Consider the following 288,358-nt stretch of genomic DNA (forward strand, 5'->3'; position numbering starts at 1 on the left):
AGACCCAGAGCTCGGGGCAGTAATTTACTTTGGTCATTAAAAGGAAAGAACAGAGTGCATTATCAGCTTTAAATAGAAAAGGCTGAATGTAAACTAACACAGCAGCAGTAGTCAGTCTATATTATTCACAATAATTAAAAAAGTCATTCACATCCATTCTGTGGCAGAAATTCTAGTACCCAAAGAATTAAATTCAGAAACTCTTTGATGATTCCAGAAAGCATTACTCACTTTTTACTGTCATTGGTATAACATCATTTGCACAATCTTTTCTCCCAAGTATAATATCTGCTCTTTGTATCTCTCTGACTCTCGGCTTAGTTTGCATATGGCTTTCCTCTGTCTGTGACATTTGCCCTCTGCCCCCTTTATGTATTTTAGGATTTGCTTTCCCCCTCCGCAAAACTTGCTCTTAAGCCAATGGTGCTAGGCAGCTTTTTTTCTTGATGCGTCCACAGCAATGCACTGAAAGAACATTCTTCCACATATGTGAAGAGAAGGATAGTATAATTTGAACTCAAGAGTGTCTGCAAGTTTTATATCATGTATTTCATTTGCTATGTAGGTAAATAGGCCTGTGGTGTATAGATAAAGTAACAGACAGCAGTAGGTGATACACTGCAGTCTGACAGTCACATGATGAAGCCATGAACCCTCATGCACCTGCTCCAACGGTGCATGTAGTCTGAGGGTTTTCCCTGATTGATGTCAGTGTAACTGCTTTGCAGGCTGTGTGGGTGAAGGATGTGGGTTGGCTTTCTGCAGTGTACTGTTCTAAACTTCCATCTGACATTACATAAGGAGAAGAGAGACGGAGACTCTCACATGCCCACCCACACAGACAAACAGACAGATATAAAAATACATGACCTTAAAAGTAGGAAACAAGCAAAAAGGAGGAAGCATCTTTCTAACTAGTGAAGCAAATAAATCATAGATGAAAACACCATGGGCATAAAAACAACGAAGAGCTAACTCCATTCCTGATGGAACATCACTGATGTAAATGGATTTACATTAGGGATGAGGCTGGCCTGTTACCTTTACAAGATTTGTTAGCACCCTCGACAGCTAGTGCTTTGCACAAAATATTATTAATTTAACCCAGCAATTTAATTTGAGTCCATGCTACCACAGAAAACCAGAAAACAACAACAATCCTGAACAACAACAACAAAATGTGTGTTTAAGTTTGGGCTGGTGCAGTGGGGGAGCATCTGGAAACTAGAGATGAGCAAACTTCTAAAGTTTCCAATGGTCTGTTTGGCTAAACATCCAAAAGGAAGCTCTCGAGCTAGTATGATTTTACAAAAAAACTGGTTCACTCGTATCCCAAAAGGCAGCAGACCACTCAACAGTCCAGTATTATACGTACACCCTCTCTCTTTTAGAAGGCAGGAACATCTTTATGGTCTCCTGTTCAAGGGCTAATGAATGTCACCATGCTCACATGAAACATTTCCAGTAAATTACTCTTAAATATCATGGGAATACTCTGTTTATTATTTTAAAAAGGTGAGCTCCTGGAACTTCAGAAAGAAAGAATTCCTCCTGCATAAGCCTTCTTTCACCTCCAGAAACACCTTCAGTCCTTGGCAACTCATGGTTTGTTCCATCTGCTCCAAATCCAGTTTTGTGAAGGCAAATTATTCGCTACACTTGTTTAAAAGAAAATGATTGTGCTGCCCCAAAATAATATGTATATGTATGTAAGTCACCTAACTCCCAACTCTATCCATGTTGTACATAGCTACATAGTTACCCAATTGAGTATGGTTCCTTTTAATAAAGTTACAGTACTGGAAGAAACTGAGTCAATACAGCAGCTTGTGGCTGAGGTGAAAGGTGTGAACAAAGGCTGTTCAAAGAAGGCTGTGGATAGAAGTCTCCCAGAAACTTTGGAATTCACTCACAGAAATGTGCTGAAACTTTGGTCACGTGTAATTTTGAAAAAAGAGCCTGAAAGAGAGAGATGTGAGCAGAACAGAGATAGATCTGAACGCTCACTCCAGATCCAATCGCACTCCAACTGCACCCACTGTGCCAGAACCACATACAAGAGAGATACATAGGCACTGCTACTTTCTATCATCCCTGGGCTACAAATCACACAAAGGGAAAGGGAGGCAGCAGTAAGAGTGCTAGGTGCTATGTCCTTATCCTGGGAGCAGGCCCTTTCAAGGAAGTCAGGGACTAGCCTACCCGTGACTGGCTCCGCCAAGGAGAACGAGACAACCCAGAGCCAACTGTGAAGAGTTAATTACCTAGGTGGCCGGGTGGGAGTTAATTAGTTAAGGAACACCTGGGCCTTATAAAGGGTTATGAGGGCTCAGAGAGGAAGCCCCAGAACACAGGGAGGAATCTCCTAAGGAGAGGGACATCTGGTTAGAGAGCTCACCAGAAAAGGGGACCTCTGAAATGAGCGAGCAACAATTTTTACCCAAGCTCCCCACATCTTCAGCACAGTTCTGTGTACAAACTATACAATCCGGTGCTAAATAATAATAATGATAATGATAATGATAATAATAATAATAATAATGTGTGTATAATAGACTCTCCAAGGTATATTAAAGCACTATGGAAACCTTGTGTATGGAATTATAAGATTTTTGTAATTTTTCTTAATTTGGGGAATTTTCTTGGAACTACAGCTAGAGATATAGATCAAGATTTGATAAAGTGACCAGTTAATTTTGGCTGTCCCACATGAGACAGTTCAAAGGGACCTGATCATCAGAGGATAGTTGCTCAGCATTTTTGAAATGCAAGTTGGTGTAGCAAGTTGGGCACCCAACAATGTGTGGCATTCACAGTCTTTGGGTTTTTGTTTTGTTTTTTGTTTTGTTTTTTTAATCTTTGCCACATGAAGTATTTGCTGTGTAGAGACTTAAAATCCTGAACCACATTTACCCACACTAATACACCTGGAAGAAACAGAATTATTTAACTTTCACTTGCATCAGCAGTCTGCCAGTAAATATTTGGCAAGGGTTATGAAGCAGGTTATTGTAGATGCAATTCTGAAGCTAAGAAATGTAGCTCTTTCCATCTATTTTTCCTCACGCTGACTTCAGTGAGGCATAAAACATACTGATCTTTAGATGTGGATGTTACACTACATCCAAACCCACAAGTCTTGTTTTGCAAAGTATGACAGAACTTCAACTTTTGTTTGTTGATTGTTAGTGGGAAACCATTATACTTAATTCCTGGTGAAATACCTTGTCCTCAAAAGACCACTGCTCGAAAACATTATGTGCCATGATCTATCCACAAAGGAATTAACATAGCACGATATGAACGCTACATACATCTGGGAGAAGATATATGAAAGGTAACAATGATTTTAAATGTCAGCAGCAAAGCCAAGGATTCTAAAACTTCAAACCAGAGGCTGAATCTGGACTGAACTTTCCTGGGTGAAGTAATAAAAATAATTGGCTTTGCATGCCTCATATTATCCATGATCTTGAATCCATCTCTGTTGAATAATGATCAGCATTGGTGTGAAATGCCCATGAATAGATAGATGAAAGAGAAAACGGAAGTGAAGTTCAATGTTAGAGAAAATAATAATAATAGTAACAACTGTTTAACAACTATGATAATATTTAGCTATCATAGCATTTTGCATCTGTAGATCTCAAAGAGCTTTATACAGCAGAGATTAAGTACCATCTCAATTTAACAGACGGGAAAACTGAGAAATAGTGAGATAAAGGGACTTGTCAAAGGTCATATAGCAGGTTATTGGCAAAGCTGTAAATATGACCCAGGGTTCTTAACTGTAACTGCATTGTCCTAGCTGCTAGACCACAGAGAGCAAAAAAATAGCTTATTAGTATATTAGTTAAAAACAATCACGCCTATATTTCCATCCATTTGGGTCTTCCTGATTAATCCAATAACTACTAGTAGCAATGTACAGATTTGAGCAACAGAAATTCAATGTTGCATTGCCTCTCATCTTGCCTTTGAAAGGACACTTGTACTTTTCTGTGGCTTTGTCCTGCTTCCTGCAACATCAGACCCCAGGGTGCAAAAAAGTCCCAAATTAAAATTTGTGCCAGGTAAATCATATTTTTTTACCTGGCACTGTAAATGTATCATCAGACAAGATAGGAATGAATGATGTTCACCCACTTGAAAAATTAAAATGCTGACTTATTTTTTTCATGGGCTGGTATCCGCAAAGGTGACTAATAGAAACCCACTGCGGCAGTTACTAGCTATTGTCAAAGTGCATAAATATTGATTTGGTGCATCAAAAGCCTCAACAACCATGAAGCTGGACTAGGATCAGTCCCACTTGCAAGAATTTGATCCATCTGCTGAGCACCTTAGCCTTCTTGGAAACAAGAAACAAGAGAGACAACATACTCACTACTAGTCCAACACCTAGTCTGCTAAACACATAAGAACATTTGGCTTTGATATTTGTCCCATATGAAATAACCAAATGCTGCAATAGCAGCAGAAGATGCAACTGAAAGCGCTCAAAAGGAATGCATGCTAAACAATGCTATAAATTGCACGCCTGTGTAGAATCTCATAATAAAAAGGTCTGTAGTTTGGAATTCTAATCAAAGGGTTTGGAAAACAGGCAAGCCCTTGAGCCCCATTGCCTTTGTGACTGATGAACTGTCACTGCTGGAATAAAGCAAAAGGGTGGACGCTCCGTTTATTCTTCTACTAAATGGGGATGATGTTTACCTAACTCACAGGAGGTTTGTGAGCTTAATTAATATTTGTAAAGCACATTGACTACCGATAGTAGTCATGAACTATTGCTGTAGGATGTGGTGATATTTCAATTACGCACCACACACAGATACAGGCTGCTTCAGACTAGGATATGGTAACCAACTATTCAGATACTCCACTCTAATGATCGGTTTCAGACCAACAGATCCAGACACCCTCATTTTTCCAGTGAATGCAAAATGTGAATCTGTGAATCAGCAGTTATTTCAAAATGTAATAGTCAGCCAGCATCCAGCCACACTCCAGTTCACCTCCCCACTCAGTCTTGCAAGGTTCTGACCAAGCCAGAAATTTCACCACTGAAATAGCAAACCTAAATAATGAAGGGGGAGAGGGGCATCTGAGTAGATATTAGATCTCAACCATAATTTTTTTTCCTTTTTAAAACCTCTCCCCACTTCCACTCAGATTGACTTTAATATCTTTGAAATATCAAAGCAGAGAGGATCTCTGAAACATGTGAGGGGAGACATTCGGTAACTTCCATGTTATTTTTTTCTTTATTTTTCATGTACAATGTGATTCTTTTTAACAAAGGTGATACCCAGAGCAGGGGAGAAGCCAGGTAAGAGTGGGTGCCTTGAAATTAAAATCCCTGACAGGACACAACACTACAATTAAGTAAGTTAACAAACACAACTGCATTTAGAGAAGCAATAAGAAAACGTATCTTATCCTTGAGTGAGAGGAACATCAGAGAGGTTAAAGTAAAAACCACAAACTAACACTTTCCTGCTAAGGAAAAGTCTTTGCAACTCATCAGCCTTGCCTGCATGCTTACTAGCCTCCTATTTGTTCAGCTTTCCCCCTCCTTGCAGTCATTGTAATATTTATACTATTTGGTCAGAATAAACCCCTGCATGGCATTTTGAGTGCAAGATCAGTCCATGAACCAGACTCTCTGTAGAGGGGTGCTAAGATTATTTGCTTTCCCATTACCTTTTAACCTTCACAATACGAATGCTCCCCCAGATCTCTCTTTTCCCCATTCTGTTGGTTTTAAGGAAGAATGAAGGGAAACACTCTCATACCCTCGCTCATGTCCCTTTGGGTCAGCCTTGATAGTCATGTTTTGACTCAACAGCTTTCAGGGAGAAAAAAAAGCAGCACTGACAAGAAATTTGTGACTTCCTAGCCAGGTTGTTTTGGAAGGAAATGTGCTCTGCCCTTTCGGGAAGGGGAAATTGCTTTGTAAGTCTAGACCGAGCCCTTCCCCTTCCCTGTCTATTTCAATTCATTGAAGACAAAAAACAAAAGGAAGGTGGAGAACTGAAAGGACCATTGAGCAGAGTTTCCAAGCTCAAAACAGAATTATATGCGGGTTTAAAGAGTGCTTTGGCAGCCCAAACACTGATGAAGCATCAACCAGGGAGAGGGGAGGAGAGACAGGGAGAATGAAAAGACTATGAAATTAGAATGGAATCTAGGACAGGGATTGTGGTAGCATCTGCTAGTCAAAGTGGAAAAGGAGAGAGGCAAAAAGGCAGCACAGGTGGCAGGCAGGCAGGCAGTCTGGCTATAATATCAGACTTGTTTGCCTTTACAACACTACAAAGAACGCAACACCAGAAGTGAATGTCTAGAACTGCGCAGGTCATGGAGAAAATGTAAACAAGGTACCAGCAAATTCAGTGCATTTTGAAGGCAATATTACTGATGAATACCCAACAGCTAAAGACGTGGTAAAGAATAAAGACATGATGACACCAAGCAGCTGTCAGATAGGATCAGAACAGCAGGAAACTTGAAACAATTAATCAGGTGAAATTAGATGCATTTTAAGAGAAGCCCAGAGGGGCCAGATGAGTTAAGATGTGGGAGAGACCACAGAGAGCATCTTGACAGTTGCACTGAGGCCCAGAAAGAATTAAAACAAGGGCCCAAAAGGAGTGGCCTGAGACAGTAGCACAACTGGTGACTAAAAATGCAGCACAGGTTGAAAGTGTGTTCCAATGCAAGAAGCAAGCTTGGAGCAGCAGCAAAGATAAAAAGTGTGAGGGAAAAGCAGGAAATCTAGAGGAGCCTAGTGGAGAGCAGACAGCGAACTGATGTGGCCCCAAGAGATTTAAAGCGAGGTTTAGGATAATGTCAGAAGAATTTGAGTCAAAGCAGGGAGGGAAGCATATTGACAGCGGTTTTTGACCCAATTGAGAGACAGGGAGAGTGACCATTTAAATTGAACTAATTTGTAGAGAGTCATTGACCCTCACAAACTCCTGTTTTATTTACTGTTTATTTTTATGTTTAGGCGGAAAACATGGTTTTCTGTGTTTTGCTTTTATTTTAATTTTTTATTGGGGGGGTTTTGGGTGTGTGGAGGAGGTGAATGGAGTACAAAGTTTGACTCTTGTGAAGATCTTGATCATTTTCATATTTAATACTTTGAGTTTACTTTATGGACATAGAGGTAGCTGGCACTGTGATATTTTTCATATGGGAAAACAAATGTGGGCCTAGAAAGCAGCAGTGCTGTGAGCTGAACACATCCGATGACTCAGGGTCAAAGTTCAACCAGAGCCCTAAGTCTAAGAGAGGTTTTTTTCTTACTGGGAAGCAAACTAATATACATGATTGGACTCTCACATTTCTGGTCTCTCCATTAATAACAAATAAAAACAAACAAACTAGTAATGATCTTGCAAAACCCTTAGCCTTGTGCTTTTAGCCAATAGCACATTTCTTAGTTGTGTGTGCGAGTGAGAGAGAGAAAATCTGGCAGCACATCATTTAAGAATTCATAGGGAGAACTGTTGCAAATGCCAGCTAATATAGCATATTTCTTATCCTGAGGTTGCACTGGGCTACAGCCCAGTTTCCTTAAATCCCAAATTAAGAAAGAAAAACAAAACAAAACATTTTTTTCTTGACTAAGTGCCAAAAATGATATTTTCCCTCCTTACGCAAATTTCTCTGGACTAGAGATGGAATTGATACCTCTGAGTCATCATCTTCTTTCCCTGAATCAGAACATCATGCAGATGATGTAGTGTTTTCAGCACTGACACTTTAAGTGGCCTGGCTCTCTTCCCTTCTAAATCACAGAGTCAGGTTCGGGAGGTCAGTTTTATAAACAAGGTTAGCAAATTGCTATTAAGTTGGTCAATTCCAGTAATCAGCATCAAGGTAATGACAGTCACTCACTCACATTTCCCTTCAACAGACCAGAAATTGTTGATCAGCTAAATCCGTCCCAAGAAGTGTTTGATTCAGCACAAGTAAATGCAATTAGGTCGCAGTTATTTTTTTCTTAAAGCTGGAAACTACACCTGCATATATAAAATCATTTAAACTAGACACACCCCTCTAGCTTTAACATTTGGAGACACCTCTAAGCCTATTACAGGTTTTAAGGAATATATTTGGAAAGTAAATAATGCATGTGCTAACTTTCTTGTTAGTCAGACTGGCAAGATAATGAATTCTATCTATCAGGTGCTACCTGTCAATTATAGCCCTCATGTTGTTTACCGCATACCTGTGATTTACTGTAGGAAAAATATTGATTTCCCTAATGATCATACAAAATTCTGCTGAATTTCATATAACATTACTGTGGGGACTAGTAAATCAAAACACATAAAAGTAGCCTTCTTGCTTATCTTAGCCATCCGCAAAGTTTCATACAGCAAAAAATTATTTGATGTCATGTCAAATGGCAAATATGCTTCCCTGAAGCAGCCAGCTATTTAAATATGTACACTGTACTACCCTAATACATAACACCTAATTAAGCAATTTGGGAACTCCAACTGGCAGGCACAACACTGGCATACTGTACTTACAGAGCAGAGTATGGAAAGGAGCTAAAAATGAAGATGTGGCATGCTGCTTGCTGCTCTTGGTATTTCTAGGTTGCCCATCACAGTGTAACTAATGCTGCTGCTTCAGAGACCAATGATGGTATCGTAATGCCAGCTTGCGGATAGAGGCCCTTTACCATGTTCGATAGCAGAATGAAGACATCACCTATAAAAAAAATTAAAAGCAATGGTTATTTAACACCCCTAGACACACCGCTTTCTTCTATACTGTGGTTTGTCTCCACCCCACTCCCTCAAAGTCTCAGACAACAGACTGCTGGAGCAGTAAACACTTCAGTTTCATCCCAGTCAGCATCAGGTGGCACTTTTCTCAGCCATTTGAAGGACATTTACTCAAGGAGGGAAGCAGACAGAAAATGGCTAACTTGCTTTATCAAAATGAGTCTATTTCCACAGGCACTTTAACTACAGGGGATGGGGGAAAAGCAGTTTTTCTGCCCCGTGTTCACTCAGCATGAGACAGTAAAAGGCAGTGAAGATGAGTCATCTCTATGCGCAAACTGAAGGACTACTGGATACAAAGCAGAAAAGATTTAAAAAAGAAAGCCTGTGTAAAACACTAAGGGATCCTGGCGACAAACTGTGAAAATGGAGCTTGAATCCTTTCCTTAGATGACACTGTTCCACGTTAGCGGTTTTAAAATATATATCTATATATCAGGTTAAAATGTTTTCATTTTTAGCTTTTACCTATTTATATAATATGCCAAAAGCAGAAAATAGATGTGACAGCATATCAAGACTTATATCTGTTGCTGCTGTACATGGGAATTATCATAAGTAATTATTTAAATCGTTTCATTATGTATTATGCATAACTTATTTCCCCCCTCCCCCATACACAACTTTAACTAACTATATCATGGGTCCAAAAATAGTTCTGCACTATTGACTGGATTAAAACAGGCAAAAGATCACTGTGCATACTCTACTTAGAAATGAGATCAAAGAACCTAATTCCCTACTGCCAACACACACACTTTGATAACATTCAGGCGACATTTTTTAAATTTATAAAAACAGGAGCTATTTATATTCTATACATGAGCACGGAATATAACCTTGCACACTGCAAGCTTTTACAGCTCACACACATTCTGATGTCACTAGCAAAATATTTGGAGAGATAGCTGCTAAGTTTTGATCTAGATTCAATCTTCTTTAAAGCTCAGCATGTGTTCAGATATAGGTGTCTGAGCTGGATCATTAAACTTTGGCTAGTGGCCAAGTTCAGATCTGGGTCCGAATTTCTGCAAAGTTCAGGTGTTTTTGTTTCACTCTCATCTCTAACATAAGTAAATAAGAGTGAGACTAAAACACTCAGTACTTACTCAGCTCTTTACAAACATTAACTAATTAATAACATTTATAGAAAATAATGTTAAATTATTTAAGACTTGAGTCTGCACTTATTGTAGTCAACTGGAGTTTTGCACTGACTTCAGTGGGAGCAAGAGAAGACCAACAGTCTATCATTATACAAGAGAAGATGCATGAGCTACGATTATTTTATACATTGTTACAGAAAATGTCATGTTCAGCACTCACGGCAAGGTGCTTAGTCCCCAGCATGCAAGCTGTATAGTGGTTCTGTGTATATGGATCACTGAACGAGTAGATATTTAAATATTTGTTGCTTTTATTTTAATTCGGGTTCTCGTGCGATTAAAAAAATTGTCGTGATTAATCGCGCAATTTAAAAAATGTATCCTGATTAACCATACGATTAATCATGCTGTTAAATAATCGAATACCATTTGTTTAAATATTTGTGGATGTTTTCTACATTTTCAAATATATTGATTTCAATTACAACACAGAACACAAAGTGTACAGTGCTCACTTTATTTTTATTTTATTACAAACATTACACTGTAAAAAACAAAAGAAATAGTATTTTTCAATTCACCTAATACAAGTACTGTATTGCAGTCTCTTTATCATGAAAGTTGAACTTACAAATATAGAATTATGTACAAAAAAAATAACTGCATTCAAAAACAAAACAATATCAAACTTTAGAGCCTACAAGTCCATTCAGTCTTACTTCTTGTTCAGCCAGTCGCTCAGACAAACAAGTTTGTTTACATTTGCAGGAGATAATGCTGCCCACTTCCTGTTTACAATGTCACCGGAAAGTGAGAAGAGGCATTCACATGGCACTGTTGTAGCCAGCATTGCAAGGTATTTGTATGCCAGATGCGCTAAAGATTCATATGTCCCTTCATGCTTCAACCACCATTCCAGAGGACATGCGTCCATGCTGATAACGGGTTCTGCTTGATAATGATCCAAAGCAGAATGGACCAATGCATGTTCATTTTCATAATCTGAGTCAGATGCCACCAACAGAAGGTTGATTTTCTTTTTTTGGTGGTTTGGGTTCTGTAGTTTCCGCATCTGCGTGTTGCTCTTTTAAGACTTCTGAAAGCAATTCCCACCTCGTCCCTCTCAGATTTTGGAAGGCACTTTAGATTCTTACACCTTGGGTGGAGTGCTGTAGCTATCTTTAGAAATCTCACATTGGTATCTTCTTTGCGTTTTGTCAAATCTGCAGTGAGAGTATTCTGAAAATGAATAAGTCATCGTCCGAGACTGCTATAACATGAAATATATGGCAGAATGTGAGTAAAACAGAGAAGGAGACATACAATTCTCCCCCAAGAAGTTCGGTCACAAATTATTTAACACATTTTTTTTTAATGAGTGTCATCAGCATTGAAGCATGTCCTCTGGAATGGTGGCCAAATCATGAAGGGGCATATGAATGTTTAGCATATCTGGCACGTAAATACCTTGCAATGCTGGCTATGAAAGTGCCATGTGAATGCCTATTCTCACTTTCAGGTGACATTGTAAGTAAGAAGCGGGCAGCATATCTCCCATGAATGTAAACAAACTTGCTTATCTTAGTGATTGGCTGAACAAGAAGTAGGATTGAGTGGACTTGTAGGCACTAAAGTTTTACATTGTTTTGTTTTTGAGTGCAGTTATGTAACCAAAAAAAATCTACATTTGTAAGTTACACTTTCACGATAAAGAGATTGCACTACAGTACTTGTATGAGGTGAACTGAAAAATACCATTTCTTTTGTCTATCATTTTTGCAGTGCAAATATTTGTACACTTTGTATTCTGTGTTGTCATTGAAATCAATATATTTGAAAATGTAGAAAACATCCAAAAATATTCAATAAATTTCAATTGACATTCTATTGTTTAACAGTGTGATTAAAACTTTGATTAATCACAATTAACTTTTTTAACCACGATTCATTTTTTTGAGTTAATCACATGAGTTTTATCGGTAGAATAGATGGAGACATTTGTATGTGTTAATTGATATTATACATTAGGAAATAAGGGCACAGAAATTACATATGTTCTCGAATAAAAATGTTAAAATTAAAATTCAGCCTTTGATTCTTTAAAATACCAACTCTTTGTTTATATTGTCACAAAAAGCAATCAATAAAACACAGCCTTGTACAGTTATGTCTATTAAGGCAGTGGCTCTCAAAGCCGGTCCGCCACTTGTTCAAGGAAAGCCCCTGGTGGGCCGGACCGGTTTGTTTACCTGCCGTGTCCACAGGTTTTGCCGATCGTGGCTCCCACTGGCCGTGGTTCGCCGCTCCAAGCCAATGGGGGCTGCGGGAAGTGTGGCCAGCACATCCCTTGGCCCGTGCCGCTTCCCGCAGCCCCCGTTGGCCTGGAGCGGCAAACCGCGGCCAGTGGGAGCCGCAATTGGCCAAACCTGCGAACGTGGCAGGTAAACAAACTGGTCCAGCCCTCCAGGGGCTTTCTCTGAACAAGCGGCGGACCGGTTTTGAGAACCACTGTATTAAGGTATATCTACACTGTAATTAAAAACCTGTGGCTGGCCTGCACCAGCTGACTCAGGCTCACAGGGCTTGGGCGGCGGGGCTGTTTAACTGCAGTGTAGACATTCAGGATCAGGCTGGAGCTTGGGCTATAGGACCCTGCAGGGTGGGAGGGTCTCACAGTTCAGGCTGCAGCCCGAGCCAGAACCTCTGCACCGCAATTAAATAGCCCCTGAGCCTGAGCTTGGGTCAGCTGGCATGGGCCAACTGCAGGGTCTAACTGCAGTGTAGACATACCCTTAAAGTCAAGAGATCTTTTTTGTGGTCACTATTCTTTCTTCTGTTCTCTTTCTCACAAATAAGTTACACTGTTATAAGAACACTTTATTAACAGGTTTCAGAGTAACAGCCGTGTTAGACCGTATTCGCAAAAAGAAAAGGAGTACTTGTGGCACCTTAGAGACTAACCAATTTATTTGAGCATAAGCTTTCGTGAGCTACAGCTCACTTCATCGGATGCATACTGTATTATTATGCTCAAATAAATTGGTTAGTCTCTAAGGTGCCACAAGTACTCCTTTTCTTTTTACTTTATTAACAAATATTTCATTTCATTTCAAATACACTGATGTCAACAATACAAACCCAAATCTGAACGAGCCACTAGGGTTTCTTTGAGGAACCCAGCGCTGATGATGCTTGAGACCTTGAGTTTAGAAGACTTTACAGAATGCCCCACAATTATATGGGACATTACTTTGTTTGGTAAGTTATGTTTTTACACAAGAGGGATTGGTTCAACTCTTCCTGCATTGATTGAACAGCAGTTGTATTTGAGACTCAAGCAAAAAGGATAACATACAATAAATAGTCAACACAAAAAGTTCCTGTTTCTCCTGGGAAACTCTACAAGTTTAATGGAATTCCAGGTTACACTCAGCTTGGAAAGTGGCATGGGTCTGTATTTCAGGAAAAGCAACTTCTCTGAAAGCTTCTAAAGAACTTTAATACTTCAATGTCCTTATTCAGCAAAGCACTTACATTCATGCTTATCTTCAAGCACACTAGTAGTAATCCCTTCTCTACTGTGCAAAGAATTTAAGCAAATGCTTAACTTTAAACACATGCTTAAGTTATTTTGCTGAATCAGAGTTTTAAAGAGGTAGGTAAAGGGGCCTCTGAAAGAACAAATATCTAGGAGTCAGCCAAAATTGTTTGTTGACTGCAAAAATCTGAGTTCATAATAGGCCATGCCTGCTGGTGACCAGCTCTGATAAGGTACAGCAGTCAGCTGCTTTTTTTGGTACAGTACAATGTACTATTCACAGTACCCTTCTCTTATTCATTGGGAAAAAACAAATCCTGCAATTCAGGTTGCTGCCTTCCCTTAATGTATTAGTTTATATATATCTGGCTATTAAGCAAAACAAATTTTAAAAAACCTTCATTTTAGAGTCATCTATAACCTTATACTAAAATGATTTACTTAAGAGAGAAGGTTTATGGCGGAAGAATATATGAGGCAATAAATGTCTTACAGCTCGTTAAACACGGAAGCAAAGCTGAGGCCTTTGATAATTGTAAAAGCAGTTTCCAGGGATGATATTCAAACATCCTCTTTATTCTAACATTCTCATAACACAACAGGATTAGAAAAATATAGACATCCTCATTGTTTCCTTCTTGTTGTTTCACCTTTTGGAGTTGCATGGATTCCATTTGGAACCATCATTTCCTTATGACTTTCTGCTAATGCGGATATGGACAATTTGTGGCTTGGATAAGTAAGTAACCGAGCAAGGCTAGGTTTTAAAAGTGCAGATTTGTTTGATGTCAAGTGAGTAAATAATTGAGCAAAAGAGTGTCCTGAGTGGAAAAACTTGTGATGTGATTGGAGACTAAATTTCCCAAAATAGGAGCCTAAATATTTCCTGCAACATATGTCCTTTGAAAAGTTAACAGATCAGTTTCAGACATGATGCAAGCGTGTGCAAATCATCTTACTTCAAAGAAGTTGCAGCCATGTACACTGGATATGAACTTAGTAGTAAATATTCAATTACCCAATTTCATGCATGTAAACGTAACGCTGTCGGCAATAAGATGCCTACTGAGGAAAAAAATTGGTCTGGTAAGTCCAATAAGTACTTCAGTGCACTTTCTGAAGAGAGTGATAGATTCTTCTAGGCTGTGATTGGGTGAAATTCTTCTCTTGTCATACAATGCTGGATTATAGCCATTTAGATAAAATGAAGGAATGTAGCATATAGGTTGAAAATACTGCAAGAATATACTCTCTTGGGTTATTTCACAGAATCTCCAATTTAAAATAAAGTACCCACAAAGTGAAAAGCAATGACATATAGGAAATCATAGTTGACATGAGATGTCAAAACGCTAAGATGACAGAGTTTGTATTTTGTCTTTTTGGAGAAAGGGTTAGTTTTTAAGTAAGTAGTGGACATTTAGCATCCTGGGGACATTCATCATCACATTATAACTATTTGGAGGCAGCTAAAATTTGGGACTGAAACCCATTGTTAGCATCACTTTAGTCCAATTTTTAAATCACATTCCCTGTTCTGCTACTGTGTTTAGCACCATATTACGTTTTAGAGAAATCATGTGGCTTTCTGGATTCTTTGACCATTGTGCATTGTCCCATAAATTATATTTAAGAATGTAAAGAGGTCCTGCATTTTTGTTACCACAACATTTAGATTTCTACTTTCTGAGTCAAACGAATTTTGGGAGGCTGAACTTAAACCAAGTCTGAATGCTTGTTGTTTTCTCACAACCAATATCCCAATTGGAACATTAATAATGACTCTTCTCCCATAAATCTCAGCTATTCCCTTCCCATTTACTTGCGTTTCTGTGAACAAATTGTTGCTTCAAAGCAAAAAGCTGCATCCTGCATAGCTAATCAGCATAACCTCTGTCCTTTAAACCTACACCTCCCACCAAAAAAAAAAAATATAGTCTTCACAATACTCCTACACAATGACTGCAATTATTTAACCACAGAAGATTTTTCTTCTTCCTTTTTTTTAAAGTTACTGAGGGAAGGTCTATGTTTTCACACACATTTTCAACTAGTACTAAGTAAATTATTGCTTTTAAAAAAGAACTGCAAAGGTACAAAATATTTAGGGCTTGGGAAAAGTGAAAACAGATCAGGCAATGTGAAAGTAGTTCATTATGAAGTGATACTGGTTGCTCCGGAGTTTATGTTGAAACTAGCTCTACATTACAATTTTCAACACTCCCTGCAACTTTCTAAAAACTGTGCATGCTACATCTCATTCTCATCAACCACAATTTTTCTACCACATTTGGCAGTGGCTGGCTCTTCTCTTCCTCTCCACCTTTTAGAGGGGTCTCTTCCTTCCCCCGCTTCCCATCATGAGAAAGGTGTGTTAATAGTGGAAGACTTTTTTCTCCCTTGATTGCAAGGAACTGGCCACACAGATACTGTCTCCTTTATTCATTTTTACAGACTAGTTTCTTTCATGAGGAATCCAGGGGCTTAAGTTCTGACTCTGAACACATGTCCATCTAAGTGCATGGGAATATGTCCCCATAAGTCACAAACATATGGTTCTAATGATACTAGAAAGCAGAACTGGCCATAGCATTTTAGAATGGGCTTGCAAAACAATTTTCCTTCCTCCCCCACTCATTCTTTTATTATAGTGTTGACAACTCTAAATTTTAATGCAAATCTCATTATTTTTGATTAACTTGAAGCCTCAGCTCCTGGAGACAAATGCTTATGTAAGAATTTCATGATTTTTAAGCCAGTCTCGTGATTGTTTGACCATTTGAGGTTGGCAATACCATTATATTATTTGTATTGTCCCAATTTATTCCTGTCCAGCATGATCATACCATTTTGATGCAGAGGGATGACCAAGGATTTGGGGGAGGACTAGTGAGAAGATTGTTTGAGATACACCCTAAATTTAACCCACTCATTTTACATAATGTGTATGGGGAGATCTCTTTATGCGTACCTAGTCCTAGTCTCCTACTGCCGAAGAACGCTGCTGCTTGTTTCTACTTCTGCTGGTCTCTATTTGTTGACATTTTCACAGCTACTGTGCCTTTCCGAGGAATAGGGCTAGTTTTTTTTATTATTATTGTAAATGAAAGCAGAGATTCTCCTTTACATTTTCAAGGGCTGTACAGACCCTTATGACAGCTCTCTTGGCAGTAACACTTTAAAGATACAACAAAAGACTTGGAAATAAAACGGGGTTTTATTTTAAAAGATGGAATTAAAAAGAGTAAAATGTTGGGCTGAAAACATCCAGATAGTGACTATTTAATCTTTATAAGCCTATGGCTTCTTTCCAGGACCTGTACACAAAGTAAATTGATATCACAGAAAGAAAAATATCGAGCAACAAAACAAATTAAGACATTCCCCCTGAAGGGACAGTGCAGAAAATCTTTTCCATTAATTTAAGAGGGAATAATCAAAAACAAAACGACAGACTCATTTCTAATGTGTCACCATATCAAGACACAACAATTACACATGGAGGTGGCAATGGCTTATATCAGTGTACGTATGTTTTGAATATGCTGTAGTGGGGCCCACACGAAAGTGTAGCTCAGTGACTTCATGATAATGATCTCACCCTGCTGAATGAGATCACACGGCTATAGTGTAATTGTGGTCAGCACTGGCACATGTATATGAATAAAAGGTCCTGTAGAACTCTCAACTCATGTGAGCTAGTTGCATTTACTAACTCATAAGAGGGCAGGCAATGCAAATACAAGGAATAAAACAGGATAAAAAATGGCATTGGTTGAGGCATGTTAGGGCCTCATCCTGTAAACCCTTACCATTCTCATGTGAGTAGTCTCACTGAGGGTCACTGAGATGCATATAGATTCCTGGTTCTGTGTATAACCATGAATGCCTTAAGAGTTACTTCAAAATGGCCATTTTCTGAAGGCTAAAATTTGCCAACATGCTTCACAGAAGAGAAATAATATGACAAGCAGCAGCACCACAAGCATAAATTTTCCCACATCCTGCCTGCATCTGTCCGTGAAGTGGCCCCTACAAGGCACAAGGTGGGTGGTGTAAGGAAAAGTAAAGCACGGGGCAACAACAGTCCAGCTCTTCTGTGAATTGAGAGTTTCGGTCTCTGGCACCTTTCGTGCACATTAAATTCCCCCACAGCAGATTTTAAAATAACAAATGTTTGGCTAAAATAACCTCTCAGGGGCTGGGTGTAATTTGATTGTTGCATGTTTCCTAAATGAAGGTCTAGTATTTCAGAGTATTTATAGAAAGCTAAATTAATCTTAAATGTATTTTGCACTGAGATTATAGACCTAGCACATATAGAGCATTTTATAAATACTGTCATGCTTCAGGGGCAGTCATAGTAAAAAGTTGCCCAAAACTTAAAACTATTTGACATTACGGCACATTGCCCACAGCCCCCATAGGTGGAAGGAAGGAGGGAGGGAGAAAGGAGGGGCAGGCGTCTGACAAACTATTTACCAGTATGTGCATACTATTGCCGAGCTGCTTTGGTTTTCAGGCCACACACACTGTTTCCCCTTATTAACCAAACTCAGCAATCTGAAGGAGATAGACAGTTAGAGCAAGAAGAGGAGGAAGAAATATTTTTAAATGCATGAATTTGAAATATTACTCATGCTTTCTCTCTTACTTCAATTACGAGCCCTTCAGCCATCCTTACACCATAGCCAATAATACAAAATTAGCAACATTCACAACAAAGAAACCAGACTTCTTTACAGACGCTCTAAATGTTATTTCTTTCTTCTGTGTTTGGAAGGCAGTACACAAAGGCTGCATGGCACTCCCCACTGTGTTCAGTCCACAGCGCATGCCAAGCAATGAATGCCTTTTTAGTGTGCATGGGTGTGCATACTGGAGGAGAGGTTGAGTTCTCTCACTGTAAACCGTTCACAAGGAATGAATGGCTTGTGTGCGCACCATGAAGGTGTCCAGCCTAAACAGCATGACTGAAAATTAATGTTTTAGGATGGCTAAAGGCCACAGTGTTATGAAGTCACCTAAGAGCCACCTGCAGAACTAGTAAATAAGGGACTTGACGCAAGCTGGAAGAAGTTGCTTCTGCCAAAGGAAGGAAAAATGTGTGTTTTGAAAAAAAAAAATTCTCTCTGACCCTGGTCTCCCTTTGCTCTCCTATTCTCCTCTATAAACATACACCCAAAGGGACTCCAGCTAGAAGAGAGGATGGTGAAGAAGGGGAGAATAAGAATAGGACAAAGTAGCAGAGCAAAGGTAAATGTCAATTTAAAAATTCCCCGATTAAAATAGAGAAAGAAAGCAATGTACAGGTTTATTCCTGAATTACAGACCTCCACTCTGTGTACATCTAATGTGTACAGGTTTTTGTTTTTGTTTTTTTTTTTAAAACACCCTCTTAGTTCTGGCTTTGTTCACACAAAATTCCTTTGAATGGGCTTACTGAAATATGGTGCAAAGAAATAAAAAAACAGCCAAAGACCTACAATCTTCTGTACCTGTTATACTCATGTCCTCTATCATTCTGGGACCCAGCAAGTGGTTTTCATAGACATTGCAGAACAGCAGCAACAAGATTTCCTTCGATGAAATGTTTGAACCACACCATTTTCCATTCACAGCTTACAGGCCATTCACCACAACTCTGCCATGCAAAAATTGTGCCCCTCTTTGAGTTCTTCCCTCTCCTCTAACCCACCATCCACTTCTCCCTAACGCCAGTTTCGGAATGCTTGCAAAATACAAAAGGAGAACATGGGGCAAATGCCAGCGTGTGACCTCTGTCTGTACTTAGCCACTCATGATATGTGAATCAGGTTTGTTGCATGCAGGTTTCCATGGTAATGTGACTACACAGCAAGCAGAGGAGTTACATAGTTTTTTAGCAGTGTTACAAGAAACAACAGAGCTATGCTTAAGACGACACCTAAATAGTTCCTATCACCACAGATCTCTACAGATATAACTGAAGGGCTCTTTTCCACATTATTCTCCTTCTTATTTTTCTTTTCTTTTCTAAATAACCTGTCCTTTTTTTTGATAAATGAAAGGCATTTTTCTAAGGGAGTCTGTGATGGAAATAGCTATCAAGAAGAATGCTTATATATAGGAGGGAGAGAAAGTGATCCATTATATATAGTCAAGCAGTACACCTAATGACCCCTTTAACTTCTTCTTTTGAGGGCATTTCTTGAGTTTTACTGTGGACTATAAAGCAGTGAGCTGTAATTCCTGACCGGTTTCTAAAGCCCAATAAAAAAAGGCACTCAACTAGGCACACTACAGAAACACCGCATATTTTTATAGACCAATTTTTAAAAATTCCAAACTTTAAAAGCTAAGCACTAGGTACCCTGAAGGCTATTAAATAAAAATTAAATTTTGAAAAGTCAGTTGATTTAGTGTTTATTTTTTGTCTTTTCCCATTTTTCAGAGAAGAGGGTTTTCTTTCATTCCATGTACTGTTTAACAGGTAGTTTAATATCCTTAGATATTAAAACTTTCACCAGGTGTGAACTGTCCCACATCTAAATTCTTTTTAAACAGAATTTCAGGACACCCTTCTGTTCAATCATTTTCCTGTCCTCAGCCTCTTATCTCATCACCAACCTCCATGATTCAGGAGCAATGATGATCCACTGCCTCAGATGGACAGTTCTGTTCCTTGCTCTGCACATTTCTAGTAGACATGAGCAGTGCTGATAAGAAGAAGAAGAGTAAATGCTGCTAGGCAAGAGATGCATGATTTCTCCTAAGCTGTGGAGGTGGGTGAAAGTATAGCTTTTTGAGATTTCCATGCACATTTTTGAGCAAAAAATTTGTTTTTTCAAGTTTGTGTGTGCCTCAGTACAAAAAGTTACCAGTCTCCCGACATTTTTTCCTGAAATAGATATCTCAAGCTGTGCAAAGTCATGTGAAATAAATTGGCGAAAATTTTTTACAACTCATGAAAAAACCTGACTAACTTTGCCCTGAGCTACTCACAAGTGTAGAGGAGCCTATAACAATACGTATTACTGATAAGTACCTGAACAGAGCAACCTGCTCAACTGTGCAGCCAATAAAACATTTAGCAGAGTATAACTGCTCAGGAAAGCAGTATCTTCTCCCCGTAAACTTCTTGCATCAAATAGTAACATAATCTGATGAGCCATAACTAACATGATTGCAACGAAGTATCTCAAATGACGCCACATGATCTATTTTAGCAATGTGGAAAGATGCGCTCTCTCCCAACTTCACAAATATCCTTAAATGAAATGTAATGTGAACAATTCAGGAAATGCCTTTACAAGTCAGCATGCGTAATATCAAGATGAAAAAAAATCAGGACTAAAAATTATTTGCTGCTCATCATAAAAGATGCGTGATGGACTGTTTTCTTATCGCTAGTAATCCGTGCATGCTGATAATTTACAACTAATTCAGCTTGGCAAGCTACCACTAATGAAAAGAGAGAAAAGACATGACTTGATTATAAATGAAAGAAAAGAGAAGTCTGAATATACTATATAAACCCTAGCAACTAAAGAAAATATGAAATCTGATGCTGTATCAACTTTCAAAAGGTGTGTGCGCAGTTTCCCAAAAGCGTTTTCTCACCCTTCCACATAATGTATAAAAGAACACACCAAAACCCCTGATAAACATTCCCACTGGGGGTGGGGGTTTGGGAGGGGGAATAAACCACACACACTTTCCATATATTTTGCTAATCCTATACAATATTCACAGGAAAGCAAAAGCAGCATTAAAAAAAAAATCACTCCAAGTTAAGCATGCATGGCTTTAGAAAGTGACTTCTCATGTGTAAGAGAAAGGGGCATTCTGTTACTATGGAATCCAATCCAATTCATCCTATGTTATTGGAATTGGCTCAGCTCAGAGATCATGCTACTTGTCCACAGCTAACAAATTGAAAGCCACATAGCCGCTATACTAAACTTGGCTTACTCCAGGGCTGTGGAAGAAAGGATAAGAGCATCAGAAGACATAATGTTACTGTGTTTTTAAATGAGAAATCATCTGAGCAAGCCACTGTCTGGGAGGAGGGATTTATTTGGATAAATTATACTGATTAAATAGGGCACGTGCCAAAAGCAATGTGACTGTGGAAACACAATGTTACTAAACTGTTTGGATAGTCCACAGTTAACACCAAAAACTTTGTGTGGTGTCAGAAAAATTGGCATCTTAGAAAAGGTAATATTTTACCTGCCCCGGGAAAAGTGATTGCTTTTTTAAAAAATTTTGCAGTCCCTCATGGTACAATGCAGCACAGGGTATATTCTAGTCCTACATGATGTGACACAAAAATTCTTTACTCAAGAGATTCAGTCAGCAGAAAGACCATTAATGTAACCAGGGGTTACATTCTGTATGGCTCCCATAATTTTCTGTCTCCACTCTCCACCTTATTCAGCTTCTCTGCAACTTTTAAATTCCACTCTGAGTAAATAACACCATGGGGGAGATGGGAGCCAGAGCCTCTATGGCTGCTGTGCCCAGCACTTCCTGATCATCAGAAGGGTGAAACAGATAATCAGACACTTTTGCTACTGCTAGAGATGAGTTATGTGCAGGTGCAAAAGGGATAACAGTGCTGTGGCTTGAGGAATTCTACATGGGAAGGAAGAGACAAACAATTGATCTCTCCTCTCTTTCCAGCTCCACCTCTCACAACGGGCTGTAACCAGGGTGAGGGGAATGACACAAAGTGTGTGTGTGCGGGGGAGAAAAATGGAGCAGAAAAATTATGGAAAAAGTGGTAGGGGGCACAAATATGCGTGTTCACTCCAGATGCTAAAATGCCTAGTTACAGTTCTGCCTCGCAATGTTGTCAGTTTCAGCCTTCTGTATGGGGAAGTGCCATAAACTGCAGCAGCAGCAACAGGAGGTAGGAAAGATAGGAAAGTAAAGAACATCCCCAAAATAGCAGGGGTTAGAAACCCAAGTAAAAATAGAAAGAGAAGAAAATAAGTGAATAGGTTAACATTGTTCCATTATTGACTGGTTGTGGTTGAGTCCATTGAGCATATGTTTTGCCAAATGACATTTCAATATGCTCTTTGCACATAAAGCTTTACTGGCTGTTATCACTTTCAACCAGTTCACAAGCACACAACAAAACAGCACTGTTTTTAACACTTAGAGGAAAAGGGGGGGAAATGGGCAGTCTAAGAAATGCTTACTCATCCTGGGTTGTGAAAAGTAGACTCCAAGAGATTAATGAGGGTGAAGACTGCACTTGAGTTAATTGGTTCAGTAGGCAAAAGAAACTCACAGAACCATTCGACTGCAATTTTGGAAACTGCCCCTGCTGCCATTAAAAAAGAAAGGAGGAGATTTTCCCCAAAAGACAATTCACGTTGCAAAATATTTCAGTTCCACTCAGTCATGATTATCTATACCTTTCCTGCATGAAAGAAATTAAAAAGAAAGGGAGGGTTGGGAAGAGGGGCTGAAGTCAGCATCTCCTGAAATGTGTGTTACATACTGACACATGAGCTACACAATGGGGAGATACCTTTTTAGTGCTACCCTCACATGTACACAGGGCTCCTACTGGAGACAGCTAGAGTCACCTAGTCACACAAGAACAGAATATGGCTTTTAGCACAGATGTGTCTAAAAGCATCTATACACATTACAATGTCCACATGGACTTCAGATACACAGGAAGGAATGTTCAAAATATACAGGTAAATTTCAAAATTAAAGAGCACAATTTTGGCACACAAGCTATGAGTAACAAGCTACCAGTAACCTGGACTCTTCCAAGATTTTCCCAGTTCTCTGCAGCTACTACAGCTTGTCATGTCTGTGACCAAGATTACTTTTGTCTTTATTAAACAATAACAAAATACTTTTTTTAATATTTGGTCTACGAATGCTTCCAGTAACATCCCCCCTCACAGTCTTCTCCCTACACCCCAGGCAAAAAAGAAAAGGAGAAAAAGAAAACCCAGATCACGAAGTAAAACTGTTCTTCTGAAACTTGGAATTTGCGGACATTGTTGAGAGATTGGGAGCGATGCTCATTTTTCACATTTCCAGCCTGGAGTTCTATACTGGTACTCTCACTGGCTGCGTCACTCTTGCAGAAAGGAGAAGGCATTCCCAGGTTCTCAATTCAAAAACTCTATTTGTCCCCTGTGAAAGAGCTGGATTCTCCCTTTAAAATCCATCAAGCACTACTGTGCTCTCAATGCACACGGCTAAAACAGACGCCCAACAATAAGCCCAGAAGCACACGCTATGAGTTCTTCATACATTTTAATTACAATTTACACAAAATGAAAAAGACAAGTTAACAAACTCAGTTCATAAAAATTTAATCGCAAATTGCATTTTTATACTGAAAAGCAGAGGACGGAAGCCTTCAGCCAGCAGATCAGAAAAACATATTACAAATAAAAGAAACCTGCACTCCCCAGTTGGGAGGAAATAGAGAGAAGGAGTATGGGACTGCACAGTGACAGAGATTTTGTAAGAGTGTTTCTCATTAAGCTGGTCCCTCTGTACCAGAACTGCAGACTCTAAAGGTCTTATCCCATGCGCTGTTTCAAGACCACTAACCAAATGTGTGTGATTCAGCAGAAACAGGAAGCAGAACAAAACTATTTCAAAAAGCGACACTGGAGTGGGAGACAACAGTTGCCACCTCCAGACATTGAGAGATTGCATTATGCTGAGGGATCTGTGGCCACCCATGTTTAGTGCAGATAAGTAAGAACATGCTCTGCTCTGACCAATCAGAGGCCTACTACTGCAGCTGCACATACAAGCACTGGGTGGCCCTTCATTTCAGCAGCTCTAAACCGTTTTAAATTGAAAACATGATTGCAGAGATCTGGGGTGGTACTCTGAACGGAACAGAAAGATTAAAAAGGAACGGGGGGTTAATTCCCTGCCAGCCTCTCTGAATCATCCACCGGGTGATAGGGAATCCTGTGCAAAGCTCAAGTTAATTTTATTGTAGTACCTTATGCCACTTCACTGCACACTCATGATGATCAGCAATGAAAGTAATAAAGGAAATTGTGCCCTATAGGTCCCTGTAACAGCATGAAAATTACTCCACTATTTAGTCTCCTTTGCATGGACTGTTTTTACAGTGTAATTAGTGCTACTTGATTAAATATGTTATCAAATTCAGTACAAAATGAACAACAAATGTCATAGCTTTACAATGCCATTACTGCAGTAAGGATTTCATCTGTCTTCCTGGCTCCATCTTTAAACACCATGTCCATAGCTGCACCTTGCATTTCACCTGTCACTTGGAGGCTAGTGCACCTCTAATTCCATGTATTAAAATTTACTTCTGCATATAAAAGTACATGACTCAGTCTGTGATTAACAGGGGATTTTTTTAAAAAAGGGGGTGAAAGGTAAATTATAAAAGTTACTTCCAGAACAATATCATTTGCAAGTTAGAACCCTTCAGTTAAAAAGAAATCCACTGGGTTCTAATTTATTAATGAATAGCTGCTGTCTTTGTAATTTTGCAGTACTTATTCCATTACTGTCTGACACTTCCTATTGTCACTGCTTGAATTTTTAAACACTTCCGCATGACTAGTGCTAATCTCTACATCTTGTGGAGGGCTGGTAATAAAAGGAGAGAGATGCACAGGTGTGTAAGAGTGATTTTATCTAAACATGTAATAAAGCCCACTAGATAATATAAAAAATTCCCCCCTCAACTTCACCATCTCTTCTCCCCCAACCCCCAGTTTTTAAAAAGAAAACAGATATTCAAACACAGTATAGAAAACTTCATTTTCTTTATTTTGGAGAGCATCTAGACTGATACCTAACTCTTTAGAGGAAAAAGAGAGAATGATTCTTTCTCCAAGAACAAAGAGCGTTGGTGCAAAGAAGTGACACTTCCACCTGAAAAAGAATATTTTGTAGCGAATAGAAAGTTTGGTATCTTGACCTGCTTTCAAAAAATCTTGTATAACTGGAATGACAAGCTATTGTGAACATCAGCTTTGAAGAATGCAATCTCCAAAAACAAGCTCTGATTTACACAAGAATCTATATACAGGTACCTGGACAACCTTTTATTTGCCTATTCAAGAACATTTCAACATCCCTGTTAAAACTCTGATTCTCTGCAAACTAATTTCAACAGATACGTACAAAAAAAGTATGCTTCTGAATGCAGGGTTTAAGGCTTTTTTTAAAAAAAATTCACATTTTATTTTATTGTCGCAGTACCCATATAGAAGTATACATTGCAACATATATGTTATTTGGTTTCCATACCAAAGTATCAAATGATCACATAGCAATGTTCCATTCATCTTCTTTAGAAACAGAAGAGGTGGGATATTTCTAGATCTTCCTAAATCCTTTGCAGAGTAATGAATTAAATATTTTGGTATTACAGTTATGGTATAGGCAAAAGGTGCTATTCTGGTCTCAGCAAAAGCTACCATGCGGTCTAGATCCTGTTACATGTTGAGAGAGGGAATATAGCTGAGCATCCAGTGTTCCTTTCCTCCACTTAAGATGGCATGCAATGTAAACTACCACTTAAGATAGAGACAGATACCATAATGACTGGCATTTTAAAATATAGATTAGATAAGACCTTATTATAACATCTCACTAAAGCAATAAGGCTTTTTTGTTAGCGTGTGTTGGAGGCTCAATTCTAACAGCAATTTCATCACGTTGTGGATCATTTTCACCTGGGGTAGAGCTGATTTGCACTATGCCATCAGCACAATGCATTTCTAAAGCTGCCACAGCCATCCCAAGAAGGATCACCCCAGCGTAGGGGCTCCTCCATGCAGTACGGCCAGATCTGTATTGCCTCCTGCGCCATTCCCCATCTCTGCATCCCGTGTAAGGAATATGAGGAGGCAGCCGGGGAAGAGGACATATGGCCAGGGCTTCCCTGAACCCCAGCAATCCCTAGCTGCAGTAGCATTGGCAGCTAGTGTAATTTAGAGCAGACTGATCAGCGCAGCCAACAGTCATTCCATAATGAGGACTTAAAGCCACCTTTGCAAACCTACCACCCCTCCTCCCAACCACCCCACATCGCCCGAATTTCCCCAGATTTCACTGTGTGTTCCTAGAGCTCAAAAGAAATCTTGTTTTTATCTATGAGGAAGCAATGTTTTTATCTATGAGGAAGAGAACAAAGCATTCCTGCAGTCAGAAATTGTGTGCCTATTTGAACTTGTCACATCATACATCGCCATATACCCTACATATTCTAAAGTTAAATTAGTCCATTGCATAAGACACTAGAAAGCAGTGTAGGTGTGTGGCCAACTCTGCTAGGTACATTGCCATGCAACTGCATGTTACATGAGATGTTTGAGGCAATCCAATCACAGGCAAAGAGTAGTCAAATAGAGTTGAAATTTTTATCTCATCAGCCACCACTGCTCACCAGGGGTTCTTCACTATATTGAGAGATTTCCTAAGCAGAAGTCTTTGACTTATAAGGTTTTTAGGAATCTGAAAGTGGTTCCAGTTTTGCTCTTTTTTTTTTTCTGTCCTAAATTTTCATAATCACTGTTCTATTTTCAGTTAATATGGGGTCAGGATCCTTGGCTGCTGTTAACCTTGCATGTCTGTCTATCGCAACAGATATCCTCCAGAGCACCTGCATTATAATCGCTCTGTTTTAAACAGAATGACTGAAAAGAGTCAGCAGTAATCATCATTCTTAATAAGTCGAAGACATACCAAGAGAGCTCACTGATGTCTGAAAGTGCTGACAGACTTGCACGGGACTCCTACATCAAAAGGAATAGTTAATACAGCTGGCTGAAAGACATTACATATGGCTCCCAGTGTGATAATTTAAGAGTGATCCTGTGGCAAAAACAGTTCATAAGGGCTCTGAAGGATTCATTTTTATATTGCTTTCACAGCATCCAAAACCCCACCAAACCACATGAATGGGTCCAGATAACACCTAGCCCTATTGCCACATAGCGTAAGTGGATCGTCTAAACGTTCTGCACAAGCCTAACGACACAGCTTGTAACCCAGAACTGCCCAACCTTTCCACACCGTAGACTGTACTGGCATCTCGACAGAGCCCTAGAGCCAGAGCGAGTTTGACTATACATTGACATGAATTGTTATAATAAAAAATAAACTCAAACCACCATAATATCAGATAAAAAAGAAAAGGAGGGCTTGTGGCACCTTCGAGACTAACCAATTTATTGGAGCATGAGCTTTCGTGAGCTACAGCTCACTTCATCGGATGCGTTCAGTGGAAAATACAGTGGGGAGATTTATATACACAGAGAACATGAAACAATGGGTGTTGCCATACACACTGTAACCAGAGTGATCAGGAAAGGTGAGCTATTACCAGCAGGAGAGCGGGGGGAGGGAGGGGGATGATTTTTTGCAGTGATAATCCCCTCCCCTGCCACCCCCACGCCCCCCGGCTCTCCTGCTGGTAATAGCTCACCTTACTTGACCACTCTCATTACAGTGTGTATGATAACACCCATTGTTTCATGTTCTCTGTGTATATAAATCTCCCCACTGTATTTTCCACTGAATGCATCCGATGAAGTGAGCTGTAGCTCACGAAAGCTTATGCTCAAATAAATGTGTTAGTCTCTAAGGTGCCACAAGTCCTCCTTTTCTTTTTGTGAATACAGACTAACACGGCTGCTACTCTGAAACCTGTCATAATATCAGATAGTTCTAGTAACCTCAGTTCACCAGCAATAAATACCTGTTGGCAAACAGGTGAAGTTCATGCTGAAGTTACAGGCAGAGAGTAAATATAGGCCATATGTTGAGGACTGCTCATGCCTCCTGAGGTGCATGCTGGCCACCCTAAGATGGTTTTCGAAAACATTTGCCTTCAGATCTGATACATGTGTGCATATTCAACATAGGGCAGAGTAAAAAACACATCACTCCTATCACTGTGAAAGAGATTTACACCCTAATTCCCTCAGGCAGTGCTTTGAAAATTCACCCCTTCATGTTTTTTAATCTAAATAATTACATTTGTCAAAAAATATACAACGGTTGCGATTCAACCTTGTCAATTGCTTCAGACAACTAGGTTACTTTATCTTGGCATTTGCACTATTCCCTAAATATTCCTTAGGCTAAGTAAAGGGAAGAACAGAAAATACCACCAATACTGAGGTGTAGTTGTCTAGGGAAAATTGGACAATCTTTTAAATGTGACCATCTGAAGACAGACCTGCCAAACCTCAATCAATTTTTTAATGCAGAGATTAATTCTTAGACTTTTGCAGTTGTGCTAATGTAGAGAATAAAGAAAAGCATTACTGGTGTGGCCTTTAAAACCCAGTTTTCTTTCTTTTAATCTATATTTTGCTCCTACAAATAACCTCAGAAACAATGTTGCAAGTGCAAATGAGAGCATGTAGACATCTAATTACCTGCTGTAGTCTCAGATCAGGTAGGTAGAAGTTGTGCCTACAAATAAATGTTCCCACAGTTATTTGTGAGCATGAAAAGAGAAGCCAGGTTCAGGCAAGTTTAAAAAGTCAGATCCGAAAAGTCCCAAAGCATAAAACAAGTGATTTTTTATTTTGTATAGACAACCTACTGTAAGTTGCACATTTTAAAAAAAGATAAAATTGGCCCCAAGCATGCTAAAAGTCAACACAATAATCTGCCTTTATCAAATTAAAATGATCTGAAATACAGTTCTAAATCAAAATTGTGTATCAAATGCAGAATGCATTAAACGATATACAGTATAAAATGTTAGTATAACAGCAACAGTAAAGGTAAGGATGTTCAAATTCCGTAGCTGGTATTGCTCCATGTCTAGTTACTTTTACCTTATTTTAACATTCGTGTACTGCCATGTGTTAATATTTATCCTAAAGTCCAAAACCATTTTGCTACTCTATGAAAGAAGATTGCTATATTTGTATCTTTGTAGCTTATCATTGCTTAAATGCATAATGATTTTGCGTAATAAATAACACTTGACTTCATTGAGAACTGCCAGTGCTCAGCACATCTGAAGAGCGGGCCCATTATCATCACATAGAGACAACACCATACCGTGAACACATACCATCCTAACTTTGTGACCCTGAGTCAAACACCCAACACAAAATCCGGAGCTCTCTCTAAATACAAGATGAGGACAAACCAATGAAAGTTGGGTTGTCCCACAAATTTTGTGATGGGTGGCATCAAGACATGGGCAAACCTCAGGGAGTTTTAGACTATGATAAGCTATGTTTTAGACTTGCTAAATACATTTGAGCTCAAATACTAATTTTGAGTATAGCATTGTTTCCTTCCTAATAGGATTCATTTTTTATAAAACTGTGTTTGTAGAGGAAGAGTACTAAAATACTCACTCATAGAAACCAAAGGATTTATTGGAACACTGCAAGTAACAATACGAGCACACAAAGACAGGACTTAACTCCCTCTTAGCACAGAATTCTTCCTCTTTCTACCCTCTACTTCCCAAAAGACAAGCTGACACTAGTGGTTTGAATGTGACCATATGCACCATATCTGTTTTTAATTGCAATTTTTAATTTAGAATTTGGTCTCTCCCTTTTCTCCTTCCTACTTCTCTTTTTCACCCTACTCATTCTCTACTCCATTTTTCATGCTTTTTGTTGTTGTTATTGTTTTTTAAACCACGTCCACTACTTTGGTCCTTTTATATCATTGTGTTTCATAAGTTGTATTTGTGTTTGACAAATCTTCAAGTCGGAGTCAAAATTTAGAATGGATATTGTCTGAGTGAGTTGAAATTAGGCAAAACAATTTTTACATCCTTTGTGGCAACACTAATTAGAGTTCACATGAAATTAGCAGGGCTTGTCAGTAAGAAAAGGTAGCCTGTTTCCTGTAACTGATTGTGCTTTTAAGCAATTACGAAGATGTTATTTACACAACAGTTTTAAAGACACTTTATAGAAAACTAGCTGTTCTTGATCATGTGTGTCATTTTGTTTAATCATAAGATATTAAATATCTTTCCTCCCTGGCTTATTTTACTGGAAAACTCTTATATCGCTTTAAAACTGTTTGCAATTATATTTCATTTAAGATGTAATTTATATTTTATTTTTTGGTTTGCTGCCAACATTACCCCTGGGACCTGAAAGCAAGATGCTGGATCTCAAGTAGTTTTCCATGAAGAGTTCTGTAATGTATATTACATTTATGTTTTCAGTAAATAACTGGCATTAAGCAATCACAGATGCGAGAACAAACCTGAAACCTAAATATTTATCACAGAAGAGTGACCAGTTGCATAAGTAGTAAATCATACTGATGAATAATAATTTCTGGATTTCTAGTAGTTTATACATGAGAAGCTGAATTTTTAAAATTTCTCTGCCCTAATTTAGTCACTTAAATCCATATCAAGGCACTCATATACTTTTATTTTGACACATAACTATGGAATGAAGTGCTTAACTTCAGGCAATTGTTCAAAGCACAATTCAGTGTTGTAACTGGGGCTTTGATATTACCAGGGTAATTTTTAGGTCACAATGATTATGGTTTTGAACAACAACTCTGTCCAACTATTGCTGGCTATTCTACCCCGTCAGATGCATTGGAAAGAGATGGGCACCCCTCCGCGCACACACACGCACAGTTACAGTCTCTCGTTAGCAGTGCAATGTTCTGGGCTGGAAGCCTGAAGAAGGGTAAATTCTGCAGTCATAGAGAAGCTACAGCAAAATTATCAAAAATCCTGGCTGGGTTTTGGAGTAACCAAACTACTTTTGTAATTGCTCTTCACATTTTGTTTTTTAAAATTGTAAATTAAAAAATAAACAAACAAAAAAAACTCACCTCAAGCCACCCAACAGAATAGCCCTGCAATCCTGAGTAATGAAAACTCTTACTGAAAGTCCATTGGTCTGGTCCTTTGTGTCTTCTCAGGATTGCAGCTGAGCTTTTGCTTTAACCCTCTTGTGCAACCAAGAGTTAACTTTGCAGTGCCCAGTGCTCTCAACCAACGTTTACTCAACTGCATTCACCCACCCATAAAAATTCCCTTAAACAAAAACAACCCCCCCCAAGAAACATACAGAATTTCATACACCTATTCCAAAGCCCGACCTTAACCACTATAGATATTAAATCACTCTTACATGAGTGTGAAAGGAAAGAGGAGAGTAGGCTGTTTGTAACTAAAGGATTTTAATTAGAAAAGAGCATGGATCTACACTAGCTGTATGAACTAAATCAGCAGAGACTCCCTAACTCAGTGTTATGAGACTTTGACCAGAGGTGGGACATAACCAAACCACTCTCCCTTTTCCAACCCCTGTAGTGTAGGGTAGTATCTCCTTAAATAGTTTGTCAGCAACTCTAGTGATGCTCTCTGTCTTAGGTTTTGGAAACCAGTCAGAGAAGTTGTAGGTATGCAGCTAGGCCTTGCATGTTTCTACAGATTTAGTAAATACGGTTAACTACGACTCAACTGTGCCCATTTGGATTCTTCATAATGTTTATTGTTGTGTAAAAAGCAAAAGACAATGCTCCCTCTATTAATAAGGTTTACCAAATGACAAGGGATGTCTATGTTTTCCTACTGACAGAGAAAACAACATCCTGACAGTGTTACCAACATACCTCCAGCTTTCATCCAGACCACACCACACGATCCATTCTCTACAGCCAAGCTCTACGATACAACTGCATTTGCTCCAACCCCTCAGACAGAGACAAACACCTACAAGATCTCTATTAAGTGTTCTTACAACTACAATACCCGCCTGCTGAAGTGAAGAAACAGATTGACAGAGCCAGAAGAGTACCCAGAAGTTACCTACTACAGGACAGGCCCAACAAGAAAATAACAGAACGCCACTAGCCATCACCTTCAGCCCCCAAATAAAACCTCTCCAACGCATCATCAAGGATCTACAACCTATCCTGAAGGACGACCCATCACTCTCACAGATCTTGGGAGACAGGACAGTCCTTGCTTACAGACAGCCCACCAACCTGAAGCAAATACTTACCAGCAACCATGCAACAAAACCACTAACCCAGGAACCTATCCTTGCAACAAAGCCCGTTGCCAACTGTGTCCACATATCTATTCAGGGGACAGCATCATAGGGCCTAATCACATCAGCCACACTATCAGAGGCTCGTTCACCTGCACATCTACCAATGTGATATATGCCATCATGTGCCAGCAATGCCCCTCTGCCATGTACATTGGCCAAACTGGACAGTCTCTACGTAAAAGAATAAATGGACACCAATCAGACGTCAAGAACTATAACATTCAAAAATCAGTCAGAGAACACTTCAGTCTCTTTGGTCACTTGATTACAGACCTAAAAGTGGCAATTCTTCAACAACAAAAACTTCAAAACCAGACTCCAACGAGAGACTGCTGAATTGGAATTAATTTGCAAACTGGATACAATTAACTTAGGCTTGAATAAAGACTGGGAGTGGATGGGTCATTACACAAAGTAAAACTATTTCCCCATGTTTATTCTCCCCTCCCTCCTCCCCCACCCCCCCCGTTCCTCACCCGTTCTTGTCAACTGCTGGAAATGGCCCACCTTGATTATCACTACAAAAGGTCCCCCCCACCCCGCACCGCTCTCCTGCTGGAAATAGCTCACCTTACCTGATCACTCTCATTACAGTGTGTATGGTAACACCCATTGTTTTATGTTCTCTGTGTATATAAAATCTCCCCCCTGTATTTTCCACTGCATGCATCCAATGAAGTGAGCTGTAGCTTATGAAAGCTTATGCTCATATAAATGTGTTAGTCTCTAAGGTGCCACAAGTACTTCTTTTCTTTTATCTGAAAGTGGAGTGACTCTGATGAGGACTTAACTGTGCCAGATAATTACTTTTGCCCACTGCTGTGATGTCACTTTCAGAAGCACCTCCTTCAGAGATAACAAGGTGACATAGTTCAAGAAGGTGGCAGACAGAAATTCGTAAAGAGATTGGGGAATCAGAACACTTAGCATACCTTTTTGGATCCAAACACTGTTGTGTTCAAATAAACTCAAGTTTTCCCCCCAAACAGATTGGTCCGTTTCTAACTACATACTATACAATTCCTATACCAAAAAAAGATAAATCAGTCCATGAACATAAGCGAAATCGGAAAAGGAAAAACAAACAAAAACAAAAAAAGCATCTCAATCCCATCTTGTGTTCGTGCTCCTGAACTAATGCCAAGGTTATGGTACATTTCAGGAAACATATACAAAAGTCAAATACGCAGTTCCCGATATAAAACAATTAGCTCATGTCAAAATGGGCTGAAAACACCACTTATTTTAGTTCTCTCATGTTACTACCTATCTACATCCTTGTCACATCATTGTGTCATTTCAATACATGAGAATTACATTAAGTTTAGATGAAGACTTTTGCTTCTTGTAGAGAAGGGAGACAGTATTTTCCTAGAAAACATTTACTGCAATAAAGATCCTGCTTCAATATTGACTTTAATTTTGTGACTTGCAATCTGTCACTTTCATTTTACCTCACCAGACAAAAATGATTGTACTCAAAGAGCTAGACAATAAAATGAAAGGGAGTGTGAAAGTCAAAAAATTAAAATGGACAGGACGAAGAAGAGTGGAAAAGATGCAAAGAACACAAATAAAAAAATCTTAATACTGAGAACAATCAAAGGGAAATTAGGAAACCGGGGCAAACCCCAAGTTTCTTACTGAGGCAAACTCTCTCAGATTTCATTGATCCATTAGTTACTGTCACTGAGGAAATCCTAGCCTTCCCAACTTCTGTTATTTTAACTATTTTTTTTTTTTGCCCAGAATATTCTTTTAGATTTAGAAGCTCATTAGCTTAAGTATCTCTAAAACTACAAGCAAATCACCTAAGAACTCACAGTAAATATGCCCAGGTGTGCTTTAGATAGTTTATGGACTATAATACAGGCACAGAATAGTCATCACACCCTTACTATGCATATTTTTACCTCTTCTCATACTCTTATGATTCATGAAAGTGCCATTTCAAAGCTAACACTGTATCTTTATTTTTTCATTCATGTCAATGCTCCAGCCATTTGAAAAGCCACAATAATTTGCTCCCCTTTAAATTCTCATCACAGGAGCCAAACTTCTGACTGGGTGGGACTCACTTGAAGTCTGTAAGGTCATTCTTGAAATCACTGAGCAGTGTCAGGCCCAGTGTAAAGCCTTCCTAATACAGAGGTTGAATAAACCACCCAGGAAATACCAGGCCAAGCCTGGGAACAAAAATCAGGGCTTCTGCATGACTGCATCAAGTATTACTGACAGGTCATTATGCTGACCCTTATTCTCCCACACAAAACAATTGGCAATATTCATTTCAATGAGAGTTGTTTAGCCTCTTACATTTGAAAGTATTCCTAGGTATTCATGTTATCGGCAGTACTGTTTGATAAAAGATCCTGTTTTTAGAAGGAGATACAAATTTCCAGTACGGTTTCTTTCACAGAGTCAAAACCAAGCACAACAAAAGAACAGGGCAATTTCTGTTCCTCCTATGTTACTTATACAGTAATTCCACGCACAGAAATGAAGAAAAAAGTGTTTACTGTGAACACAGAAAACTTTGTAGCTCATACTTCATTTTTCAGTCATCTTTTTTTAGGATTTTCCAAAATTACTATCAAATGGAAACTTGTGGAATCTACATCTTAGGTTAGTCTTCTAGACATGGAACTGAAGCAGTCACATGCTGATGAGGAATATTTCAGTGGAATGAAGTTATGCTAATCATAAGGCTATAAAATATGTACTGCACTGCTTGGTGCAGGGTGTCAGAGAACCGCTGTAATTGATTTCAGTGTGGAGAGAAAACACACTAGATAGACTAAAAATTCCTTGAATATTTTACGTCATATAGCTAGGCAAAGAACTAAAACTTGTTGCAACTGTTAATTTTAAATTTTAAAACTTCTTAATTTTTTTCTCCTTCCTCACTGCAAATGTCACTTTCTCTAGCATCATATATACACACTTATATCCCTATTTTCAAAGCATTACTTGTTAGCCACATAGTTGTCCACAACAATCACTGTGAATAACGTGTGGCTCATTTCCATGCAACTTTAAAAATGTAGGACACATGTGACCATCTATATTAACTGACACCAGAGGAGATTTCTGAGTTGCAGAATCTCATCAAGTTTTAAATAGTTATAATGCTTAACCAGAGACCGATTTGATTCTTACCACTGGGACACTAGATAAATTCGAAATCTTGTCATCAATTATGGAAGATTCCTATGACAACTTTGATTTTACAAAATTAGGTTATCTTCCAGCCTGTGGACATTTTCCTATTGCATTCTGGGTTAATCCACATATATGGCTTTTTCTGTCAGAATGACAAAAGATAGTTGATTTTGTTTCACAGTGTATTCTTATCGATGCTCTACTCTTAGCCAGTCTTTGACTGATAGGGTGTTACAGAAAAGGTCCAGGAATTGATTTGTAAATAATTACAGCTAAGTCTTCAGTTCTGAGTAGCTATTGATAAACGCATATACTTTTTCACTGGTGAATGCCTTTAAATCAGCTTTAGAATGTTCAGTTTCCAACTCTAAGACACTGAACTCATTAAACTCTTTTCTGAGCGGCATCTGCTAGTGTTGTCATAGTTAAGGGTTTGTCAGGGATTTCTATTATACCACCCAGGTGGATGGATTTACAGTGAGAAAAATTTGCTCTTGGAAGAATCCAGAGGCAAATATTTCTTTTTAAAGCAGATTTATTTTTCAAACCTTTGTTATTTTAAAGTTACCAGAGAAAATTGAAAAGAATGCACCCATTACCTGTGGTTTGTTTACTCAACTTTTAAAATAACCTGTTTCTATTTTATATACTGTGCAGATTATAAATCCATACCAAAAATGGGGAAGAGTCATTTGGGGAAGAAGAAAAAAAAATGTAAATGAAAGTTTGAAAAGCAAGTACAATGCATGTGCAACCATTTCATAGGCTTTTATTATATATTCCATATTATGAAGTTATAATAGTCAGAAACATACTACAGTTACTATGCACTCAGAGAACAAATACCATTAATCTCTGAAAGAGCCACTATGATATTCTGAGATGGCATTATAAACAACCAGGATAATGTATGGAGGGTTGTATTTAATTTTTGTACATAGAGCTGAACAAAAGAAGTACAGAGCGGTATCTGAGAGCTGCCTCTTCAACATTACAAAACAATTGACCATAAAGCCCTCTTTATTAGTGGTTACTAGAGATAGCCAACGGTTTCAGTTTAACAATCAGATCAGTCCTCTACCTACTTCAACAATGACAGCAAAGAAGTGCCCTCCTAACAAGGGCTAAGCAACGGATTATGACAAACACCACTTCGGTATGATGAACACCAGCCATCACTGGCACTACCCTATCAATAACTATAATTCAATTAATTCCACCTACCTGCACCACCTGTCTCTCTGTAAGAAAGTGCTGCAATGCACTTAACTTAAACACTGCCAGCATACTAATGGGTCATTCCCCCAATGTGCCAAAATTACTACAAGTTGCCATTAATAGCCTCTCCCACAGGAAGTTTCGTGACAATTCTCCCCCACACGTTACGTGACCAGAAACACTGCTTCAAGCCTTCACGCTGAAAACAATTAAGTGAGATGTCCTTATTTCCCAACCAAATATATGTCGAATAGCAATAATGCTTGACCATTTTGTTTATGTCCCCAATTGTTTACAAAGGAAAAGATAGGATACCCAGAGTGATACCTGGATCACGCCCACTTATAGAGGAACCTTTCATAGAGATCTAACAGAAGCAAGAAAACTGTGAGACTGAAGGGAGAGGCAGGAATGATTCCTAGTTTTCAAGGTGCAAAGCCTCACAACCCTCTGGATCCGAAGAGACAAGACCACTAGCTCTGCAGAGGCTGATGCTGCCTCCATGAATGGCTTCCACTTCAACTCTCTTTTGCTGATCTCCCTTCATGTGCTTCATTGGCTGGGGCCCCTGTAGCTTCAGAGAAGATTCAGAAAGGAGGTTTGACATTACTCCCACTTAAATATCCATTGGGTTAGCAAAGGACAGTACCACAGTGTGTGGTCTACTCTCTCTCTCTCACTCTTCTGGCTCCTCCTCCTACAAAGGGTTCTCCAAGGGAAATGATACCATGAGGCAACAGCATCCCCCTGCTCCTTGGCGAAGGGGAGATCCACTCACAAAAGTAATCCTCTCTCCCAGTGTTATCAAGTGGAAGCTTCATTGATGCTCTTAAGGACTTGACGGTGGATGGACCCAGAAATAAATTAGAGAAAATATTTGCAAGCAAAGAAAAAGCAGGCAAAGTATTTCACTTAATATTAAAAAACCCTACATTCTTAAAAACTGCCTTTAAGCCACTGAAGCAAAGAAGCCTTTAAAAAAAGTTGGGCATAATTTTATTTTTATTTTTTAAATGTACTCACTGGATGTGAGCCTCAGCAATAGCTTCCATTAACTGTGGCACCAGTCTTGTTCCAGATGGCATACAAAATAACTTACAAATGACAAAGTTCAGCAGGTTTATAGCAGCTGTTCAATTCCAGTATTTAGGCCACCCACTTCAGCAGAACTGAGAGCTTTCAATTAACTCCTGCCTCACAGAGCCTTCAAACAGCACCAGAACATGTGTTCAATATTTTCTCACAAAGTAGTCAGCCAAATATGGAGGCTTAGCAATCTGAGCTGCCCTGCAATGCACCCACATCATTCTGCCTTTTTTTTTTCTTTTTTTTGAAACTGAATGTGAGCCTAGGTGAGCAACAAGCAGTAAGAGAATTTAGGGCCTTATGACCTTAGAAATATCATTGTAAAAAACAGAAGTCAGAGTGCTCCTGTGTTAGTCTTCCCAGGCAAGAATGAAAGAACAACCCTTATGCAAATATTATTTATGTTAGGTGTTTCAAGGGCTCCTGTCACCATCACACATAAATGTTGGATAACTGTTAATGGCAAATTGAGCATGTCCAAAAGCAGATCTCTTCTCTCCACCCTCCCCATTTCCATTTGTATTTCTATTTCCTCCTCTTCCTTGAGGTTGCCTGTTATTCCAGTCTTCCACTTTCTCTCAAAATCTTCTCACCAGGGATTGGTACTACGGTGAGGGAGAGATGGTGCTGTCAGGCCTTTGCGACAGGTCTTGTATTTAGACCTGAACACAGGCAAACTCTGAATCAATTTATTCTACTCTTATTAAGTGTTCCATATCTGGAGTCCTGCCACTGAGAATGGCAGCCCGCTTTAGCTCATGAGTCTGATCTAGGACCTAGACTAGTTTCAGCACACCTAGAGACTAGATGCCTTGGAAGGTGAAGGAGGGATAGGCAGTCTCTGAGATAGCCCAGTCCTAATCAAGGGTCTTGTAAATTAGGACTGACTCTGAATTTGCAAAGCACCCGTATGTGGTGAGTTCATGTCAGTCAATTCTGCTCAGCAGACAACCTGTAGTGGCTTCACATGGTGTTTACTTCTCCACAACATACCAGTGAACTAGCTTGAAAGTGACAATTCCTGGAAATGATTACTAGCTTGGAAGTGACATCTCACAGTGGAAAGATGCTTGTCGGAGAAGAGGAGGAAGCAGTCTCCTGGCTAGGCTGTAATGGGAAAAAAGTTTTCCTCATCACTTCTTGAAATCTGTATTCCCTGCAGCAGTGAAGGAATTTTAGCCTGACCTCAAGGCTGCTGTACTCCCTTAATAACTGGTGGTCAAGGGGGAGATCACGGTTCTGGCATGCTACTGAAATGTTTCTAACTCTGCCAGTTATTTATTATTTAATGATTCATTCATTATGACAGTTGTTTGAACCATTCGAGAACAGCAACAAGAAGCATCATCTCCCTCAGTGCTATTGAGTGTGTGTGGAAGAGCGAATGGGCAAGTATGGGTGTTATATATACTAGTTCTCTGAGGAAAAAAAATCACTATTTACGTGTGATTTACATTATGAAATTGTGTAAACATTAGTTAAAAACTAATTCTTGGCTTGCATTAACTTCATATTCTGTTCAGAATTGCCAAGAAGCATCAGCATAATAGAGGGGAGAGAGGAAGATTACTCCAGCTTTTGAAATAAAGGCAGTTTTTTAAGTACAGCAGACAATTGCAGATACATTGTTAAGGGACATGATTATAATGGACAATCAGCAGTAACAGGCAAGAAAAGATTTTTCCAAACTACACAAATTAAAATCAATGCATTCTTCTCTGGCTACACTGGAGAAGAGCTCTGGCTACAGAGGACACTTTGAAGGCATTACTAGTACTCTAAACAGAGCTAGAGTAGGGGAGGTGGCAAGTGCAGAGATGAATTGGAGTAGGTACAGATGTTTAATTTTCTACAAAGTGTTATCCTACATGTCACACACATTTTCTTTCGCTAAAAAATTCTCCAAAAGACAAAACACTGATATTTTCAGGAAACTTTCACAGTAACAAGTACCTATTTTCTTACTGTCCAGGAAGCTCAATGAAAAACCTACTTCTTGGGGGTTTTAGCAGTAAATTTACTGGCAGAAAAATGAATTGGAATAATATTCTGAAATTAAGAGAGAGAGAGAGAGAAAGAGAGAGAGAGAGAGAGTGTTGCTACACAAGCCTTTGAGTATAGTCTACATATTTGTGTGCATTCTGTCACACTATCTGTAATCCCTAAAGTACATAATCCCTACCTCATTTGCAACTACCATCCTCTCCTCATCCTACCTTCTCCAAATATCAAAGACCAGATCCTCCAGTGTAGTGCAGCCTTGCGTGCTACATTGCTAGCAGATTCTGCCCACAGAGCCTGGATATATGGCCCTGGAGAGATCTCCCATGGCAAGGGGAAATCCTGCGGTGGTGTAGAATTAGCACAGAGGCTTCTTTGACACTCCCCTTTCCCTTATGTTTAACCCACAAGGAAAGGAGGCATGGCCAAGTACTTGCATGTCATGCCAATACCCGGCTGCAGTTTTGGCCCCTTGGGGCTTACTTGCAGCCAACATAAATTAAAGACAATCAAAGACTGCTCTAATATAAGTTGGAGGACTAGCCCTGCACACCATGGCCTCAGGATTGGGAGAGAGTAAAGGGGAGTTTTATGCAAGGAAACAGATACTAAGCCCTGCAGGGACATCCTAATAAGACTGGGAGGGCAAAGGAATGTCTCTGTCTGGCACTTCAGTATTTTATTCTTGCTTCTATTTGATAGACATAACATTATGTTCATTTTGTCAAATGTAAAATGTGTTTTCACACATCTACCTGGAAGTGTACATGCCTTTCTAGTCATTGTTTAATTAAACTATAGCACACAATAGCATCTGGGGATATATAAAACAAAAAGCTGGCTAGGTATGGAGTTTTCTTATTATAACTATCTTCCAAACTTGCACGCTTTCTGATGAAAAATAAATAGGACAGTTTAGCTGAGTACCCCATATAGTAGAATCAAAGAAATCCACCAGTTCTGATACAGTCCAGCTCGCAGTGTGTTAAACACAACATGCATAGAAACATTAACAGTAAGGTTTAGTAAGCAGTAATACATGTCATAGCTCCAAACTTAGGCCTGGCTGAAAGTATGCTGAATATATTTTTTCTTTCCCTACGCTAAGCTAAACTGGATTCAATACCAGCTCAGTTGTTCCTTTGCCTATTGTTAGCAGGTCATTTTTTGAACATAGACAAGCCCACTGGCTTGGGCCCAGTCTTGCATGGTGCCTGCTCTCTCCTCCTCAATCCTCTGTATATGCCAGATGCAATGGCTGTCCTTGCACTCAGGGAGCACAGAAACAACATAAGACTAATATCTTATATTGGGGCTAACCTCCCCAGGAAGGGCAGAAAGCATCTCCCACTGTAGTAGTGAACATTTGCGCCACCCCTACCATGGTCTATATTTTAATGGCACTCTTTAGCCCTTTGCAGGCAATGAGCAATAACAAGGTGTAGTGGAAACATGCATGCCTTAGGTGAAGTACATGGCATAAGGCTAAAGGCAGATTGCTTTCAATCGCCAAAGTAGCATAACTGTGTGTGTGTTTTCCCCCACCCCTCTCATATGCATTACTTTTTAGTGATCCAATGCCCTGTTTCTACAGAAACAGGATCAGAAAGGCAGTTGGTAGCCAGCACTTGAGCAGGAGCCTGCTTCCTTGCAGAACTCCACTATTGACAATGAGCCAGGATATGTAGATGACAGTTTGAACAAGCAGTCTGAGGTCTGCACATTATTTAAATTTAGAATATATAATTAAATCTAAAAATAATAAAGAAGATTTCTTTGAGACATTGTCCTTAATAGTTGCCCTCTTTCCTTTCCTCATATGCAGTATCAGAGCCAGATCCCCGGCGTGGAGAAGCCACTTTGTCCCAACTACTGACAGACCTGGACATAAAGCTGGGCTAAGCCAGCCCAGGAAAAATCATCCCAGGGTAAGAGCCATTCTTATGCCATTCTCCCCCTTTGCTGTCAGTGCAGCAGGGAAAATGGACTAAGGACACACCTGAGCTGGGCCAATTCTCAGCTGCATTTTCAGCCCCCTGTAACCATTTACAGATGGCATAAGCCAGACTAGACCTCCATCTGTTCTACCTCAGTGCAATAGAACCAACCATCCCTTTGCCTTCTCCCACACAGCCTCATGCTGTGTGCAAGTCAACCATAGCCAAGGATTTTGCCATAGATTTCCAAGACAGCAATTAGCTACTGCGCCCATGACTGTGCAGTTACACTGGATATCCATTCACATATTGAGAACGATCAGTGGTTAAATGGTTGTCTCTTTTGAGAAAGGGTGATAATCTATAAACAGTGTCTTATGAACTCAGGGTATTATTACACATTAACATTCACATTTCTATCAGGAATAGAGATTAAATGATCAGACAAATAACAAGGATGTTATTTAATTTAAAATTTTGTGCCAACTGGAAAAAAATCACCATCCATCTAATATTTGTTTAACAATCCAAGATGCTCATCATGAGAAAAATTCTGAAAGAGGCTGTTCAGATACCTTTATCCACCAACCTTGAGTCACTTACTATACTTTTCCCCTGATGTGTGCATAATTCCAAAACACTTTTTTAAATTCTTTGCCTTAAACACTGTTACTCTAATTTTTCAAGTACAGTAGCAACACCTCAGTTTATTCAAATAATTGAAAGAATATATATATAAAGCTTGAATAAGAGGACAGCAACAAATGCAGAAGCCTGTCCTAGATTTTTATCATATTTCCCTTTTGTTTTATTTTCCTTGCCATTTTTAAAAACTGCAGCCAACACATGCTGTTAAATATCTTTGACTCCATGGTGGAGGAAAGGTGGAAAAGATGACAGACAGAGTGTTCTGTGCAACTTCAGCGTTACAAACATTACTTCAGGCTAGCACCTCGATTGTTTGATTACACCTCATTCCCTTTCCAAAAAGTGACGTTACAAAGCATCCGCAAATAAAAAAATATTTAAATTAGAATCATAGAATATCAGGGTTGGAAGGGACCTCAGGAGGTCATCTAGTCCAACCCCCTGCTCAAAGCAGGGCCAATCCTCAACTAAATCATCCCAGCCAGAGATTTGTCAAGCCTGACCTTAAAAACTCCTAAGGAAGGAGATTCCACCACCTCCCTAGGTAACGCATTCCAGTGTTTCACCACCCTCCTAGTGAAAAAGTTTTTCCTAATATCCAACCTAAACCTCCCCCACCGCAACTTGAGACCATTACTCCTTGTTCTGTCATCTGCTACCACTGAGAACAGTCTAGATCCATCCTCTTTAGAACCCCCTTTCAGGTAGTTGAAAGCAGCTTTCAAATCCCCCCTCATTCTTCTCTTCCGCAGAATAAACAATCCCAGTTCCCTCAGCCTCTTCTCATAAGTCATGTGTTCCAGTCCCCTAATAATTTTTGTTGCCCTCCGCTGGACGTTCTCCAATTTTTCCACATCCTTCTTGTAGTGTGGGGCCCAAAACTGGACACAGTACTCCAGATGAGGCCTCACCAATGTCGAATAGAGGGGAACGATCACGTCCCTCGATCTGCTGGCAATGCTCCTACTTATACATCCCAAAATGCCATTGGCCTTTTTGGCAACAAGGGCACACTGTTGACTCATATCCAGCTTCTCCTCCACTGTAACCTCTAGGTCTTTTTCTGCAGAACTGCTGCCTACCCATTCGGTCCCTAGTCTGTAGCGGTGCATGGGATTCTTCCATCCTAAGTGCAGGGCTCTGCACTTGTCCTTGTTGAACCTCATCAGATTTCTTTTGGCCCAATCCTCTAATTTGTCTAGGTCCTCTGTATCCTATCCCTACCCTCCAGCGTATCTACCACTCCTCCCAGTTTAGTGTCATCTGCAAACTTGCTGAGGGTGCAATCCACACCATCCTCCAGATCATTTATGAAGATATTGAACAAAACCAGCCCGGGGACCGACCCTTGGGGCACTCCACTTGATACCGGCTGCCAACTAGACATGGAGCCATTGATCACTACCCGTTGAGCCCGACAATCTAGCCAATTCTCTATCTACCTTATAGTCCATTCGTCCAGCCCATACTTCTTTAACTTGCTGGCAAGAATACTGTGGGAGACAGTGTCAAAAGCTTTGCTAAAGTCAAGGAACAACATGTCCACTGCTTTCCCCTCATCCACAGAGCCAGTTATCTCGTCATAGAAGGCAATTAGATTAGTCAGGCATGACTTGCCGTTGGTGAATCCATGCTGACTGTTCCTGATCACTTTCCTCTTCTCTAAGTGCTTCAGAATTGATTCCTTGAGGACCTGCTCCATGATTTTTCCAGGGACTGAGGCGAGGCTGACTGGCCTGTAGTTCCCAGGATCCTCCTTCTTCCCTTTTTTAAAGATGGGCACTACATTAGCCTTTTTCCAGTCGTCCGGGATTATATAACTCTCCCATGCACAAAGCCCATCCATTTTCAACATGATAAAATGTACATTGATACAAACTAACCCTTTCGTAATCCAACCAATTAGTTAATATCAGAGTCATCAGGTAAAGCCCCACTGCAGAATCTTCAGGTCAAGGTATAAGTGGTGACGGATATCAGAAAGTTTTCATCATCTTTAGAGACAATTCCGACACAGACAGAAACATACCAGTACTTTCACCCTCATCTCATCCAGCACATGTGGATACTCACACACATACCTACACATCAAGTACATTTGGGAGAATACACAAATAAAATCACATACAGTTAAATAATATTGCAATAATTCCCCAGGAACTTTAAACAAAAAAACCCCCATCTTTTTTAGATCCACAAGCTTAGACTTTTAGAAAAAAGGCTATAAAATGATGCAAGGTTTTGACTATTAGAGTTGTTCCACTGATATCATTAAAAGAGCTGAATTAGATTTGTAATTGTTCCCTTATGAGTTTTGCTGTCTATCTGAGAAAGAAGAGTATTCATTTGTGTCCTTAGGTTGACTTACTTTGGCAAAAAAGCCAGAGGGGTGGGAGACAGCAAAAACTTATTTTTACTGTGCGTCTTGTAGAATGGAAGGAAATAAGACTTATTTTGAAAGAAAAAAAAAAGAAAACCAGAATGTTTGGAGACAGCAAAAACTTAGTTCTACTGTCAGTGTGGTAGAATGGAAGAAAATAAGTGTCAATAATTAATAAGGTCCATGCCAGTCAATATCAGCTGTATCTTCCATTTGGATTATACAGCAGCATCCTCAGAATAAATCCGGTCTCTGCAGTATTTGCTCACTATCTGCTGCGTAGCACAGTTACAGTTCATTAACATGCAAATGCTTGACAGTTACTTGGATTAAGTACATCTGCATATTTATAAACAGCCATTCCAAACCACAGCCCCATTTAAGGAAAATGTTTAATGACACTGAACCAAAATATTAACTCATCTAACTCATACCAATTGAATAGTGTGCTGCTGGTGGGTATGTTTTTTTTTATTATTATTATTAGCATGTTGCTATTTCAAAAATAGATCAGTAGCCAAGTGTTCTGATTCTTCTACAATTAGTTCATGTTTTATAGGTTCTTTACATCTTTTCTGAGACAATCATTCTCTTTAGCTGTGAAAAAGCCCAAATAGGAAGGATGAAGCCATGCTTTGGACATCCACGAAATGTAAATGTATTACAATGAAAACAAACATATTTAAAGTTAAATTTAAGCAGAATTTAATAAAATAGAATATCCATAAAAATTTCTTCATTTTAAAAGGATTCAGCAAAAGCTTAAAAAAAAAAAAAAAAGAGGACTGGTTGGTAAAAAACAGGCCCAAAAGGGACTCAAAATCAATGCACTTCATTTCTTTTTATTGTTAACAACAGTAACTCTGTGGTGCCCTGTGTTCATGTCTACTTAGCTCTAGAAATCAAACATATCAAAACAGCTGGCTAAACTTTATTTTTTAGCATACCGTCTAATAATTAAATCATTTCTCTAGAATTATTTGTATGGCTCTTTCTTAAAGATTTGGCCATGAATCTGAATTCCTCAGTTCCTCAACCTAAAACCACACCTCAAATATTTACAGAGAAAGATTAAAATCAGGAACACAGGTTTTTAAAAAAATGGACAAAGGTTGCTGAAAGCTATAGATTCAAACTGATGGTAATAAAACATTAAGTTATTTACCTAGTGCTGCACATATTTTCCTGATGCTGGAAGACCAACCTTCAGAGCAAATTAATGTCAAATTAATGCAGGAAAGGGGAGGAGGAGCTCAGTCAAATAAATGGGTAGTTAAGAAGACTGGCCTCAATAGTGATAGATAAAAAGAAACTTTTCTGATTTGTACTGCTTGTCCTAAGCAGGGCAGCAAAGGAGTCACACATTCTTCATTATCTTGCCAACAGAAAAAGTGCTCACTTCCCGGAGAGCACCGCCCTTTCAGATATCAGACGCCATGCCGTCAGGAAAGTCAAGAGCTCTGGCTACACTAGAGAGCTTACAGTGGTGCAGCTGCATCAGTGAAGCTGCACTGCTGTTCACTCTCTAGTGTAACTGCTCTAAGCTGACAAGAGAGCTCTCCTGTCAACTTAATTAACCCACCCCAATGAGCAGCGGTAGCTATGTCGGCAGGAGAAGCTGGCCACATCGGTGTTTCGGCCAGTATAACTTATGTCAATCAGGGGGGTGGCCCAAGCCCACACCCCTAGCCCAAGTGTCATATTTCAATGTCTGTAACGTCATCTTGATGAAAAGCAACTGTAAATTACAGACACACACAGGTAAAACGTGTATATTTCATACCCGTATAACCAAAAGGGCTTACTTAGTCAGTAACAGCAGCAGGGTACAATACAGTTTTTGACCTCCACGGTTGCCCCTTTTCACAGATTGATTTCTTTCGAGGAAAAATATGTTCAATGTCCCATTTGTCTGCACTGAAGTTCAGATTCTGTTGCACTAATGCCTCCAGCAAAAAGCTGTGGGAAGGGAGGAACAATGTTGTGGTCAGGCAACACACCCACAAATGTCACAGAACACCCCTGCTCCCCAGAAGAGCTCTTCTGAGAGTATGGATTAAGCTCACAGAGTAAAGTTGCCCCTACAGCCTCCTTCTAGATTACTCATCTCCCATAGAGCAAAAGCCCTCAAAAGCAACCTCTGTCTTCTGGCATGCTGAGTCCTTGCTCATCGTAACAGGATCTCTGACCTTAACAGCAGTGCTGAAAATTAAACTCTTCACATGGGCTTGGGCTTGCTGTGAGATTTCCTTGAAAGTCTATGAAGACCTGTGTTCTGCAATGCATTTTACCCTCGTGCACGCAAGAGGGTCAGCACTCATGCTATAGACTTCCTCGCTTAATTCTATCAATTTGGGTACCAATCCAACACAAAGCTACATCTAACCAACCATGGAGTATCATGAGGCTACAGGGACAATTTACAGACATGAACTGTAAAACAATTTCATATAAATTCAGTGGAATGAACTAAATATTGTATTACTGAGAAAACATGAGCTTCACTCACGTGCCTAAGAGGGTACATGGCTAAAAGCTGAAAAGCTTCTTTGCACAGTCCTAATCCAGAAACATTCATGCAATGTGTGTTACATGTTTCAACTCTACCTGGATCCTATTTACCAGCTATAACATAGGTTACAAGTGAATCAATTAGCATATAATTTTAGTTACCCTGCAATAGGCACAATTTAAAAAAATTAGATGTTTACATCACTGTTGTCCGTCTATATCTGTTGTCACAGCATTTCTATTCTATTTTAAGAGCCTATTCCACATTTCCTCTACAGCTGTTATCGAAGTCAGGAGTGGGACAATTGCATTTAAGACTTTGATATAGAATCAAACAGGGCCAAAATGAAGTTGGCAGCAGTTGTTCTTTGGTATCTTATGCAGTGTTTACATATCACTACTTGAAATTCTTCTCACATTATTTTCAGATATTTTAATTTTTTCCCCCATCATTATCTATGAAACTGTAGTTATAGGTTATATATTGTGGAAATCCTTATGAACAAAAGCTAGGATCCAAGTAAGATTAACTTTATGATTTTTATATTCTTTGATTTTATATATTTAATTGCAACCTCTTGCTTTCCCTATACTGGCACTTTTGAAAATTTTGCCCTAACTCTAAAATCTGCTTTCTAGCATATCCTCCTATGCAGACAACTGAAAAGAATATTCTGGTTTTAACACAAACCAAGTTCACCACAGTAACAACTACAGGTTGTTGTGGTTTTTTTTACTTTTTCTTCTTCTAAATAAATATTGCTTGTGTGGTTTTAAGCTGTCCTGTGTTTCTCCCTGACACCCTCCTCAGACTTCATGCTACTGGTGATTGTAAAGCTGATCAACTACAAGCTCTTCTACAGGAGATAACCGACTCATGGTAACTCAACATAATATGTCAGACCTGCTACAATTTACTGCTATGATGAGAGGGAGAGAGAATAGGTTCTTGCATAGCTGCTTTTCCAGAAAGCTGTGCCTTCAAAATGTTTATCTTTCTACCTCATTTGTTGGATGAGTGAATGTTGCCTGCATGCAGACTTAGTGTCATAATGAGAAATCACATGTGCACATGAACAGTGAATATAATGGATCAATATGAATATCAATAAAGCAAGTTTGGCAGATGCTGCACCACTGTAATCTAGTATTTTTTTTTAGCCCTCATCTTCATTTGTTGTTAACAGAATTTTTCCTGCCCCACTAGATTCTAGTACAGTAACTGATCAAAACACTCCCATAGAAACAACTTTTTTCTGCATCTGCTCCCCCAAATGTAACTTTCAATAACACAACTATATGCAGAGCCAGACATAATAATCATTTTGGGGAGTGAGAGCATGAGAGAGAGAATTCTTTGAAATACACCCTAAACTGAACTGAGTTGATTTACATAAAACTTGTGTCAGGTTTCACACAAATCATTTGATAGTATTTCTATTTTAGGTATTCAAATTAGAAGTGAACCCAGTCACATAATGATGGCCACCCATTCCAGCTGCTATGTTTCTGCTTGTGTTTCATTTTATTGATTAAAAACTTGAATTTCAGATTGAGCGTGATAGAAATGTATTAAGGAAAAAGGAGAAGTTTCACCAATATTAAACCAAATGAAACCAGATCCAACAAACACTTACTGCTCTCTCAAACTATAGCTGATCATGAGCTGAAGCCCAGACCCTAAAGTGGGGCTTAGAAAAAAAATTTTAAAAGGCTTTGGATGGCTCATATATCCAACAGGCTTTCATACAGTACATTTACAGAAAGGGAGCTGTTTGTGATTTTGGACGGGAATTGGTGGGATGTAGCACACAGATGAAAGAGCAAACATTTTTTCCCTTCGTTTTATATTAGCACCACATTCTGAAATGAAGCCCAGCAGGAAACAAACATCCAGCACAGATTTCAAAAGACATCTCACATCTTTGTATTAAAATGTGTTATTTTAAAGTCCTGATGTTGCATATTTGGTTTTTATTAAGACCAGAGCCAGCACAGGAAGTGCTATTTAATTTATTGTAAAAGAATGTGACAAATATTAGTGGACAATCGGATGTCAATTGCAGGAAGCCAAAAAGAAAATTGAAGACTTGGAGAGAATGACTCATGGGCCTCATGCTATTATCTATGAGAATACTAAGGGCTGCAAGGTTTGAAAAATTACACTGATGACCTTGAGAGTAACTCAGATGAAAGAATGTCAGGTTGATGGAGTTTCCTGAGGGGATGGAAGTAGGGCAGTCTAGGTTTTTCTTTTCCAATGGATTGTGAAGACGTTTCTGATAAACTATCCTAATTTCCCTTTAAAACAAGTGGCTACAGGTAGCATTCCCTGACAGAGCCAAATAAGAGTGCACCCTATCTACTCCTGCAAGAAATGCACAACTCTTAGAGGGAAAAATGTCTAAATTTGATGGCAACTTAGTATTTCTAGGACTGAGAATATTCTTTTCCCCCAAATATCCACCCTGTTTTTACAGTAAGAATAAAATTGACTGGAATGGAGTTTTGCATTGTTCTATCCTGCTAGACACAGCTTTTACTTTGAAAGTCACACGGATGTTTTTGTCTTTCCCTACAGACTGATTAGGTTTTTGGATTAAAACAAGAAGGAGGTGGTTTCCATGAGATGAAAGATATGACCATAGAGGACTCTTAGTTGGAAGACTTTCTGCTTCCTAATGGTAAGATATGAAATGCAGCCTCTTGGGAGGCTGCTACCTGTTTACTGACGATAACATTCCCATATAAAGATTCAGACTTTGTATTGGAAGTAATGTTTTTGCTATTGCCAGCTCTGGCTTCTGCTTTTTATGGCATTTAGAGGTCTAGTGATGGGTACAACATTCCCCACTCTCCAGTCTCAGGCTTGGTAAACTAGCAAACTCTGAGACTAGCAATCACAGGGCAAGACTGGTAGTCCAGATTTCTGAGTCATATTCCTGACTCTGCCATAAACATACCATAAGAGCACCAGCCAGCCAAACCCACACTGGGCTTCTATCTACCTGTACATAAAAAGAGGGACAATAAATACTTACGTATCTCACATGGGTTGTTATGATTAATGAATTGGTTGTAACACACTTTGCTATTCTTGGATGAAAGTGCAAAGCACTATAATATTATTCTTCACCACCTTAGGCCCTGATTTATGTCACAAAGGAAAGGAGTACCTGCAACCAGTCTGGTGTTTTTGAACCTGCCACTTTTCACCGTAAACCCCTTGAGCCTGGTTCTCATCCATAGTTGTAAGGTGTTTCCAAGGCATTGATCAGACTGACTATAGCCTGATATGGCTGCAAATGACATCAACTATGGGAGAGGGATCATCAGTCAGTGCCCTTTGACTGCAGAGAATAGGTTTCAGTCGCCTTTCCTGCCAGGCAAAATTGTTTGTATTCAGGCGGAGTCATCTACTGTATGGAAACACCAACAGGTTCTCAAAGTGACAAGCATCAGACCCTCTGTTTGGTGACAGCCCACAATGAGACCATGGAGGTGCTACTGCTAGGACAACTTCATGCTCCAGCCTGAGAGTTGGACTCTTGGCTTCATGTCTAATGAAGTACTGGGTTCATTGTATCAATTGGTCCGTTCTGGCCTTAGAATCTATGAATTATGGATTGAGATTGTCAGCATTTCCCTAGGTTTCAGAGGGGCCCAAATGTCTAATTCTTAAAGTTGCCATTTTGAGGTCAGTGTTCAAGACACCATCTCTTGATTCTGAAAATCTAGCTATTACCTCATATCCAATCTCCCATTTTTGTGGAAGAGCACTGAGGTCATGGTGAGGCAGTGTCAACCTGATGCTACAATAGCTCAGTCCCTTTTCAAGGATACAGGGTGTAAGCCATTCTTATAATTCAGTCTAAACATTAATAGTGATCCATATTTGATATAAAGTAGAATGCAAAAACCTTATTCGTATGTTTGCTATTCTTCCTTACCTGTGGAATCTGGGAGAAAGTATTTTCTTTCATTAAAATGCTCATCTTGTTATTGTATGCAAGGTTTATATTCCCCTGCTATCCCATTGCATTAAGATTTGTCTGTGTCCAATCATTCAGTTGTTCTGCAGGGTTTCTCACCTGAACATGTCCTAGAATTTGGAAGCACGGAGATTTTGTGTTGTTTTTTTTTCCAGGAGAGCCAATGAGAATCATCTGCATTTTAAAAATTATTTGTTTTGGATTTGGGCACTGGTGTGCTGTTTATCATGCTGACTAGTATTGTCCTATTGTTATCTTGTGCTCTGCCCATCTGTTGCATATACCTTTTGCTCTGACTTACACTAAGATTGTAAGTGTTGCCTCTTGTCTCACACTTAGATTGTAAGTTCTTCAGGGCAAAGGCCATATCTTTTTGTGTGTTTGTACATGGTTAGCACAATGGGGAGGCCAGTAAATTGTACTCTAATACAAATATTAAATAATAAATGATGTTTACATACAGATTGGTGCAGTGCCATTCCTATTTATGCCTAAATGTGCATGTAGTTGAGATCAATGTTTCTCAAATGTGGCCACCAGGGGCTTTTCTTATGGCCACAGCCTCCTGGGTGGTGATGGGGGGAGGAGCAAAGCAGCCACCCCTCCCCAGGGCCACCAGCAGGGGCTGGTCCTTGCCCCTTTCTGGAACCTCAACCACTATAGAGCAGGCGACCAGTGCGAGTTCCCCACCTTCCTGGGAGTGGTGGGGATCGGGGTTTGGCCCTGGGGTGGTGGGTGGCAGGCTCTGGCCATGTGGCTGGCGGTGGACTCCATCCCACAGCTGCAGGGCTTCAGGCTCCAGCCCTGGGCTCACCCCCTGCATGGCCGCTGGCCCTCCCAGCCTCCCTCCTCACCTAGGGGTTAATTTGTCCCTGAGCTTTCTGGGGCTGAGTAAGTCTGCTGTGAAAAGTGATTTTAATAAATATACAAATATCACTTTTCACAGTAGCAGATCTAAAAAACAAAATCAACCAAAAAAAGCAAAACATGCAAAGCACCTTATTTGTGTTTCTGTTCAGGTCCAGTAAAGAACAGAGACAACCGTACATTACTTTTATTACAGAGTCTTCAAAAAAAACCCTACATAAATAAATGACAATGATTTGGACATGTATATGTTCATATTTATGTGTTTTTCCTAAAATTAATTAAGTATTTTAGGAAAAATTGTCAGAGCAAGAGTTGGTGGCCGCACTCTGAGGCCACCAAAAAAATCTGTTGTGAGAAACCCTGGTTTAGATTATAATTATCAAACAATGATAAGAAAGCAGATTAAAAACACACAAATCAAAATAAATAAAAATCTGAGTGAAAATGTGAAAAGGGCATATTTTCTTGTCTCAACATAAGCATGTGAAAGACCTCCTGACAATGAGAACTTAAGAGGCTTGTTATATCAGGATATTTGTGTGACCCACATCGTTATTGCATGATCGCTACATACTAAGGTACTTGAGTATTTCTGAAAAGCTAGGTTTAGAGTAGCAGCCGTGTTAGTCTGTATCTGCAAAAAGATTTCTTTTTTCTGAAAAACTAGACCTTAATCACTCTTTCACAGTTGTGGTGGAGTATCATCTCCTGCTGGGAAGTATATCTATGCTCTCCACTCTTTGGACCATACAATAGGACCATTCACACATGTTTTGGAGCCGTTACAGTTGTAATGAGTGAATGTATCTAATGACAGGTTTCAGAGGAACAGCCGTGTTAGTCTGTATTCGCAAAAAGAAAAGGAGTACTTGTGGCACCGTAGAGACTAATCAATTTATTTGAGCATGAGCTTTCGTGAGCTACAGCTCACTTCATCAGATGAAGCTCACGAAAGCTCATGCTCAAATAAATTGGTTAGTCTCTAAGGTGCCACAAGTACTCCTTTTCTTTTTGTATCTAATGAGCATTCAGTACTTGTTAAATCTGTGTATTCAAAACCTTTGGCAACATTTTTACTGGGACAAGAGCCGATATACACTATAGCTGCTTTCTCTAAATTATAAAACCACCTGGCACCTTGTGTGGTTTTATGCCTTGGATGCATTATTTCATACTACAGATGAATTACATGCAAACTAAAGTCCCTAAGCCCACTCTTGTTGAAACCAATAGAAAAGTTCCTCAATCAAGCCCTACATTTTAAAATACAAAGCACAGAAACTCAAAAAGCCTCCAAAACCTAGAAAAATATTTATATTGGTTTTCAGTTAAAGTGTAAATTTGAAAATAACCGAACCAAATATCTTTCAAAAATAAATAAAAATGGTAAAAAATCTCAGACAGGAGAACATTTTTACCGCCCAATTATAAACTTCAGAAAATAAATGCTTTAATGGAAATACTCACAGACCTTTAATATAGCACTGTTAATAGCTCTTTTTTCCTAGCAGCGAACTGAAATGCAAGAATTGTGGTATAATGGTCTCCAGTATTTTAGATTGACTGAATTGATTTTTAAAGATTCTACTCCAGGAGGTAGGGAGAGTGTGTGGTGAAAAGCAGCAACTCCATCTGTGCAGTGGAATTGATTATATGTTCAGGATGGCTTATGCTACAGGACTATAAAAAATTGCTGGTGACTTTGGTTACAAGTGGAGTTATCAGTCAGGCTGAATTATTGACACATTTTTGTGTATTGTGGTTTCAAATATCTTTCCATGGTTTCTTTTTCATCCACAAAATCTAAACATTCAGAGCCATCATCTAAAAGAAAGTCACAAAATTGACTTTAGGAACAAGCTGCTTCAATCCCAGAGATTACCAAAAACTTCTTTCTTCAAAGCTGGTGCAGTAGGAAAGATGTTTAATCTCCCACTTCCTTTGGCTTCCATTTAGACCAATTAATATCAAGAGACCATCTGTCATTCTAAAGCCATACAGTGCAGCGGCACTGCCTTACTGGTCTGTCTTCAGGCTAGCCACTGCCTCATTTTCCCCTCAGTCAAGATGGATCTCCCAACCTTCCCAAGTCTCTTTCTGGGCATAGTTTTATTCTTCAGACATAAAATTTAGGCAAAATATGTAACCAGCAGCAGTTCCTCTGCCCACCTTGGGCTACAGCGTTTCACCTTGCCCCTCCCAGGGCTTGTCTACACATACAGCGCTGCAATAAGGGTCTCCGCAGTCCTCTTCCTAGGGGCGGCAGAAGAAACCTCTCTGGGCATTGGTCCTATCCCTAGGTCAAGCTGTTCATTCAGCCATGGCATAGGGTTCTCTTCAGCCTTCTTCTAAAGACTGCAGTTATTCCTCTGCAGCAATGGTACTGGGGAGCTTGGTCCCTCTCTCTTTTTCCTGGAATCCCAAACCCTAGTAAGTGAAGCAACCAACTACTACTTCTTCCAAGTTTGTTCACCAGTCCGCACAGCTACTTCCTAATTGACCCTCACAGATTGTTTCCCCAGGTCTTCTGCCTGGCTTCTATGGTCCTGCCTCAGCCCTGATCCTTCCACTAGAGTGTGTCAAGAACATTCTTTACATAGTCTCCAGAAGACAATCACAAGAGACAGTCATCTGACTTCTCTTCCACATGTGTTCCATCTGAAGACAACTCCTCCCAAAAATCCCTGGTCTCAAGGGGTATGTCTACACTGCAATTGGGAGGAAGCCTCCCAGCCCAGAACTACAGACTTGTGCTAGTGGGGCTAAAAATAGCAGTGTGGGTGTTGTGGCTCGGGCTGGACCACCCAACCCCCTAATCTTGAGAGCCCAAGACACAAAGTACACACTACTATTTTTAGTGTGTTATCTCAAGACCAAGTGTTAATCTGTTGACCCAGGCTGGGCGGATCACTCTAAGAGGCTATATCCCTATAACAGAACTGACCTCATCTGTTCTTGCAGGCCACCATTCAGTTACATTAATACTCAAATAAAATTACTGAAGAATAGCTTTCCTGAGGCAAAGAACCTCATGCATGTTCCTTTCTTCTCGTGTCTTCAGATCAATTTTAATATCTCCTAAGTCACTCACAGGTCAAAGTAGCTCTGCTCTCATATTTACTCTTCTACAAGACTGTCCTACCTTGTTTCTCCTCATACACAGAACACTGGGAAAGCTAACATTTTTGGCTTTGCCAGCACAATGGTCAAAGATGCATATATCCTGGGAAATTCATATAACTCAAAATTCAGCTTTACGATTTTAGCATACTTTGTAAATTTGACCCCTAAAGTTTTTAAAATAGACTGCAGAGAGGTCTTACAAAGCTATTTGTTCTTTTCATTCTGAAATACCGCAAGTAGAATGAAACTGACAAGGCTGGCATCTGCAAGCAATCCAAGTGGAGAAACCCAAATCTGACGATTTACCATCTGGAGGAGCAGTGTAGTAACTAAGGTAGCAAAGTGAGAAAGGGATATGGCAAGTCTGAACTAAAGTATTAAAATCATGAAGGTTGAGGCCCTGCCAGGGTTTGGGAGAGGAGGGGAGAGGTGAAGCAGCTCTTGATGGAGAAGGCCAGCTGATAAAACAGGAGCTGCTAAAACTAGTTTTAACTGGAACAAATCATGGCAGGGACAAAAAGAATGTTAGTAAATACCAGTACCACCGTAGCTGTGTATGAACACTAAAGCTTTTAGTATTTTTGTTTTAGCATATTCATCCATAAAATTTGAAGCACAAGCATTAAACGGCTATCAGTTGCTTAAGATCTGTATATATTAATGCTAAATTCTGTCTTTGCTGTTATTTTATGCCTACTACCTTGGAACAATTGTGCATGAAAGGAGGGATAGTTTAAAAGAAATTTTAAAAAATCAGGTATGCTGTGATAATTCACTGCTCTGTAAATATTGAAGATAGCTCGTTGTTCTACTGTGCACTAGTATTCAGGGTTAGAAAATCAGCTACTTAATGTCCATTCGTCCTGATAGGAGTGTTTATCCTACCTCTCCGCGTAGGTACTCTGCCTCCCCAAGAGCTCCCCAAGAGGCAGTGGTGGATTACCTACACCCCTGAGTGTAGTTATACTGACATAAATTTGTACTGTGGACCAGGGCTTAGAGAGCTGAGGAAACCTAACTCTCCCTCTCCAGCACAGGTCTGGTCTACACTACGGACCTGTATTATTATAACTACATTGCTCAGGAGTGGGAAAATCCACACCCCTGAGCAACATAGTTATACTGACTTCAACACGCCACCCCACCCCGTATAGACAGTGCTATCTCAGCGGGAGAACATCTCCCGCCAACATAGCTAGTGGATTAACTATGCCCATTGGCTTAGAGCATTTTCATTTAAGTGATACAGCAGCACAGCTGCTCTGGTGCAGCCCTTTAAGTCTAATCTCTCTAATGACTCCCTCAGGCTGGCTCCAGAAGCAGCACAGAGGAGCTGTAGAAGAACCTACCTAATCTGATGATACACTCTTTGCCTTGAGAGAAATAGGTCACAACTGCAGGGCCACCAGAGGAGCGGGAACAAAAGGGAAAAGAGGAGGGAACAAAATGTTGGAAAAAGACATCTCAGAATGACAAATGATAGCTGAGATTCTCACATAAATCACTTTTTTTCCAGGAGCTGGATCTTTAAGTAAAACAAAACATCACAAGATTTGGCAACACAGTGATACAATACCCAGCATGAGGAGTCGTTGATTCCAGAATGGAACCTCACTAGGTGCTTCCGCAACACAAATAAATAATCATTTCACATGACAACATGAGAAGCAGGGGGTTACCTAGTGACTGATAAAAACTTTGTAAGTGTACCAAAGATTCTATTCAAAACACCTTGAAACAAACTGCACTGTTGTCTGTATTTGGGAATAATAAAAAAAATGTTGCAAAACTCATGCCATGTATACATACAAACTATACATTGAGACTCTGCTGATTTCAAAGGAAGCAAGAACAGATAAACTACCAGGATAACATATGGTTTGGATATGAATGAGGTTTACATCTGTTAATGGTTAATTTGTTCAAACTTCACCCACAGTGGAGTTTTGAAGATGCAAAGATAAAAGTTAAATAAATGAGCCATGTTTTTAAAAGCTGAATGGAGTAATGGACCTAAAATCATAAAATGATGATTCTCTTTGACTTTACTAATGCTGCCATTAAGAAACACCTTTGCAGTGTAATGGACTAGGCCTGGGCGCAGTAGTCAAGAGACTTTGTATTTCATACAGGTTCTCAGCAAGATTTACTTCAGTTACGTCACTTACACTCACTAAGCCTCAGTTTTTCCATCTGCAAAATAGAAATAATGGTATTTACTTATTTAACTAAACAGTGTTTGTGAAGTGCAATGTAACTGCAAAATTTTACTGAGATTGGTAATTATCAGGAGGCAGAATTGTAACTCAGGACTTCCTGGATCTAGCACTGTAGCTAATCCCCTAGGTCAGAGGTGGGCAAACTATGGCCTGTGGGTCACATCTGGCCCACGGGACCGTCTTGCCTGGCCTCTGAGCTCCTGGCTGGGGAGGCTAGTCCCCAGCCCCTCCCCCGTTATCCCCCCTCCCCTGCAGCCTCAGCTCACTGCACCGCCAGCGCTCTGGCCTGCTGCTCCTGCCGGCCACTGTGTTGGCGTAGCTGGCTCCAGCATGGTAAGGGGATGGGGAATGGGGGGTTCCAGGGGGCAGACAGGGAGCAGGGAGCTGTTGGATGGGGCAGAGGTTCCGGGGGGGGGCGGTCAGGGAACAGGGAAGTGGGGGGCTAGATAGGGCATGGGAGTCCCTGGGGGCCTGTCCCTGGGGGCGGGGGTTTGGGGGGGGGCAGTGAGGGGACAGGGAGCAGTTGGATGGGGCAGAGGTTTTGGAGGGGCAGTCAGGGGACAGGGAGCAATTGGATGGGGTGGAGGTTTTGGGGGGGGCAGTCAGGGGACAGGGAACGGGAGGGTTGGATAGGCATGGGAGTCCCAGGCAGTCGGTCGAGGGTTTGGATGGGGGTCAGGGCAGTCACGGGACAGAGAGCAGGGGGAGGGTTGGATAGGGGGTGGAGTGCCAGGGGGGCAGTTGGGGCGGGGGTCCCAGGAGGGGGCGGTCAGGGGACAAGGGGCAGGGGGGTTGGATGGGTTGGGAATTTTGACGGGGGTAGTCAGGGGGTGGGAAGTGGGAGGGGGCAGATAGAGGGCAGGAGCCAGGCTGTTTGGGGAGGCACAGCCTTCCCTACCTGGCCCTCCATATAGTTTTGCAACCCCTATGTGGCCCTCGGGCCAAAAAGTTTGCTCACTCCTGCCCTAGGTCATGTGGATTTTCACCTCAAACTCCAGACTCTTCAAAATTCACAAGTGTAAATTTTCTAGTAAAAATGGTTTTTTTCTCTAACTTTTACAAAGGTTATTTCACGACACTTCAAAAAATGTCAGCATTTCATAACATTATTCAAATTGCAGTAAACTTGAAAACTGGCAAATTTCACTAAAAAACACTTTCATGATTAATATTTCTCCCAACTACAGATAAGGAATTAAAGCTATCCTAATCTATATTGAGTAAACACAAAGCAATACATGTCCACAGAGTGGGGTCTGAGTTAACAGTTCCAATAAGAACCATAACTGAATTTCCTGATTTAACTGTACTTTAAATCTCAACTACAATGTAGCAGTAAAATAGTTAATTGCATTTTAATCTATCATTAACCATATTATTTGACTCCAGGTTAGAACATCTGCCTAAATGCCATTCATACTAGGTTCTCCCTGGGAAAAAAAAAACAGATCATAAGAGATATTGGATAACATTTATCTAATTTCCAATAAACTCCTGCAATCTCTGGAAGATACGAATTTTGAAACGGGCCCTAACCCATGAGAAAGAAATTCCTAAACCTCAGTTATAACTGTGAAGAACATATAGACAGACTGTTCTTATAAGGGACAAAAGGAAGGGAAAAGCAAAAAATCCCCATTGCTATCATGGTAATCTGAGTGTTGACTACATACCACAAGTTGTGTCAATGCCTTTTTTCCTTCTGCTATGCCAACACCGGACTTTCTTTTACAGATACAGCAGGGAAGAATTTTAGAGGGTTTGAGGAGGAAACCGGGACTTAGGATGACTTGATTCTATTCTATTTGACTGACTGTGTGAACTCTGGCCAATAAATGCTATGCCTCATTTTACCTATCTGTAAAGTGGAGATATATTTACCTACTGTACAGGACAGGGCTGCAGTTAAGTTTAATTTATTAGCTTGTGTCTGTTAAGATATTTGAAATTTATACACTGTATAAATATTAATGATGCTCTTCAAAACAGTGGTAATAACAATCCACATGACATCAATACTCTACTATTTCAAGGAGGAAGTTATTTTCCCTACAACTATATGAACCTTTTCCCCCAGGTGGAAAGTACAAAACTCTTTTTAAATAGTAAAACATTTAAATGAGATATAAATAAAAAGTGTGTCAGGCCAGGTCCTGTCTTATGAATGTGCCAGTTGCTTAAAAAAAAAAAGCAAGGAAAAAAACCAATAAAATCAAGAAGGAGATTTAAATAACACATAAATGGGAAGTGTGGCAGCTAAAGATCTTTCTTGTGCAGGTGCCATTTGCTTTCCCCCTCCCCCACCCCGGTGAGAAAAAAATAATAAAATCAAGTTCAGAATATTTGTGTTGTAACCCAATCCTCATGGTCTTTTGACATTTGATACTTGGGTGTTGAATTTTGTCATAACCCTCATGGACTCATCGGTGTCTGACAGCTTTATAGGATTACTAGGGAGGTTTTGCAATAGTAGGATGGTAATTGAAAACCGGGCCTCCTAGTGTTGTGTTTATGAATACAAGCAGATGTGTACTCATCGTTCTCATATTTAAGTAATACTTCTAGAGCCCTTCAACTTAGTTAAAAAGAAAAGGAGTACTTGTGGCACCTTAGAGACTAACAAATTTATTTGAGCATAAACTTTCGTGAGCTACAGCTCACTTCATCGGCTGCATCCAATGAAGTGAGGTGTAGCTCACGAAAGCTTATGATCAAATAAATTTGTTAGTCTCTAAGGTGCCACAAGTACTCCTTTTCTTTTTGCGGATACAGACTAACATGGCTGCTACTCTGAAACCTGTCAACTTACTTAGACATTCCCAGAGAATTATACATTCATGTCACCCACTGCAAAAGATTTCTAACATTTACTCTACATCGTACCCATTTATACAAGGGAAAAGAGCCACTTTGCCAAGTTAATCATATGGCTGATATCTTGCATCTCAGCCCAGTACACAAAACACATTGTATCACTAACTTTTTATAGAATATAAATGGGCATCCAACACTTCCTTACAGATCTCCTGTCTCTGTTGTATCTATTAATTATGAAAGCTCAACAATACGGGGAGGACGGCAGATTACAGGCAAAGCAGACCACTTATCAGAAAATATCATCTTACATTTCTCAGGGGACCATGGCAGCACGATCTTGCACTGCTGAATCACGGATATGTCTGGTGCATTTATAATGTTACCGTAGTAGCACTCACTCTGTAATCCTCTGTGCCTTAATCCCACAGTCTCAAAGCCAGCAACTTGTCACATGACCTGAACCACTTCTGCTGTGTGAGCAGGATTCTTTGCACGAGCCTTTATCCTGGGTATTATTTCCCCTGATCTGCATGTGCTGAACAGTTGTCAGTGAGGATGATAAACAACACACAAACGTACAGCCTTTGGAGAGGGGGAAAAAACAGTTTGGCAATGAAACAATGCCGGTGCCAGTAACTGTTACATAACTTCTACCGACAAACCTCCTAATGCGTCTACTTCATTACTACTATTTCAGTTTCGTCAAAGCAAACAAGATTTTTTTCCACCACTTGGTATTATAAAATCTATTATCAAACGTATTCTGATTTAACAGAAGCTAAGCTAAGACATCATTTGTGCAATACAGGGATCCCTCCCGCTGCCCAATACAATATAGCTATTGTATACACCTTTATATAGTACTGTGTGGACACAACTACATGGAATTCAATGCTTATTCAGTATCCAGCAAGTAATCTTTAAGGAAGTATAATAAGAAGGGTCCTTCAAAGTCAACAATCTTAACCCTTCAAAGAAAATCAGCACCTTTCTTTGAGGAGAATGTTGTCTTTGATGGAAAGCTAGAAGAGAGACCAGGTATCCGAAAAAGTTCCTTGTTGATGTCCTCTGCACCTTTGGTACCTATGGCAGGGCTACAAAGAACCACAAAATAGTAAGGAGCAAGTTCTGCTGTCCTTGCATTACTGTCTCAGGAAAGATAACCAAAGGAAGGTGAACAAAACATGCCAAAAATCCAAGAGGCGGACAAAATCAAGCTAATAATGGAAGGAATTTAATAATAAACCTGAAGAACACCACTAGTACTAGAAATTCTACATTAAGCCCCAAAGCACTTATTTTCTGTTCATTTCTTTCCCAATATGGGTAACACTACTTGGTCTACATACAGTTGTACGGGAAATGAACTGGATCTGCGCTGCGTAGTCGCCTTCAATATATGCGCATATTTATCAGTCTTGTCCTACATGCATAAATCTTCCTTTGCAATTTCTGGAAAACATTGATAAACACTGTTTAGAAGACTAGAAATGTAAAAGGACAGATAAAATGCAGTCCATTTATAAATAGAAACTTACTGTGTCGGTAGGTCATTCAAATGAACCCAATTTTTTTCCCACAATTAAATCTACAGTGTTATCAAGAAATCGGTTTATTTCAAGACTGTCAATCCAATATATAAATTTCCCTTTGTACTTGAAATGCCTTTATCAGATAAGATAGCTTTTGTTTAAACTGCTATTTTCAGCCTTTGCTTTGGAGGTTTTGAATATACACAGTAAAGTAACTTGAGATTTCCTACCCTGTTTTAAAACGTGTTTCTTCTGTCTGTTTGTATTTTGTAATTTCCTGTCAAATAACCTCACCATAATTAACTTTCCAAACTCAAACCTACTTTTTTTTTTTAAACTATTCCCACTTCCTAAGGATGGTAATAAAATGCTGATTACATTTGGCTGTTATCTGCCCTTTCTTCCCCTCCTTTCTCCCTACCCGCCCCCCTTTGTCAAAACCAGCACTCAGGTTTCAATTCGTGGTGGACTGAAAGGAGCACGTAACAGAAAGAGGAAGCAAATCAGACTGCAGGAATCCAGATTCATTAGAGTTTATTGGGTCAATCTGCAGCTGGATTGGAGCCAGACAATTAGGTAGTGCCGCTCCTGAAGTCTGGATGTGTCAGTCTCTTTCCAGTGCTAAGTGAACTCCACCGGGCCCACAGTAACCAACACAGATCAGCCTGCTGCCCGGCTGTCTGCTGTGGTAGCAGTGGTGTGAGTGGGCGGAGGAAAGCAAAGGGAGGGCTTATGTCCCCAAGGAGGTGGAGGGGGACCACAGCAATGTGCTGCTTCTCCAGTTCAGTTTAAAAATGATTGAAACAGGCTGATTTGGCTGATTTATGTATTTCTTTTTGCATCATCAAAATCACAGAAAATACAAGCAACATTTGCTTTTTAAGGTAAATAATGTCTCTCTTTGCTTACTATACGATATTTTCCATAAAGAAAATTTATGTTGTCATGCTATTTCTACGTACTCTGACAAAAGCATTATTATGTGGTAACCTATTAAATATGAAGGAGATATGTCTCCTGCTTTCTTTCCAACTCTAACCCTTCTACTTTCCCTAGTGATCCCATCTCTTTCTATGTACTTACCAGCCCCTATTTCCCCAAATCTCTACCCCTCATTGTCTTCTGGCTCCTTCCCCTGTCCACTATCCTCAAAAACCTCAACTCCACCTGCTACTCCAGCTATTGCCCATCTCAGAGTCATTCCCCCCTTTAATCTGTAAACTAATTGTATGTGCAGTCTACAGCCCATGCATTCACTTCCTCTCCTACAACAAACATGGTCTTGCATCCCTTCCAATCTGACTTCCATTGTTTCTGCTCTACTGAAACCACTCTCACTAGGGTCTCTCATGACCTCTTCCTGGCCAAGTGTCAGGCATTCTACTCAATCTTCAACATTCTTGGCCTCTCTGCTGCTTTTAATACTCTTGATCATCCTCTCGTCCTTATCCTCATTGGGCTTTCGAGACACATGGCTAGTTCTCCTCCTACCTCTCTGCTCATTCTTGTATTATCTCTGTTGGTGGAGTGCTCTCCGTCTACTGCTTAAAGCTATGCCACACTATCACTTCCGTACAGACACTCACTATAGCAATGGGACTGATTCTCCCATCACTGTAGTAAATCCACCTCCCTGAGGGGCAGTAGCTAGGTCAACAGAAGAATTTTTCCATCAATCTAGCACTGTCCACATGGGGACTTAAGTCGGCTTAACTACACCGCTTGGGGGTGTGTGGATTTTTCATATGCCTGCGCAATGTAGCTGGGTCGATATAATTTTCTAGTGTAGACCAGCCCCAAGTTTACTTTAGTAGTTTTTAAAGCCTGTCTGTCTGTCCTTGACACTCTGCTCTTCTCATTTTACACCCTTTCTATGGGTAGTTCTTGGCTTCTCCGTTGAGTCTGCCAATTAGTGCAAACCACAGGAATGAATTTGTACTGAGATGCACCAAACTCATTTCTTAAGGGGACTACCAAATATTCATTATATTGAGAACAACTTTCAGTCCCCACTGAACTGGCTGGATTAAAATAGAGGTGAAAGGCTTTGTAGTCGTTAGGTATTGGGGGGCTGGATGTCTCAGGACATAAGTGATAATTTATCATGTTAGCTCTGTATTTGGCACAGGTGTAACCACTTCTGGAATACTGTGTCCAGTTCTGGTGTCCACAATACAATTTTTAGGCTGTTGATAAACTGGAGAGGGTTCTGTACCCACCTCTGCCTGAAGTGACCTAGTATAATTTTTCATTTACTTTATTTCTACAAGGGGGTCAATTATATTTACCCTTAGGGTAGGCTTATGAGGTGTAGGTAAGTAATAACATTTGTATGTAAACTGATCAGTAAGTAATGGAGATGAGATGAGAAGAGAATTTGCTCCCAGCTCAATGCACCTCCTCTTAGGCTAAAGGGCATTTGGTCTCTCACATTTTGTCTGAGGTTATAACAAACTTCTCAGCAGAAATTTGGGTTTGTTTTGGAGGGGAAGGGACAGGTGAACTCTACTATAGCAAAATCCATAATTACAATTGCACACGAACCCTTGGCAGAATATTGTTTTTCAGAAGTTTACTAGATCTATGTTTCCTAAATTTATTTCAGTCAAGAGATGCACTTCCAAAATGGATGAACACTCCATGTGGCTGCCTTAAACAAGATCATCTCACTCTGTAAATAAGAAGTGGTTAAAGGAATTCACTACAGAAATCAGTCACATTAATCAGCTAGATACAGCAGATTGATGTAGGGCCATTAGAGTTGTCTAAACAGTTTTGTTAACCTTTAACAAAAATGTGAGGGAACACATGGTGGACTAGTTCACCGTTAAATAGATATGAGGTACACTTTTTTGTGATGTAATGCATGTATCGTTTATCTTGTTCCTTTTAATTTTGCGAAAGGAAAAACAAAATAAAATTAGTCAATAAAGGACAATTTATAGCTACATGATTCTTTCGCACAAGTTCATCTTAGGCTATAGACAGAGACAGACAGTGAAGGAACATACATGTTTACACAAGGACAGATAGCCTGAGATGCACTGAAGCAGACGGACATTATTAGTCAGCATATAAAGCAAAAAGAATCATCAAAATATCTGATTAGAGAGATATTTCAAAGGATTTCCTCTAGTGTTTTTGGTAGGATCACTGTGTTCTTTACAGCTGATCACCACAGCATTGCAGAACAGCACTCACACCAGTAGGTGAAATGAGGCCACTGCCTGAACACCAACATGTGCTCCACTCGATCCGCTTCCTCAGAAGTGCTCCCCACTGAATCAGGAGGAACAGGAACTGAGCAAAGAGACCTAATAAGGTGACAGTTGCCAGTGCCGGGAAGGGAGAGAATGGCCTATTTAGCCCCACTGGCCACAAGCAAGAGGGCAAGAAAATGCTGTTTTATTATTCCCCCACCCAGCCCCACTCTTCTCTGAGGAAGGGAAGAAGGAAGCTATCTAAAGAGTGATCAGTGTGGTGAAAGGAGGAGTTTGGTTTAGTGTTTCCCCAGTCTAGCTAAATCAGGGTGCTTTTACCAAATAGCCAAATTTTGCTATCCTTACAATGAGCAGTACTTTACTCTGTGAATAGTCCCACTGAAATCAGTTCTACAGTGACTTTGCATTATACCAGTCAGTCTCTTTATTGAAAAAAGAAAAGGAGTACTTGTGGCACCTTAGAGACTAACCAGTTTATTTGAGCATGAGCTTTCGTGAGCTACAGCTCACTTCACGAAAGCTCATGCTCAAATAAATTGGTTAGTGTCTAAGGTGCCACAAGTACTCCTTTTCTTTTTGCGAATACAGACTAACACGGCTGTTCCTCTGAAACCTCTCTTTATTGAGTAAGGGACTATTAAACCTGAGTAGCAGTAGCCTAGTCAGGCTTAGTATTGCCAATCCCAAGCATTCAAAACCATGAGTCAGACCCTGAGGGTACGTCTATTGATCGATCTATCGGGGATCGATTTATCGCATCTAGTGTAGACGCGATAAATCAATCCTCAATCGCTCTGCCGTCAACTCCTGTACTCTACCACGACGAGAGGCGGAAGCGGAATCGATAGGGGAGCAGCAGCAGTCAACCCCATGAGGATGCAAGGTAAGTTGACCTAAGATACTTGGACTTCAGCTACGCTATTCTCGTAGTAGTGTAGACCAGGCCTAAGAAACATGAGATTGACTTAAAAATAAAAAGAACCACAAAATGTTTTGAAAATCTCATTTGCTTTCTTAGCACTGGGTTCATGCTTTTCTCCACAACCACTAGGGCTAGAAACTTCTTAAGTGAAAGCTGGAAGGCAATCACTTGCCTCCAGAAGCAGGAGCTTTAAGAGAAAGACCAAATTTCATGAGAGTTGGCCACAGCACAGGCTCTGTGAAAAAACATGCTTTTGCCAATCATAACACTAACTAGTACTGAAATCAAAACCTCATGTTTACATAAATGTTTGTTTAAACTTGGATTTGATTTTCTTATTTGTTTTGTTACACAATCTGAAGGAGTACAAATTCACAAGTAATCAGCTAATAAAGATGTTTAGGTGCTGAGTGCTAGAAATGTCTAGATTTTAAAGATGTTTTCAGAGGCAGGGTACCAGGGCAAATCAAAGGGATTTAATTTCTACCTTCTATGGATTTACATCTTATTTTTACCACTTTGTTTTTGTCTACAGACTTAGGGCCAAATTCAGCCTGGTGTCAACTCTTATTGAAGTCACCAGGCCAAATTCCGTAGTAGTGCAAGCACTAATATAAATTACAAATGGTGTGTTAAACTCTAAGTTACAATGGTGCAGCTCAGTTGGGGACATTGGTGTAAGTGAAAGGCATACTTGGCCTGGTGTCAACACTCCTCTCTATGTAAATTACAGCTGTTGATTTGTACAGATACTAAATACTAAATCAATGCAGATTACACTATTTTACTATTTACAACCATTTTCTGGTCAGCTACACCTGGGATTCAATTCTTCTCCACAGGATACAAATAACTTACAGTAATTTAAAAGGGAGTTACTCATATCCTACAGGAGACAACTGGGCTCCAACATTTAACTTGCACAACTATTTACACCTACACTGAATTTGGCGCTTGGTGTCTGTGCCTACTATCAAGGCATAGGCTGCTTCCACTATTAATGTATGACTCTGAACAGTTATCTAATAATTAGCCATTAGGCACCTGCCTAAGCAACACAGAGAATGACAGACACTTGAGAATTGGTTCACTCTTATCCTAGCCTTTTCTTAATGACCTGCAGTTTTCATTGCTTTCTTCATTAAAAACCAACAGATAGCAACTACTGAAGCCAACATAAAGCTCAGTGCTGGGACTGCAGGCATCTTGGCAGGGCCAGGTTTTCTGTCTCCTCCTATTAACACAATGTAAACCAACTCTTGATCTGAAAGGTTGTAGGATCAGTCAGTATGGGTGAGCTTAATGTATTTGGAGCTGTCAGGCAGATACACTGAACTGGAGAAACAAGGCTTAGTTTAATAACACTGCTGGTCAGGTTTGTAGTACTATCAATGGGTCACATAAGCCAAAGACTAGGATGTTCTTCAAACAGCAAGATTTCTATTAACTCTCATGTGATATGCCCAGGGGGTATTTTAGCATTTATCTTTAAGCACTAAAAAAAAAAAAAAAAATGGTACATGGGCAAATCAAAGCTAAGGCTGCATATTCCATAGACTTGCAACAGTACATAAAAAAAAAGTAAACTGTCATAATGTCATGTATGTCTTCCACCGTTTGCTTACTGGCAAAGTTTGGTCGACTCTCAAATTTAATCTGAAGTAAAACTCTCTCCTTTTGCAAATATTAATAGACAGCCTTGGTAATACAGAATCAGAGAGATGTAGGGCTGAAAGGGACCTTGAGAGGTCATCAAGTCCAGCCCCTTGCACTGTAGCAGGACCAAGTAAACCTATGCCATCCTTGACAGGTGTTTGTCCAACTTCGGTTTAAAAGCTTCCAATCATGGGAACTCCATGATCTCCCTTGGAAACTTATTCCAGAGCTTAACTATCCTTATAGTTAGAATGTTTTTTTCCCCAATATCTAACTTAAATCTCCCTTGCATCATGTTAAGCCCGTTACTTCTTGTCCTGCCTTCAGCCCTTCACATATTGGATCATCGCCATCTTTAGAACAGCCCTTCATATATTGGAAGGCTATCCACGCCCCCCGCTTCCCCCCCCCAGGTCTTTTTTTCTCAAGACTAAACATGCTTGTTTTTTTTTAAACCTTTCTGCACAGGTCAGGTTTTCTAAACCTTTTATCATTTTTGTTGCTCTCCTCTGGACTCTTTCCAATTTGTCCACATCTTTCCTAAACTATGGTGCCCAGAATTGGACACAGTTCTCCAGCTGGGGCCTCACCAGTGTTGAGCAGAGCAGGACCATTACTTCCCATGTCCTACATACAACACCCCTATTAATAAACCCCAGAATCTTATTAGCTTTTTTTACAACTTCAGCACATTGATGACTCATATTCCATTTGTGGTCCACTATAAATCCCAGATCTTTTTCAGCAGTACTACCACCTAAGACAGTTATTCCCCATTTTGTAGTTGTGCATTTGATTTTTCCTACCTAAGTGAAGTACTTTGCACTTGTCTTTACTGAATTTCATCTTGTTGACTTCAGACCAATTCATCAAGAATTCTAATCCTGCCCTCCAAAGTGCCTGGAACTCCTCTCAACTTGATGTTATCTGCAAACTTTATATGCACACTCTCTACTCCATTATCCAAGTCATTAATGAAAATATTATGTAGTATTGGACTCAGGACCGATCCCTGCACCACCCCACTCTATGTACCCTCCCAATTTTATAGGAAACCATTGATAACTACATTTTGAGTATGACGTTTCAACCAGTTGTGTACCCACCTTAAGAATAATTTCATCTAGACCACATTTCCCTGGTTTGCTTATGAGAATGTAATATGGAACTGTGTCAAAAGCCTTACTAAAAATCAAGGTATATCATGTCTACTGCCTCCCCACATCCAGTAGGTTAGTAATCCTATCAAAGAAGGAAATTAAGTTGGTTTGGCATAATTTATTCTTTACAAATCAATGCTGACCATTCCCTATAATCCTATGATCCTCCAGGTGCTTACAAATTGATTGTGTAATAATTTCTCCAGTATCTTTCCAGGTATTGAAGTTAGGCTGACTGGTCTACGTCGGATCCGTAGTGCCACCAGATCTCAAATGTACCATGGGGACCAGTTATCCAAATAGAAGCATAGTTTACATACGTTTTGGCCATATGGCTCTCTTTGCACATACTTTCATATAATTAAATAAAAATACGTAGATAAAAAATTAAGCTATGATGAAAATTAACAGTGGTCACTCCATGGAAGTCCTTAATTAAGAGTGCGGTGGTACAGAGGGAGACTATGTCTACCCTAAGGGTTATTTTTAATTCTCTTACCATCAATCTAGTGCGCCCACTGTTCCTGGCACTGGTGGTAGAGAAATTCAGAAAATCCGTAGCATAGCCAAGGCCAGAAAAAGAGAGAAGAGCAACATACTGAGGGTCTGGTTCTGCCAACCCTACTCACAATGGATACTCTGTAAGTAGTTGTGTTGAGTAAGGCACTGCTCAGCATGAGTAAGGGTGGCAGAGTCAGTCCCTGAAGGATTAAAGCACTGCTGTTCTGCTCCACTGCTCACTCTTAAAAAGGCTATTGCCACTAACCTACTGTGGCAGGTAAAAACAGCAGCTGGGAGGCCTTCCTGCCTCACCTCACATACAGTTCTAAATAAGCAGCCTTAGTCTTCTGTGAGGTCTGACATTATCATTACACAGATCTCTATAAATAAAGAATTATGAACGGCTGGTGTCTGGATAGCCCTGTCTCCCTTTGTGACTAAGAAGCTGTGTTTTAGGGCCTACTTGGCTTGCCCTGAAGGCTTCCCAGAGTGTTGTATAATAAAGATGATTGAAATGCAGACTATGTCAACAGACACTTCCTTTGAGAGAGGTAAACAGTAGGACAATACCTCACTCATCAAAAACAACCAGACATACCTATGGGGTATACAAAGTCAGACGAGATCCCTTTGTGTGGGTGGGTGGGGATGGGGGGGGGGGAAGGGTTGGAAGGGGATCTCCAAAAAGAAAATATTTTTGCAGATTTAATATAAAAAGAAGAATGTGCTGGCAACACCCACAATGATGTCATATCAGCTGCTCATTCCAGGTCAAATACAGTGTGACAGGAAGCATGAGACTCAATACAAGCATGACCCCATGAACTTACTGCCGTTTTTTCCCAGTGTGGAGTACTGAGAGATACCCAGTGGAAAGAGCATATTTGGTAATGCATTTTAGCAGCACAGTCTTTTCAAAAAACATGCCATTACATGAAAAAAAAAATGATGTGACAAAATGCGCTCTCATGACTACTCCTGTATTATAAAGTCCTGACAATCCCAAAGATCATATTAAAATTAATATTCCCCTGCAGTCTCTATATTGCCATATCAACAGGATAGGGTATCAAATGGACAGTTGTTTTCAGCCACCCAGCTTAGAGAGACAGATAGTGGCGTATCATAACATGAAACGCTGAAACGTGACCGGTTTCAGAGTAGCAGCCGTGTTAGTCTGTTTCCGCAAAAAGAACAGGAGGACTTGTGGCACCTTAGAGACTAACAAATTTATTTGAGCATAAGCTTTTGTGAGCTACATCGGATGCAGCATTTTTAGTAGCAATCAAGACGTCCAAACAACTGAATCATGACTCCCGAGAAAAAATGGTGACCCATTCAGAAATCTGTTCATTTTCCAAGTTTCTATTTCTCTATTTCTGAAAAAGAGTTTTGTTTTGTTTTTTTTTAAATTGTTATGAGGTTTTCCACCCTAATAGCTCAACCAGTTCAAAATCATCATTTTGGGGGAAAGGAGCAAGAAGGAAGAAAGCCAGACCTCAATTACTGGTGGTGCTTCTTTTATCGGCTGATCTAGGCCCTTACCAAGTGTGTCTTTCTTTCTTTTTCTTTCCACTTAAGTAGAAATTCTGCAGCTGTAGCAAAAAGCAGAAGCTGACAGATCTCTCTTATTCCAGAAAAGGCTTTAGTCACTCTGCTATAGAGTATATAGTATTAAATATATTTTTATGTAATTTAATGAAAAAGTCATTTTTACTATAAAAAGTGTCATAAGTAAAGGGTCAACCTCATAACAAAAAGACCAGGTTTGGGCTTCTTTAGCAAAACTACATGGGACTCGTGCCACATGCCTTGCTTATGACTTCTACCGCACTCCCTGCCCCTGCGTCATCACTGGGAAGTTTTAACATGCCCAGCAATTACAGCAGTAATAATGAGCCAATGGTAATTGCAAACCTTAAGTGACTGGATTACACCATAGGCAAGAATGGGGGGGGGAGGGGAAACGGGTGTCTCTGATCTACCTGAAGTATGTAAAGCAGAGTCCCAGTGGGAACAGGGGTTGCACTCATGTAGCAATGAAAAAGTAGATCCTAAAATATGCTTTTTACATCCAACACATTCACACTTATTCTAAGACAAACAATTAACATTAGTTTGCCAGCACTGCCCTTGTTTCCTCATATGGATAAGTTTTCAATGTTTTTATAGCTCACCGCTCATTATATTTTGCTCATTTGCAAGTATTAAACGATCATCTGCATAGAGATGATGGTGAGCATAATATAAGAGTAATATTCATAGAAGATAAAACACAGTGGGTAGTGGATTCTAATAAAGAGCCAATGAAGCTTGGCTGACCCTTTTATCAGTGTGAACCGGCTCTTGCTTCTAAATTAGGGCTCACCATACTTTGTTGTACTCTTTCTGGCTACTTTAAAAAGTATAATCACAGCAAAATAATTGGAACATGAACAGCAATATAAAGGGGTGCAAACTGACTAGTGTTATCATGGGGTTTATTAAGAGCCTAACCGATCACAATTGGGCCACTAACACAGTATAATAAAATTACAGACAATTTAATGTAAAGGTTTTTTTTAAGTAGTAAATTTTAGTTTTGGGGTGTTTTAATGCACCCATATCTTCAGCCAGTGGGCTTTTTCACCACCAGTCAGATGCTATTATTGAACAGGACTGTAAGAAATGTGCATTCAGGGGTCAGTTCACACAAACTCAATACAGGAGTTGCCATGGGAAGGAAACTTCTAGTGTAATAGCGAAGAATCACATCCCATCACCCCTACTAGCCCTGAAGACATGGGCTATGTCAGACTTTACTTTTGATGTCTTGTGTGTGTCTTGGGGAGGGGAGCCTGACCACTTGTTCCATCCTGGGGACATATGGCCCTCCCTGCTCTACCTTGGGTCCTCAAACAGTACCAAGATGGCTGCTATTCCCAGCAGGAGAGTTGCCTGGTATGGAAGGCTGTCTCTCCCAAACCTTTCCAGGGTCTTTGGAGTCAGTACACCTTGCCCACTCGCTTCCCACTATATAGCAGGGAAGCACAGTAGTTGTCAGCCACCTTCCAGACTGGGCTCAGCACCACAGATACCCTGTAATCCTTAACATGGCTGCTACAGAATGATTAAGGCAAAGAGTCCTAGGGCTTCTCTTCTTTACATTCTAGTTTCAAGGAATTATGGGTATCTGTCCCTGAGCTCACTAGAGCACCACTCTGGCTCTTTCTTCACATTTGTTTTCCTGTTCATGAGGAAAGATTATCCACTTTTACACTCAGGGAGGTAGTGACTGATAGCAGGTTGTCCTCTGTCTCCTTCACCACCATCCTTAGATATGTACAACAAACAGGTTGGGGAGTGAAGATGTAGTAAGTAACCCAGAGTCCCACAAAAGACCACAGCAGGAGGCTTCTGGTTTTAGGACTGAGTGAGAAGAGTATAGGCCACACGCACCTCTGTCCCCAAAGACAGACATGGAGCAGGCATCACAACTTTGCAGCTAAACATAACACCATCACAACTTTGCAAATGGTGGAGCTGATATTCACTGATAAAAGAGGATCTGAATCCATTCTGATTTCAAGGTGGGGGGGCTGGATTCTAGGCAAAGTGTTTACAGAGCCCTACTGCTGAACTTTGCATGCCAGTTTTATAACCTGGTTTGTGGTGATCTATTATGATTAAAGAGACAACGGCTGATGTGAGTATTGGCCTTCGTTAGCAAATCATCTGAACGCTGACAATAGGAAAGCCATATGTGCATATTCCTGTAGCTACATGCGTACAGTAATTATGGCATAGGTTAGCAGTAACACATGCCTCAGGTACTGTACTTGGTCAGGCATGATGCTCACAGAATACCTCTGGTTAAGACTTCAAACTCCAGAGTGCCTTATTGCTCAGACAAAACTGGCAGTCTATTTTGTAAATGTATATAAGATTCTACTAAAAGAAAACACTGTGTAGATATTTTACAGAATGAAATTTAGTTTATGGCAGGGAAACCAGAAACACAAATAAGAAAAACAACTTTAATTGATATTTTTCCTGTTTTGTTTGTAAGTGAATTAATTCCAAGGTAGATTTTTAAAGACTACACTGCATTTATACAAAAGCGTGACAGTTTCCACTGAGATGCATGCTTTGCCCCAATCTCTGTTCACTTGGCAGGCAGTCTAGGGTAAGCTGGTACCACTCAGGGAGAAACAAGGGTTGCTTGATACAACAGAAATCAGTCCCTTAATCTTCCCTCACACAAGTAATCCTTACTCACGCAAGTCGTCCAGCTGCAATCATGTGATTAAGGATTGCAGGATGTGACCCATCTATAGCAATTCATAACAAAAAAATCAAGTTAATTCTTTCAATTCACAAAGCTAAAGGGTTTTCAAAATGGGACCATATTGAAAAGCTTCACAAAAGTATATTTTTCTGAAAAGGTTCATTTCTATCTGAATGGCACTGACTGTTCAGCAGTTGTTTTTTAAGAGAGCTGGTTCTTGCAAGGTCTTTAATGCTACAGTGTGACCTGGGAGGTCACAGATAGTTAATGTAATTATATTGCTTGATATATTATGCCATCTACTATTGTTTATATTAAAGTAGTGCTTAAGATGTTGCATAGACATATGGGAAGGCATGGTCCTAGTGAAGAGTTTACATTCTGTAAGACAAAAACCAGAGGAAGGGGTAGAAGAGCTACAACATACAAGATTCTGTTCCCCTTCTCCTTCCACTGTAGCAATGCCCCTCAAGTAGTGTCCTCAAGTTCTTAGCTCATAAAATTTAAACCATTACTTCAGAATGTTTCCATGGTGGCATAAGAATTTCTGGAGGATACAGATAGGAAGCCTTCCCTGGTTGTGTTTAGGCCAGTGTTGCTCACTAAAGTTCTAGAGATTCTGGAGATACTTCATGACACAACCTGTGCTACCCACTGTACTACCTACTTCTGAAAGCCAACAGGGAAGAACTGGGTCCACAGCTGGTGGAAACTGTCAGTGACTCCCCTGTGGAGGGCAATATCCCAGCTGCTATAAAGGAAACTGTGGCAGGCCCATTCCTCAGAAAAAAACATCAATTGATAACAATGTGGCCAAATATCATCCAAGATCTAATCTTCCATTCCTGATTGATTATTGACAAGTTTGTGGCCAACTCTCAGAGCACTTAAATGCCTCAAAAAGAAGAGGAGTACTTGTGGCACCTTAGAGGCTAACAAATTTATTTGAGCATAAGCTTTCATGAGCTACATAGTCACAAAAGCTTATGCTCAAATAAATTTGTTAGCCTCTGTTAGCCGACGGCCAAGGATGTTTGGTGAGGTGCCAGCTATGCCCGTTTATACCATCCGTGACTTTAACCGCTAGGACGCACTATTCCTTCGCGGCGGGCAGCCCGGGCTAGGCTGACGGATGCCCCAAGGTCCTAACCACCCGTGACTTTAACTGCTAAAGCTCAGAACTCCTTCGCAGCGGGCAGTCAATACTGACTGACAGGTGCCCCAATGGCAGCACTAAGAGCCTCTCCACACCCGTGACTTTAACTGCTAGAGCTCAGAGCTCCTTCGCAGCGGGCAGTCAATACTGACTGACAGGTGCCCCAATGGCAGCACTAAGAGCCTCTCCACACCCGTGACTTTAACTGCTAGAGCTCAGAGCTCCTTCGCAGCGGGCAGCCAGGATTGACTGACAGGTGCCCCAAGAGTTTGCCCCCGTGGAGGCGGCACAACTCAACGCTAGGCTCTTAGTACTCTCACCTAATGGCCAGGCTTTAGAGCCAAAACGGCTGAGGTTCTTTAATTGTGTTGGCTGCTTTACAGTAAACCAGAGAAAACAAGTCAGGCTTATGCACAAATGGTTACCAAAATTTATTAAGCTAGATTCTAATCATGTGGTTACAAAATTGCTAGTGCCTACTTATTTAAATGTAGAGATGTTACACACACAAACAAGTTACAAAACTGAAGCCACAATCCCAAAGAAAGAAAACAAAGTATAGAGCTCTATTTCAAAATATGTGTACACTAAAGATAGGAGATCAGGTGTGGGTGCTTCTTACCCTCCTTGCGTCTCTCGATTCCAGCGGTGCCAAGCCAGGATCGGTCACTCAATTCCACGGAAAGACGAATAAGGGACAAGGCGTAGGGACCCTCTTAGCTGCAGAAGCCTTGGGAGGCTGTCACTTATCTGACCAGCAGATAGATAGTGAAAAGCACTCAAAAACCATGGTGCTGTAGGTCCCCTACTTATACCTCTGTACTCCTTTATTCTCTTTCTCCTTTCTTATGCCAAATTGAGGCTGGTCTGTCGGGGTGACGCCAGCTTTCGCAAGAGTAGTTTACACTTGCAAGGGAGAGAAACAATAAGTGTCGACTACTGGACATTTCTTTTATCAGGGTAAATATTTTCCCACCTAGGATGTTGGTGTGTGTGCATCACGCTATTTAGTAGGGGCTAAGAGCCATGTCTGTCACAGGGCCTCTGCCTGCTGTGAGCTTAATCGTTGTATCTGCTCCCAGAGGCACATTGTAGCAGCACACCTGTGCTTTCACAGCTTCAAAGGCTGTGCTGGAATATATGTTAAGTGCCCTGTTCCGGCTTCCTCCTGTGTTTCCAGCAATGCTGGTCTGAGGAGGGGGGGGGGGGGGGCTGGCTGTCTGGCTACAGCCTCTCAGGTGCCACAAGTACTCCTTTTCTTTTTGCAGATACAGACTAACATGGCTGCTACTCTGACACCTTAAATGCCTCAATTATCCTTGTTTCTTGTCAGTCTGAGAACAGCCCAGAAAATGACCAGTCTCTCCTTAGCGATGGATGGCCATGCCAATATATTAGATCTGTCCATACCTTGTACAAAGTGGTTCATGTGGTGATGTGGAGCCAGGAGCCAGTGAGAAGCAGGGGGAGGCTAAGACAGGCACAGGCTGGAGAAGATAAGGTTAGAAGGGATCAGACTTGTGGGATGGACAGGGTCAAATGGAGAGCACACTCTCCTCTAGAACTTGGAGCTGAATCTAGGATTCTGAGTCTCAATATTCCTTTGCTAACAGCAAAGATCTGTGACATGCGCTAGCAAAGTGTGTGTCTCATCCCATTTGAGTGGCACATCCACTCAGGTAACAACAATTGACTATTGCTACCAGTTATCCTTTTACCTCAAGTGGCAGAGGTCTAAATCCTGATGATGACCCAATCTGGGGGTCAATATGAGAGAATTTGTTTTTTCATTCTACTTTAAAAAAAACTAGGAAATTACAGTGACTGGTTGGATCACAGAAACCCGCTGGGGGCTGCCAACTGATATGCCAAGACTACTTCTGCCCCTGCTTTCTTGCCCTGGCAGCTTGGGACTTCAGTGCCCTTCCTGGTTTGAGCCAGACCCGCTAGCCTGCTACAAACACAGACCCAAGTCTGAACCACGTCCCCTAACAGCTATCGGCTTAAACTGAAAGCAGCTTAAGAAGCGTTCCTGTCTTTAACACTCAGATGCCCAACTCCCAATGGGGTCCAAATCCCAAATAAATCTGTTTTACCCTGTATAAAGCTTATACAGGGTAAACTCATAAATTGTTCGCCCCCCATAACACTGATAGAGAGATATGCACAACTGCTTGCCCCCCGCCCAGATATTAATACATACTCTGGGTTAATTAATAAGTAAAAAGTGATTTTATTAAACACAGAAAGTAGGATTTAAGTGGTTCCAAGCAGTAACAGACAGAACAAAGTGAATTACCAAGCAAAATAAAATAGAACACGCAAGTCTATGTCTAATACAGTAAGAAAACTGAATACAGATAAAACCTCACCCTCAGAGGTGTTCCAGTAAGCTTCCTTTTACAGACTAGTCTCCTTCTAGTCTGGGTCCAGCAATCACTCACACCCCCAGCAGTTACTGTCCTTTGTTCCAGAACCCCAGCTACAAGATGAAATTTTGGAGTCACATGGGCAAGTCACATGTCCATGCATGACTCAGAACTTACAGGCAGCAGCCATGGTTCACATGCTACCTTGAACATCCCCCATGTAGACTTCTTATGTGAATTGGAGCCTTCCAAGATCCACTGTCCGTTAAGTGATTGGGCAAATTCCTTTCTAAAGAAGCTGACCAAATCCCTTACTAAGGCTATTTAAAATCAAACAAGTATACAGCCAATATTCATAACTTCAAATACAACAGTGACACATGCATACAAATAGGATGAATATATTCAGTAGATCATAACCTTTACATAGATATGTTACATAGCATATGTAGCATAAATCATATTCCAGTTATGTCATATATATACACATTCATAAGCATATTTCCATAAAGCCTTATGGGGTGCACCTTCACAATTATATACAAAAAAATTAATTAAAAAGAACATTAAGGTTGCAAATCATCTCAAAATTTAGGAAATGGCAGAATTTAGGTTGTCAATGCAAACTTAATTCAGCCCCTTGTACGTATGCATAATGATATAATTTTTAACATAACACAGTATTTTCCCATAGGACCCCCGCCTCATTCATTGCACAGGTGGACAGTGCCCAAAGAATAAATCAGAAACGTGTAGTGAATAAGGCAGTTATCTGTGGGAACTCTATCTCATTTGCTGCAAAGTCAGAAGGTATGTACTGAATAAGGCAAGGTACTGCAGGAAGAGGAAGGGCGGTTTCATGGTCAATTGAAGTTAATGGGAGGTCTGCTCTGAATATATAAAGTGCTATACCTTACAAAGTACTCTTAAAAAAAATCAGACCCAAAGCATCTTTTTGGGCACCAAGATCAGCAGGTGCTTTTGACATTACTCTCGCTGTGCTTCAGATCCCATCTGTAAAAGTGGAATAACAACCTTAACTCATGGGGGTAAGGGGAGGGCGGGGATTGTAAAGATAAATTCATTCCTATCTGTGAAGCACTCACATACTACAGTGATCAGCACCACGAAAACTCCATGAGGAAATTAATAATTCTGCATTCAGTGCAGGGTTTGAAGAGTGTGCAGCAAATAAGGCATAGGGCCACACACTGAATGACAAAACAAAATATCAAATAGCTACCCATTCAATAAGCCCTATCCATTCTGTGCACTGAATGAAATAGGAGCTTGTTATCATGTGATTAAAAGACTATCATAATGCATACACACAAGGGGCTGAATTAAGTTTGCTTAGGCAATTTCAGTTCTGGCACTTCTGAGTGCTTGACCTTGCAACATTAAAGTTCCTTTAACGTAATTTTCTTATCTGTAATTTAGGCATTATATAATTTACATTTCTAATGTGAAAGATAAAACCTAGACATGTATATGTGTATATAATTAATACATTAGTACATATTATACGCACCCGTGTGTACACTCGTGCACGTGCATAAATGTTAATTAGAGTAGTAACAAGGAGCAAGACCTGAGACTAATAAAAAGTTTAAAGAAAAGATTGTGTCCCCAATGCGCTCTTGCATTTGTAAGAAACTCTAGGAATACACACAGCTTCAATAAAACCTCTCTTGTGGTGACTTTCTTTAGTTGCCCTAAGTTTTAAAGTAATTTCCAAACCTAAAACACTTGTCACCAGAATAGATGTAAATTAAACATACTAATTGCAAACAGAAATACACACACTTCACACATACTAAAGAAAATCTATGCTTTTAAATTATGGAGTCATAATGTACAGCAGTTGACCAGCAAGCCAGTTTTTTACCCACAGTCCTGAAAAATAGCTGAGAGAGGCTAATACTAACATGTTTTCATTTTCATTTCAAACTCTGGTACCAATTCAGCTAATACCACACTGTATGATCTCATGCTGCTATAAGAGCCAAAAGTTTCACTTGAAATCTTTTCAATTATCAGATCTGGAAAGCTTTTCAATCACTTTAGTTTGAGAAGGATTACAAAAAACAAAACAAGACAAGACCAGAGATAAGAGGCCAGGGGCTTGAAACATTTATCACTCATCATACTCTTCCATCTGATGCTAGGTTAGCATCTTTACAGATTTAATAGAATTACCTACCTACCTTTTTTATGAAGAGATTAAACCCCAGAAATTTAAAAGCTGAATCTATGGGGTTAGCAATTAAAACCCAAAAACAAGGGCATTGAATCCTTATGGAGTAGAAGGGCTAGAAATGGAAACATCCAGAGTAGAAGGGAGATTCCCAGCTTCCCAAAAGGATATTTGCTTCTAGCTCTAGAAAACTCCGAAATATTGACTTTAATGACATTTTTGTGGATGAAAAAATTTAGGTAATTGTTTTTTAAAAAGTAGCAGGTTTTTTTTTTCCTCTTCTAAGCCTTGTATAGTTGCATTCATACCACCTAAGGAACCTGGCTTTGCAGCTGGAGGGACACTACTAGTAGTTCCACTGAAAAATTTCAAGCGCTCACTAAAACATTCCCAAAACAATTAAACATGTGGCACATGATGGTGTGGTGTAATGTAAAGATTTTACTGGCATTCATTATGAATGACCCACTCTGGCTACCCCAATCTCATGCTGATGATACCCTTAATACCATACCTCACGATTGATATTCTGCCTATACAGAATGCCCACAAAGTGGTTATTGTTAAATGAGCAGTGGACCAGAAAGTTCCAAATATGAGCGTATCTGATATAATTACACAAGTCAGGACTCAATAACCAGTTGTTAAAATAATGTAAGAAAAATCCTTTCATAAATCAATGGGCTGGGTCTTGGTCCCATTAATTCAATAGCAGTTTCCCCATTGACTACAACAGGAGAAAGAGCTAATACAATAATACAATAATACAATAACTTTACTTAAAAAAACTAGACTGAAGTATGTATCCTGTAAAACTAAATTTAAATCTAAATCTTATCCCCTCCCCTCAAAAAACAAACCAAACCAAACCAACAAAACCAACCACGATCAAGCAGAACAGTAAAGGAATTTACTGTATGTTAGTAATTGTTTTTTTAAGTATTCTTGTAAAGTCTTTTGAAAGTCACCAAATGTACAAAACATTAAACAAGGCTCCACACAAATCTTGATTTTCAAATAATATCTCAAATCACGCAAGCTTGGGTATGTAGCTTCATAGGTCATGATGGGTTACCTGGATGGTATTATATGGTGTGTCTCTTGAAAATTTACACAAAAATATAGAAAATACTATAGTTCCCATTGCCTTAACCATACCTAAATTAAGATATATTGTGTACATGTGGGTACGATAGAAAAATATTTTGATTTTCTCACTGTCTAGTTGGGGAAAGGTATTAAAATGCACACGTGACAAACTATATTAATCAAATTGTATTCTCCACCATCCAATAGTTTCTGCCATTTACTATATAGTGGTGGGCAGAAATCAGACACACTGAATCCTATCTCTTCACACCTTCTTTGGTACAGATCCCTTCTTTCCCATTAGCTAACATGCTTCCCTAGTGCAAAACCTGCTCTCCCACTACACCCTAAGGACGTCTATCCTTCTGTTCTCTCCTCCCTGTGCAGAAACCTTTATCTCTGGATCTTCTCCTCTACCTCCTATTCTCCTACATTCCCTCCACCACCAGCTCTAGAAGCACCTTCATTGCAACCTACTTTCAATTATAGCCCATCAGAAAACATTTTACAAAAATGGTTGTCACTTAACGTCAAAACATAGTTCAACAGAAATTTTCCCCACCCGCTCCATTCTCTACTACTGCATCCTTCCATCTCTCACCTGCTTCTAGAGAACCTACATATGGTGGCCACCCACTCCCATTGCCTCTTTCCTGTACCCACCCAACTCCAGAGGCACAAACACAACATTGCCACCCATTTCCTTCTGTCGTCCTGTCCTGTCCCCTCACCCAATTCCAAAGCTACTCCTTTCCCCCCCTGTAACCTGCTCCTTCTCAGAACTTGCTTCCCTGCCACCACTGGTCTTCCCTAACACACCATCAGCTGCTTCCTCACTCAGTTTCCTTCCCCCACTTGGTTCAAGAGACCTCCTCATGGACTTCCTCCACAACACCACTCCACAAACATCTCTTGCCCCACCTATACCACCACTGCCACCTCTTTTACTTTCTTACATACTTTCTGGTGCATCATTTCCCTTCTGCCAATACTACACAAGCAGCAGCATCTCACTCTGCCTATGTGTGAAAGAAAACTGACCCCTCAATGGTTGAAAAGGCCTTCTCCGAACCTAAGCTGTTCTGGTGATGGCTGTACTAATGCGAGCATGGGAAAGACTCATCCAAATTGCTAAAGAAACATGAAAGCTGTGCTGAATGGTTAACAGCACTACAGAGGAACCAGGAAAGACAAAATAAATATAAGCGTTAAAAATGTTTAAGTTCATATACCAATACTGCCAGCGGGTTGCTGGGCCTTGGTTTTACTAGTCCCTAATTATCAGCTGTCCTGCCACCATCCCACCATCCTTTCCTAACCAATCATAACCGCACAGTATTCAGAGCGTAGCTCCAAACAAAAATGCTCCAAACTGAACATATTTGAATTTGGGAAGTTTGGGTCCAAAACTTGAGTACAAGCCCATCTCTACTCCTCTTTGAGCAGTCTGGTTTAATTTTTAATGACATATTTAGCTAAGGTGCATGCCTGAGGTAAGAATAATCAGTGTTAAATTTAAACCAGTGCAGCTGATATGGTTGTTGGAAGACTACCCACAACCTTGTATATGAAGAAGGAGGGGAGTAGAGAGACCAGAACAGCTTAAGAAGATCATTTTTGGAAACATCATCAGGAACTAGTTGAAAACACACACATGTAGCCCAGCTGCAAGACAGATAGATCCCTGACCAGTGCTAGCCTTTCTGATCTACTCATAAGCATATGCAAAAGTGTGATTGAACTCTACCTCCTAGGCTTCACCCTGAGCTCTAGTGTGATTAATTTTTTCTTAGGACTGATTCAAGAAAAATTTAAATTGTCAGTTCAACTTCTTTGATTTCTTAACAAATAAAAGCTACCCAAATTACAAAGAGTGCTGCGCTGAAGGGTGTTGGAAAGCTGAAATGCATGGGATTTATCAAAACCTCATGCCACTCTTTATAGAAACTCTCTTGTTACTAAAGAGGAAAAGTAAACTTTGAAGGTTGGTGCTTATAATTAAAGGGTGTGACTGCAATAGCTGAAGTTTCTTCTATTCCCATTTGAAACCATGAGAGTTATATCTTCCTGTTTTGACGACAGGCCTCCCGAAGAAAGGTCTGAGTTAATTATAAATTATCCCATTACTCACCCCAGGTGTCCCTCCTGGAGCAGGAAGGAACTACAACACAGAGTGCTGCATGTAAATCCTTTGATCACATATACAATCCCACTTCAGAAACATAAATCCTCCTCTTTCACTGTACTGACATGACTCATACCTGAAATGAAGAGAGAACAGGACACAAGCTCTCAGTAACCTTATGTCAATGGAAAAGTTAAAAAAAAAAAACATTTTAAACTAATTAGCCAAGTCCCCAGTATTTTCTCAATACAAATATGGAAGTCAAATGCATTTCTGTAATTAAGTTTCAACAGCCCTTGATAAACACACATTTATGGGAAAAAAAACTACATGTTTCAAGCTAAGTTCAGCTAAAATAGAATGTCCTGTTACATATTGCAGTCTGGACGTTGCTTCAATTCAACAGAACTAATGCAAAGTCTTTGTTAGGATCCCTTTCTCACAAAAACTTTCAAGAGCAGAAGCACAACCAAGACTGTGCACTTAAGACAGGGCCTTAAAAATAAAATACATGTCCTACTTCCACACTGCAGCAGGAAGCCAAAATATGTCTATGCAACACAAATATACCCTTACAATGGGTGTTTTGCTTGGTTTCTGCACCCTTTTGTAGTCTGTTCTTAATTAATTGTATTTATTTATTTTACTGCATCAGTTCCATAAAAACAGGACCAATGTGCTATAGACAAACAGAAGTGGCCATCCTTTAATGGTTTTAGATATGCCAAAAGACAGATAGAATAACATGTCTTAAAACATTAGCCAGTTTCCATGCATTTCTTCCACAAGAGAAGGCACATTTTTACTCTTTGTGAAGAGGAGAAAGACTTGCAAGCCAAATTGTAAAGGAGGACTTGTGGCACCTTAGAGACTAACAAATTATTTGAGCATAAGCTTTCGTGAGCTGCAGCTCACTTCATCGGATGCATGTCGTAGAAACTACAGTGGGGAGATTTTATGTACACAGAGAACATGAAACAATGGGTGTTACCATACAGACTGTAACAAGAGTGATCAGGTAAGGTGAGCCATTACCAGCAGGAGAGCGGGGGGGGGGGGGGGGGGACGACACGACACGGGGACGGAGACAGACCTTTTGTAGTGATAATCAAGGTGGGCCATTTCCAGCAATTGACAAGAACGTGTGAGGAACGGGGGGGAGGGGAGAGTGGGGGGGGGAATAAACATGGGAAAATAGTTTTACTTTATGTAATGACACATCCACTCCCAGTCTTTATTCAAGCCTAAATTAATTGTATCCAGTTTGCAAATTAATTCCAATTCAGCAGTCTCTCGTTGGAGTCTGGTTTTGAAACAAGCCACATTGTGTCAACAACAGCAGAATTAACAGAGTCTGGAGTGTTCAGCAAGACTTATACCTAAGTAAACACTAATAAAAATAAAATAAATTAAATGTAGAACACACTAGCACAACAGAGAGCTGACCCACGAAGCATCCTGGCCTGTCTGGTAAGTAGCCTACATATAGTTTCATGAGCTGAGAGACCAGATCTGTGATTGTTTTAAGTTCTCTGGCTTTTTTTAAAATATACATTGTTGGAAACCTGGTAACTCCAACTTCCCAATGATGTATAACAATATTTTCCAGCCCGACCAGTTCAGGCAGTATTAGACCTGAAAAAAAAATCACATAATTCTGAATACTATCTTGCTTCCCCTACCTGCAATTCCAACCACATTTTAGTGACTGTTATCTTGAAAACCGATAGCAAAACCAACATTATTTACTTACAGGGCACTTTCCTGAACATTTTTGTAATTGTTGTTAAATTTGCACCATTACCAAGTACTACCATCTCAACTGCCTGCCAATAATCAACAACAGAACAAAAACTAAGCCATGTTTCCCCAGCAGAATTAATTTTTACAAGTGTTAATGTGTATCCATATTTCCTGAACTGTGCTGGCTGTTTCCTTTTTACATTTTTTTTTAAAACATTAAGTTTCTCATTCTTAATTTAAAGTCAAATTCTGCTTGCAGATGCACACTCACGCAGAACTCTTATGGATGCCAGCGGGAATTGCAAAATGTATATATCTGAGGACAGAATTAGCCCAGACTATTTAAATAAAATAGTACATTTATAAACATTTATGTAGCTATGGCACAAGTAAGATCAGTAAATTAATATCAGAGTTTAGGGCCAGAAGGGGCCACCAGATTATTTAGTCTGACCTGTATACATAGGCCAGCAACGCCATCCAGCTACCCACACACTAACCCAATCACTGAAATTAGACTAAAGTACTCCTGTCCCCAGGAGACTAAATCATTGTGTGTTACAGGCAGAGTTGGGGGGGAGGAAGGGTACACCAAAACCTGATGTGACAGATACTATTGACAGATGTTATTTTTCTTTACACACGCACACACACACGCAATTTCACCTGAAAGAACACATGCAGTAAGAATTGGAAGAAAAACTTAAGTAAACATTCTTCTCTGAGATCACCAGAGCATTAAGCGCATTTCTTTTAGCTCTTTGAACAATACAGTCTAAACCGCAGACGCTGAAGCCTGTCAACTATGAAGTGTCCAAAGATTACACCTCAGCAACATATCCTTGAATCACATTCCAGTCCCACTTAATGATAGTAAAGTCAAAGAGAAGGTACTTTTGCTGAAAACACTGATGCCAAAAATGCCAGGGGAAAAATGTTTTCTACTGTGAGAAATCTTTCATTAGTTCTATCTAAGGACAAGAAACATAAATATCATTTTTATATATGATGATTAAAATGTTACAATTAGTTAAAGTCAAAGAGGTCTATTTAGCCTCCTGTATAGCACTGTCGTGGTCTCTGCCCAAAATTAAAAGGCTGGGAGTTAAAAGAAACTGGTGAATTACAAGCTTTCATATTAAAACAAAACAACAAAAACCATGAACTAAGCAAATAAGAGGGCCCCTGGGGTTTCCACACCTACCCAACCACCCCATGCTCCCTGTCCCTTGACTGCCTCTGGGACCCCCGGCCGCTTATCCAACCCCCGTCTCCCCGCCCCCTTACCATGCCGCTCAGTGCACCAAGACTGGCAGCTGCGCTGCCTGGCTGGAGTCAGCCACACCGCTGTGCAGTCCAGAGCACCGGGGCAGGCCAGCGGCTCTCGCAGCCGCGCTGCCCGGCAGGAGCTCGCAGCCCTGCACCCAGAGCACTGGCAGCACGGTGAGCTGAGGCTGTGGGGGAGGGAGGACAGCAGGGGAGGGGCCAGGGGCTACCCTCCCTGGCCAGGAGCTCAGGGGCCAGGCAGAAAAGTCCCGCAGGCCATAGTTTCCCCATCTCTGATCTAGATACTAAAGCTATCAGGGAAGGTTGCCAAATTATACAGAGTGGATCTGACTCCACAAACTAAGCAACACCACCAAAAAGTATAGCTACAACATTTTTACCACTGTGGTTTATGAGAAAGATCCCATCCTGCACAGATACAGTGGTGTAAGGGTTACATATGAGGTCACTGTCATGACAGTCTGGCAGCTTGAGGTTTATGTAAATGGAGTGGTTTGGTAACGTGATATGAGTTTTTATATAATGATGCATATAGTGTAATATTCTCCTGATATACTGAAATCATGGTCATAATAACTGTGTAGGAGTCTGCATGCTTTGCCGTTGCATACTTCTTTTAGTTCAGTTTGCACCTGAAGCAATTAGAGCACTTAACAGATAAAGATTTCCTCCTACTATAAACTTATCTGATTTTATGTGACTGAACATAAAATGCTGTGCTTAATGATCTTGCTAAGGAATGAACTGCACATTAAATCAGCAGTGGATAAATAAAAGATCATTAAAGTTCCAGTCAGAATGCCCTGTCTTCAAATGCAAAACAACACATTTCTATTTGTAACAACTAAACCTTCAAGAAGAAAAAACCACACACACAAGTTTATGAAAGAGTCATAAGGGATTGGACTTCTTTGGCAGTCACAACAAAGATTGCAGCTAGCTAGTATGTAGAAGCAATCAACATTAATCTTATTAATCATAAAAGTATTCCTTGGATCCTTGAATTTAATTATCGGTGCTCTGCTTGTGGACCAAGGGCAGGTTCTGTAGTTCTGTAAGCCTCAGATGGAAGGGATCACCTATTAGAAGATTTCAACACTTGAAGAGAGTTCACTCTGAAAATTATCATAAAGGCCCACTCCCCTTACACTTTGAGCTGACTGCCAAGAAAATTTCAAAGCCCAGCTGCCACCTGTATCTGAGATAGATTCTTCAAATACTGTATGTAGAGAAGCACACCTTAAAATGTGTCAGTGGCTGATGTGAACAAAAATAAGCCAGAAGTCTCTCAGTTGGTGCTGGAAGAATCACTTGGGACATATTCATCTGCCATACTGAGCAGAGTTAAAACTAAAAATCGAGAAGGGCGCGAGAGTTGTGACTGGGCTAAGGGCCAAATCTTGAGGTCCTTGTGCATGCTCAGCTCCAACCGAAATCAAGAGAAATTTAGACCTTAGGATTCGTCTATAAAAATTCTAAGAACAAGGTTTGCTAAAGGGCTTCTCCTGGCCTCCATTAGTGTGCATGAAAATCTGAACATGTAAAAAAAATTTGTATACACAGGTATACACACGCTTTCATTTAGGGCTCAAATTTTAGGGTTCATGCAGGTAAAATCCACCATTTAAGTGAAATATACTGCATAATTAGAGGCCACGATTTGAAAATTTGGCCCTGAACGTTTTCCTGGTCTTGGAAGGTCTAATTTATGCTAGCCTTTGGGCAAAGCAGACTAGCTGGCATTAAGATTTAAGATCATCATTGAGAAAGAGAAAAGTACATTTCATTATTTATAACGTCTCAGTTGAACGTATTCAAAGCGCTGACATCTTTATGTAAGATCCAAGACAGTGACAATGTAAAAAAGGAGAGAGAGAGAGATGTAAACTTCTGTTCACTTCACTTTTTACCTAGCCAACATGCCCAAGTTTCTTGTGGCAGCTGTTTAACAGAATAATAAAATCGAGGTATACTCTTGAGTTGGAAGGTGAATTTCCTTCTCGCCGCATAAGCTTTACCATCTAGTAGGCCACAACCACTTAACAGCCTTTAATACTTTATTTAAAACAAGGCAGACAGGAAAAAAAAATCACAAGAAAACAAATCAGCCAAGCCCAAGCCTCCTTTTGAGACGCTTGATACAGTCACCTATATTACATATACTATCAGTATGTACCAAAGGGAGATATAGGAAGTATCAGCTGCTTGCTTGGTTGGTTGATCTTAGGATCATTTAAAAAACAAACAAACAAACAAAAATGAATAGTCAAGTTTCCCCTAGCCCAGTCTTCAAATACTGACACAATGGGTGTACTGTTCATACCCCTCTTGCTGGTTTAGCATCATATGGGCATCGTGACGGGCACATGTCTCATTCTCAGGGTATGTCTACACTGGAAATGGAGGTTAATTCCCAGCTTGGGTAGACATATCCATGCTAGCTCTCAATGAGCTAGTACCCTAAAAACAGAAATGTAGCCACAGCAGTGAGAGCAGCGGGATAAGCTAGCCTCTCCAAGATGATCCCATCTGAAACCTGAGGTATAAACTCAAGGCAGCTCATTCATGCCACTGTGGTTCCACTGCTATTTTAGCACAGTAGCTCAATCAGAACTAGTGTGGATCTTGAGCTGGACATTACACCTCCAGCTCCAGTGAAGAAATACCCTATGATAGAAAGGAATGGTTAGGAATCTGGGTATCAAAAACAGGGAGTGAAATCAGAGAAACAACCAACAGGATCAATTAATCAGAACTAAGAAGTTGGCAACAAAGGATTAGAGATGGGAAGAGGGGAAGATGGAAACTGGAATGAGGAATAAATCGGAAAGGAAAGACAAAGAGAGAGAGAAAGGTGAGGAGATAACAGATATAAATAATGGGGAGACCTGGGGGTGAACCAAAGGGCACATATCCAGGGGGGGCAATATGAGAAGGGAAAGTGGCCTGGAAAAGAGGCTAGCATCTGATGAGGTCAAGTAGTGAAAGAGAACCTTGGTACTGAACTAAAGAAGGGTGAGTCTTGCTTTATGAAAGACAGACAGACAGATAGATAGACACACACACACACACACACACAATGATGGAGAAAAAAATTATATTGGGATTAAGTCACAAAAGTCAGGGAACCCCAGAATAAGGATCTATTCCCAATACTGTAATAGACTATCATTATGACTGGCAGAAAATTAATCCCTCTGGCCTTTATAATGACAGGTTTCAGAGTAGCAGCCGCGTTAGTCTGTATTCGCAAAAAGAAAAGGTGTACTTGTGGCACCTTAGAGACTAACCAATTTATTTGAGCGTAAGCTTTCGTGAGCTACAGCTCACTTCATCGGATCATCCGATGAAGTGAGCTGTAGCTCACGAAAGCTTACGCTCAAATAAATTGGTTACTCTCTAAGGTGCCACAAGTACTCCTTTTCTTCTGGCCTTTAGTTTCCTCATCTACAAGATGGGTGTAAAAATTTACCCAACAGGAGTATAAAGACTCATTAATTAATAAGTTTGAAGTTGGAAATCCTCAGCTAGAACATGCAATAGAAGTTATTTTGTAGACGAATACTATTATTTGACAGGAGAGATAAGGGTAGAGATTGCTTCTCTTTTGCCCACCAGAGGTGGAACTGCCATCATTTGAATTCCATTTTTCCCTCCACTTGTCTGGATTTACTATTTGTCGGTGAATATACTTCTGATATGGTTCAATCCACCAACAGAAAATTAACAGCTCGGGGAAACAGACTGTTTTTCTTAAAAGCGCTTATAAATAATTTACTTTTCATTTTCTCAAGTATGTTCTTCTGGATTTTAAACTTGAGCTATTCAGAATCAGGGCTGAACTTTCAAATCTGATAGCCTGTATAAAACCATGCAATGCATTTCTTTAGAGCAAGTCAAACCTACCTTGTTCCCTAATCATTACAAGATACAGAGTTTAAATAACTTCATTCTCATTTGCACATAAAAAGCCATTCCCATCAATTCAAACCTATGGCAAAGCCTCTTTTCATCTTACTGCTCTTTATGCCCAAATAATTAGCATGTGTACGTCTCTTTCTTTCCACATGCACATGCACACTCCTTTGCAGTAAGAGAAGTAAGTTGGCTTTAAGATGTTCAGTGAAAACTGCATCTAACATGTACACACCAGCATCTGGGCTGAGTTTGGTTGGCTGCATAATTGGACACAGATTTCATACACCGAGCAGATGGAATTCCCCCTTCTTTCCTCCCCCCCCCCCCCCGCCAAAACACATTGAGGACCCATTCACACCCTTACCCAGAATGCCACTACAGAATCTCCCAGGCTTGCCACTTTCTAATGCTTGACATTATGCTGCCTCTGCCTCCTTGGCAGCTGGAGCCAATACATGCTCTTTGGTGGTGGGTCACGGGGCATGCTCTAGATCTTCATATGCCAAGACACATAAAATCAATGTTAATGCCCAGAAGAAGGAACTACTGATGCAGAAGGTCACTAAATGCCAGTTGCTCTATAGCACTGACGTCTTGAAGGGAAACCCCACAAAATCGACAAGACATGAGCGAAACTGGTCCGCTAACACCACCATGGGATACTGGAAAATGGCAAAGAAAGCCAAACATGGAATAGACATCGCGAGTCTCAGAGAATTGAATACAATGATATATTTTTTAAAATATTTGAACTACATGCAGGAGAGCAGTCCACAGTATTATTTATTTTTATTTATTTATTTTAAAAACCATGGTCATTTTTCTAAGGACAACACGGATTACCAATACGGTTCTTTAACAAAAGAAAAAAAAAAGAAAAACAAAAAAATGGATCTCAATTTTTTGTAGCATTAGAAAAAAGAAAAAAAGACATGAACAGGCTGCTTATCTGATCCAACTTCCACTTAAAAATCCGAGCTACGCTGACTGACGGATGGCATACACAAATGTGAAACCATGTGCCACATTACTGGCACTATTTCCCCAAGGAAGAGGGAGAAAGAACAAACAAACCACATCTGAAAAATGCTAGTCACATCACTTCATTCACTTCTGAAAGGTGCTCAGATATTATGGTAACAAGGGCAGTTTAAGATCCAGAATAGAATAGAATCTTCAAACAAAAATGACCTCTTTCCTCTGCGTCTGCTTAACACTATTAAAAAGCAGTTGCACCCTTTGGTGTGATATGAATTTTGAAGGATATGGTGTGTTGAAAACTGTGTTAAAATTGTGTGCCTCCATTTTAAATTTCAGGAGTTTCCCTGGTCCTGCTTGAAGACTAGGGGGTTCTCTAGGGAAGTATGTAATCTTGGTCTAGCAGCAGAGAGTCTGTAAAAAGTCAGCTTAGAGTAAGGTGAGGTGAGTTGTGCCTCTCTGTCTTACAAAGCATCCTACTCTCTCTTTTCGGTTCTCATACATTAAGATTCTGGATTTTAAGAAAGAGTAGTGTTACATTGTAACCTTCCAGAAAGAGTATATTACATTTTTATCTAATTTCTCTGTTGGTATGCCATGAACATAACAGAGGACCACTATATTGTTAGTCACATGCACTCTTCTTAAAACGTGGCTAGAACAGGGACTGATTGAGACGACTCAGGGCATGTCTACATTACAAACTTAACTCGACCTATGTTAGGCTGAATTACAGCCACTGCAGTTACTACTGAGGTGGCTTATGTCGACAATACCTTCCTTCTGCCAGTGGCACGTGTCCTCACCAGAATCACTTCCACTGACTTAAGAGGGGCCTGTTGGGGGCTGACAGCTCCGCATGCAGCTCCCCGCCAGGAGCCCAGCTGTCACCCAGGCTCTCGGCTCCCCACTGGGAGACCACCAGCCAAAGGGGTTCTCGGCTCCCCGCCAGGAGCCTGGCTGCTCCCCAGGCTCTCAGCTCCCTGCTCTGAGCATGGCTGCCCCCCATGCTGCTGGCGGAGAGCTTCACTCCCAGAGCCTGTGTGACTGATGGGCTCCCGGAGGAGAGCAGGGACCCTCAGTGTAGCTGGGTTCCTAGCAGGGAGCCTTGGTGCAGACAGGCTCCCGGCAGGCAGTGGGGAAAGACTGAGCTGTGAGTGACTTTGTCAATTTTACAGCTCCAGCATTGACCCTGGAAATTGACAAGAATGACAGCCAACAGCCGATGTAAGTAACCCGCAGTGTCTACACGGACACTGAGTCACCGTAACGACACCTGCATAAGCCTTGTGCCTCTCAGAGAGGTGGAGTTATTATGTTGTTGTAGCAGGACACACATCGGTGGGAACAAGGTTGTAGTGTGTACACTAACATAGTTACGTCAATGTAAGTTGCCTTATGTTGACCTAACTCTATGGTGTAGACCAGGCCTCAGAGGAGGAATTTAGCAAAGTGGGAGGCAAAACATTCACGGCTGATTTAAGGCAAATCTAAGGCCTAGGTACACCCTGACATAGCCCCAGTCTCACAGTCCTGTTCCCATACTAAGGCCCCAAACCACCTGGAACAGCTCTGGAAAGTGGGCAGCCTCTTCCTTCCCAGAGAAATAGGGGCAGCAGCATGAGCACCCTTCTACCTTCCAGGAGAAGTAGCAGGGACAGTACAGAAATTACCTCCATCGAACCCAAGAGCCAGGATGACAGCAATGGGTTCCTCCAGCACTTATAAGCTCAAGTGGGTGGTCTGAGCCTGCTAAACCCTTCTCCTCCTGCCACAAACAGTCTTTTGCTAGGGTTGTGTTGGTGGGTCCATCCAGAGATGTGGGTCTTTGAGTTAGTATCCCCCTACCTGAATGGAGCAGTATGCCCTTCAGGATATGTCAGCACTGCAATTGGACACCCACAGATGGCCCGTGCCAGCTGACTCAGACTCACGGGGGTCAGGCTAAGGGGCTGTTTAATTACAGTGTAGACGTTCACGCTTAAGCTGAAGCCTGAGACTAAACGTTTATACCGCAATTAAACACCCCTTTAGCCCAAGCCCCAGTCAGCTGGCATGGAACAGCCACAGGTTTTTAATTGCAGTGTAGACATACCCTCACACAGCTATTGTTTTAGGGTGATTGTAGACTCAGGTAGACATCACAGAACTGATTGTAACCAGATGCTTAATACAATTTATATTAACAACAAGGGAGAAGGAATATAACTCAGAATAGGAAAAGAACAGGTTAAAAAATATTTAGACAAGTTAGATGTATTCGAATTAGCAGGGCCTGGCAAAAATTCATCCTGCCTTACATAAGGAACTAATTGAAGCAACCTCAGAATTATTTGCAATTATCTTTGTGAACTTGGAAGATGCATGAGGTCCCAGAGGACTTGAGAAGGGCAAACATAGTACCTTTTTAAAAAAAGGAAACAAAGAGGATCCAGCAAATTATAGACCAGTCAACCTAACCAGGAAAGATACTGGAACAAATAATTAAATAATTGGTTTGCAAGCATCTAGAGGATAATAGGGTTTTAAAGAATAGCCAACATGCATTTGTCAAAAACAAATCATGCCAAACCAATCTAATTTCCTGTTTTGACAGAGTTACTGGCTAGTGGATAAGGGGAGGCAGTTGATGTGATTTATCTTGATTTTAGTAAGCTTTTCGTACAGTCACATATGATACTCCCATAAACAAACTAGGGAAATGTGGTCTAGATGAAATTACTCTAAAATGGGTGCATAACTTGTTGAAAAACCATAAGCAAAGAATAGTTATCAAAGGTTCGCTGTCAAAACTGGGAGGATGTTATCAAATGGAGTTCTGCAGGGGTCTGTCCTAGGTCTGGTGCTATTTAATATTTTCCATTAATGACTTGGATAATAGAGAGGAGAGTATGCTGATAAGATTTGCAGATGATACCAAGCTGGGAGGGGTTGCAAGCACTTTGGAGGACAAGATTAGAATTCAGAACAATTCTCCAATTTGCCAAGATCGTTTTGAAGTAAGAAAGATGATATTCAGTAAAAATAAGTGCAAAGTACTTCACGTAGGAAGGAAATATCAAACGCACAAATACAGAACAGGGAATAATTGGCTAGGCAGTAATACTGCTGAAAAAGATCTGGGTGTTATAGAGGATCACGAATTGAATTAGAGTTAACAACGCGAGGCAACTGAGAAAACAGATGTTTTCTTGTGTATTAACAGAAGTGTCATATCTAAAACATATGAGGTAATTATTCCACTCTACTCAGCAATGGTGAGGCCTCAGCTGGAGTACTGGGTCCACATACTAAGAAATATGAGGACAAATGGAAGAGAGTCCAGAGGAGAGCAACAAAATTGATAAAAGGTTTAGAAAAATCTGACCTACTTGGAATGGTTAAAAAAGAAAAAAAGAGCCTGTTTATAGTCTTGAAAAAAAGTAGATTGAGAGTGGACCTGATAACAGTCTTCCAATATGTGAAGGGCTACTACAGAGAGGACTGTGATCAATTGTTCTCCATGTCCACTGAAGATAGGACAAGAAATAAAAGGCTTACTTGCCTGCTGCAAGGGAGATTTAGGTTAGATAACTATCCTTATAGTTAGAAAGCTTTTCCTGATCATTCTGGCATATACTTCCCCAGGAGATAAAAATCAGGTTGGATAAACACCTGCCAGGGATGGTCTAGGTTTACTTGGTCCTGCCTTAGCACATGGGGCTGGACTTGATGACCTCTTGAGGTCCCCTCCAACCCTACATTTCCATGATTCTATCATAGAGCCAGCTACACATAGCTTGGGTCACATTTTAAATATTTTCTTCTCAACTGTCAGAGCTACAAACATACCTGGGGTTTTTGGGTGGGTTTTAATAGAAGAATAATCAGCTGTAATTCCAGAAGCCGGGGCTGTAATGTGGGCCAGTAGTGCCTAGGGCCTATACCCTAATCTGGCCCGGAGGACAAATTAAGTCATTCATTTCTTCTGTGGATCACAGGCATTTAGGAAACAGAGGCAGGCGTCCCAGATGTGCTAGTGTAAGGGGACTGTTGCCCCCTTACTAACATTCAGTGGGGGTGTTTTGGTTGACTAGCTCCCAGTACTAAAAGGGGAAGGGTCTATGGGAAACCAGGACCCTGAGACTGATAGACCCCAGGAACAATGGGGAAAGGCCAATTTTCTCAGGTCAGCCTGAATGACAGGGCGGGCAGGCTAATCGAAGAGTCAGGAGGCCAGGGAAGTCCCGTCCTCCGTGTGAGCTGGAATTGCCTGGGTCAGACAGAGTGGGGCCGAGCTAAGGAGAAAGCAGGGGTACAAGCTGAGCTGGGGAGCAGAGCTGTGCCAGGCCCAGAGAGAGCAGACCCTGTCCTGGGAGCAGAGCTGCAGCCCCAAAGCCAGAGGCACAGCCCAGAGAGAGCAGACTTGCCCTGGGAGCAGAGCTGCAGCAACCAGAGCCAGAGGGGCCAGAAAAGCAGCCCAGGAAGCAGGTCAGTGCTGGGAGCAGAGTCACAGAAGCAGCCTGCAGAGCAGACCTGTCCTGGGAGCAGAGCTGTAGCAACCAGAGGCAGAGGGGCCAAAAAGCAGCCCAGGGAGCTAGAGGCAGAGCAGCAGCAGTGCTGAGACAGAGTGGGGGAGCTGGGGCTGGAGCAGGGTGCGGTGAACAGCTGGGGAGAGCGAGGGGGACCCTGGGCAGCGGGCCCAGCACACGGAGACGCCTCAGCCAAGAGGCTCTGCAGGCCAGGCTTGGATCGTAAGCCCGACAGGGCGGGGGCGATACTGGGAAGAAGGGTCCTACCACTTAGAGCCTGAGAGCGTGTGGCCACCACCGGAGCAAGTGTCCAACCCACAGCATCCCTGCAGCAAAGCCAGGGCCTGAGAAGAAGGCCTGGGACTTACAAGGAACAGACTGTGAACTGCCCTGACGTTCCAGAGACACTGTTTGTGATGCTCCCTGCCACAGAGCGGGGTGATGTGTTTCCTTTAACCTTTCCCATTTTTCCTTATTCTTTTTAAAATTAATTGTTGATTAAGTACCTTGTATTTGCTTTAACTTGTATGTAATGGTCAGTGGGTCAGAGAAGTGCCCAGTGCAGAGAGAGTACCCCGGAGTGGGGACACCCTAGCCCCTGTCCTAGGTGACCACAGCAGGGTTGGGGGTCGAGCCCCCCAGGAATCCTGGGCCCAGCCTTTTGGGATTAGGAGGACTCTGCCAGACAGGAGAGTGGAAGGGGAGTCCTCAAGGGCAGGGAGGCCACTGGGTAAAGGAAATGGGAGCGAGGACTCAGATCCTTTTGCTAGCCCACTTCACCGGGGTAGTGCAGAAGCCAGGAAAGTTCCCCACAAAGTTCCCTCGCTTACACTAGCTAGTCAGTCCATCCAAGGCTTTTAAGTGCAGCTCAGCAACTAGTTAAGTGAGGAATAAGGCTCCAGTCCTACAGTCATCTCCACGTAGATGAACCCCTGCACAAGCATGGTGCCCATCTTAGTTCGAGGGCCTAATTTATTAAATTCCATTTGTCCAGACTGAGTTTTTGCTTTTCCTTGGCTGCCACATGAGATATTTTCAGTCTTGTTTAATGTTAAAAACAATCTCTGTGGTGTGCCCAATATGTTGAAGAAATTATTCCAAAAGAGTTCATTATTTTAAAATTGACCTATTATGCTGATACACACAATGCATATCTTGGGTTATCTGCCACTTAATTGCTGGTTAGAGCCCTAATTTACACATCCGACCTGTTAAGACACAGAAACTTTGCATTAATTAGTTCTGCAGTAGAATTAATTCAAAATGAAAAAAGGTGACCTATTTTCTTTTTTCTTCATCCTTTTTTTGATATATGCCAATTCTTTCAGTTTCTTTTACCACAATTCAACACACCCCACTCTCAGAAAATTAACTGTAAAACAATCTACATGGAATACATATTTCATTTAATTTACCAAACAGATTTGCATTACCAAACTTTTTTTGTACCTCTTTATGTAAAAGTTCATACGTTGCAGGGCATAAAATATTTCAAATAGGGGTCTTAGAATTGAAATTGAAATCTTATTCCTCCCAAATTAAAAGCTGCATCCAGTTTTATTTACACAACCCCCTCTCTGTTTGCCAGTGAATGATAACTATGCAGGTCTTCCTTCATAACTCTGTTGAGATACATCTTATATTTTCAGTGTCCAGCTATCATGGAGAAAGTAAATGATATAGGAACCACTATCAACAAAGAGAAATTCAATATTACAACAAGCATGGGTGTCTCCGCACTCTTAGATCCCCCACTGCATACTTAACTAGAAAACTTGCCTCAAGATTACCACTTCCTTGACTTTGCCTATATCTAGCACAGTAGTAGTTAAACTATGACACTGTGGTTAAGGCAGGTAGGAGAAAATTTTGCTTCAAGCTAGCCAAAGAGCAGCTTTGTTTCTAATTTACATGTTTATTTTTTAAAATACATTTTAACTACAAAATGTCACAAAGGAGAGTAAATAAATTATGAAAAGACAAATCCCATTCTATTTATATTTCTGCATCTTTTCTCCTCAAGTAAGGTTACATGAGTATCAGTCACATGCACCAAGAAAGGAAACCACTTTAAAAATGAGGCAAATCCATGGTGCCAGTTTTTCACACTACAGTAGTGGCTTCACACTGTCTCGTTTCTAAATGGCAATAGCTTCCATCAAGTCCATTTTTTTGCTTAAACTACCCATGGGGTGGGGTGATAGGGAGCATGTCTAAACTTTGGCACATTTGTACCAACATTCAAATGTAAAATATTTCTTTACAAAACTGTTGGCTTTAGATATGGCCTTGAATAGAAAAAAAAAACATTTGCAGTAGCTACTCAGAATTAGGCTAAATAATTGATCAACTTAAACATAACCATATAGAAGGGGGGACACTGAACTTATTCACTCTGGCCTGTGTTCAAATATCCTCTTTTCTAAGTTCTAAATTTTCTAAATTCTAAATCTTGAACAATTAAAATAGCTGCATCTTAAGAAGACACAGTCTGATTGAGAAGACTGGCCCAAATTCATTGTTGCTTATAAATCTCCACTGAAGCCAATTTGACAGAGACCATCGACAAGAATCCATAATGGGTAAGGCTGCGTGTCTGTTACAGAGGTCACAGATTCCGTGACTTTCCATGACCTCTGCAGCGGCCAGTGCAGCTGATTCAGGGGCTGCTGGAGGGGGCTCAGAGGTGGGGCGAGGAGTTTGGGTGCAGGGCAGCGCTTAACTCGGGGGACTCCCCAGAAGCAGCCGGCATGTCCCTGCAGCTCCTAGGGGCCAGGGGTCTTTGCATACTACACATGCTCGCAGGTACCACCCCCCCCCCATCCAGGGTGACCAGATGTCCCGATTTTTGGGTCTTTTTCTTATATAGGCTCCTATTACCCCCCTGTCCTGATTTTTCACACTTGCTGTCTGGTCACCCTATGCCCCCGCCACTCCCATTGGCTGCGGTTCCCAGCCAATGAGAGCTGCAGACCCAAAGCTCGTGGCGGGAGCAGCGAGGGAAGCCCCACGGCATTCCCTCCCCATAGGAGCTGCAGGGACACATGGAGCTGGGTAGGGAGCGTGCCAACCCTTCCCCGCCCCCCCCCTCCACCTCCAGCACCAGTAGGGGTCTCAGGCTGCACGCCGCCACTGCCCCCTCCAGCACCAGCGGAGGTCCAGGCCAAGTGCCCCTCCTTCTCCGCCCCCCCCCCAGCACTAGCAGGGGTCCCAGGCCATCCCCAGCACCCACAGCACCCCTGGTCCCCCCCCCCCCGAGTACCCCGGCCCAAATTTAGTTAGGGGTATATAGTACAAGTCATGGACAGGTCACGGGCTGTGAATTTTTGTTTACTGTCCATGACCTGTCCATGACATTTACTAAAAATACCCATGACGAAAATGTAGCCTTAATCATGGGCAATTTTTAAATCAAGAATGAATTTATTTTTCAAAGCTATGCCTTAACTCAAACAGGAATTATTTGAGGGAAGTTCTATACAGAACGTGCTATATACAGGAGATCACATCAGTTAATTTCAACAATACCAATTTATGGTATTTTACTAAGCATACTAATATTTATGAAGGGGTTTTTTTTGTAATATTTTAAAAAGGAGCTCAGAAGTCAGAATATGTAGAAGAAGACCAGATATCCATTTTGAAACCATCTTTTAAAAAAAAAAACACTTGTTAAATAAACAATAAATCAACTCCTGTTTTTCTTCCAATGCTGTATATTTTCTTGGCAGGGACTAGACTGTAAAGCCTATCAGAAAACAGATAAAGGAAGAAGTAAGGATAAAACACAGCAGGGGAACAGTCCCCAAGGCTGATTATTTGAACACAATTTAGTTTACAGTTAACTCACAGCATGATATTTGTAATGTCCTTTATCACCTATGAAGCTGTTTTCTCATTTCTCATTATCATTACACTTAAGACAAGAAAATATGTATCTGTGCAAAATGAAAAAATATTTGCACATGAACACACAAGGCAAAAATATGACAATTTACATTTTAAATGGGGGTTCTAGTTTACACTCACGCAAGAAAAATATAAAGTTAACATAGGTAGAACAGGTGTACTGATATTTTTTCAAATACCAAAGCCTTTTCTTCTTTGCTTTTAATCTCCTCCCATTCATGCTCACACCATGTAACAATAACTATAAATATTTTTCTCACTCCACTTTGTCCTCATTCTAACCAAAATGCTCCAATTTTGGCTTTTTTTGCTTTATTTTCATTTTTAACACACATTACATTCTTCTTTTAAATGGGGAACATTCTACCCTTCGAAGATGCTGATGTAAGACTTTCAGAACCACCTGTACTCCCTAGCTGGTGCATCTAACTGTGGGCCTTTTGCTATCCAAACTTAGAGGGCAATCCTTCTGAACTCTCTCTGAAACCAACTTCCAGAATGTCCATTGAAATCAATGGGAGTCCCATAAATGCATGGCAGCTACGGAATCGGGTTCAAATTAGTCACTCTAATTCATTTTTTTGCCCTTATATGGGTCAGTCTTTACCATACATATTTTTATTCTTACAGTCCGCCTCGTTCAGGCTTTCAAATACAAAAAGATCATCTACAAAGAATTAAAGAAATCAGTATGATCCACATCAACAATATCACTAATATCATACCCAATATGAACAGTATAAGTTCTGATCACTTATACTGGGTTTACCTAGAGCCCATTGTTAGGCATATTTATGGGTAAGGTATGTTAACACATTTAGGGCCTAAATCAAAAGCCCATATAAGTCAGTTGAGAAACTCACATTAATTTATCTGGGAACTGGATCAGGCTTTTAATGCCTATTAGCAGCAGTTTTATTCTGATGTATACCGCACACTTTATGATCTTCAAAGTCCCTGGTAATAGAAAATATGGGATCAGGATTCTCTTCCACAGCTGAAAATACTTTATTAATAAAGACAACTATTTATTCATCAATTGATGAACGAAGTATTTCGGGGACTGTCACAAAGCAACATCTTTTTGTATTTGGATCTTTGATTCTGTTTGCCAATGTAAAAGGGAAAACTCAAACATCTCTTGTATCTTTTGCTGCTGAAATTGAGTTAAAAATAATCTGTGAAAGGAGCAGCATGCAAACATTTTGCTATCTCTACCCATTTGGGGCTGTGAGGCAGTCTGTCAGGCCTTCTCTGCCCCCCACTGGAGGTGTCAGTGTCCTGACACCCTGCTCTCCAGAAAAACACACTCAGACCAGGCTACCAACAAGACTTAGTCCTTCAAAAGCCTATAAGGGCCAAGAGGAGACACTGACCAATCAGGAGCCAGCAGACCAGTTAAGGTGGCTTGCCTGATATCTCAGGGCCAATACTGGTGAGCCTTGGACAGAGGAGGAGCTATTCAGTGCTAGCCTGCAACCTCAGGACCTGGTCAGGGCTCAGTCTTCATGCACTGCAAATAAGCACATGCCTTTGAGTTTTGTTTTGTTTGTTAGACAGCCAAATCCTAAATTTTGATATCTTTAGTTTACTCCTGGGGGAATTCTGCACCACTGGGCAAGTGCAGAATTTAAGTCCCCCACAGATTTCTTCGCTTCCCTGCAGAAAAATGACTTTCTGATGGGGAAGCAAAAGGAAGCCACAAGAGCGGTCATGCGACCCTTCCCAGCAGTATGTTTCGGGAGCCCAGGGCAGCCAGCAGAGAGGTGAATCACTGTGGGGCAGGAGATGGGACTGGGGAAGACCCGTCTGGTGGCTCCTACCCTCTGCACCAGGCTCAGCTGCTAGTTCCAGCTGGGCTGGGGAGGACGGGACTTCCTGTTCCCCTGCAGGGCAACCAGGGCTGGGTCAGACCCACCCCCAGATTTCTCCCCCGGCTGCAGGAAGCTCTACAAAGTCCCTCCCTCCCATTTCCTGCACCCATTGCTCCTCAGCTTCAGGGGAAGAGATTCCTGTAGAGGGAGCTGCTCCCCCATCCACCCTACACTTGTACATCCAGCCCCCCTCATACCCAAACCCTCCCGCTGAGCCTCACCCCCCACAATTAGAAACCCCTCCCACCAAGCCCCACTCCCTCTGCACCTGGACCACCCCGATGAGCCATCCGCACCTGGGATCCCACCCCACTGAGCCCTACTCCCCCAGCATCTGGACCCCCCCCCCACTAAGCCCCCATCACCCAGACGCCCCTGCCGAGCGCTATCACCTGCATGCCCCTACCATTTTCACTTGGACCCCCCAGCAGAACCCTATTACCCTTGCACCCAGAACTCCCCAACAAGCCCTTGTGCATCTAGATCCCCCTACACCCGGATCCCCCACTGAGCTGCCTGCATCCAGATTGTCTCACACAGAACTCTTTCAACCCACACCTGGATCCCTGCACAATAAACCCCTCCACACTTGGATCTTGCCTTGCTGAGCCTGCCTGCCCACACCTGTGCACCCAGCACAGATGGGCAAGGCCCTGGAGTGTTTCTGGGGCAGGCCTGGTCCTTGTGCTGTCAGGGTTGGGTGCAGTCTCACCACTGAGTCTGTGTCCCAGGGAGAGCTGCACAGTGAGCTGCCATCTCTGTGCAGCCACTGGCCTATGCTCCCTAATGCCATTGTGGAGCCTCCCCATTTATTTGACAAATAAAGTTTGCAGAATTTTAAAATATTGTGCGCAGAATTTTTTTTTTTTTTTGGTGCAGAATTTTGAATTTTTTGGCCCTCTGGAGAATTAGACTGAAACAGAGTTTACGGCACAGAGTGTGCTGCTCCTACGAGGTAGCCATAACAATGGACAAAGGCAGGGAGTGCCTGCAGCACCACACTTGGCCTGCAGAAGGCACTATTGAGCAGCTGCACCTATGATGGGGTTTTTTTCCAATGACTGGAGGCCTGAAGTAAATGTGTTGGAGAAGTAGAGTTTTGCTGAGCCAGAAATAAGCAGAAAAACAACCAGCAAAAACTAAAAGTACAACTAAACCCCATATTACTTCAACTATCTCTAGGAACAGCTGAAATTTTTGAACAGTCAGGTAATCTAACTAGATCGTTATATAAATTTTGGATTTGAGAGACAAATCAAAATGTCCAAAAATTGAGGTTAAAATAGTTGGAGTTTACTTGTACCTAAAGTGCAGATCTGATCGCAAACACTGACCGTTCATGTTCTAATTCCTTCTAAAGGCTTATATTTATTGTTCTCTTATTTCTACTCAGTTTTTCTTCTAATTTAAGATGTTCAATCCCAGGTTAAGCCCTCCTACCCCCATTCCCACACCATTGCTCCTGCTCTCTGAGATCATGGACAGGCTCTCTATTAGTGCTATTCTCAGCCTGAAGGAACGTTAATATTATAGAATTTGCACTGTAAATATCAATGTCATAAAGCAGAGTTGAATAGCAGAAGCTAACCCACAGGTCCAACACATTAGGTTTGCATCCAAATGTAGAGAAAATCCGGAAACCAGAAATTAAGCATGAGGTTTTTTGTTTGCTTGTTAATTTTGGGCTAGGAAAAGAGGAAAAATAGGATATGTATGAAACAAAACATAGAACAGGATGGGGGGGAAAATGTACAGTGGGATGAAATGACTATCTTAAAACAAAAACTGAAATCCTGGCACAGATTCCAAAAGATGCAGAGATCACTGTTTCACAAAAACACGGAGTCCCAACTCACAAAGGAGTACTTGGGGGAAACACCTGTTGGCTTGTTGGTTTTCTAGATGATGTATAGTTTAAAAGGTTCCCTATCTTTTAAACATTAAAAGACAAACTTCTATTAACAAAAACATTGGAGAGGCTGTAAGCAAGATATAAAGAAATATTTGCCGGCATCCATTTTTCTAGCCAGCCAATTTTTCTATTAGAGTAAAACTCTCCAATCTAGCGTAACTCTCCTCTGCATATTCTGCACCCATTCCATGCATGGAACTCCTGCTGTCATCAATGAACATTCCACCCAGGAAACAACTGCAGGATATGCAAACAAGTTATCCGTTGCAAATCAAAGAGGATGTTGCCTTTGTTACTGAGTTTAAAATATTGGTCGAGGAACTTATAAATTTCTGTGTAAGTAGGGAAATTAAACCTGTACATTCATATTAGTCAGAGAAAAATAGAACTAGACCTCAAATTTATTTTGTAGAATTTTAATACTAAACTTAAAGCCTCATTTTGAGTTGTCCATAGTTTATTCATCTTTTTTTTAACTGCCTTTCCTGTATTGGCACACTGTTATTCCAGATTACTTTCTTTCTTTTGAATGTTATCAAATTAAAGCTATCAAGGAAATGATGCAAAGAACAATACACCATTCAAACCAGTTTCTACCTAAAATCAAGTATGCTCTCAGTATGAGCTCTGGTAATTTCAGTCAAGGAATCATTATGAACTAAAGCTGAAAAACTTAATCAGTAAACATGAATGCTAATCTAGTCATACAGAAGTGTAGTTACTTTGTGAGTTGTTCCAGATAGCGTGTGTCCTCAGAAGTCTGCTGTGACAGAGACAAGACAGCAGTGCCAAGAGCATTGGTGGAGTCAGCAAACACAAGCACAGAGCAAAGACTCATCAAAGACTCCATAGGAAAAAAAAAAAGTACAAAAGTGGTTTGTCTGGTGGAAGACCGATAGTTAGAGGACAGCCCTTTTTAAACTCAGTGGAAAAGACACATATACAAGGCACCAGCATAATTACAGAAGCCACTATGCCAGCCTGCCAAGCTGCGCTAATGTGGCCTTTTGACCGGGTTTTATTCTTGGATTCAGTCTTCATCTTCTACCCTCCTCCTCTCATCACAAAATCAGTTAGTAAATGTAAGCCTTGTATTATCATGTGGTACCACTTTCTCTTCTGAGGTCTTTCTGTCTGACAGTCTAAATTCTGCAGTCCAGTTTGGCATAAGAACTCCCTTTAATGAAGAGAACTCTCACTATTCTGACAACTTTACATGTTTAAAAAAAAATTTCCATCCAGACTTCCTTGTTTTCTCAAGTAAAAGTCTGTCACTTAGTCTAGACCGTATTCAGCAGAACCAGAATCATTGTATCATTTATCATGAAAAACTTTTTTCATCATCTTTGTATAAAACATTGCCTTCTATATGGTACCAAGGAAAAAGTAAGACACATGGATTGTGATGTTCAATAATCACTCAGAGACAAGGTGCTTGACAAATATCTGCTTCATATAGTGTCACAGTTCCAACTGCCTCAGTTACACAAAATGAGTCTCTTAAAGGTACGGTTCCCCACATTGATGGATGGATGTTTTCCTTAATTTAGTCACTACTGTCTGTACTGAAATTGATCAGTGTCTAATGATTTGGTCTAAATCATTTTTAAGAAGCCATAAACTTGGACACTGGTATAAGCCCTACAAGGGAGATCCACCTATATAATTATTAATCACACCTGATTGTTAAACTCTATGCCCATCATATCTGTGTGTATCCCAGGAACCCCTACACAAATAAATTGACTCAGATTTGTGGTTTCCTTCTAATGAACCTGAAAGAGTAGGAATCTATTTCTTTTGGGATATATCACTTTGGAATATTCAAGTGATGGTGTGTTGTTCTCACTTTAATCTGCATAAAATGTAGTAATCACTTTACATATAAAATCTGTCACATTTTTCGATGGGACCTCGAACTTGACGGCACAATTTTTTGTATGTCCTTTTTTTCCACTCAATTTGTTTGCACACACAAACTATATTTCCATATGTAAATTACATGGGTATTTAATATCTACCTATTTTGTATTTAATGAACTTGAGAAGAATGATTTTAGAGACAGCTATTGAAAATTTGGCCATGAAACTTTAAGACAGGCCCAAATGTAGCTTATGTTTTGAAACAAAATTTAAAAGCAAAATTCTCACTGGAAAAAAGCTTTGCGATTCTCAGGTTTCCACATAGTATTATTCACCAAGTAGACTGCAAGCAATTAAACAAACTGAAAAGTAGTAAATCACAAAGTCACTAGTAATGTGGGAAACTCTGTGGTCAAACAGATATCCAAAAATGCAAGTTGCCCCATCCAATACAAGAAGTGTTTAATAGTGCACTGCTACTACAGTACAAAGATATACACAAAATATCATTCAGTCTACACACTTCAACTCTTCTGAAGCAAGATTCAGGCTAGAATACTGTAAAAGGCAATGTATATGAATTTGGTAATCCCTTTATAGCAGAAACTTCAGTTCAGCTGTAAGTAGGGTCCCCACCTCAACCAAGCAGCATAAATCCAAACTGTAGGACAAGCATAGCAGATTTTCACATCTCAGGGTATGTCTGCACGTCCGGCTGGGAGTGAGTGTCCCTGCCCTTTGCTAGCTATCAGCGATAACAACGAGGAGTCCTTGTGGCCCCTTAGAGACTAACAGATTTATTTGGGCATAAGCTTTCGTGGGCTAGAACCCACTTCATCAGATGCATGGAGTGGAAAATACAGGAGCAGGTATAAAATACGTGAAAAGATGGGAGTTGTCTTACCAAGTGTGAGGTCAGTCTAATAAGACAATTCAATTAATAGCAGGATACTAAGGGAGGAAAAATAACTGTAGTGGTAATGAGAGTGGCCCATTTCAAACAGTTAGTATCCTGCTGTTAATTGAATTGTCTCATTAGACTGACCTCACACTTGGTAAGACAACTCCCATCTTTTCACATATTTATACCTGCTCCTGTATTTTCCACGCCATGCATCTGATGAAGTGGGTTCTAGCCCACGAAAGCTTATGCACAAATAAATTTGTTAGTCTCTAAGGTGCCACAAGGACTCCTCGTTGTTTTTGCTGATACAGACTAACACGGCTACCACTCTGAAACCAATCAGAGGTAGTGCGCTAAAAATCGAATGTAGTCACAACAGCATGAGCAGCCGGAGGCGGTAGCCCCCAGTACATACCTGGTGTCTCTGATAGGCATGCACTCAGGGCGGCAAGGTCCTTCCACTGCTCTGGCTACACTATATTTTTAGAGCACTAGCTCGATGAAAGCTAGTGGGGTAATGCATCCTAGAGCTGTGTCCTAGCTCAAAGAACCTTGGTTACGCCTGGTTTAGGAGACGCTTCCCACACAGATACAGAATCCTGTACTTCGTCCCATATGGAAAAAAAGTATAGCAGAAACCAGCATTGCAGCGCCCACCATAATTTAAGAAGTTTTTGTAACAAAGATGTCTGGACACTACTGATTAGCAAGCAAGAAAAAGCAGTAGTTAAAAGAATAAAGCACTTCTGTGGCCTTTCATGTAATCATTAAACTTGCCCATAACGTGATACCCAGGACTGTCCACTGTGCGCTAAGGCAGCGCTTCCCTATCTCTTCCTAAACGGCAGCCTCACTTCCCTGTATCAGGGATAGAAAAGTAAAATGTATTTCTTTTGAATACAAAACTATGCCCAGCCTAAAGCACATTACATGTTTGTAGTTAGGAAGGTGTGCGCTAAATTGGCATTCGTCAATATCTCGCTCTATTCAGAAGCAATGTGTTTCTCTTCACTTCACTTCCTCCAAAATACTAAAGGAATTACATTTCGGCCATAAACATCCAGGAGCTCTAGGTACACAAGATTTTCTCTTGGACACTACTTTTCTGGGGAACACAGTGCTTATTTACAAGAGAATCTTACCTGCCCAAATCCAAGTCAATGCTGAGTCATCAATGCCACCCCTACAATGAACATCTCTCGGCACTGGAAGATCAGTTTGTTTAAAGCAACACACTATTTTGCATGCATCAGTGAAGTCACATTGACAACATTATACAAATACATTGATACTGGCTAATCTATCTACATTAACCACCACTTTTTTTTTCCAAGTCACTTTTTTATTATATTATTATTACTATTCCTGAAGTATTTTACTCACGTTGTAAAGACAGAGAATCAGCCTGTCTGGTACTTTCATCATATCACTTGCACATAATCAGTTCTATCTGATATCAGCCCAGCTATCTTAACTTTTCCCTTTGAAAGTATGTTGGTTCAGCTTGTTGTTATATAGCCCTCTCTGAAGCTGCCCAGGCTAGTCTTAAAGAAGGAGAGGAGAAGAAATGCACCTCTTCTTTTAGGTTTTGTCATCAAATATGAGACAGCAGAAGGGTAGAGGTAGTAGGGGACTCTTGGCCCAGATATGAAAAAAATAAAAATAAATGGCAATTATTTTAGCCCTCTTCTCAGGTCACTTTGTTAGACCTGAAGGACTGAAACCCATCCAAATTCTGCAGTCTTCACTAAATCCTTAAGCAAAATTCCCAAAGACTTTAATAGAACTTTTGCCTGGAGTAAAAAGTGCCATATTTGGCCCAATTATTATGGAGGTGCGTGGTAGGCTAGGATAGGATGATTTTAAAGTAAATTTGCATTTGGTTAAAAAACAAGAGAAAACCTTATTCCTAGTTCCATGCAGCACAAAGCAACACATGGAGTGGTTCGAATGAAAGCGAAGGGAAGGCAAGAGGGAGAAGGTGTTAAGCTAAAGATATTTAGAAGCCTCCCAGCGTGTGCTGGAAAGGACTGGGGTAACACGTGTTAAGGAGTTGGAAGTGGAAGGCTCAGAACTTCAAGGACTTGTGCATATTTTCAGGGATGGGCTTGTAAGGGTTCACAGGGTTTAGTAAGCTTTTCTGCCAACTCTGCCAAGCTTGAAGCAAATGCAGATAACCTCAGCTTAACCCAACTTCAAGCAAACCTCCCCGCCTCCCACGCACACCACCAGTCCTTCCATTAATGAGTGCTTATCTAAAAAGAAACTATGAAATCACTTCAGTCACAGCTCATTTAATGCATTTTTTATAAACTGTTCCATATCACTGGAATGCTGTGTCTCAGCATCCCAATATACACCTGGATGTTAAAAAACAAATAAATATATGGCAGTATAAAGAGTTCTGAAGGTTGATTTCCATCAAGCCTTTACGAATGCATCATGGGATTTCTCCACATTGAATAAGGTATTCCAGATTTCATTACTGTTATCTGCTTCTAAGATAAACAATACCAAAAAAGTTCCTTGTGGAACTTCTCAAACACTGGTGGGCCTCTCAAATGGCCAGACTGAGCAATTAGGCATTTAGTTAGACTCTTAGGATTTCTTCTCTCCTCGGGTTGTTGTCCTTTCCCCTAAATGTGAACACAAGTTCACTACAGTGTCTGTCAAGGACCACCCAAGCATTAACCTTCATTTCGCACCATCTGTCTCTGTTGGCCCAAGATAAAAATCTAGACAAAGGCTTCCTTTATTATTTTACTCAGAACTTGCTAAACCTTCACCTGACAAATATGGGCTCAGCCTTTAAGCACCTGTAGTATGGCCAGTAAGGGAAATGAACCCTTGGCATGGAAGCAACAGCACAGACTTGAGAGCGCAAAATCAAATCCAACAAGGACACCAGAGAACTGGAGTCTACAATTATTGAGGCACTAGAAAACCCCAGCTCTCAAAATTGCAACTAGTGGAGACTATTCATTTTTATCATACTTTGCTAATTTGTTACCATAGGACATCTAGCAATATTTTTCTTGAATAACATCTTATCAACTCCAAATTACTAACTATGAATATTAAACAACCAGCTACTTTTTATTCAGATACTTTTGGTGTTCCTGCTTTGGCTTGCAGCAAGAAAGAAAAAACCCACAGACACTGAAATGCAATCTCTAGGAAGAGTCTTTTAAATACACAAGGCATTTGCAAATCAGCAACTACTTCTACTTCATGACCTCGGGTGTTGATATAAGGAATGACGAAGTAAGGACACGACAAAACATCCCAGCTCATGATAAAATGCTGGTGAATCATGAAAGTCATTACTTAATGCTGATCAAACGAACCTTAATGAAACACTAGTCTCTCTTCCCTTATGTGCTATTAGCATCCGTATATATTGCTAAAACTACCTTCATGACAAATTGGGACATCTCTCCTTTGGGTATAATTACATAGACTGCATTTGAATAGCTGCTGATGGGTGATAAAAACATGAAGTAAAAACCATTGGCTTTTATTTTGACATTTAACACCACTTCCACATATAGAACCATCTTCTGCACGATTGTGCTAAGAGATCACATTCTAATTCTCATTGCCTTGCTCAGTGAAACATGTTAAGAATCCTTAATATAGTGATCTATTGGTCTTTTTTTACTGAAAAGAAAGCCATGCTGTGGCACTGAAATGCTAAGACGCACTCATTTGAAATGACACGGAGACTTTTTTTCTTTTTCTTCAAAAATCCAACCTCTGAACTTTTAGGACTTGAATCCACCGGTTCTAATAAGGACCTTCTTAAGGGCCTGTTATCATATACGGAGCTACAATCATACGCTGAGTGTGGGCTTTGAAGTATTTTTTTTCCCCAAAATTTTCAATTACTTTACAAAGTCCTGTCTTTGACCTAAATTTCATTAGGCACTTTGAGGCACCAAGCAAGGGACCGTAATTTAGGATGCTTCCTTACCTAGAAGTAGCTTTGAGACATGCAGAAGTGAAAGAGGAGATATGGGGTGGAGGTGTTAAAACTGCTTTTGAACACACACTAGAGTTAGAGAACATTGATGGCTATACACTGCAGTGTAGACTCCCTGCTTTTGGGAAGGAGAGGTTGACATTGGTACTGGATAAGTTAGGAGAGAAGGAAGAATCTTTGTTTAGTGGTGGGAAACTTCCACTACTAAAAACACTCCATTATGCAAAATAGAGCTGGTCAGCTAACTTGCAGCAGAACAGGTTTCTGTCAGAAAATACTGATTTGACTCAATCAAAATGTTGTAAGAGAAATGATGGATTTTGTCAAATTTTTTTTTACACAAAAAATCAAAGTGCTTCATTTTGACTATTACCTATCATTGTCAAAATGTTTCAACATATGTAGTATAAATTATGATATGCAAGCCAAAATGAAGAATTTCAGTCTTATCAGAATTAAATGTTTTGAAAAAGTCTTCTCAATATTTCCAGAATTAATTTTTTCAGAATTTTTGTTATGCAGGAAATTTCAACTTTTCATTCCAAAAGGAAATTTTAAAATGTAGGAATTTCCCATGGAATGAAAATTCCAAGTTTCCGCCAGCTGAATGCATAGCATGAAAAATGTACTCTCTCCGGTGACAAGCAGTTAATTCTCTGGCTTTGTCTTCACTGACACAAAAGGTATTTTTTGGAGGGGTGGGGGACTAATCTGAAGATAACAAATGCCCAGTAGTTATTTCACTGTAAAATCCTAAGTGGAGACCAGGCACATGTAGCATTTGCCGTGAGATAGTTAGGCAAGATCAATACTATAGCCCAGAGGTGGGCAAACTACGGCCCGCGGGACCATCCTGCCCGGCCGCTGAGCTCCTGGCCGGGGAGGCTAGCCCCTGGCCCCTCCCCCGCTGTCCCTCCTCCCCCACAGCCACACCACCGCGCAGGGGCAATGCTCTGGGTGCGGGGCTGCAGAGCCTGGCCTGACCCGGCGCTCTGCGCTGCATGGCACAGCACAGCTCCCTGTCCTAGTGCAGCTGCACTGCCAGCCACCAGTGCTCCAGGCAGCGTGGTCAGGGGCAGGGAGGGGTTGGATAGAGGGCAGGGGAGTTTGGGGGGGTGGTCAGGGGCGTGGATAGGGGTCGGGGCGGTCAGAGGGTGGGGAACAGGGGGGTTGAATGGGGGCAGGGGTCCTGGGGGGGCAGTCAGGGAACGGGGGGGATTGGATGGGGCAGGAGTCCCAGGGTGGCTGTCGGGGGTGAGAAGCAGGGGGGATCGGGAAGGGGGCAGGGGCTGGGTCATGCCTGGCTGTTTGGGGAGGCACAGCGTCCCTCCATACAATTTCAGAAACTCGATGTGGCCCTCAGGCTAAAAAGTTTGCCCATCCCTGCTATAGCCCCTGCCTGTGGTTAATCTTGCCTAGTTTACCTCATAGTAAAACTAAGTCGCTTGTCTCCACTATGTTTTTAAAGCAACATAGCTAACACACTTTAGTTATCCCACAGTAAAAAATACTTTTTGGGGGGGCAGGAAGTGGTCAGTGAAGCCCTAGCCTCTCTGGCAACCAGGGACCTACGCTGCTGCAGCAGGAGGGGCAAGGTGAAGTTTGCAAGATTCTTGTTATGTTCAATGCTGCCCATGTATTGGAATGAAACCGATCAGATTGGTGTATATTTCATTCTTAAGTATGGCGCAGACTTAGTGTTCTGATGCTCAGCAAATTTTAAAAAAAAATTCTATTTCCCCTTCATCACCCAGAGCACAAGTTTCTGCTGCTCTGACTGTTGCACACAAGAACAGCTGGTTGAAAATTTTCACAAACTTTTTGCCCATGCTTACATTTTGAATTCCCAAATTTTTCATCTAAAACGGGACAAATTTTGTGTGAAAATTCTCATTAAGTATTTTTCAGAATAAAATGGTTAGCAGCAGAATAAAGAAAGAAGAAAAGTCTTACAACCCCTGCAGAGTCCCAATGCCTTTGACTGCTGTATCTCATCCTCACACTTTTGTTTTGCAAAGTTGACAGGAAAGATCCTGTTCAACACAGCCATATTTTATACATTTTGTATGCAAGGTACTGTATCTTAGCATGCTTATTGACAAGTTTAATATAAACTCTAATGGAGGGACTGAAGAATTAAGAGGTATAGAAATGTGAGGTAATATAGGGGTTCAGATGAAACCAATAAATAGATGAAGAAGCAGAGATGGAGCAATACAGAAAATTTATAAGCTGAGGTTCCAAGTGCAGCCATAACTTGGCCACATCATGTATTTGACATAGGAAGTATTTTTATTATAGTTTCTATTGTAATATATGGGCCTCAAACTCATTGTATTCACTGAATTTTTTCACGTAAGGGGCTATGTTTAATCCAAACACTCATTTTAGATTTTATTTGACTTATTAAAAACCAGTCACTTTTCTATTGAGTATAATATTCCATTTATTGCCGCAGTGGGGGTGCAACTCTGAACCAGGGAGACTAAAGCATCAGGATCACATCCTGTGAAATTCCTACTATCTCTGTGTAACACTAAGGGCTTGTCCACACTGGCACTTTACAGGGCTGCAACTTTCTCGCTCAGGGATGTGAAAAACACACACACACCCACACACACACACCCCGAGCGCAGCAAGTTTCAGTGCTGGAACGCGCCAGTGTAGACAGTGCCCCTGCGCAGCGACCACACAAGCCACAGTAAACGCTGCCACGGCAGCGCTTTAACTTTGCCAGTGTAGACTAGCCCTAGGGAAAATGGCAGGACTCAGTTCTGAACAAATGAGCAGAGAGAAAATCAGCTAACGAAAAGTTTACAGAGCAGTGAGGGAGGATTTGATAGCAGCCTTCAACTACCTGAAGGCGGGTTCCAAAGAGGATGGAGCTTGGCTGTTCTCAGTGGTGGCAGATGACAGAACAAGGAGCAATGGTCTCAAGTTGTAGGGCGGGGGAGGTCTAGACTGGATATTAGGAAACACTATTTCACTAGGAGGGTGGTGAAATCTTCGTCCTGAGAGGTTTTTAAGGCCTGGCTTGACAAAGCCTTGGCTGGGATGATTTAGTTGGTTTTGGTCCTGCTTTTAAGCAGAGGGTTGGACCACATGACCTCCTGAGGTCTCTTCCAATCCTAATCTTCTATGATTCATCTTTGCTACTTTTTAAGTAAGTAATTAGACTTAATGTAGATCTGGATCCAGAGTCCACTGAAATCAATCAAAAGTCTCCCTCTGATCTCAAAGGGCTTTGTACCAAATCCATAATGAACACATGAGAACAATGATTCTCATTTCCTTCCTCCTGATAGACACACCTTGGAACTCTCTGGGAGGGGCAGTTTGCCTTTTCTCCTCCCTCATAACCTAATTCAACAATAAAGAAAACGACTGAAAGCCATGAATGCAGAAGTGGATTTTACAGTGTGTACTTGCCATGAGTCCTTCTTGTACCTGAACTTGGCCTTTTGGGTATTTGTCAGATTTTTAATTGCTAATAAGCCCCACCAATCATCTTACAGTCACCATTCTTCTTCCCATAAAAGGCAACCTCGATGCCCTTTGGACTACCACACTACCCTGTAATCATATGGAGGGATTGCTGTTGAGTAACATGATGTAGGGATTACTAGTGCCATTAATATCTGCAGTTTATTTATAGCTTTATAAAAAAAACCAGAAAATTGTGCACCTAACTAGTTGTTCAAACACTTATACTTTTTCTCTTCTCCTCCCACAAATAACCAAAACTGTTTCATATTACATTGTGTTCAGCTGGGCGTTTCCCAACTAACTTTCCCCTGCCCCCACCCAATGACCGAAACTTATGTAGAAAAGAAGCCGTTACTGATTTTCTTCTGGTGGCGAGATTGACACCAACCTGCTGTACCTGCCACTGTTTCATTCTCTCTACGGTGTGATGCTGCATGTATGAAAAAGCAGGAACGCATGTACAGCTCAAGCATCAGCACTGGATAGCCATCTCAGACACATCACACCTGTGAATTTAGCACCTATGACAGCATCAGACCAAGACTTAGAAGGCAAGTAGAAGGATTGATGTAAGTCTCAGGACAATTCTCATCAATCATCATTGGCCCTACTCCTAGTAGTGAACAAGGAGGAGTAAGTTGTTTAAATTTGCCTGTTTGATTGTCAAACACATGTATAATTTTTTTAAAAAATTAATTCTGGTGCAATACATAATTTATTTAGGACCAACCAAAAGAAACCAAACAGTGAAATTGCTTTGACTGTGTTTCATAATATCTGAAACCCAAGATTGACTTGAACCCTGACCATGACCTCACAAAAAGGAATTTATCGTAGCCAACTCTCCCTTTGTTATCCTTTTCTTCAAAGAGGACTTCACAAAATACCTAGCCTCAAACAACAAAGCCAAAGAAACGGGGGAAAGCTCTGTTTTACACCAATGTGAAGAATTTTACAGTTTGACAAAAGGTTGCAGTTCAATCTAAAGTGTAGTCATCAGGGACTCAGTCCTCCATGCATAATGGAACAAGTGAAATTTGTTTTTCTGACTCAGTAGACGAGATCACAGCATAATCCCTATCCAGGAATTTGGAGGGGAAGCAGAGGGCACTCTTTTCTTAACTCAACCCATGCAGTGGAAAGGAAGGGTGCTCCCTACACACAAGATGGAGCTACATCATTCATTGATAGTATATGAGCAAGAGAACAGTTTTAGTAGATAAATTTCTTCCACTGCTTAGAATGAATGTTATGATAAAAAAGGTGTTTATTATAACAATCGGGAGTGACTAATCAGAATATTCCTCTACTTACTTTCAGGCATAACAAATTAAAAAACAAAGGTTCATGCTCCACTGTTAAAATAATTCAGGTGCCATTTTCTACATTCAAGCAAAATTGAATCTTGATTCACTAACAGAAGTTATTTACTGAATTTATGCTGATATTCTCCCAAGTACAGTTCAGTGCACCTGGCAACTCAAGCTCTTTACTTTAAAGAATGACAAATAATATCTTATGTCTACATTTCAGCAGAGTTGAGGGGGGTTTGACCAATCAAACTGAAATTTTGGAAAGAGCTTTTGATTGCTATTTGTTTTGGTTGGGGGTTTTTTCGTTTGTTTGTTTGTTGGTTGGTTCTTAAGAGCACTTTCTCTCAAAATAAGGCTTGTGGTAATAAAAACACAGGGTCCCCTGAGGAAACCATGGCAGCCTCTGAAGTCTACTTTTATCTTCCTTAAAAGAAATGTGAAAACAAGAACCACAATCACCCAGTCAAGTTTGATTAAATAATGTTTTAGCAACACCACCACTAATACACAAGTTAAAAAATAACAGCCACTGCAAAACTTAGAGCGGAACATTTTAAAAACGTGGTAACGTATGTCCAGTCTCTACTTTCTATTTGTCTGATTCTGCAACCCTTACATCTGTTGAATATATGAGATTACTCACTCTGGATAACATTTGCAAGTAAAGACTGAAGAAGAGGGCTTACAGTGTTCCTGAAATATTCTCAGAAACTGTGTGGCCTGTGTCATTTGGAAAAATTACATGAAATGGGGCTGAAATGTACTGAACTTGGCTGAAGAAGCACCTATTTGTGTGAGACTTGTGATTCCTCCCTCCCCTCCCAATTCCCCTGCCACTGTTTAATAGCATGCTAAAAACAATAGGCCCACAAAACTTGTAAAGTTACTTGTGCAAACCAAATGTCATATGAGAGTTGGCATAAATAAAATACAATTGAAAGAAAATATCCCTATCACAGATCTGTCTGAATGGCCAGATTTGTGGAAGTCCTTTATGTGGATGAAAAGCCTTCATTAAGACCACAGATGGAACCATAAGCCACAAGACTGGAGACATTTCTTGTTTAGTTCCTTTATTACTTTTTTTAAATATCCAGGCTGAAATTATTATTTCAAATACAGCCATCTAGGCAAGTTTCTTTTCCAAGCTGAAAGCCAAGGAAACAAGCCAAGGAAAATGTAAATTCCTGGAGATTCTATGCTTATTGGGTGGTAGTTAAATATTTAGATGTTGCTTTCCTTCCATCCAAGCCATGGCTACTTTTTTCCCCATATTTCAATGGATCCCCCACCCCCTCCCCGACAGGATGATTTATGAATAACAACAGCTAGCCAGCAGAAGCAGCAACAGCATGAGCTCCAGGTGTTAGGAAAAAAACCCTGCATAACTAATTCTCTCTGTTATTCTATCACATCCCCCAAAATATTATGGTTGAAGATTCAAAAGTCTGTTATAGTCCAGCATATTTACTCCTTCATCTTGGAAGAGAAACATCTCATGTAAAAAAAAAGACAAAAGGGTTCAAGCATGGATTGCTCTCTGGCAGCTAAAAACATAGCAACCAATGGTTTGAGATGGAGAGGGGGGGTTTCTGTTTTGTTTTTTAAGCCAAGGTCTAGCAATATGGACAACTTCGTTCTCAAAGATTCATGGGAAAATATAAGTGACTATCACAGGCTTCCAAAGCTATACCACACCAACTCTGTTGGAACCCAATTTCTATTATTGGGGTTTTTTTTCTTCCAAGAACTGTAATGTTTACCATGGGTATTTTGATTTTAATTATATAACTGTAGCACTCCACAATGCATCCTGACTGTGACTAAGCAGCCCTTGGATTCAGGATGTTATTTCATAGCAAAGCCTTGGAAAGACTTCTTGTGTTGCAGCTGATGGCTAATACTTAACTGAAGGCTAATACTGCTGGAACATGTTTATTTTTCTACATAACTGTGTAATTACACCTGTTTTGGAGAAACTTGCTATTATGGAATGGCTTGACCACAATTTAGAAACGTAATCAGCAAGTGGACTCTACCGGAAACATGGAAATACTTTAAATAATAAGATTCACTGCCAAAAAATGACTGCAGCTTGGTATTTTCATCTCACTGTGAATCTGAGTACAGCCAAATGTGGAAGAAATGAATAAAGTGGAACTTGAATAAATGCTAGGATGGCTGCAAATAACTTGGCACTGCAATAAATTGATGAGAAGGGAACTGAAAAAAACAGGAGTCTCCTGGAGTATCTGAATTGTTAGCTAAATATGTGCTTAAAGAAATAAGAAAGGGGGAGAAACTTCTTGTAAGGTTGCAGCATGAAACTGAATAAGAGAACAAAGCACAAAAGGCCTGGGGTATAATGAAGCGAGCCTTCAAGGCAAAGCAGTCCAATTAGATTTGCAATGTTTTCTTTCCTTCCTGCTTTCTTTCTTTATATATGTATAAATAACACACACCAATAAAAATTGTGGACAGGTTAGGAAAGAAACAAAATGGAATAAAGGAAACTATATACATAGACACAAAAAACATATATAGTTTCCTTTATTCCATTTTGTTTCTTTCCTAACCTGTCCACAATTTCTATTGGTGTATACCAGCAAGAAACCTTTCTTTTATTATTATTATGTTTAAAAAATGTGGTACTGCTGAAGAAAAAAAAGTCCCAAAACCCTGCTCCTAAATAAGATAAATGATAAAATAAGAATGGCCATACTGGGTCAGACCAAAACGGCTTAGGACATAAGAACCATGCCTGGCCTAAATGCATTAATAGATAGTTTTAAAAAAAATTAATAAATGGGACAGGATTGACTGGCAGAACAGAAGGCCATTCTCCAGTGTTGATCATGGAATGAGCTCACATAAAAATTCAGAGAAGCTGTACAACTATATTTTTATCACAGGGACATGTGATTCAAAGAAGAGGCAAATTGGTTTGCCGTACAGAGTTTAAAAAATCCTCACTTTAATCTGTCTTCATTTTGGAAAGTTCTTGGTTATTTAGTCTACAGCCTTCTTTTGAAGGGTGATCAAGATGCAGAGAAGCTGCTGGCTGCAGCTCTGAAAGAATGAAGAACATCAACAAACAGAATATTTTTCTTCTTTTTTATTCCTAACATTTTCAAATAGAAAGGAATTCCGATTCAATTATTTCACTGTGTTGAATCCAAATGCAAATGCTTTAAAGCAGGGAAAAGAAATAAATTGATATCCTATAAATATTCTGCAAATAGAGCTTGTTCTCTAAGTTATCGAAGGGAACTTCCCCTCGGGATAGTAGATGGAAAAATAAGGGAGCAGTTTCCATTGGCATATTTACAATTATGAATCAGTGTACGTAATGTGGGATCATTATGTAACTTCAATTGTTGAGAAATATTATACATTATTTTTATGACATTAATTCATATCTTGGCCTTTTGCTTCTATCTATCTATTTATATCTCGTAAGTATCTGTATCTCCCAATAATTATAATATTTGAGCACTTCACAACACTCCTCTTACAGAAGTACTATTAACCCCATATGACAGATGCAGAAGTGAAACACAGAGAGACTAAAAGGCATTCCCAGGGTCACAGAGGAAATCTGTGTTTGAGCAGGGAACTGAAGCTATGTCTCCCAAGTCCCATGTTAGTTCCCTAATCATTGGACCATGCTTCCCCACTCTCTCACTCTTGACCACATTTTTTTTTCTTTAATTTAACTAAAGACAGTCACAACTCTGATTGTGAGAAAGCAAAGCCCAATACTGGAATAAGTCCAATGAATGACTAGTTTTTTCCTGCTTACTGTTGGTCACCAGGAGCCAAACCTTGTGAGGCACTAAGTGCAATTGAAGACAAACAAGACAGAGTGCCCAGAATCTCACAAGGCCAGTCCCTTTCTCTCACACTGCGGTACTACGGCAGGGCACTGATACAGGAAACTCAAGGATTGCTTTGTGCGCACACATGCACATGAATGTGAGAGCAGCTGCTCTCCAGCCAGCTTATCTTTAATGTTTTCATTCACAAAGGATACCAGACTTTCATATTAGATAGCAGAATAAATACTTTCCTTGCTGCTAGGCTAATTAGAATTTCTCCATTAAATTTTACATTATTCCCAAGATTGCTGGCCAAAGCCCTGTTGAAGTGGAAAATGCTGATTTATTTTCCTTTTAAAGCAAAACAAAAAAAACCTCATGATTGCCTTTATTTATACTCCTCTGATATTCTTCATATGGTGAGAGAAGAAAATTGGCAAGCAGAGTAACTCTTCCCAATCCCACACAGAACTGCACAAATTAACAACCACTGTGCCCTGTCTCTCAATTTATTTTTACCTTTACTGTGAGGAAGAATCTAGCTATGATCTGTAAAGGTAGAGTAATTTTTTGAGGGTTTTTTGGTTTTTTTTTTTTTTTAAAGAAGTCCTAATTACTATAAAGAAAATTGTCTGAATTCTTCTCAGACTTTGATGAGCAGGCAGCATCCGGCCTGCTGTACAGACCATTAGACTGCTGAAAATTGTAGAAAAAAAAGTCTGAGTCTCAAAAAAAAGGTAGGAGCAGGGGAAGGGACGACTCAAGCTATATTTAAGTACTTCACTCCTAAGCATGACTTCAGTCAAAGACAAATTGAGATATAATGTGTATTCTTAGTTCGTAAGTGGGTGCTCATGTTATGCCATATATAGCTGCTTACCACAAAGTGTTGTATCACATATATAGGACTGTACTCATGTTCAGAGTATAATTGTGGAATTCCATGCTTCCAGCCGGCAAGCCCACAAGTAGCTCTTATTAGTAATGATTCTGAAGGTTGAAATGTTGCCCCCCTAGAACATAATACAGCTTTCTTGGTTAATAATATTATGCGCTAACTAAAGGGGTTCCATTGCTCAGATTCACTGTAATCACAGCTCAATCCTTCATAATTTCTCCTTTCTTAAGTAGTTCTTTCTAAAATATACTATTCTTACAAGGAGTTTTCCCCTCTTAAGGTGGAAAAGCAGACATGGCAGCTTAAAAGTCTGTAGATTCCTTGGCAAAATAATTCCAAAAGGCCAACATCGCTATTGAGAGAACAATGAACAAAAATAAAATGACATCTGAGATTGTGAAAATTATGCTTTTAGTGAAGGGACTGGAACACTCCTATTTGGCCTGCAATGAGACAGAGGGGTCTGGCATACTACACTTTAGGAGGATGAAGTGCTCTGTTTGGAGCAGAGAAGCAGCTCATGGTAACATCCTGCTTTTGTTATTTTTTATAAGCAGGCTTAAATCAGAGTATAGAGGGAGGAAGCAAATAAAAGAACTGGCTTCAAATTTAGACCACCAACATAAATGAAAGAAAATTTGCCTACCTGTCTATGATTTCCTTTCAGCCAACTACATTTTTATATGAAAAGTATAAACAACTCTTAAGTGCTTGGTTTCAAAGTAATATTTATTTCTATTTCCGAAGCTGCTGTGGTGCTATATTAAAGCTTTGTGAAAGGACGTAAAGAAAGAGGAGGAGGAGGAGGAATGGGAAAGAAGAATATGGAAGCTACAGATGGGAAACATTATTGAATCTTGCTCCGCCCACTCAGGCCATCTGCAAAAGCTTGGGTCTGTCCGACTTTGCAGCCAACATGACCTTGAGGCCCTGTATAGTTACTCAAAACTGCACCTGCGTGGGATTAAGTATCCTGTTAGTGAGTGATAGCCTCTCTCACTCAGTCTCAAACAGCTTTCACAAGATCAAGCAGGAGGAGGGGGAGGAAAAGGCAGCAGAGAGGGCACAGCAGAGCAGTGCCTTCCCTCACAGACAGAATAAGCAATAATATTGATTTAGGTAGCTAACCTTGTCCAAGTCACCACCTGCAGAAAGCTGTGTCTGAAATTCTTATGCATGTTTAGATCAGTTCTGGTTTCAGCTCACACATAATTGCAGCCTGTCAGAAGCATGGATCTAACCTGGAACACAAAATATCTCCTTTGAGCCCATTACCATTTTATAATGCTGAATGTGAAGCTTTTTTCTTTTGACCCAGCAAATTGCTGATTCTCTGGACTACTGGCTATCTGAAATTGAGAGATGCCCCAGTAGATAAGACCTAAATATAGACATGTTTCTAAACAACGTCAGCCCAGCTGCTTTCTTGGAATTTTTCTAATCCCAATAAGAAATTGATGAAATGATAGCATTCAAAATATTCCTTAGAAGTCACATAACTGATCAGAGCAGTGACTTTGCAGTCCCCTGGAGAATGCACCCCCCTGAAAGTACAAAAGGGACTTCTGAGTCCTTGTCTAATAAGTGTCTCGTTAACTGATAAACAAAAACAAACTATAATCAGTTAACAGAAATGGAAGAAAAAAGTTCCAGACACCTTCTACCCATGTTCTTTGCTCATAAAGGCAATTTTTATCTACTTAAAATATAGCCTTTTCCATACAAAATGTTCCTAATTTTCAGTGATAAAACAACATTCTTGCTAGATAAGAGCGAAAGGATTAAGGGGGAAAGCTCCAATCCATCCCAGACTCGGAGATCGAAAATTAATCCAAATGTCAGTGGACAATCTAGCTTTCCTCAGGGGAGCTCCACATCCCACTGTTAGGAATACTGCAGAGTTTCAAATGCATGGTGTAGACATGCACACCAGTGCATGTTGTTAGACTGTTACTGTAACATAACCAAACAGCTCATGTGCCTGTACTGGGTAGAAAATATTACAGAGCTCGTGCTCTGCCCTGAATTTAAGGAGGACAGGAGGGGTGGAACCAGACCATTTGTACAAAACTGCACTTTTCCAATCCAATTAGCCTTCTCCACCCAGCCTCCCATTCTCAAGGCCTGTGGTGATCGAGGCTGAAAGGCTCAGAACTCCCACCTATTATATTAGCATTTAATGCAGGGAGAGGTCAATTGCTACCATCCAAGTGTTTTTACACACATACGTTTATATAGGACACAGTAGGTTATTGCCAGGCTCAAGTGAAGGCCTAAATGATTCCCAGCACCTGAGAAGTGCAATAATCCCCTAGAAATAGTGCTACTGTGAAACAGAATTTATACATACAAATAAGGAAAACAGATCCGCTCATTTAATGGCCAGAGTGACATGTGCATGACATCATCAGCAACCAATCAGAAAGTGCCAGGTGTGTCTGCTGTTCTTACACCATTTTATATTTATGAGTAAACACCAGGAGGGTGTTAACCCTAAGCTGTGTGTTTCCTCCCTACCTACTTCTTTTAAAAAACAACTGCTTCCATTCAATATCAGACTTGACAAAAATATGCAGCCTTTCATCTCAATACATTCTCTGACAAATCCTGAACAATAAGTGGAAAGCGGGGGAGAATGGCTGGAACTACTTGTCACTGTTTCCTGCAAACCTGTAGGCAGCACAGAGCTTCAGATCATGTCTTCCTTGGCTACAGAATACAGAAACAAGGGAAAGAGAAGCACAACAGGTCAACACTGGGTCAAGGCTTTTGTTGTTATTCAACAAATGAATACAATTGTTATTTCCATCTAGATACTTTAAACTGTCTTTGTAAATTAAGCACTTAGCTGCTTCCTTCACCACCATCTCCTCTGATTTTTTTGGTAAAAGCCTTTTTAAGGCCTATCACTTACTTATGTGATACATAATACTAGTCAGGTGCAGTGTGAACAGGTCAATCAGATCATTAAAAGTCATGGCCATGCAGTCAGAGACACCCAGGCTTTTGCAGCTGGCCTGAGAGGAGTGGGGAGTAAAGGTCAAGGAACTTACACATCTGTAATTGTCATATTCTTCTCCATCTGTCCTTATATTATTCACTGAGCTTGTGGCTTTAGCATTCTGCTTCAGTAGCAAAAAAATCATTGCAGCAGGGATGTTACAGAGCTTTTCTGACAGCTTAAGTTATTACTATTAGTAGCAGTAGATTTTCAAAGGAAGATTTTAGACCGGGCCAAAAAAAAAAAAAAAAAAAAAAGTTCACACCATAGTGATACATTTCCACAAGCAATCTGCTGCCTCACAAACCCATTCTTAAGAGGATTTCAAAAAAAGCCTAAATACATTCTCCTTTTTCAGCCTTTAACCATTATAGTAATAGCAGGATCGCTGGATGCTGCATCATGAAATAGAACGAACAATATGCGGTAGAGAACTTGGCCAGCAACAAAGATGACGGAGTCCAACATGCTGGCTTTAAGCCATATTGACAATTCTCAAACTAAACGTTCTATTCTCATTCTTAGATTTAGCAGATTTTACAGGGGGAAATAAATAAAGATACCCAACCTGGCCACAACAAACTTTGAGCGCCTTGCTTCAAAGCTCCTTGTAAAATATTCCTGTTCTCTTGCTTGTGCAAAATCCATGTAAAATGTGGCTCAAAAAGTGCACAGGGCAATATAAATATAAAGCTAATAAAGCAGACTTAAAAGATGGACTGTGTAATGTGAACATAGGTTTTACTGGCCAATACTGAATCCCTATGTTATTTAGTCACAAACAGCTCATTTTACTTGCATTGTATTGCTAAGAGCTAAAGCATGGTCCCCTCTGTTCTGCTGTTTATTAGATATAAACAGATATGTCTTCTCCCATGCCTTTACAATATGTCCTAGATAGCAAGGTCACCTAAACCATTACCAAAAAGAAGTGCCATTTTTATACTTTTAAGATACAGTTTACTACCAAAACAGGAACCAGTTATTCTTCTTTCTTCAACATCTTCTGTACCAGTCCAGACATTTGTGTTATAGCTCATTACAAACGTCTAGTTCTGCAGGAAAGGAAATTCCAACTTCCTCAAAGCTCACCCTACACATTTCTTCTGGGGGGAGGAGAAGAGGGGGAGGAAGAGAAGAGAGCGAGAGAAGAAACATTTTTCTTGAAGATTTGCAAATCTATTGCCTGGGCATCATCAAACATCTTTGTAAAATATTATGGAACACATATGTATATATCTTTACATATGCAGTCTTAGAAAGGTGAAAGCTATCAGGTGCTAGCCCCCACCCATAGTGTTTACCAAAGTAAACTGCTTCTGGGAGATTCCAAGGGTCTAGACTGGTACAGAAGACTGAAGAAATGAGGGACTTTTTTTTTTTCATAGAAGAGTTATCTTTTTCTCCAAGCTTTTTGTACCAGTCCAGTGTACTTTCCTACAAAGTTTACTATCTAACAGATAAAATACATGCTTTCTGAAATATTCTAATTGTTCATTGAAATATGATGCAAGTCTGTTTGCTTTCTTGGGCTGTACTTTTCACATATTTAAATTAAGGCTAAGAGATAGCTACATTATACATCGACACGTGCAATCAGCAAATGACCAGTAAAAGCCTCTCCACTTGCTCGTTGGGAAGAACTAGAGAGTCCAGACTGGTTTAGAAGACTGAAGAGAACATCTTTCTGAGGGTTTTTTTGTGGGGGCCAAAATCAAGCGACTACACTGGGTGTTGTCACTGTGAATGTTTAAAAATACAAAGCCAAGACAAATTAACAAAAGGAAGAGAAACGGACATGGAAACCAAAGCAGCATAAGGAAAATTCAGCACACAGCATCAAAAAAGGATGAATTGCTTCAATTTGAGAGCAGCTAGTACAGTCAAGGACATCCTGCCAAAATTTTACTTAATATGAACCACTATGACTAAAGATTGACCAGTATCTTCATTCAAAGAGAAAATACTTTCAGTGGTCAGCATACTACTCAAAACTGACTTTGGACTAAACTTTGCAGAGGCTCTGAACCCAATAGAAAATTATTTTTCTCATTAATATATAATTATTTGTACTTTTATAGTGTCTTACAAAAATTAGTGAATGAAGCTTCACAGTACCTATTATGTAGGAAGTATAATTATGTCCATACCCAGAAAAAAGAAAAACACTTTAAAGGCTGAGAGTACATAGCACTATCTTAAGTATTAACATCATTTCAAGGAAATTGTATTTCCGAACCTAATATGGAACTGGAGAAAGCTTGGGCCTTAGAGGGGGAAAAAAAGGAGAATGAGGTTATTTTCCCCTACCTTCTTGCCAACTTCCAGAGAACGAGAATGTCCGTAAATGTCCAAATGAGCAAGTCCAAATGCAGACCCACAATCAAACTTCAGATCTCCCAGTCTTGTCATTTAACCTCTAAATTAAGTTTCCTCACTACCTGTTGGAGCTGTTACAAATCACCAGTTCAAAGATACCTGGTAGATAATGGTTATCACCCCCCAACAGTCTAAACTTAATTGCAATTGTCATTTCTCAGCTTAACACTGAAAGGCAGACTGCTTACTGAAAAATAATCATTTTCATTTGTGACAACTGATTGTAAGCCTATAAGCCATATAACCTGCTTTAATACAGCCCAAATTTTTGAAGTCACTAGGGCTCTCCCCCATCCATCATACAGAAACATATACCCCTTTTCCAAAATGGAGAGAGAATGGGAACCTCTTCATCATTCCAAATACACGGACATCATGGGGGCCAAGCTCACACCTGAGTAGCCAAGACAGTTTCAGTGCAAGATTAAGCAGGTTCTGCAAGTTCTTCCCCTCAACATCTTTCTCCCAACTACATTTTCTTCCATTCCCAAAACTTACAGTTCTTCTCAATCTGGTCTTTTGCAGGAGTGCAAAATGTGCACTTACAGTGAAATTAGTCAGGACTACAAAGTAGCCAGACCAGAACTAGGAAAACAGCTAGATTACAGGAGTCGGCAAACTTTCAGAAGTGGTGTGCCGAGTCTTCATTTATTCACTCTAAGGTTTTGCGTGCCAGTAATACATTTTAACGTTTTTAGAAGGTCTCTTTCTATAAGTCTATAATATATAACTAAACTATTGTAGTATGTAAAGTAAATAAAGTTTTTTAAATGTTTAAGAAGCTTCATTTAAAATTAAATTAAAATGCAGAGCCCCCCCGGTCTGGTGGCCAGGACCTGGGCAGTGTGAGTGCCACTGAAAATCAGCTCGCGTGCCGCCTTTGGCACGCGTGCCATAGGTTGCCTACCCCTGAGCTAGAGTAACTGGGTCAATACCTAAAATGGCCATTAAGCTATTACAGTCTACAAGAATCTAACTGGGGAACAAATATTTAATAATGGGCTCTTCAATATAGCAGGAAAAGATCCAGCCACTGGATTGTGTTGTAAGATGGAGCTAGACAAATTCGGAATGGAAATGAAGCATACATTTTTAACTGTTAGTAATTAAGCATTGGAACAATTTTCCAAGAGTCATAGTAAATTCTTCATCACTGACAATTGTTAAATCCAGACTGGATGTTTTTCAAAAAGATCTGCTCTAGGAATTATTTTGGGGAAGTTCTATGGCCTTTGTTATACAGGAGGTCAGACAATGATCACAGTGGCCCTTTCTGGCCTTGGAATTTATAAGCACACTAGGCAGAACAACCTCCTGCAAAAAGAGCAATGTCTTCTTGAACTCTTGCCCTCAAAAGACTGAGAAACACCACAAAATGTACAGATGATGATGTGGTTTATACATCAAACTTCTTGGCAAAGACTTCCATTTTCCAAACTTCCCATTCCAAGACCACACCTCCACAGTCAGGAGATTTACTGGTTTAGTACACCCACAAAGAAACCCTCCTATACATCAGAGCTAAAGGCTTTTATGAAGTTTCAAGATATGGCCCAAAATGTTTTCCGGATATCATCTACGGCTGAGGACTGTAAGGGATAAACATGTATGGTATTCTTTAAGCACCTCTAGATGCCACTGGATTCCTATTCTAACTATGAGCGTAGTTAAGTTCTGGAATAGGCTTCGAAGGGAGGTTGCAGAATCTCTTTCATGGGAGGTTTTTAGGAATAGGCTGGACAAACGTAGGTCAGGGATGGTCTGAGTTCCCTTGGTCCTGCCTCAGTGCAGGGAGCTGGACTTGATGACCTTTCAAAGTCCCTTCCAGCCTTACATTTCTATGATTCTCATAGGGCTGTTCCTGTGTACAGTGGACTGAGCAAAGATAAAGTTATAGGGTTGGTTGTTTGGTTTAAACACGTGATGTTACAGCATTTGCCTAGTAGTTCTGGTAAAACTTAGCAAGTTTCTTTGCTTGCATTTAACTTTCCATGCCATAAAATGTGAAGTATCAAGCAAGGAAGCTCAAAATAGCTATATTTCAACTACACAATAAGAATGTAATTCATTTTCAAAGATCCCTCTTGTCCTCTTTTCCATTTCCTGAAGAACCTCTCAAAAAAGACAGGAAGCCTGAGCCAGAAGGGTGGGAGGCTTCTTTGACACAGGATAGCATGAGGACTCATGTTCAATTTTTTATTTTAATATGTTCCACTCTACTAGAGCAAGATTTCAATTTTACTATTTATAATGATCTAAACCATCTCCTGTAAACATTATTTCCAAATGGTCTGCATCTGAAATAATTTAATTCAAGTTACATGTAAAAATAGGATCTCCTGTAAGCAAGAGCTTGCTCTCTCAGATACACATATATACACAGACATCAAAGACACCATCAAGCCGGCAAAGAGAATGTTTATAACTTCACTAGCATTTTTATGTCAGAGGAGGAAGACGGGCCTGCTCATACTAGAGTACAAGTTTTGCATTATACCTTGAACACCTGCTACAAAACAAAAGCCACTAGTGAACAGGAAAGAGACTTCATTCCCATTCTTACACAACTTTTTTAAAGTCTTTTTAAAAGCACCAATTAATCTTCTCTTCCTTCCACTCAATGATTTTCTAATCCTAACTGTGCCATTTGAGCACATCTTGTGATATAAAAATTTGGTAGTAAAGGAAGGAAATGTATCCAGCTGTTTACTTGTAATTACTCCCTGAACGGCAGCTATCACACAATTGGTGACAAATCCTCACTTAAATATGGCAAAATCAGAAACTCTCCACTACACTGCAGGTTCAATAATGTGCCTAAATTCTGTCACTTTTGCAGCAGAATGTGATAATATACATTCCCAACGAAAGTCCTGCTCTACCTATCCAGATCAGATGTGGTAGAGACCTATGAGAAGGAGGGTTTGGTGACAGAGCAAGCCTTCACGTAGCTTGGTGGCAGACTGCTGCAGACCTGAAAATACTGTCCACTCTCCACTGACTCCTACGGAGTAAAATTCCTTCTTCGCTCCAACTGATAAATATATGAAAATTCGTCTCTTGTCATTCTTTCTGTCTCTGCTGACTGGCTGACTCACTCAAGCAGACCTACAAACAATGCTGTCAAAATGTCTTATTCTAGTTTGTTTTGGAATAAGTAATTTGTAGGAGGCACACAGTCTGCCAGTTTGAGATGGCCCTCCATGACACAGAGACCCACTGGTGGTTCACTACTCAGCAACTCTTGTCAGACCTGACATACTCACTACACCTAACACACTGTTATGAAATATACCCAAAAGATAGCATGTAATATATCATTGGAAAACTAATAACTTACTGATCATTAAAGTTCTTGCATGAGGTCTGTATGGGGTGTTATATAAAGATTTATAAGTATGTGGTAGAATTACATTCCTAAAATGTGTTCAGCAAGCAATGTATAAGCACAGTCCTACCTAGACAAAGGAATGTGTATTTGCATGTCTGACCAGCCTAGTCATCAGGCAGAGAATGGAGATACATTTACATGCAAGTCACCAAACTAGCGAATCAGAGAAATTGCTTCTTAACTATAAAGACAAAGGGTCTAAACCTCAAATGATAAGTAATTGAATCAACTGATCGTATATAATATTACCGTACATATAGGTCATCCAACTGCCATTCAGTGTTACCACATTCAGCCACTAATGGATTGGGCTGAATTTGAATAGTTCTATGTCCTGTACCCAGTGGCCGGAAATATTCAGTATATAAGTATAAGCATTTTTTTAAAGTTTCTTTATATGCAAATAACTGCAATTTACATCTGATTACCATACGTCTTTATGAATATACATTCCGAAAATGACACATGCAGAGCATTTTGGTTATTTTATTTTAATTGTTTTAAGCCCCATTCTTGCTTTGAAAACATCCTACATCTTTTAAATGGTCACACGTGGTGGTGGTGGTGAAGCTTAATGAGTTGTACAAATTTGTTTGTTTTCACTTTATTCCATTATGGTACAGTAGTGTGCTAAGGATCATACTGAAATCAGATTTTAAGAGATATTGAGAATGTGTGATCATCTAAGTGTTCTTCCTTAATAAAGTAACTATCATGTTCACTGTTCTGTTCCAGAATACCCAAAGCCATCATGGACTAATGTCATGCAGAATTTTAAAATAAATTAAGTATTTTTTGTATTGTAGTAACACATAAAAGTATTTATAATCATCAGCCTAATGTTTTTTATTGTATTCCTTTAGCTTAAAAAATATTCTAAACAAAAATTAAAAATTTGCTCTGGGCTCAGACTTTGTGTGCCAAGTTTCAGTTTGCAATGAATTTTAATAGCACAGTTATAAACCAAAAGCAGGGGTCTATACTGGAAATAACACAATAATAACTATAGCTATCAGCACAAATGACACTGCTCTAATATATTGATTCTCCTGTGTATGGATATTTCTCAGAGCCTCGGATTTTGTGCATTTGTAGCATATATTAAAAATGTGGGGGGGGAGGGGGAAGACCTGTAATTGTATTCACTGGAGTTAAAAGTCAAAATACAAAGTCTAGATCCTTAACCATTCCCTCCCTATCAAGAACCTGAAGTTCCTAATTAGTTAAGTGCTCCATGTACTTTCTGATTAGAGAACCTATTTTGGAAAAGGAAGGGAGGAGGGTACTTAACTCAGGCATTCTGGCTAGAAGGGAGAGGAAGAAAAGAAGAATAAACTTAAAAGGAACAGAAGCAGGGAGAAAAACAGAGGAGAAAGAGGGATCACAAGAGACAAAACTGGAATACAATACAATATAGAAGAGGAAGCTGATTATGAAAATCTGTGTTAATGAAGGTAACAGGAAAGCTTCAGCATGAGAAAATAAAGAAGGAAGAAGAAAACATAGCAGACAAAGGGTGGAGAGAGAAAAAAAGAAGCTAGGAGAGAATGAAGGAAACAAAGAAAATGATTTTCTTTTAAATGTAACTCAGACAAAGCCTAATCCTTCAGACTTTGTGCAGGCAAAACATTAATTAATTTTCAGAATCAGAGCCACAATATTAAAGGTTTCAGAGGAACAGCCGTGTTAGTCTGTATTCGCAAAAAGAAAAGGAGTTCTTGTGGCACCCTAGAGACTAACCAATTTATTTGAGCATGAGCTTTCGTGAGCTACAGCTCACTTCATCAGTTTCCACGGTATACATCTGATGAAGTGAGCTGTAGCTCACGAAAGCTCATGCTCAAATAAATTGGTTAGTCTCTAAGGTGCCACAAGAACTCCTTTTCTTTTTACAATATTAAAGGTTCGTGATTTTTTTAATGTATCCTTTGTACATTTCATTATACTGTACTTCTGTGGCAAAATCTCCCACAGCTCTGTAAATATGGGAAAGGAGGTGATGGCAAAATGTTGATGCTGAAGGGACTTGAGCCAAATTGCTGCTTACTGTTGGGAAAGTCACTAGGTTAACGGGGCAGCTAGTTTTCAGAATTGCATGTTGCAGCGACAGGTAACATTTTCCCCTGTATTTCATACCCTGCTGTCTGAAAAACCACCAGCACCAAGTGTAACCATTTAAATGAGGCTTGATGTTCTCAAATCAAGACTTCGCTTAAAAAAAATTAAATGCTTTGCATGTGTCATTTTCTGAATGTATGCTGGCAAAAATTTACAGTGTATGAGATTTAAATTGTAAGTATTTGCAGGTAAGCGTACACTTTTTTAAAACACTTCCACTTTTTGCAGGAAAGTCTATTTCCTGTAAACACACAGTATACGGACAAAATGAGTCGTTATTATGCTGGAAAGACACAGTTAACTGGGAGTTGAAGGCACTCAGATTTAGCCCCACATTGGCGAGTTGGCTGCAAAGGCCAGCACTGAGCAAATTCCATCCCCAGTGTTGCAAGCCTCTGAGACCCTCAAGAGGGAAAGCTAGGATGTTAAGTTTCTGCATGAAGCCCAACATTCCTGGCTATTTTTTATGCATCTCCAGGACCTGTCAGAGCCCCATGCTCCAAGGCTTAAGCTTTTTTTCCCTTCCATAAATTTAATTAATGAGGAGTTTTCTAAAAGAGTACATTCTCTTTAGGGCTATGTTATTCAGAGGTTAATGGCTCTGATATGCAGCCAGGCCAAACAGTCATAAGCAGCAATAACTCTTCAACAGCTCCAATGCTCAGCCGTAAATGTCACTGAGTCTTACATTGAGCTTCTCCCCCCGCCCCCATCCCTGTTCATCCCCCATCCTACCCACCATAACTCTTCTGGTTTCTATTTAAGCATTACAGAGTGGTAGTTCATACAATATAAAAAGTTTCAGCAACATAGTCAATGTCCCTTAATTACTGCACTTACTTTCCTTAAAGAAAAAAATATTAGTGGGAGTCAATTTTGACTGCCCTGGGGCATAAATACTAGATGATAGGGAAGTGATTCTATTTAGTCTCTGGAAAAATAAACAGCATGCCGATTTCTAAACTATGCTGGAGTGCTACTGTAACATTTGGCACAACCTCATTGGGAGGACTGTGTCATGCTGATGGATTAATGAGCTGCTACAGAAGAAAAGAAGATATATGTAATAATCAAGTTGAACTGACAAAGCTGCTGCAAGTAAATGCTGCATGTCTTACCTATACTATTCAATGCCAGAGGGACAAAACGTATGAGAAATTCTGAATGGGATAAATTGAAAATATGATTAGAAAAGTGGAGAGGATGATTTTATAATAAATCAAAAATTTGTTCAAGGTTCTATCCCACACTTTGAAGACTGGTCAGATAGGTCTAGGAAAGGACTTACAAAATGCACGTATCAAAACAAAACAAAAATCTGAGTAATAAATCTTGCACCAGAAGTATAAATCCCTGCTGCATTAGTCCAGAGACTCTAGCTTATGAATTATGTCTTTGCTCTCTCATCTTCACGTAAAACTAAACAGATATGCTTCATTTGTTGGATGTTATTTTGACTGGTTAGTAAATACTTTCTACCATTTTGCTTATGTAGGTCACTGAGCAATATTTTTGTTTATCAGTGAATATGAAATGCTCTTTGTACTTTAGGTATAATAAGTTGTTTGGGTTTCGTGACCTATTTATGTATTAGTTCTGAAAAACAGCAAGGAATCTCAAAGTTTACAAAAATTTATTTTAGATGAATACCCGAAAGTTTATACAACTGTGCAAACCTAATTGTCTGAAAAATTAGGTTGGAAATCTTGAGAGAACAGACTGAAATCAAAATGTTTAGTACTTCTACTTCCAGTAAGAACTAGAAAATGCAAAAGAATGCACAGGAGAAGTGAAAAAAAGCTTTTTAAAACCTCAAGTCTGTTCAGGTTCAAATCAAGGAGTGTGAAAAGGTCTGGCTCAGACCTTTCTTGAGTCAAAGCTGTTCCCTCATCCCTAATATCAGTTCCATTTAAGATTATTTTCAAAAGGACAGTGAATGGGATGTAAAGAACATGTGTAGGAAAGCTGTTCTCAAGACTTAAAAAAATAACCACCACCATGTAAATAAATACTAAAACTAGAATGCTTGTGTTTTCATGATTCCCAAAATGTGCAGGACAGTCATGACCTTTAATAATTTTTCTTAAATCCTACAAGCTTACAAGGCAACTAGTGAACTCCAAAGGCACTGCATGCTCACAATGAGACACTGAGTCACACTGAGGTAACACAACATGACTCAACGTGACCGGGGTGCCCCACCGATAGACCACACACAGCCCTCAGAATGTTTCATAAGGCCCACAGCCAGCTTCAACACAATATACTAACAGCTTATTCATTAGCATTTTGTCGTTGTGTTTACATCATCTTAGTGATACACAAGTGAGTAAGTAAACAATACTGTACCTAGAAACAATCTAAGTATGTACAAAAGAAGCTAACTTAAAATATAAATCAATACAGGTGACTTTAAATCTTATTAAAATATGTAGAATTTGTTTGGGCCACACAAGGTTGTACTTAGGTTTATGTGGCCCTCCTGTGTAATAAGGTTGGTCACCACTGAAGTAAACGAATAATGCACAGAAGGAAACATGATATCAAGAACCAGGCTAACCATGCTGTTAAACAAAGATAGGTAGCAATTAGAGCTAGGCCAAAACCTGAAAGCTGAATCGGAACTCTAGAACAGCCCCATCAACACCATATCTGAGTAGTGCTGCTCAAAACTGGCCAATTCAAAATGAAAGCTTTTATTTCAGAAGCTCCTGCAAAAAGGAAATTTAAAAAAAAATTGTTTCCAAAATATTGATCTATTTCGGTTTGATTTTCCTAAAAGAAACAGAGCAGTTGCCTGCCTTGACTCCAGAAGTTGCCTGAGGAGTCTCCAGACAAAGAGTGGGAAGCCTGGCTTTCAAGGCTTCTAGGCTTCACTGGCGCTCCCTGCTGCAGAACCTGGAACCTAGACACTGAGAACCCTTGCTGCAGTTCCATCAAACCCTACCTGTCTTTCACAGAAGTTTGTCAAAACAGAAACATTTTCCACAAAAGATTTCAGTTTTGACAAACTTGTGTTTTCAAGAGGGAAAATTCCCAACCAAACCTACATTTGAGCACCCTCAGCGTAGTTCAGATCCAGAACTTCCCTCTCACTCTCTTTATTTTATTCATACCCCTCTAGCAACCCTGATAGCTGAAGCTGAGGCCACCTTGCTCTGTTTTGTGTATGGTAGAATCATATGCAGAGGAAATGGGACAGGATCAGCAAAGGGTGATATTAAGCAGGTACAAGAGAGGAAGCGTAACCGCTGCAGTGAATTAAAGGAGTAGCCTTTCACTGCTGCAGACCTGTAAATTAACATCTCAGCCACAACATGGGTTAAATAAGTCACACAAAATATAGAAACATCAAAGTAAAACACAGGCACACAGTAACATTACCACAAAGGTTTCAGCGTAGAAACCTTTTCGTATTATTATCATTGGACATTGGCTATTTTTGATATTATGCAGTTAGAATATTTTTATTGCTAATCACTCTTTACATTCTATATTCCAGAAGATTGTTAATACTGACAACCCGTCTTCAGCATAGGCAGCTGTAGAAATTTGAGCTAGAGTACCACAAGACCCTCACGTATAAAAAAATAATATTCTGACCAATTAGTGTTCTAGTATTTATCTGGAATTTTGAAACTGTTCTCATTTTTACCACAAAACATTTTTAATATTATTAAAATATTACATCAAAATATTGACAATTTTACTAAATTACAGAATAGCTCCAAAAAGAAATTAACAACGTAAAAACCATTATCTGCTCTTTTTCTAGAAATCCCTGTTTGGTATCGCTATATAATAAGTTATAACATCACAGGATGCAAAGCAAGATAAATCAAGATGAAACCATAACAAAATACAAAAATGACCTCCCACAGAATATCCCACTGTCACAGCAGGTTGCACTTTATGGATTCTTCACTAAAATGGGAACAAGCAAAATAACAGCTGCTCCTTCCTGTATTCATACACCAGTATGAACCTTTTCTAAATATGACCCACTGAAACACGGAAGCAATAACAAATAGTGTTTAAGTTGAGATTATTATTGGATTTTTTGGAAATGAGGAAACATGCAGTTAATTCATAGCACACCACCAAAAAAACAGTTCAGTAAGTCAGCCAGCAAACTCCTGCACTTGACAACTGGAATGTGAAACTCTTTTGGTCAGGGACTGTGTTTTTACTATATGCCTACACCATTGGTCCCCAAAATGTGGGGTGCACCCCTCTAAGGGAGGCATGGAGAAACAGTTCGGGAGGGGGGGCTCAGCGGGGTCTGGGCCACCCCTACAGGGGGCAGGGAGGGAGTGCCACCCAGCCCTGCTCTGCCACCAGCTCCGGCCCCGACCATGGCCCCACTCTCAGCTACAGCTCTGGCTACAGCTCCTACTGCAGCCCCGCTCCCAGCCTCCGGGCAGGCCAGGGGACCAGCAAAGGTGGAGCAGGAGCAAAAAAGTTTGGGAACCACTGCCCTACATACGACTGCAATACAGATAACATTATGTTTGATGGGGGTTGTTTTGTAACTTACTAGTCATGTATTTAAATATATTTAGCTAAACACAGCTTGTTTGGAAACAGAATGTTAAATCTTGGGCTATATCACCCTCTTCTGTGGTAAAAACCCATGAGAGGAGGGGATTGAGGGAAATAACCTACATGAGGAGACTCCATGACTAAAAGTAATATGGCTCTAATTTACCTCGAAATTACCACAGAGTGCAATGGATGACAGTGCTCAGCATTCTTCAGTGTGTCATTCTCCACACACATACCCCACCACCACAACCTCCCCCACACGATCCCAACTCTAGGGAGCATTCAAGCATTTTCTCTGGAGTGTGGGACTGGATGATGCATTGTAGGTGGGTGGAACACTCTTTTATTGGGAAAAGGCGACTAAACGGCATTAAAATGATCTTTATAGGGAGGCAATCATTCAGCAATATTTACACTTGAAGCAAAGAGCAAACAGAATGTCATCTAAACACTTCAGGTTACTTAGTTAGCTTTAAGTTATTTGAAAGCAAAACATTACGAAAAAGCATCTTCCATCCCATTCTGAACAAGTGCGCAGGAGAAAGATGACAGTACACATACACTGGGCAGGTATGGCTAACTCAGTGGAAGGAGAAATATCAAGGATTTTCTACCACACACAATTCATAACCTCTCAACCTTCACATGAAACACACACAAAGTCCTTAACCAAACTCCAGATCTAGCACCCTAAGGGGAGATGACCATCACAACTGGCTCCAGATTGTCAGGTGGGAGCCTGGAGGGAGGTCACAGCTCCAAAGCAGCAGCATGGCTTCTGCTGGTCACTTAGGAGGGTTGCAGCTCTGGTCCGTCCCAGAGTTTCTTAAAGCCACCAAGATTGGCCAGATGCCCATAAAAGGTGGCACAGGGCAGAAACTGGTCTCTTCTAGCTCTACCCATCACTGCAAAATCCCAATTTCCCCTCTCCTTTGGATTATTGGCTACACAATGTCAATTTACTGTCACTCTGCCTGCATAGGGCTGTGTGTTGTCAGCTCAGGGAGTCACAATTTAACAGCCAACGTGGGGATAGCGCTACATGTTGTACAGGTTTGCATTGCATGGGCTCAGCCTGTTGGACAATAATCTTCATTTTGCGATGCACTTGAATTATGTTAAATTCACGGGCTTGCAAATTCAGGAGGCAGGTCCCAGTAGTAAGTATTAAATTCCTCTCAGAGGAGGTAGCATTCCTGCAGAGGTCAGGAGTTGGGGTAATGCTCACTTTTCCCACAAATTAGGCATCAGCCGGAATTCCTTATGTGCAAGAAGGGTCTGAATTGACAGGGATGCCTGAGCTCTCCTGGGATTCTCATATTGACTTATGCAGTAATCTTCACAGCCCTGTGGCCTTAATATACTTTAGTCCTAGTACAACTTTGGGTTGAAGTAGATTTGCTCTGGATTTGGGGATCAGAGGAAGAAAAGGCCAGTGACCACCTGGGGTGGCTGTTGCTTCCCGCCCTTTCATTGCTGCTGGAACAGGTTGCTTTTAGTTCTTTGGATTTAAATCAAGGATTTAATAGAGTTGCAGTCACTTGGGCAAATGATTCTAATTCCGTTCTCCATTATCACTGGCCCCCTGACATTTCCAAAAAACTTTTCCCAAAATGGAACAAACCTCCAACGCTCCAAGGTGTATGTAAAATTTCATTACATTCACAGCAAAAAAATAAAAGGCTAGTTTCAGTATCTGATGTGGTCAACTTCCATTTCTAATGCTACATTAAGAAAGAAATGTCTTACCATTAAGTAAGTCATGTAGTAGTGTTGCCAACTCTCATGATTTTATTGTGAGTCTCATGTTATTTGGTGTTTTTCTTAAAGTCCAGACTCTAGGGGTCATGTAATATGTTTACATTAGACTCTCAGCTTTTATTAAAAAATTAAGTTTTAGCTCTCATGGCTGTGGAGAAAACCTGGAAAATGTAAGTCCTAAAATCTCAAACATAAAAAGGCAAATAAAAAGACCTAACATTTATTTATTTTTTAAATCGCATGGTTTTTAAACCAATCATGATTTTGGGGCGCCTGTATTAGGATGTTTGAATACTTCAGATTGGTAATAGTACAAGTGGTACTTACTTCCCAGACTCTGCTGTAACAAAAAGATCTTTGAGAGTAGATCACTGGTATCAGAATTTAGCTGGTAGTTTTGCTCATGATGCATGAAAGCAAATGAAGTAAAGTTCACTCTTCCAGTGCTGTCCTGGCTTTTTGTTAGTAAAACTTGGGCTTAGCAATAAAACAAACAGATGACTATAAAGACAAAGGATTATATTTTCAACTAATTTATACCACAAAACAGGCCAAACTCTCCTCAAGAGCTTAATCCTGCATCTACCGAAATCAAGTAAAAGCTCTCATTTTAACGGTGCAGGATCAGGCCTCAAAGCACTAAGGAGTTAAATTCAACAGCTTGGGTGTAAAAGAAATCCTCCCTCTCCAGAGGCTGCTTTAGTTTCCATGGCTGCTATATTCCTCCTCCACTCCCCCTTACGTGGGACAAGTGGAATAGCTGATACAGCCACTCTCCACCACAAATCCCCACTCTAGCCATCAGAATATAATCCCTGCAGAGTGGAGTGAGGAACACTGATTTATCCCAGCCTCTCCCTCATATGCAGATGTCAGAGCTCAAAGCCCAGGTTCCATAACCAGAAAACGGCCTCTGTACTAGGCACTGTAGACAGCCCTCCAGATGTTGGGTTGGGCACTGTTCCATGAGTTATGTCTGCACCAGTCACAGCGTGAGGCAGAAACCAGACCACACCAATACATGGCTGTGACAAATCTGGTCATGCCAGAGAGTAGCCTGTTGAGCCTGATCCATGTAGAAAAGGACATGGGTGCAGGGTGGACTCCTGAATTTATTTAGTGCATTAGACTCTTTCCCCCCAATGCTTCCACTCTGTAAGGATGTGATTTTCAGTTCGCTGGTGGCACTAATGTATGGCATGCGGCAGCTGCCATAGCAAAGGGGTGTTGAGGAATTAGCCATGGTGTCACACCCTAGTCCACAGGAGTGGGATTCTTCCTAGGGTTGCCAGTTTTCTAGTTGCACAAAACTGAACACCCTAGCCCCACCTCTTCCCCCAAGGTCCTGCCCCAGGTTCACTACATTCGCCCTCCCTTTGTGGCTTGCTCTCCCCCACCCTCACTCCCTTTCATTGGGCTGGAGCAGGGCTGCGGGAGAGAGTGAGGGCTCTAACTGAGGGTGTGAGCTCCAGGATGGGGCCAGAAATGATGGGTTCAGGGTGTGGGAGGGGGCTCCGGGCTGGGGCAGGGAGTTGGGGTGCAGAAGGGGGTGCAGGTTCCGGCTGGGGGTGTGGCCTCCAGGCTGGGGGCTGGGGCCGAGAGATTCGGAGTGCGGGAGGGGGCTGCAGGTGGAGGCAGGGGGTTGGGGTGTGGAAGGGGGGTGAGGGCTCTGGGTGGGGGTGCTGACTCTGGGGTGGGGCCAGGGATGAGGGGTTTGGAGTGCATGAGGGGCTCCAGGCTGGGGCTGAGGGATTTAGAGTGCGGGAGTGGGCTCCGAGTTGACGCAGGGAGTTGGGGTCCTGGAGAGGGTGAGGGCTCTGGAGTGGGGCTGCGGATGAGGGGTTCAGGGTGTGGGAGGGGGCTCTGGGCTGGGGCAGGAGGTTGGGGTGCAGAGGGAGTGAGGGCTCTGGGCTGGGGTGCAGGCTCTGGGGTGGGGCCGGTGATGAGGAGTTTGTGGTGGAGGAGGTTGCTCCAGATTTATGGCGGGGGTGGGGGCTCAGGGCTGGGGGAGGGAGTTGGGGTGGTGGGCTTACCTTGGGCAGCTCCTGGTGAGCGGCGCAGCGGGGCTAAGGCAGGCTGCCTGCATGTCTTGGCACTGCACTCTGTGAGCCCCAAAAGCAACCAGCAGGTCCAGGTCCTAGGTTGTGGCGGGGGGGGACGGGACGGGACAGGAGGCTCCACACACCACTCTCGCCCTCAGGCGCTGCCCCCCCGCCCCCGCTGCTCCCATTGGCTGGTCACCCTAAATTCTTCCCTGAATACAAGCAAGCCTTCAAGTTGGCACAGCGCATTGTTCCCTGTCTGAGAATGAGGCATAAGTCAACTGGAAATGTACCAGGTTGGTTTCATCCGTCACAGTTCTCCAGGCAGACTTAACAGCAATGGCATCTCGTGAAAGGTCGTGTGGAGCTATGCACGCTAGCACATACAGACGGTAGGCTGGAATACAGCTCAAGCCGCCAGTAATAGTACGAGTGGCCAAATTCAGCTCTGTATCAACAAGCAGAGTGTGATGGCTGCACCCCAAGAGCAGTATTCAGCTGAAGCAACACACCAGGGCCAATACAGATGTATGAAGGCCTGAAGAGTCCGCCTCCCAGGGGTTCCCAACCGTTTTCATATCAAGGGAGTCCAGGTAGAAATCTTCATTTTCTGGTGTTCCACGCGAGGCCACTATGTCAGACTGTGGTTGAGTTTTACCCCAAGTTTGTGACGGCTGGATGGAATGGCAGTACCCATCCTTGGACGTGGATTGAGATGGCAAGACAATTGTTTAGATGGAAAGTAGGTGCCACTGTTTTGGTATGAGAATTAGTCTCCGTTGCTGTATCTGTGTCAAAATGTCTGTGTCTTGTCGAAGATTCCTTTAAATCCTGTGGGAGTCAATCAATTTCAGTGTTAGCAACACAGAAATCATCAGCATATGCAGACTTCCCAGCCTGCATTTCAGAACTGTCAAGTGTGCATAGAGTGAACAAAAGGGGAGCAACACTGACTCTTGGAAGGCCATGATGGAGATGTTTAAAATGATTGATTTTCTCTCCATCTTTGAGGAATGAAGCTTTGGTTGCTAATCATTTCTTAAGAACATAAGAATAGCCATAATGGATCAGACCAATGGTCCATCTAGCCCAGTATCCTTCTTCCAACAATGGCTAGTGCCAGATGCTTCAGAGGGAATGAACAGAACAGGGCAATATTGAGTGATCCATCCCGTCACCCAGTCCCAGCTTCTGAAACTCAGAGGTTTAGGGACACCCAGTGCTCGGGGTTGCATCCCTGACCATCCGGTCTAATAGCCATTGATGGACCTATCCTCCAAGAACTTACCTAATTCTTTTTTGAACCCAGTTATACTTCTGGTCTTCACAACATCCTTTGGCAACGAGTTTCACAGGTTGCCTGTGCATTATGTGAAGAAATACTTCCTTTTGTCTGTTTTAAACCAGCTGCCTATTAATTTCATTGGGTGACCCCAGGCTTTTGTGTTCTGTGAAGGGGTAATGAACACTTCCCTATTCACTTTCTCCACACCATTCATCATTTTATAGACCTCTATCTTAGTCATCTCTTTTCTAAGCTGCTCAGTCCCAGAACTTTTAATCTCGCCTCATATGGAAGCCATCCCATACCCCAATCATTTCTGTTGCCCTTCTCTGTACTTTTTCCAATTCTAATTATCATTTTATAATATGGAGCGACCAGAACTGCACACAATATTCAAGGTGTGGGCATACTATGAATGTATATAGTGGCATTATTATATTTATTGTCAGATTGTTCATCCCTTTCCTAATGGTTCCTAACATTCTTTTAGCTTTTTTGACTGCTGCTGCACATTGAGTGACTGTTTTCATAGAACTATCCACAGTGAATCAAAGATCTCTTTTTTGAGTGGTAACACCAAATTTAGACCCGTACGTATAGTTTTTTGTATGTATAGTTCGGATTATGTTTTCCAATGTGCATTACTTGCATTTATCAACAGCTGAATTTCATCTGCCATTGTAGTGGCCAATCACTGAATTTTGTGAGATCCCTTTGTAACTCTTCGCAATTTGCTGTGGACTTAACTATCTTGAACAATTTTGTATTGTCTGCAAACTTTGACACCTCCCTGTTTACCCCTTTTTCCAGATCATTTATGAATATATTGAACAGCACTGGGCAGTAAATAAAAACTCATGGCCCATGACCTGTCCATGACTTGTACTATATACCCTAACTAAAACTTAGGTGCTCTGGGGTGGGGCGGCCCAGGGGGCACCACAGGTGCTCGGGGGGGTTAGGGGGGATGACAGGCACCAGTGTGCAACCTGGGACCCCCACTGCTTTGGGGAGGTCTGGGGGGAGCATGGCCGCCAGAGACTCCCGCTGCTTCTAGGGGAGGTGGGGGGCACAGCAGCCCAAGACTGCTGCTACTGCTGAGGGGCCCTCCGGCCGCTGTAGGAGACACAGAGGTCCCAGAAAGTCATGGAATCCATGACCTCGGTGACAGACTTGCAGCCTTACTTATCAGTAACAGAACAGAGCAATCATTTGGTAGCTGTTTGGGTCTGTCAATGGTTTCCTGGCTTGGGACAGCTACCACATTTGCTCTGCATCAAGCTTTTGGGCTGTTGCAGTCCTGGATAGAACAATTCAGAAATCAAAGCAGCCAGCTTCTGGTGATTTGTCCAAAGTGAGAGACAAACTCATAGTGGAGGTTATCTAGTCCAGGAGCCTTCCTGATGTATAGCCATGTTATCTAAACACGCAGCTACAGTTGATATATAGCCAAGTTGAGCTCTTAATCAGCAAAAGTAGCCATCAGGTTCATGTCTGCACTCAGACCCTGCCATCTCACAGCATCCACCCTTTTAAATCTAGGGTTGAAAACTGTGTCTCCATTAGGAGCTCTGCCATTGGCCACCCGCTGGGATGCAATGGAATTTACTGTGACTGCATATTTCCTTTTGCTCAGACTAGATTCGCTGCTCAATCTTTCAATAGTTTGCCAGACTTTGCAACTGGAATGCATGAAATTCAGTGTGGAAACAATTTCTTTCCAACGCTCTTGTTGGTTTGTTCTAGAAGATGAGAAAAAAATCTCTACTTTTATGAAAAATCTCCTGTTAGTTCTCAGCAGATTTAAACTTCTGATATTGTCAATCTGATGCATTTACAACAGTGTACAGATGAAAACATAATGAAATGGAAAATATTTAGTTGGGCACAAAAATGAGTAACCTCTCCTTTCTACACCAATAAATCATAAGAAAGACCAAGCTCAACAATAATCCTTGTAGCACCCACCTGGACACTTCTCCCTAACTCAATATGCTGCTCTTATCTATTAGTTTTGTTGCTGCTCCCACTGCTAGTTTTCAAATTTAAATCAATGTGCCAGTTCTCACATACAAAAGCCAATATGAATAAGATTTCATGAGACAAATATCAAATTCTTTACAAAAATCAAGTTATTACATTGACTGAATTCCATTCAGCTATTTTGTAATTCCATCAAAATGGCAAACCAGTTTGTCTGACATGATGTGACCCTTATACATCTATGCTGTTTATTGCTCATCATTCTGTTATCTGTATTCAGACAGGATATTTTTTGTCTTTTAATATTAGTGATTCAAAGTGAGACACAGAAAATTGTCCGATTTTTGTTAAGATTAGTACCTGGTTTGCTTTTTTCCTCACAATCCTCTACTAGTGCCCAGTATTCCACAAATTTTCAGATAGAGTGGTCAGTGGTATGGTAAAATCATTAGCTAAATTTTCTAAAAACTCTGGGATCCATATAATTTGAACCCGCTGTTTCATATAGTGTCTTTAATTTTTCAAACTCTACTCTTTTGTGTTCTTTATAAACAGCTATATCCTCTACTGCACCTTGCATTTTGATTTGGTAGAATTTAATTTGGCAGAATTTTATACCCACTCTGCATCCACTTTGCACAGGTATAACTTATTGTATAAGATGCAAGACAATGGAGAAGCCGACCCAAGGTGTGCATTGTTCACAAAGTTTCTTTTCCTTATTTTGCTTGTTGCAAACTTTCAAAAGCATTTGAGTAGCTCAAATCTCCCTCCTTACATATTACTGGCCCTACTATATAGCATTTCTAGTAACAAGCTACTTAAATATTTTGTGTGTATTTCAGAAAAAAATACTGAAAAATTTGTGGAAAATAGTAAGTCTTGATTGCTCATTTACACATCTAAAATGAGTGAGTTGTTGTATAGAGTGTTAATGTAGATTCTATAAAATTAGCTCCTAAATCAGACTTTCTATGTACAACCACTAACACTTATATGTATATTTGTAGCACAGTTTGTATATTTAAACATATAATTGTGGACACCATGGCTGCAAAATCTAAGAGGAAGTTTCAAGTTATCCCGCCCTAACTACATTGTTCCTACTGGAAAGATATTGCAATCAGTAGATTAACCATAAATTAAATGTGTATATATAAAAAGTATCCTGCATTTTACATCCTAAATTAAAAGAGATGTAATTAGGGCCCTTGAAAATAATTTTGGCTTGTGCTGAGTTTATACCAATAGCTATAGCAGCCATTTATCTCAGGCACTTCTGCCAAATTTGCCTCATTCTACTGGTCTGTGTTTTAATCATCACATATACTTTCATGTTCCAGTTGAAAGTATCCATTATATACTCGAACAACCAATACTCTATGGAGAAGTTTTTAAGGCCAATGTAGTTTCAATTTATTTGGGTGTTATTGGCGAAGTGCCAGAAGCATACAAATTCTTCTGAAGTGCATTATTTTATATATTGTCAGCACACACACACACGTTGCCAGGCATCCACGGAACGCCCAGTCAAAAAAGGATCCTGATGGCTCCGGTCAGCAGTGCAGCGTGGCTAAGGCAGGCTCCCTGCCTACCCCAGCTCCGGGCGGCTCCTGGAAGCAGCCGGCATGTCCCTGCAGCCCCTAGGCACGGGGCAGTCAGGGAAGCTGCATGCACTGCCCCTGCCTCGAGCACCAGCTCCACAGCTCTCATTGGCTGGGAATCATGGCCAATGGGAGCTGCGGGGGCTGCACCCGTGGGCACCTACCGTGCAGAACCATCTGGCTAGCCTTGCGCCTAGGAGCCAGACATGCCAGCTGCTTCTAGGAGCCACAGGGAGCCTGCCTTAGCCCCGCTGTGCTGCCGACCAGGAGCTGCCTGAGATGAGCCCGCACCCCTCATTCCCTCCCACATCCCAACCCTCTGCCCCAGGTTGCAACCCCCTCCCACATCCTAACTCCCTCCCACAGCCCACACCCACTCCTGCACCCCAATCCCAACCTCAAGCCCCCGCCCACACCCCAAACCCCTCATCTGCCCCATCCCAGAGCCCACACCCCAACCCCCTGCCTCCCGCCCATAGCCCCCTCCCACACTCTGAACCCCTCATTTCTGGCACCACCCCAGAGTCTGCACCCCCTCCCACACCCCAACTCCCTGCCCCAGCCCAGTTAAAGCAAGTGAGGGTGGGGGAGAATGAGCAAGGGGGCGTGGGGGGGATGGACTGAGTGGGGTGTGGGTTCTCGGACAAGGAGCGGGGCAAGGGTGTTCAGTTTTGTGTGATCAGAAAGTTGGCAAACACACACACACACACACAGAGTCTCTGATCTCAATTACAGCACTGCAAATTAGGAGTAACTCTCCTGCTGACTATTAACTTACATTGGCATGATATTCAGGCCACTGAATTATATACATACACAAATACATAATCTTAAGCAAGCATGGCAATAGCGTTAACACCACATTTAGTAAATTTTATTTTCATTTTTCCCCAAGTTAGCTTGGTTGTTTTGTGATTTTTTCCCATGTGCATGCACACACATGCAAAGTAAACATTTGAAGACTGACAAAGTCCTTATTATAATCAAACCCAGAGACAACTCACATCAGTGGCCTCCAACAACAATGTGCAAAGGCATAACCTCCTAATTTATGAGATAGTTCAGAGCACTGATAAAAATTATTCCTTGATTTAAGGATTCAGACTAGACGATAAGGTTTGGAAATAATTAGTTCTTGTGCCTGCTTAACTTTCAGTCTACTTGTAAAATTAGATAGTGTTTTTTTCAAAAATGTAAGCTGCTTTGATCTGGTTCATACTGTGCTTGGTTCAGCTGCTGAGTGGACTCCAAGAACAGCAGGAAGCAAACTATTTATGGAGCTGGGATTTTAGATAATTGCGTTCGGAGCAATTTCTCTGCAAAACCAATCTTGTTTTCTTATTTGGTTATATACAGGATACCACATGAGAGCACCTTATAAATGCTTCTATCAAATACATACATGCACATGTCTATGGTTAAACTGAAAGATCAGTGTTCAGATTTCCCTTGAATTAAACTAACAATGTCTAGACCAACTGCTTCAGCCAGTCCAATTATAACTCTCCTGTAAAGAAAAAGTGAACAGCTGCAGGGAAAGGAAGGCAATCACAGCTGCCTTAAAACTTATTAAACTAAATTATGCTGGAGGATCTGCAGCTGAAAAGGAATTTTTATCAACAGTAAATTCTCAAATATTGAAAGTTTGAGATATTTTAGCGGCAGGTAAATTTATTTGATCCCGTTTCTCTTTAATCTTCACCATAATTTTGCATGACTTTGGGCCACGGTTTACATGAGCACTTACTGAGTAGCAAACTGGCATGTAAATCTACAGCACGCCACACGCTATCTGTCTGTGTGGAACCTGCTGATATACACTTAACATTCCACAGCATGCTTTGACATTCTGCTGTTTGAAATCGCAGTACATTGAAGTGCGCTAGCGAACTTTTAGCGTGCGGCAACAGGGTCCACGCTGTAGAGTTACACACCAGTTTTCAGTGGAGTAAGTGCTCATGTATGCAGACATGCCATCAATTGCAAACATTCAAATCTGGGGTAATTACAATGAAGTTAATAGAGTTGCTCCAAATTCAAATGGGTGTAAAAAGAGAAGAGCTCAGGTCTACAATTTTTTTTTACTGACCACTCCCAAAAAAAGTATTAGCAGGTGAAAATAAAATAAAAACACTGAATGTGTATCTTTGTACACTTTCTACCTTTATTTACATAGGAAGCCTCATAAACATTCAAATGAGATTCAAAAGAGACACATATACACTGGGCTAGGTTATAATTACCTCAGAGCAGAGAATATTCTTTAGATTAGTGTAAGTCCTGAAGATAAAACAAGTACCTGTTTGTATTCACATTTAGAGTATGTTAGAATTTTGCTCATGAGCTAGATCTACAAAAAAGACAAGTATTTGTTCATATTACTGTTCTTCATTAAAAACCAGCAAGATATTACAACCCCTCCACACAAAGTGTAACCAGACATACATTAGCAAATAGACTAAAATTTGAAAAAAAAAATTACTAGACATTGTTTCTATGTAACACAAATCAGTTGCAAAAATTTTGTTGGCCCAAAGAAAGGATTAGTTATGAATGTGTGTCACTTGGATGTGAAAATGTTTGGATCTAGATTCTTTTTTGCCCATAAAAGGTGGTGAACCCAAACCCAAGCTTCATTAGCAAGGAGCCCTAGACCAGCTGCATGAAGACACATCTGGCATGCCAATCCTCTCCCACGGTCCAGGAATTGGGCCTCAAAGCTTGCAAATCCACATTAGCAATCTTTGGGTCCAGTAAACAAAAGCAGATGGCCCAACTTGTTTCCATTTCTACCCAGACTATTGCCCCAACCCCATTTACTACAACATAACTAACCTCACCTCGTGGGTGCCAGAGAGCGTGTTATTTACACAAGTACTCCTTTCAGAAAGGTGCAGTGTCAACATCATCAAATCACACCCTACAAGAGATCTCCCTCCCCCCCCACCCCCACCCCCTGATGCATCAGGTATTTTTAATGTATCATGGAGTAGTAAGCATTGGATTTTGCTTATGACAAGTGTTCTTTGTATTCAAATCCCATTCAGGTTTCTTCAGGATCTAGAAAATCGCCTATCTGCTCCTTGTCTTGCCTGGTGAGTGACAGCAACCTTAGAAATGGGAAACAACAGTATTCTCACTGCAAAAAGCATAACTATAAACAAACACCACAAAAAAAGCCTAGATGAAAAAATACAAATGCCTCAAAATCTTCAGCCCTGCCAAAAGAATGAACAAACCAGTTCATTGCTGAAAGCCTGAGAAATCTGCACTATAATTCTGTGATGCATATTCCTAATTGTATTATATTCACTGACTGGAAAAAAAAACACGTACTGTCAATGTTCCTTTTTTACCAACTTATCAGTGCATGCCCTTGACCACAGTACAAAAAAGCATTAACCAGCACTCTGTAAGTAAAAGACTGTTCTGCAATATAAATTGTACATCTTAGAAACTCAGCATTTCTTTAGCACTGAAAAGCTATTCAAGCATTCCTGGATCTGTAGGCTAAGTGGTTTGCTTCATTCGGGGGGAGGAGGGGGGGGCCGACAATGCTGATATTTCAAGAAACCTAATCTCTTAATGATTGGGATCAGAGGAATGGGTATGGCCATGAAAGAGACAGCTTGAAACAGGCCTAATCTCAGGCATATCTGAATTTACAAACAGAGCGGAGAGTCAGCATTGCCACCAACATTGTTTCAACTGACTGCGATCTGTCTATCCCAGGGTGGTCCATCCAGCATGATTGAATTCCACATCCTATCCCACACTGAAATTTCTTACTCATGGATACCTTCTCATGAAAGAACTATCACATTCATTCTCTTTGCACTGAATGCAATGGAAATGCGGGACTGCCATTATGCAGAACTACCACTGTGAGGTGAGTAGGCATCCCTTCCATCCAACAATGGCAGTGCAAACCCCCAGAGACAAAACAAACACTCCCACTTGGCTTTGCTTTATTATGGGCAGGCTCATATTTGCTTTCCAGACTATAGATTTTCCTGGTTCTGCCTTGTAGCTAGCTCACCTCTGCATTAGATTCCAGTCTATAAAGTACAGACTCTTTCTATTCATTTTTAAAAGACTGGATATTATTTTTCATGGAAAATCCAAATGTTTTCCAATTCAGGTCACTCCCCATATCAGTGAAGCATAACACTAATCAGTACTGGTGCACACACACTGTGGCCTCCGCTTTCCTTATCAGTCCGCATCAGGGCAGTCATATGTAACAGTATATTTTTCTTTTTTGTGATAGTACCATGCTGGATCGTCTCAAACTAATCTTCCTCTGCTTCTTCACAGTATGCAGATGTTTCTACATTTGCAAAAAGATACATAGTAATTCATAAAAAAGGATTTGAAACTGTGTCAGCCATAGGGATCTAAACCAGCATAGGTTTCAGAGTAACAGCCGTGTTAGTCTGTATTCGCAAAAAGAAAAGGAGTACTTGTGGCACCTTAGAGACTAACCAATTTATTTGAGCATGAGCTTTCGTGAGCTACAGCTCACTTCATCGTGAGCTGTAGCTCACGAAAGCTCATGCTCAAATAAATTGGTTAGTCTCTAAGGTGCCACAAGTACTCCTTTTCTTTAAACCAGCATAATTACCCTTTAATGTTTAAATTTGAATTGGGGTAGGGAGTCATTCTATAAACCAGAAAGATCTGTCAGCAACTGTAACTGAAGTCCAGAAATATCACACCGGCACCTGCAATGCTGGTTTCCCGTGCCCTGACTCCAACAATAAAGGAAAGGACCACCCTTACTGGCACAGTAATATAATGCAATAATGCTAACTCATCTCCAAGGCTTTTCAGCAATAATTAGGGTTTGGTAATTGACCCAATTAACATGCCATTTGTGGGTCACCATTTTCTTAGTAATGCTCATCTGTAAGAGGTAACATTTTGGGGGTTAAAAGCTGATGTGTTTTTGTTGTGGAGAAAAGTAGGACAACGATGACTATACTTTGTTATCAAGAGGGGGAAAAGGTCACTTGGCTCCATGATGGGTTCACATAATTATCTGGACACACAAAATGTGGCATTCTAATTTTTTCCTGAACAGAACAGCAGCGGCTTTCAGTCAGCGATAAGTCTGTGGGAGTTTTGTTTTATATCTGTTTGGTGTTGCTTTTATTGACAAATATAATATACAGGTAAGATAGGGATGATGGACCCAAAAATGGGGAGGGAGTTTAAATAGATTTTGTAATGTGTATTTCATGGCTTTAATCTATGCATTTCTAATGTAGTCATCACAAAACCTAAAATCTGAGACTTCCAATAATAAAAACAACCAGGAGAAGTCTACTAGGAACTGAGTGGAGGAGAACAATCTCAAGTTAAACTTGACCTACAAAGCTAAAGGATGACTCTTCAGTTATGAAATATATCAAGACAGAAAGATCTTTGTTTATTGAATTTCCCTAGCATAAAGGTACATTCTGAATGGCAGAATACTTGTGCTTATAGTTAAGTTTTGGATTACAAAAGAAAAAACCCACAAATATGGCAACTTGGAGACTCTATACAATTTAGGAATGCAGTTTAAGATTGTGAACTCTGTATGAATCTTTAGGAAAATCTTAGGAAAACTGGTTTGTTGGAGGGGGTGGAGAAGAGGTCATCTCCCCATGAAGTTACCTGGTAAGGTTTTGATCTCTTGAGGAGGTTTAACAGAGAGTCATCTAGCAAAGGAGACTGGAAGGTTATAAAAAGGGCAGGAGCTACTCTGTTTGGGATTTTCAGCCACTTCTACCAGCTCAAGCAGAGGGTAGCTGTGGCGGGAATCTGATGAGGCAGCGAGAATCCTCTACACTTGAGCTCAGATTATTCCCACACGGACCACCAAGGGAAGAGAGAACTAGAGTGAGGGGCACAGCCTTAATAATGGTGGTTGTTTTCTACCTGAGCTGCACTCTGTGCTTTATCTATTGGGTAAAGAACAACGATGATTTAGAATCCTGTGCCAAGTCTGCCTGTATGTTACATGCTACACCTATCTCATGCTCTTGAACGATTAAAGCTGTGGACCCAGAACACCCACATGGCTGGAGTTCTGGGAGAGGGTGTGTTTAAGATATGGGAGAAGTGTGAGGGGCCAGGACTGGTGTCAAGTGCTGAACAGTTGGACCACATGGTCTCAGCTCTGAGGAGGGAGTGCTGCTGGACAGAGGGTCTGTTCCCTGGGAGTGTGGTGCCGTGCCTGGACTCTGTTCAGACCCCAGAGGCTTAAACCACATAGGATCCATTGGTTTGCCGACTGGCCAAAAGGGATCGCTTGACTAGTTGTGACAAGTAGTGTAAAAATTGCTACATCTAGACCTGTACATAATTATGTGCATCTGCAATGATAAAACCAAGGTGATAAAATTTGCTCTGAGTGCCTATTGCTAAGGTATCTTAATAAATGGGAGGTCATTTTACAGCTAACAAAATGACTAGGTTTAAACTTTTAATGCTGTTTGAGTGCACAAGTGCACACACACACACACACACCCCGAAGTTTAGACCATGAGGTAAAGATTTTCAAAATTCTGGTGAGAGAACTGGGTGCTCAGCACTTCTGAAAAAATCAGGCCACTTAGTTTGGTCCCTAATATGGACTTAGGAGCCTACCTTTGAAAATCTTGACCTATGTTATATTTTAAGAATTGTGCACTCAGATAATGAAAGGTAGAGATATGATGCTCAGTTCAAACACTGACTCTAGTGACACACTAAAAACTCAAGATAGATACTACAAAAAAGGAGAATCTGGCCTCTCCAAAGAGAGATTCTGCCAAGTTTAATTTACACAAAACTACCAATATGTTGATTGTAGGGTTGCCAGAAGTCCCTTATTACAAGGGATGTCCTTATTTTTTAAATATCTGTACAACAAGACTGGGAATTGCTTAGTGCTGCAAAAAGCAGTAAGTAATACCCCTGCTGAATGTAGGTGAGTACTGCTTATTAATAAATAAAATAAATATCAGGAGGAGTGCGGCAAGGCTACTACGAAAACAGTCCCTTATTTTTGAAATACAGCACTGGCAACCCTAGCCTTGATTCTCATGTTCTCACAGCATTCACAACAGGCATTGCAACAGGAACCAACAAAAGTTGATCTTATTGTGAATCATTTGTATGTATTAGGACAAGCATGTCTTGCTGTAAGAGTAGAAATAAAAATTAGGGCTGTCAAGAGATTTTAAAAAATTGCAATTAATTGTCATTTTAATCACACTTAAATAGAATACCATTTATTTAAATATTTTGGATGTTTTCTATATTTTCAAATATATTTCAGTTACAACACAGAATACAAATTGTACAATGCTCACTTTATATTATTTTTATTACAAATATTTGCACTGTAAAGATAAACAGAAGAAATAGTATTTTTCAAATTTCTCATAGAAGTACTGTAGTGCGATCTATATCATGAAAGTTGATCTTACAAAGGTAGAATTACTATTTTTACATAACTCCCTTCAGCTGAGTGAGCCCTTGTTTGCAAGGGAGGATGCTGAAGGGGAAGAGAGACTGGTGCAGGGAGGCTGACCTTGCCAGAACCCTGTTCTCTATGGTCATGGTTCTCAAACTTTGTGTGCTGGTGATCCCATTTGGACTTTAAAAAATTGTGACCCCCTATCTTCAGCGCTAGGAGGCTCGGGGCTCCAGTCCCTTCCAATCCCGCTCCCCAGTCACTAGCATTGCCAATTTTGGTTGGATGTATTCCTGGAGGTTTCTTCACATGACAATCTTTAATTAAAGATTAATCTTTAATTCCTAGAGAGTCCAGCCCAATCCTGGAGTTATGGCAACCCTACCAATGGCCCACAGAGGTCTGGGCTTCAAAGCCTCCCCCTCCCCCAGCTGCCTGTGGAGCTGCAGGTTCAGCCTCCCTCCCCACCCAGACGTATGCCATTAACATGTTAAATGCACTAATTTTGCTCAGTTAATTGCAGGTGTTAACTGCGATTAATTGACAGGCCTAATAAAAATACTGGTGTGAGTCTAAGGTATATTAGGCCCGTGCCAAGCAATTTTATGGGGGCCACATGCCAGTTGTCAAGGAAGCTCACAGAATGCAGATTCTAGAATTTTCCCTGAGAAGGGGAGTCAACTGAGAAATTCTGGGTGGCAAGCTTGCTTGGTGTGGGTCTGAAGTTAGATGCACAGAAAGTTCCAAGTTCAGCTTAACAACTTGGCTCAGTTGTTCCTCTAAGGGACTGAATAGCAAGTCAGGCTGCAAGGCTCATTGCAGAGGATTCAAACAAACAACTTGTTCAATTCTCCAGACAGAGCACAGACAAACCTAGCTTATGGTTTTAGTTAGAAACATGTTTATTGGTTACAATTCAACATAATAGTAGTTTGGCATTCCTGAATATGTTTCAGTAATTTCTCTTATACCTACAAATGCAGTTCAGTTTGCATTTCCTTGACTGATTTCCCCAAGCTACCATATACCAAAAGGAGAGGGAACACAGTAGAATGTGACTGCCTTCAAAGCTCACTACCCCGTATTATTAAAGGGAGCCATACAAGGGTAATGGGATCTACATTAGCCCTAGAAAAATTTAAACATTTAGAAAAAGAATGTTATTTTTTTCCCCTAGATTTAAAAAATGGCATCAAACTGTATTATATAGCCAATGGAGTGGTTAGAGATCAGAGGTTTTGTACTCTCAAATCAGCAAAACTACTATGGTCCTGCACTGTCATTACTGAAGAGTATTATCTTAGAACGATTTGGACCAACAGTTCTATTTTAATGGTATACCTGTGATTTTTCTGATCCAGAATGAGTTTCTCATACCCTTCAGTGGACTATATGCCAGTAAACTGGATATTTTCATGAGAACTATACCTATTAATGGGGCAGTCAACCTGAAATCTTGACAACTGAAAAAAGTCGAAAGTAATTTTAGGTACTAAACCTGCCCCTGATCACGATCCCTACCCCCACTCCACCCATTTTTGTGGATTTACAATCACAATTTCCTATTTTCAAAATGAGTGTCTCTATCCTGATGCTGTGTGAAAAACACAGAGGACAGAGGAAATGACTAGGGCCCCCGTCCTACAAACATGCACACGTTGAACTTTAAACACAACACCGGTGCTATTAGTTTCTGTAACTTTGTTTCATAGTTTTGGCTTCAATGGGACTAGTTATGTGCTTGAAGTTCAGCACACGTGTAAGTGTTTGTAGGAACAAGGCTTAATTGATTTTATCCACAGAGTGCTATCAAATACACCGAACAAAGAAAAAATTCCTAATCTCTTTCAGTCTTTCATGCATCCTAAGCATGGGTGGCAGGTATCTTAGGCAAGGGTAGGCTTTGCCTTCCAAACAGCCTAGTGTGGCCCCACCCACACTCTGCCCCCAGGCCAGGCCCCCTCCTGTGGTTCTTAGGGCACTCTGCATGGCTGGCCACCCAGTGCTGGGGCATCACCCCCGGCCGCCCAGTGCCAGGGCCGGGGTGCTCTAGTCTCCTGCGGGGGGAGGCACAGAAGGGGGGCAGATGGGGAGGGTCAGGGCCTTGGGCACAAGGGGAGGGGCCAGCCTCCCCAATGGCCGGGTCACCAGCTGCCCATGATCCTAAGTCTTTCTTGTAACAATGGTAGCTAACAAAATTTCAGAGAAGTGTGATTTTCAAACCAGCTACGTCCCTTTAACAGTGGTGCATTTTTTCCTGCTGTTTCAGTTGCAGTGCATTAAACATGCATGGATAAATTTGCCAGATGAAGTGGTTTAGATGGCAAGTCCTGTCCCCCCCGTTCCCCTGCCAACACACACACACCCAAACCGGGGGGGGGGGGGGGAGAAATCACATGCCACCATTATTTTGTATATTAAGCAGTGGTAGCGTGAGGTCTTTTGGGCCAGACATTAAATGAAGGACCTTCCCCTGATCTTCTAGAATGGGTTCCTGAAGCTCAAGGCTCTTTGTGACTACTTAACAATGCAGCCAGCTCTTCCGCATCACCTATCATCTGAGGCCGGGCTGCAAGAGTCTTTGTACCATAATTAATCCCCAGGAAACTCTATACAAGGTAGATAATGAAATACCTTTAACTGAAACAAGCAGCAATTTATAATACAGGCTTTCAGGCCAGAAAGATCCCTTTCTTTAGGTACTTCGGTAGAAGCTGCAAACTGAAGAATTCCAGGAACCAGCTGCTGCAGGGTTCAACAAATTCACCTGTCTATGCTTCAGACAACTACCAGCAGTACCTGCCAAAGCAGACAGAAGACTACTTGGACTATCTAGAAGATATGTAACTCAGAGCCATCTTCAGCACTGCCAAAGACAATTCTTCTGACTAAAGTGACTGAGCCAGTAGCATTAAGCTACTGAGCCAGTGATTCAGCATTAAAGAAAATAGCACTTCCTAGGGGCCATTTTTTGGGGAAAGGAAATCTGCAGCAGTTCACAAGTGAATTTAATTTGCCATATTATATTTGCACAGTCATCTCTTCAGACAATTAAAATATTGTATTGCAAATTAAAATTCCTTATGCCTTGTTGCAAGTCTTACTACAAATGTTGTCCCCAGGAAGCACTATTAACTTTAATGTGGCAACTCTGTTCCTGGCACATGAGGAGTCATCCTCAAAGTAATTCAAGGGTCATCTCACTGAAGGTGGAAAGAGAAAAGAGGATCAAACAAATAATGATGCAGGGGGAAGTAAACAGAATGACAGGTTATGACAAGGAGATGTGCAAGACGGAGATACACAAGGAGAAAGCAAAAATAAGGCAAAAGGGAAATTAGAAATAATGAATGGTGTGCCATTTGCTTAGAGGCAAGTATTCTGCAGATATACAGGCCTGGGTTCAATTCTCAGCCTCTGTCTCATTCTCCCAGGCTATCAGGGGCTGGGAATGCTGTTGACACAATGCTCTCAGGCCCTGGAGGAAGGGTCACTGCTTCAAATTGATCAAAAGAAGGATTATGACAGGCGCTAAAGGAAATTCCTTCAGTCCTCTTCAAGCTGGAACGATGGGACTTTACAGTGAAATTTGGGGAAATAATTTAAAACATTTTAGGAAAAACAACCAGCTCTGTTAGTAGATCTTATTTCTTGCCTTTGGGCTCTGCTGTGCTGTGGGCCTCAGGTAAAAATGTCTGCACTCTGCTTACATTACATACTACACCAGTGGAACTGCTCCAATACAGAATTTCTGTAAGTTCAAATTTTGCTATGGTAGAAGCAGCCAATGAAAAATGGATCCCCCAATAGCCCTGCCTCATTCAATACATGTACAATACCATCCAATACATGTACTGAATGATTCACATACTATTATTTTTCCATGATCCACGATAGGGTAAATGCACTGTATCATAATACATATGCACAAGGGACCAGAGTTAAGGTTGAGATTTATTAAGATACTAGCACTAGAATGTTCTGTCCCAATTTTTCATTAAGACCCCCAAAAGACACTTCTGCCAAATTTCACCTTTATTCCCTCAGTCAATATAGCATCTGGGTGGTTCATCCGCCGGAAGATTTTTTTTTTTTTTTGGAAAGTATATTCCCCCTCTTCTCTTATTAAAAAAAAAATTAAATAAAACCTAAACTCTATTCACTCAATACTTTCCAAAAAAAATCACTCTCAGCAGAGGTCAGGCCTGGAAACCTTAAATTATAAGACGTTTCAAACAGTTATAAGCAAATGGAAAAAAAATTAAAATGCAAACACTTAAGCCTTAACTATAGCTATTGTTACATATTCTAGCTATAATTTAGTTTATCTCAACATAATTCAAAATTTGTCACCCCATGAAACATGAATAGTGAAATAAGATCACTTTTTACTTGCAGGAGGAGAAAGTAGAGGCAGGAGCCATACCTGGTGTAAAAAGGCATAGCTCCTTTGGTTTCAATTGAGCTATAGTGATTGACACAGGCTGAAGATCTGGACTGAGGAAAGAGATGCGGATAGGCAGTTGAGGTGCATACAGAGAAAGAAAATGGTGGCTGCATTTCTCTGAACTCTGGCCAGCTCCACATGATACCTACCCCCTCCATTAAAAAAAAATCCTTGTGTATTGCCCAGCTGCCAATGAATAATAATGGTTTGCTCTAACACTATGGGAGATTACCAGGCACCTACTGCAGGATCATACTGAGGAAGAAGGGGATCTTTAAATGAGCTGCAGTGGAGGCATTGGGCCAGTTCTTCTATACACTGATCTTGTTCATCTTTCCCTAGAATAGATTTCTTATTATAAACAGTTTCAGCATACATTGTAGACATGTATTTTACTGTGCTGTTCTATTTGCTTCAGAAGAGTATGGTCTCTATAGAAAGGCATCATGTAACTGTTTGGAATCTACTAGAATTTTATTTTTCCTTAGCAGCCCTCCATTAAAGATCTGAGAGGCTTCTGTTAAAGTCCTACTTGAAAACCAGTTTCCAAAGTGAATTTAGCCACTTGAATTCACTAGTATTTGAAAAGGACAGAAGCTCCCAATCACACCACATTCCTAACTCAAAGTTCCTGATCTAAACCAAGCTTTAGCCCACCAGTGTCTTCTCCATTTAGCTCCTTCCCACACTTTTTTTTTACATTGTGACCATTTCAGTCAGAAACTAGGGTCATAAACTTCTCCATTGGAAAGCATTTATAGCTATTTGGACTGAATTATTCTGTTCAAGAGGTTATAATAATAAAGGAAGCTTAGAAGCATACTTCTTCCAAATTCTAGTATGTCACTGCCAGTTTGGAAAATTGGCTCACTATTTATCTTTGTTTGGCTCCTCTAGATTCTCAAATTTCTTGCTTTGAACCTACTCTGGACAAACAAAAAAGCTTAACGTTAACACCAAATTAGCATCAGGAAGAATATAGAAAATTTTACTTCTCATGAATTCCAACTTCAGATTCACAGTTGAATATAAATATTGTCAGAGTTTCAAACAGTAAACAGTTTCAAACAGTAACAGTAAAATGTTAAAATCCTGCCAAAGTTTACAGCCTAGTTATATCCTGCCACAGAAAAGTTTGTTCTGTTTTTCAATTTTATGAAGTCTCTGGCAAGAAACAACCTAGCTCCTTACATTCATATGCACACATCCACGCCTTATTTCACTGTAGCCTAATCAAACTGGCCAACTCACTTTCTCTACTCCCAAACATCTGCAACATCAGGGCGTGCACAAGGGGGAGCAAGCAGGGACACAGCCCCACCCTGAATAATCATCGGGGGCACAGAACTCCTCCAGTGCTGGTGGGAGCTGACAGTTCCCCCAGCCCTGGGGCTGCAGTGCAGAGAATGAGCTCCTCTGGCCCCAGGGCCATGGCGGGGGCACAGAATATGCCCCTCCAAAGCACTGCAATTTTAATTCCTGCGCATGCCCCTGCACAATGTATACCCTCTCTCGACCATCCATTCCTGCACAGCAGAACAGAACAGTAGAACTTTTCCTCCTCTTCTGGGGACTGACTCACTCTTCTCTTCTGCAGACTAAATAACCCCAGTTCCCTCAGCTTCTCCTCATAAATCATGTGCTCCAGCCCCCTAATCATTTTTGTTGCCCTCTGCTGGACTCTCTCCAATTTGTCCACATCCCCTCTGTAGTGGGGGGACCAAAACTGGACACAATACTCCAGGTGCGGCCTCACCAGTGCCAAATTGAGGGGAATAATCACTTCCCTCGATCTACTGGCAATGCTCCTACTAATACAGCCCAATATGCCATTGGCCTGCTTGGCAACAAGGGCACACTGCTGACTCATATCCAGCTTCTCATCCACTGTAATCCCCAGGTCCTTTTCTGCAGAATTGCTGCTTAGCCAGTCGGTCCCCAGCCTACAGCAGTTCATGGGATTATTCTTTCTTAAGTGCAAAACCCTGCACTTGTCCTTGTTGAACCGCAAATTTCTTTTGGCCCAATCCTCCAACTTGTCTAGGTCACTCTGGACCCTATCCCTACCCTCCAGCATAACTCCCTCTCCCTCCCCCCCGTTTAGTGCCATCTGCAAACTTGCAGAGGGTGCAATTAATCCCATCATCCAGATTAATAAAGATATTGAACAAAACCGGCCCCAGGACCAACCCCTGGGGCACTCCGCTTCATACCAGCTGCCAACTAGACAGAGCCATTGATCACTACCCATTGAGCCCGACAATCTAGCCAGCTTTCTATCCATCTTACAGTCCATTCATCCAATCCATACTTTTTTAACTTGCTGGCAAGAATACTGTGGAAGACCATATCAAAAGCTTTGCTAAAGTCTAGATATATCACATCAACTGCTTTTCCCATATCCACAGAGCCAGTTATCTCATTATAGAAGGCAATCAGGTTGGTCAGGCATGACTTGCCCTTGGTGAATCCATGTTGACTGTTCCTGATCACCTTCCTCTCCTCCAAGTGCTTCAAAATGGATTCCTTGAGGACCTGCTCCATGATTTTGCCAGGGACTGAAGTGAGGCTGACCGGTCTGTTCCCTGGGTTCTCTTTTTTCCCCCTTTTTTTAGTATGGGCACGATATTTGCCTTTTTCCAATCGTCTGGGACCTCCCCCGATCGCCACAAATTTTCAAAGATAATGGCCAATTGGTCTGCAATCACATCAGCCAACTCCGTCAGCACCCTTGGATACATTAGATCTGGACCCATGAACTTGTGTATGTCCAGCTTTTCTAATTAGTCCTTAACCTGTTCTTTCACCATTGCGGGCTGCTCACCTACTCCTCATGCTGTGTTGCCCAGTGCAGCAGTCTGGGAGCTGCCCTTGTCTGTGAAGACTAAGGCAAAAAAAAAAAGCATTGAGTACTTAAGCTTTTTCCACATCTGTCACTATGCTGCCTCCCCCATTCAGTAACGGTCCCACACTTTCCCTGACCTTCTTGTTGCTAACATACCTGTAGAAACCCTTCACATCCCTTGCTAGCTGCAACTCCAATTGTGCCTTCTACCTAGCCTCAGCACATTTAAGGAGCAGGTGGCCCAAAACTTCTCTAACTGAGATGGCTGGTCCTGCAACGTACTATGAGCTCCCATATTAGCCATCAGAACAGTAAATAAACTTTAAATCATTTTTTCAAAGAGGAAGGACTTAACTGAATGTCACATCCCACTCTCAACCCACCTATGATGACTCACTTCATCAGCTTAGCCTAGAGAAGGCCCAGAGCTTTGAAGAGCTGAATAAGAATAAGAACTGCTTTAACGTTTTCCATTCAGCGTGTAGGCAGGGACAACAGCAAACAAGGATAGATGTGCTCAAAATGAAATGCTATACAGCAATATCTTGGCTCTGTGCTCAGGATCAGATTACAGACCCAACACCTCCATTTCAGTCCAAGTGGGGAAACAAAAACAGTGTATCCTTTATCCAGCTCTCTCAGCTCCATTGCCCAGATGGTCTCTGCCAACCATGTAGGAACAACACGACACTGAATTACTGCCCTCTGCCACCAGCTAGCTCTGCTTTTTGGCAAATTTGGCTCCCTATTCTAGTTAGAATATCTTCCCAAATAGTTAACATCTCATTTCTCAGAGTCAAATCTTGCAATGTTGAAGAGGCTCATCCACAAGAATGACAATAGCCATTTTCATTTTGGTGATCTCTGGCACAAGGTTAGGATTAATATTAATTTACCCTTAATCAGTCTACTCTTCTGATGCAGCATCCACTCTAGTCTACTAAACACGTGAAGGGTTCCCATTTCCTGCTGTACCTTCAACATGTCACATATATACGCATGTCACTTAGTGGACTGGATTTGTAACAAGTTTTTGTTGTTTTTTTTTTAAATCTTTCACCTACCCAAAATTTCTGTGAATCTCAACATAATGCATTAGAGGAAAAAAATTAAAATAAAGCTAAGGAGAAAAAATAGGGCTTTAGTACTACTTGTAGATAGGCCTCATAGCTGGCAAAAGGGCCTATGCTACAATGTATTGGCTGGGAGTTGAGGGCTCTTAGCATCTTTCAGGATCCCTCTGTACCTTGGATTATTCATGGCATCCTCTGAGGTCTTCACTGGGGATGAGCTCTTCCCCCATGGACTAGAAGTCTGTCAGCCAGGGAAGAATTTTAAGACATGCATTGCAGCCCAAAAGTATTGTGCTCTCTCTGACTGAGCTCCAGAAAGGAACTGTGTTAAACAGAATAGGAAGGACCATGCAGCCCAAAAACTATCCCTGTACATGGAACAAAAATAATCAAGGGATAATCGGGAGAAGATTAGACTGGCTCATCCTCTCTGCTGCATTCTAGCAGTCAGTGAGTCAAGGAAGCCCATGACCCCCACTTCGCTTCTGGAAAGTTTTGTTTATTTTAAACCTGCCTGGTAGGCCAAGCCCAATGCCTGTCCAACACTCCATTCTTGTCTGAGGCGGAAGTAATTCCGGCAGGCTGTGTGAGTGCTGGGAGTTATGAAGTGCGGAAGCAAGGAAACTCATTCATTTGAATACTTAGTCTCCTTGCCATAGGGTAGCTCTGCAACTCCCTGCTACCACTGAGCTGGGTTTTAAAACATGTGTTTTGGAACATGAGTGACAAGTTAACCTTTCTGCTGAGCAGGTCAGCTTTCTAAGGTGCCAGCTTTTGTGGCCTTCTGGGGTTTGTGCTGGATCATGCTCATAAGCAATAAGACCCAACAGGCAGTGCATGTTTTTGCAATTAGATCCTTGATAGGTATTTATAGCCACAAGGCCAAAAGCCAAGTTACTTTAACCACCCAAGCACCACCAAAAATCACACTGAAGTTCGAGGCCTAGAGGTTCTCATGGCTAATCTGAAATATAGTTCAGCAATAAAGAGAGGAAAACTGGTTGTCGCACCTGTGCAATAGTGCCTATTCAATGTATAAAGGGGACAATCACAAAGCTCCATTTGTGTCCAGCATTCTAGACAAACATGTATTACTGATAATCCTATGATTTAAGAACATAAGAGCACTTGTGCATGTGACAGAATTGGGGTTTAAGTAAATTTATTCAAGCAGAGGGTAATCTATGCCTCTTTCTTCCATGCAAAATATAGGGCTTTCATCACTGCCTTCTATCTTTGGCCGTCTCTTGCTGCAGTCTTGGCTTCTTCCCATGCCAATTTGATAGCTTTCAGTTCTGCTTCTGCTGTATATTTCCAAGTTGTCCTTGATCTATCCTGTCACCTCTTGGCCTGGGGATTCCAGTCCAACACGTGTCTTGTTAAGTTGTTTGGTTCTTTCTTCCATGTGTGTTCTACCCACCCACTTTTGTTCCATAATTTCTTGTCCTATCAGTTTGTTTCATCCTCCTCCAGAGCAATTCATTTCAGATTTTTTCTGGCTATCTAATGTTCAGAATTTGTCTAAGGCATTTGTTTATAAAACCTGGAACTTTAGATAGTAAGGTCTTGATAAGTCTCCAAATTCAGCACCATATAGTAAGACAGATTTTACAATGGTGCTAAATATTCAAAGTTGAGTTTGGAAGGCCAGGTTTCTGCTTCTCCAGATCAGCTTTAGAGTTGCAAAGGCATATCTGGCTTTTGCTATTCTGCACAAAGAGACATCAGTGATATGTAGGAATACTCTTAAGCAAACCTTTTATAGAAATAAATGTCTTTAAAAGAATAAGTTTGTCACACTTAAGATGACAGTGAATTGTTCACATCTTCAGAAATCCACACATGGCAACAGTGTAATACCTTCTAGAAACCCAAACCATAACGTTTCTTATTGAGGTGATAGGCTTGTATGTCCAGAGAGGGAGGCACTAAATGTGCAGTTCATCCATGCAGCTGCGCTAGCATTTTCTAAAAATACAGCCACTTATCTGGTCTTTCAACTGAAAGACTGGTGTTTATGACCCCAACTACCTACATGAAAGAACTGGAAGAATATTCAGTGAGGGACAAATTCCACTACATTTCTGTGCACACCCAGACAGGGTCAGCAAAACAGAGCTTTCTACCACAGATCCACCACTTTGGTGTGGCTAAAGCCACTGGATTCCACTTGGGTAGGTGGGTTGACAGAAAGAAAGAAAAAACAGACTGGTAAATCCTTCAGTTATTAATTTGTTGTACCATATATTGTCAGAGTCACCACATTTTTTAAAAAACTTCTCAGTGATTTAAACAGAAACCTGTAAAGAGAAAGAGATGGAACTTTGATATTTTTCACTGGCATTTTGTTGCTGTAACAAATACTGCTACTATTGGACTATATCCAGAAAAAATGGAAGGCAAAATTGTGGGAAAAATTAATAAACCGCCACACTAAAAAGCATATAGCCCGTTTCCTACCTGAAGAATATTCATCAATCCTTGCTGTCCTGTGACAGTGCTTCAGCAACCGTGCAAAAGAAAGATGGCCAATTCCTGTACATTTAAAAGAGAAACACAGGCATGTCATACCATGCAAAACCACAAAACTCTCAAAAGGACACCAATAAACTGATGCAGAAAAATAAAGACTTGCCAAAACTGGTTCATATGTTTCCTTGAAATTATTCTTTTGGGATGGTTCTGTGTTGTACAGCTAATTAAGTGTTTTATTCCACAAATTCAGGCAGAAATGTGGTTATTAATGAGATCAGGACGACTTCATTTTGGATAGAAAGCTCAGGGCAAAATAAATGAAAAACAAATCACAATGATTAATAATCATTAAAGCAGAAACCAGCAATGCATTCACCAGATATGTCTGCTATGAAATGGAATAAAAATGAAAGCCACCTAAGATTAAAGATCTCTCTCTGGACACAGTATAGGAGAGAGGCTTGTTCTTGTTCATTTACACTCAAAGCAGAAAAAGCAGCTTTACAATTCTCATAGGAAAAGAAAGAATGGTTTGCAAATGGCTATATTTTACAGAGATAATGATTTACTTATTCTAAATATGAAACACATGGGTTTTCCTTAAAGCTTTGTTCTATTTTTAATTCCAGTTGCAAAGCTCTATCTTCCTAAACTGTCTTTGTATACAAAATATTTTTGAATTTTGGAGACAACGTTCTCCAGATTTATGTTCTGGCTATAATATTATCACACAAATAAGATAAGCTTCTGCAACTCAGAAAAGTGACAACACAGCAGAAAAAAAAAAGTTATTTTTCTAATCAAGTATTAAATTGGTAAAACTACTCAGATTCTACTGTGTTAATGTTAGATACATCTCCTTGATTACTAGAGAGTAACCATGCAGTAAGCTATTAAATTAACCTTGCAGATTCCATGCAATGCAATCCTCTTCCATATTTGCTAGCATGTCTCCTTAAAGCTCGTAGGCAAATTATGCTTTCTAGGGCACTGAAAAGCTACTACTGCATAATATACTTGGGAGGCTGATTTTATGACCATCACTGCACATTTTAATTTAAATAAAACCCATATCACACGTTTCCCCCCCCCCACTTATGTATATCACAGAATCATCATGGACTAAGGTGAGACAGTTTCTCACAGGAGGTCCTATCCAATTTCCTAGTAATCTGTAACACATGGAGGAGTGTTCTGCCACTGTGCTACAGTTACTTCTCATAGATACCTCAGCTGTCAGTCTCACCCTAAATAGAGTTAGCAAAGCATCATTCCCTGTACAATCTAAGGGATGTGGCTGCATTGCTCTCAATTATATTTCCGTGTTAGTAAGAAATGAAGCTTAGAAAATCCACTCACAAATACCTGGCTCTCTTTTATAAAGCTTAAAATGAGACTTCTGATACTAGCACCCTTAATGACAGGTTTCAGAGTAGCAGCCGTGTTAGTCTATATCCACAAAAAGAAAAGGACTTGTGGCACCTTAGATTCTAACAAATTTATTTCAGCATAATGCCTACCCAAGATCCATAAACCTGGAAATCCTGGGCGCCCCATCATCTCAGGCATTGGCACCCTGACAGCAGGATTGTCTGGCTTTGTAGACTCCCTCCTCAGGCCCTACACTACCAGGACTCTCAGCTATCTTCGAGACACCACTGACTTCCTGAGGAAACTACAATCCATCGGTGATCTTCCTGAAAACACCATCCTGGCCACTATGGATGTAGAAGCCTCCACACCAACATTCCACACAAAGATGGACTACAAGCCGTCAGGAACAATATCCCTGATAATGTCACGACAAACCTGGTGGCTGAACTTAGTTATGGATGAGGACAAAGTCACAATTTCACATTTGGGGGCAATGTATACCTTCAAATCAGCAGCACTGCTATGGGTACCCGCATGGCCCCACAGTATGCCAACATTTTTATGGCAGACTGAGAACAACGCTTCCTCAGCTCTCATCTCCTAATGCCCCTACTCTACTTGCGCTACATAGATGACATCTTCATCATCTGGACCCATGGAAAAGAAGCCCTTGAGGAATTCCACCATGATTTCAACAATTTCCTTCCCACCATCAACCTCAGCCTGGACCAGTCCACACAAGAGCGAGATCCACTTCCTGCACACTACGGTGCTAATAAGCAATGGTCACATAAACACCACCCTATACTAGAAACCTACTGACCACTATGCCTACCTACATGCCTCCAGCTTTCATCCAGACCACACCACACGATCCATTCTCTACAGCCAAGCTCTACGATACAACTGCATTTGCTCCAACCCCTCAGACAGAGACAAACACCTACAAGATCTCTATCAAGCATTCTTACAACTACAATACCCACCTGCTGAAGAGAAGAAACAGATTGACAGAGCCAGAAGACTACCCAGAAGTTACCTACTACAGGACAGGCCCAACAAAGAAAATAACAGAACGCCACTAGCCATCACCTTCAGCCCCCAAATAAAACCTCTCCAATGCATCATCAGGGATCTACAACCTATCCTGAAGGACAACCCATCACTCTCACAGATCTTGGGAGACAGGACAGTCCTTGCTTACAGACAGCCCACCAACCTGAAGCAAATACTCACCAGCAACCACACACCACACAACAGAACCACTAACCCAGGAACTTATCCTTGCAACAAAGCCCGTTGCCAACTGTGTCCACATATCTATTCAGGGGACACTATCATAGGGCCTAATCACATCAGCCACACTACCAGAGGCTCGTTCACCTGCACATCTACCAATGTGATATATGCCATCATGTGCCAGCAATGCCCCTCTGCCATGTACATTGGCTAAACTGTACAGTCTCTACGTAAAAGAATAAATGGACACAAATCAGACATCAAGAATTATAACATTCAAAAACCAGTCGGAGAACACTTCAATCTCTTTGATCACTCAATTACAGACCTAAAAGTGGCAATTCTTCACCAACAACAAAAACTTCAAAACCAGACTCCGAGAGACTGCTGAATTGGAATTAATTTGCAAACTGGATACAATTAACTTAGGCTTGAATAAAGACTGGGAGTGGATGGGTCATTACACAAAGTAAAACTATCTCCCCATGTTTATTCCCCCCACTGTTCCTCACACCTTCTTGTCAACTACTGTGGCCCAGCTTAATTATAACTACAAAAGGTCCCCTCCCCCGCCCATGCTCTCCTGCTGGGAATAGTTCACCTTACCTGATCACTCTCGTTACAGTGTGTATGGTAACACCCATTGTTTCATGTTCTCTGTATCTAAATCTCCCCACTGTATTTTCCACTGAATGCATCCAATGAAGTGAGCTGTAGCTCACAAAAGCTTATGCTCAAATAAATTTGTTAGTCTCTAAGGTGCCACAAGTCCTCCTTTTCTTTTAGCACACTTAAGAGTATTTTCATTTAAGGTTGAGGTTTTAACTCCCTCTGACCAAAGCAAGAACATTTAGAGTTGTAACTATTCTTAACAGGCATCATGGGCGGTGGGTATAATAGCCAGGGAAGGCTTAGCCTTCCCTGGAGTGCCGCCAACCTGCTGCCTGACACCTGGGTCGTGGTGGCCCTGCCCCTTCTGAGACCCCCACCACGTCTTCCACTCCACACTCTCCCTCCCCAAAGGTCCCCACTGCTCGCCACGTTCCTCCTCCTTGGGACAGGGAGAGGCAGTGGCCGGTGGAGTGAGGCGGCTTGGCCAGGCGCTCTGGGGCTGGCAACTTCATGGGGGGGAAAGGGGAGCCTTCAGGGGCGGGAGGAGCTGGCGCTCAGGGCACTAGCAGCTCGGTCCTGGTGGGGGGCAGCAGCTTGGCGGGGGCAGCCTTCAGGGCTGGCAGTTTGAGGGGCTGGCCTGGTGCTTGGGGGGCCAGAGGTTTGTCCAGGCACCGGCAGCCAGCAGTTTGTCTAGGGGAGGGCCTTCAGGGGCGGGAAGAGCTGGAACTCAGGGAGCTGGCGGCTCGGCCTGGTGCTGGCAGCCAGCAGCTTGTTACCTTGCTACAGTTTCAAGCTCAGTGTGAAAAATCACCTCTGGTGCTCTTCCCAAATTTGGAGACTCCAGGAGCACATGAAGTCCAAGGATAGTGACCACAGACAATCACAAGTACAAACTTTTTCTGTACTACAAGTTTTATTAAAGCAATAAGTAATATTACAATTACCCATTCATATAGAAATCCTACAAAAACCCATGCAGTGACTAAGACTGTAGCCTTATTCGCATCCTCAGAAGATATTCTAGGTTCTGATGGATCTCTCAGATGATCATCAGTAGAGGGATGGTTCCTGCTGCGGTTTCCTGTGGGGTCTTGACTTTTATCCAACCAAGGAACCTCTTTTATATTGTTCTCACTACACCTAGCACATATGCATGAGGGTTGAAACCCTCTTTTCCTTATTTGTACTTCCACACACCATGAATATTGGGTTGCCCCCTTTTTCATAGGTTGTTTCTTAGTTCCTCGTATTCTCATTAGCATCTATGAACAACATGTACTCTGCGGTCAGGAAGGACATTCCATGATGTTACAATCAGATGTCTTGTGATCTTGGACAATAAATTGCAGTTTATTGCAATCTAGTTTTCCATAACATTACTGTAAAACAATGTGCCAATATGACAGGTTTCAGAGTAACAGCCGTGTTAGTCTGTATTCGCAAAAAGAAAAGGAGTACTTGTGGCACCTTAGAGACTAACCAATTTATTTGAGCATGAGCTTTCGTGAGCTACAGCTCACTTCATCGGATGCATACCGTGGAAACTGCAGCAGACTTTATATATACACAGAGAATATGAAACAATACCTCCTCCCACCCCACTGTCCTGCTGGTAATAGCTTATCTAAAGTGATCATCAGGTTGGGCCATTTCCAGCACAAATCCAGGTTTTCTCACCCTCCACCCCCCCACACAAATTCACTCTACTGCTGGTGATAGCCCATCCAAAGTGACAACTCTTTACACAATGTGCATGATAATCAAGTTGGGCTATTTCCTGCACAAATCCAGGTTCTCACATCCCCCCCACCCCAATGCACACACAAACTCACTCTCCTGCTGGTAATAGCTTATCCAAACTGACCACTCTCCAAGTTTAAATCCAAGTTAAACCAGAACATCTGGGGGGGGGGGAGGATAGGAAAAAACAAGGGGAAATAGGCTACCTTGCATAATGACTTAGCCACTCCCAGTCTCTATTTAAGCCTAAATTAATAGTATCCAATTTGCAAATGAATTCCAATTCAGCAGTTTCTCACTGGAGTCTGGATTTGAAGTTTTTTTGTTTTAAGATAGCGACCTTCATGTCTGTGATTGCGTGACCAGAGAGATTGAAGTGTTCTTCGACTGGTTTATGAATGTTATAATTCTTGACATCTGATTTGTGTCCATTTATTCTTTTACGTAGAGACTGTCCAGTTTGACCAATGTACATGGCAGAGGGGCATTGCTGGCACATGATGTGGCATATATCACATTGGTGGATGTGCAGGTGAACGAGCCTCTGATAGTGTGGCTGATGTTATTAGGCCCTGTGATGGTGTCCCCTGAATAGATGTGGGCACAACTGGCAATGGGCTTTGTTGCAAGGATAAGTTCCTGGATTAGTGGTTCTGTTGTGTGGTATGTGGTTGTTGGTGAGTATTTGCTTCAGGTTGCGGGGCTGTCTGTAGGCAAGGACTGGCCTGTCTCCCAAGATTTGTGAGAGTGTTGGGTCATCCTTTAGGATAGGTTGTAGATCCTTAATAATGCGTTGGAGGGGTTTTAGTTGGGGGCTGAAGGTGACGGCTAGTGGCGTTCTGTTATTTTCTTTGTTAGGCCTGTCCTGTAGTAGGTAACTTCTGGGAACTCTTCTGGCTCTATCAATCTGTTTCTTTACTTCTGCAGGTGGGTATTGTAAGAAAGCTTGATAGAGATCTTGTAGGTGTTTGTCTCTGTCTGAGGGGTTGGAGCAAATGCGGTTGTATCGTAGAGCTTGGCTGTAGACGATGGATCGTGTGGTGTGGTCAGGGTGAAAGCTGGAGGCATGCAGGTAGGAATAGCGGTCAGTAGGTTTCCGGTATAGGGTGGTGTTTATGTGACCATTGCTTATTAGCACTGTAGTGTCCAGGAAGTGGATCTCTTGTGTGGACTGGACCAGACTGAGGTTGGTGGTGGGGTGGAAATTGTTGAAATCATGGTGGAATTCCTCAAGGGCTTCTTTTCCATGGGTCCAGATGATGAAGATGTCATCAATATAGCGCAAGTAGAGTAGGGGCTTTAGGGGACGAGAGCTGAGGAAGCGTTGTTCTAAATCAGCCATAAAAATGTTGGCATATTGTGGGGCCATGCGGGTACCCATAGCAGTGCCGCTGATCTGAAGGTATACATTGTCCCCAAATGTGAAATAGTTATGGGTAAGGACAAAGTCACAGTTCAGCCACCAGGTTAGCCGTGACATTATCGGGGATAGTGTTCTTGACGGCTTGTAGTCCATCTTTGTGTGGAATGTTGGTGTAGAGGGCCTCTACACCCATAGTGGCCAGGATGGTGTTATCAGGAAGATCACCGATGGATTGAAGTTTCCTCAGGAAGCCAGTGGTGTCTCGAAGGTAGCTGGGAGTGCTGGTAGCGTAGGGCCTGAGGAGGGAGTCTACATAGCCAGACAATCCTGCTGTCAAGGTGACAATGCCTGAGATGATGGGGTGCCCAGGATTTCCAGGTTTATGGATCTTGGGTAGTAGATAGAATATCCCAGGTCGGGGTTCCAGGGGTGTGTCTGTGCGGATTTGATCTTGTGCTTTTTCAGGAAGTTTCTTGAGTAAATGCTGTAGTTGCTTTTGGTAACTCTCAGTAGGATCATAGGGTAATGGCTTGTAGAAACTCGTGTTGGAGAGCTGCCGAGCAGCCTCTTGTTCATATTCCGACCTATTCATGATGACAACAGCACCTCCTTTGTCAGCCTTTTTGATTATGATGTCAGAGTTGTTTCTGAGGCTGTGGATGGCATTGCGTTCCGCATGGCTGAGGTTATGGGGCAAGTGATGCTGCTTTTCCACAATTTCAGCCCGTGCACGTCGGCGGAAGCACTCTATGTAGAAGTCCAGTCTGCTGTTTCGACCCTCAGGAGGAGTCCACCTAGAATCCCTCTTTCTGTAGTGTTGGTAGGGAGACCTCTGTGGATTAGTATGTTGTTCAGAGGTATTTTGGAAATATTCCTTGAGTCGGAGACGTCGAAAATAGGATTCTAGGTCACCACAGATCTGTATCATGTTCGTGGGGGTGGAGGGGCAGAAGGAGAGGCCCCGAGATAGAACAGCTGCTTCTGCTGGGCTGAGAGTATAGTTGGATAGGTTAACAATATTGCTAGGTGGGTTGAGGGAACCATTGCTGTGGCCCCTTGTAGCATGTAGTAGTTTAGAAAGTTTAGTGTCCTTTTTCTTTTGTAGAGAAGCAAAGTGTGCGTTGTAAATGGCTTGTCTAGTTTTAGTAAAATCCAGCCACGAGGAAGTTTGTGTGGAAGGTTGTTTTTTTATGAGTGACCTTACTGCCATAGGGTTATTCCTAGGTCACCCACTCACAAGCATTTTAAAGTCTATGGCCTAATCTGACTAAGCTAAAAATTTTACAGGCCTCAGCCTTTGCATTCCAGGTCATGCTTTTTTTTTATTTATTATATATATATATAGAGTGACCAGATGTCCTGATTTTGGGGTCTCTCTTATATAGGCTCCTATTACATATCTCCCCGCCCCCCACCCCCCATATCCCGATTTTTCACACTTGCTGTCTGGTCACCATATTATGCACACACACACACCCCCTATTACTTTACCAGACCGCTGTGACTTCAGCTACGGCTGCAGCCAGGGCTGTGGGTGCACTGCCCCTGCTCATCCCTGTGACTGGGGCTGTGCTAACCTGCAACTGGGGCTGCGCTATTGGAATTTACTATCTTTTGACTGCTTGGTTACTCATACCAAACAATGCATTCACAGTAGTTTTAGGCATTTAAATTCCTGCTTCGTTTTTTCTGAGAATAAGGGAAAGTAGTATTACTGCCCCCTGACTTTACCTCAATCAAGCAGTCCTATATCCAGAAGGACTTAAGTGAGGCCTCCTTAGCTCAGTAGTTAACTGAGCATAAGCCAAGGCTGAACATTCACTGCAAGATCACTATGATTGTACATTTTTCATCACCATCCACATATTTTAATCCCAGAAAGGAAAATACTGAAGGACCATATTCTTAATCTGCTTTATGGCCTATTTGCACGGACTTAGGTGGCATAGAGGAACCATAACCCAGATACAAATGACCAGCAGAGAATGCCCCATTGAAGGGAATTCTCTGTTGCTACTTCCTCTGCTTCCCACTCTGGGCAAATGAAGTGAGTTGGAGAAGGGGCAAAGTGTTTTGGGGTGATTTTTTTTTCATTTGTTTTTTAGGAGCTTCAGAGAAGAGCTCTGCCAAGTCAATCCTCCACTTTTGCAGGGTCCATTAAGGACACTGACATTTGCAGAATTTACAAGCTAGTCTGGAGCAACTCTGACAGAGCTGATGGAAGAGAAGTTCCGAGGTCTGGAGATGCAGGTAGACTCTATGATGGAGTTTCAAAGGGGACTCAAGCAGATGGAGGGAAGGCAAGAGAAGACTGAAAGGAAAACTCAAGTCTTCCAGATGCAAGCTGGACTGGAGAACACTGGAGGGTAGACTGATGGGTCAGAAAAGTGGCCAGTGGAGGCATGTGACTACAAGAACCAGACAGAGAAGACCAGCTAGTGAAGGAGAAATAGAACTCAGGAACAGATTTGCTGAGTTTGAAAATGGAGAAGGGGCATAACAGCCAGTAACAGAAGATGGGAGGGCATGAAGGAAGAGGAGAGTCACTAGTCCTACAAGAAGGGAAGAGTCAATGGAAATAGCCAGAGTTTGAAGCCCCGGGACAGTGGATGACTCGTAAGATTGCAAGGGAGAACAAAAGACAAGAGGACTTGCTGCAACACCAGGAAGAAACAAGTCAACATAACTGTTGATTCCCTACAAAGAAAAATGGACAGGCCTGTCACAGAGCTGATCCAGAGAACAGAACCGTGTGCTATCTTCTGGGAGCAAAGATACAGGATGTGGACCTGAGGCTGAAGACAGCCCTAATGGGTGCAGGAAAGAATCCACTGATTGTCCTTCATGTGGGAACAAATGATATTTCTAGATTCTGGCTAAAATGCATCAAGGGAGATTATGCCAGGCTGGGGAAGACATTAAAGAAACAGAGGTTCAGGTGATCTTCAGTGGGATTCTATCTGTCCCTAGAGGAGGAGAATGAAGGCAAGACAAGATGATGATCAACAGATGGCTCAGGCAGTGGTGCTACTAGGAGAGCTTTGGGATGTTCAACAACTGGGAGTCACATTCATGAACAGAAGATTGTTCTCATAGGATGAGAAGGAAATAGACTTCTGGGATTGAGGTTGGCACCACTGATTAAAAGAGCTTCACAGCTAAGTATTCAGAGAAGCCAGTTGAAGATGCTCACGTAACCTCCACTGCTGAATCTAATATTGACCAGGAAGAAAATTAAAAAGGATATAGCAATGAAGAAAGGAACAGCAGTGGGTAGGAGAATGGACATCAAGAGGAAATTAACACCAATCCCAGTGATGCTAACAGACAGGTAGGTGACACTGGCAGTAGAATGACTGTACCTAATTGGGTGAGAATCTAGGCAAAGCCAAGCAGAAACAACCAAGATGTTTGTACACCAATGCAAGGAGCTTGGTTAACAAAACTGAGGAACTAGAACTACTGGTGCAGGAAGTGAAAGCAGATATTATAGGATTAACAGAAACATGGTAGACTAGTACAGGTACTGAAAGAGGTGTGCTGTTCAGAAAAGGCAGAAATAAAGGTAAAGGTGGTGGAGTAGCATTACATGTTAATAAGGTAATCTGAAAAGAAATTAGAAGTGATGGAATGGATAAAACAGAGTCAGTTTGGGTCAAAATCACTTTGGGGAATAAAGCTACCCAGGGCTCCTCTGGGATAGTGCTTGGGGTATGCTACAGATCCCAAGATCCAATTTGGATATGCTTAGAGACTGGATATTTTAATGAAATAAAAACTGGCAATTTTCTGATTATGGGAGACTTGAATTTCCCGGACATAGATTAGAGGACAAGAGTTACTAATAATGGTAGGGCCCAGATTTTCCTGAATGTGATAGCCAATAGATTTCTTCACTAAATAGTCACCAAACCAACAAGAGGAGATGCCCATTTTGAATTTAGTATTGGTATGTAGTGAGGACCTCATAGAAGAGCTGGTTGTAGAGGACAAGCTTGGTTCCAGTGATAGTGAGCTAATTCAGTTTAAGATAAAAGAAAGGATAAGCAAGGAATCTACTTCTTGGAGGTCAAAAAATATAGGGAACAAGTAACGGCCAAATGCCAAGCAGAGTTGGACCTGGCAAAGGAAAGTAAAATCAATAGTAAAAGTTTCTATAGCAATATAAACAAAATGAAAACAACGCAAGAAGTGGAACCGCTAAGAACGGAGGATGGGGTGGAGATTAAAGATAATCTAGGCCTGACCCAACACCTAAATGACTACTTTGCCTCAGTTTTTAATAAGGGTAATGAGGAGCTTAGAGGTAGTGGTGGGGTGGTTAAGTGAAATGTGAATATGGAAACCAAAAATTATCTCAGAGGTGGAAGTCAAGCTTAATGGGACCAAATTGGGGGGCCCAAATAATCTCCATCCAAGAATAATGGAACAGGCACATGAAATTGCCAGACCAATAAAGTTTCATTAAAAATCCTGGCTAAACTCCGAATTGCTAATATAGTATCTATTTTTAAGAAAGGGGCAAAAAAGTGAAACCACACTCCTGTTAGTTTGACCTCAATTGTATGGAAGGCCTTGGAACAAATTTTGAAAGAGAAGACAGTTAAGGACATAGAGGGAAGGACATAGAGGGAAATGATAATTGGGATAAAATACAACATGGTTTTACAAAAGGTAGACCTTGCCAGACCGCCCTGATCTTTCTTTCAGAAGAAAAGAGATGTTTTTGACAAAGAAAATGCAGTAGATCTAATCTGCCTGGATTTCAGTAAGACATTTGATACAGTTCTACATGGGAAATTAATCAAATTGGAAAAGATGGGGGTGAATATGAGAATTGTAAGGTGAATAAAGAACTGGGTAAGGGGAGACTATAGTGGATCATACTGAAAGCTGAACTGTCAGGCTGGAGGGAGGTTACTAGTAAAGCTCCTCAGGGATCGGCCTTGGGACCAATCTTATTTAACATTTTCATTTATGACCTTGGCACAAAAAGTGGGAGTGTGCTAATAAAATTTGCAGGTGACACAAAGTTGGGGAGGTATAGCCAATATTGACGAAGATCGGAGTATTATACAAGAAGATTTAAATGATCTTGAAAACTGCAGTTAAAAGAAATGGGATGAAATTTAACAGTGCAAACTCATGCATTTAGGGACTAACAACAAGTTGGAAGTGACCAAGGAGGCAAAAGACCTGGGTGAATTAGTCATCTTGTGATCAACCATGAAATGCCAATGTCATGTGGCTGTGACAAAGGCTAATACAATCCTAGGATTCATCAGGTGAGGTATTTTCAGTAGAGTCAGAAGTGCTAATGTCATTATACAAGGGACTGGTGAGATCTCATCTGGAATACTGTGTGCAATTCTGGTCTCCCATGTTTAAGATTAATTCAAATTGGAACAGGTGCAGGGAAGGGCTACTAGAATGATCAGAGAAATGGAAATCCTACCTTATAGAGGAGATTTAAGGAGCTTGGCTTGTTTAGCCTAACCAAAAGACAACTGATGAGCGAGAGGATTGCTCTCTATAAATACATCAGAGGGATACATACCAGGGAGGAAGAAGAGTTATTTAAGTTAAGTGCCAATGAGGACATGAGAACAAATGGATATTAACTGGCCATCAACAAGTTTAGTCTTGAAATTAGACAAAGGTTTCTCACATTCTGAGGAGTGTAGCTCTGGAACAGCCTTCCAAGGGGAGCAGTGGGGGGCAAAAAAACCGTAACTGGCTTAAAGACTGAGCTTGATAAGTTTATGGAAGAGACTGCCTACAATGGCATGTGGCCCATCTGCAACTACTAGTAGCAAACATCCATAGTGACGGGGACACAAGATGGGGAGGGCTCTGAGTTAGAGAGAATTCTTTCCCAGGTGTCTGGCTGGTGAGTTTTACCAATATGCTCAGGGTCTGACTGACTGCCATATTAGGGGTCAGGAAGGAATTTTCCCCTGGGTCAGATTGGCACAGACTTTGGGAGAGTTTCACCTTCTGCATCATGAGGCATGGGTCCCTTGCAGGTTTACATTAGAGTAAATGGTGGATTCTCTGTAACTTGAAGTCTTTAAATTTTGATTTGAGGACTTCAATAACTAAGTCAGATGTTATGGGTCTATTACAGAAGTGGGTGGGTAAGGTTCTGTGGCCTGCAATGTGCAGGTCAGACTAGATGATCACGATGGTCTCCTCTGGCCTTAAAGTCTATAAACCCTAAGCAACACTGTGGATCCCTGGTTCTCAGGCCCAGCTCCACCATAGCCCACACCCTGATGTCCCTTCTCCCCCCTCCACCCCAATCTTCCCTGCCCTAAGCAGAGTTCTCATGAAGGAGAGACTCTGCCCCATTGTTTCAGGCTGTCTGGAGACACTTAGTTCTCATAGTCTCATCACAAGGATTAACTTCATCACCATGTATGCTGGAAGATTTAAAATAAAATTTAAAAAACAATTAAATATGATATGAAAGCTTAGTTTGAGGAGCACAAGATGGCATTCTTTAGGAAAAGTAGTCTTACCCAGCTGCTGTGAATTGTCCCTGTTCAGTCCCTGACTGTATTTTCAAAGTGAAGAAAGAATCTTTATGAAATTATTTAAACCATAAGAAGATATTTTCTTATATATACACACTAGTGTTTGTAATAATGAAATGAAGGACATTGCCTGCAAATGATTTTTTAACCCCTCTTATGCCTGGATTCAAAGCTATAGTATATGACCCACTAATATAACACAGCAGGATCTCCAGACTTAGGTTCAAAGAATTCATTTTACAAAATAGAAGCCAACCACTGTAAAGTTATTTTTCCTGTATGCGTCAAGTGCAACCTCCACTGTGAGATGAGGAGACCATCTCTCATGGAGAGAGAATGGACAAAATCAGTCACTGAATTTCTTAGTTCATTCCTGGACCCCTGCTAAGCAAACATTGCAAATAAAAGCCAAGATCTAGCTGCTGGGCTCAGTTTATGAAATAACTAAAGGAACAACTTGCAATCATCTAATATATTTCTCTTGGGATCTTATTTGCATGAGGTTTTCCTAGAGGTGAACAGTCAGCTAGAACTACAAAAGCACCTGGAATCGCACCAGTTTATATGTAGAATGGCATGAAACCAAAACATAACCAAGCCCTCATCAAAATAAAATAAAATGGCAAAGCCTTATACAAAGAAAGTTTCCATGGCATATTAAGCTCATTTAAAATAACTATACCTTTATTATGCATCTCAAATCCACAAAGCAAAGAATTCAGAGCTAAAGTTAAAAATCTGGACTCAAGCTCTGGGCCAAATTCATCCTTGATGTAAGCCTATTAAAGACAGGAGTTAAGATAGGAATTAATTTCTGCTTAATGCAATCCAGTTCTCTCCTGCCCTGTACCTTCTGTAGGCATTTATGCATTTGCAAAGTTAATACGAAGTCGCTAGCAGTAAGTCGCTATTAAATCAGCATTCCACATTCATTTAAACCTGTGATAGAATTTTATACTCACTTTTCACAGGTGTAAACAACTACAAGGTATAAGGGAGCAGAGAATCAGGACTACTGAAGTGCCATACTTGAGTTTTGTACAATTTGTTTTAAAAAAGGTACATTGAAAAGGTATATTAAAAACGGTAAATCTGAAACAAAGCAGTGGTGAATCATACACTGTATGTATGAAAGATCACTCAGTAGCCTAAATCCCATGAAGAACTTATAAGAGAGCAAGTTAAAGCATGAGTCACTAACGATACTCAGTCTAAACAATGGATCATCTAGTTTTTATGGATTTAAGTCAAAGACTTCAAAAACTATTTTTGCATTTTTATAGATTAATTTCCATAGGTATTTTTCGTTAGTATTAAAAAAGAAAATTCCTCAAACAGTACTCCAACATAACTAGCCTCTTAAAAACTCCTTAGATAAATATTTACTCGATTCAGACTAATGTCTTTTGGCCAAGTATGTATTTAGAGACTTTTAAAGCTTGCATTAACAACCAGATCACGTTTGTATGTATTCAGGGGCTTTTCAATAAAGTATGTATTTGAACCATCAATCTGATCAAGACCTTAATGTCTTTTCAATGAATTGTTTCTCTAATTTAAGTATCAAAAGGACAGATCCTAATTAAATGCAAAAATTCAAGGGAGTGTGTTGGGGGGGATTTGAGCACAGAGAACTTCTGAAGTCATGAAACTTCTAGTTCCTGCCCTTCTAACAACTTTTAAAGTGCTGAAACCTACTTAAACTTTAAGAAAAGGAATGAGATTCGCTACTGAATTATAACTATTGCAAGTTTCACATTAGAGCACATTACAGCTAAATTAAAGCCCCCTTGGAAAAAAAGTTTGCTAATGGAAACTTTGACAAACCTTTAACTGTACCAGCATGAATAGGGCACTACTAAAATTGTAGAATCTGTACCAACCGTCTCAAAATAGAGGGATTTGGGTAATCATGATCTTTAGTGTCAAAATGATGCCACAAATTTCAATTAAGCTAATCCCATTAAGATCTAATATTGTTATCCTTCTGAAATGAAAATACATTTAATTCAATCATAACAATGACAAGCATTCTCCCTCTGCCATTTCAGTACTCCTTTATTGAACCCTTTTAGCTTAACCAGAATATGGGGAGGTCATTTGACTGGGATGGTTACTTCTGTTGCCAACTCCCTCTCCCCACATACCTATAAAGGACATATTGTCCTAAATGAGTATAATCATTTCTGCACAGTTGCTGCCAGCACTGTGTTCCCAAAGAAAGACTCAACTTTGAGAGATTCTGGTCAGTGTCACAGCTAAACCTGACTAAAGAGGCAGGGAGGTGTTGCGGATAGAGCACTGGGCTGGAACTCAGCTGGTTAAGATCACTCCCTCACACAAAGGAATCCATATGCAATGTGGGGCAAATCCTGTTCTCTGTGGAGGGTGGTTTTCATGGAGAAGGCCAACGGTTACATACCTCCTTTGTTGCAGTGGACAGGGTATGCAGGAACAGGGGTTCTGTAGCTACACATTCAACTTTCATTCAACAAACAACTAAGTTGCTTGTAAGAGCTATTTTATAAAGATCTTTTTTTTAAATTTGAGAGAAAAGTAGTATTGTATCTCCATCATCACCAGAAAAAGACAAATGGTGCAGTATCTGCTTCAATATTTCTCTTGTACAAAATAAATTTACATTGTTTTTCCAACAAAACTAATTCCCACAAAGTGAACAAATACCCAAAACAGGGACCCAACAATAAACCAAACACAGGTACTTAATCTTCAGAGACTATTCTAAAACAAACTAGTAAAATTGCCCCTTTTCTTCATAGCTATTTGCTAGAGATGGGCACTTTGCATGTTAAAAAATGATCAGTTTTAAAAGAGGAAAAATAAATGGGCTTCATTAGAGTTGACAAAGTTCACCAGCCCATTTTCAATTGTGGCACCCTTTGGAACAAAGCACTTTATGACAAGAGATTTTACCTGCACAAATCTAACAGAAAAAATATTTTGTGCAGAACTGATCAAATGTGAAAATTACTAAGTTTTCTCTGGAGCCAAGGCTACATCACTTCCACAGTATCTGACAGCTGAGTGACTGGGCATTTTTTCATTATCCTGTCCATCTTACCATAGAACATTCACCCAAACTTGCTGTTACTGTCTCTGGCCTTCTGGTAAGTTTACTTTAGGCTTTTACATTTTTTCCCCTATTTTGATGTACACCTTCCTCTACAAGAGGCCAGGAAATTATGTCATATCTTATCCGGCTTCTCCCAGGGCATCCATGGTCCTGCAGACTCTCAGCATTGAAAGCCATGAGCTTTGAGTTGCTGGCTGTGTTTACATTTTTTGAAAAGACTTTATAGGGCTACTTAAAATGTAGGCATTTCCTTCTATATCCCTTCTTCTATTTAAATTCTAAAAACCTTTTACATATTTTACCCAGCCAATATTCTTTAAAAGGAACACTGGCAAAAATTTGACCTTCAGCCCCTATACTATGGACTGCAATTCCTGATGTGCCTGAATTCCACAAAATGCCAGATGCAACCAAGTCTTACCACCTACATAACACATCACATCACAGGAGTTATTAACCTCATTGAGAATGACCTTCAAATTTTTACTACCATTTTTAAAAGAAGTCTTCCACCTTGATACAGGTACAAGTGGGAAAAACATAGGGAAATAAATATTATTTGCAAGCTTCTAAACAAGTACTGCTAAAAAGGGAAAAAATAAATAAGATGTCAAATACTAATTTTTTTAAACAGATGCAAGTGTCCTTTTGACTTACCACTCATAAAAATAAGACCTCAAGTATCAGTACAGAATACAGAAATAAATCTCGATGAGAAAAATCTGTTTTTATAATCTATGTTATCATTAAGATTAAATGCACTTTAAGTGTGTTTAATATAAAAGTAAGTGACTTGAATTGTAAGTACAAAAGAACATAAGGTGGTTAATAGACTGCAGGCAATTAGTTGTAAGTATATTTGAAGCTAAAATCATGATAAACTTGAATATGGGCCTAGGATTACATTAAAAAAATTTAACTGTTTAAAATGTAGTATTTTGTAGGATGTATCTTACTGATAATGATTTTTATTAATTTTTGCAATTTAAAAAGCCTAGCTTAGATGTTCATCAGAAACATGTATTTCAGGAATTCTTTTCCTAAAATTTTAGGAAGGCAACAATATACACTGATCTATAAGCTGATGTGGAACTTTTATTCTCATTCCATTAAGGGCCTTTAAACTGCCAGAGCAGCATAAAATGTGTTTGATGCAAATGAGACTCAAGCCCTATATTCTTTAGAGACATTGTGGGATCTTTTAAAAAAAAAGGTCATAGGATATTATGCACCTTAAACCACCACATTCTCGAGTGTTGCTGATTTCTGCTAGTATAATGAGTATCAACTATTTGTAAAGTTCTTATTTATGAATGTGTTACACTGACGAAGTTCATTTAACAACTGGCAGAATGACCCACATCAGAAAGCCTGACAGAAATTAAAGGCATTCAATTTCCTACACTGATTTGATCCTGTTTTCTACATATGGAAATCAAGTTGGGTTTTATTTCTGCTGTGACATCTGCCATAAGAGCAGAAGTTCTGCAGCAAAAGAATTGCTACTGTGAAATATTTACCCCTGCCTTTAGCAGAAAGCTTACATATTATTTTCTTTAAAATCAAATCTGTTTTCAAGTGTAGTGTTCCATAAAAAAAGAAAACTTAAAAAAATACCTCATAGTGAGTATAACAATCAAACCTTCCCAAATGCAACTATAATTTACCTCGGTCTGATCTTTATTATTTCTTTGATCAACGACCATGTTATTTTTAGTAAGTTACAGGATTTTTGGAGCGCTGACTTAAGAGTCAGTGCTGCATTGTGCTGAGCTTTGGGAAGCTGATGTGAGGCCATGTAAAACAGTCTCCAGTTACAGTTAGAAGAACCCCAGATCCTCTTGAAATGGAAAATGGGTAACTATTCCCAAAAGAATAATTAACTGTAGTTGATTTTTCCTATATAATCAGAGTACTCAAATGCAAACCAACCAACTTAGCTTGACTAATCCTTGCAGTAAAATTTTGGAAAAGTAAGTAGCAAAGTGACAGCAACAACTGTCAAAGTCTAATACATTTAAAATGTTTCCTAGAATGGCCTGCTTCTGTCAGAATCTGCTTTGGCCAAGGACAGGACTGAGACTCAGGATCACAGTGTGGATAAAAGTAGATTTAAAAAACAAAAACAAAACACAAAACCATTTTGCTTTAAAACTGGATTTTTAAAATTAATCCTATTTAAAAATCAAATTTGACAACCTATATTAATCTATTAAAATAATTTAAATTAAAATAAAAATGTACACAGTACATGTTTGCTGTCAAGTTTTAAAGAAAGTGAAACCACTAAACTGGTAGAGGTCACCGACTAAGCAACTGGAACTAAGAGTTTGTTGAAGTGCTAAACCAGCTTTTGATAGCAGTAGCCTCTTCTGCAGGTACAGAGAAAAAATATTAATTTCAGTTTATTTAACTAGTTTAGTTCAATGATTAATTAGTTTATTCAAAGTTAAGAAACCACTTTGGAGTTGAAAGAGAGCTTGTTTGCCTCTTCCGGTCTGTGAATAAAAATGGTGTGTTAAAAGGATGAGAAGTACTAGTTCTTAAAAATTTAAAGGACATGGTGACCTAGAAATTATCAGTTCAATTCACTAAATTGTTTAATAAATAAGTTAGTTTATCAAAATATGTTTTGCATATAAAACTATGAGCATAGTGGGTCAGACAAATGGTCCATCTAGCCCAGTACCCTGTCTTCCAACAGTGGCCAGTATCAGAGCTTCACAGGGAACAGAGCCATTGGAGAGATCCACCCATCTTGCCATCCCAGCTTCTGGCAGTCAAAGGTTTAGGATCACCCCAAGCGTGGGGTTACATCCCTGGCCATCTTGGATTATGTCCATTGATAGTCCTGTCCTCCAAGAAAGCATCTAGTTTTTTTGAACCCAGTTATACTTTTGGCAATCACAACATCCTATGGCAATGAGTTCCATAGGGTAATTGTGTGAAACCTGCTCTGAACCTCTGCCTATTATTTTCGTTGGGTGACCCCTAGGTTTTGTGTTGTGTGAAAGAGTAAACACACACTTCTATTCACTTGCTCTACACCATTCAAGATTTTATAGACCTCTATCATATTCCCCTTTAACAGTCTCTTTTCTAAGCTGATCAGCCCTAATCCTTTCAGTCTCTTCTCGTATAGAAGCCAATCCATACACTTGATCATCTTTGTTGCCCTCCTCTGAACCTGTTCCCGTTCCACCATATTCTTGTTGAGATGGGGCTAACAGACCTAGACAGTATTCAAGGTGTGGGTGCACCACGCATTTATGTAGTGGCATTAGGATATTTGCTATTCCTTTCTGAATAGTTTTTACATGAACACCTAAAGTTGTCTGTAGAAGTGCAGTATCAAATGAAAATGATGAACTTTCAGAAATGTATATTATTAACTTTATGTAATAAAGTGACTAACAGGTGATATACACACAGATCACAAGCTCTGCAGACAGAGCATCCTGGGCAAGCTGCATGAGTGAGTAATCCTGAGAACTGGAAGGAGCTCATGAGGTAATTCCTTGAATGTATAAAAAAAAGTACAGCTTTAAACCATAACCCACACTTTGTCACAAGCTGCAGCTGGAGAGTTTTACTAACCGGAATCTGCAGAACATATGGACTGGAATGTGTTCCAGCATCAAGCAGTTCAAATATGTACATTAAGTCACTCAGCTTTAATACACTATTTACAGTTTGACTTATGAATGCATCATTGTATTTTACATTTCCAAAATGAATGTGTAAAAAAACCCTGGAAGCTTTATTGAGGGCAATTGATGCAAACATCAAAGACACCTAGAGCAAAGAAAAATCCGTGACCATATTAGCTTACAGCTCAAACACAAGGAGGATAGCATCTGTAAGTTCCATTTTATATAAAACAGCTTCAGCAAATTCTTTCCCTCTCACCCCCATTGTATTTCCTGACTACATCATCATGTAAGGAAGTCTGTGAGCCTTTGAAGCCTTCACCCAAAACAAACAAAAGCCTTTGTAACTCGAAGTCTTCTGCTTTCTGACCACCCACAGAGAATCTAACAGATACCTTCTTTTAAAGGCCACCCCAGGATGCTACTAGGGGAACGAAAAGATGACAAAGTCCAAATGTAACCATTATATAATATTGGTCTAGTGAAATATAATATTGCCATAATCTAAACAGTATGCTAAGATTTTCATTAATATGTTGAAGGGTCTGGTAGTGTTCATTGATTGAACAGGATAAGAACAAGATTTATTGCAGGGCCAAGTAGAAAACACTTTTTCAGAGGCAGAAATTTTGTTACTCTGTTTTTGATGCCACTTCCATAAACAGTACTTCCTAGAAAGACAGTGACTACTGGCTGATGTAGCAGCTTTCCAGCCAGCAACTTCCAGGAATTACATAATCAAAGCAACCCAAATAGTGTGGTGTATACAGGGACATACAGGTTGATGCCCAAGATATACCGACTGAATGGACTAAGCATTAGGGTGCAAAATACTGAGGCTATGTCTACACTACCATGGTAAGTCGACCTACGCTACGCAACTCCAGCTATGTGAATAACTTAGCTGGAGTTGACCTACCTTAGGTCGAATTACCATGGGGTCTACAGGAGAAAATCTCCCATTGACTTACCTTAGAATACAGGGGTTGACTGGAAAACGATCTGCAGTCGATTTGGTGGGTCTTTACTAGACCTGCTAAATCGACCGCTGGTGGATCGATCTAAGAGCTTCAATCCCGGCTGTAGTGTAGACTTGGCCTTAGAATTCCTGGAACCACAGATTCAATTCTTGGCATGATCAATTCAACTGGTCATTCTTGTGAGGTAGATGAATAGAATATTATTCAATTTCCCCATGCGTGAAACTTTGTCTGTAATGATGTTAGAGGTCCCTAACGTACTTTACTTATCAGGTGTTTGTTTCTTCATCCCTTGCCAAAAATATACTCCTTCAACTATACACATCTTCAATCCTGGCAGTCACAGTATTTCAGTGGTACTATCTAGCTTGTAAAGTACTTTGGGATCCTTCAGGATGAAAGTTCTCAGATATAATTTGTTTTGTATTGATACTTAGAAGGGTGTTTAATTCCATTTTACTGACAAATAAGTATTTTATAAAGCACAACTTGAAGCTTGTGAGAAATTCAAAAAAATGTTCACACTTAATTGCCCCTATTTATTATAAGATGTTTTTATTGTAATGATTTTAGGGAGTGTAAGAGAAAATTTAAAAAATAAAAAGAAATTCAAAGACACACAAACATGATAAAAATACCATAAACTTTTAGAATTTAAAATTTAAATATAAATTAAGTTAATTTGGCATTCTTGAAAATAAGAATTAGAGTGTTGTTTGCAGAACAGACATGGTGCTGCTGAGATAATGCTCAGACTACAGTGTGGAAACTAGAGACAGGAAAAAGTGGAGGATGTGCTCTGACTTATGTCCTGCACTCAAAGCCAAGTTCTTAACGGAACTACCCACCATCTCATAGCTAGTGGCAACTTTTACTTTATTTATTCAAGTAAGGTGCCAAAAAGTGTCTGGCACTATACATAAAATAGAAACTTCAATAAATAATCCTATACAGGGTCAAATGGTCCACTGTAGTCTGCAATCTGTGGTACAAATATAAACAAAAATAGGAAGCTAAACCACCATAAAATGACCCAAATAAGGAGGACTTAAGGTCATCAATCTTTTGCTGTCTTGAAACTTTTAGTTAAGGAGCACCATAGCTTCAGGCCTTCTTAGAAGGCTTTCTTTTTCTGACCCTCATATGGATCCAGATTAAATCTCAGGATAACGAGAAATTCTGCTCATGGGACACATGGCAAAAATTCCTGTAAGGCACCCACGTCCTAGATTAAAGGATTTTACATACTACAGCCATGTGCTGTGTTTGTCCTCTACCTGTCACAAGAATAGCAGCCCTTTGAGAAAGACCACTTGCCAGCACTACATCTTTCAATAAATTCACACACAAATTTAAAAGTAGGTGTCTGTTGCTGTGAGGAGCCTGAGCATATCTGTGTCTAGTGTCTAGAAGGTATAATGGCAGAACACAGCCAAAAAGGAGGAATTGTACTGTGTAAACCCACTTAGCAATCAAGAACAAAAATATGCTCTAGGACCACTTTCTCCCGAACAGAAGTGATGAAAAATTGGTTGTTGCACTGTGGTTACTGAAATGAAATGTTATTAAATCCATATACCCAAACGATTGCAAGGGTCTATCATTTTTCCCAAAAAACCTCTCCAAACATGTTCCAGTTAGTGAGAATCAAATAAAAAACAATGTCATACAACATAAGTGATGTCAGAAGAGGTGAGAAAATGAACAAAAAAATCACTGGACAGCCAAGAACTGTATAACCCTAAGATAATGGGCATATAACCCTCAATAGCATCCTAGTGTTATTTTTGTTTATGAGAGAACCACCACAAGTGCCTGTTTCACACAAGCTAAATGTGAATGTAAATAGGCTGAATATATAAAATTGCAAATAAGGGGTGTGTACCACAGCCTGTCAACTTTAGCAGTCAGTACCATCACAATCTGTACCTGAAAACCCACTGATGAACAGTTAACAGAACATTTGTCTTGAAGGGCTAGCACACAATAGTGTGGTGTTAACTGGCCTCTAATAAAACATGAGAGATCATGTCCTCCAGGCTCAGTTGAGGCTTCAATGTATATTGTCCATGTGAGCAAACCTCTGTAGGGTACATTTAAACCTCTGGCAAGATGCAAGATACACAATTAAGGATTTTTGCATCCTGAATTAACACTTCACCCAGCAGGCAGCTCCACATCAGTTATCCATAGGAATGAATCTCAGAAAATATTTTAAAAATTATAAATATGCAAAATGGCTGCAAGCATGCTAATTATTGCAAACAAATTGTAAGCATAATTATACTTTTAAATATTTAAATTTTATGCATTTTAGCCTCATTTGTGAAAAAGGGAATTAATACATTTTTATAAACACATTGTTGCATACTACATTTGTTATCATTTACATTTTTTCTCCAGTATCTAATATGATGTGCATCCACAAAACATCAGGTAAATGCTACCATTCCCCCTGCCCCCTTGCTGCTGTTCTTAGCACCTTGAGAATGGCTCTCACTACAACCAATGTTAGAGACAATTTCCCACCCTCTGCCTCCTTTCTGCTCGGAATTATTCCTAAAGGAAATACCTCGAATAAATATATTTTAAACCTTGAAGGAAACTGCCAACATTTTAAAGAGATACCTATCCTAGAGACAGAGTTTCTCCTTGTTATAACCAGAAACCGATGAAATGCACAGTAGAGGGGAAACTGAAGGCCAAAAATGTCCATTTATCACAGCTGAACCTCAGGTTTGCTTGCCTGTGCAAAGTCAAATCCTAGGCCTAGAACCTCTAACTTTGGCCCCCACCCCTTCTGCATCTCCCCTCCTCGGTGTGGGCAGCTAAGAGAAAATACACAGGCTTACCCAATATATATTCCTTTAAATAAGTCAACTGAACGTTACACCTTTCCTTATAATGTCTCATGTTACTGAAAATATTTTATGGTGTTGCTTGAAATTGAATTTTGTTTCTCCTGTTATTGATGCATTCAGTTGCTAGCTCTGGTCTACCCAAGTGGAAAAATTATATTATGCACATCACTTGGGGCGGAGAGGGTGCCGGGGGAGGGGGAGAAGAGAGAGACTGACAACTTCAGTAAGGTTTTGGCAACTCAAAGGGATTCCTCTATTTATAAATTAGCGTAACAAAAATAATTCAATAAAATGTCTTTTTGTCAGGACATACACTTGGAATTAATATAGTCCAGGGGAAAAAAACACCATAACCCTTGCCCCATTTATAGAGCCATTCTGATAATGGCAGAACACAGCATTTTCTGTTGTACAGAAGATCTGAGAGACTTTCAGAATAAAGCATTTTCTCAACAAAAGGAATTGGTGTTGGCTTAACCTATTCAAAAGGATCACTGACAATCTTAACGTATTCTTTTCAGTGAAGCCAGTTCTGTGTGCTCCATAGAAGGCACATCAGCATCTTAAACAAGCACCCAGGTTACACACCCTTCCAGCTGCTTGTAAGCAAACAAGAATGAAAACACTTAGACAGAACCTGAAGGCTGAAGCCAGCTGTTATCCTAGAAAAGACATTTGTTTCATAAAACATCCTTTTAAATCAGAATAAAAATAAGCATCTTCACAATTTTAAAGAGTCTTAATTCTTCTCAGGTAACAGAAGCGAGTTAACCTTTCACACTCCAGGCAATTTGGGTGATAGCAGTCATACAATGATAGATTTCATGATTTTAAGGAACGGAAGGAGTGAGAGCAGCAGAATAAGGATAATGGACTTCAAAAAAAAAAAAAAAGAAGAAGAACTGGAAGGTAAGGTCCCATTGGAAGAAAACCCAAGGGGAACTAGCTGTTCCTCAAGGAGACAATATTAAAGGCACAACTGCAAACTATCCTGATACTATTCTTCCTCTTTCCTTTGTAAGAGGCCAATATGGCTCCACCAGGAGCTCTTTAATAACATGAAAATCAAAAGGGAATTCTACAAATTAGTAAAAATATTGTTATATGGATGAGGAGTACAAAACAGCACAAGTATGTAGGGACAAAATCATTTTGTGCCTTCACCTTTCTGAGTTACACCTTTCAAGAGACAAAAGGCAGTAAGATAATGTTCTTAAAATACACTTTCCTTTGTCTTTCTTGCTCCTAGCGTAGGTCCTCTACATAGCACGGAAGGAGAGCTAATAACTGATGACATCAAGAAACCTGAGGTGCTTAATGCCTATTTCTTGTCTACACTAAAAAGTAGAACCAGATACTCAACATAACACCACCCATCAAGGGGGGAAGAAACACTAGGCAAAATAGGGAAAGAATACGTTAAAGAATATTCAGATAAATTAGAGATATTCAATCAGCAGTGCCTGATGAAATTCATCCTAGGGTACTTAAGAAACCAGTTAAAGCAATCTTCGAGCTGTTAGCAATTATGTTTGAGAACTTCTGGAGGACAGGAGAAGTCCCAGAAGACTGGAGAAGGGCAAACATAGTACCTAGCTCTAAAAAGGGGAACAAGGAGGATCTGGGGAATTATAGACCAGTCAGCCTAACTTGGATAACTTTGGAAAGATACCGGAGAAATTTATTAAACAATGTGTAAGCCTCTGGAAAAACTGGTTTATAAGAAAAAAAGTCATGCCAATCCAACTTCTTTGATAGGATTAGTGATCTGGTGGGGAAGCAGTAGACATGACGTACCTTGGTTTCAGTAAGGCTTCTGATGCAGTTCCACATCACATTTTCACAAGCAAACAGGGAAATGTGTTCTATATGAAACTACTAGTAAGTGGGTGCAAAACAGGATGAAAGATCATACTCAAAACATAGTTATCAATGGTTTGCTGTCAAATTGGGAGAGTTTATCTAGTGGGATTGTGCAAGGATCAGTCCTGAGTCCAGTACTACTCAATATTTTCATTAATACTTGGATAATAGAGTAGAAAGTGTGCTTATAAAAAGTGTGCAGGTGACACCAAGTTGAGAGGAGAGGAGTTTCAAGCACTTTGGAGGGCAGGATTAGAATTCAAAATGATCCTGATGAATTGGAGGCTTGGTCTGAAGTCAACAAGATGAAATTCAGTGAAGAGAAGTGCAAAGTACTTCACTTAGGAAAGAAAAATAAAATGCACAACTACAAAGTCGGGAATAACTGTTTAGGTGGAAGTACTGCTGAAAAGGATCTGGGAGTTACAGGAGACCACAAACAGGATATGAGTCGTCAATGTGCTGCAGCTGCAAAAAAGGCTAATAAGATTCTGGGGTGTATTAGTAGGAGCGTTGTATGTAAGACATGGGAGGTAATTGTCCTGCTCTGTTCAGCACTGGGGAGGCTCCAGCTGGAGAACAGTGTCCAATTCTGGGCACCACACTTTAGGAAAGATGTGGACAAATTGGAAAGAGTCCAGAGGAGAGCAACAAAAATGATAAAAGGTTTTAAAAAACTGGGCATGTTTAGTCTAGAGAAAAGACAACTGACAGGGGAACCTGATAAGCTGTCATAAAGAGGGTGATGATCAATTGTTCTCCATGTCCACTTGAAGTAGGACAAGTAGTAATGGTCTTAATCTGCAGAAAAGGAGATTTTGGTTAAATATTGGGGAAAACTTTCTAAGGTCTAGAATAGGAGGTCATGGAGTCCCCATCACTGAAGCTTTTAGAAATGAGCTGGACAAACATCTGTCAGGGATGGCCTAGGTTTACTTGGTCCTGCCACAGCGCAGGTAGCTTGACTTGATGACCTCTTGAGGTCCCTTCCAGCACTACATTTCTATTATTCTATTGAGAGAGAAAAAAAATCCTCCAGATTTAGAGACTGACAACATAATACAAAGGATTCAGAAAACACCAAACAAAATGAATATGGAAGAAATGCACTCAGCTCTTTAAAAGGTGAGTGCTGTGTCTTGGAATTCCTAAAGAAACCTATATGAAAACAGAAGTTGGCTGGACCTTTCTGTTTTGTGGACTGCTTTCTATTTCCTTATGAGATAGAAAGAGAACAAAATTATCCCATCTTGGATCCACAAATAAGTATTCTATCCACCCATTTTCCCCTCTCCCCACGTTGATTTTTAAAAAAAGACAACCAGAATATCCCAGATTTCTGCTATACCCTTGGAAAAGTCACCGTAAATATTATTTCTAAAACAAATCGGAGGTACTACTGTTGGGATAGGGCCTAAAGATTATATGAATCTAATCAAGATGTGTAAGGGGACTGTTGCCCCCTTACTAACATTCAGTGGGGGTGTTTTGCTTGGCTAGCTCCCAGTACTAAAAGGGGAAGGGTCTATGGAAATGAGGACTCTGAGACTGATAGTCCCCAGGAACAATGGGGAGAGGCCAATTTTCTCAGGTCAGCCTGAATGACAGGGCGGGCAGGCTAATCAGAGAGTCAGGACACCAGGAAGGTCCCATCCTCCCTGTGAGCTGGAATTGCCTGGATCAGACAGAGTGGGCCCGAGCTAAGGAGAAAGCAGGGGCGCAAGCTGAGCTGGGGAGCTGAGCTGTGCCAGATCCAGAAAGAGCAGACCCTGTCCTGGGAGCAGAGCTGCAGGCCCAAAGACAGAGGCACAGCCCAGAGAGAGCAGACCCTGTCCTGGGAGCAGAGCTGCAGCAACCAGAGCCAGAGGGGCCAGAAAAGCAGCCCATGAAGCAGGTCAGTGCTGGGAGCAGAGTCACAGAAGCAGCCTGCAGAACAGACCTGTCCTGGGAGCAAAGCTGCAGCAACCAGAGGCAGAGGGTCAAAGAAGCAGCCCAGGGAGGTGGGGGCAGAGCAGCAGCAGCGCTGAGACAGAGTGGTGGAGCTGGGGCTGGAGCAGTCTGGAGCTGGGTGTGGTGAGCTGGGGAGAGCGAGGGGGACCCTGGGCAGCGGGCCCAGCACAGGGAGACACCTCAGCCAAGAGGCTCTGCAGGCCAGGCTTGGATTGTAACCCTGACACGGACAGGGCAGGGACAATGCTGGGAAGAAGGGTCCTACCACTTAAAGCCTGAGGCCACCAACTCACAGCATCCCTGCAGCACAGTCAGGGCCTGAGAAGGCGGCCTGGGACCTACAAGGAACAGACTGTGAACTGCCCTGACGTTCCTGACACTCTTCGTGATACTCCCTGCCAGAGTGGGTTGATGTGTTTCCTTTAACCTTTCCCATTTTTCCTTACTCTTTTTAAGATTAACTGTTGATTAAGTAACTTGCATTTGCTTTAAATTGTATGTAATGGTCAGTGGGTCAGAGAAGTGCCCAGTGCAGAGAGAGTACCCCGGAGGGGGGACACCCTAGCACCTGTCCTAGGTGACCACAGCAGGGTTGGGGGTCAAGCCCCCCAGGAATCCTGGGCCCAGCCTTTGGGGGTTTGGAGGAATCTGCCAGACAGGAGAGTGGAAGGGGAGTCCTCAAGGGCAGGGAGGCCACTAGGTAAAGGAAGTGGGAGTGAGGCCTCAGATCCTTTCGCTAGCCCACTTCACCGGGCTAGTGCAGAAGCCAGGAAAATTCCCCACAATAGCAGGACTATTCCCCCGCTTATATACACAAGACCTGTTGTAGGAGTGATTACATTAATATACATGTATTAGTGTAGGACAAATACTAAAATATTTTCAAACTGGGAACTTTATTCATGGTCAATTTACCTTTTTAAAATTTGTATTACAGTCATTTGCCTTGTGTCAGTGGTTCTTAAACTTTTCATAGTGAGGGCCTCATCTTTAATACCATGTCTTGTGGACCACCACTCCACCCCATCACGATTGCCTGCATCACTCCCTGCTCCCATTCACAAACACATAATAGCTCTAACAAATATAGCACTGGCTTACTTGGAAGAGTAACATTAGAAAAGTAATGGTGTTTTCGCTTCTTTTAATGCAATTTATTGGCTGGAAACAAGAATGATGGTCTCCACTATGTGGCCAGCCAACTCACCACAGACCACAAGTGATCCATGGATCACAGTTTGGGAATGTCTGATCCAGATCATTAGACATAGCTGCTCATAACTCTCAGTTACAAACACCATTTAATGATGCTGTGCAGCAGTAAGTAAAAATATCCTTTCTAATTAAAGCTACATTTGCGCTTGAGTTAAACACTGGAATTTAATAAATCTTGCATGAGATGATCCTAAAGAAAAAACACACTAAATATTTATTTTAATTTAAATGCTGTGAGACTCAAATGTTGGTAGCTCTAAGTCTCTCTAGTTGTTATTCCAATCTCACAGTTGGGTCAGGGTTCAGTGATCTTCTCCTTTCTCTCAGACTAAATTGCATAAAAATGCAATGAGTTTAGCAGACTGATTCTACTACAGAGCCAGATCATAACTGGGGATGCAGCCAGACTCCTTTTTCCTCTCCCACATTTAGTCATTTGGTCCGTGAGAACAGTGTGGGCTTGCCTGACTTTACACTACCCCACTCCCAATTCACCATGAAATCATTGTGGAAAGGGCCTCTTTCTAAAGTGGGCACCCCTGCCCCCTCTTTCCTCTTAACAGCAGAGTTATATGTTGTAAAGTATGTAACCCTTTAGATAAATAATGAGAAGAGAGCACCGATTCTCCCTGGATGCAGTCCATTTTAAAGCTATGAGAACTTGGATTTCTTTCAGTTTCTGAAAGAATGAAATGCGAGGAGGGAAGGGGCAGTTCTCTCACACACACACACCCATCCACCCACCCCATCTCTGGGGAAAGAAAATTATGGAGACATTTATGATGCATATTTGAGCAAAATTTTCAAAATGCCTTCATGCTACCCAGATTTGTGCATTCATATTTGTACCCCCAAGTTACTGCTCCTACAGATATTTGAATGCTTGATTTTGGGCACTTGTGACTACACAATTTGTATCTACAAATCCACATTCTCGGCAAGCAAAGACTAGTCACACAAGAACATGAAGCAAATCTGAGCACATGAGAATAGATACGGCTTTTGAAAATTTGGCCTTATAGGTGTAAGTTTCCCCAGTATATTATTTTTATGATTAGCAACCAACTATGGGAGACCAAGAGCTGAATTCTGTATCAGATGTATGCCTGATTGCCACTGGTTTCAGTGGGCAGAGCTTAGCCAGAAAAATAAAAATATCAATTACTCATCAGAAAAAGCTAATATTTGGAAAAAAACACTAACTATTGATAGAAGTTAGTGAAACTAGATCTGCTCAGACAAAAAGATGGGACGACAGGGAAGATTTGCACTTTGGGCAATAACAGTGGAGTAAATCCTTCTTTTCTCACCTTCCACACCAACTGCAAGTAGTCAGGCAGATTGAAGACAAAAATCATCTTTCCCCACCCTCACTTTCCTCCTCCCCATAGCGACTTAGGACTGCAGAAAGGCAATGGAGCTACTCCATAGCCACAGAGCAGCATAGAATGAATTAATCCTCAGCATTTTGGTCATCTTCTTAAAATGAAGAGTTGGAAAAATTCCTCTAAAACTTTTTGTATTCCTGTCCCTTTCCATGCCAGTTGTTAGACCAGTTATCTCAAGTACCCACTCTGTTGCCTCCTACCTCTGCACCATATTATGATTGTCAATGTTTTTCCACTAATTATAAGCAGGTTTTTACTTTGCACATGATATATATCTACATGTAGGCCCAGTTAATAAAAATAATTTAGATATGACTTCAGTAATTAGTGCTGAAATACTATAATTTGCTTTAGTGCTTATATTTTAGAGCAACTTTTGCCTTCTCAAATAATGGCAAGTACCAAATCACAAGAAAAAAAAAGGGTGATGTTGTCATGTTGGGTAAGACTTCATTATGTTGTGCTGAACACTGTCAGTCCAACAGACATAGTAGGACATGATCTGATATATAAAGTCAAACTATTTTGGAAATGGGGGAGGGGAGAGTGCACCCAGTAATTTGTCACATACAAAATTCAGAATGAGGTAATCTACTACTCGTCTGACAGACTTCAATAGCTCATAGAATTGCTTACTGTAATATTTCTGATCAGGTTATAGATACCACTTTCACAATGGGCTGACTACTCCCCTGACCACCACAGTTCACTATATCTTTGCCACTTATTTCCAGTGGAGCATGGAACCTAGAAAAGTAAAGCTGGGGAAAAAAAATCTGTCCATAAATGCAAATCCTAACCTTATTCTTCACAAAATGCTATAAAACAATAGAAATAAAAGTGTGCTAGCAGTCTTTTTGGCCAATTGTTTCTTCTACTGATCTAGTGAATTTGATTATTGCTGCAATATCCGAAGGTATTACTGTGTACTTCACTTCTATTGTTATGTGCACCAAACAAAACTGATGGTTCTGATTTGTTTGAATAACGCAAGTTCTAGCTGGTAGCATATTCATTTCAGTTTCCCCCCCACCTTCAGAAAATCCAGTTTTGTATATATTTTATTTATTACTTACTTATTCTTACTAAAGATGGCAGCATGCTGATTTGCCTGCTTCGTGCTTTAAAAAACGGTTAGTCTCATGATGTAGGGATGAAATGGGAGAGGGGCAATTAAAATTACATAAACCTGCTGTTGAACTGGCATACAAGTTTGAAAGTTTAGGAAGATTGTCAAACCACTCACCTAATCTTTATTCAAGGCAACCTGATGCAGACAGTGTGACAAAAGTCTGAACACTAACTGGTGGGAGTTAATATGGGATACCCCAGTTTTGGAAGGGATAACAACTTGCCTCTATCAATAAACAAACAGATGTAAATGTCCTCCTTATTTGATCAGTTTGACAGGCCCTGAAATAAAAGGACAGATTATTCCATCAATAATGCAAAACTACTTGAAACATTTCAAATATATATCTGTCTCAACCAGGCCCACCCAACAGATATGCAATACCCTAGCTCGAAGCGTAAATACAAGACTCTTGCAAGTCCCTGTCTCATCTGGTTAATGGATTTTTTGTAATGCTTTAAATTAATAGAATACAAAAGTGGGATTAATTAGGGTCTAACATTGCTGTGGGTTAGTGGGTTATATAGACCTGCAGTCAAAGTATATCTCATTTTAAGGGATTTCAATTTGATCTACTGGGATTGAGATTTGATATAATTTGGGATTTTAAATACTGTACTATTTGGCAATCAGTTAATCAAAGACACTTGAGAATATTCATTTATACTGCTATATTACTTCAATGTACAAAAATGTTCCTCCTGTGGCCTCAAGGCACATACATAAAAAAAACCACACACACATCTATACATCAATTGAATCAATGTAACTGGTATTCCCAGCCACGCAAAACCACAGTCACATTCCCACCCCTCAAAGCTCCCTGCACAGGAAATGGGCTTTGCAACAGCCTAAAGTAGTTGACTTCCATGGCATATCTCCAACAAAGGAGAAAGAATTCCAGAGTAGCAGTTTCTGCACAGAAAACGTTCTTTCCCCCACAGTGTCCCAAATGAGTGGCTAGAATACAAAAAAGGGTCTGAGGTAGACAGAACCCAAGCTTCTACAGATTTTAAAAATACCTTTAATTGCACCCCAGAAAAAAAACTGGGAGCCTGGGAAGAAAAACTAATATTTGACTATAAAACACGTGCAAGTAGACAGAAAATTCTGCACTAGCTGAAGTTTGAGGGATCTTCACAGGTAGCCCCAGCTATAGTGCGCTGAAATAGAGAAAAAAGCATGGAGGCCTGCATATAAGCAAAAAGGTTGCAACCTCCTTGCCAAGCAATGTTTGAAAAAAGCATTCTCAGCCACCAGATCATCAAGATGTGGCAAAGGAACTACTAGGATTCCTAGATTGCAAACTTCGGTAGCAGGTGAGAGTCATTCCCTCCTGGTCAGTGACAGCTATCACCACAGCCATCTCCTTGGGTTATTCCCGCATCAGACAACCAGCATCACCTTTGGTCCGATCCAGAAAGGGATTCAGCCAGCTGATTCTAATCCAACCCCAGTCTCATCCAGGCAGCAGGAAAGTTGAACAGCTGCATCACCAACATAGTTACGTTGAGGCAATTGCAGTGCTAGTACTCCTACCAGTTTCACACACACATTGACCTGTACTGGTTGTCTACTGACCACTTCAAAGTTAAAAAGTGTTGGTTTTGATCAATAAAGTCCTAAGTGACTTGGGACCTTGTTACCTAGGACACCACCGCTTATCACCATTACTCCTTAAGGAAACTCTGCACAAAACAGAATTTGTGCAGAATTTCCTTCCCTCACCCCACCACCACAGAAAAGGGCTGCAGAGCTGCTGGTTTTCACTAAGGGCCGCTGGACCTGGCAGAGCCCATCTCCTAAATAGAAGGCACTGCAGCAGGGAGGGGGGAAGGGAGCTAGAGGGTTCCCAGCAGTGGCAGTTCTCAGCATGCCCTGAAGGAAGGAGGTGGCATTCAAGAAACTCCATCCAAGTCTGGGACCCAGCATCAGGCTGTTTTTCCCTCTGGATCCCTGGGCTCTGGGGAGGGAGGGGTCAGAGAAACAGGAACTGGGTTGTCATAGGGATTTCTTTAACTCTATCTCTGAGGGATTTTTTTGTGTCTGTATTTTTACATACTTGCTGACAGGTATTTTGAAATAATTTACTAAAATAATTGAAACTGGCATGGCTATATATTGTGTTATTTTGACAAATAAAATATGAAATTAAAATATTGTGTGCAGAATTCCCTCTGGAGTACACCATGTTATATTGTCAGTGTCACAATCAGCAGAAGTGATCAAACTGGAACAGCCTCAGAGTAGATGGCTGATGTTTGGAAGAGGTGTTGGTAGGGCCTTTTCCATATGAGGGCATTTGATTCTTAAGCTGTTTTCCTGCCTCAGTCCAGTAGAGCCTGGATGTGTTAACCTTCCAAGCACATCTTCTCTTCTCTTTATTCCCAGGTTTTTGATTGGAGCTCTGATTGAAAGATAATGGGATTATAATTATTCTTTTCTTGTGCAACTGTTAATTGGAAATTCTGAATGCACAATTTGTTTATGTGTTTAATGGCAGCTTGGAATTATTCTTAGTTTTGTTTAGTGTATTGCACAGCACCTAGAACGAGTGATAGGTACTTTTTGGATCCAGAAAAACAAATTTAAATTAAAATAAATGAAACTGAGCAGGAAGGATGGCAAAGTAGAGCCCTGCAACACTGCACACAAAAACCTTAAGTTAATTCTTCCCTCGAGATCAAACATAACGTCAGCCTCTCTGCTATGGTCAACAGTTGCTTGTTGGCCAGTGCTAGAAGCAATCACTCAACTAATAAGACTTGCACACACAGGCGCTGACTTTCTAATGTGCTGGGGGGTGCTCGACTCCTATCTCTGCCCCAGGCCCTGCCCCCACTCTAGTCCTTCCTCCAAGTCCTCACCCTGCCCTACCCTCACCCCCCCTCTTTGCGCCCCATTCCACCCTCTCCCCTGAGCACACTGCTCCTCCCCGCAAAGCTCCTGCATGCCGTGAAACAGCTGATCATGGCAGGTGGGAAGCACTAAGGGGGGGCTGATAGAGGGGCACCCACCATTTTTTCCCCGTGGGTGCTTCAGCCCCGGAGCACCCATGGAGTCTCCACCATACCCAGGACTAAAATCAGATTGAGAGGGGTTAAAGAAATCTGGGGACTCCAGATTTGTGTGTTGAAAATACTGAAGTAGGACTAAAACAAAAACAGATGGCAGTACACTGCCAGATCCAAGTAATTCTAACCTATTGCAACAACAATTTAAAAAAGAATATTTGCTGTTTCTTTATAGCAGTTCTCAGCCCCTAAATGTCAAGAGCACAGCAATCTCAAGGCATGAGACAAGAAATACATTTAGTGGGCACAGACTTTCCATAAATCCCATGGATTTGGGAGCTCACTACCTGTCCTCTCCAAGCAGCAAAGTGAAATTTACTAAAAGTCTTAATCCCTGGAGTGCTGAGACAGCACTTCAGAGCTCCAAATTTTCATATATTTCACTTGACTGCCAGCACACTGAACTCAGAGAGGCACAGCAGGGGAGGGCAACACAAGAGCAAAGGGTGGGGGGACGGATAATGTCTGCATAAGGGCTGCAGTGAAGGTGAGTGTAGAAAGACAAGACAGATTAGTAGCAGAGGGGGAAAAGAAATAGTGTGGGAGGTAAGAAGAAAGAATATAAGAATACTCCTGAGAGCATTCTATGCCAAAAAATTAAAAATTCTGCATCAAAATAAAAATTCTGTGTAGAAGATATAAAAGATCTGCAAAATTCTGCAAATTTTATTTGTCAAATAAAAGTGGAGGCTACAGCATGATATTGGGGAGCACAGGCCACTGGCTGCACAGAGGTCAGAGATCACTGTGCAGCTCCCGCCCCGGGACACGGACTCAGTGGTGAGTCTGTACCCAACTCTTACACACCTCAAGGACTGGGCCTGCCCCAGAAACACTGCAGAGCCCTGCCCCTTTGTGCCAGGTACACCAGGTGTGGGCAGGCAGGCTCAGCAAGGCAAGACCCAAGTGTGGAGGGACTTAGTGGCTTGAGAGGGTTCTATGTGGGGCAATCTGAGTGTGGGTGGTTCAGTTGGGGGAGTCTGAGTGTGGGGGGTGAAGATCTGGATGCACAGATGCTTGTTGGGGGTTCTTGGTACAATGGCAATGGGACTCTGCAGGAAGGTCCTTGTGAAGGTGGTTAGGGCTCAGCAAGGGGGGGTGGTCCAGGGTGTGGGAGGGTACAGATGCTGGGGGCGTGGGGCTCAGTGGGGTGGGGATCCAGGTGCAGCTATTTGGGGCTCAGTAGGCTGGGGATCTAGGTGCAGGTGGCTCGTCCAGGCAAAGGGGGAGTGGGCTCAGGAGGGTTTGAGTAAGAGGGGGTATGGGAGCATGGGGTTTGGGTGAATGGGGGAGCAGCTCCCTGTACAGTGATCCCTTCCCCTGTGGCTGAGGAGCAATGGGTGCAGGAAGTGCAGGGAGGGGGGAAGTTTGCAGAGCTTCCTACAGCTGGGTCTGACCCTGCCCTGGATGCCATGTGGGAAAGAGGAAGTCCTGTCCTCCCCAGTCCAGCTGGGATTAGCAGCTGAGCCCAGCACAATGTAGGAGCCACCAGCAGGGTTTTCCCCAATCCCGTCCCCTACCCCACAGTGATTTACCTCTCTGCCTGCTGCTGGGGAGGGTCGCATGACTGCTTGCAGCTTCCCTTTGCTTCCCTATCAGAAAGTCATTTTTCTGCAGGGAAACAAAGAAATCTGCAAGGAAAATGAATGCTGCACATACACAGTGGTGCAGAATTCCCCCAGGAGTAATAAGAATCAAGTTAGAGCATCTGATCACTTACCTGGAAGTCAAGCAGATTCTTGCTTCTCCCTCCCCCCCACCCCCTCCCTTTTCAACACATTGCTTTTTCTGGGTTGCTATTTTTAATCATCTTCCTCTTTTGCTTTCTCCCTGTATTTATTTACTGAGGATGGTGATAAGAGCCCTTAAACTCTTTGTTGGTTCAGACGGTTTCAAGTGAACATTTTATTTAGTTTTGAATCACTTGGGTTCGCAGCCCTTCCCCTTGTGTTTTGGTTCAAAGAACCCCCAAGAAAAAAAACACAAAGCAAAACACAAATCTGTCCTTTAACATGGTTTCAACAAAGTTATATATCAACTGTGGGCCATACAAAAGTTCACAAAACCTTTACTGAACATTGAGTAATCTGCACTGAATATGAAGATTATAATGGAACCTGAAACTAGGTGAATTTTGACTGCTTTTTTGAACTGTTGGGACATTTTGCACATCATTAATATTGATTGGCTTTTCTCTTTGTTGTGAGAATCTCACAAACACTCATGAATGTGTCTTCACTGTATCTTTGCGGGGTGTGAAAGGATCATCATCATAAAAATGAACTAAGCACCAGAGAGATTAGGCGACCTGCCCAGGGTCATGCAGGAAGTCTGACACAGAGCTGAGAAATTAAATGAAATCTCCTGAGGTCCCAGTCCAGGGCCTTAATCACTAGTCCAACATCCTTCCCTTAGTAATAACTCTTGGTCACTGAGTTTCCAAACGCTAGAATGGGAAACAATCAGCCCTCTTCAGCCCCACTGAAAAGAAATGGGAGGTGTTGCCATTTTCAGTTAAGGCCAAAAATTCACAAGTGAAATCCTGCTGTTCCTAGAATCATGAGCAGCTTTAGCTCATGCACCGACACATACAGCTTAATATTGCAATACTCATAAAAGTAACCAGGAGTTTGCAATACAGTATCATCAATGGTCCAGAAGATGTACAGATGAAGATGTTTCATTTTATATGAACAATGATGCATGCCAATTTTCACCATGATCACTTGGTTCGTATGTTGCAACCCTGTCCGCTACCTTTTATCTGTTGGTCTTCAGACTGTGAACTGTATTTTCCTGTGTCTTTAGCACAATTTGTGCACTTCCATAAAGATACGTAATCCAAGTGGAAGGCTGGTCTAGTGACTAAGGTACTAGCCTGGGACTCAGGAGAGCCAAATGCATATGCCTGCTCCACCACAGGACTTCCTGTGTGACCCTGAGCCAGTCATTTAGTCTCTCTATGCCTCACTACTTAATAGTACTTCCCCTGCTCAGAGGGATGTTAGGAGAATAACCATATTAAATATTGTGAAGGCACTCATTATTTTGGTAATGAGGTCCTAAAAGTATAACAGATAATTACTTGGTCACTACATACCTGGACTTGATTTAAGGGAGAAATCATAGAGGCTTTACATCTCATCAACAATCAACTAAGGCATCCAGTGCCAACATCTACATATGTTGTTTGAAGGTATTTGTCCCAAGTGTATCACACAAATCCAATAATAAGATTATAAACACTGATTGTCTTTTATGATTGCATAACTTCACTCTAATAACAATGAAGGAGCACAAACAGCTTACAGTTCATGCTGAAAAGATTGTGCACATTAATACACCAGTCTGGCTACAGTTTTTCCAGTGCACTAATTTATAAGTGTTGACAAGCCAAGTTGTGCTGGTGAGAGATTTGTAGAAATTTCAAGGTCTAGTAATCTTACTGTTAATAATGCCCTCATAAATTCACCGTACATTCACACCTTGAATACTGTGTGCAGTTCAGGTCACCCCATCTCAAAAAAAGATACTAGAATTCAAAAAAGTACAGAGAAGAGCAACAAAAACTATTGGGGTTTGGAATAGCTTCCATATGAAGAGAAATTTAAAAGACTGGGACTGTTCAGCTTAGAAAAGCGACAACTAAGGGGGGATATGACAGTGGTCTGTAAAACCCATAAAATGAATGGTGTGGAGAAAGTGAATAGGGAAGTGTTATTTACCATTTCACATACCAGGGGTCACCCAATAAAATTACAACGCAGTATGTTTAAACAAAAGGAATTACTTTTTCCACACAACGCACAGTCAACCTGTGGAACTCATTGCTTGGGGATGTTGTGAAGGCCAAAAGTATAACTGGGTTCAAAAAAAAAAAAGAGATACATTCTTGGGGGATAGGCCATCACTATCTATTAACCAAGATGGTCATGGATGCTACCCCACGCTCTTGGTGTTCCGAAACCTGACTGCCAGAAGCTGGGACTGGATGACCGGGAAGGGATCACCTGATCATTGCCGTGTTTGGTTCATAACTGCTGAAGCATCTGGCACCAGCCAGTGTCAGAAAACAGGATATCTGGGTTGCATGGACCATTGGTCTGACCCGTATGGCCATTCTTTTGTTCCTTTTGGCTGATTAAGCTATGTGAATATTCTTTTGCATGTTTGATGTACTTTACTTTCAAAGTAGTTACATATTGGGGGATAAATCTATAGGAGCATCAAATACCTTGCTCAAGGTTCTCAACTGCTTTTGAAAATTTCTCCTGGAGAGGGCAGGACCATGTCATGTATGTCAGATGATATATGACATCTGGGGCATAAAGACAATAGCTTATTGAGTCTATTTTTGCTTATATATAGTAAACATGCTAGCAACATAAAATACATAACTTAGATACAGAAATAGGACTTTAAAACACAGAGTAGTTCAGGTCTGTATCAGTCTTTTATTAAACATTCACATAATTCTATAGACAATATCTTATTGGCATGGTGACCTTCATTTATATAACTGACAGCCAGTTAAGGAGAACACAAAATTAAAAAAACCCTCTACATATCTATGAAGGTCACCATGCCAATAAGATGTTATCGATGGCAGTAACTAGATGTAGAATAAAGAAAAGGAGTACTTGTGGCACCTTAGAAACAGACAAATTCATTTGAGCATAAGCTTTCGTGAGCTACAGCTCACTTCATCGGATGCAATGAAAGCTTATGCTCAAATAAATTTGTTTGTCTCTAAAGTGCCACAAGTACTCCTTTTCTTTTTGCAAATACAGACTAACATGGCTGCTACTCATAGATGTAGAAAAGTGCTCCCTAGTCACAGAATTGCGGGAACCAACTAACATACAGAAATCTCTATTGCCAGAAAAGTCATATGGGTCCTTGACTTAAGAGGGAAATTAAAAATACAGGCAAGACAGACTGACTTGCTAAACAGAAAGTAGAGTAGTTTCTCCTTTCTACAAGGATTCTCAGTGCAAACCCCTCATTCACACACATGATATACGTTTAGGATAAGCAAATATGCCAGTTTCTACTGAAATCAGTGTTTAGTCATCATTTTAGGAGAACCAGTCAGGGTAATATGCGGCAATCCCTGCCTGTCTCCTTTCTCCCACTGTAACATTCCAACTCTTCCCTGTTGGATTCCTTTCCCACTTCCTCTCTTAATCAAACTCGGCAACTGCCACTGCGTGAGGCCCCGCCTCCACCTTTACCAATGTTGCCTCTAATTTTTGACGGGCTGTGTGCACAAAAAATTTCTTCTGTGCAAACTGTTGTGCTTCTGTGCAAGTTTTTGTGCAGGCAGTGTTTTGCCGTGTGCGTGGGGGTTTTGGATCTGTGTGCCACGCACACAGCTTAAAGGGAACCGTGACCTTCACCACTGTGACATTCCCCAGAGTACAAGTTGAACAGCGGTGTCTCTTTAAAAAATTTCAGCCTGGGGAGCCTCTTCTATTGCTTTGCTGGGAAACAACCACCTCTCCTGGGTCTGCTCACACGCAGCCTTCAGCATGTAAATTCACACCCACTTAAATAAATGGAGCACTCTGACCAGTCACTGATGAATTACATCTAGAACGACACCTGCAAATTCTTTGTCCCAGACGTCCCCTAGAAATGTGCATCTTGTACTGTACAGTACCCCCTGGACAGTACAAGCTCACGGTGGGTGCATCATTTCATCAAAGGAAAAATTATAATGCACCAACCTTATCCCAAAGGGAGTTTCCACACACATTTCAATCCAAACACACACTGGTTAAGATAAGTTTATTAACTACAGAAAGATTTTAAATTATGCATCAAAGCCAGGATTGGTTACAAAAGAAAACAAAAGTAATATCCAAGCTAATACCTCACTTAAACTAAGTGAGCTTAAAAGCAAAGATTTGGTCTCACTATAGCTGTTGAGAATTTCATATGCTGGGTCTCCTTCCAGCCTGGGACCATCCCCTTTAGTTCTTTGATAGCTGTTGTCATCATGAGCAGAGAGATAGGAGGAGGCAGCAGCGGTGTGGTGAAATGGGGCCCACTGTGTGTCTCTCTTATACCACCCTCCCCTCTTTGAGGATTACCCACCACTGGGGTGTAGGCAACACATAGTCCAGGGTGGCTGAGCCGCATGCAGTTCTTTTACCATTAAAGTGCAGCTCCCGGAGCCCTCCAGCCCACCCCCATTCCCTGCCTACCATGCTGGGGGAGAGAGCTCAGGGCTTCTGCTCTACAGCAGAGTGGTGGGGCTAGGGGCTTCTGCCAGAGACTACTGGTGCCTGCTGAGAGTGGGGGACACAATTTAAAGGTTTGCCTGCCCCACCCCCAACAGCTTAAGTCATACCCCACCCCAGCCACTCTCCCCTTAACCTCAGAAGCCCCTCCCTGCAGCTCTCAGATGTTAGCTCCACATGGAGAGGCAGGAGCAAACAGCTGGGAGCTGCAGGGAGGTAGAATGAGTCAGCAGCAAAAGCAGCTGTTCTCCCTGCACCACCCAGCTGTTTGCCGCTGCCTTGCCCCCGCAGCCTCAGCTCCCAGCTTGCCTGCTCCAGCAGCTGCCATGCAGGGAGGGGACCCGGCATCACCATGTTACTGAGTGAGCCAGCAAACTCTGACAAAAATCTGGGGGAGGGCAAATGACCGCACATGTCCCCTTCACACATTGCTTCTGGCTTCTGCCCAGCAGGAAGGGGGTGGAGGAGTCTAGGGGCTTCAGTCCCATGGTGTGCACCTGCTTGGGCTCGGGGCTTCAGCAGGAGTGGGGCTCCTCCTGAGGGGCTGAAGCTCTGATGCCTGGCAGGTGCACCCCAGCTCTCTCAAACTTCTGACGATTGCCATATGTGGCTCGGCAGGTCAGTAAATTTGGCCACCTCTGACATAGTCCCTCATGGACATCAGGTTTGAAATGTTCCTGTGATGCAATGTAAATTTCTTATTCACACCTTCCCTGTGCTAGAGAAGGACTGCTTAAGTAAGTGATAGCCCACTTGACTTTGTTGATACCTCTCTGGCAGTGTCAGTGTGTCTTTGTCTCTGAAAAGGAGGTTTATGGCTGTTATCCTGAATTACGAACACATTTCAGTAAAAATCATACAGTAGAATCTCAACTTCACATAGTGTTGCTATACACTTCAATGGGATAATAGTCAGCAGATTATGAGTTTTCAAATGACTCAAGGCATACTCTGTACAGGATTTATCATAGTCTTGTACAAGTAGTGACCATAATAGACTAACAACCACCACCATCTCCTCTGATTCTTCAGGCCTACAATATTTTAGCCTGTCTCTCAGATGCCACTCATAGAAATATGGCAGATTCACACGAGAGAAGCAGACTAGGGCTGCTATATACGTAAAAGTTTTGCCAGCATAGCTATGTTAGGTTCTGACTTTTCCCACAAACCTCTCTCAGTGACAGCTATACTGGCAAAAGCCTTAGAATAGACACGGTTACACAGACAGAAGTCCTTCTCATGGTATAGCTTAGTCCATTTGAGGAACTGATACAAGTTAGACCACCAGAGGGACTTTTTTGCCAGCAAAAGCTGTGTCTCCATTACACTGGTTTGCCAGCATAGCTATACCAGTATATCACTGTCAAAAAGACAAATCCCAAAGGGACATAGCCTCCTTGCAGACTGAGTACCACCCAGATTGATCTCTAAGCTAGGACCTTCAGACAGTTTGGCTGGATATTCACTTTGTGTCCATCACTGGCAATCTTATGTCACCAAAGCTTTTGGACACCACATGATTGCTGGCTGGTTAGCAACATTCTTTGGTGCACACACTTCATATTTAGTTTGTCAACCCTAATATGGTTGTAGCAAGACAGACACCAAAACAACCAGTGCTAATGGATGCGGTTGCTGGACTCATCTACAAAAAAATCCTCATTGCTGATCTTAGTCTGCTACTAAATATGGAGCAACTGATGAAGATGAGAATCAAACATCAATCTGCGGCTCTTCAACCGTGAAGAACTCCAACTTCCTCAGTGCCCACGTTTCATTGCTGGGCAAGAAAGCGGGTAGAACCATGCTTCCACAGATCTGCAGCTTCGTAGACATCTTCATATCATGACATCTCAGAAGCGATTGCATGGCCCAGAACATGGCAGCAGCTGCTGCTATATGAGCGTCCACATCTTTCAAACACCTTCCAGTACTATCTATGATGCTTCCTGTACACTTCTGATGTGCTTTGTGGGAAAGGCCAGGATACTCTGTGCAGCTTCAGACCTAGTTGTTTCCCCATCAACCACATATTTATCTTGACACAGCTTTTTGAGAAGATGGCTGAATTTAATAAGCTCTGAGTAACTTTTTAATAGACTTCTTTCAGGACTTTGATCCACGGCATCGAGCAATCCTGTAGGCACCAATGTTGTGGCTCATGGTCCCTGGGAAGATATTACTGATAAGGTCTAAAATAGAGTGGAAAGTGGTGTTGGAATTTAGGGTTGATAAACAGCAGAATTTCCTGTTGCCACAGGAGTTTGGCAAGGCTACATCCTGTCACCATCGTTGTTCAATATCAGCATTGGTGGGCTGATGGATAAGCTTGAGGAAGCAGATGTTGTGGCATCAGTTTGATTGGTGTATTTGAGGTCTTAAAGCAAAACAATCATATTGTTGTGTTGGCTCTGTCTGGTGAATTGCTGCAGCTGATGCCCAGTCTGGTAAGGCAAGCAGCAGCATGCCAGATCCAGTTATTAATCCAGACAAATCTTTACCATCAAGCAGTTACCAACCCTAAATTACGGTCAGCTCAGTATTAACCTGACCTGATGGGTTACTGAGGAAGTAGCAACTGTCAAATGCCAGTATAGCTATACCAATAAATCCTTACTAGGGTAGATAAGGCCTAGTATAGTACATGACATACCAAGTAAGATAAAGGCAGCTCCTGGGTCCATCTTCAGCTGTCAGTTAGGAGGCAGGAAGGGAGTTTTAGGGGAAAGGCAGTGAGAGTGGAGATTGTCACAAATGAAAGCCATAAGGCTAGGATAGGAACTATAACATGCCCAGCTATCACATGGCTCCTCTCCCTCCCCTCTGCCCCCCCACTCCCCGAGTTTTATTTCCCATACCCACATATTATAACTGTATTTCACCCACTTGCCACTCCCTAACTGCATACCCAAAAACCATCTGACACCCACAAGTGACATATCTATCTTGTCTGACCAATGCCTTCTCTTTAAGGTGAAAGTGCTCTTTGTTCCTTCCATCCCATAGATCTCCCAATATTGCATATGTCCCAAGAGGCATGCTCATCTCACAGGAGTCTACTATTCCCTTTAATACAGAAACAGCAAGTATATGCTTATGACAATTATTGTTTCCACCTTAGTTATAAAGCTTAGAATATAAGAAAAGTAAATACAAATCCTAAGAAAATAACTTCTTTGAAGGACTTAGTTAAGAGGTTTGGTAGTAAGTGAAACTTGTAGAAAATTCATAGAAATTATTTGTCATACCTATTGATGCAGGAGTTAGAATTAAAGTAGCAGCTGAGTTACATCTCTCTTTCACTGAGGATTAGTCTCAGAAGAAATATAGCAGAACATTAGAAATGCGTCTAATTCATTATCTTTGCAAGATTCTAAACAGATTTATGGCTAAAATTTTCAAACTTATTAAGAACCTAATAAGTAGCTGGATTTTCAAAGATAATAAAATCCTGCAGCGCAAATCAAAATCAACTGAGAGGTATTTCTGCCTCCACCTTTGAAATTCAGACTGCTTATTTAAGTGCCTAAATATGGATTTTGGTGCCTAAAGTTAAGCATCCAAATTTGAAAATTTTGGCAAGTACTCACATTCTCCTAAGTCTTGATGTGGGTAATAATGATTTATTTGTTTTCTCTTTTCTTGCAAAAAGAAAAAATACATTAAGAAATAAAGCTATTTCAAACTCAAATGAGAGAGAAACATTTTGAAGGAGGAAAATGAAGCAAGCATGTTTAAAAATTATGGAACTTTGGAGAGATCCTAGTTGCATACATTGTACATAAATAGTTTAGAGCAAGAAGGAGGGGGAGGGGGTTGAAAAAACCAAAGAGGGAAAGTCAGTAACTCTGCTGTGTAGATCTAGTGGATAAATTCTACTTTGGGGACCACATAAACGTTTCTGCTGTGGCAAGTTTTTCCTGCAGTGCCAATATAGCCTATATTACTCCTTTTGGGGGCATCTTCCCTTTACAATTACATAATCAGTGTTAAAGACAAAAATAATAGAGACCTTTTTGGTCTTTCTCCCATGCACATTTTAGGAGCATTGCCCATACACAGGCTGACACCCATGGTGACAAAATTAGAAAATTATGTAAATGAGATGAAGTTGTGATGAATTTGCAGGACATGTGTCAATGAGCTTAAAAGGATGAAAAATTCTTTTAATATTTTCTAAGTGTTAGTTTATTTCTAAAGGTTCCACCTTTCACTCCACTGGGTTGCAAATTCTTCAAAGTAAAGTCTATTTCAAGCCTAATTAGCAGTAATGCTGCTGACAGGTTTTTTTCCTGCTAGCCCACATTTTCAATAAGAAAAAAAAGTTGAAGGTGGGGGTAAATTAGTAAAAGTTGCTGTAGATCAGTTCTTCTCTTACCAAGATAAGGTTTCAAATGTGGTGTAGGTCACAAAAGATACGCTACATGTTTTTGCTCTGATTTAGCAGACAAAATCCCCACACAAATGAGAACTAAATATTGTCAGCATGGTGCCAGGATTTAAGTACATTGGCTAAATCACAATGTATTTGGGAATGTTGTACAACCTGTTTCTAGAAACTAATCAGTACCTCTAAAAAGAAAGGAAAAAATAAGTAAAATGATAACTGTCAGTTTGATAAATCTCCCTTTACTCCCCCTGTTTCTGGCTAGGACAGTTTGAAAGGAGGGATATGGCAGACCCCCAGACAAACATGAAGATGATCTCACACCAATACTCCAAAGTCTTGAATTACCTTTCTAATTGAGATGAGTCAAAGATAAAAATGGGAATTACAAGATTAAATGCTCTTTGCACTAAACATCTGTTCTCACAGTTACTGTATTGACTTCATTGGGGTTTCTAACTGGAGAATAGAATTTAGCTTGAATATGCTATTAGCATATCATTGTACAAAACTTACAGTATATTCAGAATATGTATCTTTCACGATTTCGTTATTTAATTCTGACTTAACTCATAACCCTGTTACAAAATTGTTTCCTAAAACAAATACTTCCTGAAGTCCAATCAAATATTTTTGAGGATTTAAATATCACTGTGGTAACAGTAATGTGTATGTTTGACAAGATGACATGAACATGCAATGTGAAGAGCCTATTAATTTATCCTTTTATATACAGTGTCAGAGCTATGCTAAAAGCTATAGGATGCGGATGCATGTTGAACAATGACTTTTACTAATTCCTTTCTCCAGATAGCCAGTTTCTCCCTCCTGGAGTGTGTCACTAATACACCATTTTTCCTGCTTCAGGCATTCTTAGAAATAGGAAAGTTGTTGCTGCCATGTACTCTCTTCCTAGGATAAAATTTAAAACCAGGAAATATATCATTGAGGAGTTTTGAGAAGTAAAATAAAAGTTAAGGCACCAGCCATGTATAATGAAAAGCTTCAGTCACGCCAACTAAAGCAGAGTTTAAAAACCACACACACCCCCATCAAAGGTTTTCCAAAATTATAAAAAGGAATACTTAAAATTGTATTAACCCATTCAGTGTTGCCAAACATAGCAGATACTTCTTAATATTGCATTGACAATAGTGGAACATCATTCAGTTCAGAATCACAACATATGCAGCAAAGCAGTTAAAAGTAAAGCTTCTCTTTATTAGAATTTAAGATGAATTTTAGAATATACACAGTATGCACAGCAATAGTATAATCCTGAGGTTTAAGAATCCCTAATTCCTCATTGACACATCAGCCCATAACAGCTCCTTCAAACTCTGACATCTACACAGCCAAAAAATAAGCTTTATTAAAAGTCCCTAAATGTGGACATAAGCAGCAGTTGTAGCCTAAAAAAATTCCTAAATATGTATTTACATGACAGAAGGCTCTTAGTGAACATTTTAGAAGTTTTATAGGGTTAGCCCCAGCATCCTCGTAGCAGCAGTCTTGGCACCCATGCAAAATAAGGTGTAGCACGGATACATACAGCATTATTTCACATTTATGTAGTGCTTTTCATTAACAAATCTCAAAACATTTTACAAAGTACATACAAGTAAAAATTTCACCCGTCACCAAAATGCAGCAAATTTTGCTATGGAACACAGTAGCTATTTAACAATGTATAGCAATACCACAGAAAGTGAGAAGAATATAGTATCTAGTTGAAACAAAGAAATTTTAGGTACTCAGAATATAGTAAACCTGGCCAGGACACTAGAGGCCAACACACTTATTGCTGCAAATAGTTTTATAGGATCTTTTATGACAATAGTTTCACAGGATCTCATTATTAATCTTTCAGGAGCTCAGTTTTGTATACGAGAATGATTGCAATTGAAGTGGTCCAGTACTTACCCCACTCTAGCACCATGCTGGGACATTAAATCAATCCTTACTGAGAGGCATAGTGTGCCACCTGCTGAACTGCCATCACCACATCTGTGACTCTGCCAGAGGTCCCCAGGGCTGTGAGGCACCTCTCTACCACCTGCCCTTAGCATGTAAAAGCCTTGTCTGCAGACCAGCTCCCCAACTCCACCAGCCATAGACAACATAAGCACTCCCCTCTAGGCCAACATAGGCCCCACTATCTTACTCTCTACAGGTTAGCAATAGGCACACTCCAACCACCAACTTTCCAAGCATCTCCCTGCAGCTTTCATCCCTTTTACTGGACACTTGCAATATTTATAGATCCATTGCTTCCAAAGAAGCAGTACAACCCTGCTTACCAGTTACTCCACTTGACACACAGCACTAAGGTAGGTTTATAGTGAAAATGAGTGAACATTTAACTAAATAGAAACAAACAGTTACATATACAATAAAATCACACTTTCAAGAACCTAGACTTACTTAACTAGATGCTTTCATGTCTCACAGCAATGCTTGAACAAAGTCACAGGAATATAAGAAAGGATTGGTCTGGCCCAGTATAGCCAGTCTGACAGTGACCATTGCCAGATGTTTCTGGCAGTTAGAGGTTTAGGGAGAACCAGATCATGGGGTTGCATCCCTGACCATCTTGGCTAATAGCCATTGATGGACCTATTCTCCAGGTTCTTCCATCAAATCTTTCCAGCATTTTACAGCCAGGCTTAGCTGTGATCTTGTTCATGGGACCTCTTCAGTGAAAGGCCCCAGGTGTCTGTTTGAACCACCATATTATATATATATATATATATAATCTCCTTATTCATAAGCAGGATGCCCAATAGGGGAATACCCAGGAATACCCAGTCGAAAAGGGACCCTGGCAGCTCTGGTCAGCACTGCCAACTGAGCCATTAAAAGTCTGGTTGGCGGTACTGCGGCGCAAAGGCAGCTAGTCCCTACCTGTCCTGGCTGCCACCATGCTGCACCCCGGAAGCAGCCAGCAGGTCCAGCTCCTAGGGTTCTGTACACTGCCCACCACGCCAAGCATCATCGCCGCACTCCTACTGGCAGGGAACTGGCCAATGGGGAGTGGGGGGCACTGCCTGCAGGCAAGAGTGGAGTGTGGAGACTCCTGCCCCCCCTCCACCCCCACCAAGGACTTGGACCTGCTGCGTGTGCCCTGGAAACAACCAGTGAGGTGCCAGGACAGGGAGGCAGCCTGCCTTAGCCCCACTGACCAGGAGCTGCCTGAGGTAAGCCCACTCCCAAGCCCCACCCCTGATTCCCCCCCAAACTTGGAGCACCCTCCTGCACCTCAAACCCCTCATCCCCAGCCCCACCTGAGAGACCGCACCTCCAGCTGGAGCCCTCACCCACCTCCTGCACCCCAACTCCCTGCCCTAGCCCAGAGCCTCCTCCTGCACCCATCATTTCTGGCCCCACCTCAGAGCTTGCACCCGTTAGAGCTCTTACCCTCTCCCGCATCACAACCCCCGCCCCAGCCCAGAGAAAATGAGTGAGGGTGGGGGAGAGCGAGCCACCAAGGGGGCAGGGAATTTCTTGAGGGGGGTGGGGCCTCAGGGAAGTGGTGGAGCTAGGGTGTTCAGTTTTGTGCAACTAGAAATTTGGCAACCCTAATGCCCAACCACTGGTTGTTTTTTCCCCTATATATGCCTTTTTATAATTGCTCATCAGCATCTGGCCCAGTATCCAAATAGGCATACATTGTGAAGCAGAAAATACACATAAGACCAGACAAGGAAATAAGTGTCTGTTACCTCCTACCTGAAAGAAGCCCTGTCAGAGACATGTCACTTCCTGAAAACCCACCTTACCTTCAAGGCCTTATAAACATTTTTTGTATGAAGACATAACTTCTTAAATATTATCTTATACACATTTTGCAATGATTATGATGTCCAGGGGGCAACTGACTCTTGATAGAGACCTCACATGCCATCTTTTGGTGATCTAATATGAACATTTCTGACCTAGGAGATCCCTCTAAGCAGTCAGTCATTCTCAAACTTTTGTACTGGTGACCCCTTTCAAATAGCAAGTCTCTGAGTGTGACCCCCCTTATAAATTAAAAACACTTTTAAATATATTTAACACCATTATAAATGCTGGAGGCAAAGTGGGATTTGGGGTGGAGACTGGCAGCTTGTGACCCCCCAATGTAATAACCTCATGACCCTGAGGGGTCCCAACCCCCAGTTTGAGAACCCCTGCTCTAAGCACCCCCTGTGCCCTCTGCCAGTTTGTACCAAGTCATCCCTGGATCACAACTTCCCACAGCAACTAGGTGACCTACACACATCTCCACCCAAAGAAAGATCTGCCCAATTTATGTAATTTGATGTAGCTACTATCCCTGAAGGCTAAAAACGTGAAGCACAGCAAGCAACACTAGCAGCATCCCCTCCAATGTCCATCTTGAGTGCCAGATTCATTCCACATACAGGTCAGTGGATTTTCAGTGCCAAAATGCTCTCTCACCAACACATAGCCAAAAGGGGCATCTACAGCTAGAATTAGCCTCCACAAACAAAATTATATACACATATATACACACACACACAAATAAAAAGGTAAAGACTATTGTTAACTGGTTGCAGCCAACTCTCATTATTATTATTTATATTATGCCACTATCTACAGTAGGTCTTATTGTGGTGGGTACTATACAAAAAAACATAACAAGAGACAGTCCCTGCCTCAGAGGGTTTATAATCTCAGTAGACAAATCAGACAAAGTATGGGAGACAAAAATCATCCCCATTCCACAGATGAGAAATGGAGGTTTATGATGTTACACTTCAGTGTATAAACAGAAGCCAGATAAAACAAAATATTCTTGCTGGGAAGTTGTAACATAACTTTGTTTCTTAGAATTCAGAATGAGAACACACAAGAGGCCCCCCAAAGGAGATACACAAATCAGGCTGCTCCCTGAAACAGAGTGGCACAACTCAACCCATCTTAATCTCAACTGGCTGTTTGCAGATTACTCCTGCTAGGCCCAGATCACACACTTGCTGAGCCTGCAAGTAGGACTGGAGGACTCCTCACCCCTTTAAAGTGATAGCTTGCAATTCCAGTACAGCCCTCAAGAAACCCACACAGGGAGATTAAGTGATTTGTCAATGGTCACACAAGAAGTCTGAGGTAGACCCAGGAAAACCCAAGTTCTAGACTCCCAATTCAGTGTTTTCAGGACCATTCTTCCTCCCCCGGACATAACTGTCTTACAATTTTTGATGACAGCTAAGCTTCTGCTTTGGGAGATGCAGACAATTTGCAATCCCTCCTTATCAAAGAATTAAACTTACCTTGCCCACTCCTCTGATTACACCTACTAAACGTTCAACTCTGACAGAATGTTTAAGTTTGATATTCTTCCTGAGAGGGCTAAAGTAGCTTTAGTTTAAAAATACTAGCCACGTAGTAACTTCTATCATAGTTTTTCAGAAGTGGAGTCAGACTCACATCTATCAAGTCACTCTTTGCAGACAGATACCCAGACATCCTCTTTCTATTTAAGAAATATTAGTGATGCCAGTACATTACAATCAAGTTGTAATAGTTCTTTTAATACCAGAGGACCAAGAGGAACAGATAAGATAATGCTGAGTCCATTGATGATGCTCAGATAATTATAACAATAACTGGTAGCATCTCAAACACTGGCAAAGTGGAAAAGAGTATATAAACTCTTGCAGTATACAAATCAGAGCAGCTATACTGATATTACAGTCCCCAGAGTATGTATAACACCAGTGGAAGTGACAGGATACTGCTTTAGTTGCTGGCATGTGTAGTAAGAAATGAAATATAAAATAAAAATTAATTTGTTGTTCTTAACTGTTTTCCTCCTTTATTTCTGTGATGTCCTATACAAGTTACACAACCAAAGAGCTTATATGGGAACCCATCCACTAACAAATAAATAAAAAAGACATACCCAACTTGTGTTCATTTTTCAGTTCCTGACATTAAAATATATCCAGCGTTTTGTATTGAAGACCATTAAGGAAGCCAAACGGCTTTAATTCTGCCCTGTAACGATGCTATGAAAGTAGTTGGGGAGGGCAATGAAAATAACCTAAGTTTGTTTAAAAAAAATTCAGTTGAATCCAATATGGGACCACAAACACTACAATGCCTTAATCATAATGGTGTGATTACTGCATGGCATCACCTGGAAAAGAATGTGAACCAGTCACTCCTTGATCTGCACAAGCTGGCAACTGAAAAGAATGACCCTCATTTGTGTGACTTCATTGAAACACAGGGCAGAGTCAAGGTTGTTTGGGTGCCCTAACTGTATTTTTAACTTAAAGAAATCCAAATATGTTAAGTATAAACTTAACTTTGAATGTCCTGGATTTAGAATGTTTGGTTTTGGAATAATTACAACATGCCTGCAATGTTTTTTCACCTTCAAGTTACGGATACACAATCTCAACCTTATCTCCATCTTAATGTAGTTTTTTAATTTTGAAATATAATATACAGTTGGAGGTCTGCATGGAATTAATACTTTGAAGCAGACTAACATTGCTATGGCTGGTTGAGTCATATAATGGACCTGTCATATCTAGGTTTTCCTACTCTACATGGCAGAAACTTGAATACTTGAAACACTTTATTCGGTATCACTGGCACATACGATACTCCATGGATATTTAACATTTTTAGGCTGTTCCCCCTCCTATTATTAAAAACAGAAATACCTTGTACGACTGAACTTGCTATTACAAAGCATATAAATAGTGTTTTCACTACCTAAACTGTCAGATTTCAGAGTAGCAGCCGTGTTAGTCTGTATTCGCAAAAAGAAAAGGAGTACTTGTGGCACCTTAGAGACTAACATTTATTTGAGCATAAGCTTTCGTGAGCTACAGCTCACTTCATCGGATGCATTCAGTGGATATCTATCATACAGGAAGAATTTTTCTTTTTTGTGGATTTAAATAATGTCACATTGCATACCTGTAGCAGCAGCATTACCAAGAGCATGTTGTTTTACACATCAAGGAAAGCACATTAAGTGGCTTAAATTCTGTTGCTTACAGGTCTCAGGCAGATAAGATACTGCCTTATTGGCTGTCTGTACAATTCAGATTATAAACATCATGCAAACTCCTTGAGCAGTGAGCCAATTTCAGGAGAGAGAGATTAAATTTGACCAACATGGCCATATTCATGCCCTTTTATTTAAAAACACATGTGCTGAAAATCTGAAAGCCCTGGTTTGAAGGCTCCTTTCTGAAAATGATGTTTACACTTCTGGCTGTGGGGGACGCTTCCAAATCCACACCACTACCAAATAAGGGGAGCTGGCAAGTAATTGACATGTCACTATGGAGCTGCAGTTATACGTTCTCGTTAACTGAAGCTTCAGTTCCTGCAAGCCTTGCCAATGTAACTGTCCTCCTGCCTGTGAAGTTCCCTACCAGAACTGTAGTCATCTCAACTACTAAGAATCAGTCACAGCCTCAAGAAAATTAGTCTTTAAAAGAATAATTATCACAGAACACTATACAGCAGTCCCAAAAAAAAAGCATGACCAGAGTAGAAAGTGGATGTAAGTAAGGTTTGAAAAATTTACCAGACACCTGCTAGCCAGAGGCTGGTCAGAAAGATGGAGTCTAGGGGGTCTCCAAACACACAGACTCAGTACCTGGGGGAGAAAACCAAGCATTCCACTACCCCACGACCATTTTGAGGGGCAGAAGTCTTGCCTATTCTATCCCACCCTCATATTATTACACACTGTGATAAGGTTGCTTGAAGTCACAATATCCTGCCGACCCCCAGTTTTATCTCCCCTTCACAGGAAAGACAACCAACCCATCACAAAGATGTCAATAGGACTACAAGAGATCACATATACAGGGACAGAAGCTGGCATAAGACTGAGGTGATGGTGATAAGAAAGGAGGCAACATTCAGAAGAGCTAACCCATTGACCGACCTCCACCTAAGCCACCTGCATTTCATTCAACAAGTTAATATGAAACTTTGGTGTCCTACTGGAGTCATTACTAATCCTGAGCACCCAGACAGCAACAGTGGTGAGAAATTCCTTCCACATCCAGCTTTTCAGGAAACTGTGCCTTGGGAAAGGCTCTGGCCATGGCAATAGATTCTATTTGGACTATTGTAATTCACTGTACCTGGAGTTGAATGCAGAGGTAACAAATTCCAGCTTGTGCACAATGCAGCAATCCACATTTTTAGTAGGAAGAACTATCAAGAACACATCACATGGGTGCTCCATACATACCACTGTTTTCCCAGATTCATGCAAGGTCTGAGTTCACTCACCATTGGGCACCTCCTTGTGGCTGTGTCTAGGGATTAGCTCCATTCAGATCTAACACCCGCTTCCTTGCGCTATAGCCCCCTCTCTCTGGGACTCAGGGTGCTCCACTTCATGACTCAGCCCTCCAGCCAGGTCACTGTACAGTCCTCCCATTCTGGGGGTATCAAAGTCCCACCGGATCAGCTGTCCTCATGCCACTCCAGAGAGTCTTCCAGTCCAGGGACAAGTCCTGTATCACTTTCCCAGCAGCTGGTAGAAGAACCCCAGCCCACCCATTACTCTGGGTTCCAGCCCAGGGACCCTACATGCAGCAACTACAGTCTGCTTGCTCCCAGACCCTGTCACTATTTCCCTGGACTCTTTCCTATTTCCTTTATTTTCTGCCCACACCCAGGTTTACTGTCCCGAACAACCTCCTTCCAGGCAGTAACTGTAGAGTACCTCCCCTCTTGGATTCCTTGCCAAACAAAACACCCATTTTCCCTGGGAGCAACTACAGACTACTCCTCTATGGCCCCCTTCTGGTCTCAGTTTCATCCCTTTATACAGGACCAACCTGCTCCTTGCCAGCTGAACTTCACCTCTCATTAGACTTTATTGAGCCCTGGCTCTCCTCCCAGGTGCACATATAAGGTTAATTAACCTAACATCCTGCTCTGAGTGGGGTAGACATGCCATCACAATACCTTTCCAGTCATAACTCACAAAGAGAGCTGTGTTTCTCTAGGATAATGCAGCTACCATCACTCAGGACGACAATAAGCAACACAGTTAACACTGCCCTCCCCACAATAACTGAAGAAAAGGAATTACAGCAACAAGAGAGTGCAAGAGAAAATAAGAAACAGTAATCAAAACTGCCAAACCTAGGACTGATTAAGTGCAAGGTTCACTATGGACAACTTTATGCACAGCTTACTTATTGTATTTAATGTTCAGATTCTAGGAAACCATCACTATAGCACTAGATACAATTCCCCTAAATAGACACTTCCATTAGCATACCCTAGCAACATTGCACATTTTCAGAACGAAGGGAAGAAGTTGATCCCAGAAATTTAGCACCTTTCCTTTGGAGTTTTCCCCTAAGTCCTGTGAGCAAAAAAATTTATACCTTGCGTACATTTTGTTTGAAAATGTTAGTGTCTATGGATTCTATGCTTACTTTGCCAGAGTAGCTACGGAAGAGCAATGGGAAAAACTTGCATAGTGCCTGACTGGTCTGTTTCCCAAATTCTGTTAGACCTTTAGTTCAATAATAATAAAATGATTTAGAGCAAGAAGGTACCATTATCAAAAATTAATTAAATGCTACAAGCTTGATTTTTTGGTATTAAGAAATTAATTGCCCTCAGATGATAGAATGTGAACTTTAAGCCTTCAAAGTAATTTTTTATTCTATTTCAACACTCTTCCATAAAAGGAATACAAGGGTGACAGAGTAAATACATTCACAGATGCTACAGATAATTTATCTTTAACTAGCATATTAAAAACACAAAATTTCAGGATAAAGTTATTTCATGACTCCCTTTTTGTTTCACCCTATGCATTTACCACAGAACACTGACCCCTCTATACACACGCAGAATTTGTACTAAATACCATTACCTCGATCCATGAACTGAATTGTCTAAATTGTCATTAAAGCCTCAGATAAAATTCATTTTGACACCTTTCCTCTACTTTCTGAATGAAAGGAGCCATAATCAGGTATTTTACCATGCTATTAGTACATGTTTTGATGATGTTCTATACCAGCCATTCCCCAGAGTCTACAAAACCATTAAAGTGTATGTTTACCCATTCTGGAAGCCCTGTGTGAATAAACTGGAGGACTCAGGGAGCTCTTAAAACCTTTAAGAAAACGCTGTCTGTTTAAATAGGTTTGTAGAGCAGAAATGATGTATTTCCATTGTGAGATCAGACTAGCACAATGCTCTATAAATTCACTTACCAAAACTCTGAATCTTACAGTCCCTATTATGTATCCAGAAACCCTGTTAACCATTTACTTTGTGCATTACTTTGAAAAGGCTACAATTTCTTATATGATGAATGCAGTTTCTTTACAAAGCAGAATAGCAAGACGTTCAGTCAATTCCAACTAAAGAATTTGGTGAGGGAAACAAAAAACACTATTCTCTGCAATCTTAGGTGTGAAGAAAAAACTTGGGAAATGATAGTTGCAAGTTTGGTCAATATGTATGAATAGTCTGTAAAATATGGCTATCAATGTTTCATCAATAGCTTATGACAAAACACACGATACAGTTTCCATTCAACACTGCATTTCACTGGAGTATGTAAAAGCTATTGTCTTTATAGTCATTCACAAAAGAAACAAAACAATTCCATTTTGGCACAATGCACTAATCCACCACAGTTTGTGTTTAGCTTCCTGTCAGAAAGGCATTTCATGTTTCTCACCAGGAGCAGCCCATTACAGTTCAGGAAGTGATGAGAGAAGTGAGCTGTAGCTCACGAAAGCTCATGCTCAAATAAATTGGTTAGTCTCTAAGGTGCCACAAGTACTCCTTTTCTTTTTGCGAATAAAGACTAACACGGCTGTTACTCTGAAACCTGTCATTAAGAAGCTGCTTTCACCAAGGCTGTCTCCAAAGATGACAGTGTCTGAGATGAAAGCTTATTTACCACCAAGCCTTGAAGTCTTAGGAAGACTGACAGTCCTTTGCCAAGCTGGGAAAGAATATTTACTTAGCCAGTTATTGTTCTGTTTTATGAAAAGAATATATAAACCAAAATTATTGAGTTTATGATGGACACATTTATTCATAAAGTCAGAGTATAACACATCAGGTGAATACTATACCTGAGCATTTTTTCTCTCTTCCAACATTAGTCAGAAGCATAGGATATAATCTGACGCTAACGTACATTAATATATACACAAAAATTGTAACAGAATTACATCATGAAGTAAACAATCACAATGAGGCTTTTCTGCTCCAAGTTTGCTATTGTCTCCTAATCGCTTTCACTATTGTTTGTTAAAATTAGAGGCTTTCAAAGGCAGCCTTACAAACAAAAGTTCAAATTTGAATTACAATAGGTTTAAATTCAAAGGCAGAGACAGAATAAACAAGAGGCTCAGAGTAAAGGTTCAATCACCATAAAGATGTACAATAAATAGCACCCCATGCCCCACATATTGAATTCTAGACATTGTTCAGTAGTGCTTGAGACAGCATACCCTTAAGTGCCAATATTTTTCCTAGGAGACATTTTAAACTACTCCAGAGTCCCATAAACTTGATATATTTGGAGCAGTTAAGGGGAAATCTCTAGACTCTGAACTTAAATGTCTGTAAAGAACGGTTACTTCCCTTAAAGAAAAGGAGTACTTGTGGCACCTTAGAAACTAACAAATTTATTTGAGCATAAGCTTTCGTGAGCTACAGCTCACTTCACTGGATGCATCCCTAAAGTAACTGTGGTTTTCAAAATGTTGTAGTCAGCATGGACCCCTCACTGTAGGCAGATATGTGCCTCACGCACAAGACCAGAAATGTTTTGAGTGGCAGCGTCCATTGGAGCCATGCATGCACCCTGTGCTTCCTCATGCTCCTGCACAAGGGCATTCACAGTGGGGCAGCCATACCCTATCTCAGCTCACTTGCAAGCAAAACTTGCATTAGCTGAGGGCTCCGAAAGCAGGGATGGAGGGCAGGTAATTGAATTCACACTGACTACTGCATCTCGAAGAACCACAGCTACTATGAGGGTAAATAACTACTCTTTCTTCTTCAAATGTGTCAATATGGATCCCACCGTAGGTGCAGGCAAGCATCATCATTCCTGAAAGTTGGAAGTGAAGCATGTCAGCTGTCCCCATCAAATAGTGATTCCAATACTACTCTCCTGAAATTAGTATCTGATCTGGCTACCCTGTCAAGGGCATAATGTTTAACAAAAATCAGTGGGTTACTCCACTTTTCAGCCTTCCAGATCTCAGTCGTTGGCAAACTCCTGAAGCAGGCAGAAGATTCTAACTCTGCCTTGGTGGAACGTATCTTGGCGTTCAAAGGCAGAGGTTGCAATGGGTCCAACAGCCAAAATTACCTCTACCAGTAAGGAGCAATCAGGATGATTGCAGCCTTCTCCCATCTGATCTTGGATATCATCCTTGGGATCAGGGGAATGAGTGGAAAGGTATATAGGAGGCCTTGAGGCCAACATCAGGCCTAAGAGTCCCAGGCACGTTCACAACATTGTGGAATTTGATCTGAGGTCATTTGCCAACAATTGAAGAGACTGGAACCTGTCATCTGGGAGCCATGTTCTTATTCATCAGGTATCTATCAGAGTTCCTATGAACTCTTATCTGTGAGATGTGAGCAATGATTTTCATCGTTCACAAGGAGTCCTACCTGACAGAACAGGGAAAGGACGTAGTCTAAAGCTGTTGCAGTCCCCTGTTGAGATCTGCCTCTGATCAGCCAGTCATCCAGGTTTGAGATACATGGATTTCCTGTCTCCTTATATACACTATGTGCTACCACCCCTGCCAGGGAAAGTATTTGGTAAATACTTTCAGTGCTGTGGAGAATTGAAAGGGCAAAACCCCGTACTGGGATGGTTGGACCCCACTGTGAATTTATATACTTCCTGTGTGTCAGATGGATGTCTGTATGAAAATATTCATGCTCCAAATCAAGAGCCACAAACCAGTCATGAGGTTGCAAAGATAGAATGATGGAGGCAAGCGTTACCATCCTGAATCTGAGATAACATACGTATTTGTTGAGTCTTCTCAGGTCTAGTATAGAATGAAGACCCTCTTTCTTCTTTGGAATAAGGAAATACCAGAAGGAGAAGTCTCTTCCTATCAACTCTGATGGAACCTCTTCTACTCTACATAAGACAACAAGGGGGTCACTTCTCTTTGTAATAGGCCCGCATGAGAAAGATCCCTGAGGACAGACGGTGAAGGGGATGAGTAGAATGTAAAGAATGGAATTGGATGGGCTAGTCATGGGCGATGATCTCCAACACCCACTTGTCCAACGTCATGGCAGACCACACCTGATAGAATGGGGCAAGGTGGCCTTTGAAGGTGGGTCTGAAGCGCCTAATGGCAATCCTGTCAAATCTGTTGACATGGCTGGAGTGGGGTGTGTTGTCAATGAGGAGGGCTGCCATCCTCTGTTATATTTCAGGATGCCTGATGCATGGCACATTGTCTCTGCAGTGACCATTGCCTCTGACCACAGTGTCAAAGGCATCCATTGCTGCCTGCTGGGCCATCTTGGCAAATAGCTACCTTCCTTAATTATGTCAACCAAACACAAACAAGCCCTGCACTCCTCTTCTCTAGCTGAACCTAGCTTTTGTGCATCTAAATAGAAAATTAAAGAAATGTTCATGTATATTACCATTTACCAGAATGTTCCAGTATCTTATTTATCAGCTATTGGTGCTTAAATCTAAAATAAATTTCTGCCCAGCTTTCCATAAAAATAACAAAGTTGTTTCAATAAAACATTAAATTAACTGAGAAGAGGGAAATCTGAACACATTTGGCATAACTGCATATAGAATGGAGTTACTGTACTTCTCTGACTGCAGACCAAACAGAGCCATACTCATTTTTAAAGCTGTAGGAAATGACATGTTATAATAATAATGCTTGAAAGTTCCTTCTTTAGAACAGCACCCCAAAAATCAACATGGCATTTTTGACGCTAAGGTTGCTTCTGCACCAGTGTTTCCATTATAAATCTCTGCCTTTAGGAATTTATAGCATCATGAAAACAATTCCGGCCAGGCTGAAATTTGGCACAAGTTCCCAAGACTATGTTTTTTCAAATATCTGAAAGAAATCACTCTAGCTTTCTTTGGCCAGACTGGACTAAACAGTGTTTTTCCCTAGTTTTAGACCAAGTTTTTGCTTACTACAAAAAATAGCCCAGATTTTTAATTTTTTTTTCAAAGAAAACATGAATGTTTGTACGTCATTAGTGCTAGTGAAAGTTTGTAAGAAATATATTTAAAGTGAATGAGATGTTTATAAAGGGAACACCATCCATGGGGAGAGTGGGGAAGTCACATCAGTTACTTGTAAGTATCCACAATTACTAACACTGAAGCTTGTTAGAGAAATAATATTTTTTTACTATCTTCTTCAGTTTTACCTTGTGAATGTGACAGCACTGTAGTCAAGTTCACTGCTCTACGGACGGTCAGTTGCTCTTCCATTCTCAGGCACTAGCATAAGGTCACTCATGCATTGTTCTAAATAAAGCTTACGGGCAGGCTGGTAACAACAAGCAGTAGAGTCATCATTATTGTTAGTGGGGATTTTATTTGTATCTCTATTACAGTAACACTTGGTGGCCCCAACTCAGATCAAGCTTTCATGGTGGTAGGTGCTGTACATAAATATAATAAAATAAGAGACAATCCCTTCCCCAAAGAGCTCAGAGCCTAAATCTGAGACCATGCGAGTGCTATCTTTTCTTGGGACCACTGCTGGGAGACAGGAGAAACTGAAAGGATCCACGACTTCACTTCCCAGGCCCCTGCATTGAGCTAGAGCAGTGGTTCCCAAACTTGTTCCGCAGCTTGTGCAGGGAGAGCCCTGGTGGGCCAGGCAGGTTTGTTTACCTGCCGCATCCGCAGGTTCAGCTGATCGCGGCTCCCAGGGGCTGCGGTTTGCTGCTCCAGGCCAATGGGAGCTGCTGGAAGCAGCAACCAGTACATCCCTCGGCCCGCGCCATTTGGAAACCGCTGAGCTAGAGTGTAGTGGGAGCCCTGAAGGGGCATTTTCTGGATCCCAACAAATACTGAGGAGCAACTGAGGCTTGCAAGGTGCTGGGGAGGTGTTTCACTCCCTGGGACTCCTCAATTGTTCCAAGGAGGAGTTGAGGAGTTTGGAAGCTTTACCTTGATGCTGCTTCTGCTGTAGATTCTGGTAAGCAGGTAGCCATGTGTGCAGCACGAGAGTAAGGAATGATAAGCTAAATTCAGGACATGCTTTTCTAAAGGGTGCTTATCTGAACAACAATGGACAAAACAGCAGCAGCAAAACTTGCAAAGGCACATAACCAACCTTCAGAACTCCAATAAAGCAGATGTGTTCATCTCCACCCAGATTGTTCTTAATTCTCAAATTCTACTAACATTTTCCAACTGGAGAGCTGACAGGCACCTGGACAAGCGTTTATGCAGTGAAATAGCTCTGATCCAAGAGATATTAGTGAACAGTTGAAAACAAAAAGAATGAAGAATTTCTTTTAGCATAGAAGCAGCAAGCTCCTTCACTTAGCACCTCTGGCACAGACTGACACATGTAGGTATGACAACATTGAGAATTCATGAATGGTATTTTCCTCACAAAGTACAGAAAATACAAGCTTTATATTGACAGTGGTGTATACACCTGAGTTCTACCCCTTAGGTACTGTATTTGTATTTGTAACACTACTTACGCTTATTTATATACAGGCTAAAAATGTCCAATCTTGTTAGGACTTTTGGTTGAGTATTTTTTATCTATTTAAAATTAAAATATTTTTAGTGCTCTCCTGAAAAGAGGCAATATTCTCATGGCTAAGAAGGTTCAGAAAAAAGAAACATCAAACGTACATGAACCAAAAATGTTCGTAAGTTATTGAGGCTATTAATAGGCTAGAGTCAAAGACTAAGAGAGAGATGGCAATTATCTGCAATACCTTTGGGAGACCTTACTGAATTAAGTTTAAGTATCTTCAGAGTCCATTGCATGAAATGCAAAGGTTTTGTATTACTGTGGGCTGGGATGATCAAAGGACTATATTGAACAATGTGGCAGACAAGAATGAACTTTTGGGAAGAGGATTTCCTGTAAAATATCTAAGGAGACGTGAATGCAAATTTTCCCACACCTTCCCGCCCCCCCCCCGCCCGCCTCCCCCCGCTTCTTGTTATGCAAAAACCCAGCCCTTTGAAGCTATACCCTGAGGTGAGGGTGAATGCCTGCTGAATATCTGGTCCCAGGGTCCAAAGATCCAAACTGTACAAAGGAGGGATTCACAGATTCTTGGGGGTGCTTGTTCTGATCTAGCAGCTGTTACAAACTTGTAACCAGGGCCAAAACCCTTGGTGAAGTTTGAAGGACCGATCACCTGCCAGAGTCCTTAATGGAGTGGGGGTGCTGGTAAGCTTATTAGCATGTGTGTAGGTTCTTTTATTGTTTTAATACGTTTTCTCTGTAAGGATTTCACCTTAACAATAAACATGCTTGCTTAGATAGAGCTGTGTGGTAACTTATAACTGTGGGCAATTTTGCTGTTCATAGGCTCTGAGAAGAAAGCAAAGCAGGCCTGCTGAGGCAGTCTGATTTGCTGGGGAACCCTGCCTGCAGCCTCTGGGTGAGGTGGGTCTGTGTCCCGCCCCAAGCGGCCAATAGGAAGCTGCAGGGGCAGTGCCTGGGGGTAGCAGCACACGGAGCACCGCCCCCCAGCCTGCCCTGCCTCAGAGCCCTAGGTAAGCGCCGCACCCCCCCACCCCCTCCCAGAGCCTGCACCCCCACCCCTTTCCCACCCCCCTCCCACCCCAAACTCCCTCCCAGAGCCTGCACCCTCAGCCCCAGCCCACAGCCTGCACCCCAGACCTCCTCCTCCAATCCAAACTCCCTCCCAGAGCCTTAGGCAGGTGGAAAGTGGAGTTTGGGGGGTGGGTGGGCTCTGGGCATTCTGGACAACACCAAAATTTCTACAAACCTGCCGCCCCTGGTGACAGACTCTAGAGAACAGATTGAGATCTCAAAATCAGAAGTTGGTCCTAAATTCCTACTGCTTTCCACTTTCCCTTCTTCAACACTAATAGACGTGGTAAAACATTCAAAGGAAGAAGTTAATAACACAAGTGATTTGTGGCAGGGACCCTGCTTTTTCTTATGTTCCAATACCACGTTGCGAGCACTATTTGAAAATAATAATACTGTAATAAAATGTAAAAGAACTGGTATAAATTATCTCAAATAGAAAAAACAGTGAATAGACTACAAACTTCTAATCTAAAGAGTCCTCTCTCATTATCACGCTTCTCTCCAAGCCATTATCACATTTTTATACCCATTTTCTAAAGAGAGCTATAAAGCCAGATTGAGCCTTTGATCAATGACTTGTGTAAAGAGGTGCCACAATTCCATCCATGAGTCTCATCTTGCACCAGGGAGTAAGTAATCTGTAACCGTCCTTCAACAGACACAGATTTCTCCCCCCACCACATCAGCTTTTTTGACCAATGCATTAACGAGTCAAGGCTTCATCTACTCCCCAACCCTCACAGCTCACCCATTCAGGAAGGAAGGGGAATAGCAGTGTAGTCACAGCCCCAGTTTCCCCTTTCTGTACCAAGGCCTAAGGTCCAGAGAGGCTATGTACGCATGCCCACATTTTTTATTTTCCTTTACATTCCTCACCAGCCATGTGAGGTTTAACCACAATCTGGCCCACAGACCCACACTTTTCTGTAATTGTTGACATACACAATATTAAGCATCTACAAACCAGGGCATCATGGTTAACTTTAAGAAGGTAAAAAATGAATGAAAAGTATAAATGTTTACAAATATAGATCAGACAAGCAATACACAGAAATTACCCTCTTCTACTTAATTCACAATTGAAGATTGTCAAATACCACGATGCTATTTTGTCCTACTTTCTTTAACTGATAAATTGCCTTGCCTTTCATTATTTTCAAATGTAAATAATCTACTGCATCAAGAATTGATTTTATTTCAGATACAGTTTTTCAATGCCTTCAAGAATAGCAAAGACTGTATTGTATGCCATTCTCTCAAAGATCAGTTACTACTGAAAAACAATCAAAAATCTTGATGGATTTTCTTAGTCCGAGGGATGTGGGAAAATAAACTAATGTAAAGAATTGATAAGATCTGTGGTTGAAATACTTTTATGTGGAAAAAAAATCTAACACTCTGGTTTAGCGCATTACCAGAGAAGAATTTATTGTAATAAACTAAAAACACTTTGGAATTATAGTTGAAAGAGCAACACTGTGAGTGATGTCACAAGTGTGGATACAGTTTCATATTCTTGTTTTATTTTGCTGTAATTTTTTTAAATCCAAGTGATGTTTATAAACGTATCATAGTATATTGAGATTGCAATGAAAATCTGAAATTTAAATAGGTCATAAGCACCTATTCAATTGTCCAATTTTTTCTTTGTATTTCCACCATGTATTGTGTTTTGTCATACATAGATTGTAAGCTCTTTGGGGCAGGGACTATCTTTTTTTTCCTGTTTGTACCTAGCACAATGGCATCCTGATCCATGACTGTGACTTCTAGCACTATAATAATGAATGCTCAAGCTGTCATTATTGTAGATTTCAACAGAATGGTCACACGAAAGGATGGTTCATTTTTGCTCCCTGCATGATATGATTTCCCTTTCATAGTTCAAACGATGAGTAAGGGTCATCATCACGGGCAGGACTGAAGTTTCTCAGCTAAAAAGCAACGAACACTTATGTGCATCTATTCAAATTTACAGTTCAAAGAGTAAACCAGAAGTAGGACAAAGTTGGAAGAGAGCATGTAGCAATAACTACTGGTAGAGTAACCAGTGAAGCCAGTATAAATACTTGGGGGAAAGCTACACAGCTAAATCAAATGAACTGAAAGGATAAAGGAAAAATTTAGACAAGAGATTTTTTATTAGGCACTTTATAAGAGCCACCAGTTTAACTGTCTGCATTTCAATACATCCTAGAATAAAATCAATATTTATCATAAAACACTGTTGTAAAAATAATAGCAAGTGGAGTTACTAGAAGACAAATGAAAACACCTTTTTAGGAAGTAATATTGAGGAACTAATAGTTTTCAGAAAATTACAGTACAAGACAGGAGTTTTGTGTTAGATGAAAAGATCCTTTAAAATGAAGTGAGAATAGCATATCTGTCCCCTCTGCTGAGTGATAAGATGAATAAATAATGAGTGGTGAAATCCTGAGCTGTGAGTTACTAAGGCCACACTCCTCCAAGGAGCTCTGCCTGGATGGTCTTCCTTGCAGGATTGGGGCCTAAACACATACACCTATTGCTTTGCAACTTTAAACCACCACCTTAACGTTAAAGTTGCCATGATGTGATTTTCTTTGGTCTGAAAAGTCCTTGTCTGTTATTGTCATAAGTAACATCTTAACTTTTACTATGACTGAAAAAGAAAACTAGAAATTTTTCCTCTATTTTTTCAAATTTGTGTACTTCATGCATTTTGCATATGACCTTATCCCAGACATTGTGCAGACATTTATGCACCAGTAACACTACTCATATGAGTTGTCTAAACAAAATCAATACAGTGGTACAGCTCATCTCCACCTCTATCTTCTCCTGGCTGAGCGACACCTCAGTGTGACTACTCTCACCATACAATGAATATATTCTTCTGCAAGGGGTAGTTGGGCTAAGAGTCCATAGGAACAAAATATTCACCCCACCACGGCAGCAATTTTGAGGGAGTGAATAGAAAATGGAGGCAAAAAAGAACAAAACAAAACACAATCTCTCCACATCCTTCCCCCAGGACCTACCGAAAGGAAGGGATCCTGACCCCACATTCCAGGTTTCCCACAGCGCCAAGTACTTTCCAAAACTCAACAAAGTTTTTAGGACCTACTTAGTTCAAACCAAAGTATTCTGGAACTCCACAGGAGAGGAAGGCAGCTGCCTTCTCTTTCAAGTGCTACAATGGCCACCATTCACCCAGTGGGCCCCATCCTCTCAACGGCTGAAGCACAGCAAGTGCAGAACAATTTAAGAGCTGCATACTTATCTCATCTTACCCTAATAGGTCCAGTGCTGCTCATCTGCATCTCGGGAGGCTCTCTTTATTACTACCTCCCACATAGCAAAACAGAAACACCCCCCTGACCTACCCCTTGCCGAAGAAAATACAGGACATTACTAAGACAGGGAAAAGTCAAGAAAAATGGGGATGTCAGGAAATTCTCATTTTTGTGGCTATCATAACATAGTGATTTGTTGCATCTTGAATTTAAAAAAAAGGGGGAAGAATTATTCAGTTAATAGTGTGTTATTTACTTGCTTTACACACAGGGCCCTATGCAGACTATATAAAATTAATGAGAAACAAAAGCAAAAGGGTGGCCACTCCCACCACACAATGAATATTTTTATGTATAGAAGGAACAGCTGAATAAAGCTGTTGTCCAAGCTGCATAAAACAGAGATGGGACAAGGCTAGGGTGGTCCTCGATTTGAATTTGCATCGGATAGCAATATGAAATATTTCACACTTGACAATTTTCTCCTTCTCAACTCAGATTCCAAAACCGGAATAATATTCTTTTCCATAAGTAATTCTTGCCCTCTTTCTTGGGCTATAAGTATAATAATTCAAACATCAATATTACTACAGAAAAACTAAGCATAAAAGCAGTTCAAAACTTAGCAAAAATTTAAATGCAACTGTTTATGTTGCTTTTCTAACATACAGATACTAAAGAGATATGTTGGACCAGATTTGCAGAAATGCTGAACACCTGCAAATCCAACTGAAGCAAGTGAGAAATGAAGGTGCTCCACACCCTGTAAAATGTGGCCTCTGGTGTTTCTCTGATGTAAGAACTTTCTCATGAAATGCATTTTTGCTGAAGCTCCAAAAACCAAGAAGAAAAGGGACCAATTTGGAGTATTTATAATTTTACAATGAATATTTTGCTCTCCCTTTACAGATTTTTAAAATGTACACTGGATTCAGTTGTATTACAGTCATTTCACTGAAACAGTAAGAGCTACGCAAGACATGTTTATGAGACAACACATGTTAATGACTACCTAGGGATTCCTCATTACATGAATCAGTGACACAATAGACTAACGACTAGTGGAAAAGCTTATTTAAGGATTCTTTCATATGCATATCACTGTCCTAACAATGCAGCCATTGTGGTCTGTTTTGTCAAAAGCCTAGTTGGGCAATCTTTTGTCCACAGATTCTGCATTCAATATTCAAATTGCTGAAACAATACAGCATAATGGCTCCTTCAGAGACATAATCCATCATACTAAGACACATATTTAGGGTTTAGTGTGGACATCGGCACCCAAGAGAGAAGTACTCCATCAGACCGTGAAGCAATCTCTGCAACTGCAGGCAGGAAAACTCCTAGACCTTCTGCAAACTACACAGCTGCAGCATCCATTACGGAGCCGCTAGAGCTCACCAATGTACCTTTACCATGCTTGAAGGAGAACACAATCTACAAGTCATACCACACTGCTAAGGTAGCACAGTGATGACGTATATGTACACAACAGCATCAACCATAAAATGGCAGGCTTATCTCTATATCTAATCCATTGCAAACGCATTATTTATTAAAAAAGGGCACAGCTGACCTGAAGTCTAGTAGTTTAAAAGAAAAAAGAAAAGAAAAGTAGTTTCACCTGCCCTGAAACACCCACATGAAGAGGATAAGAATGACTGTGTGGAGGGGGAAAAGTGAAAGTAAAATACACAAGTGCACAAAGTCACCAAACTAAAAATAATTAGATAAAAATAGGTTTCAGAGGAGCAGCCGTGTTAGTCTGTATTCGCAAAAAGAAAAGGAGTACTTGTAGCACCTTAGAGACTAACCAATTTATTTGAGCATGAGCTTTCGTGGGCTACAGCTCACTTCAAATAGCGGTTCTACCACGTGGAAACCATAGCAGGTAAAATAATTCAGACAGAAGTGTAATTTTTAAGTTGATTGCAAAATGTCATTGCATCATGCTACACTAGGAATTTATTCAAACTATGACCACACTCTATTTCTAAATCCCAGAACAAATGTTGACAATGATCTCTGCATTTTTATTGGGGGGGAATAAGACTAATGGCTCTGAAGCATTGCACATGTGCCTCTGGGAAAAAACACCTTACCAAAACTGGATAACCAAAACTAAGGGCTTGTCTACACATTGAATAATCCCTGATTAACTCCATGTGTGGACAAGAACTAATAAATTGTGGGGTTTGCACTAACAAATGAATTAATTGTCACATAATTGTCTAAGTCCAGATTATCGTACAATCTACTCAACACCCTTCCTGCACTGAATCCTAAACACAGAATATTTCCTTTAATTTCATGCTTCCTTGCATCTTCTGAAAGTGAGCCATTTGGAAAAAAAATACTATAAAAATAAAAAAAATACATATTACCCTCCATTAAGTATCCTAAGAGGTGGACAGTTTTATCAGTTTGTGGACATTTCTTTTTCAATAGCTAATAACTAATAATGATAATGCTTTCTAAAGGATGTTTTAAGGGGTTACATGACCATTGTGTTAACTTGAAACAACTGTTAGCAAAAAGCCTCGTCCATTTAGGTAATTACATTAAACCTCTGTTTTCTTTATTAAGTTACACTCACATTTCTCTTCACAAATTCTAATTCTCTATTCAACTTTCTTCTAGGTTTTACCACCATTAAGAGGGAGGCAATGAATTCTGTGGTGACTATAACAATAAACGAAAGTCTGAAAGGAGGTACTGGAATGGAACAGCTGTCTAGAGCCAGACAAAGATGTCCCCCCCAAAGGATAAGGCCAAGAGTCTTTTTTAAATAAGGAAATAGGAATTTGGTGGTTAGGAAGAATGTGTGGAATTGGTTAGATAAAGTTGAAGGTTGAAAATAGGGAACTAGCAATCAGGAAAAAGGAAGGATGTTGTAAACAGGAAGGGAGAAGACATGAATTGGATTGCTTGGAAGAAGAGCGATGAAGAGCAAATTTTTCAGAGCTTCTCTGAATAAACCTTGGAAATTTTCATCACCAAAAAGGATTGTTTTGGATTTTTTGAATAACCATGGTTTATAAAAAGCCCTCACACCTCCAATTTTTGCTAATCTAATGTCTGTTTCCTGGAGAGAAAAACAGATAGCCTCTTTCAGCATGAAAGAGTTTTGGGGATTCTTGTCAGTTTCAACTAAGGCTATGAGTTAATCACCTACAAATTTAGACTTTTTAAAGTCTAAACAAAACACCCTGAAATCTGCGGTGGTTTAAACTATAAAAAGTTAAAATAAAGCTTTAAAAAAAGACATTTAAAAAGATCTAAAATTTCTTACATTTTTCTTTGCTTTAAAATAAGCTCTCTTATGGTGAACATCTGCATTTCTCTGATATATTACGTTTGTCTCTCACACTTTTAAAACTCATAAATAAAAGAGAACTACTACACAAATACTATTTTATTTGTTTGTTTTTGTTTTCTCGAAGAAGGGATATTTTCATGATGCAAATATGGAAAAAGGAAGTTCTAGTTCTAAACCAGTGACCAGGCCAGATGTACAGAGTTATCTGCTTCATCTCTCATGGATTATGCAGCAGTTTAAAGACTGGTATTGCTTTCTATTTGTGTGTGTGTGTGCGCGTGCGCACAAGCACCTTATTAAATGCACACACACAAAAACCAATCATTTCATATTAAGACTGTGCAGTTAAAATAACAAAGTCAAGAATTTCAAAAGTTAATATTGCTTCACTGAACGTCATATATGCTTTTATATACATTTAACAATTCATATTTTATTCTATGTACTGAAATAAAAATAGAATACCCTGTGGTAATGAAGCCACATAATTATGCTGTTACAACCTTAACTAGGTGCATTACCTGACACTGTGATTGTAACTATGCATTTAATATTGTATCAGCTGCTTTCTGCATTTAGATTTCCTAGGGTTTCTTTTGTTTTTGTATTTTAAAAAGGGAGGGGGAGAAATTAAATTAAGCTTATAAACTCCTAAACCTGAGTTATTGAGCTGGCAGAGCTCGCAGCACTCATAAGCTCCTTAAACTGGAGTTATTGGACTGGTGGAAGTTACACACCATCACGGTGTCTTTAATAAAAATGGGACAACCCAGAGAATGCAGCACTCAGGGAGAGTAAGAGAATGATTTCCTAATGAAAAAGCTAAGGCCCGATTCACCAAAGCACTGAAGCACATGGTTAACTATAACTTCAATGGGATGTAAGCATTTTTCTTTGTTTTGCTGAATCAAGGCCACACAAAATACTGGGCTGCAGAAGTGAAGCTCATTGCTTCACTTGTAACTTTGCTACTCAAGAAGGTTTGACCCAACAAAAGAATGCTGCAAGTGCATTCACAGAACTATTTTCTTCAAGAATCCTGGTGCTCAAAATTTTGCTATTCCTTTTGAAAATGTACAGCTATTTTCTAATATATACACATCAGGCTGCACAGCAGAGAATTTGTTTCATCACACCTGGATCAGACACAAGAAATAATTTACAATGATTTGTCAAGATTAACCTTTTGATAAGACATAAATTTGTCTAGATTTAAGGCACTTGAAAAAGGTGCAAAGGTCCATTTGTGTTAAACAAATGCTGTATCAGCAGTTTGAAGGCAGCAAATATACTGACACTGATAAAAACTACTACTCTAGTGGACTTAAACTCAGTGTAATAAAACATAGATTTGGCATTTCAGCATGGCAAGATATGATTCATAACCAGCTATCATTCTTATTTAGACCTAGAAGTGTCAAGCTCTGTAATTAACAGTAGGTACTTGCAGGTCCACACATTCAGGGTGTGATGATAATGTGAATTCTACCTCACCCAGTAATTACAGTTATTTGCAAACATATGTTTTTAAAATACCTTTTTTTTTTTAAATACAGTTTTTAACACTGTAAGATAGACTACATCAAATGTCACTGGTTTTAGAACAGTGTGATTAGAGTTTGTAATGTAAATCAAGATAACCGAGAAACAAACATTTTACTTTATCCTTAAATGTGGATACAAATAAGTAATCTGCTTCATGATTAACTGTAGCATCAGTAAAAATTAGATACTCTGGCCAAGACTTTACAAACAATTTTTATTGTTCCTCAAAAAAATCAAAACCAAAACAAAACCTAATTTTGATTTTTTTATATCCTATATATTTACAGTGCTTTCTTCATTTTAACAAATTAAGCACTTATTTTTTAGTAAGCCATATATGTTTAGACATTGATTACAATAGATACTAAATTCTATTTGAAGACCACACAAAAACACATTCTTCTGCTGGAGCCAACCACAATGTAATATAGTGCCAGAAAATTTCATTGTAAACAGGATCATCCAACCAACCAAGGGCTACATTGACACTTTGCCTGGAGCCCAAAGACCATATCTAATAAGTATAAATGTACTCTCTGTCATTTTTAATACAGAGAAAGAGCCCCCATAAAGAAATTATAGGCCTCAGCAGATATGCTGCTCTAATTAAGATGGAACCTGTAGTCATCCCAGGCTGCACCTTCATACTGGAGATGAGAGCAACAGTGGATTCCTTTATAGAACTTCATGCACTTTTATTACATTTGTGTGTAGCATTTTGGCTCTCACTGCCATAGGTAATGTTCCAAAGAAGACCTTCAGGAGTAGTCCTCTGATTTGACACATATTCAATTTGTTAAATGTGAATATTTTTAGTAAAATTAAGATCTAAAAATTTCATACCAAATCACAGCAGAACCAACAACATATTGTGAAGGCCAATAAGTCTAAAATTACTATAAACCATCTAGCGTTTTGATTTGTGTGCACTTTTCTCTCTATGCTACTTGTCTACTCCGTTCGAGAGAGTACAGAGGGTATCAGAATCTACATTAGGCTGTTTGTATAATCTCCGTGATCACCGGATCATCAGCAATATAATTGTTTAATTGCTTGGACAATGCACATATTAATGTGTTAGCCATGATTCTAGTGCCCAGCACTATATTTGAGGCCCCAATTCAACAAAGCATCCCTATTCAGGGCAGTGCTTAAGCATTAAGCTAGATGATCATGATAGTCCCTTCTGACCTTAAAGCCTATGAGTCTATGTGCTTCAGTGTGAATTATCCTGAATTAGGGTTGCCAACTGTCTAATCGCACAAACCCAAACACCCTTGCCCTGCCCCGCCCATTCCCCAAGGCCATGCCCATGCCCCTGCCCCACCTCTTTTCTGAGGCCCTACCTCCCTCACTCCAGCCCCCATCCCTCTGTCGCTCACTCTCCCCCATCCTCACTCACTTTCACCAGGCTGGGACGGGGGGTAGGGGCCAAGGAGTTCAGAGTGTGGGAGGGGGCTCTGGGCTGAGCCTGGGGCAGGGGGTTGGGGTGTAGGAGGGGGTACGGGGCAGGGTGTGGGAGGGAGTTTGGGTGCAGGAGGGGGCTCAGGACTGGGGCAGGTGGTTGGGGTTGGGGTGAGGGTTCCAGCTGGGCGGCGCTTACCTCTGTGCAATATGAGTCCAAAAACCTATGGGTAGTGTTGCAAGTAATAATACTTAGTAAGATACCACAGTGATACATGTAATATAAAACTTGAATAGAATACCAGTTAGGTAACCATACCATCATTATCAGAGCCACAGAGAGACTTCTGGTTTGAGCTTTTTCAAAAGTACATCAGCTGGATCACATTTCTAAAAATCAATTTCCTACCTTGGACTTTCAGCTTAACTGGGTAGAGAATTGAAGCCACAATCTATAATAAAGAATTTCTTATAAAATGTTCAGTTGACATCCTCATAGAACTCAGACTAGAAAATGTTATACTCCCAACTGTCTCTCTTAGTAAGCACGTTTCAACACATGGTCACAAAATCCTTGGATTCTAAAAGGCAATAGAACATCTATGATTTTCAACATTTTAACATTCACTTAACAAGTCATAAGTTTTCTACGAAGACTACTATTTTTGCAGAATCACACTCCAGCAATCTCACATTGTTGGATTGGCTCTTGTTCTTCAAAGAGTTGATCCTATCTACCAGTGCTAAGAACCTTTCATATATTGCTCACGATTTTCCTTTCACTTTCAGCACCACTCCAATGGTCCAATATGTAGAGGTTTCTATACAGCTATCAAGAGCTGTCAAATTCTCAGAAACCCCCTCCTTTACAGGATCACTTCTACAGAAGAAAGGGTAGCTTGCTGCAATAAAGTCCATCACTCTCTCCAATGAAAATGTTGAACACATCCATTGCCTTTACAAAGACCTGCAACATGGAGATATTATTCTTGGAGTATACAAGTTATGCTGGGGGAGCTGAGCATTAGGACTGAGAAGTGTCATGAAGTTATGATCTATTCTTCCATTTCAACATTGTCAAAGAAAAACAGTAAAACAAATATAGCTAAACTAGTCTTTTAAAATGTCAAGCACTAAACAGAAAGGTTTTTCCAAGCTTCCTACGCCACTGACTAACAAACTATGTCAAGAGTTGTCAGGAGACATGATTTGCTCCACTAGCAGACAGGTTCTTGCCCCCTAACCCTATCCCCTTTTTTTTCCTCCAATTTACTGGAACAGACGGGTGAATACAAAAAAACCCAAAATCACAAATGAATGAAATACCTGTTTGGATGAGCTCTGGTACCCGATATATTTTATTATGAACAAGCCTAACTTTGCTGTTCACTGTAAACAAACAATACATATTATGAAAAAACAGGTATCACATTGAACACCACATTGCAGAATTCTTTTTTACCAATTATTAAGCAAACAAACAAACATGATTTTAAGAAGTCATGGATAGTGGATTAGAAAATACACTTTTTGTTAATTTATGTTGAAAAATTTAAGTTTAGTTATATGTGCTTGTTAGTCAATGCACTGTAGTATATTAATATAAAATAAATGAAAACTTAATAATGTGAAACTTCACTAGTTTTCTGCTAATATTCTTTGCTGAGAAATGGGGAAAGACCACTATCTTTTTGGGGGGACTGCAGATTAAGAAAGTGAGAATTAGCGAGCTTCTACTACAATATGACAAAATTCAACACTAGGTTCTCAAAGGATGAAAATCAAATAGAAAATGTATTATACAATAAAATACATATTTTTAAAATGCCATGTAAACATAGCTAAATTTATTTGAATGCAATCCGTAATACACACTGCTTATGTAGCTAAAGTTTAAACCAGTCATGTTTTTATTTCCAGAACTCATGTATATGCTATATTACTGGAAAACACCTCATGGTTGGCCACATGAAGGCTGCTCATACAGTGATCTGCTGGATTTGACACAGAATGTTATTCAAATCACCAGCAGTAGCCTCTTGCATTGCTTTCTCCTAAATCAACAGTAAAAGAGAGGCAGTTACCAGATCCCATATTTTCACACATGCACACTCAAGCTGTCTATTGCACACTTCTCTCTAAGAACAGAAGCACTGTAATCCTTCACTTCCCCAAGCCTGCTTTATTATTTAATAAGAAGTGAAAAGAGGACAATTAAAATACGATAATTGTAGAGTTACTGTGTTCACACACTGAGGGCACGTCTCCACTGGCAACGTCAAAGCGCTGCCACGGCAGCACTTTAACGTGACTTATGTAGTCGCGGCACAGAGTTGGGAGAGTGCTCTAAAAAACCCACCTCCACGAGGAGCGCGGCTCCCAGGGCTGGTGCACTGTCTACACTGGCGCTTTACAGCGCTCAGGGAGGTGTTTTTTCAGACCCCTGAGCGAGAAAGTTGCAGCCCTGTAAAGTGTCAGTGTAGACAAGCCCTTATTTTCATACACTTTTGCTGAATGTACTGTGAGAAATATCCCGTTTTAACAAATATAGTAATATAAGTTGTGTACATTGGAGTTTGCAGAAGTGTCTTTGGATTTACTGGCTTCTCAAAAAAATGTTTTTAAATTACTAGAGATAAATAGGCACCAAAAATTTAGGCTCAATAAAACTCTCAATAAATGAATTATCACACTCTGCTTGCACCAAATATGTACTTTTGTCTGCCCTTTTTTTCTGATTATCTACCCCATTAGGAATGTTAAACCTCTGTGCTACGTAAATGAAAGTAATTAATTATATAAAGTGAAAGAGGAAGGTTTACAGTCATATAACCATATAATTCCTTTCTTCTTTAAGCAAAAATATTGAAAATATAACTGAACATCTGCTAAGAATTTCAGAATCCTAAAGCCCCTCCTTTATACACTTTCAGAATTACATGAAAACAATGTAGAGCATTTTGATCTTAATAAAAATATGTTCCTGTATCTAAATTTTTAGGTAAAATTTAAAAAAGTCTCTGCAAGAACAACATCAATCCAAGGGGAAAAGCAAATTCAGAAAGACACTGCTCATTTGTTCTGTGGTTTTTCAGTTATTTTGGTAACTAACTATAATCGCAAATGAATAAAAAGCTAAATGGTAAACAGAACTCATGTAAATAAAACATACCTAATTGAGAGCTATTCTGCAGCCCTTCTATTAACAGAAATACCCATTCGAACCAATGGGAGTTCAATTCATGGAGCCACTGCACTAGAGAAAGAGAGACACTGACCATCAAGTGTCTCATTAAATGGAGATCATGGTCAATATTGTTAAGCCTTAAAATAAACTTCCCCGACAGCTGTTAGATACTTGGGCTGTTACAGTGAAGACTGCAGCTGTGTTTTTTTTAAATGATGATAGCTGCCTCACTACTGTAAATATTTAACTAAATCCCAAGACACATTGTAAAGATCTACAAATGCATTTGTGGTAATGCAAGAACTACAATATGGAGCAGATGTCAAGATAAGTTAACTTTATGGCCTAAACTTTCTAGTGCCTTAATTCTAAAACAAGAGAAGCAATCACTGACTTACCAGCTTTCCATTATCATGTAAACACATGTACAAAATAGGCTGGTGAGCCCTGTATGTTTGTACGTGCCCGTCAAGGAAGCAAGATTCTAGCATCTCTCCAAGCAGTATTTGTCAGGACTCTGATTACCTTCCTGAGGTAAATCTTTTGCAAGGCTCTCACTTCTCCGCTTTGAAATCCTAGAGTTGGAAGGAAGAATTGGAGCTTATTGGATTCCCTAGCTGCCTTTGAAGTCCGGGTAGCAGCAATGACAAAGCATGCTTTTTCCTCATCTGCTCTTGACAAGAAGGTTGCAGTCTTTCCTTCTTTTGGAGGCTCACCTCATTACACTTACCCATGCCTTGGTCAGCTTGAGGTTAGGTTACTGTAATACATGCTCTATATGTAACTTCACCTGAAGACCATTCACAAACTTCAACTGATGCAGAATGTGGAGGCTATCTATTTAGCTGGTGTATTTTGCAAAGAATTGATGACCTGGGAAACCACCTTTCTGCTTGTGTGATATGGATATTTGAAATCAGTTTAGGATTAATCATAGAATCATAGAATCATAGAATATAAGGGTTGGAAGGGACCCCAGAAGGTCATCTAGTCCAACCCCTTCTCGAAGCAGGACCAATTCCCAGTTAAATCATCCCAGCCAGGGCTTTGTCAAGCCTGACCTTAAAAACCAATAAGGAAGGAGATTCTACCACCTCCCTAGGTAACGCATTCCAGTGTTTCACCACCCTCTTAGTGAAAAAGTTTTTCCTAATATCCAATCTAAACCTCCCCCACTGCAGCTTGAGACCATTACTCCTCGTTCTGTCATCTGATACCATTGAGAACAGTCTAGAGCCATCCTCTTTGGAACCCCCTTTCAGGTAGTTGAAAGCAGCTATCAAATCCCCCCTCATTCTTCTCTTCTGCAGGCTAAACAATCCCAGCTCCCTCAGCCTCTCCTCATAACTCATGTGTTCCAGACCCCTAATCATTTTTGTTGCCCTTCGCTGGACTCTCTCCAATTTATCCACATCCTTCTTGAAGTGTGGGGCCCAAAACTGGACACAGTACTCCAGATGAAGCCTCACCAATGTTGAATAGAGGGGAACGATCACGTCCCTCGATCTGCTCGCTATGCCCCTACTTATACATCCCAAAATGCCATTGGCCTTCTTGGCAACAAGGGCACACTGCTGACTCATATCCAGCTTCTCGTCCACTGTCACCCCTAGGTCCTTTTCCGCAGAACTGCTGCCTAGCCATTCGGTCCCTAGTCTGTAGCTGTGCCTTGGGTTCTTCCGTCCTAAGTGCAGGACCCTGCACTTATCCTTATTGAACCTCATCAGATTTCTTTTGGCCCAATCCTCCAATTTGTCTAGGTCCTTCTGTATCCTATCCCTCCCCTCCAGCGTATCTACCACTCCTCCCAGTTTAGTATCATCCGCAAATTTGCTGAGAGTGCAATCCACACCATCCTCCAGATCATTTATGAAGATATTGAACAAAACCGGCCCCAGGACCGACCCTTGGGGCACTCCACTTGATACCGGCTGCCAACTAGACATGGAGCCATTGATAACTACCCGTTGAGCCCGACAATCTAGCCAGTTTTCTACCCACCTTGTAGTGCATTCATCCAGCCCATACTTCCTTAACTTGCTGACAAGAATACTGTGGGAGACCGTGTCAAAAGCTTTGCTAAAGTCAAGAAACAATACATCCACTGCTTTCCCTTCATCCACAGAACCAGTAATCTCATCATAGAAGGCGATTAGATTAGTCAGGCATGACCTTCCCTTGGTGAATCCATGCTGGCTGTTCCTGATCACTTTCCTCTCATGCAAGTGCTTCAGGATTGATTCTTTGAGGACCTGCTCCATGATTTTTCCGGGGACTGAAGTGAGGCTGACTGGCCTGTAGTTCCCAGGATCCTCCTTCTTCCCTTTTTTAAAGATTGGCACTACATTAGCCTTTTTCCAGTCATCCGGGACTTCCCCGGTTCGCCACGAGTTTTCAAAGATAATGGCCAATGGCTCTGCAATCACAGCCGCCAGTTCCTTCAGCACTCTCGGATGCAACTCGTCCGGCCCCATGGACTTGTGCACGTCCAGCTTTTCTAAATAGTCCCTAACCACCTCTATCTCCACAGAGGGCTGTCCATCTCTTCTCATCTCTTAGATTTTGAACTAACAGACCATTCATTTAAATGCAAGGGAGCTTTCAGCAGGGTATTTTCAGCTCTTGATTCTTGAACTGACTTTCCCACTCTTGTTCAAAACCAGAGTCTCTTGTCCTTCAAGACTAGGAGCCCGGGTAATAAGCAAAAGGAATTGGAATTGCTCATTTACTAGCATATTTATTAAATCTAGCTGGTATTACTGAAAGCTGGTGAGATGATTCTGGAATGTTAAAATAAATGGTTATAACCGATTTAGGAAGAATGAAGAGGGCGAAAGGCCAGGGGAGTGGCACTCTATGTCAAAAATGGCATTACATGTTTCTGAGCCACTGCTAACTCCGAAGACAATGATCTTGAATGCTTATGAATCAATATCCTAACAGATAAATCACAAGATGGGGTTTTAGTTGGTGTCAGCTACAGACCACCTAATCACACGAGGAAACAAGATGACTGCTTTCTTACACGTCTTTTGACATATAGGAAGAAAAGTTGCACAATCATAGGGGACGTCCATTTGAGTGACATATGCTGGAGGTCTCGTGCTGCCAATACTAAAACATTCTTGGAATTTCTAAACCTAATAGATGACAATATCCTAATTCAAAAAATGTTGCAAGTAACACCATGGAATTCTATATTAGACATTGTCCTACCAGACCTAGAAGAATTGATCACAGAACTAAAAATTAACAGTAGCTTAGGCACAGGTGATCATGACTTCATCACATTTTTTAATGTGCAAGCAAAATAAAGTCCCAACCAGAAATATATATACTTGGTCCTTTAATAGGACCAATTTCATAAAGCTGAAAACAATTATGAGCCAAATCTACTGTGAGAAAGAATTTAATCAGAAAAATGTGAATGATAATTGGGAATCGTTTAAGAACACCTTACTAGATGCTCAAAAAAACTAAAAAACTGAGAAAGAAGGCTGTACTGGTTTTTAAAAAAATAACCTAGTTTACAGAAGTAAAGGCATCTTTACAAAATAAAAATAATACTATATAAGAAATGGAGAAAGGGGAAATTGTTATTAATGAATATAAGTGTACTAAAGTTAGACATTTTTAAATCAGCAGATCCAAATAAGTTGCATCCAAGAGTTTTACAAGAGCTGACCAAGGAGCTCGCTGGGCATTTGATTTTCAGTAACTCTTAGAGCACTGGGGAAGTTCCAGAAGATTGGAAGAAAGCTAATATGCCAACTTTTAAAATAGGTAAATTGGATGACTTGGATAATTATAGGATTGTCAGACAGACATTGATCCCAGGCAAGATAATGGACTGGCTAATATAGGACTCAATTAATGAAGAACTAAAGGGTACTGTAATTATTGCAAATCAACATGGGTTAATGGAAAATATAGCCTATCAAATTCATTTGATATTTTTTGATCAGCTTACAAGTTTGATTGATAAAGGTAATAGTATTGTCATAACAGACTTCTGTAAGGCATTTGAATTTGTACCGCATGACATTTTGATTAAAAAACTAGAACTATATAAAATTAACATAACACACATTTAATGGATTAAAAACTGGCTAACTGTAACTGGAAACTGGGAATTGTTATTAAGCAGGTCTGTTTCCAATGTGATCCCGCAGGTATCAATTTTTGGTCCTATGCTATTTAACATTTTTATCAATGACCTGAAAGAAAATCTAAAATCATCAGTGATAAAGTTTGCAGATGACACAAAAATTGGGGGAGCAGTAAATAATGGAGGCGACAGGTCACTGATTCAAAGGGATTTAGATCGCTCGGTAAACAGGGTGCAAGCAAACAATGTATGTTCTAATATAGCTAAATGTAAAAGAAGCATCTAAGAACAAAGAATACTTGCAGGATGGGGGATGCTATCTTGGGAAGGAGTGACTCTGACCATCCACCACAACCCCCAAATATTTTTTTCAATTGAACATGAGCTCCCAGCACAACAGTGTGGCCAAAAGAGCTAACGTGATCCTGGCATGGATAAACAGGGGAATCTCAAGTAGGAGTGGAGAGGTTATTTTACCACTGCTGGAATACCATGTCCAATTCTGGTGCCCACAATTCAAGAAGGATATTGATAAATTGGAGACAGTTCAGAGAAGAGACACAAGAATGAGTAAAGGATTTGAAAAAATGCCTTATAGTGATAGACTCAAGGAGATCACTCCATTTAGCTAAACAAAGAGAAGATCAAGTGGTGACTTGATTACAGTCTATAAGTACCTACAGGGGGAACAAAGACTTAATAATCGGCTCTTAATCTAACAGAGAAAGGTATAACACAATACAATGTCTGGAAGCTGAAGCTAGACAAATTCAGACTGCAAATAAGGCATACATTTTTAACAGTAACAGAAATGAACCACTGGAACAATTTACCCATGGTAATGGTAGATTCTCCATCACTGACCATTTTTAAATCATATTGGATGTTTTTCTAAAACAGATGTTCAAGGAATTATTTTGAAGTTCTGTGGCCTGTGATATACAGAAGGTCAAACTAGATCAGTGGTTCCCAAACTTGGTTCGCGGCTTGTTCAGGGTAAGCCCCTGGGGAGCGGCGAGATGCTTTGTTTACCTTAGTGTTCGCAGGTACGGCCGCCCACAGCTCCCAGTGGCCGCGGTTCACCACCACTTCACACCAGGCCACCGCTTCCCACAGCTCCCATTGACCGGGAACAGCGAACCATGGCCACTGGGAGCTGCAAGCAGCCGTACCTGCAGACACTCCAGGAAAACAAAGTGTCTCACGGCCTACCCGGGGCTTACCCTGAACAAGCCATGAACCAAGTTTGGGAACCACTGGACTAGATGATCATAATAGTCCCTTCTGGCCTTCAAAGCTTTCAAGAAGAGAGTGAGTTGAGGTGGTGTAGAAGTGTACAAAGGTAGGTAGTACGTATGTGGTTGGTGAGACTACGTTTTGAATGTAATTTTTGTAACTGTTCTTATGTTGTTTATGCTCCGAGAGAGTCTACAATCAGAACATCTTGTAAATAAATGTTGTTTTGTCAAGCAAAACTATTGCAACACATCCTCAATTCATTTCAGAATTATTCTATTTTTAAATGTCACAGGAGAAAATAAGTTATATTTGCTCCAGAAATCTCAGATGTTTAATGAACTGTTTGTTACCATTCAGATACTGGCAGGTACCAAAGAGGTCAGTGGATAATTAAGATGTCAAGCTATTGACTGTTACTTTGCTTGTCCGGCTACATCTCATTTTCATGGGATATTGTTAATATTCAAGTATAGCATTAGATCTGCTAAGACAAAAAGCAGTATCACAACAAACTCATGTCTACATTCGTTCTTCTAGAATGTTACGTCCTCTAATGCAGTGGTCCCCAAGCTTTTCAGGGTTGCACCCCCCCTTACCCCGCTCGCCATGGGGGCTGGCCCGAGTGGGGTTGTGGCTCGGAGAGGTGTGGGGGAGACATGGACAGGAGTAAGGGGGCCGAGGCTAGGGCTGCCGCATAGCTCGTGAAAGCAAACTACTTCCAAGCATGTTTCCTGACAAAGTAACTACTTTGTCCCATTCACCACAGAGTTACTCCAATATCTACTATTCAGAAAAGAGTGCTCTTGCCTATGTGAACACCAGGGTGCATAAAAATATTTTTAAAAAATATATTTTTTATTTAAATTGTTATTTAAATTAAATACAGGGTTTTTTAAAGTAAATTTATTTGAAATTAAAAGCCTATGTTAAGACAAAATCTCTTAAAATCATTTAAATTTAAAAAAATATTAAGTAGTACTTGTTTGATGCCAAGTTTTGAAGAAAGTCAAACCACTGACATCACTGGTTAAACACCTAGAACTAGAGTTTGTTGAAGTGCTGAACCAGTTTTTGACATCAGTGGTCTCTTATGCAGGTGCACAGAGAATATTTTCTTCTAATTTAGTTCAGTTACGAGTTCATTCAAATTAAGAAACCAGTTGGGAGCTGAAAAAACAAAGGTTTTTTTCCCCTTTTCCAATCTATGAATGAAAACTAGGTATGAGGATGAGATGAATTACTTCTAAAGTTCTTCAGACATGGTGACCAGAACCAATCAATTCAATAGAGAAAATACAGATAGTACTTCCTTTGTTTAATAAATCGATTAGCTTTAAATACAAAACATATTTGATCAACTTTTTTTCTTATGTATCCAGCACTTTTAAGGTAGGATTATTTAATACAAAAAATTAAATACTGTTTTTGTGTATTTTAATTGAATTTTCATCCAAAGAGAGCTTGACGCAAATCACAAGTTAAAAATAAATAAATAAATAAATCCTCATCTAGTAAATAAGAAATGCATGATTCATCAATTTCTAACATAATAAAAAAAGTAAAAATTAAAGATCTAATATAAATTAAACTATATAATTGCTTAAATGTGTATAAATACACTGTACCCTCCTGGTTAGCAAAAAAAGAAGCACTAAATTAGTGTAAAGGCTATATTTAGTTGCAAATCAACAAGTTCTATTGGTTACCAACCAAGGAGAAAAATAACTAAAAAGCAAAACTTGATTAAAATTGACTATTTAAATCAAGATTTCCTATTTGCTGATTTAACTGTTGATTAAAATTGGTGCTTTAATTAACTTTGATTTAAATCAATCTAGCCTGGACAGGGGTACAGAGTGGGCATGTACAGGCATCAAACACCCTGCTCAGTAATGCCAGCCTCAAGAGATTAAAAATCATGAGATTGGCCCCACAAATAGTGAGATTTTAAATAATCAAACCGTGTTTTTTAGTCTGTCTCTTGATTTTTTTAAACACTCTTCTCCTCTTGCGGTTATTTGTGAGAGATAATTTCAGGTTGAAAAGTGAGCCTTTCATTCACACAAAAATCCAAGCCTCTCTCTGGCTGCTCAGAAGGAGACTTCACTTACCCTCTCTCCTAGCCCCTAAGAACGGCAAACATTTCTTATTACTACCATACATTTCCTATTATTGTCTTGAATCCTCTCTCCCCCGTCTCACTGCCTCCTGGGGTTCTCACCTTCCCCCCAACCAGCAACACCACCTCCCCAACTTATTGTCTCCCTCCCCGGACTCTCCTTATCCACCCTTACACCCAGAGGGGGCTGCCATTCTACCCCCCTCCCGCTCTCATCGCCATCATTGGTCCTCTGCACCCCTCTCAGCCTCTCTCCTGCCCGCACAGTTGTACCCACACCAGGCACCCAGCAACCTCCATTAGTTTACCAGTTACATCTGATAAACCATTTTTTCAATGTGAAAGCAACACATCAGAGCACTCAGTTATATGATGATCCTTTCACTTATTCCCTGATCACAGACAATCCAATGCCCATATGTCCAGATGCCATAATCTTTTCTCTTTAAAAATGTACATCAGATATTTATCAGCTTCCATCAGATCTCCTTTACATAACTGTGATCCATTACACTCACAAACTTTGCACAGAAAGTTTATGTTGAGCTGCCATCTCTACATGTTGACCGGTGGCTTCTTACTCACTTGGAGGGGAACTTGGCCACTTCCATCAGCAAGAGGCCTCTTCCCCCATATTCCTTCTCCTGACTATAGTGTCCTTTGCTACTGAATCCAAAGCAGGGACTATTCCAAATGCACTGCATTGCAGCATTGAAGAACTGAGCAGCTAGACACTAATTCCTAGCTTTCTGTAAAATGCTTTGAAATGAATCCATGAATGCTTCGGTTTTTGCTTTGTAAGTATCATCTGACTCGTCTCAGACACATGCACTACCCATACTGTCTGTAATCCATAACAGTTAACACCGCACACAGCAGAATCTCTCCTCTGAGTACTCAAAATACCACACAGTGTACTATTTAATATGGGGTGCAACATGGGGGCATGCAGGGAGCCCAATCCCCACCCCAACAGTTTGTTGAAGTGCTAAACCAGCTTTTGACAGCAGGTAGCCTGTTCTGCAGTGCAAAGAAAATATTTTGTTCATTTCAGTTTATTCGAATCACTATATCGTTAATTCATTCAAAGTTAAGAAACTAGATGGGATTTGGTAAAGCAGGAAAGCTTGTTTTCCTCTTCCAATCTATAAATAAAAATGAAATCTAATAGCTCTAAAATCCTGAAGTACATGGCGACCAGAAACAATCAGTTCAATTCACTAACTACTGACAATACTTTCCTTTGTTAGTTTTGAGACAAAGTGGGAATTTTCTGCAGTATTTTTATGAGTTCTATGTCTGCCTCAGTTTTCTCCTATTCTTTGAATTGCTACCCAGTCATGGGAAAAGGATTACTTCCTCTCAGGGCAGACTCAGAGACATAGGCATGTCACCACCCTGTTTGTAATAAATAGAGTCATTAAGGAACTGGCTGAAACTGACCCCGATCAACAAAGGGTCCATAGAAACAATGCAAGTTCCAATGACTCAGAAATCAACACTCAACAGCTGGACACGCCAGCCAAGGGGGTTGTGAACTCAACATGGGCCTGGCCTGGAGAACAAAGGACAAAGGTGTTCAGCAGAGAACACGTGTGAGCTCTGGAAGAAGCTGGCTCTCTCATCTGGGAACTGATTCAGGGCTTGTCTACACTTACTGGGGGATTGACGAGTGTCGATCGATGCATCGATGCTTGATTTAGTGGGTCTAGTGAAAACCCGCTAAATCGACAGCAGATCGCTCCCCCGTCAACTCCTGTACCCCACCGGATTGAGAAGAGTAGGGGGAGTTGACGGGACTGTGTCTCCTGTTGACATTACATAGGGTGGAAACAATGGTAGTAGATCTAAGATAAGTTGATTTGAGTTACGCTATTCATGTAACTCAAATTGCGTAGTTAGATCGAATTTCCCCTGTAGTGTAGAAAAGGCCTCAGAAAGGAAGTCAGAGAGGGAGGCAGAGCCTGAAAAATTGAGTTCACTACAGTTGGTGAATTGTGGCTTGACCAGAATGGACTATACTTTAGCTTTTGTTTTTCTGTGCTAACCTAAGGGCTTCCAATGCTGAGTTCTAGTTGACTAATCAATCCACTCTGCTGTTTGGGGTGTTACTGCAAATACTTACTGGGGAGTGTACAAGTCTCTATCCAGGGCAGGGTGGATACAAATCCATTTTTTTAATCAGATTTGTTTTATTTAAATTGGATATTTTTGATAAAATTCTTTTTGAGGAAAAAACATATCTATAGATAGTTTTAATTAAGATACATTATAGCTCAAAGATATCTCATCATGGCATAGGGATTATAAATTCTAATTCTATAGTATGAGATAATATATTCATGTAATGTTTAAGAAAAGTTTTGCAAATGAGTTCCAATAGTTCATGGATTAGGGACCCAATCTTATGGGGTTGCAGGGGCTTCTGTATAGATTATTTAGGTTAATCCTTCTATCTACCCAATGGGACTCAGTGCTCAGTCTAGATACCATCAGAGATGCTTAGTTTTGCAGTTCTCAAACTGTGGATTTGTGTCTCCAGAGATAACATGCTTGTTAACAGCAAAAATGTTTTAAATAAATAAATAAATAATATACAGAGGGGAGAAATAAGAGACTTCACCCCTGTTGTCCCTCTGCAAATTTGTGTACACAGAGCCAATCCCTTACCTCTCTGTAAAAGTGCAAAGTTTCAAAAAGTTCAATGAATAGAAGAGTCTTGGGGGTCGAATAGATCTGGACAAGGAGAAGAAGTCTGGAGATAAATGTGAGAAGAGAGGGACAGGCAGTAGAAATAAAAGTGAACCTGTTTGAGCAGCATATCCAGAAGTGTTGAGGTGTAGCTGTCATTGATTTGAGATCTGCCATACCATTTTCTCACTAGAAGGGAAAACCTATAATGGCAGCAGGCCATAAAAGAGACCCAGGTTGGGAATATTTTAATGAAGTTCCTCTACCTGTGGGTAAGACAGGCATGTGTGCAAAAATGCAAGGCCTGGTTGCCCGAATGAAACATCATGAGATGTGTTCCTTCTCAGGAGGAAGCTGCTTTGAAGATGCTGAAAGGAACATGTCTGAACATGCAGGATCTTCAGGTTGGTAAACTATTTTCTTTCATGCTTCTTTCTTAAGGACTGCCCGTCTTCCTTCTGGACGATTCTTGAATTCTCATGTTTGAGCAAAAAATATAGTTGTTACTCTATGGTACTATCATTTTAGATGCAGTTGTGATAAAAAATAAATAGCTGAAATAGGCAGATCTTCCTTTTACAATTTCACCTTTAAAGTAGTACTGAGTGTCAGTGAATGCAACGAGTAATACTAAATCAGCAGTATGGTAATAATAATTAAATAACTGCACTGACTTATTTTGTTTAGGAAAATCCATCCTCAACATACAGGATTCTGAAAACTATCCACCTTCAAGATCACCATCATTTTCTATAGTTTCAGAGTTATCTGCCTATGACAGTGTTTCAGTCACATCATGTATGTCACATAGCCACAGTATATCACCTGTAGCAAAAAGAAAAAAAAATCTTCATCATCCAGAAACAACCACAGATAAGTTTGTGATAAGAACGAGCAGATTACAAAAAGAGGTAACCGATGAAAAAACTGCCCGGTTTGTTTATGCAACAAACTCTCCTTTCCCAATGATTGAGAACCCACACTTCATTAACATGGTTCAGTCATTAAGACCAGGATACAGTCCACCCAACAGAGCAGATGTCGCAGGCAAATTACTGGATAAAGTGTATGACAGAGAAATTAAGCAGTGTGCAAAAGGTCTAGAGGGTAAAATTATTAATGGGTGGAGCAATGTCCACAACGATCCTGTTGTATGTGCTTGTGTGACAACAGAAGAAGGGAATGTCTTCCTTGCAGAAACAATCGATACATCAGGAAATGCACACACAGCAGAATACTTACAAGAAAAGCAGTAAAAGCAGTAACAAACTGTGAAAAAAAATTCAAATGTCTAGTACACAGCTTGGTCACAGACAATGCTGCAAATGTATCCAAGATGAGAAGAAATTATTTAGAAAAGAGTAAAGAGAGTCCCAAGCTAATAACATACGGTTGCAGTGCTCATTTGATGCACCTCCTAGCCAACGACTTCAGTGTTCCAGAAATAAAGGCTAATGCTGTTGAAATTGCAAAATACTTCCATAACAACCCCTTTGCACCAGCTGCTCTGAAAAAAGTGGGAGGAACCAAGCTAACTCTCCTACAAGATGTGCGATGGAACTCAGCAGTGGACTGGTTTGAGCACTGTATCAAGAACTGGCCTAATCTGATGACAGTTTGTGAACAAAATCGTGAAAAAATAGATGGCACTGTCACAGCCAAAGTTCTCAACATTGGGCTTAAGAGAAGTATTGAACACATGCTGAGTACCCTGAAGCCTATTTCTGTAGCCTTGAACAAAATGCAGGGAAATAGCGGTTTTATTGCTGACGCTGTTGAGATTTGGAAGGAACGGAGTGAGATCTTAAAAAAGAGACATATGCAATGACGGAGTTATATTACAAGCATTAAAAAACCGAATGGGACAAGCACTATCTCCAGCTCCTTTTCTTGCAAATATTCTCAATACTTGGTACCAGGGTCAAATCTTAACGGCTGAAGAAGAGGAGTTGGCTATGACACGGACATCCAGCAATCATCCCTCCATAATGCCAGCTACAATAAACTTCAGAGCTAAAGGTGAACCATTCAAGAAATATATCAATGAGTGCGGTGGCACCTTCAAGACTAACAGATTTATTTGGGCATAAGCTTTCATGAGTAAAAAACCCATTTCTTTAGATGCATGGAGTGAAAATTACAGATGTAGGTATTGTTATATTGACACATGAAGAGAAGGGAGTTACCTCACAAGTGGAGGACCAGTGCTGACACGGCCAATACAATCAGGGTGGATGTAGTTCACTCCCAATAATTGATGAGGAGGTGTCAATTCCAGAAGAGGAAAAGTTACTTCTCTAATGAGCCAGCCATTCCCAGTACCTATTCAAGCCCAAATTAATAGTGTTAAATTTGCAAATGAAATTTCAGTTCTGCAGTTTCTCTTTGAAGTCTGTTTCTGAAGTTTTTTTGTTGAAGTGTGGCTACTTTTAAATCTGTTCTAGAATGTCCAGGGAGATTGAAATGTTCTCCTACTGGCTTTTGTATGTTACCATTCCTGATGTCCGATTTGTGTCCATTTATTCTTTTACCTAGAGACTGTCCGGTTTGGTCAATGCACATGGCAGTGGGCATTGCTGGCACATGATGGCATATATCACATTAGTAGATGTGCAGGTGAATGAGTCCCTGATGGTGTGGCTGATGTGGTTGGGTACTCTGATGGTGTTGCTAGAGTAGATATGGGGACAGAGTAGGCAACGAGGTTTATTACAGGGTTTGGTTCCTGGGTTAGTGTTTCAGTGGAGTGGTCTGTAGTAGCTAGTGAGTATTTGCTTCAAGTTGGGGGGCTGTCTGTAAGAGAGGACTGGCCTACCTCCCAAAGTCTGTGAGACTGAGAGATCGTTTTCCAGGATAGGTTGTAGATCACTGATGATGTGTTGGAGAGGTTTTAGTTGGGGGCTGAAGGTGATGGCCAGTGGTGTTCTGTTATGTTCCTTGTTGGGCCTGTCCTGTCACAGGTGACTTCTGGGTACCCATCTCACTCTGTCAATCTGTTTCCTCACTTCCCCAGGTGAGCACTGTAGTTTTAAGAATGCTTGATAAAGATCTTGTAGGTGTTTGTCTCTGTCTGAGGGATTGGAGCAAATGTGGTTGTATCTTAGGGCTTGGCTGTAGACAGTGGATCATGTGATGTGTCCTGGATGGAAGCTGGAGGCATGTAGGTAGGTATAGCGGTCAGTAGGTTTCCCGTATAGGGTGGCGTTTATGTGACCATCACTTATTTGCACTGTCAGGTCCAGGAAGTGGATTTCTTATGTGGACTGGTCCAGGCTGAGGTTGATGGTAGGGTGGAAATTGTTGAAATCCAGGTGGAATTCTTCAAGTGCCTCCTTCCCGTGGGTCTATATGATGAAGATGTCATCAATATAGCGCAAGTAGAGTAGGGGCATTAGGGGACGAGAGCTGAAGAAGCGTTGTTCTAAGTCAGCCATAAAAATGTTGGCATACTGTGCAGCCACATGAGTTTCCATAGCAGTGCCACTGACTTGAAGGTATAAGTCCCCAAATTTGAAATGATTGTGGGTGAGGACAAAGTCACAAAGCTCAGCCACCAGGTGTGCCGTGGCCTCATCAAGGATATTGTTCTTGACAGCTTGTAGCCCATCCTCATGTGGCATATTGGTGTAAAGAGCTTCTACATCCATGCTGGCCAGGATGGTGTTTTCAGGAAGATCACCAATGCATTGTAGTTTCCTCAGGAAGTCAGTGGTGTCTCGAAGACAGCTAGGAGTGCTGGTAGCATAGGGTCTGAGGAGAGAGTCCAAATAACCAGACAACCCTGCAGTAAGAGTGCCAATGCCCGAGATGATGGGGCATCCAGGGTTTCCAGGTTTATGGATCTTGGGTAGAATATAGAATACCCCTGGTCAGGGCTCTGGGGGTGTGTCCAAGTAGATTTGTTCCTGTGCTATAGCAGGGAGTTTCTTGAGCAGATGGTGTAGTTTCTTTTGGTACTCCTCAGTGGGATCAGAAAATAGTGGCCTGTAGGAAGTGGTGTTGGAGAGGTGCCTGGCAGCCTCCTGTTCATAATCCAACCTGTTCATTATGACTACAGTACCTCCTTTGTCAGTCCCTTTGATTATAATGTATACACACACACACACACACACACACACACTATATGTTGCTGATGATGTTTTAAAGAAAGTCACACCAGTGAACTGGGGGAAGTCACTTAAGCACTTGAATTCAGAGACTGTTGAAGTGATAATCTCACTTTTAACAGCAGTAGCTTCTTCTGCCGCTGTAGAAAGAATATTTTCTTTCTGTGGACTAATTCATTCCAAACTGAGAAATCATTTGGGACCTGAAAAAGCGGGAAAGCTTGTTTTTCTTTTCCAGATTATGAACAAACAGGAAAATGAAGGTGAAGATGACTGAGTTAGCTGCAGAAGCCAAATATTTTAAGTTTCTCATGTTGACCTGGCCGACACAGTCGATTTAATTTTTCTTTTTTTTCAAGAAAAATATTTCATTTAACTATTGTAGCAAAAGACAATTTTAACAAAAACTTTAACAAAAAATTTTTAAAAAACTTGAATGTTTAAATTCAAAAATTCATATGCTTATTTTGTTAAAATATTATATGTTTGCTGTTGAAGAAAAAAATCCAGAATACATAACTAAAACAATTTAAATGTCTGTCTGGTGATGTTCTCCTCCTAATACAGCATGGAAAGAAAATCCTCCAAATATTAATGATTAACCTGTTGAATTGCAGATAGTTCACCTCCCAATGACTTCATAAATATCTGCTTCAATTACTTTTGGTAAATGAAATAACCAAACAACATTCATTTTCTGACATAGCTGTAAAACTAATCTGAAAAGTTTTCAAAATAAATCACTTTAAAAATTTACAGTGTATACCTTCTAAAAATGAAACCTACATCTATCTCTGAGTTGTGAAGAATATGTATTAAGGTTATTACAACCAACAAGAATCCACATTTATGTAGAAATCCATGATTAAATCGAGCCTTCCTGACTAGTGATTTAAATCCATTTGATTTAATATCAAATCCAACCTGACCCACAGTCTAACTCATTTGGACTTGCTGGACTCTGAAACCCAGAGGCTCAGTCTAAGAGGCTGTGAAGCTGCATGGCCTACCCTGAAGGAAGAGTGAGACCCTGTGGGGGTCTGGCACACTGAGAGAGTTCCTCCAAAAGACTATTTAAAAGCTGAGGTGTAGCACAGAACCTGTGGATCCATGACAAGTTTTAAATGTAAGAACATGTTTTAATAAACTTATTTTTTTCTATATCCAGCACACTTACGTTTTTATGTTACTAATAAAACTAACAGTTTTATGTTACTAATAAAAATGCTGTCTCTGCTGTATTTAATTGAATTCAAATTTCCATTCAAATAGAGCTTAATACAAGTCACAAGTAAAACACTCACCATAATCTAGTATGCAAGAAATGCATCACTTCTAACATAATAAAAAATGTAAAAATTAAAGACTCTGAATATATGTAAATTAATCTATTTAATCACTTAAATAAATGCATATAGAAGTAATGTATCCTCCTGGTTATCAAGGAGTAACAAATTTAGTGTAAACTCTATATTTAGTTGCAAATCAACATGTTTTAATGATTACCAAACAGTGAGACTCAACCTTTCTTTAGGAAAACAACAAAAAGTACAAATGCAAAATATGATTAGAATAGATTATTTAAGTCAAGGTTCCAGTTTGCTGCTTTAAATCATGATTAGTATCAATAATTTAAATGACCCTGCATTGGTGCCTAACTTTAAGCACTTAAATAGCCTATTTTTCAAAGGTGCTGAGGATCCATGCCACTAGTCAAGTCAATGGCAATTACAGGTGTTTGGCACTGCAAAGTGAAATATAGCCACCTACGTTTGAACTCTTTGACCAAAAGAAATTGACTGGAACATTGCAGTTACTGGTTTTAATTTCTGAGTGTGCAAAAGCTTTTATGAATTAGGTGAGTTAACATGAGTTTTAAAGGAGGCATTTGAATGGAAAATTAATAGAGATTTTCTAGTTAATCCTGAATGCTTAGACATGTATATTGTGACTGGATCCAAAAAGCAACGTGAACAAGAACTACACACAAATTGTTATTGTTGGGAGCAGGAAAGAGGTGTTTTGTTTTTGTTTGTTTTTATATATTAAGTTTCCTATATGAACACATTGTTGGGAGTACTTGATCTGCTGCCATGCAGGGAAAGTGTGCCCAAAGCCTGGTCCCTGACCACCATAAAAACCAAAGTGACCTTAGTCCTTTGGAAGGTAGGATCACCAACTGTTTCCAGCTACACCGTATGGCTGATGTTCAGAAGGGAACTGTGGGGATCCTCATAGACCCACTTAGTGTGAGGCAAGGTCACAATTACATTTACTCTTTGAAAGTGGTGGAAAGACTTAAAGGGAAATTGGAGAAAACCAGGAGATACCCCAAAATATGTCAACCTTTTCTCCTTTCTGTTTACTTAACCATTTCCAATGTTTTGGAACATTTGGGGGTCTGAAAATATGTCTGTTAGTCTGTTTAAGCATTATTAGCTCTGAAATAATTTTGGACTTTAAATGTTGTGGGTGAAAATGACATACAACTGCAGTGCTATACCAGCAGCCAGTATATTCAAAACTGCGAGACAATCTAGTGTTTTCAGCATCCAAACACTTACATCTCATGTTTTCAAAAGAAGGTATAGTGCTTCAATTTCTGCTATAGCTCTTCTTGAGATACTGCTGATAAAACACTGGAATTTCAAGAAAGATGGTAATCAGAATGACATGGATATCCGGTGTCTTGCAGCCTGCTAGAGCTAGAAGTAATTGTTGTACCACATACCAGTGTAAAACTGAAAATTCCAGCTTTGCAATGGCATATAGTATTAGTTCTCCAACCCTGGTGTTTCTCAAGAAATCTGACTACCCCAGAACAGATGAAATCTCATTCCATTTCTGGCAGCTATGTTAAGTTGCCCTAAACCACAAAAAATTTTTTTTTTTAAGTAGGGAAAAGAGTGTCTAAAACATGTGCAGATAATTTTAAAGTCAGTTTAACTAATCAACTTTAAATTACATTATAAATTCAAACTTTTAAAATTCTCTCAAGTGGCATATGCATGAAAAATTGCATAGGATTATAATTTGAGTTGGCAATGCAGCTTGTTATAAAGATAGCTAGTTTAAATTTTTACTGATTTTGTTTTCATTCAAGCATTTTATACTTTTAAAAAGCCATGTGATCAATCCATAACATACAACATATGTACCGGAGCTGATGGTCACATGGTTTACATAATAATGAAATGCATATAGAAAATTTATATATTTCAGACCTTCCTAAATTTTATTCAGATGACCAAAACCAAGAGATTCTATGGTTTAAAGGCTTCCTTTTGATTTAAACAAAGTTTTTTGCTGTATAATCAGATCGTCACCTAAAATAGACCAAAAATAATTCTCATACATTAGGTACATATAAAGGTGAATGACAGTATTCAAATATCAGGTTTTGATATTGCTGAAAAGAATATATGAAAGAAATGTCAGTTCATCCAGATGAACCAAGTAGTTATGGACATAATCTTTAAACATGCACAGAAGAGAAGGTTTACATTTATAACCTATAGAATGCATAGATTAGAATTAAGACTGACCATAAAATCACACATGTGATTCATGAAGCTGCAGCACACCTACATGATAGAAGCATACATTTAATTTAGAAATGAATGTATTTCATTAGTTGTTTTGTGATCTTAATGAATTTCAGTGATCAAAGTGAGATATTGAGAACATCAAGTACAGCCAAGATAGCAAAAGCAGGAACACTCAAAATTTCCTACACATGGATCTCTCAAAGCACCTCATTTCTGACCACTATTCCCAGTTCTGAGTGCAGAACTTCTAATGAGGGGAGCTACTGTCTATATTACAGTGCCAAATTGTGTTGTCAGGGAAAATGTTAATCACCAGAAAAACAGGTCTAATTTTTTTCTTTGCAAATTTACTTTTCATCAACGAGGATATGAATTATTTATCAGGTCCCATTTTCAAACTTATGAACTTCACACACAAAAAGTGTCTCTCTTTTACTACACTATTGCAGCCTCTTTAGATTGAAGCCAAACACACAATAAGCGCTGAGGTCTCAACATCCGTTAACTTGGTTATTCTGAACCCATCATCAATTTTGTTATTGGCAATATTTATGTACTGACCCATGGACTCTGATCAAAAGTAGATCAGCAAATTCTGAAAATTGCTCAGTGAATGGCCACACAAATTCTTGCCTACAGCATGTATAAATTTAGCAAATTTCATGGTGTTAAATCTACTACTTGCTTACAGTGGAAAAATTGATTATAAGCCCAACAGTGGCACATATCCAAAGTATTAAATTATTGAATTTTCTGAAGGACAAATGTTAGCATTTATCTAAAGGCCTTCTTACACTGCATAGTATTGAAAAATTAAACAGAGGAGGCTAATTTTATCCCGCGTATAACCCCACTGAGGATAGCAGAGTTATTTCAGAAAACAATTTCATTCAGAACATGTAGTGCTAAAAAAAAAAAGGGAACTTTCCCTTTTTCAGAGCATTGTATGACAGCGGTTTTCTCATTCACTATATGGGGATCAATCCCACTGATCCCCAAGATAGCTATACCCCATATCATGGCCATTTAAGGACTTAATTCACCTTTCACATTTGAAGCACTCTGATGGCACAATTTTGAGACACATAATTTATTGCAAACAACAGAGTTAATTCTCTCCCCTATTCCAATATCATAGTATTCACTCTGAATCTCTCAAAATTTCACATTTAACTAAAGAAACTTGTTTAAAGTGCTCTTGTTTAAACTACATAGAAGGCGTCATTTAAATGAACCAGAGTCTATTTCATTATTTGGATATATAGATATATTTTTTTTAATTTTTTTATTTTTTTTAATGTTGGTCATCCACACCCAGCTGGGAAGAACCAATTAGCTGTGGTCAGTAAATGGCTCACAATATGACTGAAGTTCGGTGGTATTTTTTTCTGTGGCTATTTTTAATATCAATAGAAGAAGGAAGGTTTTCTGGAATGGACTCCAGCAGCTACAAGCAGAACCTAGGCCATATTTGTGGCTGTCCAGAAGAATAGAATATATGAAATTTCCTCTCCAAAAGAGAGGAAACCATTCAATAGAGATCCATTAAAGAATATTCAGGATAAGATCCCATTTGCCTGTTGTGTACTATTGACTTATCTAATCTGTTAGGAAGAGCTTTCTGCCCAGGCTGCACATGGGTAAAATGCTATGCTCCTTGGGACAGAACCTAGGTGGCCACATACTGAGCAACTTGCTCTAGCTTTTAGTTTGCTTGATTTTGGCTTTTGGTGCCTGCTCCTTGTAAGGCTATGGAGAGAAATAGTAGGTCTTTGGTTTAGTGCACTATCATGTTTGATAGTCTTTCCAACAACTCTGATGGTGAACTCTACCAAGGACCAATAATTACAATCTTGGTTCCCTGTCTCAAGACCAGCCTACCTTGGAACCACGACAGAAGGAGTAAGCGCATCCTAGAGATTTGCCACTGGGAAGTCCATCTACAGATTTCCACCTAGCAGGATAGTAGTAAGCCCTCCTGTATATAAACTGCATGTGTCCTTGGTCTTCAACAAAGTTATAAAGCCCATACCATATTACTCAACACTTGGTGGGGAGGAAATATCAGATGCCTTTGAATCTCTGAATTTAATTTTTTTTTCTACCTATAGATAGAACAGCAAGAAGGAAAAACTTACCCAGTATCTGGACACTTCCTAAAGTGGAAATAACCCAGAAGAAAGGGAAAATCCAGGACCAGCCAATTCACTTCGTACGTCTGAGATGTTGAAGGAGGCTCTGAATTTTGTTATATGCCTTGTCAAAGAGAAACCCTAATTGATTTTTGAATCAAGTGGCAGAAAGGAATACTGGAAAGATGGATGGAGGGAGGACCTCCATAGGGGATTTTCATCTCAGACAGTTGAATTGAGAGACCTGAATGTACAGCAGGATGTATCCTTGAGTCATTGAATGGAGCATAATGTCCTTGAGACAACAGGTTCTTCCATAAAAAGTGTTGTTTCCAGCGACATCAAGAGAACCTGTGGCCTGAACTAGAATTAATATCTTTAGGAAGTTATGTGACCCCACCTCTTAGTATTTGCATTTAAACATCCACCTGAATGATCACAGAGGTATAAATATGCCTACTTTCATATCAGCCATATCTTTTCCCCCAAAAGAAGTCCCACAAGATAACAGAAGTGCTCAGCTTTTGTAGGATGGCAAACTAGTGTCCCACCAACTAATGGGTTTGAAAACTCAAGCAAGTTCACTTAAAATTATGCAAATAGAGCTCTACCAAAAATAAGCAATTCACATACTATAAATCTACTCAGGATGGCTTATCTTTGCAGCGCTGAACATGTCAATGCTTGTCAGCCAGCATATTTTCATAAATTATTAATGCACTAACAGTAATATTGAATAGCTTCCTGTTTAGATCTCTCATAAAATACTCAGAGATAAAGTTAAAGAGAACCTCTTGGGTTCGCTTGTCCATCCTTTTGCAATCAAAGGTCAAGAAAGGTCACAAGAGATCCAATAAATCTTAGAGCTTCAGTTTTCCTGTCTGTGCACAGATGCATTGGTACTATTTTTCCACACTTGGCATACCAGTTAAGCCATAAGTTTAAATATTTTTCCTACAACTTGGGGTATTTGTTTAAGTCTCTGGGTAAAATTTTACTCAAAGTTCCTAATGGACAAGTTTCTGTGGGTAAAATTTTATTCAAAGCACCTAAGGGACCAAGTCACTTTTGAAAATGGGACTCAGGAGACTAAGTAACTAGTATGAAGTGTTGTTGTAACCATGTCAGTCCCAGGATATTAGAGACACAAGAGACGTAATATCTTCTATTGGACCAACTTCTGTTAGTGAGGAAAGATAATCTTTCGAGTTTACACAGAGATAATTACAAAGATAATCTTTATTCAGCTCTGTATAAACTCAAAAGCTTGTGTCTCTCACGAACGGAAGTTGGTCCAACAAGAGATATTACTTCACCCACCTTATCTCTCTAAGTCACTGTCACTTCTGAAAATTTTACCCAAAAATCTATTTTTAAAAAATTAGATATTTTTGTATTGGCACTAGGCATTCCTCAGTGCTTCTTGATTTAATCCTTAAAATGCTAAATGAATGTTTCCTACTTAAAAAGAAAGATACAGCAAAAAAGTGTGAACACACAGCCAGTAACAGCCACAGAAGATCAACTCTTCAAGTGCCATCTTACAACCAGCATTACCTATCTATGACTGCTACAAGTGCTATACTCATGATGACTAAAGTAACATTTCAGAACAGAAAGAAATTAAGAGTTAATATTTTTTTCTTTATTTTTGCTTGATTGATAGTTTGAAATACTTTTTTGCATGTTAAATATATTACCAGTATTAACAACATCTTTTATTTGGAGACATTTAACACAACCGGAATTAGATATTCAAAAGTGTGCTTCTATCTAAATAAATATCTTTCATGACTGTAGCACTTGGCTTAGTGTCCAACACTGCATTTAGGTGTAAAGACATTTAGCAAAATTCACACTCCTGTGTCCAGTTGTTAGGTATACTAAAGCGCTGATTCATTATTTCCACACACTGGAAAATACTCATGTTTGTATCCAAAACAATAATATTCAGCACTTGCCTAGTGCTTTCCATCTACCAAGATCTTTACAAACATTACATAATGTTGTAAAACAGACAATAAAATGAATAGAATAAGAGATTATGACATTTTGAAACATATGAAATACAATACATATAACATGTAAATGTTTACTGTAATTATATATAATTTCACCCATTTTGAAAAGTTGCATATGTGACTTTCAACAGGACCATTCTGATTTAAGGCAAATGATTGAAGTGTTTTATTTCTGTACAGTAAGTAATTACAGTATTTTCCTAGCGATCTCTACAATGTGTACAGTTATGCACATAGAATCTGCACTTGCAGTAGCATTGTAACCATATAGGGGAAAGTTTCTCCCTCTATGGCCATATCTGATTCTCTGTTAAAAGACAGAGTTCTCAATCCCACCTAGAAACCTAAACATGTCTATGTATTTTAATCAACGAAAGGGAAAGATACCAAGCACAATAGCATACAGCTCAGGCTTCACAGAAGGTCTGCAGCAAATTTCAAATAATGTCCGTTTAAGTACAAAAGATCAGAATAGAGTCTGCTAGTGGGTTGGAAACACCATCCAGTTATATAAAAATAAATACAACTGAGATGAAAAATAGAGCAAGATGAAAACAAATGTATTCCAATAACTATTCACGTCCATCCTGACCTATAAACTTAGCATTTTAAAGCAAGTGCCTTGCATGCTGGTGCTTAAGCTTTGCTTCTGCAATCTGCTGCCCCTCAATATTTCTGAGTCAGAGCTCTAATATACAGGTATTACTTTAAAAAAAAACAAAAAACAAAACAAACAAAAACATGGTTACATAATTCACATACAGTAATTCTTCCATTCTAACGTTGTTCAGCATTTACTGGACCACAAACCATTCTCTTTTCATGAAGTCAATATAATTTTTTCACAAAGATTAAGGCCCGATATTTATACTGATCCTATAAAATTCTAATAATTCAGTTTAAGAATGCTAGATATATTGACAAACCAGTGAAGTGATACAGAATGGAAGAAGAAAATACTGTATTTTTAGCTATAATTATGAACTATAACGGATGTCAATATGAATCAGCACTGAGCAAAATAAGACATAAAAACAATGGATTGATGCCTTTTCTTTAGCACCAAAGGTAAATGTAAAAATCTGTACAATTAGAGACAATAAACCAGACTACATTCTGTGCATCTGCATGCAGAGGAGCCCTTCCATACATCTTTCTCACCACTTTCCCAGTGTAAAATATGGGGTCAACCACTTCGGAGGCACTATCTGCCCTATATACCCAGTCTCTGGGCTACTAAAGACCCCTCCTTGAGGCCAGGAATCTCAATCTCAAAGTTGCATTAAGTTGCCCTCATAGTCTAAACATGGAAACTCTCACTGTTCCCCAAATGCTATGTTGGGGGCAGCTGCCAGTGAAGGAAGCTCAGGCAACATTGGTCCACTGGAGCTGTTCTGCTGAAAATGAGAAAGGCCCCACAGAGCTAACACAAGGTACAGGGGCCTGTGACAAATAGTCAATGAGAATTTGTGCAGATCTCGGGTTCTTTCTTCTAAAAGAACTGGAGAACTCATTCTTTTGTGGGGAAGGGAGGATGACTCAAGGAGGAAGTGAAATGAAGGGGGAGGGGACAGGACCTCACTGAATTTTCCTTTCTGCAGGGCCCCAACCTGCAGGTTTTTCCTATAGGAGAGGGCAATCTCTCCCCTCCTCTGCATAACCGCTATTCACCTTAACATCCAACTGCACCACACCTTTAAGTACCTATGAGACAGAAGTTACAACAATCCCCGTTTCTTCCTTCCTTTCTTCCCAGTGATCACTATTACAATTTAACCATCCATGACAGACTGTGAAAGCACTTTGCATCCCTTTTATATTCTCTTCTCTAACTTCCACTTCTAACTGTTGCTTTTTGTCATTTCCATGGTCATTTTCACGTCAATAAGAAATAAAAAGAATGTGGAAAAAGAGCATTTCTTACAAACAAAGCTTGTGGGGTCAAAAGTTCTTCTTATGATGTCACTGAATAATGAGAACAGGTTGAATAATGAGAACTGAGGTGGATCGGAAGACAACTTTATAGCATAAGGTTTTCTCCCTGACTTTGGTCAGTTGTAATGTGAGACCTTATTTCACTTAATAAAGTAACTCGAAAGCATTCTCTAACCATTGTATTTTTCCTTCTCTCTCTTTGAATCCTGCTTTTCATTTTTCCTGAAAGTGGTCCAAAGTAATATGAAATAACAAATTGTATTTTTTATCCTTAAATCTTATTTCAGTCCCTGAGATATTAATGATAGAAATGTAATGCAAATGCAAATCAAAGTATTACAAGAAAAACATACAGTAATTTGTTTTGTATGTCCTGAAAACCATGACAGCAAGAAACTTCAATAACACCAAAGACTCAAATAATTGTAAAGCACAGTAGTCATCTCTTCTTAAAGATTTATATAAATTTTTGCTCCAGTTATCAAATTTTGATCAAATTAACAGATTTCAAATAGATGTAAAAAATAAATCACATTTTCCATTTATTAGAAAAAATAGTAAAAGGCAAAGAGCTGTAAATTGGTAAGAGGTAAGCAACTGATGAGGAAGAGAACTTATCTTCACTGAAAACAAGTTTTTTTGAAAATTTTATAACTTAACGACTGAGCTTTTGCTGTGAGTTGATGCTAAATGGCAAAATTTCATGCAGCACAGATCTTTTTACGAACAGCCCAGTACTTTCTTTGTGGTGAATCTTGAAAACAAAGACTTCCATACTGCTGATTTAAAGTATCCCAAGTTCCAGAAGAAATGTCCACAAAACAAATTTTAAGGGTACAAATCTAGGCATTCAGTACTAAGGGCATTCAGTACTTTGCAAGATCATAGCCTCAGTAAGCAACAGAAATAAAAAGGTACATCCTCATTACTTTACAAAAAAAACCCATCAGGTGCAGGTAACTATACACAAAACAAGCACAAAGACAATCAGTCTCTCTTTACAGCTGGAAAGGATAAAAAGTGATTATTTGTTCAGATTTCTAATTTTGCTCTAAACTAGGCCAACCAGCTCAGGACTTTTCTTGAGATGATGTACACTTGTCTACCCTACATCTTGTACAAGCCAGAGGAGGGAAAGGATACGTCTAAAACAACCATTTTAATATTGTTCATACTATGTTGTAAAGACATTCCATACAAAACAAGTATCAAACTGATATCAAGTCTTTTTTGCACTGAAAACTCATGATTCTCTTTCCAAACTTCATAATTAATTTAGAGACACCATAGAGTTCCCAAACTATATTATTAACATCTTAGATTCATGACGTTATTCCATGTTTAATAGTTTACTTTTTCTCCATAAACCTTAGTTTTTGCTTGTCTCTCAGTTTGAGCGACGAAAAGAGAATGAGGTCAGGTTCAACTGTCCAGATTCATCAACTCCCACAATGCTGTAAGATCTGAATTGCAAATAAATACGGTAGAACAAGAATGTTTAAATCCAAACTAAAAAAAACCAAAAAAAAACTTTTCATTTTACTTTTGTTAATGAAAAATTTTACTGATCCTAACTTCTGTAAAAATGTTTGCTTTGAGGGTGGTAATTTTTATTTATGTATTTTAAAGAGAACGCACTTATTTTAGACTGAATTCAATGCAGGATTGCCCCTTTAAATGGCAATTCTGTTACATTTCCTACAGTCATGATATGTTTAAACTGTTTTTAATCTTTCTTTTCTTAAAAGTTAGTGGCTTGATTTTAGAGATTCCCAGCACTTCTAATTCTCACTGATTTCAAAGGGATTTGTGGGTATTCAATACCTCTGAAAAAAATCAGGCCATAAATAGTGTATTAACTTACTGTATTCTGTCTAAATTTAAGAAATGTATGTTACATGCAAAATTAGAGAGACATTCCTCTGTTACACCACATAATGCTATTGATAGCTATAAAAGAAAATGGAAAGAACAAATACAAGTTTGTCTACAATGAAAACAGATTATTTAATCTTTCAATGGATAAAAATATGTCTTGCAATGATTAGAGAACATACCTACCTTATTTTAATTGTAGAATATCATTGTCACAAAGCCATCTCCTCCAGACCATTTTCAACAGTACCTTCCATATTTTCTGATTTCTTCAAGAGCCCTATCACCAGTTTTATCAGTTTATTAATAGATGTATAAATCCAAATGACGATGTTTGATGTCTCTGGTCATTCAGTGTTTGTACTCTGTTAATCCCCACTAAAGTATCCACAGCCGTATTCCACCATTTGAAGAGCAAATGCAATATGGCACCTATTCCTGTAAGATGTTTTGGCAGCCATCATGCTTCTCTGACAATCACACTTTACCTATTCAGATAAAATTAATGAGTGATTGTTAGTTCTAAACACATGAGCAATAATACTATATAGTAATTCTGACATATAGAACCATTCCTGGCTCAAGTATAAATATCAAAGTTACAATCTAGCATTTGAATAACTTCAGCTGTTTTATTTAATAGACGATTTGTTAATATTCTAAATTTAAATTTGGTGATTGCTTAAACTTGGAAAACTTCATCATGTTGGAATACTACAAAAGAATCCAGTTGGATATTATTATTTAGTACTTTCAATACCTTGTGAAACAGGCATGGGTATTTCTTTACACAATGAATACTCTTACATCTTAGAAAACCCTAAAGCATTAAGGGGAAAAGTGACTAGAGGATCTTCAAAAGGCCTCAGAAATATTTCTAAAGCCTGAAGTTAGAAAGATATGGGAAGTAAGAAAGTATCCGGGAGACGGTGACAAGTAAGGGAGTGCACATGCTCAGACACTGGGGTGGGGCAGAGCAGAACCGAAAGCCTTGTCCACAGTAGCCTTCCCCCCAGCTAAGATTTCCTAGTATTGCATCTCCACCAGCGGGAGTGCTAGTATAGACAAGGTGCTAGCAATATTTCAAATGTTGCTGCTGAGACCTGGCCCTACACAGAACAGATGACAAAGCAATTTAAAGCAGCAGCTTGTCTACACTAGTGTTCCCACTGCTCCTGCCTCTGGTGTGGCTCCTTCAGTGGTAGCAGCAATGGGAAATTTTAGGGGGGAGGGAAATGATGGTGCAGACAAGGGTTGTGTGTGTTGATGGGGGTGGGCGTTAAGGGAACCTGTTTTTGTGCTGCCAGGGTTGGGGTGGGAAGGAAGGAGAGAGGAGAACAAACTTCTACATAGCAGAGGGAGGATGAGAAATAGAGAAACCCTTTGTGGAGAGGATGAGGCATGCCTATAGGGAGGAGGATGGGAGACTGCACCAGTGTAGGGGAGAGGAGGCTTGGTGGGGGGAAGTGTGTGTGTGGGGGGGGATTTTGTGTAATGAGTCCTGTGTATGTAAAGGGGGAGCCTACATACCTGTGAGAGTGAAAGAGAAAGTTATTTGGAGGGTGAGGGGAAGAGTAGGGAAGGAGCCTGCACCTTTGAGCGGGTGTGTGTGCCCGTGTGCATGGTTTGGGAGAGGGGAGAGACCCTAGCATGTGAGAGGAGAGAGGAGAATGTGTGACCATAGTTGGAGACTGGAAAAGTACAGGGACATTTGTGGCAATGGGAAATAAAAAGGAGAAGAACAGAGAGGTAGTGGGGGTGGAGAGAGAGATGCGCAGAGGAGGAAGAGAACACCACAGGGGGGAAAAAAGGGGGAAGGTGGCAGAGTGGGATGAAGGGAAGAGAACGAGCAGTTATTACACAATGTAGAAAAAGTGAGGGGAAATGGAAAAAACAATAGCTAAGATGTACACACCAAAAAAAGGGAAGGAAGTGAAAAGAAGAAATACAAGGAAGACAGTATCCGATGAAGTGAGCCATAGCTCACGAAAGCTTATGCTCAAATAAATGTGTTAGTCTCTAAGGTGCCACAAGTACTCCTTTTCTTTTTGCGAACACAGACTAACACGGCTGCTACTCTGAAAAAAGGAAGACAGTATAAGTTTTCCAAAGTTGGAGTATTTAATAGAAAGCAGAAATGCTAAAACACTACAATAAATAACCAATTAAGGTTTGGTTTTCTGTTTTGTTTTAAGGCCATTGGTTAAAAAAATACTGTGGAGGTGAAGGGAGTTTCACTTGGGACCAGCCTGGTCTGACCATCCTAAATTCACCATCGTAAATTGAACAAAATTCTCCTTCCTAGTCTCTACTCCGTTCCCCAGACTGGTTGTATGTGGTTGCACCTATGCCCTCCTGCACACCTTACTCTACCTGTCCCCTATCCTCACCCTATTTGCAGTGTCCAAATACCGGGCACTTCCCAGCATCTTACCCACAGTTCCACAAATTTACTACACATCCCCCACCCTACCGTTACTGGGCTCTCCCCCTACCACTAAAACACCCCTCGTCACCCCCCACCCCGCCAGATTTTGCTGCCAGCATTTCTGAACATTTTTTGTTCCGATTATTCCCCTAATCCTGGGAAGTTTTCCTGTTCGGATCCTTCCTCCTCCCAGGAAAAAGTACACCCAGACTCTTAAAGTTCTCTATATCCTAAAGAAAGCCTGCACGGGGCCAGGACCGACTAGCGTCCACCAATCTATTGTAAGTAGATACGGAATAGCTGCGTTGCCGTCATAAAACAATACTTCCATGTGCTGTTACATAAGTACAAAGAAAGAAAAAAGATTCCTCCAGCCTGTGATTTCCCTCTAGAGCACCCGCACTTCACACTTTCAATTCACTCTGAAGCCTGTAACAGGGAGAGGGGAGAAAAGAGCAAATAAACCCTAGGACAAAAACTCACCTTCTCCCTTCTTTAAACTCTGAAAACGAAATCGAGGGAATTCCTTATGAGGCCACGGTGGGGCCGTTTGTTTTGTAAGTAATGAGAAAGCTTGGAGGAAGTTGGGCAATTCTCTCTGGATAAAGTTCCCGAAGATTAGATAACCCAGAAGAGGAGAGAGATGGAGAGTTCATCCGAGTTTCTCCTTTTGTTCAAGTTCCCTGAGCAGACAAAGAGCCGGCAAGCGGCAGCAGGTTCCTCTCTGCCTCTCCCCCCTTTCCCTCCCCCAGCCCAGTCCTTGCGTATCCAAAGGAGCAACTCAGGTCCAACACTGCCCTTCCCCTCTTCTTCTTCCTCCATTCAATTAACACTGCAAATGTTAGTCCTCCCCATCTCTAGCAGGCTCCCAAATCCAAACTTCCTGCTAACTGAGCCTCCCAGAAAAACAATTTCAATGGGGGGGGGGGAGGGAGAGAGAGAGAGAGACAGGGAGAGAAACATCTCTCAAATCATTATTTCCGGTAGATGCACCTCTTTGTTTGGATTCCCTTGACAATCACTGAGAACAATCCCCTTGGTATCTGGTTTCGGTCAGTTTGGTCTTCTACAGTCTGAAGGACAAATGTAGATTAAAGGAAAATATAAAAACGAGAGAAGAAAGGGTCCATTTACAGGCACACACGCACACACACGAGTGGATTTGGCAAGACTTTGTCCTTTCACTTGTGGAGACATCCAGCCTTCAGAACAAAAGCTTAATCCCGGCCACGAGACCACCAACAAAAGATATTTCCAGCCTTTGGCATCTCTACCTGTTGCGCAAACCACAGAGATGGTGCCAGCAGCATCCCCTGGCAAACCAAAAAAAAAAAGTGCAAAAACCACACTGCCCCTTCACCTGTCCCCCAGCCACCAGACCATCTACCCAGCCCCTCTCCAAACAAAACCAGAAGAGGAGGAAAAGGTAACAACAGACAAGAGCCCCAAACCTAATCTGCAGCCAGGAAGACGGGGGATTTCCAGAAGCCCTGCCCGGGGCCCATCCCATTCATTATCTGCACAAATAAATCACACCGCCCTCAGAGCTTGAACCCCTTTCACTTGCTCCTTGATGCCGACGATTTAGCCAGGAAAATTAGACAGCCCCTTCCACCCCAAGGAAAAGAAAGGCCGTTTCTGGCTCTAGGACCCGCTCTCGCTCTCTCCATTTCATCTGCGATGGAGCAGATAGTCGCCATGGGCAGCAACCTTGTGCGCTAACTTTCTGTTTAAGTTTCACTGTCCTGGGAAGGACCCCGGGTGGAGTGGGATGGACGGCGTGTTAGTTGCGCAACAGGACAAAAGAAAAGCAGAGTAAATCGCAACTCACCTTGGTGTGATACACCTTCCGCTTTCCTCCTCCTCCTCCTCCAAGCGCCTGGCTCCTTTGGGTGGAGGGAGGTGTTTGACGGGAAAGGCTAATCGCTGTCGATCGTTCCTGACCTGTATGTGTCTGGCTCAGCCACCCTCTCCAAAGGTCCCCCCTCCACCCCCCAGCAGAACAAAGGCGCTCTCCTCGCTTTGTGTGTAACTTTCTCATGCCGCCCACCCCGCTTCGCAACTTTCCAGCCCAATTCAGACGGAGTGCCGGGGGAGGGGGGGGGGCGACAGAGAGAGAGAGAGAGAGAGAGAAATCAAATCAGTCCTGAGCTGCAACCCCTGCACCCCCTCGCTAACCAGCAGTGACGCACTCCCACCCCCAGAAAGTGAACCTCGCTGTGACTCACATCAGAGAAGGGGCTAGAAGTTGCAGGAACCAGCCCTACGCCTAGGCGAGGTGCTGCGGACTCCCCTGCACGGGGTGTGTGTGTGTGTGTGTGTGTGTGCGCGCGCGTTTTTGTTTTGGAGGAGGAGGGTGACAGAGGGGAGGGAGGGGGGAGAGGAGTCATTAGCCCGGTGGGAAGAAGCGGCGGCGGCGGCGGCGGCGGCTCCGGGTCCCTTTGTGTGCACGTGCGAGAGGAGAGGCTCTGGCCGCGCCTTGTTGTTGAGCTCTGGGATCCCGCCCTCCAGTCCCCACCGCGGGCACGGCCCAGCCACCAGCAAGGGAAGCGGCCACCCCGAGCCGAAAACGGCAGCGCTGGGCTTGCCCTCCCACGCAGAGCTTCGCTTTTAGCAGGACCCCCCCCCCCCACACAGACACACACAGACACACACAGACACCCCACCCCTGCGGCCAGGACCTCGAGACATTCGGTTTTGAATTACTACTGGCGGTGTCCAAAATACTTGCTGGGGCTGCAGGTAGGAGCCCCCCCCCCACCAGCTCCCCGCGCCCCGCCCCGTGCTGCCGCCTCCCCATCCCCGGGCCCACAGGAGAGACCGTTGTTCAAAGTTACCTGAAACAGAGAGGGGGAGTCAAAGAGAAGGTGGAGGGGGAAAGCCCCCCCCCACACACACACGCACTCTTAAGGGGCAGGGGAGAGAAAAAACAATATCCCTCTGTGACCCTTTAGGAGCTAATATTTATTTCCAAGACCCTGTATGGTCTTATTGTCCTTACCCACCAATATCCTCTATTGTTTGTCTGTCTCTCCCTGCCTCCCACCCACCAATTCACCCCCACTCAACTCTGCCAGCCCAGAACCCATATAAGTTCCTTTGGCTCCCTTCAATCCGTCCCCCTACCCCCACCTCTTTCCATCTGAACCCCACATCCTAGGCTCACATCTATCCACTGCTACCTGAACCTACCAGGCTCAGACTTCCTTCCCCTCCATCAGCTCAAAACCATTCCCCTCCTTCTAGGATCCATCCTCCTCCTCACCCCAAAAAATCCTTCCTATCCAGCCTGCGCACAGCTCTGAACCCTTCTCTTCTGAAATGGTCCTCCACCCTGGCTCAGAACCTCTCCTGTTTCAACTAGATCCTGCTCACACCCATTCCTGGGGCCTGCCGCCTGCTGTAGGCATTTTGCTGCCTTAGATAAACTACACTGTGTGTGCTGCCCCCTCTATTTTATCCCATCCTATATTTTACGTTTTATTGCTGCTCAGTCTAACATTCTGGCATTAAAGCAGTTTTATATTAAGTACCCACCAGATCTGTGTTGTGTTAAGTCTGCTCTTTCTTTCCTTTCTGTCATTCCTTCCTCCCACCACACACATCATTTTTGGTGTAAATTTTCTATCATTTTTGGTTTCCCTCCAACTTATTCTCCTGTAGTGTATAATAATTGTTTCCTCTTTTCCTCACTTTCTTACCATCCCACTTCTTCCTCCTTTTCTAATTCTGGGTTTTGTTCTCTCATCATCTCCCCCTTCATCCTTCTCTGATTTATTTTCTCCCCATCCACATCCTCATTCTCTCCCCCACCCCTTCTATTTTTAACTTATGCCATCAATACAGCCCTACTTTCTCCCTACCTGTCACATATACACTCCTCCTCATGCACACTGCTGCCTTGATCATACTTATAAGTTCTCTCTTATACCAGTTCCATAACCCAGTAGAATATATTGACTGGAATCCTGTGGTGAGAATAGGCAGAAATAATAGACCTCTTTTAAGGTAGGTCCTTATCCTTCCAGCATGTCATTCTGTTCTGGGAAAAGGCCAACAGCCACATTTTCAAAAGTAAGCACTGATTTCAGATTCTTCAGTTTTTAGGTACCTGATCCAAAACACCCTGAGGGTGATTTTTAAACATGTGGAACACCTGCAGCCCCAGTTGTTTTCAATGTATGCCCAAAGAGAGGCACTAACTGTGACTTACCCCCATTCCCAGGGGTCTGGGTTAGCAGTATCACCTATGCCCCCCTTCCTCTCCACTACAGATATGGGAGTAATAACACTAAAATGAGTAGGAAGGCAAAGGAAGAAGTGCATTTTTGAGGAGAAATGGAGGTAAGTGAGGTTATGTAGTAAATTTGTTTATATTTTTGCCAACCTAGGCAACCACTCTACGACACTATAAGGTTCAGAAACCTTGTCTAGCGCTCACCTTACCTCCTACTTCAAAACATCTCCCCAGCTCAGAAACTCCTCTTTCCCATTACTGGTGGTGTTGGAAGAGCAGAGGCAGTAGAAAGAAACTCTGCAGAGAACATGTGGGACCCATACTCTCTCTCTGATATAATCTGAATTAGTAGCTGGAATCCCAGCTCCGCACCTGCTCCCTATGCTGACTGCAACCTCGACTGAAGCTGCAACAATCCCACCAACAGTTTCCTAGCAGTAGCCAGATGTATTGTGGCCGCAAGGAATCTTGCAGTGCCCACAAATGGTACAGTAGCCACCTTATAGATAATTTCCATGTTTTACAAATCCCTAACGAAAAACTGTTCCTGTCATGGGTGGACTTCAATTTGAGAGACATATGCTGTATGTCTCATTCAGATAGTAGTTAATCAGAGTTTCCAAAAATTATAGATGATAATTTTCTAACACAAAAAGTATTGCATCCAACACAGGGTAACTATTTTGGACACCATTGTGATAGATACAGATTAATTAATCATTGGCCTGGAAGTTGATGGTTGCATAGGGACCAGTGATCATGACCTGGTTACATTTAATAAGAGAAAACAAAAGATAGTCTCAACCAGATTTTACTTATATATATCCACACATACAGACTTAGTGCTTCAAAAAGGCTATGGCCAATATCCTAAAAGGTATTTAGGTGCTTACCTCCTTTGAGGGTCTGGGCCTAATTTCCCAAAGCTGAGGAAAATTATGAATTAAACTGATGGTGAGGAAAAAATTAGGCAGAAAAATATGAATGAAAATTGGGGGTTAAGCGTTTATTAGATGGCTAAAAAGCCATAATTCACAATCAAGAAAGATGACAACTTTGGCTAAAGTCCCGGTTCAAGTGGCAAAATGAAGGCAGCAATTGGGGGTTGAGGGGGAGCAACATATAACAAGTGGAGAAAGAGGGAAATAGGTAGAAATAGATATACACTGGAAGTTATGAAGTACAGAAAATTGAAAAGGGAAGTGAAAGACTGCTGGGAAAGATACAGGCTAAGGATAATGAGGTGCTTGTAAAGTATATTAGAAACAAAAGAAATCCTAGCAATTGTATTTGTCTATGACTAGATGGAGATGGTAAAATTGTCTATGATGCAGAAAAGGCAAAAATATTTAATAAATACTTCTGTTCTGTATTTGGAAGGAAGCAGGATGATGGTGTCACATTATACGAGGCTTGTGAAGTACTTTTCAATCCGCTAGTAACTGAGGAGGATGTTAGGATGTTACGAGAGATAAACATTTTTAAATTACCAGGCCCAGATAACCTATACCCAAGAATCCTAAAAGAGGTGGCTGAGGAGCTCTCTGACCCACTGGTGTTAATTTTAATAAATCTTGGAATAGAAGGAAATTCTGGAAGACTAGAATAGCGGTGACGATGTGCCAATATTCAAAAAGGGAAAGCATGGTGATCCAGGTAACAATAGACCAGTTATACTGACGACAGTCTCAGTCAAAATAACAGAAAACCTGATATGGGATTCAACTGATAAAGAATTAAAGGATAGGAATATAATCAATTACAAAGCCTGGTTACCAAGAAATGCCACTATGTGATCAGTGATAATATGATTGCCAAAAGTTTTCATGGCACAATAAATTCACCAATTTTGGTCATAGATTGAACATCCAGCCTGTCTGTATTAAGGACGTAACTAGAGATCAGTCTCAATCTGGGTGACATTCAGTCAGCAAGGAAGCTATGTCTCTCAGGCATATGCCTTGATGATAATGATAATGTTGAATATAATTAACACCAGTCAACATGGTTTTATAGATAATAGGTATTGTCTAACAAACCTAATTTTGTTCTTTGCTGAGATTATTGTTACCTTTATCAACCAAACATGTATAGATGTAATAACTTTTGTAAAGCATTTGACTTAATAGCACTTGACATTCTGATTTTTAAAAAATAGCACTATGCGATATCAATGGAATACATGTTAAATGGATTAAGAACTGGCAGATGCCAAACAGCAGTTGTCAATGGGGAATCATCATAGAATGGGAGGTTTCTAGTGGGCTTCCACTGAGATTGATACTAGACCAGACATGAAACATTTTTATCCGTGATCTGGATGTAAATATACAATCACCGCTGATAAAATTTACAGATGACAAAAAGATTGGTTGAGTGGTAAATATTTATGAGGACATGGCAGTCACATAGAATGATAAAGATTGGTTGGTAACCTGGGACCATTAAAACGTGTTTTAATACAGAAATGCAAAGTTACACATCTAGGAGAAAAGAATGCAGGCCATACCTACAGAATGGGTGAGTGTATCTGAAAATGAATTAGGTGCCACAGTGGACAAGCAACTGAACATGATCTCCCAGTAGGATGCTGTGGCAAAAAGGACTAACGCAATCCATGAATCAACAGAGGAGTAATAAGTAGGAGTAGGGTTGGGATTTTATTTCTGTATGTGGCACTGATGAGAGCAATAATAGAATACTGCATACAGCTCCACTGTTCACATTTTTAAAAGGATCCAGAAGAATTGGAGAGAGTGCAGAAAAGATCCACCAAAATGATTCCAGGACTGGAGAAAGTGCCTTACAGCAAGAGACTTAAAGAGCTCAATCTGTTTATCAAAAAGAAGATTAAGATGTGATTTCATTACAGTGTATAAGTATCTTCACAGGGAGAAAATACTGAAGTGCTCTTTCATCTTGGGGAGAAAACCATAACAAGAACCAATAACTGGAAGCTGAAGCCAAACAAATTCAAATTAGAAATTAGGCACATATTTGGAGCAATGAGGATAATTAGCCCTGGAACAATTTGCCAAGGGATGTGGTAGATTCTCCACCTCTTGATAGTTTCCAATCAGTACTTTGTGGAAGATATGTTTTAGTCAAATGCAAGTTATTGGGCTCAGCTCAGGTGTAACTGGGTGAAATTTAATGGCCTGTGATATACAGGAGGTCAGACTAGACAGTCTAATGGTCCCTTCTGACCTTCAACTCTATAAATGTATGAATATATATTTGCAAAACGTAAGGTCTCCTGCTGCTGCCATGTTTCACTGAAACATAAAACCTCTTTGCCAACTCCCCAATACGTACACTCCATCTTACTGTGCCGGATCTTCATGTCTTCCTTTTCCACCTCATATTCTCACTTGATTAACTCTCGTCCAGTATTTAAGGGGTGCTTTCTTTCTCTTTTCCTGTATATTTGGAACTTGATTTCATAGTTGCTGTAAGAGGGGTCTGAATAGAACTTTATCCTCCACTTTCAAATACAACCATTTTCCAACGACAGTCATAGGTGGTTTGGAGGAAGTTGCAATACAAAAGAAGTTGCTCACACAGTGCCAACAATGAAAAATTTTCAGATGATGTAGACCTGTCATCTCTGAGCTCCTAAATAATGGGGACAGTTGGCTGCACTCACCTATATTTATTTTCTTTGATTTAGTATTTAGAATCCTTCATCATCTACTGTACAAAGAAGTTATTGTTTAAGTCTTTTAGCCTTGCGGCTGCTCTAACTCATATTCTGCTTTCCAGGGCCCTTATGGGACCTGGGAAGCAGAGAACAACTGCAGTGCAGTGCGCTCTAGCCAGAGATACATAAATTTTAATGCCAGAAAGAACCATTAGATCACCTAGTCTGATCTCTAGTATAACACAGGCCATAGAATTTTATCAATTTATTCCTGTATTGGGCCCAATAGCTTATGCTTGTCCAAAACATATCTTCCAGGAATACATCCAGTCTAGATCAGAAGTCATCTTGGACTCCCTTGGAAGTTTGTTCCAATGACTCATCACCCTCACTGTTAAAAATTTGTACCTTATTTCTAGTTTGAATTTGTCTGTCTTAACTTCCAATCACTAGTTTATATTGTACCTTTGTCTGATAAATTAGATTTACCTGCACTTGGCTCACCTCCAAAGCACCCTCTATAACCAGGAGTTGGGATCAGGGCTTGTGTATAGCCTTCATGCCAGTTCTGCACTGGCCAGAAAAACTCATGGACTCCTAGACTTTAAGACCAGAAGGGATCATCGTGATCATCTAGTCTGACCTCCTGTACATGGCAGATCACAGAACCTCACTCACCCCTCCTGTAATAGACTGATAACCTCTGGCTGAGGTACTGAAGTCCTGAAATCATGATTTAAAGACTTCAAGTTACAGAGAATATATCATTTACATTAGTTTAAACCTGCAAGTGAGCAAAGCCCAATCCTGCAGGGGAAGGCAAAAAAAAAACCCAGGATCTCAGGCTCTGCCCATCTGACCTATGGGAAAATTCCTTCCCGACCCCAAATATGGCGGTCAGTTGGACCCTGAGCATTTTGGCAAGATCCAAGAGCCAGACACCAGGAAATAATTCTCTGAAGTAACTCAGAGCCCTTCCCATCTAATGTCCCATCACTGGTCATTGGGGATATTTGCTACTAACAATTGCAGAGCAGCTACATGCTATTGTAGGCCGTCTCATCATGCCATCCCCTCCATAAACTTACTTAGTTCAGTCTTGCAGACAGTTGGTTTCTTCCCCCCTTGCCTCCTGCACAAATTCCCCTTGGAAGGCAGTTCCAGAGCTAATGGTTAGAAACCTTTGTCTAATTTCAAGCCTAAACTTGTTGATGGCCAGTTTATATCCATTTGTTCTTGTGTCCACATTGGTGCTGAACTTAAATAATTCCTCTCCCTCCCTGGTATTTATCCCTGTGATGTATTTATAGAGCACAATCATATCTCACCTCAGTCTTTGGTTAGGTGAAACAAGCCGAGCTCTTTGAGTCTCCTCTCATAAGGTAGGTTTTCCATTCCTCTGATAATCTTAATAGCCCTTCTCTGCACCTGTTCCAGTTTGAATCCGTCTTTCTTAAACATGGGAGACCAGAATTGCACACAGTATTCCAGATGACATCTCACCCGTGCCTTGTATAATGGTACTAACACTTTCCTGTCTGTACCTCAACTGATGCATCCTAGGATCACATTAACCTTTTTCACAGCTGCATCACTATTGGCGGTTCATAGTCATCCTGTGATCAACCAACAAACCCAGGTCTTTCTCCTCCTCTGTCACTACCAACTGGTAAATCCCCAGCTTATACCAAAAATTCTTGTTGTTAGTCCCTAAGTGCATTACCTTGAACTTTCCCATTAAATTTCATCCCATTTCTATTATTCCAGTTTTCAAGGTCATCCAGATCTTCTTGTATGATACTCCAATCCTCCTCCATATTGGAAATACCTCCCAACTTTGTGCCATCTGCAAATTTTATTATCACAATCCCATTTCTTGTGCAAGGTCATTAATAAAAATGTTAAGTAAGATTGGTCCCAAAGCCAGTCCCTTAGGAACTGCACTAGTAACCTCCCTCCAGCTTCACAGTTCACCTTTCAGTATTACCTGTTGTAGTCTCCCTTTTAACCAGTTCATTATTGACTTTTCAATTCTCATATTAATCCCCATCTTCTCCAGTTTAATAATTTCACATGTGGAACTGTATCAAATGCAGGTATTTTAGATCTACTGCATTTCCTTTGTCTAAAATATCAATTATCTTCTTAAAGAAAGAGATCAGTTTAGTTTAGCACGATCTCCCTTTTGTAAAACCATGTTATATTTTATCCCAGTTACCATTTCCCTCTATGTCTTTAACTATTTTCTCTTTCAGAATTTGTTCTAAGACCTTGCATACAATGGAGATTAAACTAACAGGACTATAATTTCCTGGATCACTTTTTCCTTTTCTTAAAAACAGGTACTATATTTGCAATCCTTCACTCATAGGGTGTGGCCCCAAAATTTACAAATTTATTAAAAATCCTTGCTATTGGGGTTGCAATTATATGTGCCAATTCCTTTAATGTTCTTGGATGGAGATTATCTGGGCCCCCCATTTAATCCAAGTAAGATGTTTGAATTCGACTTCCACCTCGGATGTGGTAACTTCTGTTTCCATATCCTCATTTCCATTAGCCACCCTGTCACTACCCCTAAGTACCTCATTACCCTTATTAAAAACTGAGGCAAAGTATTTGTTTAGGTGTTGGACCAGGCCTAGATTATCTTTAATCTCCACCCAATCCTCAGTGTTTAGTGGTTCCACTTCTTTCCTTGTTTCCTTTTCATTTATATAGCTATAGAACATTTTACTATTAGTTTTAATTTCCCTTGCAAGGTCCAACTCTGTTTGGCTTTTGGCAGAGGCGGATTTACAGTAAAATACAGGGTGCCCTGGCACGGCCCCCGCCCCCCAACAACAGGGGGCCCCAGGGTCAGGCAGCTGCGGGGGCAGAAGCTTGGTCCTGCCAGCTGCTAGGGCTCCTGCTGCAGGCTCCACACCCACCAGCAGCCAAGCTCCCCCATCCCCCACCTGTTCCCTGCCTCCTCCCTCAAATGTGCCATATTCCTGCCCCTCCCCCTCCCTCCCAGCACTTTCCCCACCGCCAAACAGCTGTTTGCCGGTGCTCAAGTCACTCTGGGAGGGAGGGGAAGGAGTGGGGCCACAGCATACTTGGGGAAGGAGGCGGAGAAGCGGGGGTGCCTTGGGAAAGGGGGTGGAATCGGGGCAGGGCAGAGCAAAGGTGGGGCCCCCGCACTCCCCCTACACATACCTGCCCCAGCCTCCTGCCGTGAGCCACTCAGGGCAGGGGGCTGGGTTGGGGCAGGGAGCTGGGAGCACCCCCACAATCCCAGCCCACACCCCCAGTTCCCTGCCCCGACTCCTGCACTCCCCTCACACACCCTCAGCCCCCTACCCTCCCTGACTCCTGCACCCCCACACACATATCCAGTCCCCCACACCCCATGCCCTGACTCCTGCACCCCCCTCCACATACCCACCCCAAGCACCAAATGGGAGCTCCTGCACCCCCCCACATTCCCACCTGCACCCCTTGCACCCAAATGGGAGCTGCCCCAGGTAAGCACTCCACACCCCAACCTCCTTCCCCGGCCCTGAGCGCCCTCCTGCATCCTAACACCTGGCCAGATCCTGCACCCCAACCCCAGCCCATTCGTGCACCCTAACTCCCTCCCAGACCCTGCACCCCCAGCTGACTCCTGCACCCGCTCACACTCCCAGCCCCTTGCGCTCCCTGACTCCTGCACCCCTTCTCACACACACCTGCATCCCCCTGCCTTCCCTAACTCCTGCATCCCTCCACATCCCCACCTGCACCCCTCACACCAAACAGGAGGTGCCCCAGTTAAACGCTCCACATCCCAACCCCCTGCCCCAGCCCTGAGTCCCCTCCCACACCCTAAGTCCTGGCCAGACTCCGCACCCCAACTTTTTTTACATTTTTTTTATACAGTGCTCTTATCCAAAGCGCTTTACAATAGTTAGCTAACGGTACAAACAATATTTGGAAAGATCATTAGGTGGTCCACTGAGACCCTCAGTGATTTTCAAGTGGTCTGCGGAAAAATAAGTTAGACTACAAAAACAATCAAGGTACCTCACTTTATTTTCATTTACTTCCTATTACTTATAGGAGGAGGATGAAGAAAAAAAGCATGAAAAACGGGGACAGGTGGGAGATAAGAGAGAATGTTCTTTTTCTTGGCTGGGTCCCAAGGAGGGGCCCCAAAAATGAAGCTGAGCACAGGGCCCCATTAACTCTAAATCTGCCACTGGCTTTTGGCAGTTCTCACTTTTCCCCTGTACTTTCTGACCTTCAAGAGGCAGCTTTCCTTGCTGATCCATCCCATCTTCCATTCCTTGCAGGCTTTCTGCTTTCTCAATCACTTGTCTGTGACGCTGCAAATTTCCCTACAAATTTTTTCCCCTTGCTTGGGATGCAGGCTTCAGATTGTTTCTGTAACTTTGACTTAAATTCCAAGCCTCCTCCACTTTCAGATCCTTTAGTTCTTCAGTACAGCCCACTTTCATAACTTATTCTCTTAATTTTTTAAAGTTAGCTCTTTTGAAATCAAGGACCCTTGTTGCATATCAGTTTTTGTTTATTTTTCCATTTAGTTTAAACTGAATTAGCTTACAATCATTCAAACCAAGGTTTTCCCCGACAACCAGTTCTTCCATGAGATCTTCACTACTCACCAATACCAAATCTAAAATGGCTTCGCCTCTTGTTGGTTCAGCAACTATTTGCTGAAGAAATCTGTCAGCTATCACATCCAGGAAAATCGACTATTATTAGTAGCACTATTTTTATTAGTAGTATTATTTAATTTGCCTTCAATCTATATCTGGCAAATTAAAATCTCCCATAATCACACAATCCCCAGTAGTTTTTATTTTGTTAAAAACATTAAAGAGGTCTCTATCAATATCCAACTCAGATCCTGGTGGTGTGTAGCATACCTCAAGCACTATTACAGGGGAGCTTCTGTTACCTTTCTTCCCCAAAGTGATTTTGGCTCAGACTCTGTTTTGTCCATTCCATCATTTCTAATTTCTTTATAGTCTACCTTACCATTAACATACAATGCTACTTCACCACCTTTACTTCTGTCTTTCCTGAACAGCACACTCTCAGTGCTGGTACTCCAGTCATGATTACTATGCTACCATGTTTATGTTAATCCTATAATATCTGGTTTCACTTTCTGCAGCAGTAGTTATAGTTCCTCCATTTTGTTACCCAGTCTCCTTGCATTGGTGTGTCTGTAGTTGTTCCTGCTTGGCTTCGCCCAGATTCTTCATCCAATTTAGGTACAGTCATTCTACTGCCAGCATCACATACCTGTTAGCATCATTGGTATTGACATTATCTTTCCACTTAATGTTTATTCTCCTACCCACTGCTGTTCCTTTCTCCACTGCTGTATTCTCTTTCTTGATTTTCCTTCTGGTCAATATTACAATCGGGGGGGAGATTACATGAGCATCTTCCAACCATCTTCTCCGAGTACCTAGTTTAAAGCTCTTTTAATCAGTTGTGCCAACCTCCATCCCAGAAGTCTATTTCCCTCCCTACTTAGGTGGAGTCTATCCCATAAGAACCATCCCCTGTCCATGAATGCCTCCCAGTCTTTGAACTTCCCAAAGCCCTCCTTATAGCACCAATGCCTGAGCCATCTGTTGATCATCATAATCTTGTCTCACCTTCGTTCTCCTCCTCTAGGGACAGGTAGAATCCCACTGAAGATCACCTGAGCCTCCATTTCTTTAAATGTCTTCCCCAGCCTAGCACAGTCTTCCTTGAGGTGTCCCAGCGAGAATCTAGCAGTATCATTTGTTCCTACATGTTAGTCTCTAAGGTGCCACAAGTACTCCTGTTCTTTTTGCGGATACAGACTAACACGGCTGCTACTCTGAAACCGACATGAATAGGGTGACTAGATGTCCCGATTTTATAGGGACAGTCCTGATTTTGGGGGCTTTTTCTGATATAGGCACCTATTACCCCCTACCCCGATTTTTCACACTTGCCCTCTGGTCACCCTATACATGAAGGACAATCAGTGGATTCTTTCCTGCTCCCATTAGGATCCTGTTCAGCCTTATGTCCAAATCCCATTTCTTGGCTCCCAGCAGACAGCACATTCTTCTGTTCTCTGGTGACAGGCCTGTCCATTCTTCTTACCAGAGAGTCCCCAATCACACAGACCTGCCTCTTCCTGGTGTTGGTATGATTCTCCAGCCTGCGTCCTGTTCCTTTTGGCTGCAAGTCCTCTTGTCTTTTGTTCTGTCTTGCAATCTTCTGTGAGTCCTCCTCTATCCTCCTGGGGCTCCAGACTCTGGCTAATCCATTGACACTTGCCCTCTTCTTGTAGGACTAGCTGCTCTTCTCTTCTTCCTAGCCCTACCACCTTCTTTCATTGCCTGTTGGGCACCTTCTTCATTTTCCAACTCAGCAAACCTGTTCCTGAGCTCTGTTTCTCCTTCACTAGCTGGTCTTTTCCTCTGCCTGGTGTTCGTAGTCACATGCCTCCACTGGCCGCTTTTCTCACCCAGCAGTCTATCCTCACCGTTCTCCAGTCCTTGCCTCTGCGAGTCTTGAGTTCGCCCTTCAGCCTCCTCTTGCCTTCCTCCCATCATCAGCTGAAATCCCCATTGAAACTCAGCCATACTTACCACTTGCATCTCCAAATCTCAGATCTTCTCTTCCGTCAGCTCTATCGGTCAGCACTTCATACAAACAAAGCTCTTTTTGGGTACCTGCTCCAGGAAAATGTACATGCCACAATTTCCACATCCAATCATCTTAATTGTCTCTTCCATTCCTTGCGTCACTTCCACTGCTGCCTCTGCATCTGTCATAGCCTTCCTGCCTAAGCTCGGGTCAGAGAAAATAAACAAACAAGCAAAAACCAAACAAACACACCAAAATAAAACCAGAACACCACACAGTCCCTCCCCCAAGATCCCCTTACAAACTCCTACTCAAACTCTCATTTTCAACTTTCTTTGCTGGCTCCTGTGCCTCTGGCTGACAGTTACGCTGCCATTATAGGCTCCCTAAATCAGGGAAGCCCTTTCCCTTAATCAGGCTCCCTACCCAGAGGATCTTACAGATTGTTTCTGTCCCCAGGCCTATTTACACTCAAATATTAAGGTCCCATTATTTTTCCTAGAATAATAGGCAACTGAATCTTTTTCTCCCCATAGTTCTCTTACAGTAGGGAATGGGCAACGGTTGTTCTCCTTTAACTGCCAACTCACGTTATCTTAGCTCTCTAGATGTCCTTTGCTTTTGCTGACCACGCAGTGCACTGCTTTCCATTCCCTGCTTCCTACCAGCGGCTTCTTCCTCTTACAGAAGATGCTTCTGCAATTAAAAAGAATTTTTTTGTTTGGAAGCATAAATTAAATCATTAGGTTCAATCTACTCCTGCAGATGTAGTGATCAAGACAGATGAGTCTGAAAATGAAATAACTGTTTTGGCTTGAATATGTTCTTGTCTGGAGACACATACTCAGCAAATTCATGGTCTGTTTATTTTGGAAATGCAAGTACTGGAAACTTTCACATGGAAAAAAAGAAAAAAAAAACGTTGTTCCAAGAGCATAGAAAAACACAAGCTTTATAGCTCAGCATTCTTTTAACCCACCTAGAGGTTGTTCACGGCCTCCAAAATATAGAGGGAAAGGATTTGCAATCAATTCTTGAGCATATATATATATTTTCCATATATTCTCTGAAGTGAAATGAGATTAGCTAAATTGCGTATGCTCTTTATTCCAAGGGTGCACTTGATTAGGCCGGGGAAAGGCCTGGAACTCAGTTAATCCAACCTTCTCCCTGAATATGTCTGCCAGAGTCCCCTTGTCACCTTAGACCATTCTGACCCCCTTTATCACCTATTCTTCTTTTTTGTTTTCCTTTTTGTTGTCTATTTTCTTCCTTTTGGCAGTCTAGCTGTAAGCTCAGTGCCATAAATTCAGTTTTATTTCAATTATTTTAACTATTTCATCCGGTATCCTAGGGATCAACTAATAGATATTGAAAAAATTGGTAATTAAACATATACATAAATAATCATTCCCAGACAAACTCAAATAGGGGGTTTGAGTCAACGATAGATTCCTATACATATATTGTTGCATCAAATCCTTTATTTGAATTTGTCTGGGAATTATAATTTATGTATGTATGTATACAGTGAATTTCAGTTGCTGATCTGATGTAGGGAGAACATTAATTGTGATGACTGAAAGAGCTATTGGGAGTTAAAACAAGATTGTTTTATTTAAAAACAATAGGCAGAGAAGGACAGTTGTTTTCTCCCAATTGTGAATTTGTTTCAGTTCACTTCAGACATAATTATGATCATTAGTTGTATGCAGTGTTGTAGCTATGTTGGTCCCACGATATTAGAAAGACTATGTGGGTGAGGTAATATCTTGTTGTGGAGCAGTTGGTGAAAGAAACAAGCTGAAGAAAAGCTCTGTGTAAGCTCAAAAGCTTGTCTCTCTCACCAACAGAAGTTGGTTTAATAAAAGATATTACCTCACCCACTTTGTCTCTCTATAATCATTAGCACAATACAAAACACATCAAAACGACTTAGGCTATAGCCTGGGTGTTCCAGTTGTAACCTCTCTTAATCCTTAAAGATTTTAATAATGAGCATGGGATGATTTTTTATAAGTTTATCCAAGTCGAGAAGCCCAGTAGCATAAGAGATTGCCATGTGAAACTTGTACAAGAGACTAACCTTACTATGATAACATCTTATTTTGAGAGATCACCCCTAACATATCCACAAAAGTACTGGCCCAGAATCCTAGCCCCAATATTACCCCTTTGAGAGTAGCACAGACAAGCCATAAATCTGGTTTAACTGGTGAGTTGGAGTTTCCCCCAGCATAAAGGAATCCCCAACTAGTGTAGAGATCTACACAGTCCTTACGCTCTGGCATTCCGCAGTATAGAGGATATGTAGAGGACAGTGCCAGGAAAAAGGTCCTGAGTGCTATTCACTTCAATGATCCCCAGCTGGTGTAAGAACCCTTTATGACTTTGCAGCCACAGCCACCCTCGTTTCTGGGACCAGGCCAGTAGACTCCACCCTCCAGTTCTGATGAGCCACAAGCACATCCTTTGCAGATGCCTCGATTCCCTCATTTGTGCCCAGCACATAATGAACACAGCTGAGAATCTGAGGACAATGATGTTTCACCTTTGTTAAAAGACCATTTCTGATTTTTGTCAGTCTTTGAAGTACTTACTTAAGAGAGGGAGAAGACCTGAATAAGGTTTTCAATTTTAAAGCACTAATATTTAATAAAAGTTAGCTGGTTAGTCTCTCAGATACCACTGTACTGAGTGGAATGAATCCTTAGATAGGTAACTAGAGCGAATTTGTGCTGGAAATGGCCCAACTTGATTATCATACACATTGTAAGGAGAGCGATCACTTTAGATAAGCTATTACCAGCAGGAGAGTGAGGTGGGGGGAGGTATTTTTTCATGCTTTGTGTATATAAAAAGATCTTCTACACTTTCCACAGTATGCATCCAATGAAGTGAGCTGTAGCTCACGAAAGCTTATGCTCAAATAAATTGGTTAGTCTCTAAGGTGCCACAAGTACTCCTTTTCTTTTTGCGAATACAGACTAACACGGCTGTTACTCTGAAACTAGAGCTATTCAGTGTGTCTAAATCCATCCCCTACCTCCATGGAGCCGCCGCATTCAGTGGAACTGGGGAGAACTAGATGGGTAAACAGGGATTACACAGCTCTGTGCAGCAGCAGCCCATAAGGGCCACATTACACACTCTAGAGCCTACTCCAGGCATTAAGCTGAAGGAGTCTCAATGAAGCTGTTCTGCAGTCACTCAGCAGACTGCAAAAGTGGATTCCTCTCGCTTTGCCCAATGCATCTTCACAGCACCAGATCTGGCAACTCAGCCCTGGTGCTGCTTTTTTGGATTTTGAGCCTATATGAATATTGAATTGCTGCTAAGGCCCTTGTTTTCATATGAAAAAAAGTCAAATTTGCAAGATTTTTTTTTTTGTGACAATAGATGTATCTCAATACACGTATCTCAAGGAAGCTCAATGCCATTGTAAATATAGAAGTTTCTCAGCCTGGCATTTTTATTACAATGGCAATGTATCAGGTCCGGTAAATCCAGCTCTAGCAAAGATGTAGAGATATAGAGAGAGTTATATACAGGGTGAACTAGTTGTCTAGTTTATAACCTATATTATAGTATAGTAGTTGATAGCAGTCCACCCTTTGGGCTTATATGATTATCAGTGTCAGCATTTCTGGCATTCTCAGACAACATCAGTGACTGACTTTAAATGTTGTGACATTATTTAGTTTTATTATTTTTGTCAGAAAGGGTGCCTGTGATCAATACACGATGCTTTTATCATAATCATCTGTCCCTTAGTCATAAAATACAGATATTCAGCTTCATATGAATGTCTTTTTATTTTTATTTACACATATAGTTGTAATTCAGGACTGTCTTAAAACATGTTTGTACAGCACCCAGTAGAAAGGGGCCCCAATTCTGACTGGGGCCTCTTGGCACTACTGGAATACAAGTAATAACAACCCTAATTTGCTAAAAATAGAATTAATTTCAGTGTACCTTAAAATGCAGTAAAACTAAGACAAGTTATATTAACAATCACAAGAACATATTGCTTCTGCCCCTTTAGAAACTGTGGAAGTGCTACACTGGTAGCGTATGGGATTTAGTTATTTTCTTTGTACCAAGGGATTAGTCTAACTCCCACCGAAGTAATTGAAAGATTCTGACTTACTTCAGTAGAGCAAGCCCAAAGATTGATATCAGTCATAACTGAATAAGTCCCAGTACAATATGCAATTACCCATGACCAAATACATACACTTTTAGAATCCAGTCCTGCAAATACACATGCAAGTAGCTTTATACACATGAGTAGTTCTACTGACTTCAAAGGAGTAAAGATAAGCAAATGAATAAATGTTTCCATGATCAGGGCTTTCAGTTTCTATTGCTCACTGGAGCCAGGAGAAGGTAGGATGAGTTGGGGACAATAGCATATAACATTCATATTTAAGGGTTTACCTGCCTGGTAAATATTTTTATGGAAATGTTCTTGACAAAAATCCAATAACTGGAACTCCAGTGACCTTCTTTTCTCCAAGCTTTGTCCTCAACAATATTGGAACAGATTAATATAATTTTTGAAAATTCTTATCCTTAATAGGTAAGAGGTTGAAACCTTACTAAATAAACAGATGATCTTTCAATAACCTCTACCTGAAAGGTCAAATTTCAAATTTGGTCTTGTTTTCTGTAGCCATTATATATGAATACACCAAATTTCAAGATTTCTAGACCAGAAGAAACCAAGATATTAATTACGTCTATCAGTCAGTGATTGTATTGTATTAAATTCCATTATAAATCAGAAGTAGCACGGATAATAAATATTTTCACTAATGTGTATTATAGAATATGTGAATACTCATTTTCTTATAAAGTTAAGCTAATTGTGCAAAAGGTGACAACATTAAACGGTAGTAATACCCTTAATATTTCTTCTGGTTACTATTTAGGTATTTTTTCAATTTCCTACACATTCTCTAATGATTCTCCTTGAATATATTTTGACTGCAAATTCCTCAGCGATGAGAGACAAAGCCAGGAGAAATAATTGTAATATTAAAAAGAGGTAAATATTTACCATCTGAAAGTCAGAGTGAGCCAAAATGACTACCTTAGGACAGCATTTGGTTCTCTCTCCAGATTCAAAGGGTCAGCTACCAGGAGTATAGTTTAGGAAAATCTGAGTTCAATAATGGCCGGCCAATGAGAACACAGGTAGTTCTTAAGAAAAGATGGCTGAAATTCCAATTTTATGAGGTTAAGGATCTGAGAGAAAGTATGTGGTTTCCATAACTGAAGGTAATGTGCTATTTGTTACATTAGTTTTGTTACAATATCTTGATGCAATAAGTATCCATATCCCTTCTGGACATCTGCTGCTTCCTTTGCTTGAAGTTTACCAAGCAAAGGAAGCTTGGTACCACATCATCAGAAAAGACCTTATTCTGCCTGGCAGTTAATGACTATACAGTGGAAGAAGTGAGGAGCACGAGGAGTCTTGCTCCCTTTATACAGCCCAGGTAAGGGCAAGGCAGAATTGCGGTTCTTGTGCTCAGTGGAATCCAGACACTGCACCACTCCCATTTGCAAAGTGCCACAAATGGGATAGGTAGGAGGTGAGGCCATGCCTCCCTCCCTTCCTCTGTGGCCTGCAGATTGGGGCTGATACACAAGGTGTAGCTAGCTGCAGCCCATAAAGGGGCACATTACCAAATTCATTCCCTTGCATTTCAGGAAGTTTAGAGATGCATTCTGCCTGACGTCTCCAATTCAGTTCCTAGGTCATTCACCCACCATCAGATGGTAATAACTTTTGGCTGCTTGTAACCTGGATTTAGCTCAGTGACCTGGAGGAGAGACAGTCATCCTATTACAAGTCTCCTAAGCCACCCAACTGACAATAAACGATTTATTTTCATAGTTTCCCCACCCATTGTAAATAATAAAATTTTACCCGGGTATAAATTATGACAAAAGCTCCTAGGCAGTGGAGAATCAGGCTCTAAATATTCGTGTGGAGTGCCTAAATCCTTTCTTCTTGACATTATTCCCAATGATAACTCACTTATAATATATGTAACTCAGAGCCCCTGAGACCAGTATTAGCAATGTTTATATTTTAATTCTTCTGGATATTCAGATTTATATTTTTACTTTGATTATAAATATCAAAAATACAAACAAAAACTTTGTTTGGTGACTGTTAAGGTTGAATCAGGACACACCCCACCAACCTCACACTTTGAAAGCATTGAAATAAATTACAGAAAAAGTCTCTTTTATTTGTTGCCTTCTGATCACTTACAATTCTGTCAATCACCTCACCCACCTTTTTTTTCAATTTTGACACACTCGTTTGTTTTGTTACAAATGATTGTTCCATGCAATTACTCAGTTGAATAAAGCTTAAACCCACATGATAAACTGAGGCACATATTGCTAAGAGATATGTAACCTCCAGGAATTTCAGTCTGTAGCTGTGAAAATGCACAATCTACAACCATAATCAAAAGCTGAAAGTTTATATTCACATGTTGTATTAATTGGCTGTGTTAGTTTGTGATTTTGTTGTTGCTTATTTGCATGGAATTATTTTTAGAAGGGGGATGGTAATAACAGCTGCAGTCAGTGAATAGTGACCCTTGCCAAGCGACAAGGGGGTGTAACATTCTGTAACACTGACCCATGCTATGTGACAGGGCCAGGAAATAAAGATTTGTCCCATGTTAGTACCACTGTGCTTCATACCTTTATAACACAAGGCACCCCTTCCAATACCAATTAATCCGATCTTAGTCTTTACAGTAACTGTGAACTGAGTTACCTCAGCTCTTACTGGCAAAAACAACAAAAACTTGTAAATCAGAATTTACTTGTATATACATGATTCATTGAATAAAGCAGTCATCAAGTTAGAACTTGATGAAAAATATGTCAGAAGCGTAACATCTGACTAGAAAGAATACTAAGGGCCTAGTCCAAAGACCATTTAAGACATCTGGAGCTTTTCTAGTGGTGTCAATGGGCTTTGGATCACAGCTTAATCAAATATCACTTATAGGAGTTCTCATTAGGGAGTCCTAAAAGACCGAAAACAACCATGAAAACATGAAAGATTTTTCTAGTTCAGTTCTCATGGAGTATCATAGATAATAAGGTGAAAGTGCTTAATTAACAGTACTCTAACAGATGAGCAGATAACACTGATGCTACAAAAGGGGAAAGTGTTATTTAAATAATTCTGGGTCTTCACTTCCCCTGGTTTAAAGCCTCCCATGTGGAATAGAGTAAATAGGGGTGGGAAAGCCCTCAGACACACAGAATAGGGAAAAATAGAGCCAACAGAGCTCTCTCCTGTCTTTTTCCTGAGTCTTCAATGCCCCTCTATGACACTTCCCATTCTGTCATGGCTTTGGTAGGAGAGAAAGAGGTGGAGCCTGGGAGCAGCTGTATATGCAGCAGTGTCTTCTCATAACTCTCTATGTATCCGTACAGAAACTGATGTTGCTCAGTTAAATGAGATCTTCTTCCCTGAGGGAGGACAGAAGATCAGTCCCAGAAGAAGAAAAAGATTTTATCAACTTAAAAGCTTTTCTACCGGAATCATTCTAATCTCTTGGAGATACCTTTTTATTTACTGCATGAGCACAGTTCTTCTAGCTGTGTGCAGAGGCGGTTTTAGTTTTGATTTCCGATTAATAAACTATGAAACTTAAAGCAATTACACACAAGTTTATAGGAACCCTCTATAGAGCAAGACTCAGTTGCTTAAAATCAAGGTTAGAATGTTCAGGCTGCCTTATAAGGTGTCTTATAAGATAATCATTTTCATTCTGAAGAAAGTTTTGTCTAAAGATAAAGCTGAATTTAAATCTTATTTAAAAGATACTTCTTGAAAAGACTTCTATATTGGACTAAATGTAGTCTTCTTTACTTCTTAGTTAACAGAAATATATTTCTTGCTATGGTAAACTGATTTGAATAATTCAGAAATTTATCTTTCATAAGATGTTGTTTCTTAAAGACATTAATATTTGTAATATCTGTGAAAATGGAAGATATTATTTCAATTTAACACTTACTGTATAGATCATCACATGAGCTTATTTTTAACCTGTTATTTTATTTACTTTACACAAAATACCTTCACACAAAGATCAAATTTTAAATAGGAAATATTTCCTATTTTTGTACATCTAAAATGAATTTATATTCCATCTGTACTGAAGATCTATTGAAATCCTGTCCTGAATTTCACACATTGGGTTAAGATTCATTTGTTGTAACGAAATATTTGGAGTTAACTGAGTAAAAAAAGAAGTTATACCAATGCAACAGGATGCAGGGGCACTGCTCAGAAAGATAATGAGGCAGGGCAGGAGAAGGCAGAACAAACAGAATCTCAGCAAGAAGACACGAGGCTCTACAAGAGTGGCTTCAGAGTCAGAAGAAGGGGAGGAGTAAAGAGGACTCTACAGCCACCCACTCACTACAAGGTGGAGATGATGGTCCTGAATCGGGAGTGGTTATTTTCTGGTAATGTAAGATAGAGTAGTTAAAAATAATTGATTTAAAAAAAACAGATTTTTAATTTGAATTAGACACCTTTCTTTTTTAAATAAACCTATTTAAATTAAATATGAAATTATGACAATTCTATGTTAAGGCAAATTTATAATCTTTGAAAATAAAGTAGTGTATGTTTGCTGGCACAGTTTTAAAGGATGTTAAGCCATTGAACTGGTGGCATCATTGGCTAAGCACATGGAACTGTTTCTTGAAGTGCTTTTGACAGCAGTATCCTCTTCTGCAGGGGCAGAGAGAACATTTTGTTAATTTCAGTTTATTCAACTAGTTCATTTCAATGACAAATTCACTGAAAGTTGAGAAAAGAGTTTGGACTTGAAAAAGCAGGAAAGCTTGTTTTCCTTTTCCAGTCTATGAATGAAACCAAGTGGGAGAGGCTGAGATCTACTAATTCTAAAATCTTGAAGGACAGGTTGACTAGAAACAATCGGTTCAATTTACTATCTACAAATACTTCCTTTGTTTATAAATCAATTATTTTTAAATTTAAAATGTTTTTTGATTAAAGAACTATGAACCAAATCCTCAAGTCTGGCCATTTGGTAGCCTGTGCTACCACAGGCAAACCACAAAAACAGCTATAAGGAGCCATTATGAATACTTGACCCTCAGGCCACCAGATGCCAGTCAAGCCCCAAAAAACAACTCAGAATAGCTTCAGAACTGCCCTAAACTGCATTAGCTGCAACTGCACCCATGGGCCTGTTTTAGCAGCTGAGCCTTGCTATAGCTCAAGGGCACTTTGTTTATGTCCCTTTTCCTCTGACTATACCCCCTACACTAGAGGAGGACAGGGATAGAACCAGTTACACAGATTCTTCTCCCACCCAGAGATTTTCCCTACAGCCTCATCCCAACAGTATTAGGATTTATTTCTTTACTATGATATTATTTTTCCAAATATATAGCAATTTAATAATGAAATTACAAAAAAAAAAAGTAGGGTGTAAGACAGCGTCCTCTATTCACTGCTGGATGGTGCCGCCTCCTGGCAGTTCTGGGAATTAACTCGGTCAGGCCGACGCCCCTTCCAGTGGCTAAAGCCCGTCAGTTTCTCCTTTGCAAAACCTCTCTTGCTCTCAGGAACCACAGCTGTCCTCTTAGTGGGTCAGCCCTCCAGCCAGGTCACTATTATGGTTCCCCCTTCCAGGGGGAGTGTATTAAGGTTCCTGCTCTCCTGCTGTCTCAGGCAGTCGTCTGCTTTGCTGCCTCACGGTGCCACTCCTACAGTGGCGCAGACCCATCCTGTACTCCAAGTTCTAACTCAGGTCCATTCCCTACACCCTTGCTGCCTTTCCCTGAGCTGTTTCCATACCTCCTGGCCTTCCCCACTCTGGGGTTTGCCAATCTCTTCACTTT

This window comes from Caretta caretta, chromosome 2 (genome assembly GCF_965140235.1).
Source record: "Caretta caretta isolate rCarCar2 chromosome 2, rCarCar1.hap1, whole genome shotgun sequence".
NCBI lineage: Eukaryota > Metazoa > Chordata > Testudines > Cheloniidae > Caretta > Caretta caretta.